General features: G+C 37.7%; 1 protein-coding gene across 4 annotated transcripts; it reads left to right on the top strand.

Moving 5' to 3' along the window:
• Window positions 1-55090: 55090 nt before the first annotated feature.
• STXBP5 (syntaxin binding protein 5) lies at window positions 55091-225172 on the top strand. Of its 4 annotated transcripts, XM_004440948.3 has the most exons (28): window positions 55092-55484; window positions 56750-56847; window positions 85469-85550; window positions 88814-88914; window positions 109034-109168; window positions 110590-110653; window positions 115738-115821; window positions 126085-126208; window positions 139385-139463; window positions 157822-157976; window positions 159188-159260; window positions 162074-162221; window positions 162422-162489; window positions 162762-162802; window positions 163653-163873; window positions 164366-164544; window positions 168349-168474; window positions 170306-170457; window positions 178974-179039; window positions 183931-183990; window positions 184093-184140; window positions 197653-197703; window positions 203117-203356; window positions 206499-206868; window positions 207176-207341; window positions 212704-212815; window positions 221220-221440; window positions 223187-225172. In XM_004440948.3, the coding sequence occupies exons 1-28, from the start codon at window positions 55338-55340 to the stop codon at window positions 223226-223228; spliced, it is 3453 nt and encodes a 1150-aa protein (XP_004441005.1). In that variant the 5' UTR covers window positions 55092-55337; the 3' UTR covers window positions 223229-225172. The 4 variants fall into 4 exon arrangements, with proteins under 4 accessions (XP_087281328.1, XP_004441005.1, XP_087281327.1 ...); XM_087425201.1 differs by lacking the exon at window positions 184093-184140; XM_087425202.1 differs by lacking the exons at window positions 212704-212815; window positions 223187-225172 and having other exon boundaries at window positions 55091-55484; window positions 221220-221432.
• Window positions 225173-243793: the final 18621 nt, after the last annotated feature.

The raw sequence follows: 243793 nt of genomic DNA on the forward strand, positions 1-243793 counted from the left end.
TAGAAACAGGCTGCATAAGAATATGAAACTCACTTGGTACTTAAACTCTCCTCAAGGATGATTGATGATAGAAGAAGAAACTAAGAAGAAACATATTTTTGCGACTGTACTTTTATTTGCTGACGCTACGGAAAACCAAATCTCTACTACACGAAGGATGAGTTCATAATGGAAAAACACCAAAGCATCTAAATTTGACCGTACCCTGTACTAAGACAAAAACAAACTCAGAAAATGCTTTATGGGAAGACAAAGTTGATTTGCTATTTATTGCATTGATAACTTGCATTTTCTTTCATCTATAGTTTTATTTTTAAATTCAATCTTCTCTAACCGAAATCAGGGTTTTTTTAAATCATATTTTTCATATTTGTCCTCACAGCAATCAATGAGGTAGGTGAGATAAATAGAACTATTCTGGGAGACACAGAATTCTAAATTAAATGATAAAGTATGTCTTCAAATGACAGGGACTAAGTGCTCTTTCAGCTGGATCATTCTGTATTTAAAAGGCCACTTTAATTTGATACCTTTTGGGGTACAGACAACAAAGACATTTAGTTAATGATTGTGCATCTTTATAGAAGGCAATTTATAAGTGTGTACTGAGCCAAACCTTTAGTACAAAGTCGTCACAAACCCTAGACTATATTTAGAGGGCTACCATCGTCCTTTAAATTGCCCCAAAAGGAATTAAAATGCTAATGTCCCCTCTAAAAGTTTGATTGTCTCTGAGGGTTGCGGGTAATCCTTAATCTCTCGCTTATCTGACTTCTTATTGCAATTACAGTAATTTCTACACAAAGGAACTTATTGTCTGCTGTTAGTTTTATGAGTTTTAACCTTGTCTTTTCATATAAATAATATGCCGCTGGAGTTCTTAAATTTCTGTAGCATCCTCTACTCTCCTCTTCGCTCTTCTTTTGCGCATGGGCTCCTCCTCTACTTATTCTATTTCACCCCAGCTCTTCACAGGGCAACAAGGGCCTCAGCTCACCCCTCTACGACAGCAAGTCATCCAGTTTTGAAACCACAAAACTTTCCCTAATTAATTGAAAGAAATGTTTCAACTTTACCCTGGTTCTGTCTTGTGTAAATATAATTTTGAAACTTCCTCTTATTTCCCATTTTTAAAAACTCATTGTCCAGTCTTATGTCTGTAGAGGCTTGTCTGTTTTACGGTCTCCACTCCTCATGTTAAAAAGGAAACCATAGACCCAAAATGGCATCACTCTTGCTAAAGCCCGTGACACCAAACCTAGGTTTAATACCTGATCTAATGGCAGTTTCAATCTCTCCCAGAAATGTAATCTTAATTGACTAGTCTGCAATTTTCTGGTCAAGCACCAGTAAAGTAATCTGTCACTGGGCCCTCTCAATCCCCCAGAAGAAGCAGAGTCAATCTACGTGATAAAGACCTCTGCCTCCCTTCCCCCAGAAAGAGATGACTTGGCCTAAAAATAATCCTTTCTTTTCTTTTGCCAATAACTCTCTTGCCCCACCCTTCTTCCTGTAAAAGCCTTCCATTCTGTACAACCCCTCTGAGCGCCCTTCTAGTGGCTAGACGGGACACTGCATGAGTCATAAATTATTTAATAAAGTCAATTCAATTTTCAAATTCACTCACTTGAATTTTGTTTTTTAACACTCGTTATCTAGTCACTGAAATATGGGTTCTATGTCATACAATTCACTCTTCACAGACTTTATCTTACTGGAAATTTCTGTAGCACTTGAAATTGACCACTCTTGCCTTGTAAAACACTCTTTCTTTGGCTTCCTTCATACTGCACCCTCTTAGTTTTTCTTCCGTTTTTCTGGGCCATGCTTCTCAGCCTCCTCCTCAGATCCGTGTCACATTCCTCTTCCTCAAATGCCTGTTTTCCTCACAGATCTCCTAGCGGCTCTCCTTTTTTCACTGTACACACTCTTCATGGGTGATTTGGTCACTGGCATATGCCCTAAGCAGCTTGAAGGAAGTTTAAATGTGCTTAACACTCCCTCAAGGTTGTTTTTCAGAGCTATGCTGGGAAGAGATACCAGCGTCAACCAGCCTGAACCAGATTGAGCCCCACTGCAAGGGCAGTGTTTGCAGAGAAGGGCTGGAGATGACCAAAAGATGTCCTTTGCTTCATCTTAGTCCTAAAATCTCTGCCCTAGGGGAACCTAGGCCTTATAAGCATAACATTCAATGTATGTGAGAGCATGTTTTCAGACAGCACCTGCACAAGCTATTTCCCACCTCTACATGTGATGACAAAACTTCCCTTTTAAATATTCATCCGCCCCCCCGCCACCCCCCGAAATAAAAAGACCTGCTTCCCTTTGTTCAGGGAGCTGTGACTTTGGAAATGATTCCAAATGATCTCCTATTTGCTGCAAATAACTTCTACTTTATGTGACAACTACTTCTGGCGGAGGCTCTGATTTTAACTCACCAGGAAGCAAACCCACTTTGGCTTGGTAACCATTCCCTTGGCTACAATTTCTAGCTCTAAATTTATGGTTCCCAAATAATCTTCAGACAAGAATTTTCTCTAGAGCTTCACATCTCCATATCCAACTGCCCTTCTGAATATCTCCGTTTGTATATCTGACAGGATCCAAAATGTAATCTAAAATTGAACTCAATATTGTTCCCAAAATTTCTGCTTCTCCTCTTGTATTCTACATCCCAGTGACTGCTGCCACATAAGTAGCAGATATAGTTGGATGCCTCCTCAAAATCCATCCTTGCCCTTTTCTCCTGCCTGGTAGAACCCCAGTTGTGCTCAGATTTCTGCCTTGCTCTATGAAACTCCTGAGCTCTAACCCTGGTGTGTCCTGATTGGTTGAAAATACTTTGAATCAATCATGGTAGAATCACTTTCCTTGCCAGTAAGTGGGTTTGCGTGGACATGCGATAAAATTCTGGCCAATGAGACACGAGCTGAAGTCCACCGGGGTGCTTCTGGGAAAGGTCCCCTACTCTTAATAAAAGACACAGAAGGCACTGCCCCCTTTGCTGCCCTTGAATGCTGTTGGCCTTGGATTGACACCTGAAACGGTTGCAGTTGTCTTGTGTTTCCAGCAGGAGCTTGTCTGAGAACAAACACATGATACTGTAGAAGATAGAATCAAAAGAACGGTAGAGAAGCAGAACTAGAGTCCCCTGCTCTTCTCTTGAATGATGGTTCAAATCAGTGGTCCTCAAACTCAGCAGGCATCAGAATCACCTGACAGGCTTCTAAAATACATATTGCTCAACTCTATCTCCAGAGGTTTGGATTGTCAGTTTGTCGTGGGGCCCAAAAATTTACATCTCTAACACATTCCTAGGTGAGGCTTGTCCAAGGAATGCACTTTGAGAACCACTGGTTTAAACCATTGACCCGAGTTTCCTACTACTTGCAGCCAAAAGCATTTTAATGGAGAGATAAAGTTATGCGCCCCATTGTCAAAACCAGAATCTTGTGTCTCATTCTAAACTCTCTCTTCTTTACTCCACACATACAATCCATTGTGAAATCTTATTCATTCTACCTTCCAAATATTTCTCATATTTGTGTGCTTTTTCCATTGTGACTATCACTCCCTAGTTCAAGCCACCATCATCTCTCCCTTGAATTACTGCAGCAATCCAACTGGCCTTCTACTCCCACTCTCTCCCCTCTAGCAGTTCACATTGCCATCAGGAGAAGCTTTCAAAAATGTGAATTTTCTCACTTCTTATTTGCTTAAAACTTCACAGGGGCTCCGCAGGCCTGCTAGGAACAAAATCTGTACCTTGCACAACAGTCCTTGCTCCCACATACTACAGACTCATTCCTTGTCACTCTCCATCTTGCACTTGCCTTCTCCAGCCTTCCAGAATGCCTGTTAGTTCCTTGAGATCACTGTGCTTTTGGCTCCCTCGTACCTTCTCGCATGCTCTTCTGTTCTCTCCCTCCCTAGCTCCTTCTGTTTTGCTTGGATTGCACTTATTTATCTCCAATGAAAGTTTCTGTTGAGCTATTCCTCCCTCAAAGAATTCTTCCTTGATCTCCTGAGTGCGGGTTTGAGACACCTCCTGCAAGCTCTCAGAACACTCTCCTTCCGTACAACAGCACTCCTTTTACTACGTTGTAGTTATTTCTCCTCACCTGTACATTTTGGGAGATCAGAGACCATGTCTACCTCATCTACCTTGTGAATCCCTCACATAATGCTTAGGACCACACTGTCATTATCATCATCATCATCTTCATCATCTCATCCTCCCCCTCCTCATCTAGCACACAGACACTGAGCGAAGCGCCTTACATATTTAATGTTGCAACTACCATACTTTGCCCATGAGAAAAATGAGGTTCAGAAATATCAAGTAATTCACCCAAGGGGTCAACTAATGATGAGAAAGTGGGATTTGAACCCAGGGAGTCTAACTCTAGAGGTCATTGTCCATTCATCCTTCTTCTAAGGATGATAACAATGTAACGGCATCTGAGTTTTCTCTAGAAATACCAACACCTCTCCAAACATTCCCCACCTTCCCTTTCATGAGATTTCACTTCTTATGTTACACACCCCACCTGCATACCTGTGACCACACATTCAATGTAGCCTGTGGGAACAGGTTTAATTGTAGTTTGCCAGAGAAGTGCAAAGCCTGTCGCTGGTCCCATTCCCAGTTCACTCAGGCATCTCTTCACCGTTCTCTGCGGAATGATGTCCAGTGTTCCTTTGCACTACACAGTTAAGAACGGGCACACGTCAGAGAGAGAAGAGCTATCCTTCCTAAGCATTTAAATAGGTATGCCCCAATCCAAATTCAGAAAACACTAAGTTCTAAGAGTAAAAGTAAGTGTAAATATACTCGTTAAGTTTGATAAATTAATAAAGCTAATAGAAAAGCAAACAGAAAAATGATTCTGAAATATAAAAATGAGAATTGCAGCTGTTCATAAACTATAAAGCCGGTCTCCAGATTACTGCTAGCACTTGCACATGCTTCTGCTGCTGCGCTGGTTACCACCCTGTCTGTCTCCTTGACGTAGAACAAGTTCTTCGAAGTCTTGAGCACAAGGACTGTTTTTCATCCCTGGATGCCCAGCATTGAGAAGAGTTCCTAACATAACAGTGGTGCTCAAAAAAAAAAAAAAAACAAAACAAAAAAAGAATGAGAGCAGTTGTACATATCATCCAACAAAGAAAATATTTATTTCCATCAAAGGATTTTTTCCCTCACAGCAAGATAGTTTAAAAAGAAATTTGGTTGAATAATTTTGAAATTGAGCTTTGATCTGTCTGATCAGATGCTATTGGTAGTATTTCAGAACTATAATGGAAAGTTAAGTTGTCCTCTATTCTGTCATGTTTAATTCTTTGAGGCAGAGAGATTGACATAAACTGTCACCCTGCCCCATACTGCATCCAAGTTTCACTTGCTGCCATGCACAGCCCCTCTTACACTGGAGTAGCACTTTCTCATGGCTCAATCAACTTCACTCTGGGGCAGCCTCTTTTCAGCCTCTCAGTTTATAAGCAGGCAGGCATCTTAACACCATTCACTATTTTCTAGTGACAAAAGATCAGAGGGGAGGGGCACTGTAAAGGACAGACCCCAGGGCCTGCCTGCTGTCACTCATTCTCATTCCTTACCCAGGCAGTGTCTGCCCGCATAATCAATGCACAGATGCCTGGCAGCCTGCTGGAGCAATCTATTCTCAACACCAATGAATTTTTTTCTAGTCAGCACTGTGATACTGTAATGAGTAGACTCAGAGCCTCAAAATTGAAGCTTCCTGAGAAAAGAACATCCTAAAGATTGTTTGAACTATATTACTGAAATTCTTTTTAACGCATGGTGACTCAACCCTGTTTGTTCATTGCAAATATAAACAGGGCTGATTTTTAAGGGTGTGCCTGGTTAAACACATTGTATACACCCTCTATATTAACACTAACACCTGGTTAGAAGCTACGGTTTATTTTGTGTCGAGTGTTTAGTTTTCACACAAAATAGAAATTGAGAAAAAGATAGTCAAATAAGGTTGACAGATGTCAGATCACGAATGTCCTTCTATATCCTGTATTTTTGGTATAAATGACATTATTGGGACAACAGGCAAAACTTGAATGGGGTCTGAAGATTAAAGGGCAGTAATGTATCCTTGTTAATGTCCTGACTTTGATGATGGTATTAGGGTCATATTGGGCACCAATCATATGTAAAGAACTGTGAAGTACAGGAAAAAAGTACAAGAATTATCCCAGGTTGCTCAGTGTAACAAAAAGGATATCGAGAGCGTGTAAAAGATGATGAAAAATACAAAGCATAATGCCCTAAGGGCCAAACACCAGGCGAGAATCTATAGTTCTTAATATTTTCTCCACCAATGGCATTGACCTGAACACTCACTCTTGAAGATTTGTGGAGGTTTAGATCCAAGTCACTCTGAGCTGTGTGCAATTTCTTTCCTTCCTCCTCCATTGAATGAACATTGAAAGGGGCAGGAGTAGCATTATTCTAATATTAGTTCTAAAGGTATTCTAATTTAATTTTAAAAGGTAAATGATTCGCCATCTTAGAGACAACATCTCTACTTAATTCATCTCAAAAGCAGTTCATTATATCTCTCGGTATAACTCAAATTAATAAACTTTAAGTAGGGCTAATTTTTAAATGGGGCAAGTACTATCACAACCCCTCCCATGTCCCCCTATAAGAAGTATTTCTCACCCACTCAGTCTCAAAAAGCAACAACCACGAACTTTACCTGGTGCAGCAATTTGGGAATCCTAATGCCTGCCACTGTCTCAGTAGCTCTTTCCATATGTTCCAATAACACTGTGGTAATAGATTCATGGACAGTTCTCAAGTTCAGCATTTATTCTTCCGCAATTACGGAGTATGCTAGATGGTGAGAGGAATATACTTCCTCAAGATGCTTAACGTTTAGTGGAGGGAGATAATAAACATGGGTGAACTCTAAAATGCGTACGTAGAAAACATATGCAAATCCCTTTCCCCTCCCTCCCACTACAAGATTCAGAATTTCCCGTCTCACCTTCTCCCTATACTGGCTTGTAGCAGAATCCCATTCTCCTCCAGCAACCCCACTCCACAAGCATGGGAAATTCCATTTCCCACGTATGGGAAAATCAACTGACCAAGGGTCAGGTAGACGCACTTTGTGGTGATGGCATTCTTCCTTACTTCCCTGAGTCCATTTCCACATACAGAAATCTGGACAAACAAACCTACCACCTAGGTTGGAGACTGGATTAAGTGTGGTCATGCACATGAAAACACCTACACCTGAAGTATTACTCCTGGCTCTCGTCTCTGCTTCTCTCAGGGTAGATAGGTGTAGGTCTGGGAATGCACTGGACAAATGGAAAGAAACTGATGATAACAAGACAGGAAAGAGGAAGGAAAGGTTAAAGACCTCTTCTCTTCCACCACGGCTTTTGGCACTTCTAACCCCAGCTGATCTCTCCTTCTTTCACTCTTGGGGAGCAGAGAAAAGCCTCTCTGTTTCCTAATCTCTGTCTACCCTAGCAGCATTGGAAGTAGAGAGGCATCAGGCTATCTGTTCAGGTCCTTTTCAGTTCCTTGAATGCCAGAGACAGCAGGCTCACTCAAGTTGGGTTGATATTGATCTTCTTCCTGAGGACCTACAGATCTCTGAATTGGCATCTTCTCAGAATCCTTGACATTCCTTACCCCAGCACCCGGCAGTGCTGGACTCCAAGCTGTGGTCCACTGCAAAGGGGAGACTCCTCTGCACTTCCTATCAAGCCATCCAAAGAGCCTGGAGCCCCCTGACACCCAGCCACCTGCTTGCCCCAGCCCCAGCTGCTGCTCTACTCAGGAGAGGTGGATGGGCTGGATTTTGGGACTAGGTAAGAACAAGGTGGTACAACCATACCCCATCTTGTCAAACTCATCTGCAAACTCACAGTAATTCTTAATTCTTGAATCTCCTTGTCCTCTTCTATCCACATTCACCATATGCAAGAGCTACTCCTATGACTTTCCCAAAATTCTGAAGGCCCTGAGCTCTTCTCAGCCTTCTTCTTACATCACAAAAGCTAAATGAACCCTCCTTAGAGAAAGGCGTAAAAGAATAGGAGAGGGAGAGAGAGAGAGATGAAGTCAGGAAAAGGGTGGAAGTTGGGAACACTCATGTGATATCAAATTTTGATTAGTCACAAGTGTAACTCTCCCTCTGCCGTGGGTTCTGCCAGCATCATCCCCAAGATTCCCACATAAGCACGGATCAGTCTCCACTCTGGAGTAACGTCCTGCTCCCAGTGGGCCAACAGCAGGAAACAGTGCATGAATATTCTAGAGTCATTTTCAATGAAACGTGTAGAGAAGGAATTGACCAACGACCTATCTTAGCCTCCCTCAGAAGTTTCTGGATGTCACCTCAGATACTCCTGAGAGAAGCTTTTATACAGTTTTTGAGCCAGAAGATTTCTATAGTCCAGCAGAATCTCTCTTCACCTATTTTTAAACCTTGACTCTGATATTTTGTGCTATTTTAAGGTACCTATAGAATTTGATTTGTTAGGTTGGGAGAGAAAAGTTTATGTATTACTGTGTTTTAGTGGCACATTCTCCAAAGATTACCAACTTTTCCTTTATTTTATTTTGTTCCTCTAGAAGAAATATGTGGAATCAAAACAAAGGACCAGCCTGTATGACACTATTTCAGGAAGCTCAAACTTGGAGCCGAGGTACACGAGCTTCAGTCCTCACTCTATTAATAAACTACTTGCCATGCAAACTTGGGGGAACAATGACCTGTCTCCTTCATGAGGTTGTCGTAAGGAGCATATTAGACGATACATAAAAGTAGGTTGACAAAATATAATATGCAATATAAAAATAAGATGTTATAGTTTAAAAAGTTACTAAAATAAGAAGATAAACACAAAGTCCGTGGAAAAGAACCCATGAAACTACTTTTTGCTTAGAATTATCTCTTTTCTTTTCTTTTTTTTTTTTGTGAGGAAGCTCAGCCCTGAGCTAACATCCATGCTAATCCTCCCCTTTTTGCTGAGGAAGACCGGCTCTGAGCTAGCATCTATTGCCAATCCTCCTCTTTTTTTCCCCCAAAGCCCCAGTAGATAGCTGTATGTCATAGCTGCACATCCTTCTAGTTGCTGTATGTGGGACGCGGCCTCAGCATGGCCGGAGAAGCGGTGCGTTAGTGCACGCCGGGGATCTGAGCCCGGGCCGCCAGTAGTGGAGCAGAGCGCGCGCCCTTAACCGCTAAGCCACGGAGCCGGCCCTATCTCTTTTCTTTAAATACTTTAAAAGACTTTTGGAATGCAGGAGAGTCTTTGAATTTTAAATGCTTTTTTAAAAGTACAAAAGCTTATTCTTCCACCACGTGATATTTGGATTATATCTAGAGGTAAATCTAATCCAGTAGGTCTTAGACCGCATTTTTGATTATTTGGCATAAATGTCCAAACCACAGTTGGAGTTCAAACTATTCTCTGGATAATTTGATCAATGATTTCTGAAAATTGTTGAGAAATAAGGTATGATACAACCAAAAGATCAATTGACAGGCTGGCTAAACAGACTAACATCATCAATGGAGGCAGCCTAGTTAGAGAAGTTGTGCTCAAAGTGAATATGAGGAGGTGGACTCCGTTTATTTTTTTCCGTGCATAGAGATTAGTTCATTCATCCCAGTCTTCCACATCACTGAAGTAACTCACCAGAGAATAAGGTCTTTACCCAGGGATAGAGGACTTTGTCCATGCAGCACACCATAACCCTTTAAGCCTTACAGTTAATGCATTATTTCCTTTAATTTCATACAGTAATCCTTAAATCTATTATCAGGAAATCACCGTATAACATCCTTATCCTACACTGTTATATTTTTATATTCTCAATAATACCTATTATAGCATATTATCACAAATTTAAAAAAGGTTATAAAACTTTTTTTTGTCTAGATGTTGGAGATCAGGTCATTCAAGTAGTATAGAGTGGATGAGTTTTCTAAAAGAAGATTTATTTTCTTTCGTGTGTTCTTTGCAGGCTGGCCAAGAAAATTTATAAATAATCCACCAAGTCACATTACAAATCATTTGATTACTGGTAGCTGGCCTGCAGAGCAAAGAAAATGCAGTTTAAAAAAATCAAATGCTGAGCTGGTAGCACCAAGACACCAGGAAAATAGATATAAACAGGAATCCTCGGATTTTACCACAAAGAGGCTATTTTATTTATTTATCTTATTTATTTCCAGCTTCTAGCACAGTGTCTGATCATAGTAGCCACTCCATAAATACTTGTTTAACATATTTTGGTAAAATTAAAAAAAAATCCAGAGAAAATAGCTAGACCTGAGTGTGGATTGAAGCAAATTTTCTTTTTTGCAATGTTTTTTCTTTTCTTTTCTAGAAGCCAGAACTGGTTTCTGTACAGCTAATTCACACCAGCAATTCCCTTACAGCAAATTTCTAAGGAACTTTAAGTCTCCTTAAAATGTTGCATGGAGAAATTGACTGTTCACAGTAGTTAGAAAGCACTTTGATAAGTCAGACCACAGCATTTTGAAAGGGGTATGAAGTAACCTAAGTCCTGCACAATAGGCTCTTGCCTAGACCATCCTGTACAGAACCACTTCTTACAACATTATTTTCAAGGGTGAACAATCGCCAAGGAAGATCAAACTAAACACACAACCATTTTGCAAAGTGAGTCATTTTTATATTCTGATGGTGTTTATATAATAGACACTTTATAATACTCTCTAACACTTCACCATAAGCCCTGAAAAACGAACCCATAAATATTTCTTTTTCTAAACAAAATGTAAAATTGAGGCTAAGGATCCACACCCATTGTGGGGCTAATTCATCCGACACTGTCAATTCTTTCATTTTCTTCCCAATCTCCCCACAAAGTGTTATAAACCAAGGAGAATTTTCAACCTGAATATCATTACAAATTTCAGGGATGTGGTAGAGACAAATGACAAATCTGAATTAAAGTAAAAATATAGACACAAGGTCTGGAAAGCATTGTTTATCTGTTTTTAATTTGTTTAAGTGGATGAGTTGTATGTTACGAGGCCAGGAAGGAGACACAGTAAGCAAAGTCGTCATGATCCAGTTACAACCACATCCTGGAGAAGTCAGAAGCCTTTGGCCAGACAGGTGTGGACAGGAACCACCCAGAGGAAAGATCTTCCAAGCTTTGAAAATGCTGGTGCGAGAAGAAAAGAGTACAAAGAAACAACTGAGATAGAAAGATCAAAGATGACGGGTCTGAGAGGCAGGAATATGAGGAGGGCATGAAAGAGAATGAGATAGTCCCCCAGCGAGAATATAGGGGAGAAAAACAGAGGAAGATCAAAGACAAATGTGTCCATTCCAAAGAGAAATTCTCGAGACCAAAGACATGGCCAGTAGTGGCCAAAACCCTCCTGGCTTATCTTGGAATTCCTAAGGGCTAACTTTCTCATGACCTTTGACATGAGCCCCTGCGTCTATTCATGCTGTTTATTTCACCCACGTCAACCTAAACCAGAACCCTCAGTATCAAGCATCATCATCAATTTTCATAAAAATAACACTCTCCCTCAACATTTCTGAGCTTAGTAGAAATCTACTGATGATGTTAACCGTCAGGGATGACTGATAGAAGAATGAATGGAGAGCTGGAGATCCACATCACATCACATTCTGCCCTGTTACTGGCTTCCTCCTATGTTCCTATCTTCTCTTTCTTTTCAGGAGCGAAACACAAAGTCCATTCACTTGTCTCACTCAGAGCAATTTATCAATGCTTCTGAAACCTTTGTACCAATGATAATTAAACCTCTGGGTGTTGGAAGAAGGACGGGAAAGTTGTAGATGCCTACTTTCTACCAATAATTGTCAATGCTTCCTTCCATAAAAAGTAGAATGGTATGAATAACACGTTTTCACTTCATTACATATATCAAACAATTCTTAGGGAAATTTTCCAGTCAACAAGATCTTATTTTTAGAGAATATTTATAAATATAAGATGCTTATAGGTGGGACATAAGGCTATATATGTAATATAAATATAATATTTTTATAGATGTCATATATATTTATATTCTTAAAAATGACTTCAGAAAAATATACTAAAATATTCAAGTATCTCTGAATAGTGGGATTGTGGGCGATTATAACTTTCTCGTTTATAGTCTTTCATAAATGTTTTCTTATGAAGTGAAATTATTATTTTTTTAATTTTTTGTTTATTGCAGTAACATTGGTTTATAACATTGTATAAATTTCAGGTGTACATTATTATACTTCTATTTCTGCATAGATTACATCATGTTCACCACCCAAACACTAATTACAATCCATCACCACACACATGTGCCAAATTATCCCTTTTGCCCTCCTCCCTTTCCTCTTTCCCTCTGGTAACCACCAATCCAATCTCTGTCTCTACGTGTTTGTTTGTTGTTGTTATTATCTACTACTTAATGAGTGAGATCATACGGTATTTGACTTTCTCCCTCTGACTTATTTCACTTTGCATAATACCCTAAATGTCCATCCATGTTGTCACGAATGGCTGGATTTCATCGTTTGTTATGGCTGAGTAGTATTCCATTGTGTATATATACCACATCTTCTTTATCCATTCGTCCCTTGATGGGCACTTAGGTTGCTTCCAAGAAATTATTTTTTAAATCAGAAAGGAAAACATAACTCTTATTTTTAAAGACATCTTAGGGTAATACTCAGTAAAATTATTTTTATATTAAAGTGGTATTTGGTTAGTTTGAGTTACAGAAAGTGGGTGAGGACATTGCGAGTCTCCTTGTAAGTGTGAAATACATACTTGATTTGTCCTTGAAACCCAAGCAATTTGATTCTTTGAGACACTGTGAATTTGTTTTCTTCTTAGGGAACTCAATCCTTTTCATAATTTAAGTCACACCCTTACAAAGTTAATACATTAGGTCAAAGGAAAGAGAAAAAGAGAAAGAAATTATAAAAATAATGTCTGAAGTAGAGATACAATATCATCTGTTTTTTAAAGTCTTTCAATAAAAAATTTCATTATAAAGAATTTAACCACGTTACTTAGTTTGGGGCTTGGCTGTGAGCCTCTGAAGTTAGGCACCTGAGGACCATCTTTGTAAAGAGTTGCTTTTTAAATGCATGCTGTATTATGATGGTCTTATATTCATACTTCTTAGTCTCTTTAAATGATTTCACAAGTACTGATGATGCAAAGCATCAACCACAACTTCTCTGCCTATTCTGAAATGGAGATCCAGCATACTCTGCTAAATCCCTTGTTAATATGTAAATGACTGACTGGGTATCTTTAATTTTTTAAATAAACCAAATTTAGGATATAATACTGCCGGTGATTCATTTATTCACATGTTCAACAAATATACACATGTGTTTAGTATATGCCAGGTACTGTGTTAGGCTCTGATAATAATGAGATGAATAAGAAGTCCTTGCCCTTAAGCACTTCATATTCTATGAGAGACACTCAAGACACCGGTAGGAAACCAAAGCTACACATTTGCTTGTTTGCTGGAGCCCTTAATTATGATTAATGCTTACTTTTCACCTCTGAAAAAATATTATTACTGCTTTGAAAGAATTCTTTCTTTCTTTTTCTTTCTTTCTTTCCTTTTTTCTTTGTTTTCCTTTCTTCCTTCCCTCCTTCCTTCCTGCCTTCCTTCCTGCCTTTCTTTCTATAAACTCTACCTCCACTGTGCGTGCGGTATGGTAACCACTAGCCACATGTGGTTATTGAGCACATGAAATGTGGCTAACCCAAATTGAGATGTATGGTAAGTGTAAAATACACATTTCTTTTCAAAGACTTAGTATAAAAAAAAGAATGTAAAATATTTCATTGATAATTTTTTACGTTCATTACATGTTGAAATGACAATATTTTACACATAGTGAGTTGAATAAAATGTTATTAAAATTAATTTCACCTATATTTTGTTACTTACTTTAATGAAACTAGTTAAAAATTTTAAATTATATATGTGGCTTACATTATATTCTAGCACATGTGCATTGCCCTAAATGTACTCAGTTTGTCACTCTGGGGAAAAAAATAGAGAAGCCTACCACTTTTCAAAGTATATTTGTGCAAAACATAATAACATATGCTTTAGTTTTAGTAGTCAGTTATGAGGGTCGGCCCATGTGAACAAGTACACAGAGTTCACCAAAAAAAGAATTGTGTATGAACACTAATAGTTTTTGTGTATATTGTAATGATTATTGCCTCTGTCCTTTCTCTTTGGGGGTAGGATGGAAAGGAAGTTGTTCTTTTCTACCTTGATAACTTGTTTCATGTTATTGAAAACAAGGACTTTATTTATTTATAAAACAAGTTTATATAAGTACTATATAAACAGATCCATTGTTGTAGGATTTAGAATTTACACTTCTTAATAAGATTATTATATATTTCAAGTACAACTTCTACAATCATCTAGACATGTCCTTATACCAGGGCAGAGCCTCTGATTATACCCAATGACCATGAAAACAATAAGAATGAAATAGTACTTCTATTTTCTCCTTAAGAGTTGAGTAAATCAAATTCCTTTCCTATTTGCTGTGATGCGGTTAGTATTTGCAGTTTCTCAGTTAAATGTACGGAGCTCAATGAAATGTCGCTAGAATTTTTTAAAGACTCATAGTACATTTAAAAGACATTTTTAATCATACAATTTTTAGAATAACATCTTTTTATTAAATGTATTCTTTAATTTTTATAGAAGGAACAGTCAAAATTTTAAACTCAAGTTTAGTTTATAAAAACATTTTATAGGACTTATACTGTGTTTTTCTCCATAACACAGCTTATAGTGTCTATTTACAATGTATACCACATTGTAAAACATCTCACATAACTTTTACACTGATCATTTTATAGTGATGTATCTGTAATATATTAAAGGTGCTTCTCCAATAATTTTAAATATAATAAGAAACTTTGAGCAAAACGCTCCTAAGTGTATCTTACTAGAATCCGCTATTTATAAGTCTCACCTAAAATTACTTTGAAATAAACCATAATAGCATGCAAAATAATACATAGCCACACCTCCAATGTATAAAAGTACATTTAAAAGGAAAAATATATGTGTACCTTTTTGTCTGATGGAATCGTTGCCTTTAATATTAGATCTCAATAAATACCAATTGGTCTTTTTTTCTAACACATCCTCTCATCTTTCTCTCTTGAGAAGTCCCCAACTTCTAAAATTCTCGTCTCTGTGATGTGGCCATTGAAAATTTGAATAAAATATTACTTTCATTTGCATCAACACTGAACAGAATAAGGACACTGTATTCATTTTTTTATGCATTCATTCATTGAATAAATTATTACCAAGCACCTACTACGTACCAGACACTCTGATGAGCAAAAAAATTATGATCCTTGTCCTCACAGATCTTAGAAAGGGGAATTAAACATTTCACAATTAATCTCACAAATAAAAACATAGCTACACACTGAAGAGTGCAATGAAAGAGAAGCACGGGTTTTCTGAGAAAACTTAGTGGGTTTCATTTAGGTTAGGGAAGTAAAGAAAGGTCTCTCTGAGGTAGTGACTAGCTTTGGCCTGAAGAAGAGTGGGGTTTAGCAGGTGAAGGGTTGGAGGAGGAGTATTCTAGGCAGAGGAAACAGTTACAGGCAAAGGCCTCCAACACAAAAGAACTCCATGCATCTGAGGTACTGAAAGATAGCTGGGCAGCAGAAGCCTCCCGAGCCAGGGGGCTGATGGGAGATGATGCCAGTAGAAGTGACAGAAGTCAGATGACACTTTGCATTATGGGTCCTTTATTGAGACCATCGGCACAATCTGAATGGGGTCTGAAGAGAGAGAGTAGTAACGTTAATCTCCTGGTTTTGGTGGTTGTATTCTCATTGCGTGGAAGAATGTCATTGTTTGTAGGAAACACGCAGGAAGGTATCCATGGTTGATGAGGCATCATGTGGACAACTTACACTCAAACAGTTCAGGGAAGAGAAAAGTCCTTCATGTGGTACTTGCAACTTTTCAGTAAGCTCGAAAGTGCTTCCAGTAAGGAAGAAAGAAACAAAACTGGATAGTGAAAGTTCCTTTCTCCTAATCCTATACTAGTTTTTCCATTCCATTTTTGTTTTTTGTAAAACAAAAAAATATGTATCAGAATGGAATAATGTTAAAGTATTCAAGGACACATAATCTGTGGGTCAATTTCTCTCTCTTCTTAGATACAGATTCATGGAGTATGTTTCCCATTTGGCCAGAAATGAGATCTTAGGAAGCAGTTGTTTTTAGTGTAGCCTCCTAACTGGCTACAGACACACTGCACTGTGCGGCCAGGTGGTTTGGGCCAGAGAAAGGGAAACACAGGTTCTGCTAGGATGATCTACCTGTATAGCACCTACCTTTGGCCCTTAAAAGTTCAGTCCTGCCCGAGGCTCTAGGACAAGAGAGGCATTATCAGGCCTGCCCTTCATACTTGAGGAATAAATGGAGGCCCCCACACCAAATGCTGGAATATTTTAAAATTATAAATCAAGCTAATAAACTGTTGAAATATATTTTATCCTCCTATCTAGACGATATACCTTAATAGCCATCTAGAATGTGAATTTAAACTTTATAAATAAAAAATTCAGAATTCCAAATTCTTAGAATTCCTCCCCGGAATACGTAGTTCCAGGGAGAGCGACCCACTGCCCCTCTTGTCCCGCATCAGGTTCCTGCCCACAGGTGATACTGTCCCTCACACATCCGTGGACATCTCGGCAAAGAGCGGCTCCCTCCACCATCACCCTCGGGTCTGGGAATAAACTGCAGGCCTTCCTTCAGTATCTCAGTGATTCTCTTGTGCTTTCCACCATGTCATTTGTTCAGTATAACTTTCCAGGGCTTTTGCTAAACAAATACATTCACATCTAATATTTGCTAAACACTGTATGTTTGCTTAACATCTATAGTATTGTTTATACAGGTTTTTATTTCTTTTTCTTTTATATAATATAAATAATAACGTATGTATCTATCTTCAGCTTGTTTTGTTGCTGTAGAGTAAGTCTTGGAGATCTATCCAACTTTATCTATGATTTTGCCTTAAAAAACCATAGATATATATCATAGCCTATGTGAGACTGATACAAACAATGGCCAGACCATATACAAAAATAGAATTCTGACCCACAATCTACAGCAACCAGCTCAGGAAACCAACCCATTAGCTACAGTAGCCAGCCCAGGAAGTCAGCCTGCTGTCTGTAAGTCAGACCACTATCTCTAGCAACTGGCCCAGGAAGGCAAACAGTAATTCCTATAACAATTGGCCCAAAATGGCCAGGACTTGGTTAATAATTGACAGTCTCCCTAACTTCTGTCCTGGCTTCCAACTTTGGACCAACCGGAGAAAGCCGAATATTGTGATTGGTACCCCACAACCAATCACATAGGATGCCCTGCTTCTATTAGCCCATCTACAGCCTTCATCAGGCCATGCCCGAAGCCTTCCATTTTCTTCAGTACAAAGCTCTCCAGCTCCTCTGCAGACGCATGTAATGGTAGCTGTCTCCTTTGCTATAACAAGCGCTGAATAAATAAAATTCGCTTGTTTTCATTTCGTTAGTCTTTGTTTATTTCCACGTGTAGCAAGCAATGATAGTTTTCATGCTTAATATCATTTATTGTAATGGAGCAGTTGGCAAATTTAACTGTACCATATGTTTGGTTAATATCTATTGCTTTATAACTTAGCAAATTAAGTAATAGTTTTAATAACTCAGTAAATAATTTAATAAATAATTTATTATTTTACCATTAAAATTTCCACTGGACTTGTTTCCTTTATAGAACTTGCTGTGGCTCCAGTAAAAAATGGAATTTAGACTGCTTAAGGAAAATATTCACAAGGCTTTATTCATTTCCAGAGTTAGCAGTAAAAGCAAACTTTTCCGAAGTAATTTATGCAGTAAATGATAGCTTCTTTGAATTTTGCACATAACGATGAGTCATCACCAAAGGGTGTTTTATATGGTGAAAAACAATGTTTACTGTAAAGCCTTTTTACATAATTTGCTTAACAAAAGGATGTTAAATTTGAACATATAATAGATTTTATTACTGCAAAAGCATTTAGCAAGTGGAAGTAAAAAGGCAGGATACTTAGAGCTGTGGAATTCTAAATCAGCATAGGTCGAAAAATGACGAGAGTCCCCAGGTATATTCTCAGCCCTTATAGTAAGCTTGTTTATGAGGGCTGTGACATGAAGACATTTTTAAATGCAAGCCATGAATCAGAAGAAGTCATTTTGAAGACAGATAAAGTAACTGGTAGATTCCAATTCCAGTGTTTTCTGTTTTCTGCAGATAGTAGCAAAGCCATTTCCAAATTGTAGCAATCTATCCCTCTCTCCTACATTGAGTACACATCTTCCTCCAGCCTTCCAACTCTCTCTCAAATGAACTTCTTCAACCTCTTCCTTCTCCCATTATGCCAGGAATTCCTCAAAGTGTAGATGTGGGTTATCTACATCAGACAGAATCTGACTGTCACAAATGCAGATTCCTGGGCCCCATCCCAGACCTTGTGAATCAGAATGTGAAGGAGTGGACCCAGAGGAATGTGTATTTTCACAAGCTCTCCAGGCGATTCCTATGCACATCTGAAGTTGAGAATTATTATTTAAAGCAATTATCTACTTCAGAAATCTCATCAAATCTCTTGCATTCACAGATGGTCTAATATGCTAATGACAATATAATTTATATTTTTAACTTTAGCTTCACTTTTGAAAGTCAACTGGTTTCTCTAACTTCTGATAAGAAATATTTATTAGATGACTCACTGTTACTCCACAGCTCAGGAAGAATAAAGCCAAACATGTCATGTTTGCTGCGAAAGAAGCTTTCCCTCTCTCTTCTATTAGTGGCACCATCAATCGCCCAGTTAGCAACTATTTAAAAGTTTTAAAATGTCATTTTTGACCTTTGCCTTTACATTGTAAACCCAATTGGTCACTAATCAATCATGTGGCTTCTTCCTTCATTAAGAGTCTGACTGTAGCCATATCCATCTTTAAGTCAGTAACTATTGCCTGAGCTCCTACCATGTGCAGAAAATAGTGATGTGAAGATCACTCAGACCTGATCTTTGCTTTGAGATGCTTACAGTCTAACAGCATGAGAGTCCAATGAATAAATAATCCTCTGTGCTGAGTGCCGTGGTATAAACATGTCAGAAGTGCTGAGAACACACGGATAATGAGCCAATTAATGATTCCTATGGGGTCTGTGAAAGGCACAGAAAGGAGGCAACACTTAAGCTGGCATTTTCTGAAGGATAAGTAGTTCACCAGCCAGAGAGCGAGGAAAGGACATTCAACAGAGAAAACAGGAACAAGAACACGGGGAGGTAAAAGTGGGTTGGATAGATAGTTGTTTGCCTGGTGTGTGCTGGGGAGTAATTGTGGTGAAGCCAAAAAGTTGGGCTATGCTCAAGTTATAGAATGTCTTATGTGACATGCCAAATGGTTTGGACTTGTTCTATAAGCATTGAGAGTCACCAGAGGGTTCAGTTTTTCTTTTTAATTAAATTATTATATATATATAAAAAAATATATGCACAGGATTTTAAAATTCAAATATTATTACAAGGCTTAAAACAAAATCACTATGTTCTTTATTCCATCTCTCCGAGTCCCCAGGTCCTGTTCCCTTCAGGCATCCACTTTCCATACTTAAAGCTATTACTTTTATTTCAAAATAATAGGGAGCATTGCAGAAATTTCACTGTGAAATCAACAAATATCAGTGTCACTGAGTCTTTTCTTCTAGCTGATCTATTCTGCAAAGAGCAATTCTCTGGCCTCCTGCCCAAGAGCACGTGCCTTGTGGTCAAGCAGATGAAGTGGACCCAGGTTTCACTATTAGTTACACAGACTCTGAATCAATTATACTGTGTTCTGATACTCTACTTTTCCCTGGATAGCGGGCTCTGATGCTTAATATGTCCTGGAGACTTCCTTTGATCTGAAGGTATGTCAATTATTTACTATCAAACAAATCATTACATTAATTTTGGCTTTATACTTTGAAGATCCTGAGTACCTAAATTTTATGTAGCATCTGCACCTGGTTTCTGATAGAAGCTATCAGACGGATGAGGAAACTGAATAGAGCTAAAGAGAGGGTAAAGGTTAGCAAATGCTGTAGTCTTCTAATGCAGAAGTCAGTAATGTACGGTCTCTGGACCAAACCCGGTCTACCACTCATTTTTGTACAGCGCACGAGCTAAGAATGGTTTATATTTTTTAAGTGGTTAAAAAAATCCAAAGATGCATACTATTTCACCTGGCATGAAAATTATATGAAATTCTAATTTTAGTGTCCATACATAAAGCTTTAATGGAATCTTGCCAGGCTCAGTTTTTACATATTGTGAACGGCTGCTTTCGTGCTATAAGTGCGTAATTGAGTAGTTGTGACAGAAACTGCGAGTTACAAAGCCTAAGATATTTACTCTCTGACTCTCTTTACAGAAAAAGTTCACTGACTACAGCAATTAGTTGGAACAATGCAAAGAGCATCAGGTAAGAGGATTAAGTCTGGCCAAGGAATAGTCAGATCCCTAGTAGAGAAATTGGCAGGAAAGAAATTAAAGGTTTTCTGACCCCAGGACTTTCTTCAATCCTTTCTAATAGTCATCATTCTTCTGGTGAATATCAGCCCAGAAAGCATTAAGCCTCAGCAAATTTAAATTGTTAATACTTCTCCATAGAACTTTCCATTTCAGCTTTCTATCTCAGCCTCTCCTGCGTCATTATTGCCTATTCCACTTACCAATATATCTTTAATTCTCTGCATATGTACCTGTACAAGATCTGTTCCTCAAATGAATTGTACGCTGCTGATGGTTTAAAAAAGAGAGAGACCATGCCTTACGCTCTCTTGTATTCTTGTACTTCCAAGACCTAGAATGATATCCTTATCCCAGGGGCTCACAAATATTGAAGATGTTGATAATCTGCTGGGCATATCTGCACTCTTCTTTCTCAGGGAAAAGAAAATAAATCCCCGTGAAAATATATTTCCATGTTCTAAGAACTCCAACAAAATAGACTTTGATGGAGCTGAAACTATTAGGTGGATAGCACAGTCTGGGAGTTTGGAAAGTACCCAATAAGACATGTGTTCTTTGCTTGAACAGTTGACAAAAAGAGAACTTGAGAGCTCTCTTAATTGCCTTCTCTTTGGGGCCCACCCCCCCACACGCACACATACACGGACACGCACATACACCCACCTCTCAGTCATTCCATCCTGATATATTCAGAATCGGAGGAGAAACTTTTTGTATTGAAATATACTTGTCATATAACACTATATTAGTTTCAGGTGTAGAACATAATGATTCAATATTTGTATACATTGCCAAATGATCATCACAATGAGTCTAATTACCATCAGTCACCATATAAAGTTACAAAAATTTTTTTCTCTTGTGAAGAGAGCTTTCAAGATCAACCCTTTAGCAACTTTCATATATGTAATACAATATTATTGACTACAGTCACCCGGCTGTACATTACATCCCCATGACTTATTTATCTTATAACTGGAAGTTTGCACCAGAGGAGAAATTTTTTGACAGTGAAATAAAAGTAGAGAAGAGCTTTCAAATGTGCATGTGCTAAGCCGTACGTCGAAAAGAAAACAAAATCCTAAAGTACTTCTAGACAATGTAGCTTGTATCTCTAAATTTCACCCAGGATTCTGGGGAAAGAGTGAACTGTAGTTTTCATTTAATTCAATAAGACACTCATTTGGCCAGAGTTAACCTTTCCCTCTTGTGTCTTCGTTGTGACTTAGTTGATACAAATTGCTTTCATTAGGGCATTAATGGGCTTCTGGCTGGTAGTGGCAAAAGGAACCTGTTGCAGTAGTTCGGCGTACAAGTGGTCAAGAGGCCGTTAACTGTGGTTTAACACGAGGAAGGAAAGGATGCAGGCTTATAAATAGTTGCTGAAAGGCTCTGTCTGAATGGAAATTCTGAAACCTTAAGAGATCCAAACAGAATCCTAGATTACACACCTTTTTCATTTAAGATGAAAGAATTGGAGATATTCTCAACCCTTACTCACTGACATATTCTATGTTTTGTATGAAGGAAGCCTTGCTGCATTTGACTTTAAAACATTTCTCTAACGTGACTGAGTAAGGGTAAAGTTGGAAGAAAGAGAAAAGAAGTGTGCAACATGCGCTGAAGGATTTGCCAAATGGAACGCAACACAAACCAGTGGCTCTAGAGTGACAGATTTTGAGAAATGATAGGAGGGGAAAAGCAAGCTGGCAATTTTTCACAAAGAATAATAATGAGTACTTTAAAATCTCATATCCCTTCCCCTACAGTGCCAGCCGACTGATGATGCAGAGATGCTAAACAACCACGGAGACAGTTCTCCTAGCTTGGGTCACAAACAACGTAGAAGACATATATATCTAAGATATTTGCTAGTAATTTTGGAACTCAAATGGGAGGAAGTATTTCTTCAGTAATATCAGTAACCCCATTCAAACCACAAAATATAACAATGAGCACATTGAGCATCCATTTCCATGAATATCCCTCATTCCAACCATGTCCCAGGTTGTAAATTACAAGAATGAAGCTGAGAATATGTGGCACGTAGTGGGCAATAGGTAAATACCTTCCAAAAGAACAGGTGAATGAACCAATAACTAACTAACTGGAGGTTTGGGTGGATGGCTGCAAAAATCCTGACAGTGCAGATAAAACAAAGCATAAAGGAGTCTGTATGTATCATGGATAAAGGTAAACATTTTAAAGACACAGTCCAAAGCAGATTTGGTTATAGAATTCTGCATGGGAGAGTTCTTGGTCAACACGTTCCTAATCATGATAAAAATATCAGCAGTACCTTAGAGAAACACATTTGTTCATTTCTTATCCAGCAGACATTACCAAATTAGTGTCTATTCTTGCGGTTACTCTGTTTGATTGATAGATCCTGTTTATTGGAAAATCAATGATTTCATCCTTGGAGAGAGGAGGATTTGCGTTATTGCCATGGAATCTTTCTTCTATTCATTCGGCTAACATTGTGATCTTCTCTGGAATAGTACATGTTGACCATGGCATAAAACTATTTCTTTTTGTCATTTGATAGTGTGAATAGTACCTAGAATTTGGAAAATACGCTATTCTACATGAAAGTTGAGAAACTTGCTTGAGGGCACATAGAAAATTAGGGAAGGGGTGGAATTATGTGTCCCAAGCTTTTCATCTGTCCTTTAGTTTTTTTGCTCAAAATAATACTCTGGGGCTGGCCCAGTGGCATAATGGTTAAGTTTGCTCACTTTGCTTCTGCAGCCCGGGGTTCATGGGTTCAGATCCCGGGCGTGGACCTACATACCACACATCAAGCCATGCTGTGACAGCATCCCACATACAAAATAGAGGAAGCTTGGCACAGATGTTAGCTCAGGGACAATCTTCCTCACCAAAAAGATAAAAAATAAAAAATAATGCTCTGCATTCATCCTTTAATTCCTCATAGACATGCACCAGGAATAAATGTCCCTCTAGCCTAAAAGCCACCTTTCTGAAATTCCCGTCTATAAGCTTCAGTTATTATTTTGTTTCCACTACTCCTTGAAAGCACTGTTTTTGTTTCGAGTGCCACAAAATCAAATGTCTACAGGGGCCAGGCAGGTAAAATACACCAATGAAGTGGACTGAGTGAATGTGACAAACGGTAAGTGACCCACAGCCCCAGTTTCTGGGGGACACAGATGATGAGGATAGTGGGAAATGGAAGATACAAGCCCTATGCAGAGGCTCCAATTTTCTGAGAGAGAGCAGAAATTCAGATTTGTACGTAAGGTTTTTATATTGCATTGTGTTTATTTCGGTAACTAATTAAAATGTAAAACACTGTCCAGGCCAAAACCACAGACCAAAGCAAGCATGTCTGTGGGCTGCATCCAGCCAGAAAGACAGCTCACTTCCTTTTTACACTGCCAGACTGAGCTACTGGGGGTATTTCTCTCTCTGTGTGGACTGGCTTCTAATGTATCAGCAAGCAATCATCTTAAAAGAAGCCCAAGAATGTTTTCAGCAATGCCAACATAGATGGAACTGCACAGCCTCCCAGGACGGCTACTCAACAGGACACTGAATTTGCAGTTGAGACGTAGCATTGTATCCTAGTTAAGGACATAGGCTCTGAAGCCTCATTGCCTGGGTTTGAATTCTGGCTCTTTTGCTTACCAGCTATGTAACCTTGGGTGAGGGATATAATTTCTTGATGGCTCAGTTTCACATCTGTATAATGGAGATAATGACAGTTATCATGACAGTTACATGAATATATATATACACACACACACACACACGCATACATATAGTACTTAAAATCTGTTAGTGCTATGTAATTATTTGCTATTATTATTCACAAATCAGAACATTGGTGAAAAGGAACAAACTTTTACACGTCTATCTCAAATTAGACAGCTACCGACACTATAAGTGGCCTCAAAAAACTCACTTTTTCAGACAGAACTGGTGGGAGAATCAGGCTCCTTGTGGTAAATTCCCACCATTTTTTCCATCACTTCTTGGAAATGTCATAATGGCACATTTCAATGAGAGGAGTATATACAGCAAGTTTTTGAAATACTAAGACTAGCAGTTAATAGTATGTCAAGCTATGTTTTCATTTTTCCCTGTTTTGGAGATCATCCATTTTAAAGTCAGGGACATTCTGTTCCAGAGTTGGAAGGCAGAAAAATCAAAGGACCTTTATTTCCCTCTTTTATGGGTTAGTGAAGCATGAATCTTATTGACAGATGCTTGAGCTAGATATAAGCTGCCATGCCGTTTCACTCAAGTTTATTTCCACACTAAATGATTCTGGAGGTCTTTATTTTCTTGAAAGGTACCCCAAATTTTTTTGAATGTCTAGAAATAAAGAAAACAAAGTCACATGACATCTATTTTACTGAAATAATCCTGTGTTTAGGAATAGTAAATGATGACACAAAATTCATTTTCTGTGGCACAAGCATATTTTCACACCAGTGAAATTCAAAATACACTCTGCCCTTTAAAGATTCCACAAGTTTTTTTCAATTTCTGTATTCCTACAAATAAATAAAATTGTCAGGCCCACGATGCTTCCATTCTACCAAATTCTCCCTTCCCATGGCAGGAGAAGACAATCGTGAACTCTCAAAAATAATGCTGGTTGAATTTACTAAGAATGAGAAGAACATGTACTTCCACTCCGATCTCATTAAGTGCTGCTAGGCAGTGGCCTAATGCTCATAGGAAACCCAACCCAGGAGCCAGGAAAAGCAGAAATGCAGGAGCGCAGATCCACATATGATGGGAAGGCACATTCAAAATAATGGGTCCATATACCAACCTCCATTTAACAATGAAGACCAAACCTCAAAGAGAGAATTAATGTACAAAATGTGCAACTGGGTACAGGGGGGCCAAAGCCAAACTTAATATTGTCAATTGATTAAAATATTTTTTTCTTGTCTGAACTGTATGTTTATGAGCTTCTAGAAGTATATCAAAGTTAGAGATGCATAACTTACAACATTAATACTTTTCCTCCCATAACTATTTCAAAAAGTTCTCAGTTTTTCTCAAATATGATGGGTGGACTACCTACATCAAAATTGCCTGAGGTCTATGAAAACTACAGATTCCCAAACTCGCACCAGACCTACTGGATGGGGAGGGGATTTAGAATTTGTGTACACGTAGTTTTAATACACAACTCAGGGGATTGTGATAAACAATAACCATTGACATCTAGGATCTGTTATGTATGTTAATACAAGTCAAGTTATTGGAATAGGGAAAAACATTCCTATTTAATTTATTCAAAAATTGATATACTTTAAAATCTCAAACTTGCATGGTTAATCTGCTATAAATTGCTTTATAAATTCTGAATGTGCTTTTATATATGTGCACTTAGTGATTTTTCATAGAGTCACTTTCTCATCTGGCTTTGAATCCTGGGGAATGACTCAAAAATAAGCCTTACTCAAAAGATAGTGAAAGCGCTGAACTTATATTAGGTGCAAAAAGTTGTATTTTACTGCGCTTAAACCAGAAGTACAGCTAGTAGGGCTAGGGCATTTCAAACCCAAAGAACGGCATAGCAACTATCATCTGAAGATAAAGTTTTTGTATCAGACCCTTTTTCCTCTTAATTTATTCTTTAATCTAAAAAGAAAAATTGTGATTAAAATTAAACATTAATGTAGGTTAGATTTTAAATTGTATATCAAATTTAGAAACATGACAACTTTTAAAACACATTAAACCAGGAAATGGCATTTCAAATATAGACGATCCACAGATAAACTAGAATTCTAATTTGTTTGGCTCTCTTCCTCATGCTGCAGCCCCTATTTCCCAGCAGCATCCTTCAGTAAGAACCTGGCACTCTGTGCTATGTGGGTAAATTGCAGCTTTTTTTGAGATTCTAAGACAAAAAAAAAATCTGTTTTAATTTAAAGCAATAACGGTTGGTAGATCCCCAAGGATGCGTGCCCAATGTTTCATTACAAAGAAGCTATTTCTCTTTGTTTCCTGAAAACGAATATAATGTTACATCGTTGCTGTGTTATTATTATGGTGCAGTATCTCTGCTTATTACATTTCTAGTATCTATAGTTTATTATTATTATTGCCGCATTAAACAGGAGTTGTTTTCTCACTGATAGCTACTTCTTTTAGTCAACTAGTTGTCCTTCACTCTACTATGCAGGATATTTTACGTCTTGTAGGAAATTATGAACGTACTCAGAATAATAGTCAAAATTAATTTAACAATATTCTAGATAGATGAAGAAAGTTAAAATTATCCTTCTGAACTATGGTTACCAGTCCATTTAAGATAATGAATATCTACAAAGTAGTGTTCATCATATACAAAGTTTTCATTACTTTTTACATACATTTCTAGTACATTGTTATATAAAGCTATATCCACATCTAATATTGTCATACATTATATTCACCATTATACTAGGACGTAGGTTGGGTTTTAATGATAGTTTTCTGCAAATATTTGTGAAAAGACATTAAGTAAACCAGGTAAGCCTGGTTAAATGTTTTCTAAATTTGTACTAGATTGTTTCTACAATGGTTCATCAAAACATTGGTTAAAAATGCTTGTACCTAAAATTTTGGAGGGAAATGAGGGGCAGAGAAATGCCATCTGATTGGCTGACATTTAGCAGGAATTAATGCCCAATAATAATCCACCTCCCAGGAGACAAATGCAAGGAACCAGATGCTTCTGGAGTGTTATAGGAATGTTATAGGAATGTAAAGAGATGACTTGCTGTGAAACTCTACACCTGGGACCACATTTCTACACCTGGTCAGCTTCACACTTCTTATCAGCAGTCTTTGTCTCCTAAGTCCATTACAGGTCAAAGATCAGAGCTAACATTTACTTCTACATTTAACAATCTTTGGGCCCTTATTTGGTGCCAGGAGATGTGCTAAATTCTTTATAATCCCATTACATATATATCTTATATAATTATCCCATTTTACAGTTGAGAAAACTAAGAGCCTGTGCTCTGAATAACTACAGCATATAATTGGAAGCATCTTTCTTTCTTTCTTTTTTGTAAATATTTTGATTTATTATCCTTTTACATTGAGTTGTAATTCTTTTTTCTTTTGCTAACAATATTACGTAGGTGCATATACATAGATATATGTCACCATACCGTAGACAAATAATTTAATATGTCTCTCTTAGGTTCCAAATGTAGATATTTGTATCTTTCTGGGAATGGGAAGCATCCTTTCTTATGTAGACAAAACTAGTGACTGGTAGTGTAATATCTTTGGATTGAGAAATCAACTCCAGTCAATCTTAGTCAACATTCTGCTGCAGAATAGTATGAGGCCTTGTTGTATATACACCCTTAACATTTTCAGAGTGAACATTTGATGATCACAACTCCAAGGTAAGCAGGGAAGAGATTATGATCCTTACTTTAGAGACAAGGTAACTGAAGGGAGGGGAACGCCAGTCGACTGACTTAGCCAAGACTATATAGTCAAACAATGGCAGAGCTTTGTCGAGAAACTTGGCCTTCTGATGACTCGTCAATATTTTTCTAGTAGAATGTCCCTCAAATAACACCTAACTTTCTGGTTATTCAGTTTTTATATCTCTCAACTTTTATGAATTTGTTAATTTTTCCAAAATTAAACAACTCTATATGGAATCCAAAACTGAGCTGAAAGAAAAAAGATATGGAGATACAAAGCAAAGATGTAGTAAGTTCAAAATCACGTCATCAACAATCATAAAAAAATATTTCCTGGAATATTGGGCTTTAGTCCTCAAAAAATTTCTAAGAATGACCCGCAGAAGGCTAATTTTTGAATTTGTGATTTGTCTAATAGCATTTGAAATGCAGAACACCTTTGTAGCTACTTGCTTTTGTTATTCTATGCTGGCCATGAAAAGAATTGATTTGTGTGTGACCACTAGTTTTTGGTCATTGCCATTCTGAACTGAATAACTATAGGAAAATCTTACTCTTGGTCAAAAATGACATCGATTTCAGCTATTTTTAATTTTTCCAGATGAATATTTGTAAAAGTAAGACCAGCATCACAATTCCTATGGAGTTACTTTATTAATTAGTGCCATTTGGGATTTTATTATTTATTATAAATTCATATAGTTAAAAAGCAAGTCAAAGTACAGGGGGCTGGCCCGGTGGCGTAGTGGTTAAGTTCACATGCTCCACTTCGGCGGCCTAGGGTTCACAGGTTCAAATCCCAGGTGCAGACCTACGAACCACTCATCGGGCCGTGCTGTGGGAGGTGTTCCACATAGAAAGTGGAGGAGGATGGGCACGGATGTTAGCTCAGGGCCAATCTTCCTCAGCAAAAAGAGGAAGATTGGCAACAGATGTTAGCTCAGGGCTAATCTTCCTCACACACACACACACAAAAAAAAAACAAGTCAAAGTACTATTGGAACATGGTTCTTTTCTCTGTCATTGACAGAGATTTTCTGTATATTTAATTTACAGAGATTTTTGAATGAATGAATCCAAGCTCAAATTCATGAGACAGCTGCTCTCTTGCTCAGAAGGGTTGAATGGTGTCTGTTCCATTTCTCTCCAATCATTAATTCTATTCTCTCTGAAGACCCACTTTCTCTGCTTATTCATTATCCCTGTTTTTCCATATTCTGTCTGTGGTTTTGTATCTGTAGGCTTTTCTTTCCTTTTTCCTTTCTAAGCCATGGAGTCTGGTCCTAAATTTTCATGGTTTACAAGTCTAGCACCATATTAACCAGTCATAGTTTTGTCTCTTAATTCAAATTTTCAATAGACGTAACAAATTAACTCAGCCCAGTCTTTGAGCATGTTTCAATCAGATATGATAAATGGAGTGAAGACCCACGTAAATAATGCCACTTAAGCCCACCAAGTCAGCAGGGAAAGCACACCAAGAAAGGAGGAAGGCCAGGCAAACGCTCAAAACATGTCTACTGCTAGTAAACCTTTATAGAACGTTATACCAGTTGCCACAATAAAGGAAAACACAGGGTATTATGGACACACATAGAACATGCACTTAAACTAGACCAGAAAGCAGCATGAAAACTTCCTAGAGGAGGTAATATATGAGCTAAGATTTGAAGGATGAATGCATAATAAGAGCTAGGGAAAGACAATGAAGCAGAGTGTTTAAAGCAATGGAATCAACGTGTACCAAGATAGGAGGTATACGAGAGTTTAGCATCTTGAGGGAACTATAGGTATCTCACTGTGAATAAAGCACGGGGTTTGAAGAGTAGAACAACAAGAGATAAATATGGAAAGTTCGGTAGGGACCAGATTACAGAATATTAGCGAAGCTCACTAAGGGATGTGACTTTATCCTAGAGGCAATTATAATCCTTTAAGGAATTTTAAGAAGAATTGTAATATGAAAATGATATAATAGTATTAAAAGTAGCTAACTTTTTTGAGTACAGTTATATTTCAGGAACCATCCTAAATGCTTGGCATGCATGATCTCAACTAATTCTCACAAAAACTCCATAAGGTAGTTTCCCTATTTTTCAGATGAGATCATTGAGCTAGTAAATAATAGAACCAGAGCCAAGAATGAATTGGAGGGGAGCAAGATTAGAAACAGAAAAACCTGTTATTAGGTTCTTGCATTAATCCCTGCCTGAGATGACTTTTTCTAAAGCAGCAGACAGAGGGTGGAGAGAAAGGGCTGGATAGGTGAGCAATAAAAGAGTCAGAACTGAGAAATTGCTGTTCGGATTGGATATGGGCAAAAGGGAAAGGTAATAGTCAATAATATTAACTCCAAATGTTCTGTATTGGCCATCTGGAAAGATAATAACATCGGAAAGGAGAAGTAAAGTCAAAGAGATATATGTTGGATTTGAGGCATCTGTGAGATACAAAAGCAGAAATATCTAGTAGGCAGTTGAATATATGAATAAGGTGCTCAGAAGGAACACAAAAAATGTGATCGTTCAAACCATTAGAAGATGTTTCTCACACACATGAAATTCCAGAACAGTGTTTCAGCTTACTGGCTGGCTCTCTCTCATGCAGTTATTCAGGAACCCAGGTTGATAGTAGCTTTTCCACGTTCAACATGTGGTTTCTCTAGTCTCCCTGCTTGGAGAAAAGAATGGAAGTTTGAGGACAGAGATATCCTCTTAATCAAGTGAGGAGGAAGTTACATATATCACTTCTAATCAGGTTCCCCATGCTAGAACCACCACCTGTCCATACCTGCAGTAATGGGGGTAGGAAATGCAATCCCTAGCGTAGTTGACACAAAACAGCTAAAATTCTATTATGTTGGAAGAAGGAACAGCTACAGCATAGTAGCTGGAGAGGTCAGAGCCATGGATGTGAGTTGGATTTCCTAGGAAAAATGTTTAAAGTGAGAACAAAGGAAGGCCAAGAATGGAACTGGCATATTAAAAGTCCTTATCAAGCAACGTGAGAGCCATCAAGGAGATTTCCTTGTCCTTTTGTAAATCTTGAGTCAACATTTCTTATCTTGCCTCCTCCCCTTTTTTTTTAGTGTTTGGCAAACTGACTCTTCATTGTCTACTTCATAACATAAAAGACTATGGTGAGAAATGATCCCATTTCCAGCTACATTTCTAGGGTTATCACCCCCACCACCAAGAGCATGTCTTGACTTTCTGCTTTCTCTGTGGAAGAGATCCTCCAAAGCACAGAGAAGGCATATTACAAATCCTTTGTATAACAGAATTTGTAGGGACAATTAGTATGTTAGCTAAAGCAGGGTTAAAAGGGGTTGAAGGGAATAAATGATGGTCTAACACTAACAAGATAAAATTTCACAGGAATACATGCAGTATAGTTTCCAAAAATTAAATTCATAAGAAAAGAGGTAGGAGATCTTGCTCAACAACAGTTAATAAGAAAAGACCTCAAGTTTTATCAATATGCAGGAACATTGTGATACAGCTGCTAAAAGAGTAAAGCAAACTCAGCCTTTATTGGTAGGTTTGGCACACACAACAAAAAATGTTGGTACATGAAACATTTTACACAGAACTCTTGGGAGTGACATACTAGTATTTACAATCTCTGGTCACCCTTGAATTCTTCCTCTCCCTTCCCCCCACACCTGGTTAATATCAAGTCCCATCTATTCTACCTTTTAAATATCTTGTGACCCTTGTGGTATTGATTGGAATTGGAGATAATGAGCATGAACTCATTATACTTAAAAACATACATTTATAGAAATATACATTTAAATATATAATTTAATATATGTATTTTATATATGTATACATGTCTATATGTATATATTTAATTTACATAAGCATTGTATACATTGTATATGTATATATATATATTGCATATGTATATATACAAATTACATACTATGTAATACACATAAATACATAGGTAATTTTCCAGAAAGAGCTATAAATACATGTAACTGTGTGTGTGTGTGTGTGTGTGTGTGTGTGTGTGTGTGTACATTTCTTAGGTCTGTCAAATAAATGGGCCTAGAAGTAAAGACATCACGAGAGCCATGAGCACCTCTAACACCCAGATCTTTGTTTCTAAATACCATTTTTCATTAAAAGGAACCAGGATCCTTAGAGAAATGGTCAAGTTCATGGTTGGGATGGGGAAACTATAAAATGAGCCTGGAACTTTTTGTTGTGCTAGAAAGTAAGAAAGTGCTAAAATAGGGACATGTTAAAAAAAAAAAAGACAGAGAGGATCCAGCTTAATGAATGCTAAAAATAGTGGGTAAAAGTTTGATGAGCAAGAAAATATTTACATAGTTTAAGAGTAATCGCCACAAATTCCTTATTAATTATAAGAGAAAAAATAGTAACTTTATAGTACATTAAACTAACAAACACAAATTTATTTGAGCTATCAAAGTTAACATCACTAATAATGAGACAAATTCACATTATGTGCTCCAGATACAATATCCTGAGAGGGTCACAACATTACTTCTATGTTATTACAATCAAAAATACAAAGCCTGAAGCTAATTCTGAGGACACGTCAAAGAAATTCAAACTGAAGGATATTCTGAAAAGTTACTGGCTTTACTCTTCAAAAATGTTAAGATCATGAAAGAAAATCAAAGGCTGAGGAACCGTCCTAGATTAAAGGAAACTAAAGAAACACGACAATTGATACAATATGTGATCCTAGATTGTAAACTGGACAAGAAAAAAAGCTATACAAGATATTATTGGAACAATTTGTGAAATTTGAAAAAGTTATGAATTAGATAACAATATTGCACCAATGTTACATTTCCTGATTTTGATAGAAGTTCTTTGGCTACGTAAGAGCTAGTCCTTAAGAAACACATATTGAAGTATTTGTGCATAAAAAGGAGATAGAGAAAGAGAATAAGTAAATAGGACAAAATGTTAAGAATTGTTGAATCTGGGTAGAGGATGTAATAGAGTGCTTTGCAATATTTTTTTGCAACTTTTATGTAAGGAATTATATCAAAATTAGAAGCTAAAAAGAAAAACTTTTGAATCTCTCTCAAGTAGTTAGCAATAGATCATTTTCTGAATCTGGTAAATACTTCCATTGCAAGAGAATACATCCTTAATCCACTAGTCTGGGAGCTTCCATCTGCTATATACAAAGAAAACAAATGAAGAATTTTATAAAGTCTTTTGTTTAAATTAATCTTGTCATGTTGTTTGATGTAACTTATGTTCTAACCTGTACCCGGGAGATCGTATCATTATCCAGCAATCATCTGGTAGTCAGCTTTCAATACTGGAATTTCATACAGTAAGAAAAGTATAGGGCCGGCCCGTGGCTTAGCGGTTAAGTGCGCGTGCTCCGCGGCTGGCGGCCCGGGTTCGGATTCCGGGCGCGCACCGACGCACCACTTCTCCGGCCATGCTGAGGCGGCGTCCCACATACAGCCACTAGAAGGGTGTGCAGCTATGACATACAACTATCTACTGGGGCTTTGGGGGGAAAAATAAATAAATAAATAAAATTACAAAAAAAAAAGTATAAAACAACATCTAAAAGACTAGGCTTTAGGATACTAAGTGTGATCTCAAATAAGCTAAAAAATATGCCATAGGTGTCACAAAGTCTTGGGCAGTTTCATCCTTCGGAGATATCTGCCATAGCTAACACTGAATGCTAAAAAGAGAATTCTCAGCAGAGTGCTCCAGCTTAGAGTTATAATTCAACTCCACTAGCCGCTAGATGAATTTAAAAGGATACCACTTAAATATTTAGCATATTTATATTCCTAGCAAGAACTCTACAAATAAAATACTATTATTCCATTGTTACAAGTAAAGAAACTAAAGCAGAGAGATGTTGAGTAACTTTCCCAGGGTCCCACAGCCTGTAGGAACTTGAGCTGGGACTCAAACCCTGTAGTATCACCCAAGAGGGTGCCTTTTCTCCTTTCTCCTTTCTACTGCTATGTGAATGACATAAAGACTGCAAATATTCCAAGAGAGACTTTGCTCAGGTACAGTAGGTTGGAGAAATACTACATAGAGTCAATGTGGTCATCATCTCACTCAGGACAGCTCTTCTAAAAATGTACCCTTAAGAAATAATCAACACTGCAAATCAAAATTTACATCCAAAAATGTTATTCATCCTGAAATATATATATATAAAACAACTTTAAATGTGGTTTAAATAAATCGTAGTAGATACAACGGACTATTATAATTTACTTTCAGAGAATTCTAACAATCATAAAAAATTGAATACTATATAATGTTTCATATAAAAAGTTGAATACAAAATTATTTAGACAGTATGATTCAAATATATATACCTATATAATATAGTTACTATATGTGTGCATGTATACAAACATAGAAAAAAGACTAGAAAGAAATAATTCAAGACGCTAACATGTTTGTCACTGAGTTTGCAAGTTACTTAGGTTTACATTTGTATACTTTATCTTTATTTTCAAAATTTTCTACTATTAGTCTCAGTTATTTTTATAATTAAAAAGAGCCAATAAGCAGCATTAAAAATAAGATTCAATGTAGCTCTTGAAAGATAAGAAGGAAAATAATAGACAAGTCAACCTAAGAAAGAAATCTGGGAGACCGGATGTCTCCTTTTGCCTACATTCATGAAATAAGCTAGGAAGTAAAGAGAGAGAGTCCCAACCAGTTGTAGGCTCTGTAAGGAAGAGATGTGGTGGGCCGGCCCCGTGGCTTAGTGGTTCAGTGTACGCGCTCCGCTGCTGGCAGCCCCAGTTCGGATCCCGGGCGCGCACCGACGCACCGCTTCTCCCGCCATGCTGAGGCCGCGTCCCACATACAGCAACTAGAAGGATGAGCAACTATGACATACAACTATCTGCTGGGGCTTTGGGGGAAAAAATAAATAAATAAAATTATAAAAAAAAATAAAAGGAAGAGATGTGGTGAGTCACTGATCCAAAGAGAGTAAATAACATAGAAGAATTGTCCATCTCACAATCACACTCACTCAGGTTTCCAGGGGCACCACTGGTGCTATCTTCTAATAAGGGACAGCAAAAAAAGTCAGCAAAAGTGTAATGTATCCACTGTTTATAAAAACATTCAGGGGAAAAAAATCAAAAGTAATAAATCTTTGAATTCAAAAATCAAAAGGAAATGAAAATAGGACACTGAAACTATTTCATACAATACTATAATGGTGGATACATTTCATTATGCATTTGTCAAAACCCATAGAATGTACAACACCAAGAATGAACCCTTAATGTAAACTAGACTCTGGGGCATAATGATGTGTCAATGTCAGTTCACTGATTTTAGCAAATGTAACGCTCTAACGTTGGTAATGCGGGAAGATGTGCGTGTATAGAGACAAGTGATATATGGGAACTCTCTGTACTTTCCACTCAGTTTTGCTGTAAACCTAAAATTGTTCTAAAAAATAAAGTTTGTATTAAGTAAAAAATAAAATGAAAATGGAATTTTCTTATAAAATCTAAATTCTTTAATCATTCCAACTGCAAGCTATCAAACACTGAAGGAGATTTAATTGGATTAATTTAATTTGGATTGATTTAAACCAATTGGATTTAATTGAATTTAAATTTTAATACTATGTGCCTCTCTATATTTTTTTTTTCTTTTTCTTTTTTTGTGAGGAGGTCCAGCTCTGAGCTAACATCCAATGCCAATCCTCCTCTTTTTTTTGCTGAGGAAGACTGGCCCTGGGCTAACATCCGTGCCCATCTTCCTCTACTTTATATGGGATGCCGCCACAGCATGGCTTGACAAGCAGTGTGTCGGTGCACGCCCGGGACCCGAACTGGCAAAACCTGGGCCGCCGCAGCGGAGCACGCGCACTTAACCGCTTGTGCCACTGGTCCGGCCCCTATGTGCCTCTATATTTTATGCCTGCATATCCTAGGAGGTAGGAGAATTATTTTTTAGGGGAGTGTGTGTGTGTGTGTGTGTGTGCGCATGTGTGTGGATATGTAGATAGATAGAATGATAGATAGATACATAAATAGATGTGTGTAAATATATATACATATATATATATATCTCCAATATGCATTTAGAAAACACCTGGCTAGGTACTGGTACTAGCCACTGAAGATAAAAACAATTAAAGGCAAATTCCTGCTCTTTAGGAGACTGTAGTCTAACAGAGAGGCAGGCATGCACGTAGTCAGAGCCACTCTCCACTGACTTACATGCTGTGTATGTACTGCATTAACGCCAGGGGAGCCACCCACATAGTAGACTAGGAAATGAATGGTATGACATGGAGTTGCTTGGCTGTCCTATAAAAAGGTACAAAACAAAAACAAGGGTGGGCTGGCCAGGCATAAGGGACTCGGCACCCAGTTTGTTTGTGGGAGTGAAGGAGCCTTCATAGATGAGATAACATAGTACTTGAGACCAACAGGATGGAAAGGAGGGCATGTTCCAAGCATGAGCAAAAGCAGGACTGGGGAAGAGAAAATAGTGTTCCATGTTTCTGGAAAGTAAAATGTTAAGGTGCGTAGTGACAAAAGATAAACTGGAGAGGTAGACAGGAACCAGATGGTGAGGATAGAGAGGGTACAATTTTTATCCTGGAGGCAAAGAGCCAAGAGACATGAAGATCTTTGAGTAAGGACATGACATGATTAGATTTTTATTTCAGGAAAATAATCCTAGGGTAGCAAGGAGACGTTCCCTGCTAAAGACAGGAAGCCAATGAACTCAATATTGCAATAATCTAAGTGAAAATAATGAAGGCACAAACTAGGGTGAGTGATGTGATGGGGAGGGGACGAGGAAACAGACCAAGAGCTATTGAGAAGCAGGAATCCTGAGACTCTTGAATGACTACCCAGGCCACCTGGCATGGTCACTGCATGGATAATGGTAGTCTTTTCTGAGAGGGGGAACCTAAGAAAAGGATCATGTTGCAGGGAAGAGATGAGCAGCTTTGTCTTAGGCATGTTGAATTTGAAGTGCCTGCACGGTATCCACGTGGAAATGTTCTGATGAAAACTGGATATTTGGATCATTTCCTTTTCACTGACATAGAGGAGTTGGTGCTTCAGGATCTACAGCTCCCCTATATTTGTTATGTGGACACACATCAGAGGACCATGCAATTTGCAGAGGGAAGTGGGCGTGGCAGCTCAGAGTTGACCTTCACTCAGATAGCAGGGAAAGGCTGATGCTGGCCCTGAACCAAGGTGAGCAGAGTTTCCTCTCTTCTAAGGTATCCTCCCTTCACTGTCAGTCTGCTTTTCTGGAGAATGCTGACAGGATAGAGCATGTGTCTTCTCTCTGATCAGGAGGATGCTTAGCTAGTGTCTTCATACATGCAAAAGACACAAATGAGGCTAAATATGCACACACCCAATTAAGAAAAAACAAATAAACCACTAGCTATCTTGCTATACCAGCATGAAAAAACATTTATTAATAATATAACTGGATGAAGCCCTCTGGTAGGCATTCCATAAAAATCATTAAACTCTATCCATCATCCAAGAGATTTTAGAGAAGTTTACATATCAAAGGGCAAACAGACCTAAACAACCACCCTCAGGGCTAAAGTGATTCAACATGAACAAATATATAAATATCAAGTGCATAGTTTGAGGAATGGTGAGCTCAGAGAGCTGCACATGGAGGCATAATAAAATATAAACAGCCACCTCCCTTTCAAACCATCAAGAAGAGCTTCATTGAGGACACAAGATTTAACCTATGTGTAGAATGATGAGTTTGGATTTCTGGAAATAAGAGAAATTTCCACATAAAAGAAACAGCATGGAATGGTTTGAAGGAAGGAATGGGATAATCACTCAAAAGGAAAACTGTGTCAACTTTCTTGAAAGATAATAGGCTGGATCTTCAAGGTAGACAGTGGGATCATAGTTGAAATTTTCAATGGGAAGCCATTTTGATTACTACTACTAATATAATGTCTGCACTCAATAATAGTAACTGCTGAACCGACTATATGAGTTATGAGTATATTTAAGACCACCCTATATTGAGGCTTATTAGATAGAAGTAAATTTCAAATTACATCACAGTTTTATTATGCATTCTTCTCAGGCCTAACTTGAGTGCTGTTACCTCTATCGTTGTGAGTTTCCAGTTTTCAAGTGTAATCACACTGTGCTTAAATACGCATATTTTAGGAATTAACAATACACTTCTATTTCAGGTGAGAGGAGTAAGCTGCATGAGAAGAACACCTGAACAATAAGGAGATTATTTTCATCCAAATATCCTTAGTAATTAAAAAATAAAACAAGACTGAAAAGAATCCAGAACATTTTCAATAGTACAGTATTTCTGCCAAAAAATGTTGGTACAGTGAGCGTGTTTATAACCACAATCAACCTTCACCACTGGTAACTATAGGGGCAGAACATGTTTTGCAAACCATAGCTTGTAAACAGAAATTTACCAGGCTAGAATCCTTTCATTACTTGTAAAAATTAAGAATAAGGTTTATTTTAAAAGAATACCCAAATAAAGGCAGTGATTTAAATTTTTTAATATACAAGTCAGAAGGACAACATACAATTGAGTACATTTTTAAATCTTCCTCAATCTGACCTGAGAGGGATTCATTTCCCATACTTCCTTGTATGCCAAATAATAATAAAAATAATAGCAATAACAAAACAATTTTTACTGAGCACATACAATGTTGCAAGGCATTGTTCTAAGCATTTTTCATGTACTGAGAATCTAAACCCCATGAATCCTTGTGAGGAGGTACCTCACGTGATGCAATAAGTCAACACTATCTGCAGTTTTAGGCCCCAAAACTTTTCTGGTAAAGATTACTTAATGTGTTTTGAGTATTAACAGGGAACAGGACACAGTGTAAAAAACTCCATTCCTGAATTCACATGCTCAAAAAGAAATTTAAGAGTGTGCTATAGGACAGTCACATTAATTGGACTTTAAAGATTTTTAATGAGGAGAAGAGAATTTGGTGGATGGAGAGTGAGGAATTTGGGGGGCTGTGTTAGATTTGGCCTAAAAGAAGAATTCACAGGGAAAAGGATATTGACAGGAACGCGGAAAATCTCACAGAGGATAGGAACTAATCTGTAAAATAAAGCCGAAACAAAACATGTTCCACATAAACCCGTGTTTTGTCATTTCATAACTCAGGCTAGTCACAAAGGCAGGGTGGTATAGAAGAAAGGATTCTGGACAGATGGTCCGAGGAGCTGGAGTTTCACCTTTGCTCTGCCATTTATTGGCTGTGTAACTTTACAAATCACTCTTCTTTCTTGATCTTTACTTCCTCAATCCTAAAATAGGGGCAATGATATGTAGGTATTGTTGTGAATATTAAATAGATGACATGTTTTTAAAAGTGTAAAATGCTGTACAGATGAAAGGCATTGGCTGCGTTGTTTTCAGATGCAGTCACTGAACATTATTCTTCCTTTTCTGGATCTTTTTTCTTGTTGACATAACAAAGTATCTTGGCCTCAGCTTAGAATTCAGTTATGCTAAGCTTTTGAAATTCTTAAGTAGAAAGGCGGCTAGATGACAGAGAGAGAAAGTGTTTCTGAGCCTGAGGCAGAACTAAATTCCTGAGCCCACATTTCAACAACCCATATACTCAGGTCACCAAGTCCTACGTCAATAGAATTTTCAACCAACCCAGCCCATCACCCATCATGGAATCTACTTTTAGTACATGGCTCCAGGCAAGGGATAAGCCTGACCTTGGAATCAGATGCCACCTAACAACAGATAATGCAAATGACCAGCTTGATAAATGTATACTGTGGTAGGAGATAGTTTACTTTTCTGAACCCGGACATAAATCTTGGAGTTTAGGTTAACTGAAGGTTACTCTATATATCATAGGTCTAATCCTCTTCCTCACCACTATGGCTTGGTGAACTCAGCTGTGATGGTGTCCAGAGGTTTGGTATGGCACAATGTCAAGTAGGGGAAGGGGAAGTGGACCGTCTGTGCCTCTTGGTTATAGAGGTGGTGGCTGGAAAAACATCATATGCTCTGGCCAAGGGAGTGCAAGGCCAGAGCCAGGGGTGCACCACTCAACGTATCCATTGGGGCCAGAAGAAAAGCCTGAGCCAAGGTCCAGAGTAAAATAGGACAGAGGAACTGAGCCAGGGAGGGTGGGATATGATGGCTGGTGGGAAACCAGCCTAAAAGAATTTTGGGTTTGCTGTGCCAGAGTAGATTCATTAAAAGATGATGCAATAAAAGAGGCTATAACTAGAGTGGGTATTATCTACATACAGTTTTTTGGGTTTTTTCCTAACATTTTGAATAAATGTCCCTGTATATAAACATTTCCAGAAATAATTAATTACAGATTATTGATAATGGGGACATCAGCGTTAGGCACCCTCACAGCAACATCACTATGACCACCAGTTATGATGCAGATCCTTCAGATTGTTATGGTCAGTTGAGTTTTCTAGATGTCTGGATTGCCAGCAATCAAGAGTGTATGCAACATTTTCAAAATTACTGATTTAGAAAAGTCATTAATCAGAAAAATAAATAAAAAGTCAGTACCAACAAAGGAAAATCACAAAGGCAGACAAAATTGATATTAGGAGGAATGATATTTATTCCAGTACTTTGGTAGAAAATAAAAACTTTCACAAGTGAATTGAAGTGAAATACAAAGAAAACCTGATAAAAGAGAACTGACCCCTGGAGAACAGTTAATTAAACCTAGGAAGAAAGACAAAGTCAAGGTGAATTGACAGAATATTTGCTATTGATGCTGCTTGTAACTTCGATTCAGAATCTTGAAATTTTCACTGATAAGGGATATTCCTAAATTCTAATAATCTCCACAAGATTATAAACTAATATAAAAAACTGACAAAATGTTTTAAAACCACTTCAAGTGGTAGTTTTTTAAAAATGGAATGGGACACAGAAATTGAAAAGTGGAGAAAAACAAATAATGCTTATTTGTCATAAATTCTGAGATTTATTCTTACCTACCCCTTTTCTAGGTAAAATGAGAGGGGAATAATAAAGACCTAGAGAGGTAGATGGGTTAAATTCTTCAGAGGAACAGAGGTTCAGACTTGTACCATCAATGATGGGGGTGTCTTTAAAGATTTACGTCAGAGGAATGTTATGTTATGTAATGTTATGAAAGTAATGTTATGTTAATCAAAAGGAGAGAGATGTTATGTTGCTGACAGTGGTCGTTGCCCTACGTTGAATCCATGATTTTGGATAATCTGGATGTCAACATTTTTTCCCCCTAAGGGGAGAAAAAAAACAGCGTGACGCTTTTCAAAGAATGGAGGAGAGAACCAAGCTGAATGTGGATAACTAACTCTTAGGATTTTTATGATAATATATATATATATTTTTTGTGTGTGAGGAGGACCAGCCCTGAGCTAACATCCAATGCCAATCCTCCTCTTTTTTGCTGAGAAAGACTGGCCCTCGGCTAACATCCATGCCCACCTTCCTCTACTTTATATGGGATGCCGCCACAGCATGGCTCAACAATCGGTGCGGTGGTGCGTGCCCGGGATCTGAACCATCGAACCCCGGGCTGCCGCAGCGGAGTGTGTGCACCCAACCGCTTGTGTCACCGGGCCAGACCCCTATGATAATATTTTAAAATAAAATTGATGACTTCCTTCATTCTAGAGTTTATATGAAAACTTATGCCCAAATAATAATAATAATAATATTGTACAAGGATGTTGAATATAATGTAATATGGTGGGATAAGAAAACTGAGATATTAGCCATCATAATTTTTCTCTTAATCATTGTCTGTCCCTCCAGCCACCCTCCTGCCTTTAGGCTCAGAGGTGGGTGCCCTGTTTGGCCCATTGGGAGACTGTGAAAACTTTGCTGACAATCAAAGGAGACAACGTCTTAATTTATAAGCTTAAATTTTAAATAGCAAGACTTAAGAGGCAGACAAAAGTGATCAGAAAAAGAAAAAGAATTCTGTCTGCCCTCTCTGTCCTCCCCATTCAGATCTGAGAAGGGAAAGAAAGAAGAAAAAAGTTGAGGAGTTAGGTGGAAATGTGGGGAGCCCTACACCTTGTGCTTCCTTCCTCAGGTGGAGTGGAGAGTTAAGGAAGGGTGCCCCACAAACATATCATCTCTTCAAGTATCCTCTTTCTCCCTTTGCTCCCTTTAAGTCTGATGAGCCACAAGTAGAGACCCTGTAGGTGAGGTCCAGGGAAACTGCAAGCTTCCCAGAAAAGAAAGCACCCAACTCCATTCAGTTGGTGCAGCCAGTAAAGTACAAACATAGCATGACAGTAGGCATGAGAGGGCTGGAGAAAGGCCCTCTGCCCCTGGTTTGGTCTTACAACTGGACAAAGGGATGTCATTGAAGGAGAGGAAGACCTATCCTCTACCCACTCTGGGTCCTTTCTGGCTGGGCTATGAATTAAATTGACATGAGACCGAATAGCAGGAGAAAATCAAACAAAGCTTTATAACCTGTATGCATGGGAGAGACAACGGAAACTGTTTCACTACAAATGGCAGAGATTTTCATCTTAAATAAAGACAAAGGAGGATGTTGGGGGTGGGGGAAGTCAGCTATAGGAGATGACCAGAAAAGCACAGAAAACAAGAGTATGCAGATGTAAGTCCTTGCCTTCCACATTGATAAGTTTCTAGAGATGAGGTCATCCCTCCTTCTTCCTGGTACAGAGAGGGAGATACCTTTACAAATGGAGATTTCCCTTACAAATGTGAATGTTTAGTAAACAGAGCTTTGATAAGAATGGGCTTAGCAAGGACCTTCCCAGTCTACCATACTCAGAGTTATCTATGGTGATGGCCTGTCCTGGGGACAGGCCTTCTATCTTAAATCCTTTTAGTCAGTTAGTGGGGGGGGGGGGGGCGGGGGGGTGTCAAAGTGTCTTTAAGAAAATAATCAAGGTTGGGGCCAGCCTGGTGGCACCGTTGTTAAGTGTGCGTGCTCCACTTGGACGGCTTAGGGTTCACAGGTTTGGATCCTGGGCGCGCCCTGGCACACTGCTTGTCGAGCCATGCTGTGGCGGTGTCCCATATAAAGTAGGGGAAGATGGACATGGATGTTAGCCCAGGGCTAATCTTCCTCAGCAAAAAAGAGGAGGATTGGCATGGATGTTAGCTCAGGGCTGATCTTCCTCCCAAAAAAAAGGAAAAAATAATAATCAAGGTAAAGAGACATATTTTGAGGTGGCCAATTCTGACCACCACATCATATTAGACGGATATGCCATGGGCATTCCCCATTCGAGATCTGTTGAGTCCACGGCTACATCTCAGCAGATTGTCATCTGCAGGGAGCCAAGTTGGTTTCCCAAGACCATCTCTTTGAGCTTCGAAGGACTGAGACTTATTTCCTGTGCTGAAGACCTGGCAAGTAAAACCAAGGCTGAGAAATCAACACTTCTCCCTTTCCCCACCACGGCAGCATTATGAGAGGGGGACAGAAACAAATACCTTGAAAAGACTGAGTTTAAATCCTGAAATGGTTGAAAAATTTCTTAGGTTACCTGATACAAGACTAATTTTCTACATCAAGTTAAAAAAAAAAAAAAAACGGAGGGTGGGCTTAAAGTCAGAATATGATTTTAGTGTTTGAAGATGAAGCAAGTTTCACTTCTTGCACACTGTAAACTTTGTCCCTGCTGCTATAATAATAATGTTTCAAGTAGGCTCTTTTGGGGATCCCTGACCCTCTCCCAAATATGCTCTTGGACAATTATTTGGCTGCCACTAAAGCAGCAATCTTGAGTTGTATGGCAGCCAAGAAAATCTCAGATCCTGTTTGCTAATTGGACATAACAATTCATGCTCAGGGCATGAAGGCAAAATGAGCTTTATTCTGCCAGAACTGTTTTAGCTTCTATTTTTTGGCTAGCCCCTCATTCCAAGTTCTTTGACTCCTAAAGCTACTTTCCTGGTGATTAGCACCCCAATTCTCCACCCAAGTATAAGAAACGCTCATTCTACTCTACCCGGAGAGGCCAAGGCTTTCTGTGGGAGAAGATGAGGGTTTGCAGTTGGATAGAATTTGTGCTTCTCTGAAACCTGATCACTTTAGAATTAATAAGAACAATTATTAGAATTAATTCACAAGGAACTAGAATTCACAAACAAAAGACAATAATATTCTGGCATATGATCTTTCCATTTTAAATATCCTATAAATATAAACCATAGCTTGCAAATCAAATTACTGAGAGAAACAGGTGGATCACTCATATAACTCTAGGTTTAATTAATTAAAATTTAATAATTTTTAATTCTTAAATTATAAAATGGAAGTCCAAACAATGGCCTCTGCCTGATCTCTGCAGTGGATGTTTAGGTCATTAAGGAAAGTCTGGGAAAAGGGGAAATCAATTAGATTGACTCTTCAAGTGATTCCTGAAGATTTCAGGTTTTTTTCCTTTATACACAAAGTTCAAAGCAGAGAAAATGACCATAAAAAGGAAATTACTTTGGTCATTTAGGACTTTGAATAAGTCAAAATTCTTTAATTTGAGGAACACATATTTTGCCTAAAAGAGAATAGAGGGCAACAATTAACAAACAAAACTTACATTTCTGTTACTTTTGATACATTTTTTTATCTTTCGGTTTTTGTCTTTACTATTCAATTTGATCTCCACAGCATTTCTTCTTTTTCTTCCTTTTACAAAGGGACATTCAGAACCCGAGGGGTTAAGTGACATGCTAAAGGGTTGTATTGGCTCATACTGGAATCCAGAGGAACTATTGCCTTCTGACCCAGAGCCCATTGATTCATTCTGTCTCAATCACTATTCTATGCCCCAGGGTTGCAGCTGAGAAGAAAACAAAGTCCCTTACAAAAAAAAAAGTATAGTGTGTCAGTGCTATGGAGAAAAATAAGGCAGAGTAAGAAGACAGGTGTGGATGAGCTGTGCCTGTACGTGTGTGTGTGTGTGTGTGTGTGTGTATTGGGCAGGAGGGGGTAAGACTGCTCCTCTTTTGTGGGAAAAAGTCAAAGCAGGCTGCATTGATAAGGTGACATTTGGGCAGGGATGTGAAAGAGATGTGGGATTGGATCACACAAATATCTAAGGAAAGAGAAGTATTGCCTGTGGGTTGGCCAAATCCGGCCCACTGCCTGTTCTTGTAAATAAAGTTTTGTTGGAACACAGCCATGCTCAGTCCTTAATGTATTTTCTATGGCTGTTTTTGTGCTATGTTGGCAGTGTTGAGTCGATGTGACTGAGGCTGTATGTGGTCCATAGAACTGAAAATATTTACTGCCTGGCCCATTAAAGAAAAAATTGCTGATCCCTGGTTTATGTGGAAAGAATAACAAATGCAAAACCCTGTGCTTGTTGTGTTCAAGGAATAGCAAGAAAGTAAGTGTGGCTATGGTGGAGTGAGAGGAGAGAGTGAGAGGAGATAAGGACAGAGAGCAAGCGCGGGAGATTGGATCCTGCAGGGCCTTTACAGGCCATTGTAAAGAACTTTGACCTTTACTTAGAGCAAGATAAGAAACCACCGGAGGAGGTTAGGTACAGAACAGACATAATCTGACTTACATTTTAAATCCATCACTCTTTTTAGAATAGATGAGAGTGGGTTAGTTTCGTATATACTGCAATAATCCAGATGAAAAATGATTCTGGCTTGGACTAAAGCACGAAGGTGGAAATTGTGAGAATTTGTCAAATTTCGAATGTATTGTAAAGACAGTGCTGATGGGCTTGAAATAGAGATGTGTGTGCATTGTGTGTGCTGGGGCAGAGAGTGGGGTAACGGGTGGTCCAAATTTACTTGTGCGGGCCTGAGCATCTGGGAGGACAGAATCGCCATTAACAGACAAAAGGAAGATTGTGGGAGCTGTAAGGTATAGTTTGTGGTTGGAAGTAAAGAATTTAGTTTGGACATTACATTGTAGATGCCCTTTGGATACCCAAGTGGAGATGTCAAAGAGGCATATGTGAAGCAAATCTGGAGTTCAAGGGAAAGGTTTGAAATAGACATACAAATTTGGGAGCCATCAATGTTTATATAATATTTAAATCACAAGAACAGAATAAAATCACCTAGAGAGTGGCTATAGACATCACAGAGAATGCTTTGAATATTTACCTTTTAATTTCAATACATGTGACAAGTTTTGAGCTAGGAACTTTATACTCTTCATCTCTAATCTTACAACACTCTATTTAGGTAGGTATTTGTACACCTATTTTACACAAAAGGAAATGGAAACTTCATTGTTAAATGACTTGTCTGATGCTACTTATCTAGCGACAGAATCCAGGTATGTCAGCCTCAGTGGTCCGTCTGAGCCTTCTCTGTTCTGCCATGACATAAGAAATAGAAATACAAAAGAGTGGACATCAGCTCTGCATATTTCAATAGTTCCAGAGGCAGTAGAATTACCCAAGTAGGTTGCACATGAACACTAACGTTATCACCATATGGGTACCTCCTCTCTCAGTTTCAACTGCAGTTAGACACTTCTTTAAGGAAACCACTAGACTGGTGAACCATGATAACGCTATCATGAAACTTCTTCCTCAATTTCCTGAATTTAACAAACTCGCTCATCGTGAATAAGCAGAACATTTCTTGTTTAAGAGCAGACGAAGAGGCAGCCACTGCAGAGGAATTTATGCATCTGTGTCATGAGCTGCATTTTAGGCAAATGACAAGTTACTAAGGTTAGATGCTCTTACGGGACACTGGACACAAATCCTTTATGAAATCAGAGGAAACAAACCTCGTGACTGAAAACTGGATATGAATCATTTGAAACAGCACAGAGACAGAGAATATTACTCAGCTATCGATGAGACCCACAATGTCACTAAAATCCTTATCATGTTGCGTTTACCCTCACAAATGTATTAGCCCTAAGTAAAAGTTTTTTAATTGACTGATAATCTCAAACTACTTGGTTTCCACTGGCTTCTTGAAAGTGCAGTCATATCCAACTGCCTAAAAATAACATGGACCAGAGAGAAGCCTGGTAGACTGCTTCTTTTCCTTCCTACAGGCCTGGGCTGAAAGGAATCATCACTTATTTTATTGCCACAAAAATCAAAAGAGGACCATCTATCTGAATATGAGAACCTCCACTCACCCCAATTATGAAGCCATGCCTTGAGGTTACACCCTTCTTATGGTTATGAGGAAACCAAGGAAGGGAAGTTGTATTTGGGGCCTGTTGAACAAGATTAAGTCTTGGTGGAAATATTTGAGTCACGCTGGTCTGGATGAAACCTAGTGGGAGTAGACGGAGGTTTTGGATGAATAATAGGGAATTGAGTGATTCGAGTGTCTTTCCTCCTCCACCCTCCATGTTTCTCAATCCCAGGTGTTGCTTCCATGGAAGCCCATCCTCTGGGACAAGGGACCACGATGATGAGTACATATCCATTGGGAGAGTATTGTTACGGAGAGTTTGAAATGGTATATGGTGATAATCCTCAGGAGAATAAAAAGATGCGTTCAGCATTGGTTCTTGTCATTCCTTTTAGGGATTTTGCTTCCTTATCACTATATGGCCATCTTATGGAGTGCCACAACCAAGTTGTATCATGTTTGTATTCCCCACAATACCCAGCAAAGTACCTGTCACAAAGGTTTGTGGAATGGAATACTAATGATCATCCTGCTGGCAGAAGCACCAGGATTCAGATTCTTGATCCTCTGTTTTGGAAATGGCTCTCGTGCTGCACGCTTCTTCTGTTTCTCCCTTGCTTTATAGACTTTAGTCGTTCTGTGTCCCCAGCATCACGATTATTATCTCTCTGGATGTACTTATGGGCCAGGAACAACCTGGAACTCAATTATGAAAGTGTACATAGTCACATTCCTCGTCCCTCCCTGGTGAAGAATATTCTTTGTTTGTGCTTCTGGGCTATTCACCCCTTTTTTTCTGATTAGCTGAGAATATTAGCGGAGTGTCAAAGAGAAGGAAGTAGATGGTGCTACACGAGGAAGTATACAAAGAAAATGTCTGGGCAGTTTGAGAAAGGGGGATGTGGAGACAGCGGGTGAGCCATCAGCAAAGGCTGGGCTTTCTAAGGAGAGAGGGATGGGAGTACCGGAAAAACTGCCAGGGGTGAGGAAGAGTGGGGTGAGAGGGTTATAAATAGGGCATATAAATAGAGAATTCTGGAGAAGATTTCCTATGCTGTTTCCTATGCTATGTTCCTTCAAGGGTTATCTTAAGAAATCATTCAGAAAAGATTAAAATGGTTCTCCAAGGATTTGGGAGCTGGGAGGGTGTGTGTGTATGGGTGTATGGGTGTGTGTGCGGGTGAGAATAAAACGGCTCAGTTTTAGGTGGGGTATAGTCAATGTCTTTTACACTGATTTTCGTAACCTTTTGGTTTACTAACATGTTATTAGGTTACTTAATAGAGATTTTCCATTAAAAATTGCATGTCCAAAGGAATTAGTTTGTGCCATTAATCATAGAACCAGGAACAGTGCGGCGGCCACCGGAGGTAGAATTGAGACTCTGAGTGTGTGAAAATAGAATAGTAGAGTAATGCAAACAGACCAGATGACCATGAGGCCAGAGGTTACCTGAAAGTTGAAGATGTTTGACCTGGAGGGAAGCAGATTCTACAATTAGAGGTTTGTAGGCACGTTGTTGTTGGACTAAGTGTTAAGTGTTTGCTAAAAACACGGTCAAGGAATCCATTCTGAGTTTAAAGGTAGATACCCGGTCCTCTTTTGAGGAACTCCACCCCTTGTATTGAGACTATGATTACCTGCCTTCTATACAAACCTCCGAGAGAGTCCATTAGCATTGCTTGCATGTTTTCATTGTTGGTAGGATTCTCTTGGCTCTTTTGGTCCCTGGAGAGAGGGTTGCTACCATTCTCCTTATGATAGGGTTTTTGTTTTGATCCTTTTTGATTTCTCAGGTGGTAGCCTTTAGGGTTGACCAGAACGAAAGGAGAGTCGGCATCTAAAAGATCTAAAGCCAGATGACTAAGAGATGTGACCTGGAATGTGTCTAGCCTCCAAGCCTGAGACAGAAGGCTCTGTCGCATCAGTCAGCCCCGATTGACACTATCTCCCTGGGCTGTCAAGCAACTCTCTCTGAGGGGACAGTGTTCAGTTTTCTGTTAGCACAACAGCACTTAGTTATTGACCTGTGTGCTGAGTAGTGTTTAATTAAAAAAAAAAAAAAAGTGTGGCCTGGCAATTCCCTTGGAATCACACTTGGTATGCTTGACCTGCCCCAGGGCAATACTTTTTAGAAGTATTATGATATACACTTTATTCTCTCTTTTTGTCGTGTGTTGTGGGGAGCGGGGTGTTGGGGGGGAGGCTGGGGTGGTCGTCGGGCAGGGGACAGGCGGGGTGGAGCAGAAGGAAGCAGTGAGGGTGGAGGGTGGAACAAAATATTAAATTTAACTGCTTTTCAAAGCTTCTTCAATTCCCACGGTATGTGACTGCGAGTAATTGCGTAAAGTACAATACAGTACAAACTTGGTCTCTAGCTCTTCAGTCATCAAATCAAATCATAAGGAGTTATTTGAAAAGAAAAGTTGAAACTTTGGTAAAAGTTTAGCAAAATTCTCAAAATATTTACAACGCTATTTAAATCCTAAAATAAGACACTGAAATTAAAAATACTGGGAGCATTATTCCTCCCTCAAATATTTTTCTCACTGTAGAAATATTGTTCCCATGGTGGAAATAGTATTTGAAATATATGAGAACTTATTGAAGAACTCCTGATTGCCCAGTTTCTAGGTTTTAAGAATTTGACAATATTTTTCACTCATATTACATTAATGCCTCATATTTTGCATTTAAGTATTCATTTGGTTCCATTAGTTTTGTTTTGCACTTCTGGAATTTTCTCTTCACTTGAACTTACGGACCTTTGTCTAGACATTTTTCTATATTGTTTAATGATACTCTTACAAATAATATTAAATGGTGACAGAAATAATCTATGCAATCAGGAAAGCTCATTAATACCTTTTTTTTTTTTTAATAATTTTATTTATTTATTTATTTATCCCCCAAAGCCCCAGTAGATAGTTGTGTGTCATAGTTGCACATCCTTCTAGTTGCTGTATGTGGGACACGGCCTCAGCATGGCCAGAGAAGCGGTGTGTCGGTGCACGCCCGGGATCCGAACCCGGGCCACCAGCAGCGGAGCGTGCGCACTTAACCACTAAGCCATGGGGCCGGCCCACATTAATACCTTTCTAATCAGTTTTTCTAGAAAGGCCAGAGCTTGACAAAGAAGATCATAACATAGTGGATGCTGCTTGTTCCCAAGCTTATTTACTGAGCTGATGATATTTGTTGAGTCCAGTCAGGTACAAACGGTACCTGGAAATTATCCAGGAGTCATAAATGTGGAAATTAAATTGCAACACCACTCTTCGAAGTGCTCAGGTCAAAAATCGAGGCATCATCCTTGCCTCTTCTCCTTCTGATACCCGCCATACTGTCAGCAAATCCTCTTGGCTCTACCATTAAAATATAATCCAGAATCTGACCCTTGATCACCACAACCACTACTTTTAATCATTCCAGTTTAAGCCACCAACTCCTTGCTGGATAATTGCACTAGCCTCTTAACTGTAGAGAGAATTGTGAGTAAAGGTAAAAATGGCAGTAAAAGACTGCTACCATATCTCTACTTTCCTTTACATTTTGGGGCAGGCTGTGTCTACATTTCTGTCAGAATATTTGATCGCAAGAAACAGAAACCCATTCAAATTTGTTTACACAAAGGAAAAAAGAAAGTGCAGACAGATTTCGCAAGGAATAAGGACTAGGAACTGGAAAGTCAGGAATGGAGAGTCTACTGTCCACATCTCTTGAGTCACTTCTCGGTAGCTTGTGTGTCTGCTCCCTTCTCCGGTGTTCCGCCTAAGTGTGGGAACTCTAAGCTTCAATCCAGAGCTCTCCATGACTTCCTAATTAGCATCTTTATAATTCAATTCCGAATTCCCAGAAGAAGAAAATCTTTTGGCTTGGCTTACTTCTGCTGTCTGCCTTTGATCCAGTCAACGTGGACCAGGACACTTGGTCACCTGACCAAAACACGGTTGCCTAGGCCCAGTAATTCAGCAGGGCCTTGGGGACGCATTCAGAAAAGGGGGCCTGAACTAGGCAAACTAACTAATTAACATCTCTGCTGCAATTTACGAATAATTTAAATTCAATATTCTGTTAAGTGGTGCAGTGAATCAATTATTGACACGCAGGCATCCTTTGGGACTCAGTAAACTGAAATTAAGTCAATATAAACGAATGCTAGCAGGTGGGATAGGTTTGGTCTACCTTCCAGAAAGTTTTTACCACAACATAACTTCTCATTAAAATATTTATTTTCAGTTTCTACTTTATTTCTCTCCATAAAAGGAATGTTTTATTTATTCCTTTATTCTATTTGTTTATTTTATTTATTCCAGCTGCCCCTATGAGACCAATAACAGAGGCTTTGTTAGCCCGGTAGCCTTTAAACAAGATAATGAGGAATGGCATATTCAGGAATGTTATGAATTCTCCGTCTTGGGCATTCCATGATGAATAATTTAATGGGCTGTCTTTGTTTTTGTATGTTGAATCTTTCTTTTTTTTTTTTTGCCTTTTTATTTTCATTGTATTAACTGAGTATTGGTTAGAGCTGTCTTGACTCAGCTAAATGTAATATAGTTGTCTATAATTTGTCAGTGGAATATACTATTACATCATCACCTCCTGGTCCATTCTTCAATAAGCAGGTAAGAAAGATTTCCATTTGGGAGAATGTCGCTTGCCCAAAGGCAAAAAGCTATTGAATTGCTTGGATTCCACACACTAATTCATTCATTAAAACAAAACAAAAACATAAATAAAACTTTGTCGAGAGATTATTATGGGTAAAACTCTCTGCTCTGCGCTTAATTTTAAAATGAATAATATAAATTATTAAATTTCTAAACAGTTTATTCTAAACTTAAAATTTCTAATTAATTTCAATGTAAAATCTTAAAATTTCTAAGAGGGCTGGCCCAGTGGCATAGCAGTTAAGTTCGTTCATTCCACTTCCGTGGCCTGGGGTTCGCCAGTTCGGATCCTGGCCACGCACATAACTCACCGCTCATCAAGCCATTCTGAAGCAGTGTCCCACATAGAAGAGCTACAACTCTACAACTATGATACACAACTATGTACTGGGGCTTTGGGGAGAAAAGAAAAAGAGGAAGATTGGTAACAGATGTTAGCTCAGGGCCAATCTTCCTCAAAAAAAAAAAATCTTAAAATTTCTATCAATTTAAAAAATCAATTGATCTGTTTAAACTGACAAGAAATATTATGAGTTTGAGGACCCATTATTTTATCTTTGCTATCACAAAGGTAGATATTTGGGGTCATTGTTGTTTTTTACCTACAGAATTCTGGATATGTCCTGGCCTCCCTGAGCTTGGAGAGGATGGATTGCAAGTTCACAAGGCTAACCTGCATTAGCAGATATGCTCCAAATTCATCTTAAATTCCACATGGTCTCTATGAACCAAAGTTTTGGTAATGCCAGGATGAGTTCATAATCCGATGACAGGGGTGAGGTACGAAAATCAAAACAAAAATTGTAAAGTCAAAAATGAGTGACTGGCTTAAATTGCTGATCTCTTGAAGTCCTTTTCACTTCAAGGACCCTGACAGTAGAACGGAAAAAATGACATTTTTGAGTATCTACAGAGTGCTAATCAATGTAGTGTGAATTTCACAATTTTTTTTTCAGTTTATCCTCACAAAACCCTAGGAAGAAGGTAGTATCAATTTCATTTTACACATGAGGAATCTGACGGTTAGGAAAAGTAAGGAATTTGCCCAAGGTTGCACATATTACTGAGGCCTGGAATGAAATTCATGTCTTGCAGACAACAGAGCCCAAGATTTTCCCCCTACACCATAAGCCCTCTCAGCAAGAAGTTGTTCTTTCTCCGAAGAGTTTTATAATCCAATGATGAAAAATTACCCAAAGATTTACTTTCAACCTAGATGAAAAGGTAGATCATAAAATTCTATGGGGAAGTGATCTGTTTTGCAATTCCCCCCGTGCAGGCAGTTGTAGTGTTAAAAAGCTCTCCAGGTAATTCTGATTACTTCCCCACCTGCCTTCCAATGCCCTTCTCTGTCCTCTTCACCTGGTCAATTCCTACTCATCTGGACCCAACTATGGTATCACCATTTCCAGGCCTTCTTTGGCCGGTTAAATTACCCTCTACCAGTCCTCCTTGTGCATGATTCCATCAATGAACTCATCACATTGTTTTACAACGACTTCTTTATGTGACGTTTGCCTCCTTTACACTGTGGTGAGCTTGTTAGAGGCAAGAACTGCATTTTTGCATCTTCAATACCCAGCACAATGTCTCACCCTCACTAAAATGTGTTTCACAGAACTAAGTAAACAGAAATTTCAGCGCCCTTCGGAAATAGCTTAAGAAAAATCCCCAAATTTGTTTTATTGTTCGTTGCCCCCAGTGTGTTAACTAAGTCAATAAACATTAAACCACAAAATTTTTATAGGTTCCAAGTCTAAGACACCGCCTCTGGGCGCGGAAGCGCCACGGAAAACTACATTTCCCGAAATCCCTGAGCACCGGTCGTAGTTGATTTGCTGATTGTTCTTGAATGCCTGTCACATCAACCAATACCGGAGGAATCTCCCCGGCAGGGGCAGGAGGCGGCCAATCACAAAGAGGAGGGCGGGCACTTCGGATTTCGGTTCGGGAAAGCCCTTGGTAGCTGCTCTGCGGCTCAGCCGGGACCGTCAGGGTAGGGAAGTGGTTCGCTCGGGATGGGGTCGTCCGTCCCTACCCCCACTCCACAAATCAGAATTCGTCTTTATCCTTCCTTAACGTGTTTCCTAGTTTCCCATCTTCCATCAGGCACCTCTGCTGGCCCCTCTCCCTGTGGAAGCCCCTCTCCGGGAGGGTGGCCGCAGCCCGCATCTCTCTCGACCTTTCCAAACTTGGGCCGGATCTTTGTCCCTAAGCATCCCAGGCAGACGGTGTCGGGGAGGCGGCGGCAAGGCCTGAGCAGAAACCTCCTCCCTCCGTCCCCTCGCCAGGGCGGAGACGGCCCTGGGGACTCCGCGGATGACCAGCCCTGCAGGGCGGACGGGGGTCTGAAGGCGAGCGGCCGCGCGCGCGGGCCGGATCCGGGCTGGCGTGTCGCCGGCCGGGGCGGACACCCGGCCCCGGAGCGGCTCCCGGGGGGCAGCCTCGGCTGTCCCGGCAGCTCCCCGCCCCGCCCGCGCTTTGCCCGTCCCTGGAGGAGCAGCTTCAGGAAAGCACTCAGCCCCCCGGAGGTGCCTGTCCCTTCCTAGTACCGGGAAGCGGGCCACCCTGTTGCCACCGGCACAACCGTGGTCTAGACGCTGTCTTTCCAAACCCAGTACCCCCCGCACCAGGCCCACCAGGAAAGCAACAGGCCCCCCGCTGCAGCCCGCAGGGGGGCGCGCGGAGACCCCGCTGTCCGGACGGCGTGTGCAGCCAGGCTGTCCCGCTGCTTTGGGCCGTCTACACCGCTCCTGTCCCAGCGGCGGGCGCAGCGGCTGCACACCCCGGGCGATCGGGGTGGGACACGGCGCAGCTCCGGGGCTCCCGCAGGGAGGAGCAGCCCCGGCCGCCCTCCGCGCAGGGCGGGCGGGGGCGCGGGGCGCGCGGCGCGCATGCGCAGGCCGGCGGAGGCCCAGCCGGAGCCGCGGCCGCTCGGCGGGCGTTGAGGCCGCGCCGGGGCGCGGGGGCGCGGGAGCGAGGCGGGGGCGCGCGGCCGCCGCGGCGCCTGCGGGCCCTGCCGGGCGGGCGGCGGCGCTGAGCGGCGGGGGCGCGGGCGGGCGCCGGGACCCCGGGGCAGCAGGGGCGCCGGCGCGGGCGGCGGGGCGGGCATGGACGCGGCGGGGGCGAGCCCGCGCGGCGGCGCGGCGCACTGCCCGCCCGCGGCCAGGTGAGGCTGGGCGGAGCGGGCTCGGGCGCCGCCGCCTCTGCCGGGCTCCGGCCGCGGGGCGGGACGGCGGCGGCCGCGGCGGCGCCACAGCAGCCGCGCTGAGCCGCGGCGGCCTCGGAGCCGGAGGGTCCCCGCGCTCTCGTCGTCGTCGTCGCAGGATTTCCTGTCTGGATCGGCTTGTGCTTCTCCCCAGCCGCCTCCCGCCACCCGCGCTCCCGCTCCTCCGCGGGTGACCCCGCGCGCAGTTGTCCCCGGCCCGGGCTCGGTGCCCCCGCCCGGGGACCCGCGGGGGCGCCCCGTCGAGACCATGAGGAAATTCAACATCAGGAAGGTGCTGGACGGCCTGACCGCCGGCTCGTCGTCGGCCGCCCAGCAGCAGCAGCAGCACCCGCCTGGGACCCGGGAGCCCGAGGTCCAGGAGACGCTCCAGTCCGAGCACTTCCAGCTCTGCAAGGTGAGCGGGGCGCGCGCCCCCAAGACCGGGGCCGTTTTGGGGCGCCCCGCGGGCCTCACAGGGGCGTGCGAGGCATAGGGCGCCGCTCAGGAGCGTACCGCGGCTGAGGGGCTCGCCGCTGCTCGAGCACACGTTTGCTCGGCGCGGTATTTTGGAGATTGACATCATCTGCCCCTTTTCGTTGTATGTTTTTTTTTTTCTTTCCTCCCCTTTTCGGATGCAGCCGTCGTTTCAAGGTTGCCTTGAACGCGTGCTACTGACCTTTAATTCCTATTCCTAACAATCTGGTGGCTTTTTGTATTCAAGCGTTTTCATATCATTCCCCCGCTTCGAAGTTTCCCTTGGAAACAGCGTCTGATGGATGTTGTTTATCCGAAAGCCAAACCTGTTCAGCCAGATCTTTGCTCATCGCTTCTACCTGAAAACGGGGTAGGAGGCTTAACATGTGGCATCACAGGGTCCTTTTATCATTATGTTTGGGTAAAAAGTCCGGTGATTTTTACCTGCTGGGGGCACGTCCGTTGCCGTGGCGATCTGTAATTCAGAAAGAATGATGCAGCGAATTAACTCACCGGCTGCTCAACGAGAAATACAAACTTGTCTGCTTATGAAAACCTGCCCTCCTCCTAACTACCGTGCGTTCATATGTCAGAATTTATTAACAGTGTGTACGTACACTTTTTTGTCCTAATGCCCTAAAAATATTAAGGATTTAATAGCAAAGTACAAACATACATGTTGTCCCTATTTTCATGCTGTTACAGTTGCAAAACGTTGGGATAGATGTTTGATGATTGCTTTACTGAATCCTTGACTAAAGTCATTATATGACAGCTTTTCCTTCGAAGGACTTGAATTCAGCGTCCAAATGAAGTAACGAAGTTGTCACACTTGAAATAAAGCATGAATGGCATTTTTAAATGAATTTGCAGAATTTTTGACCATTGCAAACTTGAGTAATTTGGTGTCAGACATGATAGTATAGAATATTAGGAAGAAATTTTCTTTTATATAGTACCAGCATTACAGAAGAGCAGAAATGAAAGTGTAACACTGGGATCGATTTTTGTTGTTTCGGGTTCTATGTGAATAAGTTTTATTTGTTAATGTAGATTTCATAGTTTTTTTTTTTTAAAGCAGTAAGTGTGTGTATATGTGTTTTGCATCAGTTATAATTGTTTCTAGATTCTAATGCCTCTACTGACTTCTGTTTTTAATTTTCACTTGCTCCCTCGGTTGCTGTGATGTCACTTACTCATCCCTAGACTGTTCGCCATGGATTTCCCTATCAGCCGTCAGCTCTGGCCTTTGATCCTGTGCAGAAGATCCTGGCAGTGGGCACTCAGACTGGTGCATTAAGGCTGTATCCTTTCGTTTCGTTTCCTTTTTTTTAACTTCTGCTGTATTCTCCCCAGTTCTTATGTTGCTGATGAGTTGCTTTTCCTGTTTAATTCCAAAGAAATGGTATGATTGGGTATATATTATGTGAAATCATGTGGTGTTGGCTTTTCCCTTTTATTATTATACATATAATCAGGTTATATGTCACTATGTTGTTTCTCAGCTCTGTTTATAGTAGCTAAACATGTATCCACATAGAGTTCTAAAGTTTTGCAAGAATAGCTACTGTCTTTGCAAGGAGCTAGAAGTTTCTAAGGGGAAATATATCTGCTTATACTAGTGGTCTATTGGATAGAGTATGTTAAGGATGAGGGTTAAAGACAATAGCACAGGGCATGTATTAATTGCTTTTTAAAAATATTGTGCGTGGTAGATGTTGAATTTATGACCTATTTATTATTCTAATGAATTGAGGTTGAATTTGAATTTGGTTGTTTCTGACTTGTCTCTAGAAAAATCATTAGGACACAAATGTTGCAAATTAATTTTATATAAATAGTTATGAAGGGTTGCTGTTTCTAGAAGTTTTAGAGCATTATCTTAGTATAATGCAAATGGATAAGTGTAGTTACTCTTGATGTTTTCCCTTTTGTAGTCTATGTTTGTTATGTATGTATGTAACAGTAAAAACTGTTAGGTTTCCGGTTTTCTGTTAGGTTACCGGTATTCTGAAGTATTGGTATAGAATTATTTTTCCTGATTGTGCATGAACTATAGTAGTTTGTCATAGCGTTTTTTCCAAATACCTACTCATTCTTCAAGATCATTTTTTTGGTCTGAACAATGGAGAGTACTTCTCACTTCCTTTTTAAAACTATTTAACTTGAAATAAAATTGTGTTTGCTTTTACCATGACATTTAAGCATACTTAACCTAAATGCCCTTATTTTTAAACTTAAACATAAGATTTTTAAAAGAGAATGCTTTGTTTATCTCTCTGTAGGATATCTGCTTCCTACATGTTACTGAAGTAATGTATTGGTAGTAAATAGGAAAAAAAAATCATTAGATGATCTCAGGAGACATTACTATTGTCAAAAAAACAAAACAAAACAAAACAGAGGAGGGGGCAGCTTTAGCCCTAGCATTTTAGATTTATGTGGTTCCTGAGAAGAGGGAGGGAACCTGCATTTGAGTTAATGTGCCTTGCCTTGTTCTTATAATCTTTCAAAATCTTCATTTCAAAGAAGTACTGTAATGCTAGCAGGATATGCTTCAAATTTCATTTGTGACAAGTGTACTACCTTCAGAATGCTTATACAAGTTTTCAGATGGGCCATTGAACTGTTACTAAGTGAAGTCTATGATTCATAGTCAATACCAGTACTGTACTCAGACCTATTAAAATGGCAAAATCGACCAGGCTAGATCTGAATCTGTGAATTTCTAAGACGGTATGTCTACATGGCTCTTGCCCAAATATCTAGATAGTTGAGACTAGAATATTTTTGGCTTCAGTTGTTTAGATACTTTTATTCCTGTATCCAGTGATCACTACCTTCTAGTTTAGGGTTCCTATTTTAATCTTGTGATGATGGGAATAAAGTTAATTTTGTCAGTGTGGGTACTAAGTGTGCAGCAAACGCTGTGTAGTGACAAGAGTAGTGCATTGTTGGATCTAGATGGACTATTTGGAACTAAAAGCAGATTTTTTTTTTTGTTCCCAGGAAAAATATTATCACTGGACCAAAAGAAAAAAAATAAAAAGTTGAATTAAATCAGTTATTTTTAGATTATTTTGCTCTTCTTTTAAATGGGTTCAATTTTTACCATTTTCCCAGCGTAGTCTCAATTTTCTTATGGTACATAACTTTTTTTTTTGTCTTTTAACAGCCAATCTGCTCCTTTTATGATTTAATGTAAGTGAGTACCACCAGCTAGGCTGATTTTGTAAAACCCAATATTTTCCTTAGACAAGACTTTTACCCCTAATGTATTTGAATAATTAGCAAGTTGACACAGAGAAAGGAGTTAAAATGTTAGACCTAATGCTAATTGCCAAATAAAAGCTAGTTCCGGGTGTTCAAAAATCATCACTTGTATATGATTTTTGCTTATACATATTTTTTTTACAGTTAAATACTATATGAATGAAAGTGAACCTGTAATTATGGTTTATAATTATAGTCTAAATTGTTTTTTAGAACCTCTCTTACTGTATTTAGAAGTCAGGAAGACTGTTTACCACATGTATTTCTACTTTCCCTTTTTATAAGATTTATGTGAACATTCCAGAGTGCTAAATTGGTTTGCCTACCAGTAATGCCACCTCGTCATTCCTTCTGTTGGGTTTAAGTGGCAGATAAGCTTATAAGCTTTATTTATTACGGCTTTGATTTATAGAAAATGACTAAGACCTTTTTATTTTTATCTAATTTCCACATATGTGATTTAAGATATATGTTAGTTTCTCTGTTCTTTGTTATTTTGAAAGCTAGACAGCTAAAATTTATAGTTTCTAATTTCATAGCTCTGTATGGGTTTAACATCCAGACTTATTACAAGTCTGTTCTTTTGTTCTTGCTCTTTTATGTTTTTTGCTATTGCAATTGGTTTCTTCTTTTTTTTTTTGTTTTTGTGAGGAAGATCAGCCCTGAGCTAACATCTGCCAGTCCTCCTCTTTTTGCTGAGGAAGACTGGCCCTGAGCTAACATCTGTGCCCATCTTCCTCTACTTTATATGGGACGCCACCACAGCATGGCTTGACAAGCAGTGCGTTGGTGCGTGCCCGGGCCGGCGAACCCTGGGCCACCGCAGCGGAGCACGCGCACTTAACCGTGTGCGCCCCCGGGCTGGCCCCTGCAATTGGTTTCTCTTACCGCTTCTTTAAAATTTTCTTCTCATGTTAGACTCTTGTAGCCTGTAATACATTTGTCCTAAAAGGTATCTTTAGAGCAGCGATATAGTTCTAGATAAAATCTTTTCTTTCATTTAACTGTGGAACAGAAAGTAGGAGGTGTTTTCAGTAGGATTGGGCTGTTAGAATTTGAAATGCATGTCTGATTTGACCAATAGAATGTCTTCCTAAATGTTGGAGGACTGTACTAAGTTTATCTACTTTGAGGTTAAAAAAAACAAACAAACAACTAGATGAGAAAGTTACAGCTGATATCTAATGTTGTAGACAAGAATTAGTGAAAATCTGAATCCTTAAAGACATCTAACCAATAATGAGGCAAGATAAATTTAATGTATTTGCTGCACTAATGTATAGCAAATGGCTGATGATATCATTATAAATGTGCTTTATGTTCAACCTTCTTGGCTTCTGGGGAGAATATGAGGTTGGAATGTACTCACTGAGCGGAAGCAGGAGAGCATAATTTTATATAGCAAGTCATGCAGCAGTGATGTGATTTAATTATCTTAATTCTCCACTTTTTGCCACGTAGAAGTAGGTAGAGTTTGATTCTTAGGAGAAATCTAGGGATCAGAACTATTGGGATCAAATAGTCTAATTATCTATTCCCATATGAATACGTAAAAGGGGAAATAAAAGGTTCTACCTGAAGAATCAAGGCATTTCTAGTAATGCTGGTTTCGTCCTCATTAAGGATCCTGGTTTACTAGTATAATTTCAGATTGTTCTCTACTCTGTTGCACCCATGGGCTACCCAGATCTTATTTTTAGGGTATTTTTGTTTAAACACAGCAAGGTCATTTTATGTATGAATATTTCAAGGACTAAGGAGAAAACTGGAATTTCAAATTTGCTGGTCTTTTGTAAAAACATATGAGTTTTTACTCATTGATTGTCTTCTTGACTTGTGGAAAATACAGTATAATAGACCGTTTCTGCTTTGGTAAGGCACAGACTGTCTTTTAAATTGCAGTGTAATGTTGCTGAACGCGGGCTTACAGAACAATTTTTGTACCTTGGAGTTCGTTTAGCAAGCACTTACTAAATGTTAACATTACATTATACATTGTGGCCTGGCTTCGGGGTTTTATCTTGCCATTAAAGAATTGTGTATCCTTGAATTAGTTTTTTTCTTACTTTTAAAATGATGGTGCTGTGTTAGATAATTTCTTCAAGAAACAATTCTATGATTCCAGGTAGCTGTGTATTGTTCTAGGTGAGTATTCGAAAGAAATGAAAGTGCGATTCTTAACCCTCAAAAAGTTTCCGTCCAGACTGCAGGACTAGAACTAGATAAACATAATTGAAATCAGATAATTATTTAGGGGTCAGTTGACATGACACAAAGTCAGATTACACGTAAATTCATTGCCTTGGATGACATTTCTACACATGAGTAGATAAGGATTCAGAATGGCAGGGATTCAAATTATCCTAGGCAGACAGTATGGGTAAAAGTAGAGAAAAGAGAATTATCATGGTGGTTTAGTGGAATTCTAAAGCGACTGGTTGAAATAGTGATCCTAGTTGAGTTGAGGGGGGTAATAAAGAGCCAGTTGGTGGAGAACTTGGAATGTTAACTTGAGTTGTCTGGGGTGTGATTCAGTGAGGAATCCTCGTAGTTATATAAGGAGATGCTGACAGGAAAACAGTGTGATTTTTAGGGTGATTAATGGGACAGTGGTGTCGTAGATGAAAAAAATAGACCAAGTGAAACTTCACAAGTAACCATTAGTCCATATAGGTAGTAAAGTGGATCTAAAACATGGGTAGTAGCATGGGAACTGGAGAAGGACTTGATGCCTCCTTGGTAAAATCCTAGCGAGAGTAACTAAAGATGATAGTAAAGTTTTGCAAATATCGGGCTGAGGCGATTACAAGACGGCAATAGAAAACCTGGTAAAGAGGGTGGCAGACTAATGTCGAGTTTGGAATTATGTCCCCCGTTACTTTTGTCCTCTTGCCGTTTTGAGAAGGTAGCCTCGACTTGTTATTTTAGCGTTAGAAAGTTGATAGGCTTTTGTATTTGATTTCCTTTTGGGTTTGTCTTTGGTGATTTCCTGGATTTTGTTGTTGAATTGAACTAGTTTATAAAGTCACTGTGAGCTGTCTGGCTTTGTCACTTTGTCCCGGGTCAGAGTCTCCATAGTGGCAGCATTTTGGGCTGGATGATTCGGTGGATTTGTCCAGCACATTGCAGGCTGTTTAGTATCCCTGGCTCCCACCTACCAAATGCCAGGGTTGCTTCTGCTGTCAGTGTGCCACCCAGAGTCCCCCACATACTTCCAGTAGCTCCTGGTTGAAACCATTACGCTTGACCCAAGTTCTTCACCAGTTAAATAGGAATAATAACCCTACCTAGCTCACAAAGTTAGCATCAAGATTACATGCAATAATGTGTATGTGTAGCTTGTAAGACCATGCAGGGACTGTTTTGGTGAATATGCAATATATGATATTATTATTAATATGAGAGTTTATTTGTGGTTTTAATTTTCAGGTCCTGCACTCATTTATTTCAGCAGTTACTCACACAGAGGCAACTAGGTGCCAGGCGCTGTCGAAAGGCCTTAATTTCACTTTTCTTTGTGGCTAATGCAGTCTTGGAAGAAAAGTTCTTGTAAAGCCCTATTTTTCTTTCCAAGTGTCTCTTTAAAATGGTTGTGTTCTTCTCAACCACAAGTTTGCAAAATTGCTGTTTAGATGTAATAATATATGTGTAAGTTTGTTACACATAGTAGGTGATAAATGATTGCTTAATGACTTTGTGCTTGTAAGATAGCATTAGAACGTTTGACTTGCTGCTCATTAGTTTTATTTTCCAAAACAGGGAAAACAGATTTGGAAATAAGATTTTTGTGCAAAGTAGTTAAAAGTGAAACAATTAATTTAGCTAGAGTTTAGCCAGATTTTTATCTACTCTTCTCCCCTGCCGTCCTTTTTGTTCGTAGAAGAATTCTAGTCATTTGGAATTCTGGCTGTAGAGGAGAAACAAGGACTTTGAAATACTTTGACTTCTCAACTCTTAGCTCTTCCTCAAAGAGGACTTTGTATAAAAGGAAGACTGAGTACTGTGTTAGCTATAGGTTGTGATCCTCAGCATGGAGTACTGCAGTAAGAAGAATAGGCACATTTGCTTTAGAAACAGCCAGAAACCGTGTCTGCCCGGAAGCAGTTATTTTGCAATGAATTTCTTGCGGAGGAAAACAAGGTGTAATAGAATCTGAATGGAATTGAAAAGGGCTACTATGTTCATTATTGGGGCATCAATTCTGTGCGTGGAAAGCCTCTCTGCTTTAAGTAAGATGGGTTTTTATTTCTGTTTGGTGTTCTCTTTGTCTTCCATTTGTTTTCTAGCATAATTTGCTTTTAAACTTATAACTTGACTTTGCCATCCTGAAGGAAAAAAGTCAAGGAATTTTGGAAGAATTACCTTATCCTCAGGAGATTTGTCTTCTAGTCTTCAGACCAATTTTGGATAAGCTAACTAAAATCTCTGGGCTTCAGTTTCTTTTCCTGTAAAATGAGGAAACTAGGACGCGTGATTTCCAAGAGTCCTTCCAGCTCCAGGATTGTAGGATTTCTTTTTCCGTGGAGGGTTTGGGAACGCTCTGGACCGTCTCTGTCTATAGAGTGGTCTTCTGATTGGTTGTTCTGACTACCTGTTACAGAGGATGAAGTATTAGATTCCATCCCATTGTGGGCCCTTTACTGTGTATCTGTTGTCTGCATTCATAATCCAAGTCAGTGGATGTGCAGGTGTAAACCTTTGTTTACAAAAGGGAGCAAGAAAAAGCATATGAAAAACACATACTTTTTTCATTGTTGAAACAGCAGCTCGCGTTGAATACTAAGATGATGGGTTGTTGCATTTTCTTTGTATAACAGATAAGTCTTGTTATGACATAGGAAACTTGGGTCATTTTTAAACACTATTGACAAAGTTTACTTTCTTTTCTTGGATATTAATGGTCTGGATGTAAAATTGAAATGAAATTACTTAAAAATAATACTGAGTTCCTAATCACATGATTTTATTAATTTTTGTGTAAGAGGTTTAGTATAGAGACTATCTTCCTTGAGTTGCCGGTATGTAATTTGACTGTAGATTTGGTAATTGTGTGGTAACTTGGAACAGTAATAACTGTCAATGTACGTGTAAATAATTGGATTATAGAGGTGAATGTCACTACATAAAAGATGGGGTTTGGTTGTATTTGGCTTTAACTTCATGCATTGGAAGAACTGCAAAATTCTGCAAATTTTGATAAAAAATAACTCATTTTCGTTTGTGGAAGAAAACAACCTGAAAAATAATGTATTTAAAAAAAAACAGCCTCATAAAGCTCATATAAGCAAATTCAGGTACGTAGTTACTTTCTTTCGAGTCAGATTGCATGCCCCTTCTTGGAAAGAATGGAGGTGGTACTTTAATTGAAAACTGAAATTATATCTGCTTTTTGAAAAATTGTTATAGTTGCTCACTGTTTGCATCACTTTCCAGTAGCAGTAAACATAGATATAATTTTATTCAGTAAAGAAGGCTAATTTCTGCTTGATTCCCTCTCTCCAACTGGTGTTAGTCCTTTTGGAAGTTGTTATATAAGACAAAAAAAATGTAATGATGACACGCTGAGCATATTTCTGTTGGTTCTGTGATTTGAAAATGAGCATTAATCTAGAATAACTTAGATTCCTTTAAAATGGGGAACAATGTAAAGGTTTTTAAGTTAAAAATAACTGATATTTTTGGTTTTATAATAATCATTTGAAAATTAAGGTTTGCTTAACACGTGATGTTATTTGCAAAATAGATAGTCACATATTTGTTTCATTCACATGAAAAGAAAGGTTTTGTTTTTTAAATTAGAAATGTTTTTCTGGTGGTTTTTGGTCGTGTTTTCCTTTTAGTAAGCGCTGTCTAGAGCTTCTGGAGCTCCTCCTGGGGAGGTTGTCTGTTGAAGAGTGATGACTCCTACCCTTTCTTGAAAGTATATAATCCTTTCTTGTAATAGCGGTACCCCTGCTTTTTCACAGCGGTCCTCTGCCAAAGGGGCCCATAAATCTAGTGGGTTCAACTATTGCAGTACTTTCTGCTAAATTGCTTTCCTTTTGTGCATTTTGTCCTTTTTGTCTTTTGAAAAGGAGAAAAATGGTCGAGACAGATTTTACCGTCCGTTCCATCTTCGTACTATATTTTTCATAACGTGTTGTATTTTTCTTTTAAAATTCACTTTGCAGTACTTGAGAAAAGAACTTAGCCGTTAAACCTCTGAGACTGGATGCTGGGAGAAAAGATTGTTTTTACTTGACGTGTGAGAATGTACGTTCCTTCTTGTTTCTTTAACCCGGACCTCTATTATTTATGACTCTATTTCATCGTAGACGGAGCAAGTGGTTCATTTAAAAGTATATTTCTATATCAAAAGCCATTCTAGAGAATTGCCTGTGGTAATACATATAATTCATTTTGACCCCTCTGGAGATAATCCTAACTCCAAAACAGTAAATAATGAGTGGATATTTTTTCAACCACTCTAATTTGTCTATAAATAATAAAAAAATTCTTATTCAAAATAATGGTGGCAGAGGTAACTAGAGGCCTATTTCCACCCAGTTAATACTACAATTACATCTTAGTCTAGATGCTGCCGTTACTTTTTGTTTTGGTGTTTGGTTCATGCGCTTGAAAAGAAAGCAGGTGACTGACATGATTTTTCCAGTACCATTGGACATTTATTGTAAACTCTTACAATTGTGTTGAGTTAAGGAAGTTTTAAATGTTGACTCTATGCATCTTTCACAGTTAATTTTAGCATTTTGTTAAAATTGACTGCAGAAATAGTGCACGTTATAGTTTTGCTTAAATAGCAGACTGTTAGAATTGTGTCAGCAGTAAAAATTATGTCCACCCTTATAATCATGAGGATGTGGCTTGATTTATTTCTTAATATATTAATCTTTAATAGACTTTATGTTTTAGAACAGTTTTAGGTTCACGGCAGAATTTGAGCAGAAGGTAGAGATTTCCCGTATACCCCTGTCCCCACTCAGCGTAGCCTTTCCCATTATCAACATCCCTGCCAAGGTGGATAATTTGTTACAATGGGTGAACCTATGTTGACCCTCATAATCATCCAAAGTCCATCGTTTACAATAGGGTTCATTCACTCCTGGTGTTGTGCATACCATGGTTTTGGACCAGTGTATAATGACATGTACCCACCATTGTAGTATTATCATACAGAATAGTTTGACTGCCCTAAAATTCCTCTGTGCTCCACCTGTTCAGCCCTCCCTCTCCCGTAACTCCTGATCTTTTTATTGTCTCCATAATTTTGCCTTTTCCAGAATGTCATATAGTTGGAATCATACAGTATGTAGCCTTTTCAGATTGGCTTCTTCCACTGAGTAATATGAGTTTAAGTTTCCTCTGTGTCTTTTCATGGCTTGATAGCTCATTTCTTTTTAGTGCTGAATAGAATTCCATTGTCTGGGTGTCCCACAGTTTATTTATCCATTCACCTACTGCAGGAGATCTTGGTTGCTTCCAAGTTTTGGCAGTTATGAAAAAAGCAGCTGTAAACATCCATGTGCAGGTTTTTGTGTGCACATAAGTTTTCAGCTGCTTTGAGTAAATACCAAGGAGTGTGATTATGAGATCATGTGGTAAGAATGTGTTTCATTTTGTGAGAAACTGCCAAAGTGTCTTTCAAAGTGGCTGTACCATTTTGCATTCCCATCAGCCATGAGCAAGAGTTCCTGTTGCTCCACATCATCGTTGGCATTTGGTGTTGTCAGTTCTGGATTTTGGCCATTCTGATAGGTTTGTAGCAGTATCTCCTTCTTGTTTTAATTTGCATTTCTCTGATGACACATGATGTGGAGCATCTTTTCATATGCTTATTTGCCATCTGTATATCTTTTGGTGAGGTGTCTGTTAAGGTCTTTGGGCCATTTTTTAATTGGATTGTTCATTTTCTTAATGTTGAGTGTTAAGGGTTCTTTGTATATTTTGGATAATAGTCCTTTATCAGATGTATCTTTTGCAAATATTTTCTCCAAGTCTGTGGCTTATTTCCTCAATCTCTTGACATTGTGTTTTGCATAGCAGAAGTTTTTTTTTTTTTTTTCTTTTTTGTGAGGAACATCATCAGCCCTGAGCTAACATCCCTGCTAATCCTCCTCTTTTTGCTGAGGAAGACCGGCTCTGAGCTGACATCTATGGCCAATCCTCCTCCTTTTTTTTTTCCCCCCAAAGCCCCAGTAGATAGTTGTATGTCATAGTTGCACATCCTTCTAGTTGCTGTATGTGGGACGTGGCCTCAGCATGGCCGGAGAAGCTGTGCGTCGGTGCGCGCCCGGGATCCGAACTCGGGCCGCCAGCAGCGGAGCGTGCGCGCGTAACTGCTAAGCCTCGGGGCCGGCCCGCAGAGCAGAAGTTTTTAATTTTAATGAAGTCTAGCCTATCAGTTATTTCTTTCATGGATGATGCCTTTGTTGTTGTATCTGAAAAGTCATCACCATACACAAGGTCATCTCAGTCCCTGATCCATTTGGAATTAATTGTTGTGAAAGGTGCAAGGTCTGTGTCTAGATTCGTTTTTGGTGGTAAGGTGTTGGGGTAGGGGAAGCATTCTGTAGTCCTATGATTAGGTCTTATAGTCTTTTCCTGAGCCCATGCTTCTGGACTTGTGAACTTCACAAGTGCTTCTCAGTCCCTCCTTCCCCAGCGGAGTTAGGTTGGCTGGAGTTGGGTATTTCCCCTCCCCCAGGACAGTTAGGCTCTGATAAACCCCTAGGAGTTTAGGCTATGTTTAGTTTCTCCTGGGGGCAGACTTTGTTAAGAACGGAATGCCCTGGTGTGTTTAAATATGGTTACTTTCCCCCTCCCCCTGTTGGAAGCAGAAAGGGACTTTTCTCAGATATTCACTGAGAACCTGGTGCAGCTCATGGTAAAACATACTAAAGTGTGGGGACCCCCCCATGACCGGGTCCCCTGGAGTTTCTGCCTCTCAGACTTGTCTACTTAAAGCCTCTAGCAATTCATCAATTACAGTGTAGGGTTTTCCTACGCGGGCACTGATTCCTGCAGCAGTATGTGTCTACTGGTTGGTTTGTTTTGGTAAGTTGTATTCTCCTGTCTTTCTCTACAATTTTGTGGGCAGCGATTTGCTCTGTGACCTCACTTGTCTTATGGATCCAAGAAGAGTTGTTGATTTGTTGTTTTTTCAGCTTTTTGTTGTTGGGATGGAATGGTGACTTCCAAATTTCTTATGTGCTAGACCAGAAACCGGAAGTCTATATTCATTTTTTTTTTTTTTTTTTTTTTTGTGAGGAGATCAGCCCTGTGCTAACATCCGCCAATCCTCCTCTTTTTTTTGCCGAGGAAGACGGCCCTGGGCTAACATCCGTGCCCATCCTCCTCCACTTTATATGGGACGCCGCCACAGCATGGCCTGCCAAAGCAGTGCGTCGGTGCGCGCCTGGGATCCGAACCAGCGAACCCCGGGCCACCGCAGCGGAGCGCGCGCACCCAACCGCTTGCGCCACCGGGCCGGCCCCTGTATTCATTTTTATAGGTGAAAAAATATATGATCTTCAAAAAGAGGTTTTAAAATTGATGTTTGTCGAGTTGGTGAAACTATAGAATAGGGGTACTCTACTATAAAAGTGTGAATAATTGTTATTTGACAAAGGCTTTGTGTTGCAAATACATTCAAAGGTCATAAAATACAAAATGAAATGTTTTTTACTGTATTAAACTTTGGTAAAGACTTATTAAGGTTTTGTTTTGCGCATATTCCTATCAAGTTGATTAGAAGCTAGTTCAGATAGAAGCAGCAAATTATTAGAAGTTTGGAAAATAAGACCTCTGATTAGATATTAAGGGGATTCATGATTCTGTTTGAGGAAAGGAAGTTTGAGAAATGATTTAATGAATCATTACTATATATATAAATCAATTTTATGGAAGATAATGCTTAATTATACTTACACCCACAAGGTTTTCCAGTTTTTCTTAATCATGGCTACACGTTAGAATAATTTGTAGAGCTGAAAAAAAAAACAGAACATACAAACAATGCCCGAACATAGGCTTGGATTTCTTCTCTAGATATTCTGATTCAGTGAGTCTGGCATGGGGCCTGACATCTGTAATATTTTAATCTTAAATCTCCATGGATTGCTTATAATGAAAGCCAGAGTTGAGAAATACTGGTTAAATGTTCCACAGGCAGGGTAGCAGTATTCTTAGGCAGATGGCAGATAAGAACCATGTTCAAGGCAGCGTATGTAGAGAGAATGTCATTTTAAAACAATCCTAACATCTTGAGATGTGTGGTATAACCACGAGCAAATAAGCTGACACTCTGCTCTACCATTGCCTTTGGAGACAGGGCTGTGAAACTGTGATGTAGGAAATATATGAAGATGGAGAGGAGTTGGAGTTCCAGGTTTGGGTCAGGGTGTTTCCCCTTCCTATCAGTGTATCAGTAGACATGAGAACCAGCAGTGAAAACAGACCGTGTAGTCTAATTATGGGGTTGAAAAGTCTAGTCTTAAACTTGCAGGTCATCCTCTCGCTGATCAGGTTGAAGGAGGCAGGTAAGCACTTCACAGATGACAAAACTGCGGCACACGTAGGTTGTCTTAGTTATCACAGGTCTGTGTTTTTTCTGTTTCTGTTTTTTTCCTTGCAATCTGCTACTTTAGAAATTTTATTTTTTTTTAGCAGGTTGTATTATCTTGAATAGGACAAATGTGTGATGTACTGCCCCTCTAATTTGTTGACTCTTATTTATTCCTCATAACAGTATGGAATAACAAAGAAAGAAATGAAGGCTAAGTGATTTGCTATTTGTGTTCACACAAAGTAAGTGGTAGAGCTGGTCTGATGCTAAAACTCATCCTCTTTTCATTTTAAGAATGCTTTCATCAATATTCTTTGACCACATTATGGTGGGATTAGATTTTAACTTTGTTATTGAAAAATAATCACATTACGGTTAAATCTCTTCAAACTTAACCATTAAAAATAAAAATCATCCATTGACCTTTTATTCACAGTAGTAAGCCAATTCAGAGTGGCACCACCTTGAAGGCTTACTAGAATACTTAAAGAGGTGTGAATTACCTTGCTTGTCGAAGGTGTAAGAATGTACTAAAAGAAATGGTAACAGAAGTTAGTGGAAATCTTCAGGGTTTCTGATGGATTAAAATTATGCTCTTGAGTTTACTTTTTTTTACTGTGGCAGGAAGGAACACTTTACCCTTACAAGTCTTTCTTGGTTTGTTAGCAGAATATCTGCTCCAAGAAAGTTACTTTCACAGAATATGATATAATTAAATGTATAATACTGTAGGATAATTTATTAGTCACTTATGAGTTCATGAAAAATATGGTTATCCATATTCTCATTTTTAAACTTTGCAGGATATATAAATGTATTTTTAGAAACTGTGCAGGATATCAAAGTTCTCCAGTTGCTTTCCATTTTACATGTACTCCAATCTTACATTCCTAGGTTGGAAAATTGAATATGTCACTTCTGTAGAGGTTGGAATAATGCCTGTACTTTCTGTGCCTTTTTCCTCATTGACAGGAATTGATGAACAGATTCTCTGAGAAGATATATAAGCTTTTAAAAATCTTAATAATTTACTAAGTATATACCAGTATCGATATTATCACATTCTTCATAAAAGTAGAGGTTGTCAAAATATGTGTATAATACACAGTGGTAGTGACAGGAGTGAAGACTTGTCTAGGAGCTGTTCTTTCAGAACTTATCTCTGGCTGAGATCCTATGGCCTGCTTCCTTTACTATTTTTTTATTCTACTTTGCTGACTGTACAGTAGAAATCCCAGAAGGAAGCATAAGCATTAAGAGGAACTATTGCTGTGATTGTGATACAAACCTCACAGATGATTGGAAGGTAAAATGAATAGGCTGGATGTGAGGATTCATGGAATATTAACAGCTATAATGGACCCTAGAAACAATCTAGTCCAATCCCCTGATAGAGGCAGAACTAGAACATCTTTCTACTATGCTATACTTTTTGTTGGCTTTCTGAAAAGTGAGCTAATGTTCCCTAAGGAGATATGGCTGGACATAAACATGTTTCTTAGATTTTAAAAAAGCTCGTTCATTCATTCATGAATATTTATCAAGTGTTTGGCCTGCTTGTGCCAAACACTCTTCCAGACTCTGGGAGTGAAGAGAGAAGATTGCCACGTTCCTGTTACCTAAGACTCTTAAAAGTCTAGGTAGCCTATATGGAGCACTTTCAAAAATAATCTTACAATTCAGTCACAGAAGATCTCTGTTTAAGGAAACAAGGAAATATCTGCAGAACCAAATATGACTGTATAATAAGCAAGGAGGAAAACAAAAGAATAGCATGGACATCTAATAATGTAAGACGGACAGACTGAAACCCAAATGAACTGACGATGGTAAAAATAATTAGGAAGCGTTTTTCTTTTCAAGCTAAATTCTCACCTTCAAAATGAACGGTATTTGGAGGTATCTGCATTTAACTGCTATATTGCTTTTATATTTCTATTACTAGACTATAAGACTTTTGAGGGCTGGCCCCGTGGCTTAGCGGTTAAGTGCACGCACTCCGCTGCTGGCGGCCTGGGTTCGGATCCCGGGCGGGCACCGACGCACTGCTTCTCTGGCCATGCTGAGGCCGCGTCCCACATACAGCAACTAGAAGGATGTGCAGCTGTGACATACAACTATCTGCTGGGGCTTTGGGGGGAAAAAATAAATAAAATTATAAAATTATAAAAAAAAAAAATAAGACTTTTGAGAATAGGGACTATGATTTATATCTTCAGTGCCTGTTAAAGTTCTCAGTGAAGAAAGATTAAGTGAATGGGTTAAGCAAACATGGTTAACGAATATCATTCTGTTGCTTTCCATCTTTACCTTTTAGCAGCTACAAGATGGAAAAAACATGGAGACAAAATAGGATCTTTAGTACAAGAAGCTCTGCTTGGTTTCCCCCTTAATTTGTCCATTATTATTGCCATGCAAATCCGTAAAATAATGAATGAAAGAAGGTAAAGTTGGAATGACTGTGGTTATGGAGAAGGGAGAGGGATTAGGCAAGAGGTTTATTGTTCCAGGGTATGAGGTAGCATGAAAACAAGGTTCTCCTGTGGTGTGGATCTAAAGGGGCTCTTGATTCACTTTTTCTAGTGCTAATGGTATCAGAGGGGGTTGTGATGAAAAGTAACAACATGTGCCCTGCTGCGCCCAGGCCTCCTCCCTCCCCGCCCCGGTTCCCCAGAAGAACTGTTTCTACTCATGTTGCTGACAGTATAAGTAAAATGCTTGGCCACTGTTTCTCAATTCATCAACTTTAGAAATTATCTGTCGATTTCCTTCCTTGAAAAATGAGTATTTGATTCTTATCTCCCCCCCCCAATATAGTCACCTCACTATTCTTGCTGTCTCTCTTGGTTGCCTTTGTAACTTTCAATAACTATATTACAGTTAATTCTTTATTTCTTGCTCCATCAACTATACATAGTAGCTCTTGGCTCCCTACTTGGTAAAGTGAAAATCTTAACCTATCACTCTTTCCGTATTTATTTCCTTTTTCTTCCTTCTTTCCTGTCCCAGTAGCTGTCATGTATATTAATATAAACTTTTTGTTTGGTTCTAAAAGTTGAAAATGTAGTATGACTCATTTTTCCTGTTAGGACGATTTTTTATTCTATAGCCAAGTAGGATCGTATGAGCGTATGAGTACGTTTTCTTGCCTGTACAGCTGTCTTCCTTGCTCCCCCCCCCCCCCGCACTGGCTGCTTTCATCCACTGCTTCGATTCCTCGGGCTTCTCAAGGGTGGAGTCCTCTTGTTCTCATACGTCTGTCATTCCTCAGTCCCCCAGTGTTCCCCTCCAATCTGGACCTGTGCTCTTCATGTCCACTGCATGGCTGTCTTCCTGGACTTGTCCGACATCTTTTTCTGGATTGAACTTATTGTTTCCTGGATCCCATGTCCTTGCTTTTTGTTTTTTTATTTTTTGGTTCTTCAGTTGATTGGAGCACAGTCTTAGAAAGCACAGGCTTTCTAAGACAGTGATTAAGATGTCTGAGGCCTTGCCTATCTAAAAGTCTTTCTTTTCTTATTAAACTTTTTCAGTGGTTTGATTGAATGTAGAATACTAAATGGAAAACTGCTTTCCTCTTGAGGGTGTTGCTCCACGGTCTTCTAGCAACTGGTGTTATTTGAGAGCAGTTTGTCAGATTTGTCTGTTTGGTCGTCATTCCTTTGCAGATGACCTCTTCGGTGTTTGTTTTTTTTCCTGGTAGTCTGTGTTGTTGTTAGTGCTGTTGAGTGGATTCCGACTCCTAGCGCCCTGTGGACAGCAGGGCGGAACCCTGCCCGGTCTTTCTGCACCATCCTCTCCCCTTCTGGTGCTCTATCAGACGATGCTTCGCTGCTATTCATAGGGTTTTCATGGCCAATTTTTTCCGGAAGTGGGTGGCCAGGTCCTTCTTCCTCATCTGTCTTAGGCTCCCCTGAAACCTGTCCACCTTGGGTGACCCTGCTGGTATTTGAAATCCTGGTGGCAGAGTTTTCTGCATCAAAGCAACATGCAGCCGCCACAATATGACAGCCAACAGCCGGGTGGTGTGGGTTCCTGACCGGGAAACGAACACTGGGAATCCAGGCCGCGACGGTGAGAATGCTGAATCTTAACTGCTACACCACCAGGTCTGGCTTGGTAGACTAGGGTCTTCTAAAAAGTGTTCATTCTGTAAGATTTGAGAGTGGTATATTCAGGTGTGGGTCTTATTTCACTTATCACCCTGGGTACTTCCATCTGAAGACCCATGTTCTTTAGAAGCTAAGGAAAACGTATTTTCTTCTGTTACTTCTTAGATAACTTTTTTTTTCTCTTGTTAAATGTTGCATCTTCTAAAACAATCCTTTATATTGCATATTTTTTTCCCTTATATTTTTTCAAGGCCTTTGTCTTTTCACTGTACTTTTTTAATAGGTTCTTGGGACAGAGTGAAGCAAACACATTTGTTCAGCTTACTATTGTTAGCACACAGAGGGCACAGTCTGCTCGCCGTGAGACAAAAGCCAGTAGTCAAAAGACAAGATAGTGGCACAGAAAAGGCATTTTATTACAGCTTGCTAGCCAGAGGGAAGATGGCTGACTCATGTCCAAAAGAACCATCTTAAGGGGGCACAAAGTCTTACAGCAGTTATATAGGACGGTGGGTTATAGGGGAGTGGGTTAGGAATGCGGGCCTTCTGGTGTTACAGACTGGGAGTGCCACACCAGATCTTTCAGTTGTCATTGATGATGGCTATCAGCATAGATTCTCTGTTCAGGGGTCATCACATTCCTAAGAAACTCAAAAGAACAAAGTCATCATCTTATCGCAGCTGGGAGGTACGTGCACAAGCAGGGATTGTAAAATCTACAGAGAAGTTAGATCTCCTGGAGGGTGCAGATCCAGCTGGGTTGGTTAGTCAGAGGTCATTCAGAGTTACAGTAGGGTTTCTTTTCTACAATATGGCTTCCCTATGTCAACCTTGTCTTGAGCTGGTATCACTATCTTGAACCAAAGCCTCTTTTCCCTACTTTTTATTTTTTTGAGAAATCTCCATACTGGTTTTCCATAGTGGCTGTACCAGTTTGCGTTTCCACCAGCAGTGCATGCGAGTTCCCTTTTCTCCGCATCCTCTCCAATATTTGTTATTTCTTGTCTTGCTAATTATAGCCATTCTGATGGGTGTAAGGTGATATGTCATTGTAGTTTTGATTTGCATTTCCCTAGTAATTAGTGATGTTGAACATCTTTTCATGTGCCTGTTGGCCATCTGTATATCTTCTTTGGCAAAATGTCTGTTCGTATCCTCTGCCCATTTTTATTTTTTTTTCTGCTTGAGGAATATTGTTGCTGAGCTAACATCTGTGCCAGTCTTCCTTTATTTTGTATATGGGACGCCACCACAGCATGGCTTGATGAGCGGTGTGTAGGTCCACACCCAGGATCCGAACTGTGAACCCTGGGCCACTGAAGTGGAGCACGAGAACTTAATCACTGGGCCAGCCCCCCTACTTTTTAATTATTATAATTTAAAATTGGAATTTCCTGAATAATTTCCATCAGTCTATTTTAGGAATTAATGTATATTTTCAACTGTTAGATGAAATATAAATGATCATAATTTATAAAGAGTAAGATGTGTTTTGAGAGGATTTTTATTTATATGTATTTCCAAAATCGTACTATTTCATTGTATGATCAAAGTTCTTGTTTAAGAGAACACTGCATTTTCTTTGTAGTTTCTCACCTGGTAAATACTTTCTGTGTTGAAATCTTGAATGAAATAAAAGTTTTAAAAAATGGAGTGCAAGACAGAGGGAAATAAGAAGCTTAATTGCAAAAACGCTAAACTATAGTCTTATTTTTTCTTCTTACTATACTGCATTTTATTTAAGTTGCTAAATAGTTAAATTCATTCATTGCTTATGAAAGATATTTTAAAATCCCAGATAAAAGGGATTTTTAAATTATATTTAGGAATATAATATGTTTTAACTTGTTTCATTGATAATTGCAATCATTTTTTGCCTTAAATTCATATTCTTTTATTTTTGCCTGTTTATGTGTGTTATTTATCATTCATACAAGTTGATTCCTTCTTTTTAAATAACAGCTTTATTGAGATTTTTTTTTTTTAAAGATTTTATTTATTTATTTTTTTCCCCCCAAAGCCCCAGTAGATAGTTGTATGTCATAGCTGCACATCCTTCTAGTTGCTGTATGTGGGACGCAGCCTCAGCATGGCCAGAGAAGCAGTACCTCGGTGCGCGCCCGGGATCCGAACCCGGGCCGCCAGCAGCGGAGTGCACGCACTTAACCGCTAAGCCACGGGGCTGGCCCGAAATATTTTTACATACCATAAAATTCACCCTTTTTTTTTTTTTTTTAAAGATTTTATTTATTTATTTTTCCCCCCAAAGCCCCAGTAGATAGTTGTGTGTCATAGCTGCACATCCTTCTAGTTGCTGTATGTGGGACGCGGCCTCAGCATGGCCGGAGAAGCAGCGCGTCGGTGCGCGCCCGGGATCCGAACCCGGGTCGCCAGCAGTGGAGCGCGCTCACTTAACCACCAAGCCACGGGGCCGGCCCTAAAATTCACCCTTTTAAAGTGTAGTGTTCAGTGCTTTTCATTATATTCAGAGGTGTGCAATCATTAACACTTTTTAATTTCAGAACATTTTCATTACTCCAGGAAGAAACTCTGTACCCATTAGCAGTCACTCCCCTTTACCCTCTACACCCAGTGCTTCACAGCCACTTATCTACTCTCTATTTCTATGGATTTGTCTATTCTGGGCATTTCATATCAATAGAATCATATAATATGTACTCTTATGACAGCATAATGTTGTCAGGATTCATCCATATTATAGTGTATATTAGTAGTGGATTTCTTTTTATAGTAGAATATTTCATTGTATAAATATACTACATCTTATTCAGTCATCAGTTGATGGACATCTGGATTTTTCTTTTTCTTGGCTATTGTGAATTATGCTACTGTGAACTTTTGTGTAGTTTTGTGAATATGTATGTTTTCATTTCTCTTGTTTATATTCCTAGGAGTGGAATTGCTGATCATATAGTACCTCTGTGTTTAACGTAGAGGAATTGCCATTCTATTTTCCAAAGTGGCTGCACCATTTTACTGTCCTACCAAGAGTAAGTGAGGGTTCTAATTTCTTCACATCCTCACCAACTCTTGTTATTGTCTGTCTTTTTTATTATAGCTGTACCAGAGGATGTGAAGTGGTATTTCACTGTGGTTTTGATTTGCATTTCCCTGATGACTAATGATGTGGAGCATCTTCTCATGTATTTTTTGGCTATTTGCATGTCTTTTTTTTTTGAGAAATGTCTATTCATATCCTTTCCCCATTTTTAAATTGGATTATCTTTTTGTTCTTCAGTTGTAAAAGCCGTTTATATATTCTGGATATTAAATCCTTATGAGAGGTATGATTCACAAATATTTTCTCCCATTCTGTGGATTGTCTTTTCACTTTCTTGATGGTGTCCTTTGAAGTACAAATTTTTTTAATTTTCATGAAATCCAGTTTATTTTTTTCTTTTGTGGTTTATGCTTTTGGTGTTATATCTAAGAAACCATGGCCTTATCTGAGGTCACAAAGATTGACTATGTTTATGTTTTCTTCTAAGAGTTTTGTAGTTTTAGCTCTTACATTTAAGTCTCTATTCCATTTTGAGTTAATATTTGTATATACAAATGAGATAGGGGTCCAAATTCATTCTTTTCCACGTGAATATCCAGTTGTCTCAGCACCATTTGTTGAAAAGGGGGGAGGGAGGAGGGCGAAAGGGATAATTCAGCGCAAGTGTGTGGTGATGGGTTGTAATTAGTGTTTGGGTGGTGAACATGGTAATCTATGCAGAAATAGAAGTATAATGATGTACACTTGAAATTTATACAATGTTATAAACCAATGTTATTGCAATAAACAAAAAATTAAATTAAAAAAAATAAAATAAAATAACAAAAAAAAAAGAAAGAAAAGGCTAGTGTTTCTCCATTGAATTGTCTTGACATCCTTGTCAAGGTCAATTGATCATAAATGTTTATTTCTGGACTCTCTGTTCATTCCGTTTATCTATATATCTAGCCTTATGCTAATACCACACTATCTGGATTGCTGTAACATTGTAGTAAGTTTGGAAATTGGGGAATAGTGAGTCCTCCAACTTTGGTCGTCTTTGTCAAGATTATTTCGGCTTTTCTGGGTCCCTTGCGTTTCCATGTGAATTTTAGGATCAGCTTGTCAGTTTCTGCAGACAGGTGGGATTCTGATAGAGATTGCATTAATTTTGTAGATCGGTTAGGTGAATATTGCCATCTTCACAGTATTGGGTCTTCTGTTTCCTGAATGTGGGATGTCTTTCCATTTACTTAAATCTTGTTTCAACAATGTTTTATAGTTTTCAGTGTACAAGTCTCGCATTTCTTTGGATAAATTTATTCCTAAGTGTATTGTTCTTTGCAGTGTTATTGTAAGAGGAATAGTTTTCTTAATGTCACTTTTCAGATTGTTTATTGCCAGCGTATAGAAAAACAGTTGAGGGGCCAGCCCTGTGGCATAGCAGTTAAGTGTGCGCTCCGCTTTGCCGGCCCGGGGTTCGCAGGTTCGGATCCTGGGCGCAGACCGACGCACCGCTTGTCAAGCCATGCTGTGGCAACGTCCAATATAAAGTGGAGGCAGACCGGCACGGATGTTAGCCCAGGGCCAATCTTCTTTGGCAAAATGAGGAGGACTGGCATCGGATGTTAGCTCAGGGCTGATCTTCCTCCCCAACAAAAAAAGAAGTACAGTTGATTTTCATATACTGATCTTGTGTTGTGCAACCTTGCTGAACTCATTTATTCGTTCTAATACTTTCTTAGCGGATTCCTTAGAATTTTCCAGATACAAGGTCATATCGTCTATGAATAGATGTAGTTTTACTTCTTCCTTTCCACTCTGGACGCTTTGTATTTCTTTTCCTTGCCAGTTTTCCCTGGCTAGAACATCCTGTGTAATGTTGGCTAGAAATGGTGAGAGTGGACATCCTGTCTTTTTCCTGAGCTTAGCAGGAAAACCTTCAGTCTTTCAGCATTAAGTGTGATGTTAGTTGTGGGTTTTTCATAGATGCCCTTTGGCAGGTTGAGGAAGTACCCTTCTCCTTGAGTGTTTTATCATGAAAAGGTGTTGGATTTTGTCAAACGCCTTTTCCGCATCCGTTGAGATGATCACGTAGTTGTTTGTTCTTTATTCTACTAATATTGTGTTTGATTCTGTGAGTTTTTTGAAGATAGGGTTGTTTCTTCATTTTAATATCTCATTTAACTTTGCTAAGAACTGTTCCTCTCGCATAGCTGTAGTCTCTAAAATGTTTGTTGGCTGATCATTTTACACATGAAGATATTTGTAAAGAGGCTGTCTCAGAATTTCAGCTAGAATTAGAATACAGAACTCCAGCTTTTTGCTCTTTCTCCTGGACCATAGTGCTTCATTATTATAATTAATAGGCATTTATTACCATGAGCTAACAAGAAAAATGAGTCTAGAAAAAAATTTTTTGATTGACATGTCATTTATGCTTAGTTGGTTTTATGGAGTTTACTTGCTACTGAAAGTTACATTTAATCTAGTTTTATAATTTTAGACCAATCTGACTTTATTACATAGATGCAAAATATGGATTATGTTTCATCTATGTTCATTCTCTAGTTTTAAAATGACTTAAAATAAGTCAGGAAGTGACATTTACATGTGAAAATTTGATCTGTTTTGTACAGTAAGTCTTGGTGATTTATACACACACACACACACACACACACACACACACACACCACCCCCCCCCACCCCCCCCCAGGGGAGGAAGACTGTTCTCTACCCACTCTGGGTCCTTTCTGGCTGGGCTACAAATTAAATTGACATAAGACAGAATAACAGGAGAAAATCAAACAAAGCTTTATAACATGTATACATGGGAGAGACCCAGGAAAGACTGGGTAACTTGACAAAATGGTTCTCATCTTAAATACTATCTTCAGCTAAAGACAAAGGAGGATGTTGGGGGTGGGGGGAGTCAGTTATGGGAGATTACAAGAAAAGCACAGTAAACAAGAGTAATATAATTATGCAGATTTAAGGCCTTGCCTTCTGCACTGATGAGGGTTTGTAGAGGTGAGGTCATCCCCTCTTCTTCCCAGTACAGAGAGGGAGATATCTTTACAAATGGAGACTTCCCTTACAAATGTAAATGTTTCTTACCAAGGGTAACTTCTACTTTTACTTGGTTTTCAGAGCTTTGATAAGAATGGGCTTAGTAAGGACCCTCCCAGTCTGTCGATACCCAGAGTTATCTATGGTGGTGGCCTGTCCTGGGGATGGGCATTTCTATCATAAATTCTTTTAGGCAGTTAGTTGGGGGGGAGGGGAAGGGCAAAGTTTCTTTCAGAGAAAATAATCAAGGTAAAGAGACATATTTTGAGGTGGCCAATTCTGATCCCCCACATATATTTATATATATACATATATAAATATATAAAATATATATATACGTGTGTGTGTATATATAAATGTTAGACTGTGTGTGTGTGTGTGTGTGTGTGTGTGTATGTATGTATGTATGTATGTATGTAAGTTAGACCAGGTTCAAACCCCAGCTTCCTTACTAACTAGCTGTATGTTCTTGGGCAAGTTATTTAACCTTGTTGTACCTGAGTTGCCTCTTTTGTAAAAACTCTTATGAGGTAATACAATACGTAGTGCTTGACACGTATTAAGTGTTCAGTAAATCTTAATTGCTGTGATAGTGATGATGTACTTAAAGGCCTCCTAATTCCTCCTTTCTTCCTCTCTTCCCAACCAAAAACAAAAAAAAGAAAATCATTTAGGCAGTTGAATGAATATTTGTTTTGGATTTGGTGGTACAGTATTGTAAAATAAAAGGTTTTACTGGCTCTGGTCTTTGTTTCTGTTCATGTGTCCCGTGTACCTCTTCCTGGTTACTCTTCATTAATTCCTAATTTCATTATGTTATTTTATTCCTTAAATATTTCTTTTTCCCCTGTTGCTTACTTAGAGGATCATGTTGAAAGTCAAAGACCTGCTTTCGGAGTCTTTGCTCGCAACCTGCCTTGCTTCTGCAGCTCCTCTTCAGGAGCTGTGATGTCGCTTGTGTGGACAAAAACCACGAGTCTAGCTGGGCAGGAAGTATCTGGTGTCTGTCATGGGTCAGATAAATTAATTGGTTTACTCCAGAGACAAAGATGACTAGTAGGATTAGGTAGATAGCATAGCTCTTGATAGGCAAGCAGTAGAAAAATTAAGACTAAAGGTATCTAAGGTAGCAAGATTGCACCATTTTTAAAAGAATACATTGCAGTTCAGAATTAGAAGATTAGATATATTGACACGAAGAAATATTCAGCGTAGCCTTCCAGTTTGGCTTTTGCCTTATAATTGATTCATGCATATATAAAAGAGCAGACAGAATGATAAATGAATATGTCTCCATTTAACAAATATCTTTGCAGAGTTCTTTCATAAGTAAGTTTTTTTCTTTTGGATTTTCTTCATTTTAGTTTCAGACGCTTTGTTTCCTCATTTAATTGTGAACATAGCCACAATAAGTGGGAATAATTTACCAAGCAGATCTTTGTTAGAGTGTTTAATTCTTTTCTGAGTAAACTGTTGACTCTCAGTAATGACAATTTTAGGATGAACCATATATGCAAGAAGCAATACTCACCACAGGTATGAAGGATATGAATATTTGTATCTATGATGTGCTGCTTCATGATCTAATATATTCAGAGTTGATATTTTACTACATTATAGCATTATGTTCACAGTGAGGTAACTTTAGTTCTTGTTAAAGTAAGTAAGACAGTCTGTTAAATAACGATAACGGCCACCATTTGGTGAGTGCACTCTGGATCATTTTAATTGTCACCACAGTTCTGTAAGCTAAACTGGAGAGGCATCTGCATTTTGTGGAGGTGAAAGTTTAGAGGTGTAGTAATTCTCCTCAGGTCACAGCAAGTAATGGCAGAGGTGGCGTATGAACTGACTTGAAAGTAGAGGTCTTGGGCCGGCCCCGTGGCTTAGCGGTTAAGTCCGCGCGCTCCACTACTGGCAGCCGGGGTTCGGATCCCGGGCGTGCACTGACGCCCCGCTTGTCCGGCCATGCTGAGGCCACGTCCCACATACAGCAACTAGAAGGATGTGCAGCTATGACACACAACTATCTACTACTGGGGCTTTGGGGGAAAAGAAAAGGAGGAGGATTGGCAATAGATGTTACCTCAGGGCCAGTCTTCCTCAGCAAAAAGGGGAGGATTGGCATGGATGTTAGCTCAGGGTTGACCTTCCTCGCACACACACACAAAAAAGGAAAGTAGAGGTCTTAATTCTCATTGTGTCTCAGAAGTTCCTGTGGCACCTAAATAACAGCAGAAACAACCAAAACAGATACCTACCTAGGCTTCTTCTCAGGCAACCAAGGTTTAGTTAATCTGCAGTAGAGCTTGGATTCTGACACGCTGCTAGCATTGAGAACTACATGCTTTGAAATTTGTGTTCTTTGCACACTACTATCTCTTGATTATTTGTAAGCAATATCTGTTCTTTAAAATTTAATTTTAAACTCTGTTATTATGAAGTAGTGATTTATTATGAATTTTTTCTCCAATCCATAGGGCTTTTTTAGTGTTAGGGCCCTTCAGGGCTGGCTGGAGCTACATAGGACCACCTTACCCGAAGGAAAAGGGAAAGAAATCAGTAGTAACTTTGAGAAAAAATCACTTCTCTGAGCCTCCGAATTATCATCTGTAAAATATGGATAATGACTACCTTTCAGAGTTACTGTGAGGATTAGGTACAATTGTGTATTTAAGACACAGTGCCTGGGCCGGCCCTGTGGCTTGGTGGTTAAGTGCGCGCGCTGCAATGCTGGTGGCCCGGGTTCGGATCCCGGGTGCGCATCGAGGCACCACTTCTCCGTCCATCCTGAGGCCGAGTCCCACGTACAGCAACTAGAAGGATGTGCAGCTATGACATACAACTATCTACTGGGGCTTTGGGGGGAAAAAATTAAATAAATAAAATATTAAAAAAAAAAAAAAAGACACAGTGCCTGTAACTTAGTAGATAGTGATTCTTATGATCATTTAAGAAAATATATTTACCATTTTAGCTAGAAAAAGTGACTATATTTATATCAATGTCATAAAAAGTACAGTTTTGTCTCGAATATAGTGCCATACATCGAGTAAGAATAAAACCTTTCTTTTCTTTTTTATAATTTTATTTATTTTTTTTCCCCCAAAGCCCCAGTAGATAGTTGTATGTCGTAGTTGCATATCCATTCTAGTTGCTGTACGTGGGACGCGGCCTCAGCATGGCCAGAGAAGCGGTGCGTCGGTGCGCGCCCGGGATCCGAACCCGGGACGCCAGCAGCGGAGCGCGAGCACTTAACCGCTAAGCCACGGGGCCGGCCCTGAATAAAACCTTTCTTGACCTCCATGTAACTGACTTTCTGGATTTATGGATAGTTTTCGTTCTCCATGAATAAAATGTTGATTGATGCCCACAGCATACTGAAGTTTCAAGACCAGTAGGTTATTTCCCAGGAGGCCCAAATTAGTAGAGAGAGCTGTTGGCTTATTATTTACTAACCAAAAATCAGTTTTGTGTATTCCCAAATCTGTTTATGCTTGTTATATTTGATATTATAATCAGGTACCTCATTTTAATAGTATATAAACTGATGAAGTATGAATGCAAATACAGAGGTTTTTTTTTTTTGTGAGATCAGCCCTGTGCTAACATCTGCCAATCCTCCTGTTTTTGCGAGGAAGACTGGCCCTGGGCTAACATCCGTGCGCATCTTCCTCCACTTTATATGGGACACCACCCCAGCGTGCCCTGACAAGCGGTGCGTCGGTGCGCGCCTGGGATCCAAACCCGGGCCGCCGGTAGCGGAGCGCGCGCACTTAACCGCTATATGATGGGCGGCTCCAGAGGCTTTTTTTTTATATGTAAAAATCTGAGATGAGTACTTTGGAGAGACTTCATGAAGGTCAGTCACTTAAAATTTCCTGTCTGGTGCTGTGTGGATAAGATAACAGTAGACGATTGGAAAAAGAACACTCTGTGTGAATGCTGTACTTGATCGCATTGGCGGTATCTTTAAAGTTCCATTTAAAAAATTAAACTGGAAATCTTATACCTGGGTAGTTATGGTTATGTTTTATTCAAGAAAAACGGCTGTGAACTATAATTAATAGATCCATACTTAAAATGTCTTTGGCTAATATCAAGAAAATAGCAAAATTATGTATGTTTGTGATAAAATAATATGTAAGGTAAGTAATATTTTTATGATTCTTGACAATATCTTTTATTTTTTTGTTAACTTAGTTATCAATTCTGTTCTGGTAAGATAAGAGAAGTTTTACTCCATTCATGTAAAATGGGAATTACAGGATATGCTAATTGGTGCCAGCAAGAATAATTTAACTAGAAAGATTAGAATTAGACTCCTTTTACTAGATAAAAGCGCAAAGTCTATGCTGTCATCTGACAAAAGAAATGGGTGAACAGAAATGTAGATGTTTCTTTGGCCTGAAAGGGTGTGATTTGGCTCTACTGAGTGCCAATCCTAGCAATTTGAAATCTAGCTTCCTGTGGTTGCCTTTGGGTAATTGATGTAGTAAAAATACGACTACTGCTGCTGCTAATAATAGTAATAATAATAATGATAATAAATTGCAGGTGTTTAAAAAGTAGAGTACTATGGGTGAAGCGTGCTCAATTAGTCTATTAATTTATAAAATAATAGAAGAGTTAATTGCTAGTAATAAAATGAAAAAAATCCATTGGAAATAAATATCACCTAGAAAGATTTCTAGAAATCAAAAGGAAAAAATTCATAGAAAATAGGAATTTAACCTCTGGTGCAATTATTTTTAATTAAGAAGAACCCTAGGGCAGGTATTAATAGAGTGTAGAAGTAGTTCTACATCTGAATGTGGGTTTGTGTAAAGAGGGCTATAATTTTATTAAATCCCGTTACATTTTATTTCTAGATTTAGCTTTTTCTTCTCTATTAATATTTATTAACTAGTGAAAAGTGGATTAGTACAGCATCATGTTAAAATGGCTAAGTTCTGTGTTCAAATTTGTGAAGGTAAAAAGCATATAATAGCACACAGTACTGTGTTTGTGTTGTTTCGTTCTTTACTTGGCCTACTTTATAATTGAGTATAGATTCTGGAGCCAGAATCCTTGTTCGAATTCTGTCTCTGCTCCTTTCTAGTTATGTGACTAGGGACGGGTTACTTAATTTCTCTGTGCTTCAGTTCCCTGATCTGTTCATATGGGGGGAATAATATATTCTTCATGGGTTATGAGGATTAAATGAGTTAATATGTATAACATGTTTAACATAATGCCTAACACATAGGAAATGCTGTGTGTTTGCTGTTATTATTATATTCGAATTCATAGAAATTTGCATATTCATCAGTATTCAAGTTTATTGTAAAAGATGGATACGTTCACTGGTGATGTAACATTGTGCCACACTTAGAAACGTAGTTATGTGTTTCTTCATTACGTTTTTAGCCTACACTATTTACAGATGACGCTACAGGAATGAAAAATGCCAGTAAAAAGGTTGTTGTTTCTAAAAGCAGTATTCCAAAATGACATTTGTCTGCTTTTCAGATTGGTTTGCTGACTTGGGCAAAATAAGATGCTGTACGGATCAACTGTCTTTCCTCCTCTTTTTAGTTTAAGTGAGAGAAAAATGAGTGGGCCCGAGTAATGTATATTAACTATATATTACCTTGGTTTTGAATATTGCTATTTTTAATACTTTTTTTTTTTTTAGAAGGAACAATTGTCTTATTTCTTTCAGACCTCTAATCTCTGAGATTTCAGATTATCAGCGGAAACTAGCTGATTAGATTGGTGTGTAATACACCTAGCCCTGAATCTCAACGTCAGTAAATAGCCTGTATTGAATGTCAGGTCGTCAGCATATTTGTCTATTAAATAACTTATCAATTTCTATGAAAAGCTTACACATACCATAAACTCCTTAATGGACTTGCTGACAGCTTCGGTCGTCCGGGAGTAGAGTGTTACTGCCAGCATGAGAGTGGGGCTGCAGTCATCCAGCTTGAGTTCCTGATTAATGAGGTTAGTGAATCGCTTCAGTCTCTCCTACTTACGTGTGGAATAGGCCCACATCTTGTCTTTCAGATTTCTTGCATGCATTCGTATTTAAATATTTGAACAAAAACGAATCTCACATCAAAGATAATAATAATTCACTTTAGGGCATCATCATGGACAGTTACATAAATAACATATGATGTTTCTCAAAACAGTGTTACAAATGGGATGGTATGAGGTAAATCTTTTTGGTACAAGGTGCTGCATTTACATTTGTTTCAGGGATGTTGAAAGTTAAGTAACGTATAAAAAGCTACATTAAAAATTTTTTTAAAGATTGAGCTTATTATAATAACAAAATATACTTCTCTAATGAGCTGTTTTGAAATACAACCAGAAAACTAAAATCCATTGGAAGGCGGTTAGTGTTCAGAGTTCTTGTGTCCCTTATTGGTTGAAGTAATTGATGATACCTTCCTTTTTGATAAAGTATGGAAGGAGCTGGGGAAAACAACATTTTATTAGCAGAGGAAACAATGTGTTCACAGGTTTAAAAAAAAGTAGGAGCTCTGAGAATAGATGTTTACTGCAAGTGGTGACAGCGGGAAAAGCTGGTCACAGAAGGGAGAAAGAAACTCCTCCAGAAAAGGCTCTGCTGCTATACTTAGATGTAGGGGAGTTTGTGGACATTCTTTTTGCCCCTAAGTCCTTGGGATTCATGGAATAAATTCTTAAATGTATATGAGAGAAAAAATACTTGATACCTCTGGCTTTTGATAAAAGCTTTGTTCATATCAGAGGGTTTAAGAGAGGCATCATGGGTGTAAAGGGTTAACGATGATAATATAAAAAATTCAGTAAAACTGTGATCCAAATAATATGTAATGGTGTAGGTTTTTCAGGATCAGAGAAAGTGTTTTTTTAAAAAAATTTCTGTGTAGGGCCGGCCCCGTGGCTTAGCAGTTAAGTGTGCGCGCTCTGCCGCTGGCCGCCCGGGTTCGGATCCCGGGCGCGCACCGACGCACCGCTTATCCGGCCATGCTGAGGCCACGTCCCACATACAGCAACTAGAAGGATGTGCAGCTGTGACATACAACTATCTAATGGGGCTTTGGGGGGGAAAAATAAATAAAATTATAAAAAATTTCTGTGTAGAACTGTGTATTTTGTGTAGAACTGTGTATTAAGCATTGTAAAGTGTTAAAATACACACAAAAAATGACAATATAGAAAGTTGTTGAACCCACGTGCGAGGACTCAGATTCTTTTTCCTGTTTTTAAAAATTTTTTATTATGAAATAGACTCACAGTAGGTTTAAAAATAGTTAGGTCCTGTGTACCCTTCCCCCAGTAGCAACATTTTGTATAACAATAATACAATGTCAAACCCGGAGAATGACATCAGTATAGTATTGTATACTATTTTAACTAGGCTGCAGATGTTATTTAGATTATCCAGTTTCTACATGCACTCATTTTGTGTGTGTGTGTGTGTGTGTATGTAGTATTCTGCCATTTTATCACATCTATAGATTCGTGTAATGACCACTACGAACGATACAGATCAGTTCCATCACCTAAAGAAATTCCTTCGGGCTCCCCCTTTATAATTACAGCCCCTCCTGCTCTCTGTCCCTAATCCCTGGCAGCCACTAACCTACTCTCCGTCTCTATACTTGTGCTAAAGATTATTTTTTCAAAGTGGTACATGAGCCGATGTAAATGACATATTGCAAATTGATTACCGATACACCTAAATTTTAAAAATCTTAAGTAATTTATGCTGCTGTTATTCATATTACAGGATTTTTTTTCCTCTTCAATAGGAGTCTTCCATGGAGTTCTTTGATATGACTATTTTGTTTTACATGCTTAAACGTGACATTTTAAGTCCTTTAAAGTGGTGTTGCTGTTTTAAAAAAGTGCTTAGCAGAATATGAATATTGAAGTGGGGATGGCTACAGAGATCTGACAATTGGGGGTAGCTATTTGCTTTCACTTTGGGGAAACCTCACGTAGGTAAAGAAGCCAGCATCGGAGGAGGTCAGCTGTTATTGCCGTTTTGGCTCTACGTCTGCTCTTCTTGAGATTTTAAGACAGGGCAAACATGTTGAGAAAGAAGATGGCCTGGTCTGAAACCACGATGGAAATAAGAATGAAGAGTACACATCTTTGATGCTCTGAATCCTTTGAGTTTCTCTGCTTTAAAGTGAGACAGATAAGAGGCAAATTTTAGTGAAAGAGAGAGTGTGTGGACTTTATGTAGGAGTTACGCAGTGGAGAAACAGAATTTTGAAGGTGGAAAGGACTTCGAGAGAACATTTAATGTGAATTTTGTCTTCAGTGCTGTTTGAATTCTGGGATAAATGAGAAACTCTTATTTTAAAAGAAGGAGATTTTAAGATTTCTCATAGTAACCTCAAGGATTGGAATTGCAAATCTGTTTTGAAATTAACATAAATTCTTCATGTTGCATCCTTTGTCTTATTCTCTCAGTGTAGATGAAGGATATCTCACTCCTTTGAGGAAGAACATTCATATATCTTAATAAATCAGCCTTAGTCTAGAGATTCTTAATCCGGTCATACATCAGAATCGCCTCTGGATATTTAAAAAAATACACCTACATGAGTCCTTGCTCTGAAGATTCTGATTTTTTTGGGGTGAGACCAAGTCCCCTGGGTGATTCTCACACACTGCCAGACATTTTCATCTCCATACTTGGTGGTATTTAATAGTATCAGAGGTTTTAACTTTCTAGATTAGTCGTATCTTTCAACCCTTTGGACATTGAAGTTACGGAGTGCTGAATGCTATCTTTATTTTGCATGTCATTCTAGTAGTAGAATTAGGATGTGGGCATAATACATTCATAAGGATTTGTCTTAAGCCAAATAAAATGGAAAGGTTTCTTAGTATCATATTTTGCTCTTTCAGTCAAGGAAGTATGTACAGTACTGACCAAGCAACTTACAGTCTCACCTCTAATTTTATATAACTAGTTATCAGCTGTAATATCCAACTAGATCTTAATATATTTGTAGTTTATTAGTTATTAAATTAGACTTTAAATTATTGAAGAAGTTAAAACATTTTTTACACATACATATACAAATAATACACTCTCTTACATCTGTTTAGACTTTGGGTGAGGCAAATGTTTCTCAAAACTAAATTTATTGGCAGAAAGTTCTGAAATTTGGGAAGGACAGTTTTTGGAGCTGTTTAGTAGCTTTAATGTTTATAAAATGTATTCTGTATAAAGTATATTACACTTTATTTTTAAGGGAGCTCTTGTGAGTGCCTTGGCTGACGACACCTTACATTTATGGAATTTACGTCAAAAGAGACCTGCCATATTACATTCACTTAAATTTTGCAGAGAAAGGTAAGAATTCTCAGTTATCCTATCTACAGGATATTTGCTATTCTATTTTGAAACATTTTCTTTGAATTGTGTTCTTTGATTTTATTTTTTGTGATAGACTTTATGCGTAGTCTAAAAAATAATTCAACACTTCAAAGGTTATGCAGAAAAAGCAAGTTTCCTTCGTTTCCAGACCCATTTTCCTCTACAGAGGCAACTACATAAATTTCTTCTGTGTCCTTCTGGAAATAATTGCAGTCTGTGTATATAAGCAAAAATCTCTATATAGCTCCTTTTTTTCGCATAAAAGGGAAGGCATTACGTATTGTTACTGTACTCGTGTTCACTTAACCGTGTATCTGATAAATTGTTTCATATTGGCACATTTAAATCTTCCTTAGTCATTTTCATAACTGCATGATACTCCATTGCATGGAAGTTCCATAATTTATTCAGTTAGTCTTCAGCAATGCACATTTATATCATTTTCAGTCTGCTCCTCATTTTGCTCTGTTGTGATATTATGTTACACATATGTCTTTGCCCACTTATACATGTTTATCTGTAAATTAACTTTGTGCAAGTGGAACAGCTTGGTCACAGAAATCTGTTCTATGACTTGTGAATTTTGTGCTTTGATTGGAGAGACCGTTTTTGACCCCAGTCTTATTTAATGTTCTCCCATTTTTTTATAGTACTCTCCAAGTTGCATTTTTTTTATGCTTAATCTTTGATTCATATGGAACTTGTTTTGGCATGAAATATGAGTAAGGAGTATAGTCCCTTCTCCCCCCCATTGCTTGTGAGACATATTTTGTATTTGTATATGTAAATATATATGTATATGTGTGTGTGTGTGTATATACATTATATATATGTGTATATGTGTCGAGGTTAAGGAATCTGGGTCTAGATAGCATCTAAATGCAGTGGAGCTAGTGTCTACAGGACATGGGAAGGCGGGCAGCAGACTGCCTCATCCATGTCCAAGGATCAGGCTGTGTTCCTGCTTTGGTAAGTGTCAGTCTGTTCAGGTGATATACACAGGTCGGTCTGTGTGTGAGTCTGGGCTTCTGCCCACAGTGGCCCTCCAAGTATGCAAGCTAGAGAGGCTGCTGGGAATATAGCTGTTCAGACTTATCCAGCCAACACTAGGGCATGTCTGCGTTGTATGGGGGACAGAGACCAGAGCTGGCAGGGGGTCAGGAACAAAGTTTGCTCCTGGGCTACATCTTGTCTGGGAAAATAAACCCTCTAAGTGGCTTTAGTTGAATCACGGTTCTACTTCTAAGAGAGGGGCAGAGGTGAAGGAGGAGTTAATGGAAGGAAGAAGGGGTGAGATAGGGGAAGAAGAGCAAGCAACAAGTCGAGGTTCAGTTCTTTTGTACGTGCTGGGAATGGGGCCAGCCCCTCAACTTGCTGGGCAGAGTTCCTCAGTCTGGTTGGCAGTGGCATCTCAGCGGGAGCCTACATCAGCCTCATTGCCATAGAGCAGCTGGAGGTAGCGATGGGCACCTTCGTACCAGTACACATCCTCTTGGTGTCAGTCTCACACCACCTGCTGGAACTGTAAGTGTAGGTCTAGCTGAGTAGTTGTGAACCTGGAGCGAGTTTATCCCCTATAAGGCATCTGACAATGTCTGGAGACATTTTTTGTTCTCATACTTGGGGGAGGAGGGTGAGCAGTGCTCCCAGCATCTAGTGGGTAAAGGCCAGGGATGCTGCCCAGTGTGTTACAAGGCACAAGATGGTCCCCTGTAACGAAAAATTATCTGGTCCAGAATATCAGTAGTGTCAAAGTTAAGAAACCCTGGACCGTAGCACATCTAAATGATTTTATTTGGTCAGTGTAGTGCTGTAAGTTCTCTTAAACCACCGCCCCCTGCAGGGGTTCTGCCAGGGTGTAGGGTTCCAGCAGAAGGTGCCTCTAGACCTTGTTTGCCACTGGCTGTTCATGTTCCTCACTGGGACGAGGAATGTGGCAGTATGTGGTCCAAGTTCACACACAGACACTGCAGGTTATCACGGTAAATCTTCGTGGAGAAAGGATCAAACCTCAGAGAATCCCGGAGTCAGGGGTTGATGATAATCAGGTTTGGAGTAAGTCTCGTCTATAGTACTTCTAATGATAGTCTCCAAGAAATTCTGGTAAAGGTGGATGCGGAACAGTAAGCTAGTCTAGAAGGTGCCTGTAGGCACATATCTTGACAAACAGAAGGTGCCTTTGTTTGTGTGAAGTACAAGTCAAGTAGCCCTTCTTGGTGGATGCAGTCTTGCAGAGTCCACCCCTCCCCTCTTTGGTTGGGTGCTGTTATGCAGAGCACAACCTGCACGATTGTACGCAGTGGTCCTACAAGTTACAAGTGAAGTGAACTGATGGAGTTCCTAGTTTTGAGTTCTGTCCTATCCCCGTTTATTCTATAGAAAATAGCAGAATGCTTGTTATGTGCCAGCTTAATGCTGGCCGCTGAGCATGCGTTTGTAAACAAGACCCAGCTGACCGGCAGAAGGTCCCTGGGCCCGTTCCCAGTTCAGCTTCCCTGGGGCCTTCCTTAGGCAACAGTGAAAAAGGAGCTGTAGCCTGAGGCCTGGTCCTTGAGTATCTCCTGTGGGTGAGGTCCTCTCGGATGGCTACAAACCTGGATGGCCGCTGTCGGACTTAAATGCCAAGGAATAGGCCTGGTGCCTCGTGGATGAACTTTGTTACATTCTCTCCAGACTAAAGGTCAGATTTCCTCAAATGGCAGGAAGGAGGGAGGTGGCATGTGGGAGGAGCCTAGTTTTCCTGAGCGCCTGGCTACAGGCTTGGGGGGGGAATGGAGTGGAGGCTGTCCCCCAGCTCTGGGGACAAGGTGCCAAGGCTTGTTCTGCCTCTCAGCCTGAGCTGTCGTTCAGGACTTTCAATATGCCCTGTAGTCTATAGCCTGATGGAAGTCTTCTGTTGGAGCAGCCCCCCAGGTAGGGGAAGGGGCAGAATCCTATCATTCCCTGCCTGTTCACCCATCTCCCTCATTTGTAGGAATCCATCCGTTTCTTTATACAACCGCTCTACATTCAGTGTTTGTGTCACTGTCAGTCAGGATAGTCTGAGTTACACTGTGGTAACAAACACTCTCAGAATCTTAATGACTTAGTACAGCAACAGTTCATTTTGCTAACACTGTATGTCCTTTGTGGGTTTGCTGGAGCCGTTCCTTTTCATTATCATCTGTATTCCAGAATCCTGGCTGAGGAGCAGCCAGTCTGTACAGTATGGCCAGGCTCTGCAGGAGAGGGAGAAAGAGAATGGGTGGAGCACGGAGTGGCTCTTAAAGCTTCTGCCTGGAAGTGAGCCATCTCTCTTCCACGCTCATTTCATGGGCCAGAGCAAGTCACAAGGCCATGCCTAATTTCAACCATGTCAGCAGGAGAAGGGAAGGCTGGAGTGTCTGTGAATACTTGTAATCCTACCTCTGCTGCTTGCTCCTTGTTTTTATTGTCGACACTGAAGTACAAGCAGCAGTAGCCTGGTTAGTGTCCCCTCATTCCTCAGTGGATTTGGACTAACTTAATAGTTCAATTACTCTGTTTCATTTTTATGCTGTGTGCATCTGTATTTCTGAAACCAGGAAAGGTAGGAAAAATATAAAAATTTTATAAAGGGCTGTTTCATTACATTCTGAACAATTGTTAAACAATTTCAACTTGTTTTATTGCCTTATTTTCATAAGTGGTTAAATTTTCTTATTTTGGTAGAAATTAATATAAATATAGTAGAAATTATATGTAGTGATTTAAATTGTATTTTTTCATAATGTGGTTTTTTTTTAGCTTTCATTTTTTTTAAATTGTGCTGAAGTACACATAACATATAATTTACTGTCTTAACCATTTTTAAGTGTGAAGTTCCTAGTGTTAAGTACTTTCACATTGTGTGCAACCACATAATGTAGATATTTTGATATGATTTCACTTTTATGGTGTTTACCATAAAATACCATTTAGGTATTTTGCCTCAATTACCTCTTTAAAGGTCTTGTCTCCAAATACAGTTACATTCTGAGGTATTGGGGTTAGGACTTCAACATCTGAATTTGGGAGGGGGACACAGTTCAGTCCCCAACAGGGAAGGAGGTTAAAACCAACCAGGATACAATACAAGACAGAAATTTAAAAAAAAATCACCAAACAGAAGAAAAAGTACACTTACTTTGAAAGTTGAAGAAACAAGGTTTTAAATATCTTCCTTGAATAGCATGTAGCTTATTGTGCCAGTTGCCAGGTTCATTGCCAGGTTAGCGATTCATCTGGTATACAGTTTGTACCCTAGAAACAGACTTGCCAGTGATAGTAGCTACAGCATCTAAATCCCCTGCTCCCTGAGGGGGTTGGTAGTCACAGTATGTCATAGTGGAGAACTCAGAGCTGTGGCCTTTCCTGCCCCATCCCATGTTATGGATTGCATTGTGTCCCCCAAGATATGTTGAAGATATGTTGAAGTCCTCACCCCCAGTACCTGTGAAGATAACCCTATTTGGAAATAAGATCTTTGCAGATATAATCAAGTTAATATGAGGTTAAGGTGGGCCTTAATCTAACATGACTGGAGTCCTTATAAGAGGAGAAGAGGCACAGACACCCAGGGAGAACGCTGTGAGATGACGGAGGTAGAGACTGGAGTGATGCGTCTACAAGCCAGGGATAGCTGGCAATACCAGAAGTCAGGAGAGAGGCATAGAGGACATTTTCCCCTGGAGCCTTCAGAGAGAGCAAGGCCCTGCTGACACCTTGATTTCTGATGGCTAGCCTCTAGAATGGTGAGAGAATAGATTTCTTTTGTTTTAAGCCATCTAGTTTGTGGTAATTTGTTATGGCAGCCCTGGAAAACTAATGTATACCCCTCTCTTCCTCTTGTTTGATATTGGTGAACCTCGGTATTATGCGCTGTTGGGTTGATACGTGTAAGGGAGGGGTTTTTTGTCTGTAGAAACTGAGAATTTGACAAGTCAAAATTCAGATAAGGGGGTTGCCTTATCAGAGTATGTCCCATTTAGCTTCTACTTTATTTTTTCCTTTAAAGGAAGTTTATTTGGAAGGCAATCATGGTTTTATAAGCAGCTAAGCAGCTACAATTATCTGCTAGTCTTTTTCCATCACCTCGAGTTAGTGTGACCAGTTATTCTCTACCATGTTAAATTTTTGCATAATAGTTTTTACATAACAATATATGAAGCATTTCAGACTGAAGACTGAATTATATGTGTGGGTTTTTCCTATTTTGGACCTATTATTGTCTAATAATTATATCTCTTAATTGTATAACTGTATGTTTATAAAACACTTTCACATAAATATTATTTATTCTCAAGAGTCAAGAAAAACTTCCCTAAGTGAAATTTCAGAGAATAGAATTTTTCCCCATAAATACGTTAGACACCTGAATAGCTGAGTCTTTATGTTGAAATTAATATATTTCTTTTTAAAATATATTTTTCCTTTATTCTAACACCCTGATTTACAGTTTAACACTGACTTAAAGCTCTTTCATTGGATGATAGATACATCTATTATGTTGGAAGGATAAAATAAGCATTCTAAACTAATGGTTAGAAAAATACAATATTATATGGAATACACTAATAAACAAAATTTTAACTTAATGATTATCGATGGAGCATCACTGTCCAAAGTCCTCTTAAGAAAAAACCTGTTTGACAAATGAAGTAATCCACTCAGATACCAACACAGCAGTGGGAGAGTTGGTGCCTATGGGGTACTTTAGGAACTGACTCTGCCCTAGCATCAGATTTTCTTAGTAGCATAAATTAATGTAGAAACAAAATCTAAATTATCCAATTATACTCTTATTATAATATTACCTAAATATTGTGCCTTGCATATTTATGAGGCTTATAACTTGCTCAGTATGCGCATGAATAGGGCATAGACATGAAAGAGTATTTGGCTAGATACCAACCCTCAAAATATCTATACAGGTCTTCCAAAGATTTTGAATTAATTCACTGCACATATTTAACAAGAAAAACGTTAATCATAATATTGGAACAAATTAGAAACCTAGAGTTACAGTTTTTGTGGTAATTGCATCATATCGACAAAATATTTTTCTTTGAAAGCGGCTTAATGAAAAGTGTGCAAACATTAGACATTTGGTAGGATGAAATTCAGGACTAGAACACAGGAATGAAATGTTAGGAAGGCAGACAGGGATCTGCTGCTCTGGACTAATTCTAATCTGTAAAGAGAATCGCGTGGTGATATGGATATGAGGAATCACCTTGGGAATTCTAAGTCTAGAGACCCACTCGGTAGGACAAAATTTTAAAAGAAAAAAGAAAAAAAGTTCTCAGTGTTCAGAGGAAAGAGAGTTGTAATTTGATGACCTTGTCTGTAAAAGGAAAAATGATCAGGAAGTGTTAGATAAAATTATCCATAATAACTGAGAAACTCTGACAAGGAAATTGGGAGAGACATTCAAAGAGACTGGTCTAGTTGCACAAGGGCTTTACAGTGTACTCAGGTGTAAAAAGATTATATGGAAGGAGGGGATCCATAATCAAAGGTAAATATAAGAGTAATTTACCTCTACTAATGAGCACGACAAGCTAAGGCTTGTGAAGAATAATAAAGACAAAATAATGAGTGAATGAAAACATCTTATTTTTTATGTTTAGGGAAGGAAAGCTAGGGGTTATTGATAGAGTTAGGACATACATAATTCCTCTAACTGTGCTAATGCAAAACTGGCTCAGACAAATTATGTCTTAGACTGCTGAAATGACTGAGTCCTGTACCATTATTGGCTGGCTTAGGAGGAATATAGAGGGGGAGTCGTGCTTCAGATTTGAAAATGAAAAAATACATTTTAGAAGGTAAATTAAGTTCAGTTCACCAAACATTGGGTGCCTTCTGTGTGCCTGGGATTATGCTAGGTATTGCGATAACAAAGAAGAGTAAAATGTGTGAATAGCTTACATTAAAGCAATGACTCAGACATATATTAACCATAATACAATATGGATGAATGCCATTTTAAAAGTTAGGTTAAAAACACATGATAGAATAATTAATCCAGTCTTTTTCAACATTTTTTTTTAATACTGACTGCTTTTAAAAGAAGACAGTCAGTCATCAAGAAAATGCAAACTAAAACCACAACCAGGGGCCAGCCCGGTGGCGTAGCGTTTGTGTGTGTGCTCTGCTGCGGCGACCCGGAGTTCAGATCCGGAGTGTGCACCGATGCACCGCTAGTCAAGCCATGCTGTGGTGGCGTCCCATATAGAGCGGGGGAAGATGGGCACAGATGTTAGCCCAGGGCCGGTCTTCCTCACACAAAAAAATAAATACATAAAAAATAAAACCACAGCCAGATAGCACTACACATTCATCAGAAAGGCTAAAATGTTGGCCCAGATGTGACATGGTTGGAACTTCTTATAACCTACTGATGGGAGTTTTAAGTGTTACAGTTACTTTGGAAAATTTTTTGGCGGTATTCACATACTCTATGACCCACACTTCCACTCCTAAACATATACTTGTGGTAGGCAGAATTCTAAGGTGGGTTCCATGATTTCTGCTCCCTCGTATACACACACCCTCTCCTTCTTTTTTTTTTTTTTTGTGAGGAAGATTGGCCCTGAGCTAACATCTGCCAGTCCTCCTCTTTTTGCTGAGGAAGACTGGCCCTGGGCTAACATCCGTGCCCATCTTCCTCCACTTTATGTGGGGCGCCGCCACAGCATGGCTTGACAAGCGGTGCGTCGGTGCACGCCCAGGATCCGAAGCGGCAAACCCCGGGCCGCAGCAGCAGAGTGCGCGCACTTAACTGCTTGCGCCACCGGGCCAGCCCCCACCTTCTCCTTCTTATTCCAACAAACACTAATTTAGATGAAGGCATTTTGTAGATGTAATTGAGGTCCCACTTAGTTGACCTTAAGATAGGGAGGTTATCCTCAGGAAGCCTGACTTAATCAAGTGAGCCTTTCAAAGGAACTGGACTCTTCTTGGCAAAGGGTTCAGAGCATGAGAGAGAGTCAGTCCTACAACCTCAAGAAGCTGAATTCAGCTAGCAGCCTGAATGCCCTTGAGAGCTCATTCTTTTCCGGAGCCTCCAGAAGAGGACACAGGAACACAGCCTGGCTGATACCTGGAATTCAGCCTTGTGAGGTCTTGAGTAGAGAACCCAGTCATGCAGTGCCCGCACTTCTGACCTACAGAAACTGTGAGAGAATAAATGGGTATTGTCTTAAGCCATTACTTTTGTGTCAATTTGTTACACAGCAATAAAAATCTAATGCAGAGTTTGGTACCTAGAAGTGGCATGCTGCTGTAACAAATACCTAAAAATGTGGAAATTGCTTTGAAACTGGGCAGTAGGTAGAGGTTGTGTTGCTGAGCAATGGGCTCATTCTCCTTGCTGCAGGACTTAGCCAAAAAACCAGGAGGCAAGTCAGTGAAATAGAAAGGGTTGATTCGTTTTTGCCAGCAAAGACAGAAGATAACGGACTAGTGTCCTTAAAAGCCCATCTTACAGACCAAAGACTATGGGCCAGTTACGTAGGGGCTGGTCTCTGCTTGGGGCAGACATCAGTCTTTGTTCCTGATGATCTTTTACTGGATATGTATAAGAGACCAGAGCAACTCCCTATACCTTGAATTAGTTTAAAGATAATAAGAACGAAATCTTTAATATGTATAGTAAAGATTACTGGTTACATGAGTGGCACAAGCAGTTGTAATAATTTTGAGGAGCATGATAGAAGAGCCTAAGTTGCTTTGAACAGGCTGTTTGTAGGACTCTGAACTTGGAGACTGCCGCCAGTGAGAGCTCAGAAGGGAGAGGGGACTGTGTTTTTGGAAACTAGAGGATGCAGTTCCTTGTTAAATTGTGGGCAGAAAGCTTAGCAGAAGTGTCTCCTGCACAATGTGTAAGTGATTAACTTGTATATTTAGCTGAGGAGATTTCCAAGGAAAGGGTTGAAGGTGAGACCTGACTTTCTGGATGCTTTCTAGTAAGATGTAAGAGGAGAGAAATAAACTGTGGGAAGAGTTATTAAAGGAACCAGGACTTGATGATTTGGGAAAATTCTCACCCTGATCCAGCTGGCAAAAGAGAGATTGCTTCTGAAGGTGTGGCATAGAGGAAAACATGAGGGTGCAGCTGTACAACTTTTTACTAAAACTCGAAAGACCAAAAGTTCAGAGTATTCAGTCACACAAGGGCTCTTTTGAGAGATTGAGGATGTGCCCCACAGATCTTCTCAACCAAACCAGAAAGTGTCTAGGAAGTTTAAGAGTATCACCCTCCAGCCCTTCAGCAGGAGCCAAGATAGAGACAGGATTATCCCCAAAAGATTTATGGGTGTGACTTTTGTCTAATGGAGTAAAGCCCAGTGAAATTTATTTAAGACCCACAAGTTTCTTAAGAAAATTGTATAGCGGAAACATTGCCAGTTTGGACTGAAAGAGAGAGAACATGAAACGAAAGGAGGCCGTACCAGAAGTAGGGTGATGAAAGTACTCAGCTGCGAACAGACGCTAGCTTTCATGAAAAAGGAAAGAGGACGAAGAGGGCAGAGCTGAGAGCCACAGTCCTTCCAGGGCCTAGAAACCTAATTAAGAAAAACCCAGCATTTGCCCAACTTGATTTCAAAACCGTTATGGACCAATGACTCCTTTTTACCATCCACTTTTCCCTGCTTTGAATAGGAATTTCTATGAATGTTATCCTATGCCTGTCCCATCATTGAACACTGGGAGTGTTGGGGGGAGATCATTTGTCTCTTTAGTTTCATAGGTCCACAGATGGAGTAGAATTTTGCCCAAGAGCTGTACTTAATCATTATACTCAGAACCCTCATCTGCAACGAATTTAGATGAGATTTGGGATTTTTGAGCTGATGCGAATTTGGACTTAAATTGATGTTGTAATTGGTTGAGACTTTGGGGGATGTTGGGATGAGTGAATATATTTTGCATTTAGGAGCGACGTGAATCTTTGGAGGCTAAAGCGCTGACAATCAGAGGCAGAATTCTAAGATGGTCCCCAAGATTTCCATCCTATGGTATACACCACACACCTTCTCCTGATTGTTCAATCCTGATTAAGGTGCTGCTGTGAAGGCATTTTGCAGATATAATTGAGATCGCAAATCAGTTGACCTTCATATAGGGAGTTTGATTGGTTTTAGGCTTGTATTACCTGACTTAAAATGGCAGCAAGTGAGTGGAATTACCCTGGTTGGTTTGGCTCATGTCTAGAACTCGATTTTGTCCCAGTGTATCACAAAGTATGTGGGTAAGTTGAGGAAGATATGGGCACTCTAATGAACATCTGAATAATGTTAAGAAGAACTGGACTGAGGAATGGATGGTAGGTAGATAAACAACCAATGTCTGCTATACTTTTCACTGTCTTCAAAATGAGGTTGAAACTCTTAAATATAGAGCATTCCCTAAAAGGTCTTGCAAGATCTGTGACTCTGCTTCTTATCACCGTAATTTCATTTCACTATACTTCTCCCTCTCTTTATGCATTATAATCCAGCCACCCTGACTTTTCAGTTTTTTAATGCACTATCTTCTCTCCTGCCTATTTGTATGTGCTAATCTCCCTGCTCAGAACACACTTAGGATTCTCTTTCATGGCTAACTCCTGTTCGCCTTTAAAGTCTCATCATTTCTTTCGCAGGTTTTTCTGTAAATTCCCAAGTCTAGGTTTTGTGCCTGTTTTGTGTTATCCCACGGTATGATGCTCTTTCCCTAAAATGGCACATGCCATGCGCACTGTTCTTGCCCTGGCTACTTGTCTTCTCGATTAAAGCGTGAACCGCATACATTTTCTTTATCATTTTATTCCCAGCAGCAGTCTTAACTCTGACATCTAGTAAAGGCTCAAGAAAAATGTTTGTCGGCTTTTTGTTACCTCATTGCCTTTGCAGAAACAGGGGAATCTCTCTTCTGTAGACAGCACAGCCCTCCACAGACTGTGCTTGTTACCTGGGAGACAGGTTCTAAGACAGAGAGTCTCAAACGATAAAACTAGAGAGTATTTGCTCTAGGCTAATTCTGTATATAATCTTTATTCCTCCCACTAATAGATCCAAAACGAGCTCCGTTGTTTGATTGTCCTTGGAGTGCTGTGTTTGGTTCCTGGCCCGTAGCAAAGCTTTTAAAGTTTTTCTTTTTTTGTAAAAAGAGTGAGATGGGAGAATAAAGAGCTTTGGGCAGTGGATTTCGTTTTACTAAACCAGCATGCCTGGGAGGTACAGCCAACTTCCATCTCTAAGTATTTGGCAGTGATTTTCAGGATGAAGATGGTTTTATTTGTCCTTTTCCTGCCTTACTGTATTAGCAAGAATTCCCAGAACAGTGCTTAATGATATTGTTGATAACAAGTATCTTTTTTGTAGTAATAATATTGCATCTAGGGTTTTACTGTTAAGCAGAATGTAGGATGTTGGCTTAAGATAGAATTTTTTTCCCCTAAAAGTTGGTTGTCAGTTATGGGAGTTAAGTTTTAATTGCATGCCTTTTTAACATCATTTTAAGATTATCATGTGATGTTTCACCTCCCTTTTTTCTATTGATTTAATGTGTGACATTGATTTCCTAATACTAAGCATTCTTGTATGCCTCTGAATTTTTGAATATAGTAGACAATTTTTTATTATACTGTTAAATATAATTGTTAATATATTCTTGAGGATTTTTACTTCTGTTCATAAATGAGATTGGAATATAATTTTTTCTCTGTTATTGTCAACTTTGGTATCAGGGTGTACTTCCTTCATATAATGAATTGAGTAAGCTTTCTGCATATACATAGATATTTATATATCTATATATCTCTATACATATCTATATATCTATATACATATCTATATATCTGTATACATATCTATATATATACATACACGTAGAGAGAGAGAGAGGGAAACTTCTTTAACAATTAAAAAAAGACAAACTGTAGACTGGGACGTATTTAGAGTACACCTATTCATATAATAAAGGACAATCTAATATAAAAATGGAAAAAAAGTATAGTTAACGGTTGCTGATGAGTACAGGTTACTTTTGTTTATCGTAGCATTTATTATATAAAAACACTCTGGCATCTTCATTCTTCACAATCATTAAGATCACATAAGATCATTAAAAACAGAACTTCAAGAAATCCCGCATGTGATAGGGAGCAGTTTTTTCAGATGTTATTATTCATTCTTTCTGTAGTTGATATACTATTTGCCTGTTTGATATTCATTGTTTTACCTATATTCAGTTGATACTCAGTTTTTTTGATAGACATTATGATGTTATATTAAGGTCTCATTTCACAAGAAAGGTTAATAACATGATTTATTTGGACGTATTTCTAAAAGTTCTTACATGTTTTATAAAAGTTGAGATGTAATCAGTAGAGAATATAGTAAATCAGTAAAAATCTAAAATGATCTTCAAAGATCTCTGAAGCCTATTTGTCACAACATTTGTTACATGGTACTGCTGGGTTGTAGATATGATGAAGATTTTCCAAAGTACCTGTGACAGTTTATCAGAAAAGAGATAGGGAACTACAAATAGGAAGGAAATCCTTTGAACAGCTTTATACATTACTTTCAGCTGATTCTGCTGTCATTTTTAGTACATTTCCATGTTCATTAATACAAACTTAAATTTTCATCTAAAACAGGATAATATAAGGTACAATTAATTTAACAAAAGTATCAGAATAATAGGCTTTTTAAAAATTTTCTTATGTATTAATTCATTTGATAAACACCGATTGAGATTCTGGTCCGTGCAAATACTGTGATAAATTCCGAAGAGACATGGAAGTTATAATATTCTAAGGGACATGATATGGCAAATTACAGTGCAATGGAAAACATGATGTAATATGAATGTAGTGAAATTTTCCTATGAAATTTTAAAGATTAGCCAGTAAAAGGATATATCATCATGTTTTGGGAATTTTAGGTAAAGTGTTATAAAACAGCCCATAGAACAGATGGATTAGTAGGAATTTCCTACATTGACAAAGGGCAGAGGGACTTTCTGTTATCTGCAGACACAAAGTCATGAAGCAATCTCACTTGTGTATCTGTATCTAGTTGGGCATCGCCAGGTGTGTAGTCCAGAGAGGATAATTTTGGAAAGGTGGAAAAGGTCTACTTCATGAAAGGCCTTTTATGCAATTATAAGAAAGTTATATTCTCAACCTTTTCCCAACTTTAAATCATGAAATAAATAACATTGTCTGAACAAGATACATGATAAGTGGGTATTTTTTGGTCCCTATAGACTATCATGTAGTAGATAAGTTGCAGATGAGGTGCACATGTTTGCTGTATTAGTCAGGGTTCAGTGCAGGAACAGAAACTACTGTGGGTATTGTAGGCATAAAGGGATCTAATTCAGGGATGTGGCTGTTTACAGAATGTCTGGAAGGGGGCTACAACTGTTGAGTTTTGGAACTTACTGTCACTGCCATACAACTGCCTCTCACCCTGGGAATCTCGAGTAGATTTTGGAATGCTGTGGCGGGTTCCCACTGCTGCCATGAGTGCCTCTTACCACTCAGGTCTCCGTCAACGTGCTTGTCAGCAGAGACAGCAACGGAAAGATGGTCTCTGCCCTCCTCCTGCCTTCAAATCTCAAGCATATTCAATTAGTGGAAACTTAATCTCATCTAGAACTCTAACCGTAGGAGAGTCTGTGAAATGTAAGTCTGAGCTTTCTGGCATCTGCAGTACAGGAAAGCTGCAGAAGGATGTGGAAGAGGAGGCTTTGACCAAATCCAGCACGCTTTGTATCTCTACCCCCTTTTCCTAATATGTGTACCACCAAGTGTCACTAGATATTGCTTACAAAGCATTATGGTAGAAGATAAGCTGTTAGTCTTTCAAGTGAGATAATAGTGTGATCTCTTTTGGCTTTGGAAAGATAACTCTTGGGGCAGCTTGGAATTGTCATATCAGTCAGTGATGATGATTTAAATTAGGCCGAGGCCATGAGGATGGAGAGGGAGTAAGTCAGGAATATCTGATTGTTGTGTTAATTAACATAGTAAGTCCTCACATTTTTTATAGTCCATTTAGCAAATATTTATTGAGTACTTATTAGGTGCAAGATAGTGTGATATTTGCTGAGAATATAAAAGTGATGACTATTTCCTGTCCTGTTGTTCTGATTTAATGGTGATGTAGTCACATAGATGAGCTTGTTGGTTCATATTTCTTTCTGTGGATTAAATTGTAAAATTGTAATCATCTGTGTATTATGATTATATCATTGTTTATGGGTGGTTAACTCCAACATTACTTAGGAGGCTGTATGTGTTCTTTTGTTAAAGAAAACTGGTAATAGTAAAATCTTCCAAATTTGGTGCTTGTTGACTACATAATATTTGACAGACTGCTGCTAAGGTGAAATAGTGAATAGAGTGGATCTGTCACTCCCTAACATTTAATATGTTACACTTGTTTTTTTTAAGTTACTTAAGCAAATACAGAAATTATCATGTACCCAGTAACACTTTGGGTAGGGTGAGTATCTCTATGTTTAAGTCCAGTATAGGGATTCAGAATGCAACTCTCTTTAGCGACACACTGAGGGAAGTCAGTTTCATTATCTGTATTTCTAATACATTTGTTTCAGTCAGACTCTCTTGTTTTTTTTTTAGTTCAACTTATCCAGGCTCAATTTAATATCCCATTCTTATAATATATAACTTTATTAGTGTTTACTAAGTTTTAATGTTTTTAATGTGTCTCAACTGTATGTATTATTATAAATTATTATTTTTGGTGTAACTTTATGCTTTAATAATACAGCAGCACATAAAAAACTTAAATTAACTTGGTTTCCTGGTATCAGTAAAAACTGAAGTCACTGTCATTTATTATGATCTATATCACCTTAAAATAAATTTAATCTTCGTAATAAAGTGTATGAAAAACAGTAGTCATGAATTTGATTTTAATCCAAGTAGCGTTTTAGCTTTTCATGATACATGCATTGCTTGTGTTCCTAAAAAGTTTTCCTGGGGTCTTTTTAACTTAATTCTAGAAGTATAAGAATTTGTTTTCATAGTTTTTCTTCATTTCCAACTGAAAAGATTTTAGTTGAGTGGATTATATTATGTAAAAGATCAATTATCTATTGCTGCATCTGAAAACATCCCAAAACTTAAGAGGCTAACATACAAACCGTTTTGTTTGCTCACAGTTCTGTGAGTCAGCACCTTGGGCTGGGCTCAGCAGGAGTGGTCTTCCCCTGTAGTCCCTTAGGCAAGCTCTCTCACCAGGCTGCTTAATGGAGTTGGATGATCTCGCTTTCCTTACTCGTGTGTCTGGTGGTTGGGGCTGGCTATGGGCTGGGCCAGTGTCTCCAACAGTTTAGTCTGGGCTTGATCACATGGCACCTGGGTTCCAAAAGTGTAAGAAAGAGGGCAAGCCCCAATGTGCAGATGCTTTTCAACGCTGCTTATGGCGATGCAAGTCACATGATCAATCCTAGAGTCCATGTAGGGGGAGACGATACATGGGGGAGGATACAGAGAGGGAGATTAATCTGTTGGGGGCCATTACTATCATAATTTTGCCATGTGATATTTAGTTCATTGTTGAAACTTTCTATTTATTTTCAGTATTTTTTGCATCTGTTCATCTGAACCCTTTAAGTTTGAAATCTGTTTACCCCAAGGTTGTTCAGTGCCATTTGTTCCATGGTTACTTTTATTGAAAAATAGATTTCTATCGTGGATCACTTTCTTAGAGTCGTTAAATAACAACAGATCTCTCTTCTTCTCTCTCTACATGTATATGCCCACATATATACATAAAAACACATACATAATAAATATATATAGTTTTAAGTGCTCCAATATACATGACTCCTTTTAAGTAATCAATATAATTTTTTCATCAATTTAATTATTACATAAAATCTTGCATATTCTTTATTTTATTCTTTAAACTTTCAACAAAGAAGGCTAAGATTCTTATTTAGTAAACAAGGAAATAAGATCATGTTTATCTGACAGATTGAAAGAACACTATTGAATATAGTGACTCAAGTCCAGTTTGTCTTGACCACCAGTTTTACATTTTGGTAGCGGACTGGTTAAATTGCCCACAACCTAGAATCTTGGCAGTTCTTGGTAGGGCGTGTTGATTGAGTTGCTTTTATAGTAGTGTGTTTTGGGGAACCACGTTTTCTTTTTTTTTTTTTTTTTTTTTTTTTTAAAGATTTTATTTATTTTATTTTTCCCCCCAAAGCCCCAGTGGATAGTTGCATGTCGTAGCTGCACATCCCTCTAGTTGCTGTATGTGGGACTCGGCCTCAGGATGAACGGAGAAGTGGTGTCTCGATGCGCACCCGGGATCCGAACCCGGGCCACCAGCATCGCAGCGCGCGCACTTAACCACCAAGCCACAGGGCCGGCCCCAAGGGAACCACGTTTTCTTGTTGGCTTTTCCCTAAATCCCTGGCATGGCATTGTTTTATTTGGTTGCAACATGGGATTTTAGTTTTCTCACTATTCCTTTTCCTTTTCCCACATATTCAGAGCCATTAAAATTTGCTAGTTAAAAAGTTCTCAAGTTAATTGTGATAAAAACCATTTGACTTTCCCCCTTCTCGATTGACTTAAATAATGAGAGTAGTTATGGAACAGAGTAATTTTTAAATTTAATGATGTGTTGTACAAATACAGTGCTATGACTTGTACTTTTTAAAAAAGTGTACAAGACTCATTCTAGGGACCATATTAAAGTCATGGTGCCAGATAATTAAGTGAACATTTTAAGTTCCTTCTAAAAATGTTTAATATTAAATAGTTTTCACTTCTGAAAAACATAAAGATGCTTAAAATTTCCCATTACCGTACGTTGGTTTTATAGTTGAGAAAATAAATCTTATGGTGGTAGCTAATATTGAAAAAGTGAGTCTAGGAAAAGTTCTAGATTTTTTTTCTCAACAGTGAATTTATTCTTCATTTCTTAAAATTATTTGAGGAATAACTACAGTATGCTGTTGCTGTTCTGGAAACAGAAAATATTGTATAATATATCCAAAATCTCTGCCCTTAAGGAGTTAAGTTTAAATTTTGTAAGTGTATTTAAATGATTTTGTTGGTATTAAAATCAAAGATGGGTCATGGAGTTGTATTAAGCACGTCAGCTGCTACTTCTGTAGAGTGAAAAATAGTGGAGAATTGCAAAATAGCGGAACAGACCAGGAAGCTGGACGTTTCTGATTTTTTTTTTTTTTTTTGGTCAACCTGTCATTATTTTGGCTTATTTATTTTGAAATTAATTTTGAATTTTCAAAAGGTTTAGCTATGTTTGTGTTTTAGTTTAAGGCACGTGTCAGATGAAATAGCTGTTTTTATGATGTTTATGGCGTTGTTCGCTCTTTATCTGGCACGCTATCGCTGCGTGTCTTTACTTCGTGTCGTTAAAATTTGTCTGTAACTTCTAACTGGCAGAATATCACCTAATGTTAAAAATAATGAGCTATCCTTGATGGAACAATTACTGTGTCAGTCTCCATCTTAAGCATCCACCGTGCCTTGTCTTCTTTGATCCTCAGGTGATCGCTGGGAGGTCGATGGGCTTTATTGCTTAGAAACTGAGGCTCTGAGACACTGGATGGTTGAACTAAGGTCACTTGCTAGTGAGTGACAGAGCTGGCAATTAAATCCAGGCAGTCTAACTCCAGGGCTAGTGCCTGTGTATTAATCAGACACAATCTGTCTCCTTAATTCCTGATCTGCAAATCTCTGAAAACAAAGAGTTTTAAAACAGCTTTATTTAGGTATAATTGGCATACAGGAAGCTGCACATATTTAAAGTGTACAATCTAAGTTTTGACACATATATGCACCCAGGAAACTGTCATCACAATCGAGATAACAAATCTACCCATCACCCCAAAAATGTTTCCTTGTGGTGATCCCTCCCCTCTTCTGTTACTAGCCGCCACCCCCACAATCTTCAGGCAGCCGTTGCTCTGCTTTCTGTTACAACAGACTGGTCTGCATTTTCTATTGCCTATAAATTATATATAACTGGAATCATACAATGTGTCTTTTTTTGGTCTGGCTTCTTTCGCTCATCATAAAGATTTTGAGATTCATCAATGTTGTTGCATGTTTCAATAGTTTATTCCTTTTTACTACTGAATAGTATTGTGTTATAATGTCTGTCCGTTTACCAGTTGAGGGACGTTTGGATTGTTTCCAGTTTTAGGCTGTTACCAAAGCTGATGTGAACATTTGTGTACAAGTCTTATATAGACATATGCTTTCCTTTCTCTTGGGTAAATACCTGGGAATAGAATGAGTCAATCATATGGTGGGTGTATGTTTAACTTTTTAAGAAACTGCTAGTGACTGCAGTGAATAATACTGTGTTATATATTTGAAAGTTGCTAAGAGAGTAGACCTTAAAAATTCTCATCACAAGAAAAAAAAATTTGTAACTATGCACGTGGTGATGGATATTAACTAGAATTATTGTGGTGATCATTTCACAATGTATACGTATGTCGAATCATTATGTTATACACCTGAAACTAATATAGTGTTATATGACAATTATATCTCAGTTAAAAAAACTGCCAAAAATTATGCCTCAAAAAATATTCAGTGTGTACTAGATACTACCCCCATGTTAGGTATACAAAATATGCGTAACATATCTTTCTAAAATCTGGAAAATTCTGAATTCTGAAGCCTGTGCGGCCCTAAAGTTTTTAGAAAGGTGCTGTGGACTTACTGCCTTGTGAAGTAATAAGGTACTATGAAATGTGTTTTTGACATTTCTGTCATCATTTAGACCTTTCTGTCCTTTGTTAAATTTACATAAATCCTTTAAAAAGTCATGTTATATAAAACACTCAACAAAAAATACAGATGATGAACCCTAAATAATTGTCTAAATGAACGTTACCTCTAGGAAATAGAGTAATGTTTCCTATTACTCTAGGAATGAGTAATGAGTACTCACTGAGTGAGTACTTAGTGAGTAATGAGTGAAAGAAAGAATAAGAATGAGTTATTCTTCTTGCATGTACATTATTTGATAAGTATTTTCATCTTGAAAAATTCTCTGTAATGAAATTGTGTTAGTGGGATTAGCAGATGTTCTGTATGCTATGTCCTGCCTAATGCCTAGTGTCAGTATAGACAGTCTAGAAGTGATTATTGTCATTGTGTATTATTCAAAGTGCTATTCCACTGAAAATTTAAGTAGTATATTTTGAGAGACACAATAGGTAATCTGAAAAAAAGAGCATTTTATGGTTGCTTAGCACACTACTTTTTTTTTTTTTTTACTAAAAATAAGAGCTATGAAAAGATTGATAGTTTCCATTGTTTACCTTGAAATCAAATGAGCTGATACAGAAAATGTTTGAAATTGTTGAAATGATAATAAAGTTTAATACTTACATGTAAATTATTATAATTTGTTAATAAAGGCCTCTCATATCATCAGGACATAGAAGGAGATAGTTCAAGTGTGTTTCAGTAACATTGTGTAAGCCTCAGTATATGGAGGATCTCGGCCCTACAAGGTAGTGAGGAGGGTGGACCGTAACTGTCTTACAAGGCAAGCCTGATAGAGATACAAAAGTATTGGAATGTCAGTTTGAATGAAGGTGATATTTGAACTGAATCTTGAATAAAAAAAATATGAGCAGGAGGAGCATTTTGCCTGGAAGGAATAGTAAGCCTAGGTACCAAGACGGATTAGTGTGTGTAATAACTCCTGAGAAATACAGTAGTACCTAGGGCTGATGTGTGGGTATTTGACTCATAGTTTGTTGCTTAAAGGTTAAATTTGTGATATCCCAAAGTAACACAATTAGTGGGTGACATAGCCAGATTTGAAACCCATGCTAACTTCAAAACTCATCTTCTTTCTATCAAGCCATGCTGTCTGTTTACTGTAAGGCCTTGTGTTTGACATATAAGTTGAATTGGCATAATTAAATATTACCCACAATGAGTAGATAAAGCTGATGGTTGTATATCATTCTAAATTATATATATATAGTGGTTCACCCTCTAAAACAGTTAATTTACCAGACATTTTGCTGATTTCCTTTTTGGATGTATTTTCTCTTGCAGGGTTACATTTTGCCATCTGCCTTTCCAGAGTAAGTGGCTCTATGTGGGCACTGAGCGAGGTAATATACATATCGTCAATGTGGAGTCCTTCACACTCTCAGGCTACGTCATTATGTGGAATAAAGCCATCGAACTGTGAGTTTGAGCAAATAGTCCGTATCTGAAAGTATCAGGACCGTATATGATAACATCATTATATAATAGCTAATCAGTAAATCCATATGGAATTAAATGTCAGATATTATTGATATTAAATATAGACTTATTACCCTTTTGTAAGTATTTTCCTATTTGCAGTTTGTAAAAGTTTAATGAAACTATTATTATTAGGTCAAAAACACTCCAGTTTTTTCTGTTCTTTTATCTTCTAATTATTTTTCTTTCAAATACTGGTCCCGTCCCACTAAATTGATTTCATGACCCACTAGCAGTTTGCCACCAATGTTTGGAAAACCTTGATCTAAACCTCTACTTGATATGTTTTAATAATCAACAAATATAATGTAAGTGTTTGCAATGTAACGTTGCAGAATTAGACAGTTTTTCTTAATTTTTCTTAATTTTGATATAATTTGATTGTTTTTATTTAACAACAACAACTTAGGGCCCTGGGTTGAGCTCTAGGGCCCTAAGGATCTTTAGAGCTAACTTTTCACTCTGTCTTAGAGTCTTATCTTTGTATCTTATTTCTCTCTTGAAATTTTTTCTTTTATTATGTAGACATAAAAATCAAAATTTAAGGATACTGGCAAGATACACTTTCAGTGTTTTTGTCTTTGTTTTAACAGATAGTTCTGTATTGTTGCATTCCACAGAATTTGACATAAGGATGAATTTGTGGCATCTCTCTTAAGTAATGTGTTGGTGCACCTGTAATATTGCATTTGAGTCTCATTTTCCTTCCTGTGGCAGGGATGTTATTATCACATCTCAGTCCCTTGGTACAGGTGTGGGTTTTCGTGGTCTGTTCTTTGAGTTGATCACAACATCTAGTGCATAGGCCTGATGCAGGTGTCTGTGGTTTCTCATGAAGTGGATTCATCTCTCAACCCTTGGACTTTATGAATAGGGAGATGCCTATTGCTACTGCATAGGGATCAGTTCAGCTACATTCTTACCTGTATTTTCTTTTTCTCTGAGCAGGTATAGGTGGGATTACTTTTGTTGATTTTTTTTTAAAACATAATAGAATTTTTTCTTATTTTGGTGTGAACTGTGGAACTGGATGAGAGGCCCGTGTTGGAGGCTAGACTTGATTAAAATACGATAGTGATATTTTAGATGCTTATTTAAAGATACTAACTCTGAGAAGTCTACCAAGAGAATAGATTTTCTGTGCTAAAATAGTAAATTGGAGATTCTTTCCTATACAGAAAGTGTACTTAATTGTAAATTTTGTTGACTTTTCCTTTATACATCTGTTATTGATCTCTTATTGAAATGTTTTCATCCTTTATAAATATATTTTTATTTTCCATTTATTATTATTGTTGTAATGAATGCATAGTTTATTGAATTTTGAATTGAGAAAAAAAAATCTTTTTTTTCTTTTTTAGCTCATCTAAATCTCACCCAGGACCTGTCGTCCATATAAGTGATAATCCAATGGATGAAGGAAAGGTAGAATTTTTTCCAAAAAGTTTATTTATTACTTAAACACTTGAATTGATATTTTTTTAAAAATATGCAAACTATTCCAGAACCACACTTACCTTGCAGAGTTGAGATTGCTAACAAAGGTTGTGTATCATAGACACTTAATGGCTTAATTATACATCATGTAGAACAAATGAAAGAATTAAAATGGTTTACAATTTTAAAGAACAAAAAAACCCTAAAACAGTTAAAATTTAATAAGTACAATTAAAGGTTATTAATTTATTTTTGCCTTATTTACAGTATTTCCCCTGAGTTTCTGATAATCCTGTCAAAAACTGTTTTCTTTTGGTTTTGAATTCTTTTTAATACTTTAATTATACAATTTTTGTAGCGCTTACCACATAATGCCTTATGTTAGAGTTGTCTCTGTATCTCGTCTCCCCTAAATTTTTCTTCATAAATAGGTCAGATTAATAATGTAGAGATTTTTAAAATATTCCTTAATTTTTTAATACTCTGAAATCAGTTTCATACAGTCACTATCTAGCTATTGTTAATTTAAGTTCATTAATACATTTAAAAATGATAAAATTCCCTTTTCCATGAATCTCTATTTCCTCATTCAAACCAATCTTTTGGGTAGTTTTATTTAATGCTATTTTTCTGCTTATATAATTTTATGATATTAGTCTACATAAACACCAGGAAGTTTATCATTGTCAGAAGGCAGTGAAATGGAACGTCTGGATTTTGTGAAGATGTCTACCCTGGTTTTTCCTTTCCTCAGTGGGAGTGGTCAAGCCTGTGTGCTGGGTAACACCGTTCTCTTGTTTGCCATGGGGAAAACAAAAGGATAGCTGTCCTGTGTGGGGTTAGCTGATAATCATACAACTGTATGTTTCGAGAGAAACTTTACAGGAAGCAAGTTACAGTAACTTGTATCTCTGCTTTATTTTGTTTGGTACATGATACGTGTTCTGTGAGTGGGAGGCATGGTGGGAGAATTGAAAACTTCCCTTCCTTCTGCCTTGAATCGGTCGCTAAGCATTTCAGTCCTTCCTTTTGCAATGCCTGTTTTTATTCAGTCTTGTTATGACCTCTGCAGTTCAAGGCATTCTAACTCATTCTTGAATCATTTCCAGATCAGTCTTCCTGGAGTGCCATTTCAATCTTACACTCTCCTGTTCAAAAGCTTTCAGTGGTTCTGCAATCTCTAACAAATAAAATAAAGTTTCCTTACAACATAGCCCTAGGTTTCATTATCTTTCTGAACGTCTTTACCCGAACCCTGTGCTGAAGCAGATAGCTATTGTGTCCCAAACGTGAGCTGCTCTTTGCTGCCTCCATGCCTGTTCACGTCAGTCCCTCTGCTTGGAATTCTTTCCCACTAGTCTCTGTCTGCTGAATTCCTACCCACATTTTGAGGCTCAGATAAAATACGTATCTTCATAGTATCTTTCATGGTAATCCTCACAGAAGATGCTTTCTCTCACTTCCAAATTCATTGGCATCTAGTTGTACAAGTTTTACAGTACTTACCACCTGTTGCCTTGTGTTAGAAATTTATGCAGGTTCATATTTCCCCCAACACCCAACATACAATAGAAATAGTAACTCTTCAGTATATACTTAATATAGGGAATAAATAAATTATATATAACTGTTTATGTCATCCTCATTTTTATTTTTTATTTTTCTTATTTTTATTTTTTTGGTGAGGAAGATTGACCCTGAGCTAACATCTGTTGCCCAGTCTCCCTCTTTTTGCATGAGGAAGATTGTCGCTGAGCTAACATTTGTGCCAGTCTTCCTCTATTATGTATGTGGGATGCTGCCACAACGTGGCTTCATGAACAGTGTGTAGGTCCACGCCCAGGATCCAAACCTGCAAACCCCAGGCCCCTGAAGCAGAGGGCACGAACTTAACGACTACACCACCGGGCTGGCCCCCGATCCTCATTGTTTGAAATCTGACATTGTATTATTCTCCTTAGTTCCCGGAGTTAATGTCATTCAAACATTTTTGAAACATGAGGGTGCTAGGATAGATTATATTGTCTAGCCTTTGATTTCTAATAGAAAAATCCACTTGAACTACATCAGTGACTCTTTCCTATTTCCAAAGATCTCTGTAACGTTGTGTCACTAAAGGAAGATAGAAGGTGGTAGGGCACGTTCCTCCACAGCGAAGCTTACGGTGGATGCTACCACCTCAAGCAAAGGTCTTGGCTAAGGAAGGTTAGGCATTAGTGTAAAATTACTTACGGTGGTAACAATAATAACTACCACTTACTGGATTCGACTTTGTGTCAGGCACTGTGCTTTCCACTCTATATACACTATTTTATTTGATCCTCCCAACAAATTTTAAGTTGGATTTCTTCCCTATTTACGGGTGATGAGGCAGAGACTTGCTGTGATTATGTGTTCCAGAGGTGCAAAGCTAGATGTTGGTGGATCTGGGATTTTAAATACTGGTTTCTCTGATTTTAACCCCAGCGTACTTTTCCATTATGCTGCATTTCCTCTGGAAGATATAGATGGGTTATTGATGTTGTAGAGAACTATATTCATATTCAATGTACCCACTAATGCTTTTATGAGAGAAAAATTAAAAGGAAACAAGTCAGCAGTACATAAATTAACTCCATAAGTTATAAGAGATTCTAGTAGGAATAAACATTGAAAGAATTTTCCAAGTTTAAGTACCATATCTTTAAGTTAGCTCTTCTATTTTTTAATATTTAGGAGATTATAGGAACTAGAGTCTAACCTGTTGGGCCAGATTTCTAACAGTCTTAGGATGTTACAGCTGATAAGAGGGGTAAAACTTGAACCTTCTTACGTTACTAAGGTCTGGATGGGAAAAATTATTCCCTTCAAGTTACATGACTACTAAGTGGCAGATCTGAGACCAGAGCTTAAGTTACCTATGTTCCAAGCAATCCAGTGCTGTTTACACAGTACATCATTTCTTAAATTTTATCCTTTTCCATCTCTTTCCTTATTCCTGAAGTTCCTCTCTTACTTCCCCATCAGAAAATGCCATGTCACATGTTCAAGGTATTGAGAACGACTAGGAAAGGTAAAGAAAACAAATACCAGTTTTCCCCAGAAGGAGTGTGTATCTGATTGCCCAGGAAAGAAGAGTTTGTGTTAGGAAAGTTGAACTATGCTCTCTACCAAGGTGGGAAAACCTATTTTGTTAGCTTCAGTGACTGGCCCCTCTAAATGCCCCTGTAGTCTGAAATCCACTAAATTCTTTTTCATTAAAATTACCGAGTCTGCCCCAAAATTTGTTCATATCCTCAGATTACATGAGCAGTTATTGACTAACTAATAATCATTTGTGGATTCATTAAACAAATACTTGTTGAGTGTCTACTGGGTATTAGGCATTATATTAGATATTAGAGACATATACATGAAAATGCATGTACTAGCATAGGAGAAGGAGCATCTTTGTCTGTCTAGAGGAATTGGGTGGGCTTGCCCAAGGAAGCAACACTAAATTGAGACTTAACAATGAATAGAAGATTGCTCAGTGAATAATATAATAAGGGGGAGGAGGTTTTAAGCAGAGGGGATACTGAGATTTGGAAAATGCTGGGGCAGGGGATGGTGGGCAGCAGAGGTTGGATAGGCAGTGGACAGTTTGTGAAGCGAGAACGTGCATTCCATTCTGCATCTCATTCATTCACAAAAAAATGTATCAAGTACCTACAACGTATCAGGCCCTGTATCTTATGTTAGAGGTACAGTGGTGAACAAGATGGCACCAGTCCTTGCCTAAATTGAACGGTGTTATAGTCTGCAAGAGAATTCAGGTAAGGAAAAGGCCATTATTATATTGTGTAGTGACCCTTCAGATTAGAAGAAGCTACCGGTGCTGTTGCAGCACATAGGAAGGGCATTGACTTAAGTTTGGTAGGTCCAGGAAGGCTTCCCGGAGGAAGTGATGGCTAAAACGACATCTGAAGGATTAGTAAATAGGATTAGTCAGGCAAAGAGGATGACATTCGAATGGAGTGGCTCAGGTAGGAAGAGACGGCATGTGCAAAGGCTGAAAGGCAAGAGAGAGCATGAACTGAAAGATATGCGTAGTGTATCGGGTAGGAGGGATGTGGTGAAGGATGAAGCTGGAGAGGTAAGCAGAGGTCAGACCATGACGAATCTTCTAGGTCGTATTCCTCAGTTTGGACTTTATCCTGAAGATAATAGTAAGGCATCAAAAAGTTTTCTGTAAAAGCATGCATTACATGATCAGGTTTGCATTTTAGCAGTTACTCTAGCTACGCTATGGAATGGGTTAAAACAGGAACAAGACTGGATGGAATCAGGGAGGCCAGGAGACCAGAAAAGAGATCTTTGTGTCTTGAACCAGGAGAGAAGCGCTGGAGGTGGAGGAGGGTAAATGAGAGCCGCGTTAGCCTGTGAGCTTAAACTTGCCTGATAATTCCCCCTAACGGGGGAGAGACCAGAGTTAAGGACGACCCCCGGTTTTTGCCTGAGCGCCTTCATGAGTGTTGAGGTGAGGAATGCTGAGGGGGACGCTGCAGCAGGGAATACCAGAGAAGGAGGGTAGGGAGGAAAGTAATGAGTTCACTTTGGACACATCTCCTCTGGGGTTTTTGTGGAGGAGATGTGACCACTGGAATTAGGAGTCTGACTCCCACGAGAGGGATCTAGGCTCGATATAATTTGGAACTAATCGATATATAGATGAGTAAATGAGATTGCCTGATAATGTGTTGAATTAGGAAAGTTTGTAAACTCTAAAGCACATACAAATGTTAATTTTTATTAGTAATTTATTATATCAATTAGTGAAAATGTACACTCAGCACTTCAAAATGGTACTGTTTTCTTTTTCAGTAATCAGTTGTATGATATACATTGAGTCCCCGATCGTCAAAGGCGTATAAATACGCAATGCAGTGTTCTCATGTGTCATCCATGTGGTTAGTAATTAGCAATGCAGATGTTTAGTTATAATTTTATACTCGAAGCATGTGAATGATAATAGTTATCTTTATTGTCAGCAAATGCTTGTTTCATATAATTAATATCATTCCTAGGTAACGTGGCGTTTTCTTTTATTACAGCTGTTGATTGGCTTTGAATCTGGAACAGTAGTGCTGTGGGACCTCAAGTCAAAGAAAGCCGACTACAGATACACGTACGATGAGGTAATAACGTTATTTTTGCTAATCAAAAGCTCTCGTCATTTCTCCGGTTCAGAGCAGCTCCTCCAAGAACTTAATTGGTGATTTTAGTTTAGGCAACCTTTGTAATGGCAATAACGCAAAATTTTTAAATACATGTATAATAGATAATCACATAGCTCAAAAGATAGAAAAATCTTCTTCCGCCCCTGTCACTTGGCCGTCCAGCTCCCTTACCCCAGGTACCAGTGTGAACCAGTTCCTCCTGTGTTCTTCCAGAGGCATTCTGTGCATTTACAAGCAAATTCATAAATGTATTCTATTTTTTAATTTGTACAAATGATGATATACTGTAAACGTTTATAGTTTCCTTGCTTTAAGATGCAAATAAAGATTGATTGTGATTGGTTTTGATAAGTCTTTTAAGTCTCTTTTATTTTTATATTTTTATAATTTTATTTATTTATTTATTTTCCCCCCAAAGCCCCAGTAGACAGTTGTATGTCATAACTGCACATGCTTCTAGTTGCTGTATGTGGGACATGGCCTCAGCATGGCTGGAGAAGCGGTGCGTCGGTGCGCGCCCGGGATCCGAACCCGTGCCGCCAGCAGCAGAGCGCGTGCACTTAACCGCTAAGCCACAGGGCCGGCCCTTAAGTCTCTTTTAAACTGTAGGCCTCTCTTCTTATTCTTTGCTGCCCTTCTTTACCTCAGTCCTTCTTTTTTGCCATTTGTTTATTGAAGATAGTCTCCCAAAGACTGGCTTTTTCTGGCTGTATCCCCCTTGTATTTAGCATCTCTTTTTACCCTCATATTTCCTATAGATTGGATAGTTTAGTGAGGCTTGATCCAATTCAGGTTCATTTTTCGTTTTCAGCGAGACTACCTCATAGATGATGGTGGTGTTCTTGTATTAGCTGGAATGTCAATGTCTGTTTTGATGTTAGCAGCCAGTGATGTTCAAGGCCTGGGTCCTTTAGTGCATAGCAGTTGCAAAATGGGGATGTTCTAATTCCATGATACTTTCTCTATTAGCCAGGACACTTGAGTAAAGAGAAACTTCCTCTCATCTATTATTTGGTTATACAGTAGTGCAGTTCATTTAGAAAAGGCAGGATAAATGCTTGGTTCTTTCCTTTTATTCAATATTTACTCTAAAGGGGTTGTTCTCTAGTAATCTCAACGGTGATCAGTTTGTTCTTGTTTTTAGTTTCTCTATGTACTGAAAGATGTAAACTGTTTTGGTGTGCTTCAGTACATTGAAGTTCCATCCTTACTGATTTTCACGTTGTCCTCTCTATGGTCGATGAGCCTCCTCTGGTTGGTTGCTGAGTCCTTGGTGGTGGTAGTCTTGGGTAGCTTCCTTGCTATCTGTTATAACAAAGTATAACTGTTAATCTTGTATATTTCTGTCCCAAACTTAGAATAAGATCTTTTTCATAAAACTGTGGCTTCATTGAGTGTGAAATACTACTAAACTATAATATGGGTATTAGGAGTGTTCATGATTTCCAGTTCAGTGAACTGAGCTAGGAGAAGTGTAAGTGGTTTTGCTTGTTTTTAAGATAAAATATATCATGTCTTCCTGTTGATGTTTTCAGTTACTCAGACAGCAGACTACATTGAATAGCTATAGCAATACTTGGAATACTTTGTAAATGTCTGCATGTTATCTTTGTAAGCGTGACTCAAAGGGGATTTCCTTTGTTTTCATGGCTGCCTACTTTTTATTTTAAAAGCTTTTTAGTTAGTAAGCATTGTGTGGCTCACTAATCAAGATCCTGAAATTATAAAAAAAAAGAATATTTTTAATATTTTAAATAAAATATAAAAATCTGTCATTTCTCTGGAAGTTTTGGCCTCTAGATCTACTTTGTATATTAAAATGAAAGCAGATTAAAAAAATTCACTTTTGGGCTGGCCCCCCTGCCTGCTGGTTAAGTTTGGCGTGCTCCGCTTCAGCAGCTGGGGTTAGATCCTGGGCATGGACCTACACTACTCATCAGTGGGCATGCTGTAGCGGTGACCCACATACAACATAGAGGAAGATTGGCACAGATGTTAGCTCAGGGCCAATCTTACTCAGCAAAAAAATAAATAAAATTGACTTTTTTTCTTTGCTTTCTATAAATTTAAATAGTGATACTGATTTTAGCTGTTATGGAGTCACAGGGACTGCATTTACTCTCTCTCCTTAAACAAATACATGGAAAAAACACATGAAACAACGGTTTTAAGAAATTAGACAATGGGTAGTGAGGAACCAGAGATTCCTTAGAGAGGGGACACAAACAAGGTGAGCCCTTCAATTGCCTTAGCTTGCTGCCTGCAGAGGTTTTCCAGGTCTTAGTACATGAAGGGGGAACCTAATTGGAAGCCCAACAGTCTCCCTGAGTTGAGGAGACAAAGTTGGGAAATTGTGGAAGCCAGGATATCTGTAGCTTATAAGGTAAGGTACCAGAGAGTGGAGAACTGCCTAGAAAGAGAGTTGTAAAAGTCTGCAGGGAGCCCCCTGCCTTGGGTCTTCAGTTGAATACTGATTAGTGCATGGGTGTGAGGCTTGGGAAAGACCCACTGGAAAGGAGTAGGTAGAGCAATTCTCATAGCACACACAGCGCAGAGAATAGTTCACATTTCCAACAGAGAAGAGAAACCCTGTAATGCACAGGGCATCAGGAAGAGTACTCAGAAAGGTATTGCCTCAGTATTGGGGCCAAACGGGCCCTACTCTAAAGACTGGACTAGCTAACCTAACAAAGCTTAAAACAAGCCTTGGAAAGTCCAGACTGTTTTCAAATAATATAATTACATCCCAGGAAAAAGGCTCAGAAATCTTTAAAAGAATATAATAATAGGGTCGGCCCTGTGGCTTGGTGGTTAAGTGCGCGCACTGCGATGCTGGTGGCCCGGGTTCGGATCCCGGGTGCGCATCGAGGCACCACTTCTCCGTTCATCCTGAGGCCGAGTCCCACATACAGCAACTAGAAGGATGTGCAGCTACGACACACAACTATCCACTGGGGCTTTGGGGGGGAAAATAAAATAAATAAAATCTTAAAAAAAAAAAAAAAAAAAAAAAAAAACTTTAGAGTTTAAAAAAAAAAAAAAAAAAAAAAAAAAAGAATATAATAATAACCCACCATAAATTTCACAATGACTAGCATCCAAATAAAAATTTATGAGGCATGCAAAGAAGCCAGAAAATATGATGCAAAATAAGGAGGAAATGCAGTCAGTAGAAAAAGACTCAGAACTGACACAGATGATAGAATTAGTAGACAAGGATATTAAAACAAATATTGTTAAATAGACTCCATGTGCTCTAGAAGATAAATGAAAGCATGAGCATGTTGAGGAAAAGGCATGGAAGACTTAAAAAAAAAAACAAGCAGAATTTCTAGAGATGAAAAATGTCTGAGGTGAAAAATATTCTAGGTGGGTTTACCAGAAGATCGGATATTGCAGAAGAAAAGATTAGTGAACTTGAAGACATGGCAGTAGAACTACTCAATATGAAAGCCAGGGGCAAACAATGAGCAGAACACCAGTGAACCGTGGTACAACTTCAAGCTGACTAATGTACAGTAAAATGTCACCTAACATGCTGAGAAAGCATCGTTAGATGATTTCATCATTGTGCCGACATCACAGAGTGCACTTACACAAACCTAGATGGTACAGCCTACTACACACCTAGGCTCTATGGTACTAATCTTATGGGGCCACTGCCGTATATGTAGTCCGTTGTTGACCAAAACATCATCATGCAACACATGACTGTATGTGTAATAAGAGTCTCAGGAGGGGGAGCGTAGACAGCAAATGTATTTGAAGAAATAATGACCCAAAGTTTTCCACATTAAATGAAAATTATAACCCTATAAACTGTAGGATATCTAAGGTATATAGATATTCTAGAAGTTCGATGAACTCAAAGCAGAAGAAACATAAAAGTACACAAAAGCACGTCATATTTCAATTGCTTAAAACCAGAACTAGTGATAGAGAAAATTTTTTTTTTTTGAGGAAGATTGGCCCTGAGCTATCATCTGTTGCCAATCTTCTTTTGTTTTTCGTTTTCATCCCCAAAGTCCCAATACGTAGTTGTATATCCTAGTTGTAGTTCCTTCTAGTTTGTCTGTGTGGGATGCCGCCTCAGCATGGCTTGATGAGCAGTGAACAGGTCTGCGCCCAGGATCTGAACTGGCGAACCCCAGGCCGTCAAAGCGGAATGCGTGAACTCAATCGCTATGCCACCGGGCCACCAGGCCGGCCGCCTGAGAAAATCTGAAAAGCAACCACTTTAAATACAGAGGAGCAAGAATAAAAATGACAGCAAATGGTTTCCTTAGAAACGATGCAAGCCAGAACACAATAGAACAACACCTTTACAGTACTGAAAGAAAAAACTGGCAACTTAGAATTTTATATCCAGCAAAAATATCTTTTTAAAAACAAAGACTAAACAAACACTTTACACACATAAAAAACTCAAAGACTTTGTTACCTGCAGACCATCACTACAAGACATGTTAAAAGAAGTCCTTCATACAGAAGGCAAATGAGAGGAGATGGAGATTTGAAGGACACCAGAAATGGTAGATATGTAGGTAAATATAAAAGTCTTTCTATTTTTTAATTCTCTTTAAGAGATATTAAATGTAAATAGTTTAAATGCCCCCACTTAAAAGGCAGAGATTGTTAACTTTGATTAAAAAGCAAGATCCAACTATATGCTGTTTATAAGAAACCCACTTTAAATATAAAGACACAGACGTCTTAGGAAAGAAAACAGGTGGAAAAAGTCATGTTAGCGTTAATTAAAAGACAGCTGAAATGCCTTTATTCATATCAGCAAAGTAGATATCAAAGCATTCCACTCAACAAGAGAATACACGTTCTTTTTAAGTACACATGGAACCTTCACCAAGACAGACCATGTTTTGTGCCATAAAGTCAACCTCAATAAATTCTAAAAAATTGAAATCATAAAAATATGTTTATTATAATAGAATTAAGTTAGAAATCAATAATAAAAGATGAAAAATCTACAAATATTTGAAAGTGAAACAACATACTTTTAAATGACCCATGGATCAAAGAAGAAATACAAGGGAATTGAGAAAGTATTTTGAACTGATAAAAATATAAAAAATGAAATATTGAAGTCTGTGAAATGCTGCTAAAGCATTCACTATCACTATAGCATTAAATGGTTATATTAGAAAACAAGAAAAGTCACAAATCAGTGGCTTCAGCTTCCGCCACAAGAAAGGACAGCAAATTAAATCTGGAGTAAGCGAAAGAATTGAAATTATAAAGAGCAGAAATCAATGAAATAGATAACAGGAAACCAATAGAAAAAATTGATAAAATTAAAAGCTTCATTTTGCGAAGATCAATACAATTAATAAACACATAGCCAGAGTGATGAGATAAAATAGAAAAGACATAAATTACCCTGCCAGGCATGAGAAAGAGGGTGTCACTTTCTACAGAAATACAAGGAAACTGATAAGGAAATAGATATAGTTTAATGCCAATAAATTCAACAACTTAGATGAAATGGACAAATTCCTTGAAAGACACCAAATTCCTTGAAAGTACTAAAGCTCACTCTGGAAGAAATAGTTAACCTGAGTAGCTCTATATTTATTAAAGAAATTGAATTTTTAATGAAATGTTTCCCACAGGGAAAATTCCAGGCTCAGAGGGCTTATCGGTGAATTTTACCACATAATACTCACTGTACCCAAACTCTTTCCAAAAAACAAGAGGAGGGCACACTTCCCAACTCATCCTATGAGGCCAGCAGTATCTTCATACCAAAACCAGAGAAAGAAATTATAAGAAAACTTCAGACTAATGAACAGAGAAGCAACAGAGATACAAAGTCATGACACTTATTCTTTCTAAATATTAATATACATAATGACTAAATCTTATGTTTAAATAATAGTGCTGTAGATGTAAGATTTAACTTCTGAATTGACTTGTCCTAAAGTAAACCAAATGAAAATTTCTATTTCCATGAGTTCATGCTGTTTTATCAGGTTCTTTGTTCATGTAAAAATGTTTTATATTTAATTCTTAATGCAGGTTTTCTACCAAGTGTACAATTTTAGACAGTCAAGAAATTATTATAGGTATAATTCTCACTAGTGAAGGTTAAAAATTTAAGGCCTCGACAAAATACTACCCCTATCTTCCCCCCACCCCAGTATTTACGTTCTATTCAGTGGTATGTTAGTCCACTCAGTTTCATTATACTAGCACAGGTGTATTTTATGGCATTTTGATATCAATTCAGAACATTTCTAGTATAAGAAAAGTGCTACTTGGCACAACTTTCATTGTTCATTTGGTCTCTTGTGGTGGTTTGGATGGGTGAGTAATGGGAACAGAAATTCATCTTTGCCCTTAAGCTTTTGTTGCTTTGTAACCATAGTTAGTACTTCTCTAGTTGACAAATTCTTTTCTCACCTGGTTATGTCTAAATAGATTTTGTGTGTCCTTGGGTAGTATTCCTAATTTTCTACGGATTATTTTCTGCATATGATATTTCAGTCTATGTAAAATTATATTTCTGCAATGGACATTCTGTTCTTTTTAGGCTATAACCAGTATTAAAATATCACTATTCTTTTTATAGTAACCAAAGTGTTGGCAGAAATGAAATATAGCATAATTGATGTTATAAGACAATTATTTAGTACTTATGAACCTCTTTATTTTAATAGCTGTTCTTTGTCATATCTTGAGAGTCATTTATGAGTGACTTTTGCATTTTGGTTTCATGTTTTTTCCTAGTAGACTGAGAAGCAGCTGATAGAAATATAGGTAATTAAGTGCAAAGAAATAATAGTTTGTGCATTGCTGGCTCTGAGTACATTTGTATCTCAAGACTGTCAGAAGTATTTTTTAAAAGAATGTTGAAATAAGATGTTTGTAACTTACAGCATTGAAATCAAAACCTTTAAAGAAATTATTTTTCTCACTACAGATATTAATTGAAGTATTTATTCCTTTAAGTTCCCTTTATTTGGTGTTTAGATGGGTGTTTTTAAGACAGCTTATTTTCTGCGTATTTATCACATACACACTCCAAAGATAAAATAATACTTAAAAGAATGAATAATTTGGTCATGTTTTAAAAATATCTAAGAAAATTCCACTTGGGTTTTACTGTTAATGGAAATGACAGTGTTTTCAATTTTTGCCTATTAAAATCTTTAACTGGAGAGAGAAGCTATAAGTCATTTAATGTCCAATATGTAATAATTTTATCAACTATCTTACAAAATGTATTATTCACTAATTATCTTGTTCAATTACACAGTATCACTGTTGTCTCCCTCCTATAGTAGGGATAATATTGAAATGTTCACAAGTTAAAATACTAGGGCCAAAGCTGTGCAATTTAGTGTATTATTTATATGTACAAGAAATAACTCATTCAGTGCTATAAGCATTCACTTTGTTATTCGATTATGTGAGAATAATAAAACTAGAGTATTTTCAGTATTTACTTTGCACATGTTTGCAAACATTATAATTTAAAATCAGTTTATATTATAAAATTAATTTTTTTCTTTATCATTTTGTTGACATTTTTCTAAGAGTTTTAGCGACAGTATATAATTATACTGGGAATCAATGTTGCTTTTGAATATAAGTCTTATTTTTTAGGAGAAAATCTACTTTTAGTGTAAGTCTGCTAAAAACGTTAGTCAGTATGTGTATAATAGAAGAGCAGCTGGGCTAAGGTTTATACGCAACATTTACTAAGTGATTCTAATGATACTGATTTGTTTGCAAAATCAGTAGGTAGGGAGTTTATTCAATTTTCCCACTATTTTGAGTCAGTGAGTGGAAAATTTGGTAGGTAAATAGCCTGTTCTCTTTCCAGAAAATTATTCTTCAAGATGCCCTCTTATTTGATAAGAAAGCACAAAGCATCGTATGTACTACTTTTGCCAAAGCCTAATAATTAGATATTACTCTTTTTTAAAAAATGTATTCAAGTAGATGGTATTTTTGCTTTTTTAAAAATTTTATCAAAGATGAAAATACTACTGTCAGACTCTAGCCTTATGAGCTTTATAATAGTTATGATTTCTTGTCAGACAACTGCATCTTTAAAAAGAACTTTTAGAATTGTGTATCCTGCTGCTTTGTGGCTGATGCCAAAGTGGTATCATCTCCCTTCCTTCTCTCTCCACATTTTTTCTCTGCTGTGAATTCGTCTTGTTCCTCCACAACTTTTGTATATTTCTCGTTTATTATGTTCTTCTGTTCTCCATTCATTCTGCCTTTGATCTCTCTTCCTGTCTATTTCTCTTATTCATCTGTATCTATAGTTTTCCATTTTTAAAAAATCAAGTAACCTAATAAGAATCTCCTGGAAATTTTGTATCTTGGAAAAATAAACAAGTCAACTTACACACAAAACTCCTCAACCCCAGTTTATGCTTCCTCCTTGATATCTCATATCTTCTCCCATAAAGTGTTTGGGTGTGCTCCTAACCCACCTTCTGAGTCTAAGCATTGACAGATTGGGTTAGTGAGATTTGCTGTTCCCACTTTGTTTACATAAATTTCTAGTTCATATATGTAGTAATGGTATTAGAGACTATTAGAAAAAAAATGAGCTCTCGTATCAAGTTGGATTTGTATTTAGAAAATAGCAGAATAGAAACAATTGTGCATGTTGATTGCAGTGTAAAAGTTTGTATTTGGTTATTTCTTTTGTGGAGTTTTCCTTTTATTTATCTTGCTCTGTTATTCAGAATAATAATGAACCACTCGTCCCTATAATTAATTAGTATTTATTTTTAGAAGGCTTAATTTAATATTATCTTAAAAATAATGTTAAACTTTTAAACAAAGATGTATATGTTTTTCTTTAGCAAAGTAGAAATATTAGTTCTCTATTTATATATAATATATATTTATGTATATGGTATACATTTATATATATGAGATAAGATTAGAATGTTTTTATTTATAGGTTCCAGACAACACTATAGATTTTTCTTATATTTCCTTTATCTCTTAAAAATATATTTAAATAGCTTTGTTTATAGCTTCTTAGCACTACTCATATTTTTCAAAAATAATTTCCTCTGTTAAGGCTACTAAAGGATTGCTTATTTAAGATTGAGTTTGTAGAATGTCATATGTGTATTTTGGAATAAGTTTATTACTGTTTTAAGATTTTATTTAGAATTTTGTTACAGATACTTTGAACCTAAAACGTTGTGTTAAGTATTGGCATTGAGAAATAGAGCTGATTGTCTTTATCCATTGTGATTTAAATTTTAAAATATGATCCATAATATTGAATTGTTTTATTTAACTTAAACTTATAAGCATATGAGGAACCCAAATAAATGGCCATTGAACGAGATGATAGTAAATGTTGACTTTGTCCATAAGTGGAACTCCTAAGTTTCAGTTGCCTGGTTCTTGTGCTGCACTCTGTGGTTCCAGCATTCCAGTGGGGCAGCTTGTAAAGGCAGTTGACCATTAGGAACTAGAAGCGTATCAACTTGAGTTGAAAATAAGTAATTTAAAGAGGACCTAGGAGAGTGATTTTCTAAAAAAAATTTTTACAGACAAAAAAATATTAGAACAAAAAATTGAAGGGAAACATACTTTGGTCATATAAAAATATTTTCAGATAGTTTTTGAGTGGCTCAGAGGTATAAAATAAATTTCTAGTCGAAAGAGTACCTTCAGATTTTAAAAACCACCTGAATAATTACTGTGAGAAATGGATAACGTCTTGAAGCTCAGTCTGAGATATTTTTAATTGATCTTAATTCTTAATTTAATTGATCTTAAATCTACATTTTTACCTTAGAATTCTATTTAATTTTTAAAATGTGTTCTAATCTGTCAATGAAAATTTTTTTTTTTGATGGGATACTGGTTGTAAATACTTAGTAATTTATATTTAGGAATGGTTTATTGTAAGAAACTATAAGAATACATTTTGTTTTCCTGAACTTGTCAATAATACACATATCACTATTGTATCGTCCTTATGCTGGCTTAAGGAGTAAATAAAGTGAAAAGAATTAAAATAGTGTCAATACCAAATTAAATCTCATTTGTATTGCAAGAGGGCTAAATTATGGGAATGTAAAGTTAACGTATTGACTTCAGCTTGGGAAATATGAAAAAGTTTAAAATGAAAATTAATTACAATACCAATTATGAATAGCTTGGTGTTTAAATAGAGTTTTGTTTTTAAAAATGGAATTCTTCACCTGTCTTCTATAGGCTATCCACTCTGTTGCTTGGCACCATGAAGGAAAACAATTTATTTGCAGTCATTCAGACGGTACATTGACTATATGGAACGTGAGGTCTCCTGCTAAGCCTGTACAGACAATCACTCCACATGGTAAGAATGTATCCCTTTTAAATACAATCTAAATTGTGATGGACAGTAAACTGTTATGAGTTTGCATTTGGATTTGTTTGCTTGTTTTTGAGGATAAGGATGAGTTTTCTTTCATTTTGAAGGAATTAAAAATATTTACACATATAGAAATAATATGTAACAACCAGTTAATAAAATCTCAAATTAACTCAAATTATGTTTGGGGTTGAAATTGCAAATTTGAATTTTGAGAAAATGAATGTTATGTTATCTTCTGAATATCGTTTCTCCAGTGGTTGAAAAAGTAAATAATTTTGTGAGTGATATAGGACTGACTTTAAGCTTTTGTCATCTTAAAGTTATCAATTGCAAGTTGCTAATGTATATATGACAGTGTACTGAAACACTCAGAACTCTATAGAAAGTAATTTTATGCCTTAAAATATTGTGTTGAGGCTCCCCGAGATCACCCCTAGTTTGATGATTCACTAGGAAAACTCACAGGACTCAGCAAAAGGATGCAAAGCAAAATCAGCAAAGGGGAAAGGCACATGGGGTGGGTCTGGAGGAAGCCAGGCGCAAGCTGCCGAGAGTCCGCTCCCAGTGGAGTCTCCCAGTACGTGCTTAATTCCTCCAGCAATAGTTATTACCACCTGTGTGACATGTGTCTACCAGGGACGCGCACCTGAGCCCAGGGGCCCAGAGTTTTTATTGCGGGCAGTCTGTAGGCTCTCTCTGCCTTAGCATGTACCAAAATTTCAGGCACCCAGAAGGAAAGCAGGGATTCGTCACAAACCGTATTGTTTGTACAAACAGCTTAGGCACAGTGTGCCAATCAGTCTGGGAATGGGGAAGCCGTCTCGAAAGCCAAGTTACCAGATGCCAACCAAGAGCTAACCTTGCAGGCCGACCTTTCTAGGGAGAGCAGTCTCACGTCTGCTATGTTAACTCTCTTCTGCACAAGTGGTATTTACAAAACCTACAAAGAAGGTTTTATTAGGATGTTTATGAACAGATTATAAAGGACTTCTTTGAGTTTTGGATGAAGCCTAGGAATTCACGTTTTTTTAATTAATCTGCATTCTCCAGCTCTACCCTAAGAGATTGTTAACCAGCAAATTTAGGGAAATTAACGGAACTGTTCTTTAAATTGGTAGTTTATTAAAGAGTATCCTTATAGCTATTGTGCATATTTCATTGTTTGCTTTAAAATATGAATGCCCACTTTTTAAGAAAAAGTCAGTACATTCTAAATTATTGCAGTGTAGAAATTAAAGAAACAGTAAAGTTAAAAACTACTTTGTGGCAGTATGGGTTTTTAGACTTGTTGGTTTTCTGGTAAAAATAACAATTCTTGAAGCAGCATGTTGTGGTATACTTCACCATTGGTTTGTTGTAGCAATCATTTTCTGGAAAAGCACTTATTTTAAATCTGCTACAGGTCTATTTATGCGTGCATCCAGAGGATAGCCTTTATGATAGTAGGTTCCAGTTTTTCTTAATGTATTTTCATTTGTTCTTCTCTTAGTGCCTAGATCCCTAATCTTGGTGGTACTCCTGAGAATTTTCATAAATTTTAGCATCCCCCCACCCCACTGGAACTTAGGAATCCAGAAAACTAAAAAAGTAGATGATGAAAAACCTTTCATTTCAAATCCAGAAGAAAATGAAACTAGTATTGAAGATAGTAGAAATATGTTAATTTTGGTTTTGCAGTTTTAAGTTTACCTAAATTATCTGTTTTTGTAAAAATAGTACAGAGTTTTTTTTCTTTTGAACCATTTGAGAGAAAGTTGTTGGCATACTGTCCAGTTACCCCAAAAGATTCCAGCATCTATGTCTTATTAATAAGGGCATTCTGCTCTGTCACCAAGTTTTGCCTTTTATCGCAAGGGTCTCTATGTAGATGAGATTCAATTGTCATGTTTCTTCAGTCTCTTCCAAACTGGAATAGTTCTTGAGCCTTTTCTTTACTTTCATAACTGACAAATTTTGAAGATTATAGGTCAGTTATTTTATAGAATGTGCCTCAATTTGAATTTGTCTGATTTTTTTTTATGATTAGATTCAGGTTGCACACTTTCAGCAGGAATATCCCCAAAGAATTGATGTGTTCTCTCTGCATCCTCTCAGGTGGAGCCTGTGTTTGACTTGTCCTCTATTGATGATGTCTCAGACCTTCATCCCTTGATTAAGCTTCTCTCTGCTAGATCTGTTATAATGTTATTCTTTTTCCCTTTGAAATTAATAAGTATTTTTGATTTGTATTTGTAATCAACAAGTATTTTAATCCGAAGGAAGTACTTTGAGCCTCTGTAAAGAAACTGTTCCCTATCAGACTTTTACCCTCTGGTTTTAGCATCTGTTGATGTTTCTTGGCTGGATTAATTATTACTGTGGTGGTTGCAAATGGTTATTTCCTATTTAATCTTGTTCCTTTTTTATACTAAAATTAACCTAGGTCCTTGAGAGCAGACTTTTAGAAGTGGCATAAATAAATTTCTACAGAGTTTTTAGTACCTTAGCAAAAGAGTGTTACTTTCTAAAATTATTTTTAAACAACACAAAGAATACGTGATTTAATATGTTTTTTTCAAAATTAGAATCTAAGCAAAATGTAAATAAAGTAAATTTTTTCTGTGGCAGATGTTGAAAAGTAGGATGGCATTTGTTGCACAGTAGAGCAGTCTGAAAATGTAGATGATCAGAAGTACTCATTACTTATAAAATATGAATTATTTTCAACAGTGGTAATGTTTACTGCTTTCTGTTAGTGGGGTAGTAATCTACCAAAGTTAAGTTTATGTTGATAACTGAGTTCAGTGGCAAACTAAATTCATTTTTATGCATTAAAGTACAAAAAAGTGTTTTTCATACCATGACAAGTTATCATATATTCCATATATACCATCTTTATGGTATATAATTTTCAGTATACTAAATGTCTGCTTTGACGGATTGAAATTGAGGGTTTTCTTCTCATCACTTTCTTCTGTTACGATCTCTTGCTCTTACTTGCTAGCAGTTATGGCAAATTACTTGAAATGTACTAGACTTTTAAAATTTTGTCCGATTTGAGTTTTTTCATATTTAAACCCATCTAATGGTTGTTTAAGTATCTTTTTCTTCAATAACGTTTATAACCATTACCTCAATAGCCAGGAACTGATTGTACTTTAAGACTTCTACCAGCACTTTATTTTGATGTTTTCTGTCGAGAATAGCTTAAGATGTCCTTTAAAAATCTGTTCAGAAGACATAATAGTCCATCAGCCTAATGTGAGGTTTTGAAGCCAGACTTGTAGTCAAGTCCTGGTTCCATAGTTTGTGGCTCTGTGACGTTGGAGAAGTCAGTTAACATTTCTGAGCCTCAGCATTCTCATCTGTAAATAGAGATAAAAATTAAATTTGGTCTTCTCACATGGTTATTGTGGAGATTATTTTTATTTATTCACTCAACAAATATTGAGTCTACCTTGTGATAGGCACTGTTCTGTGGCCTGGATCAAATAAGCAAAGTGGAACTGGAAATTGTGATGTGCTGTGCCTGTGTGCTCACAGGAAATATAAATCTGGGCGTGTTGTTTACTTGGTAGAATAGGACCAGAGGATGTTTAGATTAGAATAGTGTTCCCCAAAATCTATTTCACAGTACTGGCTTTTCTTAATAAGTTATTTGGTGAAAAAGTATGTTATGTTGGAAGTTTTGGAAATGCTGACTTAAAGTTGAACATTTTCTTCACTGCAGGACTTCTTAACCTTTACTGTATACTATGAATCTCTAAGAGGGAGGATATATAATATACGTGCATATGTATTTATTATTTATATTGGTTTATACATTCATTTATTTTATGTGGCTTTTCCCAAACTCATTTGACTTTAGTATCTTTTATTCATAGAACATCTTGTGGTTCCCTAGTGTTCCATGAAATACAGTCTGAGAAGTGATGGCCTAGTGCTTGCACTATAACTGAATTATAAGACGGTTCTCCAGATTTGTTAGCTATGTTCAGTTTACCCTCGGACGACCTCTTTCCTTGCTCAAGTTGTTTGATAGTGGACTCGTATTCTGAGGGGCCTAGTAGTTATCTAGATAGTGAGGATAAAATGGCCAGCAAAGGAGAATAATTTGAATTTATTTAAGATAATTTTCTGATGTAATACTGGATAATTTTACTACACATATCAAGATGGCTGATAATTATATTTTTTCAGAAATTCTTCATTTGTCTGTCTGAAATTACTCAACAGGTGATTTTTGGCTAACACAAGCAAAAAGTGATAGCTCCCTTTAATCTAGTTTTTATGAATTTCCCTGGCAATCAGATAACCTGGAATGTAAATACTAGTGAAATACCTTGTGCAGATAGTTATTATTCTCTGGGGCTTAGTTTCACCATATGTAAAACGGCAGTATTGAACAAGGTGATTTTTAAGGTGTGAAGTTTTGTGAATTTGTGGAAGTTAAGCAGGATTTGTTCCATCTGTCGACTGCAAAGTCATTTCATCTTGGTGGGCTGTACCTTCTGTGTTTCTGTGTGGTGAACCTAGGAAGTGAGCTGCCTCTCTCTCGGTCTGTTTCTCTCCTATGGCAGATGGGCTTTCATTGTTTAGGAGGGAAGAACTTGGATAGTCCTGGCATGGATCACGTACTTACCCTGAAGCAGTCACCATGGTTAAGTGATTTGCTGGTCCAGGACCCCACGGCATCTCCCCTGTAACGCTGCGTGTCTGTATGCACGTGTGTGTGTGTGTGTGTGTGATGTGTCGCAGAGTGAGATTTTCTGTGATTGTCATCTTCACCAGAATCAGATTATTCTCAAAGGAAATGGAGATGATAGACAGTCAGAATCAACAGGTGTTCATGATAGGAAATGACATTTTAAAATTTAGTTTCTGTAGCTTATTCATCAGTACAATCAGTCCACTTATCAAGGAATAAACCAAGATTGGGGAACTTTTATTCTATTAAGGGTCGCTGAAGGAAAAATAAAATCAAAGTTCACATAAGTAAAAGTCAACTTAATATAATATATTAAGGATGTGACATACAAAAAATTTTATGAATCTACTTTTAAGATTCAGCTGAAGCATAAAACATTCAATACGTAATAAAACCATACTGCAGTTCTTTATATCGTTCATTACAGAGTTTTCCCCAGTTTATGTATTTGAGAGGACTTACCAGACTCCACAGAGCATACTCAGATAAGGCTTGTATTTAAAGGCAAAGGATATCGTGCAGCGGGAGACAGAGAGTGCAGGTCAGTATTCTGAGCGACATCCATGTGCAGGCTCCCATAGGCAATCAATGTGTGCACAGGGATTGCGCACGTTACCCTGAGTCTCCAACTCCAGCCACCAAGATTTGGCTTCTGAGGAACTCAGAGAAACTCAGGGAGGCCCTTTACATGACCAGGCCAGTCTTTTTTTTTTTTTTTTTTAATTTTTTGTTTATTGCAGTAACATTGGTTTATAACATTGTAAAAATTTCAGGTGTACATCATTGTACTTCTATTTCTGCATAGATTACATCATGTTCACCACCAAAATACTAATTACAACCCATCACCACACACATGTACCCAATTATCCCTTTCACCCTCCTCCCTCCCCCCTTCCCCTCTGGTAACCACCAATCCAATCTCTGTCCCTATGTGTTTGTTTATTGTTGTTATTATCTACTACTTAATGAAGGAAATCATACGGTATTTGACCTTCTCCCTCTGACTTATTTCACTTTGCATCATGCCCTCAATGTCCATCCATGTTGTCACAAATGGCTGGATTTCATCGTTTCTTATGGCTGAGTAGTATTCCATGGTATATATATACCACAGCTTTTTATCCATTCGTCCCTTGATGGGCACTTAGGTTGCTTCCAAGTCTTGGCTATCGTGAATAAGGCTGCAATGAACACAGGGGTGCATGTACCTTTGCAAATTGGTGTTTTCAAGTTCTTTGGATAAATACCCAACAGTGGAATAGCTGGATCATATGGTAGTTCTATCGTTGATTTTTTGAGGAATCTCCATACTGTTTTCCATAGTGGCTGCACCAGTTTGCACTCCCACCAGCAGTGTATGAGAGTTCCCTTCTCTCCACAACCTCTCCAACACATGTTGTTTCCTGTGTTGTTAATTATAGCCATTCTGACGGGCGTGAGGTGATATCTCATTGTAGTTTTGATTTGCATTTCCCTGATAGTTAGTGATTTTGAACATCTTTTCATGTGTCTGTTGGCCATCTGTATATCTTCTTTGGAGAAATGTCTGTTCAGGTCTTTTGCCCATTTTTTAATTGGGTTGTTAGTTTTTTTGTTGTTGAGATGCATGAGTTCTTTATATATTTTGGAGATTAAGCTCTTATCAGATGTATGGTTTGCAAATATCTTCTCCCAATTGTTAGGTTGTCTTTTCGTTTTGTTGATAGTTTCCTTTGCTGTGCAGAAGCTTTTTAGTTTGATGTAGTCCCATTTGTTTATTTTTTCTATTGTTTCTCTTGCCCGGTCAGATGAGGTGTTTGAAAAGATGTTGCTAAGACTGATGTCGAAGAGCGTACTGCCTATGTTTTCTTCTAGAAGTTTCACAGTTTCAGGTCTTACATTCAAGTCTTTAATCCATTTGGAGTTAATTTTTGTGTATGGTGTAAGGTAAGGGTCTACTTTCATTTTTTTGCATATGGCTATCCAGTTTTCCCAACACCATTTGTTGAAGAGACTTTCTTTTCCCCATTGTATGTTCTTGGCTCCTTTGTCAAAGATTAGCTGTCCATAGATGTGTGGGTTTATTTCTGGGCTTTCGATTCTATTCCATTGATCTGTGTGTCTGTTTTTGTGCCAGTACCATGCTGTTTTGGTTACTATAGCTTTGTAGTATATTTTGAAATCAGGGAGTGTGATACCTCCAGCTTTGTTCTTTTTTCTCAGGATTCCTTTAGCTATTCGGGGTCTTTTGTTGTTCCATATAAATTTTAGGATTCTTTGTTCTATTTCTGTGAAAAATGTTGTTGGAACTTTGATAGGGATTGCATTGAATCTATAGATGGCTTTAGGAAGTATGGACATCTTAACTATGTTAATTCTTCCAATCCAAGAGCACGGAATATCTTTCCATTTCTTTGTGTCTTCTTCAATTTCTTTCAGAAATGTTTTATAGTTTTCCGTGTACAGATCTTTCACCTCTTTGGTTAAGACCAGGCCAGTCTTGACAAACCACTTAGGCCAGTTGCAAGCCATCAGTGAAACTGCTACGCTGGGGGTCCCTAGCAGAGTTTTGGACCTTGAACAAGCACATCATAAACCCCACTGCCCTTGGCCAGGAGTCAAAAGCAAGATACCCAGCTGTCTCCCGTCCCGCTGTGAATCAGCTGTCTCCGCACTCGTTAAGGAAAGAACCCTCGTCCCATTTCAGACTAGTGTTATTAACAGTGTGGTTCTCCAGTTTGAATCACTTTAATTCCTAGAACATCACTATTCCATAGAAATATAATATGAGCTGCATGTGTAATTTTAAATTTGCTAGTAACCTTACTAATAACAGTAAAAAAAAAATGGGTAAAATTAATTTTAATAATGTTATTTAACCCAAAATATGCAAAATATCACCATGTAATCAACATACAAAGTTGAGATATTTCACATTCTTTCTTTGTACCCTTTGAACTCTAGTGTGTATTTTATATTACAACACATCTTAATTTGGACTAGCCCTATTTCAAGTGCTCAGTGGCCACGTGTGAGTGATAGCTGCCATACTGGATAGCCAGCTCTAGACTGAGAACATAACTGCTGTGTGACAACTGTATCAGTTAGAAAATACGTTCTCCATTCTAAATGGCAAAATTAAAAACTTGGGCAGCACTTGTTTTTGTCAACGATCCGGACTCATTTTTTAATGCATCTTCATTCATTCATTCAGCAGACATTTACCTGGCACCTCCTATGCACCAGAGATGAAATACTGGAAACATGTTGCCCTTGGAGAACTCATAGTCCAGTCAATGACAATGATGTATAAACTGATAACTAAAATATATATAATGAGTGCTGAGAAAGGCATGTGTAGTATGATGGGGAAACAGAAGTAGTGAGTATGTTTTTGGATGAAAGGTGTAGGAAGATTTCACAAATTCAGGTTATGTGAGCTTGGTCCTGATGAGTGGGACGTTATGAGGCGGAAAAGAGCAGAGCAAGGTTATTTTAGTCGGAAGGTACGAAGACATAACCAAAAGCAGGGTATTCTTGGAAAACTGCTAATAGTTCAGTATGACCAGAGTTTAAAATTCCTTTGAGCAAGTAGCAAGAAAGGAAGACAGAACCACATATGGAGGCAAGAATATGTATACAACGTAGTATGCTAAAGAGTTTGGTCTTTGTGGTAGAGACCTAGTAAATGATTTTACAATGAGAAACGTAAAATTTATATTTTGGAAATACTACTTGGATGGTAGTGCATCAGCTGAGCTGGGGGCAGAAGAGGGAGGCCAATTAGGAAGCTATTGTAAGCAACAAATAATGAAGACTTCAACTGTGACAGCAAATGGGAAGAAATGGACATACAGAAATAAAATTCTGGAATTAGATTCAACAGGGCTTCGATCAATTCATCGTAACTGGGTGTTGATGGGAATGGGAAGCAGAGCATAGTAAGAGACAAGAAATCAGATGTGACGTGGAGTTTTATATATTTATTAAGTCAAGTTTTGTAATTAACCAGATCTTTTCAATGATTGAACAAGGCATTTCACAGGTGGTTGAAAAAACTAGCACAGATTTTTGCTACTCGGGTGGCACTGCAAGTAAGGAGTAAAACGACCTCTAGTGGTGAAATCAGTGATCCTCTGAACATCCTTTAACTTACATGTGCTTTATAGAATCTTAGTGCCTTGTAACTTGATTTAACTTAGAAAATGGTTTGTCCAGGATTACAGATGAATAAATTAATCTTTCTGGAACATAAGCAATAATTGGTGACATAATTTTAAAAACCTGAGTTGAAAAAAAAGATCAGAGGATGCAGATCAAAAGGACTCACTAATTTCGAAGCAAGATTAATGAAGAAAGATCACTATAAAAACTGCAACATTGGTCACTTACAGAGATAATGAAACTACTTACTCTGTTAGCATCCTTGCAGGGGGCAGGAAAAAAGTTTACTAATAAAGAAATAAAAATCAGACTGGCTTTAAACTTTATTATAAGTTTAAGTGTTAAACACAGTAGAGCAATATCAAGACTATTGAGCAAGACAAAAGAGTTTTGTACCTAGCCAGATTTTATGCAAGATACAGAAGCTCAGACTTGCAGAGGTTCAGTCAATACATCACCCAGTGCTCTTAAAAATTGTTCCAGCCACTGAAAGATTGGTGGTGAATATTGAAATAAGTCAAATCAAGATACATCTGAATAATTGTTTTACTTCATAAAACAAAATGCATACAACAAAATAATTTTTGAAATAAATGTAAAATTTGCATCTGTCATCCCAAATTATATATGTCTGACGCTCTCATGAGAGCCTTGGGTGGTGGAAGGATAAAGGCCTGATGTTGGCCTTCTTCAGAGGCCGTATTTAAATTCCTTACTGAAAGGCCATATTTCTCTGAACAGATTGAAATAGAGGTTGAAATTCTTACTTTGTTCCTTGTGCAGCACGAGGGACTACTTTTCAGATTTGAGCCTCTTTTTTTCCATACCTTTCTTTTTCCCTCAATTTCCTCTCCCATCTCAACAAACCAGTCTTCTCGCCCAAGTCCTTTCCAGTCTCTTGGCCTGGTGTTCTGCTTCGCTCTATCATTCGTCACTTCTTGGTAAATTGGGATCCCAGAGGTTCAGGATTCCACTGCACCGTCACGTCCGTATAAAGAGAGGAGGAGACGATCTCCTAGGGTCTTAAGGCAGGATTAGATGCTCCAGTACCAGTTGGCAGGTGTATATTTATAAAAATTTAATATAATAAAGGTGACATTTCATTATCAGTGGGAGAAGTTAGGATGGTTCATAAGTAGCGCTGGCAGGGGCATCCTTATATCACAGCTTGTCACGTTGTACACTTGAAATCTGTGCACTTATTGCCTGCCAGTCACAGCTCAGTGGAACTGTAAAAATAGCGCTGAAATTGTCAGTGGAAAAATACCTTCCCTATACCAAAATATACTTCAGAAAATAAATAATTAAATGTAATAAATGACACTATTAAAGCAATTCTAAGAAATTGCAAAAAAAAATTTTTTTTAAATGATTTTGCGGTGGGGAAGAACTTCTAGGCATGAAACCAAAAAGGGGAATCACAAAACAGGCTGATGGGTTTTTTTCATACACATACACACACATGCGTGTATCATTACACATAAATAGGATCATATCCCGTACTGGTCCGTTCTCCCTTGACCCTCCCCTGCCTCAGCAGCCCAGTCCCCTTTCCTGCCCCACTAGGTAAGCTATGTCAAAAATCTTACAGATGTTCTTCCAAAATATGTATATTTCTAAAACCATATATTTTAACACACGCATATATAAACATATGAGATTTTTTTTGTCATTGTTTTACATAAAATAGAATTCTATTAGTCTTTTTTTTGCATCTTTTCTTAAAATCCACCGTGCTTTAGGAAAATCTCTCTGTGTCATCTGGCATAGCTCTAATCCCTTCATTTTAATGGTTAGGTAATAGCAAATTGTTTCACAGTTTTTCACAATTTATTCAGCCATTTCAAGTTAATGGACTTCACTTTCTTTTCAATTCTTGATCACTACAAATTATGCTGCCATTACCATCCTGTACATATTCGATAGGAGTTGGTCCTTTTGTCTCTGTGGAATAAATGCTCAGGAGTGGAATTGCTACTCCTCAAAGAGTTTTAGGTATTTCTGTTTGCAGGCAGTGTTCTCAAACTGCTTTCCAAAAAGACCATATCCTTCACGTTTCTACCAGCCACGTATGAGTACCTCTTTTCCAACGTTCCTGCCAGCAGCAGGTATTATGGGTCGTTTTACTTTCTGTCATTTTAGTGTTTTTTTTTTTTTTTTTTACTGCCTGTTTGCTCACCGTCTCACAGTTGGCCAGAGATGAGTGGCCGGGCCTTCTCCTTTACCCGCCGGTCCTTCCTGGGCGTATACACAGTGTGTGCAGCCTTCTAGGTCCCAAGGAGTGTGTCTGGTTCTTCAGGACCTCGTCCTAATTTCTGCCCAGGCTCTCACTTGCCTCAGCTGAAACCACAGCCTTAGGCCGCTACGGTAGTGCCAGCAGATTGCTGTTGTGTTTAAGATGCCCTGGAGATAGGGCCTTTGGTCTCCCTGAGCTACGTCTGTGTCAGATGAAACCGTCACAATGCCCTGGGAATAGTTTCCAGGGAGCTGCGAGTTGGGACAAAAAATTATTGTGCTCTAGGGAAGCTGGTTCTAACGGAATTGCAAAGAAACTTCAGTCCTCTCTGTTGGGTGCGAGTATTGGCTGGGGAGTGAGGGGGATGGGAAGAGCCCTCCATCAAAGCATCCTCGTCCCCCCATCTTACAAGGTTTGTTGTTTCTGTTGGGTAGACTCTGTTGCACTCGTTTTGTGGCTTCAGTCGATTTCCAGAGTTCTGAAGTGAGTAACTTGCGTTGTTTTGCTAGTATTTCAGTATTTGTAGGAGAGCGAGTTCATGGAGGTCCTCACTCATTCTGGAAGTCAGCTTCCTTCCCTAGTTTCCTAGCTATTCATCGGCGTTGAGTCCACCATGTGAACTTTAGGGTCCTTTTGTCTAAATCCAAGAAAAGCTGTTGGAATTCTAATAACAGTAAATTTGATAATTGATCTTGGAAGGATTGACATTTTAGATTTTAAGTTTTCTTAACTGGAAACATGATTAAGACTGATAGACTTGATTATTTAAATGTATGCTTCTGAGCAGTTTTTAAAAATTTCTAAGAATTCAATCACAGATGGTGCTACTGAAAATATTTGCAACATATGATGGACAGAATGTTAATGACCTTTGAATATTGGCTCTATTTTTAAATATAAAGAAGATAACATATAAGCATGGGTAAAAGACATAAACTATTTTTAAAAGAAATAGGGTTGACCAGAAAGCCTAAGAGTATTTCCAGTTAGGGATTAAAACAATACCAGTTAAAATGAGATACCCTTTCCACTTAGCAAATCAGAAAAAAAAATAACATAGCACTGTTCAGGAAGAATGTAGCAGAATACTCTCTTATGCTTTTGATGGAAGTATAAATTGGTACACCCTTTCTGAAATACAGTTCTATCCAGATAGCCCTTTTCTAGGAATTAGTCCTAAAGAAAAATCATTAATTTATTCACTCGTTAAATAGTTCTTGAATGCCCACTAGATCATCACCAGAAAACACATACACACTTAAAAACTTGGCTATCGTGGAATTTACTTGCTTGTTGGTGACGCAAACAACACACAAAATAAAATACGGAGTATATTACAGTGAGTTAGGTACTATGCGGGGGAAAAGGCTGGGAAAGAGGATGAGAGGTGTTGGGGCAGGAGGGTGTGTTTGGGATCTCCAAGAATAATATAATGTTGAGAATGATTAATATCTAAGAAATGGGAATACATGTTTTATTTTCTTTATATTTTTCTGAGTTGTTTCTACATTGAACATGTAGAAATAGCAGAAATCAACAAACATTTTTTAAAAATAATCAAAATTCTTCAACAGTATGAGTTTCTGACACATTTTATAGGTTGGTTTATTTCAGCAATCTTTTGGACATTACAGTGGATGGATTTTTACTTTAGGAGAATAAATATAAATGAGTTTATTAGCATATGTTTGATTTTACAGCCTGTCACACTTGGGTATAAATATGATTTAGATTTATTTTTCTTAAATAGAGCTATTTTAAAACTTGAATTCATTTAGCAAATTGAAATTTTCTTTTGCTTACCTGCAATAAAGAACATTGAGAAAACTATCAACTTCTTACTAGCATATTATTGAATAAATGTTGTTACTAAATTATTCGTTTTATTTGCTTTTCAGCATGAAACTTCAAACAATAAGTTTACTTGATTATTTTAAATCTTATTTTGTATTAAGTACTTCTTTCAAAATCACTTTAAAATGTTTCATGGTGGATTTCATTATATTTCGCTTTCATTTTATAAACTATCAATATAAGAATTTAGATTAACTTAGAATTTTAGAATTTAATGCAGGAAAATATATTTTAGGAAAACAGTTAAAGGATGGGAAGAAGCCAGAGCCATGCAAACCTATCCTCAAGGTGGAATTCAAAACGACTAGATCTGGGTAAGATTTTACTTCATTGCCAATATTCATTGTATGATAATTACTCAAATAGCACTGAAGCCTATTTCATCATTGCTTTCAAATCCCAGTTTAGAATGGTGTAGCCCAGTCTTAAATTTAAGGCTTTCTTTATTTAACAAAATCACTAAAATTGGAAAATTTGGGATATAATATTTCTTTGTGTTCTCTCTGTCTTTAGTAGTTTTACAGTATATCTTGGAAAGTTTGAATTATTTCTGTTGTCAAACTTCATACATTCTGTTAGATTAGTCTTCAGTAACAGTAGTGTTGATTCACTAGTGAAAATTGTGGAATAAGCAATGAAAAAAAGATTTAAAATTTAGCCTATTATACTATGTATGTTAATTATGAAAGTTATATATATTCTTCAAAAATTAAATGTCATAAGAATATTCGGCGGTTACAAAAATAAACATAGTTTAATATTAAAGGAAGTTTGTCAGTTGTATTTGAAGACATTGATTGCCACAATATGAATTAGGTATGAGTCATATGGTTTTTACAGTTTATGTATCTTACATATATTTTTGTATGTACCAAATGTTATGTTTAAAAATATAGTAAAGGAAAAACTTTTTAAATGTTTCTTTGAAAATTCCACATCTCTTTAACCTCTAAAGGAGCCCTTTAATTTATTTTCTAGTTCCTGAGGGAAAGTGTGTGGTTTTATTTACTATAGCTCCGTAAGAGAGTGAATTTATGTAGTACGTAGAGTGCAGTGGTCCTCAAATTGTGGTCCCTAGCCTGCAGCATTAGCTGAGAACTTGTTAGAAATGCAAATTCTCCAACTCTACCCCAGACATGCTGAATCAGAAACTCTCTCTGTGGGTGGAGCCCAGCAATCTGTGTTTTGACTAGACCTGCAGGAAATTCTGAGGCACACTAAAGTTTAGAACCACTGGTATATTTCTTTGTATACCAGTTTATAACCACTGGTTATTATAACTGGCCTACTTCCCTTTTTAACCTATTCTTCTACCAGTCTAATTCAACTCAGCCCTATTCTCATTTGAGAAATGACAGTAGGCTGAAGAATGGTAAGATTGCTGTTATTTTTCCTTGATCCTCTTTAGCCTTCCTCTGGGATCCAGAAGATATGCTGTGTTCATCCAGTAGGTTGAATGAACTCCAAGAGGAATAGCGTCTGTTTAACTGACTGTGGCATCCCTCACTGGGTGACCTTTGGCACAGAGTTACTGGACTTCTTTGTTCAGTTTCCTCATTTATGACCTAGATGTGACAGTAGGTCAAAAGGTGGCTGTGATGAATTAAGTGAGAGAGTCGTGTATTCAAAACATTTCACAACAGTGCCTGGTACATCATAAACTTGCTATTAATGGTTGCCCTTATTTTTATTAGGAAAGCTCCAATTGATTTTTATTGGCCATATTTGTCCTATGGCAAAGGAGTGTAAATAAGAAAAGCATTGTAGTCACAAAAAGGGCAGGGAACCAGAAAACACCCTGTGTTTATAAAACAACTTCAAATGAATTGTTAAACGTTTAAATTATCAGTGCTAATTGTCTTCTGAATTCTGTATTCATTTTAACAAATCTTGATTGGCCACAAAGGTAAAAACTCCAGGGAAGATTTTTTTTCTCTCTGTGCTTTACCTGTTGCCATTTTTCACTCCTGTAAAATGGTAATATTTATGAGTTCTCGGTTTCTTCAATATGGCAGCAATACTTCTCCTTTCATAGGATCAGAAATGAAAAACAAAACAAAACAAAACAATGCTGGCTCTTGTGTGTGTATTTGTAGGTGCTATGAAATAGATCAGTAGGATCACCCTACTGTAACAGTCTTCTCCAGCTTTCCAATTTCTTTTTTCACCTCGGGTAGGACATATGGGATTTAAATGGGTTCTTCTTTTTTCTCGCTCCCTGGCCTCTTTCCTTGAGACAGCTCCCCAGAAGTCCAGTGGGTAGCCGACGCTGAGAACCACTGCACCACCCTCCCGCCTAGAGCAGAACCACCCTTCGTTATGTAAGCCGGGCAGTGCTCCCCTTTCCCTGTCTTAGCAGTGTCCTGGGCAGGTGTCAGCAGGGGGTGTTCTATCAGTTCCTGTTGGCAAATAACCCAATTTTATTAGAAGAGCCATCCTTCCTTCCTCAGGATCTTCTACATTTTCTTCTCTTTCCCTAGAAATCCCTCTAGGCAGGAGGATTCCCTCCCACCCTTTATAGTCCAGCATACATGTCATTACTTTAAGGATGTCTTGGCCATGTTCACTAGATTGGGTTCTCAAGTAGTATGCTCTCAAAGCATGCTGTGTTTTTCCTTTCTAGAACTTATACTTGTCATTAATAATGCAATTATTTGTTTAGTGCATGCCTCCCCCATTAAATATTCTAGCTCAATGAAAGCATGGGACATACCTGTCTCACTTCTAATTGTCCTAGCATAGTGCTACTGAATGTAAGGAAGAAGATAGGCTGGTGTATGGGAGAGCATAGCATGAGGAATTAGCTGTTATATGTTAATGATAAATGCATAATTTAACTCTAAGCCCAAGGTAAACTCTGACAAAAAATGGAATCAAGATGTTGTATAACTTTTATTTTCTAATAAAATAAAGCATATATTGCACCAGGAGAGACCAGATTTTCCCTTACATAGGGAACAGTGACAGTATAATTAATATATTATACTGCACTTTTATTAAAGATATGGAACTATTCTTTATATGGCTTGTTCTTAATAAGTCAGAAGTTAAATGTTAGGTCAATTCTGTTGAAATTGTTTCCCTGAAAAACTGACGTGACCCAGGTGTGAAGCGAATGGTGCTTGAGCAGGGTGAGTGTGAACTCTGGCGCCAAGCCACCTGGGTCTGCATCCCACCTCAGCTGATCGCTTGTTGTGCGATCTTGGGCAAATCAACTAAGATTTCTGTGCTTATTTCTTCACCTGTGAGATGGGGATAATAATAGTATCTACCTCATAGAGTTGTTATAAAGATTGAACACATATATATAAAGTACTTGGAAAATGCTCTTCAAACCAGTTGTCCCACAACAGCATTTGATAACCTCTGACAAACATCTAACATGCAGTTATTCTGATTTTGCTGTCGCAAAGCAGATGTGCAAGTGGCAAGGTGGACCAGATTTTATAGTAACTAAAGAACCTAATGTTCTTCCCTAGATTGAGAATCATTTTATTCTGAGAAAGAAACACTATGATTTAGTGCAGTGATTTTTTTTTTAGATAGCAGATAATGGTGATCTATTAGTAGGTTGTGAAAATAATTTTGTTGGTTGTGACCATCAGTTTTTAACTTATAGACTAGAATAGGAATTAGAGTACAGTGCACATTTTAAAGATAAGCAGTGGTTCACAAAACTTGTTTAGTTGTATGTATTTACCTATCTGTATCCTGTATCAGGAAGTAAGATGCACTTTTTACTGTGAGTCGTGATCATAATATTTGAAGGCTCTTGATTTAGCGGAAATAACTGAGGCTTTGGATTGTCACACTTAGGTGCAAATCCTGGCTCTGCCGCTGACTAGCTGTATTGTCTTCGCCAAATTGCTTAACCTCAGTCCTTAGCTCAGTAAAATGGGGACAGTAATTTCCACTTCATAAAATTGTTATGAAGACCTGAAAAAAATAATGTCATGTGTTTGGCATGGTAGCTGGTAGCTGTTTGATGAATTCTAGTTCCTTTTCTCTTCTACTTCTACACTTTTCATTTCATGAGTAGACTGCATAAGAAATTGTAGGCAGGGCTAAATTTTCCATAAGATGCAACTCTGGGTGGGTTCACGTTTTCAAACATGTACTCATTTGAGCTCCTTAGAGTATTGTACTACGGAGCATTAGAAGTTAGTTTCTCTTGAGAAATGGACCACCATTCAAAGAGTCACTGGTTTTGGGGGAAGCATCTCTGTTAGGGAACTAAAAGTGAATATTATCAGAGTTAAATAGGACAGTTTAGTCTCATTTGGAGAATCACGTCTGAAAGGTTAATTTACTCCCATCACACATGCAGTGGCCAACCTTTTGTGTATAGAGCCAGAGAATAAATATTTTAGGCTTTTCAAGCCGTATAGTCAGATCTCTGCTGCAACTATTCAACTCTGCCATTGTAGCCCCAGAGCAGCCAGAGACAACTCATAAATGGAGGAATGTAGCTATGTTCCAATAAAACTTTATTTATGGACACTGAAATTTGAATTTCATATAATTTTCATGTGTCATGAAATATTCTTTTTTGTATTTTTTTTCAACTATTTAAAAAGGTAAAAAGCATTCTTGGTTTGCAGGCCATACAAGAATAGGCAGCCGGCCGTAGTTTGCTGCCCCTGTATGCACACACATCCATGCACGTGATGTATTAAGTTCATCTTTAAGGAAGAGTTTTTGGGCCTTTGTGCTTGTTATCACCCCTGCCCCATGTGCCAGAATTTGCTTTCAAGTGGTTTAGTGGGCAAAATGATTTCTTTAATTTTATATGTGGACTAAAAGCTGTAGGTGGTTTACTTATATAAGAATATGAAAAAACACAGACTGCAGTAAAAACTCAGGGTACATTTGTGATATTCTGGTTCTGAAAATATCTAAAAATCTATTTCAATAACACTCACAAACTTGCTGCCATGGAGTTTCCCCCACTGCTACCAGGGCCGAGTTTCCACTGAGAGGATCTGAACTCTCTGAAGCCGCCAAAAAAACTCCCTTGTGCCCAAAGGTCGTTGTTTCCTCAGAATACAGGCTCACTTTCATGTGGTGTTTTTCCTTCTTGACTGTCGATTGTTTTTAAATAACTATATCTGTTAATGCTTATGCTGTGATACTGTGTGCCAGATACTAAGTGCTTTACACGTATTAATTTGTTTAATCTTAGCAACAACCTTATGAGGCAGATATTATCTTTGTCTTACAGATGAGGAAACCTAAGCAGATAGGTTGAGTAACTTGCCCAAAGTCACAAAGCTCATCCGTGGAAGAGCCCACATTTAATTCTTTACTCTTAACCACACTATATTTCCTTTTTAATGAAACCTACTCTGTGTTCGCATTAACCACCAATCCCCAAGATCAGACTCCTACCTGCAGATCTTCCAGCAGCAATTGCTCTGCTAAATTACCTGCTAAAACTGCAGATGAAGAAACTCATCTTCAGTTCATTCACAGATAAGTTGACTATTGACAAAATGATGTTTTGGAATTTTAGGTTTGGTAATAGTCTTTACATCCATGAGTATGTTTTGTCATGCATGGAGCCTCTCCTTTTCTCAATTCTTGTGCCACCAATGCAGTCGAGTCAGCAGATGTTACATATTCATTCTCCTTCATCTCCATTCTTGCTAAGCCACAGCCACAAGAAGAGAAACTCGTTTGGATAGCATGCCCACTTTTACAAACTAAAGTAGTTCCCTTTTGTATTGTCTCAGCAATTCTCATATCCTCACTTGAGACAAAAATAGCATCTTTTATCTTGAACTCAAGGCTGTTACTTAGATAGCTTGGCTTCCAATCACCAAGAAGAAAGAAATTAGTAAATAAAGTGAACATCTGTTATTTGCTTACTATGTGCTAGGTATTATACTTGCAATTTGAATGCATTATCTTTCATCATTCTCATAACAGCACTATGAACTGGGTACTTTTATCATCTCCACTTAGGAATATAGGTATTGAGTGAAGAGAACTTAACTTGCTCCACAAATTAACAGAACTGGAATTGGAGCCCAGCTTGACTCCAGAGCTGGAACTCTTACTCAGTGCACTAAACATTCCCGCAGGTAGCGTGGGTTAGGATAGAATTGTCCTAATGATTTGCACGTCAGTCAGTTTGCCAAGAACTGGATTCTCTTAAATTTGCTTGTTTGTCGGATCATCTTCTTAAATGTAACATTAAATCATACAAGAAATCACACGAATGGGAACTGAGGGGAGATCTGTCTGTGCCTTTAATAGTCTGGATAACTTAATGCAAGCAACCCTAGCTTCTCAGAGGAATAGAGAGCTTCATAGATCACTTCCAGGCTACAAATTTAATTCTAATTTGATGAGGTCCAGGTTTAGATTTTACAGTATCGCTTTGTGGTCATGGCACCAGGCCTTACACTGTTTAGGAAAAATCCACAAGCAGATTTATATTTAACTGCCCCTAATGGGAGAAGACCTCTTTGAGTCCACGGACTCTTAAAATTTCAAATGCCTCATCAGATAGCCTTCCCTGTTTTCATGTTACTATTACCATGTTGGTCAGAAAGTTTCAATCTTAAATTGGCTAATTCTTATTTTATTACTATCTTCAGAGACATTCTTATGACCGCTCCTGATTTATCTGTATTATCTTCGTTCTGTCAAAGCTAGAACGTGTTCTCCCAGTCTTATTCTCCAAACCTCAGACCTAACTAGAATGTTACCATCCATTTTCTTGATTTTAAGATAACATTTAACTTGCAATGCCTTAACACTATTATGGTATAATCCCACATAGCTAGAAAACTAAGACTACTAGGTTGATAGCTCTGTCTTTGGACATTAGAATACCTCATTTAGTAGTATATATTCAAGATTGGGTTTTGTCCGTGGCTTCTATCAATTTAGAGATCAATTCAGATCTCTCTATTTTTAAGTTTTTCCCTATATTAATTTTTTCTTTTTTTGTGAGGAGATCAGCCCTGTGCTAACATCCGCCAATCCTCCTCTTTTTTTGCTGAGGAAGATGGCCCTGGGCTAACATCTGTGCCCATCTTCCTCCACTTTATATGGGACGCCACCACAGCATGGCTTGCCAAGCAGTGCGTCGGTGCGTGCCCGGGATCCGAACCAGCGAACCCCGGGCTGCCGCAGCGGAGCGCGCGCACTTAACCGCTTGCGCCACCAGGCCGGCCCCTCCCTGTATTAATTTTTAACTTATTACTGCTAAATTAAAACTGATATCACATATTTGATTGTCTATTGATATACAAATCTGTTTTTATATCATTGTCAAGTTTTGCTTGTTAACTTTGTGTGAAAGTAAACATGTATCGAGTCCCTGAAGTACAGTTAACGAGGGGCAGTTGCTAAAATGGAGGTGATGTTGCTTGAGTATAAGAAAAAGGAGCACAGGGGCTGGCCCCGTGGATTAGCGGTTAAGTGCGTGCGCTCCACTACTGGCAGCCCGGGTTCGGATCCCGGGCGCGCACCGACGCACAGCTTCTCCAGCCATGCTGAGGCCGCGTCCCACAAACAGCAACTAGAAGGATGTGCAACTATGACATACAACCATCTACTGGGGCTTTGGGGAGAAAAAGGGAAGAAAAGGAGGAGGATTGGCAATAGATGTTAGCTCGGGGCCGGTCTTCCTCAGCAAAAAGAGGAGGATTGGCATGGATGTTAGCTCAGGACTGATCTTCCTCACAAAAAAAAAAAAAAGAAAAGGAGCACATACAGAGTGGTTCCCTGACGGCTCAGGACCCTTCAGAGCCAAGGCTCCTGGTGCTGGTATTTTATCTTAAAAGACACCAAAATAAAGATGTAGGAAGGAAGACTAGTAGATTCTGAACAGGAAAAGAAGTAGGAAACCCAAGATATCGTGTCCTTGAAGTATTTGTAGGAGAGAGTGAGTAAGACTTGTTGGCTGCAATAGAAAGATTGATAAGCATGATAACAGAAAAAGATTAGGAGATATATATCATAGGAAGGATTAATTTGTGAGAGTACTGTATTAGCATCCTTTCAAACATGAGCCAGGATGTAAAGGCATTAAAAGAAAGAAAAAGAAATGGGTGGATTCACCATAGAAAATACCGGGTTAGAAGGTGTAGTCAGTGAATTCAGCAGTGGATGTAAGTAGCAATTATGTGTCATCAGGAAGAGAAAGACACTGATTTTTGTTTTCGCTTTAAATTAGAGAAGACCTCCATGTGACTAATGGCAGACAAGAAAGAGCTATTGGAATAGGAGACACTGCAAATGAAAAGGGAGTAATTTTGGAAGCAAGTTGTAGAATGAATTTCTCACGATGAATCCCAAGTACAGATACAGGAGAGAACTTTCTGTCTTAAATACTAACAGCCTTGTCATATGATTCTATGATGCAGATACATTCTTCTAGAAAAATTTTTTTGCCACAGAACCAAAAGTCTTAGGGTTAAGATAGGTTTTGGGTCCTGAAATGGAACGTTGAAGTGGGTGAAGTAGGTGACAAGAATAAGAAGTCTAGTAGACGGGAGTGTGCGGGCTAAAGGATGGAGTGGAGCGGGGGCAATTAGCTGATGGAGAATGAGACTTCTCGGCCCCTGCTGCAGTGACCAACATGCATTAAGCACCTTCGTAAATGCTTGTTGAATGGATGAATCACAAGAATATTCTGACTTAATTTGTGTAATTATTCTTGAGTGGCCTAGAAAGCAGAAAATTTTTCAGCGTAAGCTACGTTTTAGCAGTACTTGAATACAAAGTGTAAGTGACAGCTATGGAAATGACATTAAAAATTGGCAAACTATTTTCATAGGAAAAACGCACTTTAAAAAAAAGTGTATAATTAGTCACAATTGTTTTATTAATTTCATCTTTAACCACTGTTATGGACTTATTCTCTGAAGTGTTTTTGGAGGTATATGGGTTTTTTTTAATTATAACATTAAATAAAATCCTCACAAAAGAAGCATATTACCTGTAATTCCACCATTCTAAAACAATTTTTTTTATTTGTTCATTTTTCTCTAAGTCTCTTTTCAGATACATATCCATTTTCACTTAATTATATCCTTAGAGCATGTCTAGTTTGGTATTTTTTTCCAACTTAACATGTCTAAAGTATTACTAGTTTTTATCTTTTTTTTTTTTTTTTAAATTAACCAGAGCACAGAGGAGTGAGTTAACACCAAGACTGGTGTTTATTCTTTTTTTTTTAATTTTTATTTATTTTTTCCCCCAAAGCCCCAGTAGATAGTTGTACGTCATAGCTGCACATCCTTCTAGTTGCTGTATGTTAGACTGGTGTTTATTCTAAGAAGCTTCTCTCTTCCTGGGAATCATCTGTTTATTTTTTTATTATTATTATTTTTTTCAGGGGAAGATTCACCCTAAGCTAACATCTGTTGCCAGTCTTCCTCCTGTTTTCTTCCCTCTCCCCCCTCAAAGCCCCAGTACATAGTTGCGTATAGTTGTAAGTTCATCTGGTCCTTGTATGTGAGCTGCCGCTACAGCATGGCCACTGAACGACGAGCAGTGTGCTTCTGGGAACTGAACCCAGGCCACCGAAGCAGAGCTTGCCAAACGAACTTCAACGGGTAGGCCATCAGGGCTGGCTCAGTTTTTTTTTTTTTTTGCTGAGGAATATTCACCCTGAGGTAACATCTGTTGCCAGTCTTCCTCTTCTTTTGCTCAAGGAAGATTAGCTCTGAGCTAACATCTGCACCAGTCTTCCTCTGCTTTATATGTGGGACACTGCCACAGCATGGCTAGTGAGTGGAGTAGGTCCACGCCCAGGATCTAGACCTGCGGACCCAGGCCACCGAAGCAGAGTGTGCAGAACTTCAACCCCTCAGCCACGGGGCCCAGCCCTCGATTTTTTTTTTTTTTTTTTTAATAATTAGTTTTAAAAGCTGTGTCGTTTACTCAGACATTCCTCTTTTAACATTTTGCATTTTTGGTATTATAGATACTCAGATGTTTCGTATTTTAAATAAAAATATAGTAGTGAACATACTCTCTTTTTTGCTATTATAGATAATTCAACAGAAGATCTTTACTGTTATACTGTTTCTTTACAGTAAATTTCCAGTGTTCAAATTGTGAAGATAAGTGATTTTTATGAATCTTGACAAATTGCCACGTTGCTTTTTGAAAGTATCTGTGTATGCTTTAAAGAACTGAGTATAAAATATAACAGTTTCGTCAGTCTCGTCAGTGTGAGATGACTTTTATTTTATTAATTCGCTGCCTTAAACGTCAGCATTTATGCTTTAGAATTATCTGAAATGCTGTAACCACAATGTTAACTCCTAAATGACTGCTGTTCCTGGAAGGGTGACCTGCTGTGATAACGGGGAGTTGAAGTTAAGTTTGTTTGTATCTGCATGCAAAGCAGCATTGATTCATTGAAACTTTCTAGTTTAACTTTTTGCGATCATTTGTCTAGCTGAGCTTTTTCTTTTTTCTTTTCTTTTTTTTTTTTTTGGTGAGGAAGATCAGCCCTGAGCTAACATTCATGCCAATCCTCCTCTTTTTGCTGAGGAAGACTGGCCCTGGGCTAACACCCGTGCCCATCTTCCTCTACTTTATATGGGACACCGCCACAGCATGGCCTGACAAGCGGTGCGTCGGTGCGCGCCTGGGATCTGAACCCGGGCCGCCAACAGCGGAGCGCGTGCACTTAACCGCTATGCCACAGAGCCGGCCCCCAGCTAAGCTTTTATGTTTTGGCAAGGGACCAGAAATTACTCATATGCTTGTCTGTGCCCCTGTATCTAGAAACTCTCAGATGAATTTAACAAAATTAGTTTGTTAGTGGTTGATATTCATTTGGTAACAATTATTCCATTTCTGAAATCCTAACGTAGAATTTTTTTTTTTGAGATTTTACTCAGTATTTTATTTATTTATTTTTATTTTTTATTTTTTATTTTTTAAAATTTTTTGTTTATTGCAGTAACATTGGTTTATAACATTGTAAAAATTTCAGGTGTACATCATTATACTTCTATTTCTGCATAGATTACATCATGTTCACCACCAAAATACTAATGACAACCCATCACCACACAGATGTACCGAATTATCCCTTTCACCCTCCTCCCTCCCGCCTTCCTCTCTGGTAACCACCAATCCAATCTCTGTCCCTATGTGTTTGTTTATTGTTGTTATTATCTAACGTAGAATTTTAAAGTCTTGTAGTTTTTGAATATGTATTATTTATAAAAAGACACAGTTTCATTTCAAACCTAATTGTTTTTGAAATTGTTCCTTATTTGTTAAGGCTACTCAGATATCCCCTTTTTATACTGCCTCTAGTTTATTCATCCTACTTCCTCCCACTGAAGTTCACTCTGAGCTTTCCTAGCATTTTTCATTTACAGCATGCCTTCTTCATCAGCTAAGTTGGTTCTCTGGTGCATCCTTAAAGCTCAATGGATTGCTCACGCTAGTCTAAGGGTAGATTTCCCATCATTATTCATCCTAATCTTCGTTTTGTCCCATCCCTAAAATGCTTTCACTTATGATCTGTCTGTTGACTGACTATCTTATCTTAGTGATGGCTCACTGGTTGTTCTAGTACTTTTACTTGGCTGCTTTTAATATATATTGATATCAGCTTGTATGATTTAGATTATGTTTATCTAGAGGACAGGGATTAAATCCATGTAGGATGTTGTCTGCAGTAAATGATTTTGAAAACTATGCAGTGTTCTTTCGGAGATGAGCGTTGACTGTGAACCTGATATACATTCCTTTTAATCACAAATTAATTCCACATGGCAAAGACTACATTGAAGAGTTTAGATTTCTTTTTGAAAAAATGCCTAGTTGTTACATAGTTAAATTCTGTTATTTGTACTGATACTGGAAAGAACCTAAAGTAATGAACTACCATGAATTGCTTTTGTGTTCTTATAAATCTCATGCACCCTAACCAGCCTGCATATGAAAACTATAATACATTGAAATCCCAAAGCATAATTTTTGTAGAATTTGTATGGTTAGGATAGGTCTACCAGATTCTGTATCTATCTCATTGCCTTATCACATTGATGCTTAATGTTTGTTTCGCTTTCTAGTTTTAACTTCAGCACTGCAATTGGCGCTCTGTCCTGCACAGCACAGGTGGTGGAGAAAAGTCGTGTTGCCGTAGATATGGCAACTTCATCATAGTAGCTGTTGTTAATGAAACAGGGTCTGGAGGTGGCTATGCCAGTTCTAGAGGGTCCTCTTAAAATTGGCAAAGGTAAAGATCTGAACTGGAAAGACACCGGAATATCATCTCATCATTACTAGTAAAAGAATAGTCACTTTCTGAGAATGCACTTTGTGCTGGGCACTGTGATAAGCAACTTATATATTATGTCACTTAATCTTGACAATAACTCTATGAGGTGGATATTACGGATAACTGAGGCTCAGATCATTAAAATTAAAGTAAGCTGTTCAATCCTCATAGATACAAAGGACTAGAGCTAGGATTTGAACACAGACGTCTGCTTCCAGAGCCTGGGCTGTGACCCCTTGTGCATTTTTGATTCCGCATACTCACTTCATTATCATGAGGATTTATTCTAATGCTACCCTGTTATTTCCCTGTTCACTCAAAAAGCACCCTGATGAAAGCTTGTCCTAACTAAGCTGTAGTTCTCTTTTTATCAGAGTTGTCATTGGGATCGGCCTCTCTACCCAGACATGCCATAAAGCGTTCTGTGGCTCCTGATTGAACCCCACACAGTGTGAGGAGGTGGGGGCCTTGCAGAGAGAGCCTCAGTGACACCTCACATTGCCCCCTGATGATGACAGGGTGAGTCAAGTAGCATCATTAGAAGGCTCAACTTCTGTGTCCAGACTAGTGCCACTCAAAGTGTGATGCATAAGTGCCTCCAGTCTGCTGACTGGTCTGAGACAAAATAAGTATAAAAAGTACAAAAATCAAGAGTAAGAGTATAGAAACTTGAATATCCTTTGGCATTGCCACATCTCCATACACCTACGTCTTACAAAAGCATAGATTTTCAATGAATTGAAAATTTTTAAAAATAGTTCTTGACCACAGATAGTTCGAGAAGCATTGTTCAAGACTGTATGCATATGATTAGAAGAGTAGTTTTAATTCATCTCCCGATATTTTCAATTTTATTTTATTTTTTGCTTCCTGGCCCTTAAACGTTCAGATTTTTGAAACCCTTGTTTTTGATTATTCCATTTTGATTTGATAGCTTAAAAAACTTATTAGAGGAAATTCATTATTACTTTTTGTTTTTTGTTTTTTTGTGAGGAAGATCAGCCCTGAGCTAATCCTCCTCTCTTTGCTGAGGAAGACTGGCTCTGAGCTAACATCTATTGCCAATCCTCCTCCTTTTTTTCCCCAAAGCCCCAGTAGATAGTTGTATGTCATAGCTGCACATCCTTCTAGTTGCTGTATGTGGGATGCGGCCTCAGCATGGCTGGAGAAGCGGTGCGTCGATGCGCGCCCGGGACCTGAGCCCAGGCCGCCAGTAGCGGAGCGCAGCGCGCGCACTTAACCGCTAAGCCACGGGGCCAGCCTGTCATTATTACTTTTTGAAGTGTGCTTCACAGTTTGTTTTCTACTCTAACCATGTATGCAGATGAACCTGTTATAATAATTGACATATAATCAGCCAAATCTAAACTTTTATCTTTTATGTGAAAAATAGACAATTTGACACCAAATATGAGATCATAGTTGCATAGATTTCCATTAGACTATTCCATTAGGTAATCATAATTTACATTTGAAATTTGAACTAAGAATGTTAGAAATTTGATATAGGGTCTCCTAGAAATCAGTCATTTTTAATTCATTCACTAAGTATGTATGTCTTTAGACCTTGTGCTGAGCACTGGGATTAGAGTGGTAAAGATAAGGTATTTGTTACCAGGTAGCTTTCAAGAGCTAAGGTACAGTTCTCCTCACCAAATACATTGGTGTTCCCTCTGAAATAGAGTGGCATATCTCTATTTGAAAAAAGTTGGAGAATTTGAAAAGATTAGTTATATAAATCAATGGCATATGAGATTGACTATTTAGAGCTTAAATTCCAATTTTAAAAATGTATAGATGTAGTGAATAACATAAGTGGGAGTCTGTGCAGAAAGAGCATCAGAATAGCACAACAGTTAAATTTCAGACGCCTTTAGACAGTTCTTCCCAATCTGGCCGTGTGCTGGAGCCGCCTGAGATGCTGGCCCTCCTACAGCATTTCTGCTTCAGGAAGTCTGGCACCAGTGACCAGCCGAGCAGTAGGTTTAGTGGTATTGAAAATGGGTATTTGACACACTTTTTGGGATACTTAGCTACAACCTGGTAGTGCAGAGGTAAAATATACATTCTGGGTCCTGAAGGAGCTCATGATGCAAAGGAAGAGGAGATAAACAGTGACAATTCAGCGTGGTAAATGCTGAAAAAGAGGTATGTGGAGAGAACTTAGGAACCCATGAAGGGCACCCAACTCAGTCAGGGTGGATGAGTCAGGAAAGGTTTTTCTGAGGAGATAATGATTGGACTGAGTTTTAAAGGAGGAATAGGAATTAGCCAAACAACAACGAGGGGAAGTGTATCTCAGGCGGTGAACAACTTGTACAAATGCTCTTGTAATAACGTAAGCTGCAGGTTATCGGGGCCAGTACTAAAGTAACAGTGGGGATGAAACGGAGGAGACAGGTTCTTGAGATCCTAGTAGAGTCAACAGGATGTGTTTACAGGATTTAGGGTCATGTCATCTGTTACCGTGTACTGCCTCACTCTCTCTGTTGCAGCCATCCCGGCCTTTCAGTTCCTGAGATACGCCAAGCTTGTTCCTGACTTGGGGTCTTTGCAACGGTTATTCTGCCGAGAATGTACATCCTTCTCCCCCAACCCCGAGGTCTTTGAGTGGCTGGCTCCTCTTCATTCTGGTCTCAGCTCATCTGTCTTTGCTTCAGGGGCCTGTCCTGAGCCTCTGTCTTACAGTAACCCCTCCAGCCCCTCGCTCACAGCCAGCCCATCACTCTACCTTGTGTTATTTTCTTCATAACACATCACAGTGTGTTTGTTGTCTGTCTAGACCAGATGTGAGAGCACTGTCTTATTCTCAGGAATACAGGTGCTGAAAAACTATTTGAGTGAATGAATGGGTAGTATTATGGAGCGGAGTTGTGCAAATTCATTATGCAAATGGCTCTTGGGGTAGAAGTGCCTCGTTTAAGTAAAGAATGCCTCATATGGAAACACAACTTCAGCCAAACCTATTGTCAAGGCCACCCTGGGGAGGTTAATCAGAAGAAGGAAGCATATAGACTTCCCTGAAGTGTCTAGCTTCTCAAAAATTCCAACCAAAATTATAAAATCTCCAAATCAACACCTTCCTGATTTGGATGTCTTCAAAAAATGCGGGTCTTGGGTAACACCCAACATCGTTAAAAGGAATTCTACATAAAGTAATGGAATAAAAATTATACTACTTACAGACATTATTATAACATCAAAAAGGCTAATCTTTTATTTAAAAAAAGAAGATTCTCCACTTACATAATTCACATATTACCTAGAAATAATGTAGATCCCGAGAACTTTTAATATAATTCCAAACGTCAACAAAAACTTTGAATTTTTATAATTTTGTAATTTTCAGACTATTCTTGAAATATTAACGTCTAGTGTTAAAATATTTAACGTTACCATTGTTTTTACGACTAATTCTTTCTTGTAAAATATTCATTTCATTGATATTTACCCTTCAAGGTTTGGAACATTATAATGAAAAAAATATAACTTAGTGAGGTGTTCGTAGGTTAGGTGATTCCTGCCTGGCAAACTTAGATGATGTTTTTAAAAGCAGTACATAAAATAAGAAAAAGAAAAAAAATATATATATGCATTTGTTGCTGCATTTGGGAAACTTTTATTATGAAAAAGAATGTTACCGTGGTATCCTTTTCAAACTATTTCTTATCCATATATTTTCATCTATGTTATTTTCATTGTGTATTTTTTCACAAGTTTAGAAAAGAAGTACAGGCAGCTTACAAGGCCACTGAACAAATACTTAGTTGAGGATAAACCTGCCTAATTGCCAAGGTGTTATAATACCGTGCTAACAGTTTAACTATCTAATAAACTGGTCGCCTACCTGGTATCTCTATGGAAATTTTATTCTGTAATGTAACTCAGCATCTCTCTGTTCATGGTTCTTACATTAATAATACTTTTTTTTTTTTAAGTTGGCTATATGTAAAAACATACTCATCAGACCATTCTTGAAATATTACATATAAAATGCCTGGCTGGGGCCTCCTGCTCTGTAAAAGTTTAAGTTGTTGGACTCTTCACCCTTTTTCCTAGTATTTTATATTTAGCTGTATATACTGTCTTTCAAAGTACAGAAGAAAGGAGATATATGCCATTTATTCATTATATGTGATAAAAAGTGGAAGAATTAAATATACTTTCCTGACCACAGTCACAATAATCACAGTATGCTAAGAGATTGAAACAATGAATATATGGGTGTAGTTCTATTCATGACAAAATTTTAAGCTCTGGTTACTGTCACTTAGCTGGAAAAATAAGATTACCCAAATCAGTTTAGTGGTGAAAAATCTAAGTGATAGTAAGCTTTTAGACATTAACCATTGTCTTAATGGTTAATGTAACATACATTTCTTTTCTTTCATTTACCCTTGAGACACTGTTTTGGATACAGCAGTGAACGAAATGGATAAAACCACTTGCCCTTCGGGGCTGGCCCTGTGACATAGCGGTTAAGTGCACGCGCTCCGCTGGTGGCAGGCCTGGGTTCAGATCCCGGGCGTGCACTGATGCACCGCTTGTCAGGCCATGCTGTGGAGGCGTCCCACATGAAGTAGAGGAAGATGGGTACACATGTTAGCCCAGGGCCAGTCTTCCTCAGCAAAAAAGAGGAGGATTGGCATGGATGTTAGCTCAGGGCTGATCTTCCTCACAAAAACAACAACAACAAAAGAAACCACTTGCCCTTGTAAAACTTACACTTTCATGAGAAAAACAATAAGCAAAATAAATAAATTAGTTTTAGTGATAAATGCTATGAAAAAAATAAAGAAGGAAAACAGGGCTACATGAGGGTACAGTTTTAAATAAGAAAATACTACACACACAAACACACCTATCTACACATATGTTCTTTTATATATTTTAAATAGGTAAATGTTTAAGTATTAAAAAACAATTGAGTTATTAGACCTAATATTTATATTTACTTATAAATTACAGACCTGTAACACTACTACTCTAAGTAAATTTTAGTGGGGTTTATTTATTCTTGTTTTAGGTTAAAAAAATATGATTTAGAAGTTGCAGTGTTTCTTTCCACATATCACAAGAAGAGAAACTTTTGCAATTGATAAAAATGATGATTTGATGATAATCACAGTAATAATAGGTAAATCTTACTAAGGTTGTACTGTGTGCCAGGCATTGACGCCAGTCTTTGAGTATATTAATTAATTCAATAATTGTCTGAGGGTAGATACGTATTACTCTGCTCCATTTTATAGATGCAGAAGGTAAGCACAGAGAGGTTAAGCACCTTGTCCAAGATCACACAGAAAGTAAAGCCAAAGCTGAGATTTAAATGCAGGCAGTTTAGCTCCAGAACTAGCACTTTTAACCATGACATATTATTAGATACTGCTCCTACTAGCTGTAAAGAGGAGGGAGATAGATATACTGACCTTAGAGTAGGCATTAAGAAACTGCCTAAAAAATCACTAATGAAGAGATTTAAGAAAGTCACATACAGAACATTTTAAACCATCTGTATAACGTAACAGAAACAACTTCCTCACCAACAAATGGGAAGATACATGTCGCAGATGAAGAGCCAATCTCCTTAGAATGCAAAGAACTCTTACAAACCAATTAGAAAAAGATTACTAAACCAATGAAAATATGGACAAAAAACACGAGTAGGCAAATCAAAGATGAAGAAATGCACTCACACCAAAACATATGAAAAGATACTTCGTTTTTTTGGTGTTTGCGTAGATGTCCAGTTTTATAAAGTGGGTCTGGATAAATCATTAAAATTAATATTGACTAATAGGGAGACAGAGTTGGAGGGCTCATTAGAAGTGGTAAGCTGGCATGGGAGCTGTGAGCACACCAACCAAGGTTCCAGGAGAGAGTTAAGCCCTTCAGAAAATGATTTGAGTGACTGTTTTCTCAGTTTTCTCAAGGGTAATTTGTAGCTGGTACATTCTTGATGCGTCAGTGAGAAGTTAATTCATTACATGCAGTGGATGCCTTCGGGCATTCACGTTCTCTCTCGGAACTTCTGTTGAGAAGGCCTGGTTATTAGGATTGGAAATAAAGGCAGTTCATTGAAGAGACTTCGCAGCAGAAACCCAGAGAGAACTTTTTTTGACAATGGTTTAAAGAGGATAAAGGAAAAATATTTAGGGAGCAAGGGGAGGTATGAGAGTCAAATGTGGTCAATGTTCATTCTTACCGTAGGTTAATCTTCAGGAATTCACCTGGGTCTTACCTAATGCAATTAAAAACTCACATGCAAGTATTGTATTAAATGATGCATAAAAATGTTAGAATTTAAGATTTTATTTCACTAAATAAAAAATTGATGATACAGCGAAAAAATAATTCGTCTCCACTCTGCTATTTATAATCCTAACCATGTATTTTATTTCCAGGGAGCCTTTTATTATTTTATCAGGAGGTTTGTCATATGATACTGTAGGAAGAAGACCTTGCTTAACAGTCATGCATGGGAAAAGTACTGCCGTGTTAGAAATGGACTATTCCATTGTTGATTTTTTGACCCTGTGTGAAACACCATACCCAAATGGTAAGCTTTGTGTCTTTACAACTCATTCTCTATAGGTATCTGTTATTCAGAACAAAGACCTATATATGTTATCTAGGTAGTTTCCTTATCCTATTGCACTAATTTTTCTAGAGGAGAGAGGTTTCATAACTTTGCAAATTTTATTTCAGCAGTTAATTTTGTTTAATAAGCTTTATCTGTTTAGTATTACATATTAGTCGTAAGTGCCTTTGAAGGATAAACAAAACTATCCACATTAAGATACGTTTTAAAATTCTAAAAAATACTAGTTTAGTAGTCGAGGTTCTCCAGAGAAACAGAACCAATAGAGAGAGAGAGAATTTATTTTAAGAAATTGGTTCACGCAATTGTGGAGGCTGGTGTAGGAGAAAGACCATTCCCCTGCCCACTGTAGGTCCTTCTGACTGGCCTAAGAATTAAATTGACATGAGACAGAATAACAGGAGAATATCAAACAAAGCTTTATAACATGTATACATGGGAGAAACCCAGGAAAACTGAGCAACTCGCCAGAATGGCTGAGGTCGCCACCTTAAATACCATTTTTAGCTAAAGACAAAGGAGGGTGTTGGGGGTAGTGGTTTGGGACTTCAGGGGGGAGGAAGGCAATTTACATGGAGATGGAAATGGAAATGAGTCAACTATAGACAATGTGATCTGAGAGACACATTTTACATTACATTACAGTTATTCCGTGGTATTAGCTCCTTCCTGGAACAGGCCCTTCTATTTTAAATTCTTTTAGGCAGTTGGCAGAGAGGTCAAAGTCTCTTTCAGAGTCCTTTGTTCTTAAAAATAATCAAGCCAAAGAGACACACATTGGGGTGGCCAGTTCTGATCCCCCACACTGATAAGTCTGGAATTTACAGAGCAGGCCGGCAGGCTGAGCATTCAGGAGAGTTGATGTTGCAGTCGTGAGTTGGAATTCTGAAGGCTGGACACTCAGGCAGATTTCTATGTTGCCGTCTTGAGGCAGAATTGCTTCTTTTTCGGAAAACCTCAGTCTTTGCTCTTCAGGCCTTCAGCTGATTGGTTGAGGCCCGCCACATTATCTAGAATAATCTTCTCAGAGTCTGCTGATTTAAATGTTAATCACGTCTAAAAAATAGCTTCACAGCAACATCTAGACCCAACATGAAATGCTCATTATCTAATTTTCTGTCCTCTTGCCTATATAAAACTATTGTTCATGCATTATTTTCCTATTTCAGATTTTCAGGAACCATATGCTGTGGTTGTTCTTCTAGAAAAGGATTTAGTACTTATAGACCTTGCACAAAATGGGTAAGAAATAAAATTTGGTGAGCGATTATTTTAGTATGTGGTGAAAAGATTCTTTTTATCATAGGATTGGCTGTTTCATTTCTTTGAAAAACTACATTTATATCCATAACCTTGACCTCTTCTTAGAGCTCCAAATGCACAATTCTAATTACCTGCCAAATTTCTCTATTATGTTGATCATATAGAATTTCCATTTTTTAAGTCAAAATTTGTTGACTTTTCTGAAATTTTGTACGATTCAACCTAATATTTGGATACCTTAGGACACACAAAATCAGCATGTCCAGAATTGATCCCATCACAGTTGATCTCCAGATAAGCTGCTGTGGTCTCTCCACCCACATTCACTCTCTGTTGAGTGTGGCAGGAATACCATTGTTGGATTAATTTTACATGCTGCACCAATCTTGTTACTCTCCTCTTTAAACCACTGTGGTTCTCTATTGTTTTTTGATTTAAAAACAGCTTCTCAGCCTGCTGTTCTACACAGTAGGAATTCAGGGTACCTTTCCAACCCGAATTCTTAGTGTCTTCCTACAGGAGCCTTATTCCCTAGAAAAACTGAACTATGTGTTAAACAAACGTCAAACTTCCATGTCTTTTCTTACATATGTAGTTCCCAACAGTTGAAACACTCCACTTGCTTCACCGCCATCAAAAATCCACAGAAGGGGGCCGGCCCGGTGACGTAGGGGTTAAGTTCTCGTGCTCTGTTTCGGTGGCTCGGGGTTCATGGGTTCAGATCCCAGGCGTGGAGCTATATACCACTCATTAAGCCATGCTATGGTGGCATCTCATATACAAAAAATAGAGGAAGATTGGCACATATATTAGCTCAGGGACAATCTTCCTCAATCGGAAAAAAAAAAAAAAAGATCCACATTAAAAAAAAGTCACCTGCCTTTTCCTCTTTAAGCTTTTCCCATTCTCTCGACCCGATATATGATATCTGATCTGTAAATCCCCCACCACAACTCCTTTGCGACTTTTTGTGGTATTTGCCGTATTCTGTGTTTTCTAACAAAGATGATAGTATGTTTACTTATAAATTCTTTGAATGGAAGAACCTTGTGTTTATTTGTATCCCCAAGAGAGAATCATTAAATATGGTTTTAACTGAGTTTACCCAATGAGTATTGCAGTGTTTCTCAAGCCCGGGGCAATTTTGCCCTCCATGAGATATTTGGTCTGTGTAGGCAACTTTTATTGAGGGGAAGGGTGCTACTGGCATCTAGTGGTGGAGGATAGGGATGCTGCTAAATGTCCACAATGCCCAGGACAGTCCCCATGAGAAAGAGTTATATGATCCAAAATGTGAATAGTACTGAGATTGGGAAATCGTGAAGTAAAAGTGAACAGTATCGTTTACCTTAGTTGAAGGCATTCCTAAATTCGTATCAACTTAGTACGTGCTACCTGTACTAATCCAGTGTTTATTTTCTTTTTGAGAATAGCAAGACTATTGTGGAGCTAAGGAATTTAAAAACATTATTGCTAAATGACAGTCCTAGAATAACTTAGTATGATTTTTTTTTCCCTTACGTAAGTTTTCAAATAGCAAGACTTCACACGTGGTCTGAACTGAGATATATTTAAGTTAAAGAAAATCCTGTGCAAGTAATCTGTGACTAGGCATTTTATTTAGCAAATATATCCGCTAAATGTATAGTAATAGTAGAATCACTGAACTAAGGATTGTAAAGTGTGTTTATAAAGAGAAAAAAGTCACCTGCTGTTTTTTAAATGCACGTTTTTGTTTGAGTTTTGACTTCTGTTTTTTTATGTGTGGTTGAGGAAGGAGTGATGACATTGGGTTCATTTTGAAGTCTAGAAAGGGCTTTCCCAAAATTTTTCTCCTCTTATTTTTTAATTATTGTCGGCAGTAGACTGATCAGTACATCCAGTTTTTGCAGGTTAGCCACTCTGGACTTGTTTTAGCCAATTTCTGGTTTTCCATATATTTTTAAGTAACCATTTTCAATTCTGAGGACTTTCCAACCAGAAAAGAAGTATCATTGTGTATTTAGTTATGATTTTACATTAATTTTATGACTTTTGATTTTTTTTTGCTTTATTTAATAAAATAATTTCGTATCGAGAAAACGTTTAAGGTAGAATTTTATTTAGATTATCACCAAAACAAGAGAGCATTTCTAGATTAAATACTGCACTAGGCATTACACTGATGGAGGAAAAAAGGAGAATTGAAAATTTGTATTAGATCTACTGATATAAGGGTGAGGTATCTGTTAATTGAGAACCATATAGCTCAATGGTTAAGAGCACAGTTTAAATTCTGCTTCTTGCTAGCTGCCATCTGTTTGGCACTTTGCTCTCCCTAAGCCTTTGTTCTTCAGTAAAATGCCTACATCGTAAGTTTGGTGCAAGAAGTAAATAAGAAAAATATATATATATATATGTATATATATATAAAGCCAGTCCAGTGTGTGGCACATGGTATGTAGTTTTCCTGTTTTGCAGCTTCTCTGTTTACTGTTCTAACTGAGCAAATTTCATTATAAAAGACGTCATTTTTTTTTTATGTATTTGCATAAGTTAAATCTATTAAATCTCTGTGTGAGAATGTCTGTAATCTCTAAAACTATAGAAAAGAATATACTATCTGAAAAGTTAAAACATACATTCAGATAATATATTATATGGACCTTCAAAGGATGTTAATTTTAAATTAATCAAACTTAAAAAAATGTTTCCATTCCAAAGCTGTATTTTTTTGAAGTTTTCATTGTTGTATTAATCATAGGTAAGAATTCATTAAATTAATAAATACTTTTCTTTTCCTGTTGTTAAAGATATCCTATATTTGAAAATCCCTACCCTTTGAGTATACACGAATCCCCTGTGACGTGTTGCGAATATTTCGCCGATTGTCCCGTGGACCTCATTCCTGCACTTTATTCTGTTGGAGCTAGACAGAAACGCCAAGGTTACAGCAAAAAGGTATTGAACATGAGTTCCAGTATTTAATGTTACGTATTTGTCACCTTGAAGTGTTTGATAACATCAAAACCATTTTCTACAGAAAATATATGGGAAATCCTTTTTGGAAGCAAATATATTGTTTACTGTTGTCATAAATATACATATGAAGATGTATTGTGTGCTTGGAAGTTGTTTTATACAGTAATCTTTTCTTACAGGAGTGGCCCATCAATGGAGGTAATTGGGGCTTGGGTGCTCAAAGTTACCCAGAAATAATTATTACAGGGTGAGTAAAAGTCTGTTTTTACCAAAGAAATCAATAGTAGCTAAATATAATTAAGAATACACGAGCATTAATTAATTGGGCAGGTAGTGCTTTCCTTTATGCTGTAACATAATAAGAAATAAGTTATTGTCTAGAATCTGCCAATTTACCCTAAATTTTACCTTTTTCCTCATTTTGGTGACTCTTATTTATATACTTAACTTCAAAGAAAGAAAAAATGTAATTTTTTTTTTTTTTCTTCATCACCTTCTTCACTCATTTGCTTTTCGTAGGCATGCTGATGGGTCAGTTAAGTTCTGGGATGCTTCTGCAAGTAAGTATTTTGAATATTATTTGTTATATGTCACACACTCATAGCTTTTATACAACCTGTTTTGTAATAATTGTATAACCAACATTTAATTTGAAATTTGGAAGCTATAAATTTACTACCTTATTTATCAATTATGTGAGTTCAGAATTTTTAATAAAGATATTCTTAAGGATATTAATTAGTCAATCAAGAATAATTCTCAACAGCAGTACTCAAATTCTCCAAAATTTCTTCAGACCTTCTCTTCTTAACTCAGAAGTGGAAATATGTTTTAAATCAACAGAAATTTGTAGAATAAATTTAATGCCTGATTCTAAACTTATGTCACAAAAGTTTGTATCATCTTTGTAAAATGTATATGGTGGTTACATAACAACAAAAACAGAATGAATGCGTTGAAGGGCTAATGTTTGCAAAACATACGTAGCAAGAGAATCTAGTTAACTCAGGATGTATTATGTTTCATCATGTAGAAGTGTTAGATAATATTGGTACCTTTTGTAGAGAAAATATATAGAAAATCATTTTAGAAAGCAAAATATATTCTTTATTATTTTCATTATATTGATACTTTTTTTTTTACAAAATCTTTCGTTACTCATTTTTTTCAGGTTATCTAAGTTCATCATGATGGAATTTTTTTTAAACAAATACATGAGTACCTTTTTTTGGTCAATGAGTACAGTGAATGCATTATCTAAAAGTATAATAGAGAAATGTGGACCTAGGAATAAAAATATGGTTCAAATAAATATAGGCTGTTTTCCTTACATAATATGACTGATTAAATATTACCTTATATTTGTTCTTTTTGTATTTGGATATCTAACATGTATTATCTTCTTTCTAGTAACTCTACAAGTATTATATAAATTAAAGACATCTAAAGTATTTGAAAAGTCAAGAAATAAAGATGACAGGCCAAACACAGACATTGTAGATGAGGATCCGTATGCCATTCAGATCATCTCCTGGTGTCCAGAAAGTCGAATGCTGTGCATAGCTGGAGTTTCGGCTCATGTCATTATCTATAGATTCAGCAAACAGGAAGTGATTACAGAAGTCATTCCGGTAATAGGCTCTTAATTATTTTCAATGTCAGATGTCTGGCATTTTAAAATTTTTGAATTATTTAGGGGACTATTTGCAGTCGGCTTTGTCTAGGATTTTTTAAGACACTTAAGTATTTACATTGCCATCTATCTTTTGTGAAAAATGCCTATTTTTACGCATATCTTCTTACTGAATATTTAAATCCTTAAATACATTGTATGTCTCATTTGGGGAAAGTTAATATGAGTATGAGCATACTGTAATTTGGGATTCACAGGGGTGTCATAAATTCTAAAATCATAATGCTTGTGTGTGTACTCACACGCAATCATTTTTAAAAAGCTGAGTCAGAAACAACATTTTTTCTTTGCTAAATCCTTTAGAAATCTTGCTAAATTTTTACCTTTAAAAATGTTCTCTCCACTGAAGTGTACCTGTCTGTGTATATAAACTGTAATAAAATGAACAGTAATTATTAGGAGTAGGTAAACTGTCTCACTTTCATGACAGATGCTTGAAGTTCGACTGTTATATGAGATAAACGATGTGGAATCCCCAGAGGGAGACCAGGCGCCCCCTTTGCCAACACCAGTGGGAGGTGCCAATCCCCAGCCCATTCCTCCTCAGTCTCATCCTTCCACGAGTAGCAGTTCATCTGATGGGCTTCGTGATAATGTCCCTTGTTTAAAGTAAGTTATAAAAAATACAGATGTTTTGAAAATAACCTTTTAATTTAGATGAATTGTAAGCATTAGTAAAGCCACAGTAACGTTTTCCTGCGATAGAGTGAAATGGCATGAGACCGTCTCGCTTGGTTTCACTGTTGTTAACCCGACTCATTTTTCTGTGGCATCAAGGGGAATATGATTGCGTTCTATGATTTTCTCTGTAAAGTACTAAGATTTGATCTCTAAACATACTGGTAGGGATCTTTCCTCTCTATATACCTCAGTCATCTAAACCCATCGATGTTTTTCAGTCTGGATTTATATGTGGATCAAATGTATGTTTACACTATTTTCTACTACTCTCAAAATTCTGTTTTTTCAGTCTTTAAAGATTCAGTCGTTTTGTAATCACTTTCTTACCTTTTTCTGAATCTTCTCTAGCACCGCAGTATCGTTATTTAAATGCCTTTATTGTAGCATTCCAGATTTGAATAAATTTTGCTTTTATATGGTAATAAATTTAATCAAGTTTTCTTTTCCTTTTTCCTGTCCAATTTATATTACTGAGTGGTTAAATTTTTTAAAAGATCTGAGCCTTAAATATGGCAGAGAAATAAAACAACGAGGAAAGAGTTAAAATCATTGCAGAATTTCATGAAGACTGTGATTAAAAGTGTATTACATTTACAGAGAAGCCAGTTAGGATGATGACTGCAAAGTGATTGTGGAAGATGGCAAAGAGTTGCGGGGCAAAAAGCCAGACCGTAGTATATTCAAGGGAGGGAGGGTGGTAAGAGAGACAATTGGCATTTGTTAAAAGAACCAGGCTTTGTAGTGTTTTGCTTTTATTGGTGAATAGTTCCACAATTGCTCTGAAGAATGTGTAATCAAAAATGCATTCACCCCAAACATAAGGCAGATTCTTTATATTACAGTCATTTAAAAAGTATAGTTTTTTTTAAATATTCTTTATATAATGTTTACATAAATTTGAGATTGTGTGTTCTGTGCCATTGGTTCTCAAAAGGGGATGATTCTGCTTCTTAGGATGCATTTGGCAGTGGCTGGAGACATTATGAGTTGTCACAACAGGGAGAATGAGAACAGATAATCGTTTTGACACTGCAAAGCCTCCAAACATTATTTTGACATTTAAAATACATTTGTACAGTTTATGGAGTTTTTTGTAAAGATTCAACCCCTTAACTTTAAAAAGTAAACAAATTAATTTACGTATATTAAAAACGTTAAAATGATAACCATTGTAGGCACAAAACATAACATCCACCACCCCCATTTTTTATTTTTAGAATCTGACATATTCTGTCATTTCTTGATCTGGTTTCTAACTTTTTACTAATTGGGGATTTGCAGCAGACTTGGCTGGCTTATTTTTGCTTAAGAACTTTCTAAGCGAAATAAGAATTCCGTGAGTTCTGTGTGTCTTCATCACTTAAGTCTTCAATGTGTCCATATATGCACTTCTAAAATTATCCCTGAATGCCTGTTCTTGGTCTTGAGAATCTAATCTGATGTGCACATGAACCATGCCAGAGGAAGGTGGACACTAGCTTGAACCTCACCTAATTCATACAGCGAGAAGATAGCACACTCAGACCTTCGGCCCATGCTTATGTCAACAGAGGCTGTCTCTGGTGGAGGTGAAATGCTACTCAGTCTCTATTTCTATCTCTTGAGATGGACAGCTGCAGCTGACTAGGGGATATTTCCCTGAGAAAAATCAGAACTTCTGCCTCAACCAGTGTGCGGTTCTGAGTATATTGCCGTGCAGACTCTGTGCAGGCAGAAGTGACTATAACTCAGTTTGTATTAGGGGTACCCTCATAGAGTCACGTTTACCCTGAAATTTGGGCGACATACTGACCCTTTTCTTGCTTAGAGTGAGTCTAGCAAATATGGCAGCAGAAGGTCAGGTGTCATGGTCTTATTCACTGGGAGTACCAACTAAATGATTCAAAAGGGTTCTTACCTCTGAGTTTGGTGTCAGGAGACTCAACATTGAGTAGTCTTCCTCATGTCCTTCCATCCCCTGTCACGCCAAGGCAGGAGTCTCAAGAATTCTTGAAGTAACTAGGCTTTTCATATATTTTACAAGAGCAGTAATTGGAGAAAGAGTCTGTGAAATCAAAAATGTTCTCATGTTAAAGTCAAAGCAGATTTTTTTTATAGTAAAAGTAGTCACACTCAAAAGTAAATTGCTCACATTTTAAAAAAAATTTTATCTTCCAAATCCATTTGAAGTTTACTGATACAAGTATTACAAGTGTTGTATCTAAGTAGCTTTACTCCTTAGAAAGTCTTACACTCTTCTAAACCCCTCCCACACTCCTCCTAACATGCTTATCACAAGTTTAACCAATGTAAGTTTTGTATGAACTTACTCAGTGTAAGTGAGGTTTGGGAACACATTTGACTATTTGCCAAGTAGTTCAGTTGAAGATCCCACCATCACCTCAGACTTAGCACATATTCCTTTAAAACTAGCTCTTCATCCTGACAGCTTTTTTGGGGGGGGGGGGGCGGATGGGGAAAAAAGAATCCCTCTGTCTTCTTTTTCTCCCCTCCTCTACCTCTAATCCGCCTCCAGCTCGTTCATTCAGTCAGTAGATTCTGAGTACCTCTTCTGTGCTCAAGTGTTAAAAGTAACTGCAGGGTTCTGCCTTCGTGAAGGTTACGAGCCTCTTTGGTTCTTACTTCACAATGTGTTTGAGATCTACCTTGTTCTTATTGTGTCACATCAGGAGAATCATAGGAGCTTCCTAACTGGTCTCCCTATTCCACTTCATCTTGCAAACCTCCACCCAATTAATCTTCCCAAAATATTTCTTATGAACCTTCATTGGCTTTTACTTCTTTAATAATGAAATATATTCCTTTTGTGTCATTTGGCCATTGACAGAGCTCTTTCATAGGCTCTGACAATGTCCTCATAGTATGATTAGGAAGTAATATTCCCACTTTTTAGACAAGAAGACAGCTGGTAAGTGGGAGAGCCAGGATTCACACTCCAGCTTTTCGAAAGCCCAGAGTTCTTTCTACCAACATCAGGTCTTTGCAGCCCAGCCTTAAAGGCCCTCCAGAGTCTGGCCCTCGCCCTGTCTTGCTATACTGATTACTACACACGCCTCCACTGTGACCAGACTTACACACTTATTAATCTTTGACTGTGAGTTTCCTTCTTTACCTTGTTTGCATATGTTTTGTAAAAGCAGTACTTTTTTGAGCACTATTCAGCAGTTATTGGGGAAAGAGTCTGTGCGTTCACAAATACTACCAACTCAAAGTCAAAGTAGATTTTTTTTTATAGTAAAAGTGGTCACACACATGAAAATGAATTGCTCACATTTTTTTTACGTGTTCTTTAACTCGTTATGTTTTTAGCCAGTTTTCATTTAGTTAAACCATATTTTTAAGTTCTAAGTCTACTTTTCTAACTTGCATTTTGCCTGTGACTTTTTTTTTCTCCTCTGAATTCCCGGGCCCCTGCCTCTCCTCATTCTTCTCCCCACCCATCCCTCCGTCCCCTCCTACCCACTTCTCCCTCTCTCCTTGCTATCCCCCACTTAATGTGTGGAACTTACATATGATTTCTTATGTTTGTTGTTTATGTACATGTTTCGTCTCCGACTAGGTTAAATGCTTCTAGAGGACAGGATTCCAATTTTTACATTTCTTTTTATGTCTAGTATAATTTTCTATATAAAGTTATTTTTGTGTAGTGATTTATGCATGACTTTCTAATTACATGGGCTAATAAGATAATTGAAGATGGATTAAAAGATAATATGTTTTCCTCTATTACAGAGTTAAAAGTTCACCACTGAAACAATCTCCAGGCTATCAGACAGAACTGGTTATTCAGTTGGTCTGGGTGGGTGGAGAACCACCGCAACAAATAACCAGCCTGGCGATCAATTCTTCCTACGGACTGTAAGTGTAATTTATGCGTTCCTCAGACTCTTCATAGTATTCTTTTATTTTTAAAAATAGAAAGGATGATCTTTACTATAGCATCACTTAAAAAAAAGTTGTATAACTTTAATTTTAGACCAAATTCATGGTTTATTTGGAACATAATTCTGTTCTGAATAATTTACTCTCGGTGTGCTTATACCGCTTCCTAACATAAGGTTAAATATCTCATGGACCAATTAATTGTTTGAGATAAAGATTTAAAGTCAATATATCCTCTCCTGGGTATACTTTCAGAAATAATTCTCATATTAATACTGAGTATAATGGAGCTCTAACAAAGTTAATTTGAATAAATTGTAAAGACGTAGTAGTAATAGTTTAGTAAAGTATTCATCTGTACGATAAGTACATTTATTTATCAATTCATGCCTTCAAGCATGTAGTGTTAATTGTACCTACTTTTTATTATATGACAGACGTACAAAGTATTTATTTTCGTTTTAAAAATCAACATTGTGGTATAAGAGAAACCACATGCGAGCTGTTCAGTCCCAGCTCTCCTTATCCTGTGTGGGTCGCTGTCTCCTTCCTGATGCCAGCCCGAGGGACTCGCTCATCTGTCTTCTTCCTCCCTGTAGCCACTACCACCAGCTCTGTCTCTTGCAGTTGTGCGCCCAGCCAAGACTGGCTGTGGTCTGAGATAGTCTTCTCTCGTGTCTTTTATTTGCTGCCCCAAGGTGTAAGGACACAAACTTTCTTTTTAATATTTTACTGCCCACAACCATAAAGGAAACAAACAGGGAATAAGAAAAAGAACCAATAGGAAGTTTCAAGGGAAGTTGCAAATCAGTTGATCACAGGCCTTGTTGGGGTCACAGTTGTATTCCATTTCGCCCTTTTTGTGTATTTTTAAGATTTGAACTAGTTGCCAAGATTATTTAATGTGAAATCCACATTTAGAGCTTCAACTGAGAAGGTGATCTGAACTGTGTCTCCATTCCTCCTGGCAGTAGTCAGTGGGAACTGAGCTAAGCTTCTCCTCTTTCGATGGTTCGTACCCTCCCCAGCTCACCACAGTCCTTATCTGGCCTGTTTTCCTTACTTACCTAGCCCCTCTGTACGTTTCAGTTTTCAACTCCTGGCTTAAGAGATCTAAAAAGAATAAAATTCCTTTATTCATAGTTGCTTGGTTTGTAGTTCCTGATTCCTAATTGAGAAGGTATTTGGAATACTACAAAGGGAGGCCTCCAAGATTTAGGCCTTCTACTGTTTATTCTTTTTTTTTTCAGGTTTACATAGGAATTTAGTTAATGTCTTTGTCCAAATAAGGTCGTAGGCTTTAGAACTTCATTTTGTAGAGAGAAGTGCTATTTATTCCATCTAAGAGAGTTCGTCCCTGTGTGTTCAGCCTCGGTGAGGGTGTCACATTCTCCTTGTTATTCTTGACTGTAGGGATTACCCAAACTTTCCCAAAGATAGAATACTCTGTTTCCCTGGTGGAAGGGAATGACTTGCCCTGAGGAGCTCAAAATGCCCCTAAGTCAGAAAAATAGTTGTCACGTTGCCTAGCATGGGGATTTATGTCTCTGATCGTTTCAACTCATGTGCCAAATATTTTATGATGATATTGATTTGTAATCTTTAATATCTGCACAAGATCTACAGAGTTCCATGAGAAGGCGTGTGTAACCTGTATTTCCATGTCTGTGAACGTCTGTGATCATCTTTTGTTTCAGAGGAATTTTCTGAAAGACCATCCTGCTTCTTTTTCAGTCTTAGAGAGTACAATACATTTTCTTGTAGTTCTTTATTTGTGATAAAATGTTTGCTGTTTTCCTATTTCTAGGGTAGTTTTTGGCAATTGTAACGGCATTGCGATGGTTGACTACCTCCAGAAAGCAGTCCTCCTCAACCTGGGCACTATTGAATTATATGGCTCCAGTGATCCCTATCGGAGGGAACCTCGGTCTCCTCGTAAATCTCGGCAACCTTCAGGAGGTAAAAAGGAAAAAATCCCGAGTTTTAGGATTTTTGTAAATGCTGAGGTTACTTCTGTGAATGTAAGTACTTCAGTTAGGTAAATAGCTTGTCTGTATAAACTGTCAAAAACTAGTAAAAGGTTTGAGGCTTCTTTTTTGTCTTGTATTGTGATTAGATTTTTGCTTTTGTTTTTAACTTGTTAGGATTATTTAACATTGGGAAAGAACTGTAGTGTCAGACTTCTTGAGCTAAATTATAATGGCAGGAAAATTCCTTCTCATTATTACAGAACAAAAGTTAGTTTCAAAGTTTTGCCCTTTTTAGTGTTTGGTATTGTGAGACCAACAATTCAGTGTTTCAACTATTTAATTCAAAGGAATCATTTCCCATGTGAAAAAAAAAGTAGATTCAAAAGAGAATTTGAATTCTGTGAAAATATAGTGTTCTCAGCTAGCCTTGATTCAGTGCAAACCCGGATCCATTAAGAATTCTCTCTCTAGCATTCTTTTGTGTTGGCTAGGTAATTAGTCTTAATTTTAAATGTTTTAATACTGATGCCTCGTGGAACCCATGTATAGTTAGCCGCCTATGCCAGTACTCCTCACCTTTTTTTGTTAACCTGATGGCATTGGGTCTCTGGCACACAGGGGTGTGTTAATGCAGCAGTAGCTGGCCTCCAGGCTCCAGTGTCCCCAAGCCCTGCCCAGCTAGACCAAGGGTTGAGGGGAACCCTGTGGGCAGACTCAGTCCGTTTGCAGAACGTCAGTGTGCAGTGGGACACTGGGGCGCTCCAGTCTGTAGCTGCTAACTCAGTCCCCTTGAATTAAAATTCTCTGAGATTCATTTCTCCATTGCTCTCAGGACAGTACCTGCTCATGCAACCTGTATCACAATTCAGGGGAGAAGGAAAAAGAGGGGGCGGGAGGTGGCCCTTACCGTCACTTTGGCTAGAGAGTTGAATTTTTTATTTTCCATTTTTGTTTGTGTGTGTGACCATTGTGTCCTCTGCTATCTTCAGCAGAAATTCTTGTCCCAACCATACCATTCTAGTATCTTTGTCTCCTTTTCTCCTGCCCCTTTTCGTTGCTGCGCTGAGGCACGCTGATAGTAACTTCTTGCATGTGTGGCCTCTGTAGCTTGTATTCTGAATCTGGGAAGCATCTCCGTTCTTCTTTTCTAAGTAAGTTCCATGTCAGTAAAGTCACGCCATGTTTGTTTTTTGTCTGTGAAATCATTGTTTTTTTTCCTCCTTTATTTTTAAAAGAGCTTATTAAAACATTCTATATCTAAAATAATGTACTCATTACTTAAATTCATTTCATAGTATATGAAAACAGCTGTTGAAATATTTGTAGTCCAATCCAATTTCTTTATAAAGCAGAGAAACTAAATATTGACTGTAAGAAAGTTAGAGCCTTGTCATGATAGAGAAGAAGTTTTTGGGGGGAAAGAAATACTTTTAACAATTTTACAACTAACCTGTGGTAAATTTTATTACTCCTAAAATTAACTTCTTTTCTCCTTGATATCTCATCATAGTTTACATAAAATTGCTAGAAATTAAATAGCTAAATTTATCCAGGGATAGAGACCAATTTTACCATATGATTTTAAAAACATCTTTTTCTTAAATTTCACTGCTTCTTACTTTATTCTAGTAGTAAACCCATAATATTATTCATATTATTATTTGCTTCATTTGTGTTGAGTTAGATGTTTAGGCACAGGGGGACTATTTGAGTTTTTCTTTGTCAATTTAAGGTATTTACTTATGGATGTTATGCTCACTTTAACAATATTTAGAATCATGTTTTAAATAAAAATTAAAAGAAAATTATTTTAAAATATGCTTTAACATCTTAAGAATATTTATGCCTTAATTATAAAATATAATTGTTTATATTTCAAATGAAATTAAATATGGGATAATTGGTACTAAAATTCTTTAACTGCATTGAGATAAAAAATTATATTCTTGGGGCTGGCCCCGTGGTGTAGTGGTTGAGTTCAACACGTTCCACTTTGGCAGCCCAGGTTTGCGAGTTTGGATCCTGGACACAGACCTACACCACTTGTCAGCCACACTGCGGCGGTAACCCACATATAAAGTAGAGGAAGATTGGCACAGATGGCACAGGGCTAATCTTCCTCAGCAAAAAAAATAATAATAATTGTATTCTTGGCAAAGTGTATATTTTATAATATGTTCTTGAAGTGTAGACAAAATGCCATCAAATTGTTCTTCTATCTTTTTTAATAGATCAGTTTTAATGGAGAAATTTTTTTTGCTACAAATAGATACTAATATATTTTCATAAAGAATAAGATGTCACTCATGAAATTATTTTATAAGGTAAAACATTACTTTTTAAGTTTAAAAGTTTTATAGCTGTGGGGCCGGCCCGGTAGTTAAGCGGTTAAGTGCGCGCGCTCCACTGTGGCGGCCCCGGGGTTCACTGGTTCGGATCCCGGGCGCGCACCGACGCACTGCTTTGGCAAGCCATGCTGTGGCGGCGTCCCATATAAAGTGGAGGAAGATGGGCACAGATGTTAGCCCAGGGCCAGTCTTCCTCAGCAAAAAAAGAGGAGGATTGGCAGATGTTAGCACAGGGCTGATCTCCTCACAAAAAAAAAAAAAAGTTTTATAGCTGTATACAGTTGAACTATTGAGACTATGTACAGTGTTGTTGTAATAAAAATTAGGAAACTGTCAGGGAAATAAGTAGTGATGAAGTATTTCAACTACCTAGGTATTTGCTAAAAGTCTTAATTCTACTAAAAGTGAAACGTGTTAATATGTCTTGTTTTGCTGGCCACTTTTTCACTCAGTGAAGGACACAAAAGGGAAATTTCTATGCTGAGTATAATTCTAAACCCCAAATAAGATCTAATGAGTGATGTGAAAGTGGTGGATACGTGAGGAAAAGTGCTTGCTTAGTCTTGGAAGTTGATAATTTTGAGAAGGACATTAGAGGTGTAAAGTTGTACCTAGACTTTAAGAAACACATTTTCAAAAGTTAAGGAGAGAAGGCTCTAAAAATGAAGTTTTTGATTATATAGTTGCAATTACTTTCAAGTCTTCAATATGTTCAATAAGATACAAAAGAGAAATAGCTATGGAGCCCAGGAGTACTAGTTGAAATGTCTGTGTGTGTGTGTGTGTGTGTGAGAGAGAGAAAGATTATTATAAGAAACAAAAGATACTATATAAGAAATAAGGGATACAATCAAGGATGGATAAAAATGTTGCATAGATCAGTAAGTACTATGTTGAATTAAGGCTGATTTCTAAAAAATGAGAAATACGGCAAAATGTTGGGTTACAATGAAAATATAGTTAAGGAGGGATTAGCACCCACTTGAGGGATGATTTGAAATGATAGTTGAAACACAGAATGTCGAACTAAATAGCTTTGTTTCTCAGCTCTCCATTAAGAAGAATGATTTTTCTCTCTGGAAAGTATGAAAAGTAATAAAGAGAAATTAAAGTCTAAGCTATGTTACGTAAATAAGGCAGACCACGCAATGGTAAAAAGATTTCAAGAGAATTTCTAAATGGTACCCCCAGTTGATGAAGGTCAAATATTTTACAAATCAGTAAATTTGATGTAAAATCAGTCCAAATTCTAGGATGATTTGCTAAGTAGCTGATGCCTTGTGTGCGTATTGAAAATAGAGATATCAGTAGAAGTCAGCAGGAGTTCACTAAAAGTAAGTCGTGCCAAAGTCAATGTTACCTTTTAACCTGGTAACTACATTGATGGCTCATGGCAGCCTGTTGACATAATGTTTCCTGAAGTTAATCAGGTATTTGGTAAAGAATGCTTTGATACTTTTGTAAACCAGACAGGAGGAAGTGACTTAAATACCTAGTTCAGTTGAACGATTGCAAGGTTGATTAAACCAGCAGTCAGCATACCCCGTCTGCGGGGCCACATCCGGCCCACTGCCTGTTTTTGCAAATAGGGATTTATGAGAACAGCGCCACGCTTACTTGCTTACCTGTTATCTATGGCTGCTTTTGTGCTGCAACATTAGAGCTGAGTGGTTGTGACATTGGCTCCGAAAACCAGTCTGGACCTTCACAGAGAACGTTGGCCAACTCCTGGATTAAACCGTGGTACCTGGTGGGGCAGTTTGTGGCCTGATAGTAACTGTGATGTAGTGTACGTTACTGGATGTATTGTGTGGAATAACATGATTATGTTTTGTTCAACATTTTAAGTAGCAAATTAAGCTTCCTGTGTAAACATTTGAAAGAGAAGGTGTGCTTCCTGTCTTTATTTAAAGGGTAACTACTAGGTTTCATGGCAAAGACCCATAAGGATAGTTGTAGGTAGAAATCATCAACTTAAACCTGGGAAATGAAGTTTATCAGCGGTAAATGTTAAGTCCTGTGTTTAGGTTATAAAGATTGATTATATACACACAGAACAGAAAACTGGCTCAAGACTAGTTCACGTGAACATACTTGGGGGTTTTCTTGTTAGTTTAGGCTGATCTGAATTAAATCTGAGCCTTCCTTTTATGTGTGTGATATTAAAGAAGATACTCCTGAGGCTCAGAGTCCTCATCTCTAAAGTGGGGGTGAGTATCCCTCATAAAGTTAGTGTGATCATTAAGTGAGATGGCAGCAGATGTCATGCACCTCATCTTGTGGGTGGAATGTCCTTGGCACTCAGCGGTTCTTCTGTTACTAGAGACCACACTTAATGTGTGCCAGTAATGTGACATACCTGCTGAAGATACTGATGTGAGAAGTATAGAAGACTTTAAATTGCCCATTTATGTTGTATTTCCTCCTCATTTTGAAAGCAGCTCATAGAGAAAACAAATTTTGACCCAAATGTGCACAACAGCTTTCTACCAGTAAAATCTCTCTGACGATGACAATAAGTTGACTGTCTCTAGAAGTAATGAGGTATTTGTCACTGAATAAGATACCTAAAACACTCAGTGCCTCAGTTTCTTCTTCCATAAAATGAGGATAACACTGTCTACCTCCCTGGCTGCAGTGAGGGTTAAATGAGTCAATAACTTAGAACAGATCTGGCACATAATGAGCACTTCATAAATGTTGGGTTTTACCAGCCAGCTAATTGGATGGGCAAGCCTAGATAACTGTATTGCTGGGATGTTTGTTGAAGGGAATCGGGCAGTAACAGAGAAGATAGACTACATGCCATGAAATTCTTTCATGTGTATCCATTCAGTTATTCCACACAGACTGAGCACCCGCCTTGTGCTGTGCACTGTTATGGGTAATAAAACAGGCAAAAATCTCTGTCCTCGTGGAGCTCACATTCTACTGGAAAAGACAGCTACTTAAAAAGATAAGTAATACATAGTGAGTTGCATAATAGTGCTAAAGGGAAAAATAATTAAACAAGGGGAAATTTGAAATATCAGTGACAGGGTGTTGAATTTTAAAAAGAGTATCCAGGTGGCTTTTGAGTAAAGATTTAAGGGAAGCGAGAGAGGTGTTATCCACGAGGATGCCTGTGAAGAGAACATTTCAGACAGAGGGGAGCAAGCAGAGTGGCTCTGAAGCAGTGTGCTTGGTGAGTCCAAGATACGGTGAGGAGCACGTGTGGCTGGATAGACAGAGGGAGGGAGGTGGGGAAGTAAGAGAGGTGCAAGAGAGGAAATAAAGTTGGAGAGGTAAGGGGATGTACCACAGTCCTCTGGTCTACACCACAGTCACCTGGTCTACACCACAGTCACCTGGTCTACACCACAGTCATCTGGTCTACACCACAGTCACCTGGTCTACACCACAGTCTGTACTGGAGGATCATGTCCATCAGCCAGTCATGGAGGGTCGGACTTGGGCTTTCACCCAGAGTCAGATGGAAGGCCGTGAAGCGGTTTATACCTCATTCAGTAATTTAATATCTAAATTAAACCATCTCTATCACATTTTTCGATTTAGCTTCCTAAATGTTTCCTCCTAGACTATTTTAAGAATGGAAATTATATCACATAGTACGTTCTTATAGTGTTTAGTAGCAGTTCACAAAATACCAAAGGCTTAAAATTTCAAAGTCGGTTATTTTTATTCAGTACTAGGCTCCTTGTAATACTGAAATATATTATCACTACTATTTAGTTTTTATTGAGGTGTAATTGATTTTTAACATTATATTAGTTTCAGTGTGCAGTATTATGATTCGATATTTGTATACATTGCAAAACGATCACCACAGTAAGTCTAGTTAACATCCATCTCACCTAGATACAAGAAATTTTCTTTTCTTGTGATGAGAACTTTTAAGATCCACTCTCGGGCTGGCCCTGCAGCTTAGTGGTTAAGTGTGCGCACTCCGCTACTGGCGGCCGGGGTTTGGATCCCAGGTGCACACCGACGCACCGCTTGTCCGGCCATGCTGAGGCCGCGTCCCACATACAGCAACTAGAAGGATGTGCAACTATGACATAGAACTATCTACTGAGGCTTTGGGGGGGAAAAAAAGGAGGAAGATTGGCAATAGATGTTAGCTCAGGGCCGGTCTTCCCCAGCAAAGAGGAGGATTAGCATGGATGTTAGCTCAGGGCTGATCTTCCTCACAAATAAATAAATAAATAAATAAATAAATAAATAAAACTGTTAAAAAAAAAAAGATCCACTCTCTTAGCAACTTTCGAATATGCAATACAGTATTAACTATAGTCAGCATGCTGTATATTACATCCCCAGGACTTATTTATTTTATAACTGGAAGTTTATACCTTTTAACCGCCTTCACCCATTTCTCTCACCTCTGGCAACCACCATCTGTTCTCTGTATCTATGAGCTTGAGTTTTGTGGGGTTTTTCTTTTTTTTTGCTTTTTGGTTTTAGAGTTCACAAAAGTGAGATCATATAGTATTTGTCTTTCTCTGACTTATTTCATTTAGCATAATGCCATTGAGGTCCATCCATGTTGTTGCAAATAGCAAAATTTCATTCTTTTTTTTTTTTTTTTTTTTTTAAGATTTTATTTATTTATTTTTCCCCCAAAGCCCCAGTACATAGTTGTCTGTCATAGCTGCACATCCTTCTAGTTGCTGTATGTGGGACGCGGCCTCAGCATGGCTGGAGGAGTGGTGCCTCGGTGCGCACCCGGGATCCGAACCCGGGCCGCCGGCAGCGAAGCGCACGCACTTAACCGCTAAGCCACGGGGCCGGCCCGAATTTCATTCTTTTTAATGGTTGAATAATCTTCCATTTTATGTATATACTGCATTTTCTTTGTCTATGCATCCATCGATGGACACTTAGATTGTTTTCATATATCACTACTATTTAAGAACCTGCTGTCTTAGTGTCCTATCAAGAAAAAGTTCATTTATATAAATAAATAAATTTTGTCGAAGATCAAATGCATACCTATAATTACATCTATCATCTTAGAACTATAAAAACTAGTTTTTTTTTTCCTAGAACCGTTAGTTTGATGCAAGTTAAAAAGAAAAAAAAAAACTACTTATTCAAAAACTTCCTACCCAATGAAGACAAATAATTTATAGTTCAAAATAGAAAACACTTCTTATAAACCAATTCAGTACTCAGTGTTCTCTGAAAATGTTACTGTGAAAGCTTTCTTAGTGACTGTAGAGATTGTGACATCATGTCTTTGAGCAAAAATGTGGAAAAGCAGATACTGGTCTTATGTGCACATATATTGATATGGTACTTAACTTCTTCTGAAGCCTAGACACACAGCCCCTGTCTGTTGCCCAGCTATCCCAAACTCTTGATGTGTGTTTATTTGTAATTTTTAAAGAATTTGCAGGGATTCTTTTCATTTCAATCAAGCAAATTAATATCCATCTTAGTTGTTTACTTTGCATTTTGCCATGTCTTTTAGTTCTTGTCTAGAGCATAAGACCTTGCTATGGTTTCTCCTGAGAATTTAGACCATCTTTTAAGATAGATTAGTTTTATATATTTCATATGTATCTGTGAAAAGAAAGTATTTCTTTAGAGCTCTTTAAAAGATGTAAAGGTAATAGTTTTTAAGAGGTATAGCCCTACAAGGTAAGTAATGTACAATATTTAAAATATTCCAAACTTGGAGGTATAAAATATTTACTTAATTATTATTCAAGAATATTTAAGAAAGGTGTTTGCGACATACTTAGGGGAAACCACTTTGAGGTTTGACTTGAGGGTCCCTATGATGTAAAAATCACCAAATTTATTACCAGGTATTTATTCTCCCTCAAGAAAAATCCAATAAGAAGTATGTCTTAAGCCTTCAAATTACTGATTTTAGACAAAGTCCTGCATTATGTTTAATGTCCTTGAAGAATAGCAAAGTATCTCTTTTGGAAATTCTGTTTCTTATTTAACTGATGACTGCTGGATTGTTGGAGGTATTTTACTATTGCAGTGCTCCCATGTTCCTGTCTCAGAACTGAGGAGCACAGTACCGCTGCCAGCACAGCCTGTCCATCTGCTCGGTCTGTTTCAATGGACAGGCGTAGGTAGGAGGTAAAACTGCACATAAATAAACTCTTGACCTGACTTGGTTTTTGGTTTTGTTTTTCAGCGGGACTGTGCGATATTAGTGAAGGGACTGTCGTCCCAGAGGATCGCTGCAAATCGCCGACTTCTGGTAATGTGTGTTTTTATTTCATTAATAATTATAGTGCTACAAAAACCAATATAGCATATCAATATTCCTTTTTATAGCTGAACATTTAAAATACACCTACAAGGCACTTTTGTGTCACATATTTAGTCTTAAAATCACGACTATATTCTTTGCATTCTCATTTTAAATGAAAAGAAATCCACGGCTGTTACCTGTGGAGTCATATAACTGTTTACCTGCCTTTCTAAAGTTGACACGTTTTTGGGGAAAATATATTTCACTCCTTACCATTGGATCAAATGGTTTACTTATCTGCCGTAGGCGTGCCTGGCATCATCTGGTGGAACAGTGCTCTCATCCTTGTGTACTGTCCGTGTAAATGTTATGAACGATTTTTAACACAGCCTAATAGTGACTGTAGACAATTAGCATAATTGTAGACTAGTTACATGTGTTTTTGAGCAAAGTAATATCTGTTGTCATTTTATAGCTATATTAAAGCAGTTGCCTTTTTGGTCCATGTATAAGTCCTTATGTGACCTGTGTATATACATTAATATTTCAGAGGAATATTACTTTTATATCTTTTGAGCCCTGTTAAAATTAAGAGGATCCTGAGTTTATCATATTTTTTTTTTTTTGGTGGATTGAAATTTTGCTCATCTTTTAATAAAATGTTGACTTTATAATTTTAAATGCCATATTTATTAAATCATTCTTGCTGGGAATTTTCATCAGCTTTCTACTGGAAAGACTGATCTGAGCATAAAGGAACACTATTGTTAGACAGACTTTGATCCTTCCGTAGCTGGATCTACTACATCAGAAATAATTTTAAGAATGGGAAATATTGAGAAGCGCATTTTACTTTACTCCCTCATATTTCAGTTTAGCATTTTGTTAGATCTAGGACTGTAAAGGCTTTTGTGATTTTTTTTTTTTTAATTGCATTTTCCTGATATTGCGCAAGGTAATCATTTCTTTCTTAAAATATATCCACCTTCTGCTTTTTTTAATCTTTAAATTTCATATTTAAATTCATTCATTAAACTAATAAAACATGGAGCCATAGGAATCACTCACATGATCAACACCTAATATTAAGTCTGAACATTGGTAGAATAAAGTTTGAATAATAATATGGAGCAAGTAATTGTATTTCCCATCTCACAGGACTAGAGTTATTTCTGAATTTAGAATTATAATATCTTTTAATTATTGCTGTTCTTCCTCCAACTGCATACAATACTGTTCTCATCTTCTCACTTCCCTAAAGGCCCTGTGAAGGCAGTTGTCAGTATGTTAAGGCTATAAGCCAAATTGGATAATTTGGACGTGTAATATATTATCTTTTAATGTATTAAATGACCATCAAAAGTGTTTTAACAAGATTCAGCCCCCAAAAATTAACACTCCTTTTTATCCTAAGCCAAACTTTCAACAGGTGTATACATCTAGCAATTTTGGAATAACCTAACAAGAGGTAATTGTAGATAAGGATATAAGTCTATATAAATCTAAGTATATAAATACAAAAAGTACATAAAGGTAAAAACCCTCCAAATTCTCTCTTTTTCAGTCCAGAGAAACTCCAACATTGTTCAGCATTTTCGAGTATATTGCGCTCTTTGGTCCATGTGAAAAGATAATATAGTTTTAATATGCAGAAATTTATATGACACTAGGTATTTTATTGTGTCTTTCTCAGTGAGTTTGAAATGCAGAGTAAAAATTGTGACCTCAAAAATCACTGATAAGTCACAAAGTCTTATCTTGAGATATAAAACTCTTAGTTTTAGTTTAGTCTTTGATTGTGCTCTGAAGGCTGTAAGAATTCTCTGAAGAATTATATCCATTCTGCGTGATAAGACAAAGACTGCTTTTACAAAAAGCAAATCAAACTTTAGTAGATAGTAGTTGTGCCTGAAACATGTTTCACATGGCGGGAGATAGCTGTCCGTCATGCATAAGAACTAAGAAGTGCGATAGAAACCAGAATAAAATTCTAGAAAGCTAACTGCTTTGTGACGCTATATTCTCATGGCTTGTGCTTTTCGCTGCTTGTCCGTTTTTAAGTAGTTAATAGTAATTTTTGCTACCCATCGTGGGCCAGTTGTCTTACTCTTTGCACACTTGTAACTTCTTTGCCTTCATTCTTGTTAGCATTCTAATAAGCAAATAAAGGAATAATTTATTATTATTCCTCTCACCAACACATGCAAATTCTAATTTAGGATGGTCAAAAAAGAAAAACGAATGGGGTGAGTTTGAGGTGAATCAGAAGAACCACAGGGGGATCATGTTATTAAAATCATAGAAAGTAGTAGTTAAATTACTCGAATACTTTCTGCAGTGTGGTGGGGAGTAAATAAATAGGTAAATGATACAATATAGATTATTAAAACCTACATAGTTAATAGAAAACAATGTTTGTGTTTATAAGAGAAGAAGAAGTGTCTAAAAGTGGTTGGAAGTTCCACTGAGTTCCTCATATATACTAAGAGGAGGACCACTATTTCAGAAATGAAAAGTAGCCACATGCCCTTTATCAAAACTAATGTATTTACTCAAAATAATACATATAGATGAAGAGAAACTTTTTTGAAAAGCTTTTAAATCCCATAATCAAGAAACACTTTAGCTAATCAGTATCAAAGCTCTATTCAAAAATTGTCCTGAGAAAATCCAGGTAATGGATGTCATCTGCCGTTTCCATTTACTTTTAAATAAACCAGCAGTCTGTCTGAAATAGAAAATTACTTCTCCCATCCTGAATTAACGGAAAATTACTTCTGCCATCTCCATTTGATCTTTATTTCAAAGAACTCCGATTGCTTCACTGAACACTTTAGTAATGTTGGAATTTTCTTTTCATACTGCATCCAAAAAAATATTTGTGTATATGTGTATATATACGTTAAAATGATAAAAACATTTGTTAGTTTATTTCAAATTGAAGAAAACCCAGGGCGACACAGACCTTTTTATGAATGATGCCTTTCAGGAGTTGCCGTATACCCTAGAAAAAACAAAACGCTGTAGATATTTTCTCTGTTTATTTAGTCAAGTAATTTGGTAAATATATTCAAGTAGGATATGGTGAAAACATTTTTGGAACTTTTTCATGAACCCTCGCAGAAGTTACAACAATCGGTGGTAGGCATTTTCAGTTAGGGGAAAAATGTCTGCTTGTTTTATTTACTTTTACAGCTTATGTTGCCTATTTTTATGTTGGAAATACTAAACAGTTTTTATAATTTTATGTTCATGTTTAGATATCTCATCTTGCTATTCCTTTAATATGAAATTTATCAAATAAAACATTAATAAATTTTTGTACATTCATGTGGCTATTTAGTATCAGAGATGACAGTGATATTTTGAAATATATATAACATCTTATAACCATTATCTCCTTTAAATATGAGTTATATTTATATGAAAAATAAGTATACTTATTTTTATTTCTGGAAATGTTACTGATCTCAGTGTTACTTATGTGATATTTTTTGATATAGGATTTATGAGGATCTATAAATGCTATTTAGCAAAAATAACATGGTTTTTTAAAGAGTGATCTTTTCAGACTGTTATAGAGGTGATTGGATCCTGCCAATGTTGGCAGGTTTTACTTGGTCTGATAAAGACTACAAGGATATTTTCCACCTGGCCAAAGATAAAAAGTACGATTTTGTAAGGGAAGGGGAGGTCACATTTTGACCTTATTTATTAAGGTTTACACTTTCACTGGGATAAAAAAGAAAAAAGCACAGAAAAACCTTTTCATTTACTTCCAGTTGTGTTCTAGGTCTTTGCTTCTAGCAGAAAAGCTTTGTTCATTCAGCACGTGTTTACTTAGAGATTTCTGCAGGCAGAGCACTCCACTGAGTGCAGACAGATGCAAAGATGGATCATTTGGGGCCAGCTTTTCAGAAGTTCAGTCCAGTGGGAAAGGCCAGATATGTGTAAACTAAAATATAAGGAATTGAGTGAATAACATCATAAGAGAAGTGATGGATGAAGTGTTCTGGGAATTCAAAGGAGGGGAATTGATTTATAGCTGGGGAGATTGTGAAAAATTTAACTGATGAGATATCATTTGCAATGTACTGTAAAGAATAGTTTGATTCTAATATAAGTTGTCAACTAGAATACTACTTAGGATTGCATTTATAGTACAAGTTTTATGTCAGGAATTAAAAGACATACTGTGAAAAATTGGAAACACCGTTTTTAAGGAAAAAGGACAAATAAAATCTTAATTATAAAAATATTAAACTTATTGGAAGTCACAGCCAAACTAAAATTAAATATTTCTTACCTTATTAAATTTGAGTAAATATGTATTTGAACCTATCTAAAATTGTGTAAGTCTTATCTCAGTGTTTTAAAGATATCTATGGTAATAGTAGAATTTATATATGATTTTAGAAGTTTGTATCTAGAAAGCTAACTCTAAGATGAATTTTGCAAGCATAGTACTTGTACAGGATTCTTAGTTCTACTAGATAAACTTATTCAGTTAACTAATATCAGGAATTTTCACCTTTCCTTTCGGAAACAGTTAATTAACTGCTACTTATGTTTTTCTTTTATCTGTTTTCTAACGTATAACATACACCAAGATTTTGCCAAATGGTTGTAACTTATGGAAAAATTATTACCAAGTAGAGTTGATATTTATATATACTAGGGATTGGTTTACCACGAAAGATAATGCACTACTGATTGCTATTCTTACTGTCATATTATAAGAATTGTTATTAACTATATCCATGACGTTTCCTTGTGGCCAGTAATGTGGGAACTTGTTGTAGAGGTTACCAGATTATTTTGTTTGCACTTTTCCCTGTGACCACTCCGTGTTTGTGACTGACTGTGCCTGTTCCTTCCGTTGTCTTTATTTGTGTAGGTTCTTCATCACCACACAATTCAGATGATGAACAAAAAATGAATAATTTTATAGAAAAGGGTATAGTATCTTTATTTTAAAGTATTTTCTTTTAATTATGTTTAATTAATTTAGTTTACTTTGAATAGATTTTGACATTTTATATCAAAATATTATTTTCAGTGAAGACCAAAAGCAGAAAGTTTTCCAAGATGGTAGCCAGTGATATAGGTAGGAAATAGAAATTTCTATTTTGTTTCTAATCCTTGCTATATGCAATGCTAACGCAACACCAGAAAATTATCTAATGCATTGCATTTTGTATATATTAATTTGTTATTCCTATGCTAAGCAATAATCTCTTGGGCTGTGTTTCTTCTAAACTCATTGGGGCAATAATTGTTAAAAATCAGTTAAATTGGGGTTGCAGTTCTTCCTCTGACTTACAGTGTGAATTGTTCTATTAATTTTTATTTTTGCTTTATTTTAAAATAAAGCAGGGTTCAATTTATGCTGTGAATAGTACAGTTTTATACTCCTAAGATTTGAAATATTTCTTTTCCTTTATAGTTTTATTTGTATTTTTTTCTACCCTTATTCCATTTTCTTCACATTTTCAAGACCCCAAATTTCAAGGTAATGGTTATCTAAAAGAATGACTCTTTTAGTCTGTAATCTGCATTACCCCGGGTTAAATGAGAATTTTCTATGACCTCCCTCTACCTTAGTAAAAATGAGTGGTGAAGAGTATTTTATGTTAATCCTTTTGATTGTTTTTATAAATATACTTTGAAATGAATTACTCAGTGCAAGGTTTTCAAAGTTTAAAATTGGGGAACAAAATACATAATAAAACTTTGGGAACATAATCAAACGAGGGTTTTTTGGTCATAAAAATCTGAATATTCTCTAAAGGCTTGAGAAACACTGTTTTGCAAAAAGAGAATAAATTTAATCTTTGATTTTAATCCAAAATTTTTATTATACAGTCACAATATTACTTATTCACCCCAAAACTCCCACCACGTTTTCCTTGAATTGTATTAAATTAGGTTAATTTCTAAGCAGCTGGAATAGATTTACTTTTTTCTCAACTGATGAAGCTTAATATATAGTAAAATTAAATTTCAAAAACTTTTAGAAGTAGCATCCATATTGTCTGTATATTGTAAATTGAACCCTGTTTAGTCATTTTAACGCTGGCTGACTGTTGGCACCTCTGGTCATTTTTTAAATAAGGTGGTTTGTTCTTGGGCAAAGGGCTCTTCATTTGTAGAAAATCGATTATTTACCTCTTTATATTTGTGGTTTTTTAGTGACTCAGTTGGTAATAATTAAATCATTTTAATTATGTAATGGCACTATAGCATAATATTTTTTCAACTAATTTCCTTTGTAGTATATTCTATCTTAATAGTACTTTAGAAGTTCTTTTACCATCATATAATGTAAAAAGTCAGAAGGGACTTTCCTATGTACAGTTTACCAAAGAACTTCTGAAATTTAATTACCTGGGAATTTTACCTTGCATGAAAGAGACTTTGTACATAATTAAATTTTTTTGAATAATTTCTCTGTTTGATTTTTGATCCTGAGATTATGTTTGCTTTTTTAAATGTATTGACTAGCTTTCTTTTTTTGTTTTCTGTGTTTTTAATAGAATATGTAATATGGAATGTCTGACCTTGAATATTTGAAAGACTTCAATTAATAAATTTCTTAGGACTGAGAACATTATTGGAAGGATAGTTCTTTGATAATGTTCTTGCATTCTTTTTATGTTATTGTCAAGTTTTTCTTCTGTCATGCCAGTTTCTGTAGTTATGTTTTTGGGAAACATGTTAACTTGATTCAACTATTCAAACTTACGTTAGTTACACAGTTATGTATAATTATTTTTTGTCTTCAGAAACCACTATTATATCCCTTTTATGTAATTTTGTTTGTTTTTGGTTGGAATTTTTCAGTGTGTTTTTTAATCCCAAGATGTATCCCAAAGTATATAGAAGGAAAGCTTACTTCTCGATTTTTTCTTCATTCGAGTGGAGACTGCCCCATTTTAGACTGTCAAGGTTTTTGCAGTTTAAAAAAATGACAGTTTATCTCCCTGCATTAGTGTCTAGTTGTGTAATAAGACTGAGCATAAAATATGTTATTGAAAAACACACAAAATGTCAATGGAACATCGGAAAAAAATTTATCGCATCTCCTGAAGACCTCTCTGTCAAGATGTGTTTTCCGTTTGAAGCTCGTGGTGTCAGACGTGCTAGGGCTCCTTGACCATTCTGACCTGTGTTCCCTGTCATCCAGTCCCGTACTTACTCTGACGTACCTGGAACCTTAGAAGATTGTCACCTCCCTCCTCCTCAATCTACAAACGTTTATAGCTTCATCTTTAGGCAGTTGTGCTGTGACCTAATACGGGAAGGCATAAGAATGAAGCCCGGAACCTCCAAGGTTTGCACGGGAAGAACTGCCTTGTGTGGAGGGCTGGCTGGATGTCTTGGCTCTGAAACTTTGTCTCTTAAGTTTCGTCTGTTCTTTAAAAGTAACTCCTGCTGGTGTCATATTGGAGAGGTGGGTTGGGGGTGCTGCAGGATGCCGTTTTCACTTTAACAATCTAACCCAAGTGGAAAATGAACCCCCCTACCTTTTTCTTTACTGCCCAACAGGATGGCTGAGATGATAACAATCATTTTTTTTAAATAGTATGCTTAACAGGGGCCGGCCCAGTGACATAGTGGTTAAGTTTGCACGCTCAGCTTTGTGGTCCCAGGGTTCGCAGGTTCGGATCCCGGGCATGGATGGACCTACGCACCACTAATCAAGCCACGCTGTGGCGGCGTCCCACACACAAAATAGAGGAAGATGAACATGGACGTTAGCTCAGGGCCCATCTTCCTCATCAAAAAAAAATAAAAATCAAAAAGTATACTTAACAGTTACAGTTTTCTTGGCACTGTGCCAGCCCTTTATAGATAATTTTTCTTATATAATCCACTCAGTAATGCCAAAGAGCTACTGACTTTTATTTCCCTGTTTTACAAATGAGGAAACAGAGAGAGAGAGTGTAAGTAATGTATCTGTTGGTGACACAGCCAGCGAATGACAGCGCCAGGATTTGCACCCAGGGAGTGAGACCCCACTGTTTGTCCTCTTCGACCCTGTGCTATATTACCTCTGAAGACAATTTACTGCCGGCTGTAAGGATGCAGAAACAAATCCATTGTGTGATCTGTAACTAGGTAATCTGATTATGGCCCTGTTCTATCTACATGGTAACCTGACAAAGGAGATGGCTTATATGAAGTTCTGTCCTAGCACCAGATTGTGGATGTTATCTTGGTACCCATCACCCAAGCATAGTGCCCCAAGTCCACCTTCCTCAGAGACCAGACTCAAGGGAAAGTAACCAGAGCAAACAGACAAGTCCTCTGCCCATCTACCAGAGCCTCGCTGTTTGCTGGCTGACGGCCAGTGCAGGTGGATGATACTGACAGTGACTTCCTTGCTCCTGCATAAGAACAGCAGCCTAAAAAGATATAACTTCAGTCTCATGAGTCTAGCAGCAAAAATACAGAATAATATAATGCACTTGCAACATCCGTAAAGGATACGTGCATGTGATACACAGAAAGTGATTTGCTTTACCTGTTCATGATTAATTTTTATGAGTAAAATCTTAGTGACTAGCATTTCCCAAATCAGTAACTTTCCTGTAGTATTAGCAATTTCCATAAATCATGTAGAAAATAAGATTGGTTATCAATTTTTTATTTGCTCATTATTTATATTTTGTAAAACTCTGGAAGTGTAAAATTCTGTAAAGCTTTTTGTTATTTTAAGTTTGTATAAAAATAGTCCTAAAATATATATTTTTGTTAAGGATATCATGAAAAATTTGATTAATACCTCATTAGTAGAATAGAGTCCAGATGCTAACGTTGTTAGGTAGATTTTGAAACCACAGATTAACCTTTTCTAAAGATCATTAATTCTATTTCATTATGATGCTCTTTCATTCGGAAAGTAGATTTCTAGCTAGATCCTGTAGTCTACAGCCTTGCCCATGTCCCATTTTATTACTAATTTTCATATAGAAGGAATGATCATCAAATTGATTACGTGGGGCTGTGAGGGGGAAATAATACTAGAGACTAAAGAAGAAAGATTCAGAAGTGTGGTGACTTCACTGAGTGCTGTGTCAAAACAGATAGCACAAACAGCTCCGTGAAATGCATACCTCCTAAGTTCTAGGCTCTGTACTAGTGAGCTTCCATATGGTATTTGTTAATACAGAGAGGATTATACCTCCAAGGCCCTTTCTGTCTCTCAGTTTCTGAGTTAGCAGTTACTTGGGTAATGATTAATTTTCTTTCTCACCAAAACTGAAGTAATTTTTGAAGTCAATTTGAATGAAGATAATGTTCATTAGTCCAAGTGCTGTTTTCCTGAGTTCTCTTGTACCTGAATGTGATTCCTTTTTTAAATTTGAGTGTTCTAACACAACTTAAATCTCTTCTTAGTCATTATATTCTAAGTCACTAACTTATTAAATTCTACAATTTTAAAGTAACTCAGACCACTTTATTTTTCAAGGAAAGAAATTGAGTCTCAAAGAAGTTAAGTGGCATATCCAAAGTAATGTTCTGTGGTAATGATCCAGTCAGGACCAGAATGCAGGTCTCTTGACTCTTGTTTTGCTATAGCACGTCCCTGCTCTCGTGTTATGTGGTCTCCTTTTCTTATGCTGTCTTCCCCATTCTTTTATAATTACAAATTGAAAGATAAATTCTCAGAGGTCCCCTTAGAGTTTGCCATATAAATGAAAAGGTATGTATCAAATTAATTAAGTAGTATGTTTTTATGTATATATATATAAATTATCTATACTATATAAAATTATTCTAATTATTATAAAACTCAAATTAGTAGTGATATTTCTACTTTATATTCCCCAATATTCAATCCAAAATGTGTCTGTTACATCTATAAAAGTTCATCTTAATCCACAACATGGCTGTTGGAAAAATAGAAGCTCGTCTTGAAAGAGAAGATGAGTCAAGTGTGCAGTAATACCCCCTTTTTTTTGTGAGGAAGATCAGCCCTGAGCTAACATCTATGCCAATCCTCCTCTTTTTGCTGAGGAAGACTGGCCCTGGGCTAACATCTGTGCCCATCTTCCTCCACCTTGTATGGGACGCTGCCACAACATAGCCTGACAAGTGGTGCGTTGGTGCGCGCCCAGGATCCGAACCTGGGCCGCCAGCAGCAGAGCGTGCGCACTTAACTGCTATGCCACAGGGCCGGCCCCCAGTAGTACCATTTTTGCAGGTAACTTTAATATTTTCTACTTTGAAGGAAGGTTGTTAGTTACCCTTAATTGGTGAAGAACTAAAGTTCATAGGCAGGTACTTTAAAACCATTATACAAATCTGAGTTTCTCAAGTGAATTCTTTTCTTTTTCAGGATGACTAAAATTTGAAGAGTATGGCATATTATGTATTCAAATTTTAATTCTATTTCCAAATGTGTTTTCTGTCAAATTTCGTAATAAAATCTGCTTAGCAAAGTCTATTTATGTTTTATATCCCAGTACTTACTATGTATGTGTTTATCGCTTTATAGCATCGTCTTTTTTGTGATCTTTCTAGAAATAACTTGCTGTTTGCTTCCTAACATAAAGAAAATTAGTCCAAATTAAAGTTATGTTGCTGAAATAATTTTTGTCATCTCTTGTTTGAGCAGAACTGTTAATGTGGCAATTTTCGTTCTGCCGTTACTGTTTGTATTAATCTGCTAGGGCCGCCATAACAAAATGCCACAGACTGGGTGGCTTACACAACAGAAATTTATTTCCTCTAGAATAGTTCTGGAGACTGGAAGTCCGAGATCAAGGTGTCAGCAGGTTTCGTTTCTTCTGAGGCCTCTCTCCTTGGCTTGTGGGTGGCCACCTTCTCGCCGTGTCCTCACATGGTCTTTCTTCTGTGCATATGCACCCATGGTGTTTCTGTGTGTCTAGATTTCCTCCTCTATTTATAAGGACTAGTCTGATTGGATTAGGGCCCACTCTTAATAGCCTCATTTCGGCTTAATCACCTCTTTAAAGACCTTACCTCCAAATGAGGTCACATTCTGAGGTACTAGGGGCTGGAGGCTTCAACATATGAATTTTGGGGGAACAATTCAGGCTGTAACACTTATTATGTTAAGTTTATTTATTACATTTTATTCTGTAGAAAATGCTCTTTGAGATGTTGCAGAGTTTAATTACGGTGATATCCTAGATATTAAATTTTATGAATTTATGGAAAATATTGAAGACAAAAGCTCGAGGAGTTCAACAATTAAAAGAACTTGTTATAGCCAGATCTTTACGAGACAGGTATTAGTATCTCTTTAAAAGTTCCCCTCCATTTCAGTTAATGGATATGTGCTCCATATTTCCAAAAGTCATCTTTTTGATTAATAGGCCTCTATTTAATTTGCCCCATTTTTAACTTTATTTCATTTCGTATGTGAAGAAAGTCAGCTTCTTTTTATAGAAGTAAAATTCCAGGGATGGTTTTTGTTTATTCATTTACGTATTTGTTCACCGCCATGTTTATTGAACAAGCATTAAGTGCTAGACACAAACATAGGTGCAGTATTTTGCAAGATAAATTCTGGCCGTAAACTCATGGAGTTTATAGTCTATTGTGGGAGATAGACGCTGATTTCATTAGTTCTAATGGCTTTTGAAATAATGTGTGACAAGTGATGAGAACTTGGTTCTTCGCTTCTTAGTTTCACTTTCCCGCCTGGATTCCTTACCGTATCCTACTAAGCTAATTTTTAGTCTCATTTACTATTTCAGTTGTTTTGTTTAACATGCATACATTTCAACATTATCCTTGAAGAGAGTGGCGCTGAATCTCTGCAGGTGTTGAGAAAAGTGATACTGTCACTTTATTCTAATTATTGAATGTTGGTATAAACAAAGATCAGTTTGCTTTCTTGGCCTCTTTTTCATACTGTCATAATAATAAGTTGTTTCCCCTTTTGTTGTTGGTATGCTTTTTACGATAAAAGTCAAATTCTAAAAAGCAGGAGTAATGGTTCTGTTTTTCTTTCTTTTAAGTAACTTTCCTTAGAAAAATAAGATGTGGAACACAGGGGGTAGAAAAACTAAAGGAAAATTATAAAACATCTGTTTAATTTCAAAGAAGCAATAAGAATCTCTGTAATTGAGAAAGTTTTGGGATTTCTACAGTTGCAAAGAACTGAAAAGCATCAACCATGACGACATTGTTGTCTGTGGTATCATGGTCCAGGCGGTCCTCTTTCCTTGTGATTTGCTTCTCTTGAGCATCATGCGTCTTTCCTTGGTATTGAAACTACCATTGCAGACTTGGTTGTGATCAGGTGTAACTTCACGATTCCTGCCAAGCAAATGCAGCTCTTCACTGCTTACTCAGCCAGCCAGCTTGATATTCTCATTCAGGCTTCCAAAAAGAGAGAGCAAAGACTCAGGTTAACAACCTGCTGAGAACATATCTCTGATGCCAGTTTTCCTCAGATTGAAGAAAGTTCTAGACTGTCATTCTCATTGTTTTTGCTGTGGACACACGCATGGAAAAAGAGAACTGTTTATGCTGTCTAGTGACAAAGGATTTCAAAGCAAGGAAGGTACGAAGTGCAAGGGGCAAGAGTTGAAGAATACACAGTTGAAGAAGAGAAAGACAGACAGTTTGTCTTCCAAGAACTCATTCAAATCGTATGTCTTCAGTTTGAAAGTCTCAGGAAAGTTGAGTAACTTCAAAGCATGAGCAGAAGTTTCTTTGTAAGTGCAATGAAATCAGCTGGCATGGTTACTGGATTGGCAAGTGCTTCTGAGACTCTCGAGAAGTAAAAAAATGGGCATCAGAAAATTGCTGGATAAAGGCTGCTTCATCACAAAACCATAGCAGAGTCTGGAGTATAAGCCCGGGGGACTGAAGAGAGGTTCTCAGAGGTGGGTCTGCCTGTTGTGGACCTGCCCCCAAGGAGGTTGACTAAACAGACCTGAAAACAAGTATATTCTCCTGAAGTAGTCACAAAAATTGAAAGATACAAACATTTAGCCTAAATTTCGACTTTAGACCTTAGGTTTGAGACTTAGCCTCCCACAGAAAACAGTTGTAAAACTAGTCAAACTATATGAGGCTCTTCTTTCCAGGCATCGAGCAACAGGCGGTCTAGGACTGTCATCCTCGAGAGAAAGGAAAAACATGAGGCGAGCCCCACGATCTCCCCAGCCTTCTGCCACAGAACACTCTCCTGTTGCAGTGCAGGGCGGGCGGGGCCCAAGGGGAGTTGCAGTCTCAGTCCTGGGCTGCTGAAGTGCCTGGCATTGGTGAAGCAGGAACTCCTCGGAAGGGAATTCCTGAAGTCTGCGCAGGGGTTCAACACTGGTCCTTGCCTCGGGGCTGGGCTGCACGTCAGCTGGGCTAGACTCCTCAAGGCCTAGTAGCAGCCACCTGCTGGGGGGCTGAAAGCTGACTGGTGGTATCAGTGGTCCTGCGGTGTTAGGGGTTGTTGCGGTTAGACCTTGCTGAGCACCTTGGTCATTCTGTTGATACCCCATAAAGGCCACCCCTTAAGAGTAAGGTTCACTTCTTAGCATGAAAGCCATACCCTAGAACTAAGTTCGAACTGAAATAAAACCAAGCCTGATAAAACGGAAATGATCCACCAGTAATTTAACTGCATGGCGGAACAAAACTCAAGGTTGACAATATAGTCCAGACTCCCTTCAACAGACGTTCCAACTATGCCCAGCATTCAGTCAAAAGTTCCTAAGTATGTGAAATAGAGATTCAAAATCAAAAGTAGGAGAAATGAGACCCATAATCAAGAACAAAAAAATCAGTCAGTAGAAACAGACCTCAAGATGACCTATGTTGAAATTAGCAGTCAAGGATTCTAAAGCAGCTGCCACTAATATGTTCCAGTACTGAAAGGGAAAAATGGTCATAATGAGTGAACGGATGGAGAATATCAGCAGAGAAAATAGAAACTTTATAACGAATAAAATGAATTCTAGTTCCGAAAAGTTCAGTATCTGACATGATAAATTTACTTGATGGGTTTAGTATCCCTGGATGGAGAGACTAGAGAAGGAAAGGCTGTGGAACCTGAAGACAGATAAATACAAACTATGCAGTGTGAAGCACCAAGGATTTAAATTTTTCCCCCCCTTTCTCTCTCCCTCCCCATAAGCATCCATGAGAAATAGACAAGATACATTCAAAGGTAGGCAGGGATCAATCTAGCTGCAGATTTCTCAGCTGCACTCAATACAATAAAAAAAATGGGACAACTTGAGTTGTGAGGAGTCATGAGCCAGAACTTTTACATATTGCCAAATTTTCTCTGATGTATGTTGTTCTTTGTTTTCATCCAACCAGAAGTTTGTAAAATATCATGCTTATGTGCCTTTCATTTCAACTTTAAAAAAAAATACTCTTAAAGACATACTTTAGAAGACCTTGAGGGTTGAGGGAGTTGTACAGGCAATGATTGTCCCCTATGGGACTTTCTCCTAAGGAAATAACCCAAAATATATGCAAATATTTATGTACATGTTTTATTGCCATATATATATTGGAAAACACCTTACTGGTCAATAAGTGTTCATATAGATAAGTATGCATCCATTAAAATATACTAACAGTTGATATAAGAATATGCTTGTTTTAATAGTGGAAAAGAGCAGGGTATGGATTTGTATATTATAGTTGATGAACTATAATATACAACTGTATAAATTGATTTTAAAAAGTGACTGGCAGGAAATATGTAAAAATGTTGCCTCTTGATTATAAGCATTTATGATGAGCTTATTTTCTCTATATTTTCCAAGTTTTCTGTAAAGAACACACAATTCAAAAATGCTTAAAGATAAAATGCATGTGTGTAGCGGAACAGTAAGAGAATGTTAATCTGATATTGCCTATGAATCTATGAATTGAGACTATGTATTTTTTCATCTAAAAATTCTCATTTTGTGCATTGAAAAAAGAATGTAAGCTTTAAAATATTTTGGGAAGAAGATAAAAAACATTATCCTGACTGAAAGATGCCTTACACAAGAGTTTATATCATGATTTTATGTATTTGAAGTTCTAGAATGGGCAAAATTGACTGATGGTGGGAAAAACGTCAGAGCAGTGGTCATTTCTGGGGATGAGGGCAGGAATTGATTGGAAAGGAGCATGCGTGACTTTTTTGGAGTGATGATCAAGTTCTATATCTTGCTAAGGGTTTGAGTTACACAGGTGTATTTGTGGTCAAAACTCAGTGAGTATGCATTTAAGGTTTGTGCATTTGTATGCAAATTTTACATCAAAAGAAATATATTGTCAACAAAATAATGTTGGGGGAACATGTTGTTTTGTGAAAATCTACAAAGTCTAAACTGTTCCTTGCTGGCGTTGTCTTCATATCCCAGATTCTTAGATAAGTATTCCAGACTGAGATGGGTATCAAGGCAGTGTACTCTAATTAGTACCTTTTGCTTGCCTCTGTTACGACTAGTTGCTACATTGCATTGGAGTTATTTGTTTCCTCCGAGGGGCTGTGAGCTCCTGGAGGGCAGGAAATCCCTGCCTTCTGGCACATTGCTGGCATGTGTCCAGTAAATATTTAATAGATGAATAAGTAAGTATCCCTCTGCCCTGATCCCACCTCTACATGCAACAAAAATGTTTCTCTACTCATCAAAACTCTTGGTTCTGTATCTTTTTTTATAATATTAATTGATAACTAGAATTAACACAAAATAACGAAGTTAATCTTTTAACATTTTGTCATTTCAAGATCTATATTTAAGAAGATTGCTTAAAATTATATCCAAATGTAACAGCAGTGAGGCTTAAATATCTTTTGATTGAACACTATGATTGGGTGGTCGGGTTTTGGGTCTTCAATTGCAAAGCATTTCAGGAGGAAATAATAGACTCGGTAATTAAATCATGTGACGTTTATAGTACAGTGGCTATATTCAGAAAATCTACCTACTCATTTTTGTATGTGGTTTTAACCTCTTAATAAAATGTCAGAATTAAACCAACTGAAGAATTATTTGAAAGCTGGTTAGTTATATTCAGTTTTTTTTACATGATAAATTAAGTAGTGCTAGACAAAAAATTTTATCTCATGGAAAGGACTAACATAAACTTTTAAAATATGTGAGAAGTTATGTAAGAGAATTTCTAGTAGAAATCTTGAGAGAGATTAAAAGCATACACTTAGGAAATTCAGAAGGAAATTTTATGCTAGTGAAATTTTTTTCGCAAAAAAATATGGTTATTAATGAAAGCTTCGACAGATACATTTCTAATTGATAGAGTATTTACTTCATATATTTTAATTTAATCATTTAATGAGGGGTAAACTCATTTGTAAGCTATATCACAGCTTAGCTGTGATATAGCTTACAAATTACTCAGGTTATTTCTCTTCTTTGTTATGTTTAGCTATAGATTGAATTTAGTTTTTGAAATGAACTTAAAAGAGGTTGAACCTCTAGAGGTGCATGCCATTCTATACTTATGTCCTGAAGTTTTTTTCAATTTTCTTGTCTTAGTTACTTGGAATACCACCGTAGAATTAGAATAAAGGAACACTGGGTTGTTTACAAGTATATTAGTAGCTCATCTGTATAGCATTTTCTAGTTTATGAAAAAAATCATACTATTTTTTTATTATTAATAAATAATATTTATCAAATCCGTACTCTGTGTCAGGTATTATGCTCAGTGCTTTGCTTACATCATCTTATATAAGACGACTTTGAAATTGGCATTATTATCCCTCCTCATTTTACAGATGAGGAAATTTGAGATTTAGAGAGAGGCATAGTAGTTGGCACAAGGTCACACACCTAGTAGTTGGGTGAAGTGGATTTGAACTGATTCCAAATCCAGCCGTAGCCATTCTACTTTACATTTTCACATTTTACAAACTAGCTATTGAAGCTAGTATGTATAGTATCCAATACGTCTACAACGTTTGTTGTAGACGTATTGGATACTATACATACTGGGTTTGATGCATTAGTCCTGATTCCTATCCTGAAGTTGCTTTTAGTCTAGGGCGCCTGCTGCTCAAAGTGTGGTCCACACACAGCAGCGTCCGTTATCTCCTGGGAGCTTGTCAGAATGCCCTGGTCCGGGAGTACAGAGTCAGAATCTGGGTCAGCTAGACCCCAGGGGGTTGGTGTGCACATTCCAGCTTGGTAAGCACTGGTCTCGAAGGCTTAGAAGAGCTGGATCAAAGCAGGGTAGTGGGGTCCAGAGAGGCATCCACGTCATTTGATTCTAAGAGTTTCTTTAGGTGTACCAGACTGATTTTCCTACCACAGATAGATGTACATTGTATAGATATTATTTATCAGTCTATGTACATTGTGTCTATAATCCTTGGTGAAAACCTGTGAATTCTTTTAAAAGTGTTTAATATTGCATTCTATAAGATGGTTTTGGGGGCATAATGTCTTCTGCTTTTAAGGGAATTGAATGTTAAATACAATAGCAACCATTTATGTGAAATCATTTGGCTATTTTAGTTTTGTATTTTATCTTTTAACTGAGATTGATGAAGTCTGGGTGAAATGGGATAAGACTGATTCATATATTTGATCCATTGTTTTTTAAAGATGCTAATTAGATTAATGAAGCTTAGAAGTGGAAACTTGATTTTCCCCCTTCCCTTCTCAGTTTGCCTAATGCTGCTTTCCTAACGCTGAATTTGTCATTTTTTTAGATGTGGAAGTTATGTACTATGACTGGATTTCTCTTTGTTTACATGGCGCCCTTATGGACTAGCAGGGTCTGTGCTTTAAATATCTCCTAACAGTCCAAAATTTAACCCAAAATACGCATTCACGTATTAACAAACAAATGCTTTTTCAGAGTTTCACATAGGAAGCACTATTCTGTTACGCATGCGTTGCCACTAACAAAATAGATATAGTTCAACAACTCCTAACTTTCAGTCACTTCCTAGATTAAGGCAATAACTGATTTTGAGGATGGAAAGTGAATTCCAGTAAGTTTATACATAGGCTTTATTATTATTCTAATGCTAAATAGAAATATCGGTAGTTTACATTTTTGTAAATACTGTAATTTTAGATTGAGCATGACGTTGTTTTTTTGTTTTTCTCTGAAATGTAAATAGAGGTGTTAACTTTTATCAAGAAACGATTGAGCCAGATATTTTTATGATATAATCAAATCCTTTAATTTCATTGTAGATATAGATTTGTCCTATATTCTAGAGATTAACTTAAAAATAATGAGCCCAATAGCTATGAAGATGAAGAGCTGGAAAGATTTTATTATATCATCTACCCAAACTCAGTCTTATGCCTCTATTGTTGTTATCTGCTACACCTTCCCTCTGAGAAATGACTTTACTTCTCTTAGAAAAGCCTAACCCTTTGCTGTGAGCCTAAGAAATAATTAACAGAATTTAAAAGGCTTCCTTGAAGTAAGAGCTTCAAGTGCACAAAGATATATTATATCAAGTAAGTACACACTTTTGAAAAAGTTGAAAATAAGATTTACTTTCCACCCATAATATTATTAATCATATTTTAATTACCTTAGCATCTAGATTTAGTAATAAAAAATTCACTTCTATCTTGAAGAGTACTTCATATTAATAAATACGAATCAAATATTTTTCAGAACTTTAAAAATTTGTTTTATTTTTCAGCAAAGATGTCAAGGAAGTTAAGCTTGCCTACTGACCTAAAGCCTGACTTAGGTAAGTAAAATAAATAAATAAAAATCTATAGTAGTTAAACTGCCTTTAATGGGAAGACAAGAAAATCAGAAGATTTAAAATTACCATAGACTAGATTTTCATCAGAAATCAAGTTTAAAATGACTAAGATGTTTAAGGATTAATAGCCTTTGGAATGCCATCTGTGAATTATAATAGATAATTATAATATAAATTCAAGCAAACCAAAATAGTATATCTCCTCAGCTCTCTCATACTTTATATCTAAACAAAATTTTGTATAAGATTAAAATGTGTGTGATTTCAGATTAATTTCTTTTAAAGGTTGTTATATCTCATTTAACCATCTGAAAACTTATTTTGAACTCTACAATTTATAAACTTACAAGAATTTAATATTTTCAAAATAAATTACTTGTTTTCTGTATTACAGTGAACCTCAAGAATCATTATTACTTTTTGGTGATAAGTTGAGAAATATTTCTTTTTGTATAGCACTTTCTATGCAACTAATCCATTAGGAAAGCAGAATGAATATATTCACAAATTTCCTTTTGCTTTATGTCCAGCTCAAAAACAGCACTGATATTCCAGGCTAAGGACCAATAACAATTCAATAAAGATAAAAATAAGATTTCATGTAATAAATCTAAAACAGGGTTTCTTTTTAAAATCAATTTTTTTTAAACTTCAAAAATTTCTATTGCCTTTAATTGAATAAGAAGTATGACTGCCTAAGGATGATTTTACCCATCTTTCTCTTAGAAAGAACTACATTTTCTCCCTTGCTTTGCTCACCCACCTCATCTTCTCACTATTCTCTAGGTTCCTTGATTATCTTTTTGTGAATAGTACAAACATAGGTATTGGTCCATTTTACCATACTAATTGTAGCATTTCCAAATCATAGTCTTATCTCAGTTGTACTGATAGAAAGCATATGATTATCAATGAGTAGGCATAGTATCTTTCACCGTCGTTAGTGAAAGGTTCCATTCCTGAACACAGGAAGAACAATTTAGTAGAACTCTGTAGTATCACTGCTGTTAAGGGAACAAGAATCTATCCTAGAATGTAGGATAACATACACTTTGAGAAGGGCACTGTTTCCTTCACTATAAAAATGAAGGATGTAATTTGAATACAAGTACAACTGAGACTTACATTATTCATTTTTTCCCAACAAGAGGATCCAGAGTTTTCTTCAGACTCTCAAAGAGGCCCATGATTTCAATAACATTAAATACTACTAGTTAAAATTGTTTTGTGTCTTTTAGTATCTTAAAAATCTGAGAAAACACATGTAGAAGTACTTTTAGTAAAAACATCATAATTATTTTTTTGAAGAATATTCACACTTAAAAACTATACAAGTAATTTAATCAAAGTATATACTGCATGCTTTTATAGGTCATCTTTATTCAGTTTATGTTCTAGCTTGCATGCCCATATAGTTCAGTGCCCTAAGCCAATTATAACTTTGGTTGATATATACCTTGAAACAGTCTCCATGTTGCCAAAGTAATTTCCCTTCAAGTCATTGTGCTGCAGGACTATTTGTTGATAGAGCTTCTTAGCTGGTAATTGTTTTACCTTGGCCGAGAAGTCTGGTAATTGTTTTACCTTGGCCGAGGAGTCTGGTAATTGTTTTACCTTGGCCGAGGAGTCTGGTAGTTGTTTTACCTTGGCCGAGGAGTCAGTGGGGAAAAACAATTGTGTTGATAGATAGGCTGGAACTGCCAGGTGTTGTGAAGCAGCAGAGGCTGTGGGACTGGCCTGCAGCTCTGGAAGCGTCTGTGAATAGAATTCACTGTTGTTTATGGGGAAATTGTGCAGCACTGCATTTTCAGTATAGCTTCGCCATCCCAGATAACACGGCCCACAGCTCAGGGACCGTGGTGATCGTGTGAGACTTCTGATGTCCCTTTCAAGTGTCAGCCACAGGAGGCAAAACATCAAACGGTTATATACCTTGATGTGGATTAGTGTTTTGTCCTAATTTTTGCCCTGACCAAACTCACCTCTTGGCATTATGTTTTGATTAGAGAATGTAGCATTTTGTTGCATAAGGCTCTGTGCAGGGAAGAGAGGGTAGTATACACAAGTAGAATGTTCTAGGCATCCAGAGAGTATCATGAAAGCAATGATTTTATGACATGCTTGTATCAGATAGAGCTGGATGGAGGCATTAATGACAAATTTTATCTGCGTTTAGATCTGCCAGAAAAACCACATGTTCAAGTATTTTTTGTGTATATCTAAAGACTGAACTTTAATACTCGATATTAACCAAAACCCTCCACTCATATAATATCAGTGATGTGACTAACCCCATGTCTATCTGGAGTTGCCTAACGGAAAGATTTAGACTGGGACATGGGCACAAATCCTGACTCTTCGTTGACTAGCTTTGTCATCCCGGACGAGTCATTTAACCTGTCCAAGCCTCTGTTATTTGTTATATTGTGATGATAATACTTTTCAGGGTTGTTATGTGGGTTCAATAAAATGATCACTGTAAAGCGTTATGAGAGTGTGTAGCACACAGTAGTCCTTGCTTAGTGGTAGCTGTTTTCATTTCTGCTATTACTAGAATTAAAATTAAAATTTCTGTTCCATTTGTTTAGCGTGCCCAATTTCTCAAATTCGAACCACAAAGACCCACAGCATCTAACTTAGCAGTCAGTGAAGTTGTAATTCATGAACTGCTGAACATTGTCACTTGTTTTCGGACGGTTCTAGGCAGATAGAATAAGCAGCCTAACTCTGTACGTTCAACGGTGCTTCTCATTCAGCTCCCTTTCCCTTATGGACCTCGCCTTAGGACTTTCTTTAGTAATCTAATTTTTGTAGAGAAGTCATATAATAAAAATGTAATTGTAGTTTATAAATATTATATAGTTAAATTAGTCCGTTAAATTAAAGCACTATTTGTTTGGCCTATGAATTAACCTTTGAAGTCTAGATTGTTGTGAATCACCTTTTGTAATTTTAAGAGATATCAGTAAGAGTTTTTACACAGGTTAATTTACTTTGAAATTTATTTTATCAAATTTTCTTGTATCATTGATTTCCATTTTTATCACTGATCACAACTGAAAATATATCTTTGTTCACCTTGTATGTGTATGTTTTATTAAAGTAACAAATATTTTTATCATTGGAAGATTTAAAATTTCTGTTATTTTACTAAAATAATTTTGGAAACTATAAAGAGTTAACATTTGGAATCAGCATCGTATTATAGACTCATCCAGTAATGAGCTACTGCTTATAGAAAGTTGTTTCATTTGCAGTAAGTAGTTCTTTTCTACCGTGTCGTAATCTGTAATAGGAAGGACAATCTCGGGGGAAAGAAAGACATTTTTAGAAACTGTAGTTAGAAATGACCCACGCTGTTGTCATACCTAGTAGCTTTATTGTTTTCAGAGGCTAGCTATAATCAAAATTATGGTGTATATAATTATTATTTGGGAGAATATTTTTCAATCTGTGAATCTAAATTTGATTACAGAAAGCTTTGGGGAAGTATACATAGGATTTAGTTATACCTTTTTTGATAAAATACCACTTAGAAGACTTTAACGTGTTTTTTATATTTCATAACATTATAAAGTCATTTCTTTCACGATAGCGATGAAAGCATGTGATTTGAGGAAGGATTTGCTAGATGTGACGGTAGAAGCTACTGGAAATTTTAATATAGCCCAATCGTACAGCAGAAACATTGGTTTAGATACTTTCAACTACAGTTCTGTCTTCAGCAAGTATTTATTGAATACTTTCATATGCAAGGCACCATGATAAATTCTGCAGGGCATCAAAACAACACAGCCCTTCTACTCAAGAAACTTAACAATCACTTCAGAGCAAGGCCTCAGACAAGTCAGAAATAACTACAGAACAAATGTATTATCAGTGCCATAGGAGAGAGAAAAAAAGCTATCGAGATTAAAAAAAGAGAAAAACTATATATGGTTATGAATTAGGATGAACTTCATGAACATGACAGTACCTGGGATGAAGAGTAAGCATGACCTTGATAGGTAGAGAAAGGTCAAATCAGAAAGAAAATCACAAGCAAAGGTCTAAAAGTAGGTAAGTGTGGTGTGTGTGTGGAGAGCACTGAATGGCTCGGTGTGTTTCCCGCAGTGAACTGAGCAGGGCAGCACTGGAAGACAGGGCCAGGAGGGGTGGTGGGAGATAATTTGTGGAAAGTCTTAAACACCTGAGTGAGATTATCAGCATGATCAAATACAGAGGAACCACTGAGGATTTTTAAACAGAGGTGATAGAATCCTATCTGTACCTTATAAAACCTGAGCTGTGTTAGAACAGCGACGGAGCAAAGGCAGGGAGATGACTTGGGAATCGTGCAGTCGTCTAGATGGATGTGCTGAAGGCCTGAACGCAGGGCGATGGAAGTTGATTGGTGATGGGAAGAAGGAAACAGAACATGGGAAAAAAATAACATAGAGCTTGGCATCCCCTTAAGGTATAGGTAAAGTGAAAGGAAAGAACCAAAACTGCAGCTCATTTTAAGTGTTGTTCCCAGGAGGGTCATTAATATAAACAGTACCATCAGAAGAATTGAGAGCTTTGGGGAAATGATGTGTTTGATTTTGCGTAGTGAGACATGACAGAACAAGCATTTTCCGTAAACATTTGGCAATGCAGTTCCAAGAGAAAAAGAGGCCAGAGCTTGAGACAGACTTGAGATTGGCCATAGGGAAGGAGGCAGCTGAAGACAAGAGAGGCTTTATTAGTGTGATTTATTAGTATCCCTGTCACTACAGACAGAGCCAGGTAAGGGGGATATACCTGTCTCCAGGTAAGTATGAGCCAGATACCAGTTATGCATTTTGATGAAAAATGCAGTAGAAGAATGTTGATTACAGTTAACATGGCATTCAAGAAAAATGAAAGCTAAATTTTTGTGGATTAGAGGTTTTCATATGGACAGATTTGGAGAAAAAGTCCATCATACAATACATTTGAAGGTAGAATTAGAGTACGTCTAAATGCATTTTTAAAATGTAGAAAATTGAAAAGACCCACACTTCTCGAGTTCTACCTAGTTGTGAAATTGTGTTACCAAAGGAAGAAACAGCACCATGAGAAAAGGCTGAGGTTAGAGAAGCAGCCAAGAGAGCAAGAGAGCTGCACCAAAAACCATAAAGACCACACAGCCGGAAATGCACTGAAATACACCCAGCTTAGATCTGAGAAGTGTGGGTTTATGTGTTTAGATTTTATATTCAAGCAAAGGAAAAAATTATTGACTTAAAAGTAAATTGTTTTTCTTTTCAATTAAAATTAAATATGCTATAGATTTTGTCTTTTTGCAGATTCATTATTGACCAAATTTATACTAAACAAAAAGACGTGGTATTTTATAAGTTGAACAGTCTCACAACATTTTAAACCCTTTCAGATATAAAAGATAATTCCTTCAGCCGATCGCGGAGTTCGAGCGTGACCAGCATTGATAAAGAATCCCGAGAAGCAATCTCTGCTCTTCATTTCTGTGAGACTTTTACTCGAAAGGCGGATTCCTCTCCTTCCCCGTGTTTGTGGGTTGGTACCACGTTGGGAACAGTGCTTGTCATTGCACTGAACCTTCCCCCAGGAGGAGAGCAAAGGCTTCTGCAGCCCGTCATCGTGTCTCCCAGCGGTATGTACACTCTGAGGCTGTACTTAGATTGAAGGTTCGATTTACTTTAATTTAGTAGAAGCCTTTGCTTTTCATTTTTAATCGATCTAAGAATTCTAAAATGTAAACTAAATGGGGATAGTTACAGTCTTATGTTTTTAATGAAGGAATGCATAGAATAACATTCCAGAATATTCTTTATTTATAAAGCCATTCGGGTTTTGCAATTTTTTTAACTCTAGGATTATGGCTAAAATGATTACTACATAAGACAATGAAGAAAAAAAAACTGTTGTTCTAATGCATTCCAGGATGCCTCAAAATATTATGTTCCATAAATGAAAGGATGGTACGTGCTTAGAAGAAAATCAGAAAAGTATATTTTTAAACATTATACACTTGGCAATTTTTAATCTCTAAGTGTGAAGTCTTAAAATTGATTATTTTTCTTCTTGCAAGTATTAGGAAAAGATGACAATAGCAAATTTTAGGAAGAAAAAATTTACAGTCTCCATATATTGAAAATGAGATTGAATGTTATCAAATGTATGTGGAATCTGATAGTCTGATTCTGGAAATAACTGAGAATTCTGGTTTATATTACTAATTTATGCTAATCTACATAGAAAAAAACCACAATTTTGCTCATTAGTGTATCTCTTGTTTATATAGTTGACTTTAACAATACTTGGAATTTAGAATTAAAATGTAATTATGATATTAATGTTCATTTCTGAACTATCTTTATGTTAAAGTTTGATTTATTCATTCAGTTCACTAAATATTTGAGTAGCTACTGCATGCCTAGTTGTTAGAAAAGGTTACACAATGATGATATTCTCATTCACTTTGTCTCTTATTAGTAAGCAACACATATGCACGTAGGGAAAAAAACCAGAAAGATGAAAATCAAAATGTTAGTAGTAATTATCACTGAAGAGTGGGATTGTGGGTAATTTTTATTTTCTTCTTTTTACTGATGTGTAGTTTCTAAATTTTGTACAACAAACATGTTATCAGTTTGTAATAAAACAAATGTTTCCAATAAATAAAAATGAGAGAGGGGGATTAAATATAGATAATTTACTATTAACTACATAAAAAAATGTTTAAGATATTTTCCAACCTGCGGTAAAGTCAAATTAGTTGTAAAGTTACTTTGATATAAAAATAATTTTCATATGTAAGAAGGAACGTTTGGTTTCGTTCTCGGTGGTGTAATCTTTGAGCTTTATTTTGTTAACAAGAGGCCTGTTTTAAAATATAACAGTGACGTTCATGTCATGTGATCTGTATTGGAACTGTGAGGAGAAGAGGGGTGTTTTTCACGCAGATGGGTTTCTGTGCTTAAGAACCTGAAGTGGTCTACTTTGTCCCCAATTGTATTCTTTATTTTCCCTTCAAGAGGAGCACCCAACAGTTACCACTACTCTGCTGGAAAACATACTGAAATCCTGCCAACTATAGGACAAGCATATATTTAAATATATTTAAATATTATCTTGGTCGTTTTTAGAAAATCCACATTCTGGAATTACCGTATCTCATAGATGTTCATATGTACTATGAACAGTTCCCAAATTAGCAAACCATTTAAAATAGTTCAATGATCTGCTTGCCAAACCTGCACTATAGACTAAGGTTACCAGGTTTAGCAAATAAAATGCAAGATGCCCAGTTAAATTTGAATTTCAGATAACAAATACATTTTAATATAAATATGTCCCCAATAGTATTTGGAAAGATAATGCAGTATTTGGGACCTACTTATACTAAAATAGTATTCATTATGTATCTGAAATTCAGATTTAACTGGGCATCCTTTCTTTATCTGGCAACCCTGCAACAGATAAAATATATAAATGCAAAGATGAAAGGAAACAATATTTTGGCTTCTAAGAAAAATTTTGAGAAAACATTGGGAACTCTTCCTCTTAGAAATAAAAGAAAATAATATATGGAAAATTTTTGCAAACTATAAACTATCATATAAGTATAAAGTAATAAGATATGAAAAATCTTTGAAAATAAGAATTGAACTTGAATTATACCATCCCTTCCATTGGTTTCCAAATCCTTAATGTTAATGTTATCATTTAGCTTCCTTAGAAATGAGCATAAAGTATACTTACATTTTCAAGGGTGTAGGGAAAAGTGAGTCCCATTAATTAAAGCAAGTCAAAGGCTGGCCCCGTGGCTTAGCGGTTAAGTGCACGCGCTCTGCTGCTGGCGGCCCGGGTTCGGATCCCAGGTGCGCACCGATGCGCCGCTTCTCCGGCCATGCTGAGGCCGCGTCCCACATACAGCAACTAGAAGGCTGTGCAACTATGACATACAACTATCTACTGGGGCTTTGGGGGAAAAAAAAAATTAAAAAAAAAAAAAAAAAAGGAAGTCAAGAAATATAACCCCTAAATTAAGACTCTAGGTTGACCAAAATAATGCCTTGAATGTATTTGACATTTATCGGTAAATAGTTTAAAAGGAAATTGTGATTTTTTGAGCTAATGTTTAGAATTATGTGGACTTCTTTTTTTCTCATTGGCTGTGTAGATCAGTACTGTTAAAAAAATGCAATGTGAGCCACGTATAGAATTTTAAATTTTCTAGTAGCCATATTCAAAAAGTAAAAAAACAGGTGAAATTAATAACGTTTTATTTAGCCCAATGTGTCCAAAATACTGTCATTTCAGCATGTAATCAGTATTTTTAAAATATTGTGATATTTTAATTTTTTGTGTGCCAAGTCTTCAAACCCGGCATGTACTTTGCTCTCTCAGCATGCCGCCATTTGGACAAACCACATTTCAAGTGCTCTCCGGCCACACGTGGCTGTTGCTGCCACATTGGACGGTGCAGCTCTAAATGCTGTAATTGTGCTCATATTTGGTAGTACATTTACCAGGAACAAGAAGACAGTTCCAGACGCCCCAGCGTTTATCTGCTTGGTGGCACTTATCTATTTGGGGCATGTCGTATTACATCTTTTTCTGGATTCAAATATCATGCGTGAAGTTTGAATCCTGTCCGTAAGCTAGTGTGCCATTTCTGTTCAATACACATTCTGCATATTTTTGAGTGTCTACTGTGTGTCACAGTTGGAATAACCATATTGACTGTGTGGATTAAAACATCTGTTATCTACGAAACTTACGTATTTTAGGTACTATATTGAGGTTAAAAGGGGCGATCCTGAGAATGGCGTTCCTGGATACCACAGGCTGCTTAGTGCCACCCGCATACGAATCCTGGAGAGAGCCCAACGTCCCTGAAGAAAAAGACGAGAAGGAGAAACTGAAAAAACGGCGGCCTGTCTCCGTCTCCCCCTCCTCTTCTCAGGAAATGAGTGAAAACCAGTATGCAGTGATATGTTCAGAGAAACAGGCGAAGGTCATCTCGCTGCCGACTCAGAACTGTGCGTATAAGCAGAACGTCACGGAGACCTCGTTCGTGCTCCGAGGGGATATCGTAGCGCTGAGTAACAGCATCTGCCTCGCCTGTTTCTGTGCCAACGGCCATATCATGACCTTCAGGTAAGAGTCAGATGTGTTTTTAAGACACAACTACAACATTTCATCCCTCAGAACATAATATTACAGAATTATATTCAGTTTGAAAGAAATGCTCTTATTTGTTTACGGTCTTAGACACGAGAATTTATTTTCATTCAGTTGATAGTGAACACATATTTGAGGAATGCAGTTCAGTTTTGTCTCCTTTTCAAGTCCACAAAATCATAAGGTTCATAAGGTCCCTGCCATTTTGACCTCCCATAATACTTTGTTCAGGGCTAAAACCTACCTTGTTTCTTATTAACAAGTTTTTAATTTTTTTCTCAAGTTTGCCAAGTTTAAGGCCTCTGTTGGACGTGTATTACTTGCCCCTCACCAACATGCGGATAGCCAGAACGTTCTGCTTCACCAACAATGGACAAGCGTTGTATCTTGTCTCACCCACAGAAATCCAGAGACTCACTTACAGTCAAGAGACCTGTGAAAACCTTCAGGTAAATAACAAAAATGTTACTATAATTTCTCCAGAGGTGACATATTCTCTAATATCCTGTGTATGGTCCATGCCTTTCACTCACAGGAGTGTACAGGTGACCTACTTGGAAAATCCAGAGCCTTGTTGGGACTTTCAGAGCACGTGCTCTGACTGTGATAAGGTGTCTTCATCTGACTCTTGTTATGAGTTGTCTCATTGATCCATATTTTTTTCTCTCCAGCGATGGCAAAGAAATATGAAACGTTACATTTTATGCCCACTTCCCACGTAAAATAAATATCTATTATACACATGCACCAAAAGAATCCTTTTTAGAGAAGTATGTTAATGTGAAAATAGTTGTGTCTATTTTAGGGCAAATTGTGTCATCCATTCTCATATACTCTCTATTCACAAGGATATAAACACATATAAAAAAATAAGGTTTGATGGTTTTCCTCTGAATATTTTTGTTGATCTATTTGTGAGAGACTACAGAGTCTTTAAATACAAAACTGTCTTTTTAAAATATCTGAGTGCCTTATGTGCTTGCATATATATATATATATATATATATATATATATATATATATATATAAATAAAAGAAATGATCAGTTTAGCTTCATCTTTTAAATAAAAGTACTCTTGAAATATTGAAGTAAAATATTAATTGATATTTGCTATTTGGAGGAAACCATTATCTAAGGGAACTTTATAGCGAACGTTTTTGCAATCAGCTGTATTTTACTTGTTTATAAATTTGAATTTGTGGCTTAGTTTTAGAACACGAGCTTTAGAGTCAAGAAGACTAAATTTAAGTCCCAGCTTTGCTAATTACACAATTATACGACTTTAGACAAGTTACTTATTGTCTCTGAGCTTCATCATCTTTAAAATCAGGATAAAAATAATATCTGTGTCATAGAGTCTGGTGTGGATTAGCGGAGACGATACACATAAAGTGCTCAGCATAGTGCAGAGTTTGCGCTCAGTGTCAGGAGTTGGTAGTATTATCAGTGAGCTACGCCATATGGGAAGGAAGCGTACTCCTAATGATGCTGTTATAAACCTTGAGCGTGAAACAATTACACATCTGATATTTTAGATTTAAATTTCTATTTACATTTGGGTGGAAGTGTTTTTTCAAAGATTCCTAACTTTCTGAATTAAAATTTTGCTTTTTATAGAAAAGATAAAATTTTCCTTTAGTGTTTCCTTTCCCTAGTAAAGTGTTACTTTATTAGGAAATCATTTGGACAATTGAATATATTCTTAATACATTTCAATCTGAAATGTGGTCTTAATTTAACTATTCAAAATTCTAAACTTCATTCATCACTTTTTATGGGATCAATTTATTCTATCCTTTGGTCAGTGTTTCCTCTTATTATTTTAGTAAAAATGAATGGCAGCTGCAGTAAACTTTACCTATTTATGTTTACATGAAATGGTCATTTAGTAATACACTCGATTTATTTTACCAACTGTCTGCTATGTGCCTCCATGATGTGAAGATAAGTGAAGAATGGACTCTGTTCAAGGAGCTGGGATACGATGTTTTCTTTGGGCAATAGTGACCTTTTTATTTACCTCTATATTTTCAGTGCCTAAAAATAATGCCTTCGTAACAATCTGTTGAATAAAGAATACATGACTTTATAAACACTGCTCCTTGGTTTCCAGATTGCCCTGTTACATTGTGCATTCATTTAACTTTAATCAAAAAGATGAAGATGCCTAGAAACACAACGGAGTTTCCAGTCAAGATGGAATTATAGGGACCAGATTATCGCTCCTGCCTAAAACAGCCCAAACAAAGCAGACAAAAACATGAAACAACAGTTTTCAAGATCCGGGACATCAGGCAATGAAGGAAAGTAATGCCTGAGGGGCAGGAAACAAAGGAGGTGCCCCAGCTTTGATGCCTTGATAGAGTTCCAGAACATGGCACAGAGAGAAGGGACTGAGGCAGAGTCTGACCGGGTTCCCAAGTTGAGCAGACAGAACCAAGAGTCCGGGGAGACCAAGCAAGTTAGAGTTTTTAGGACAGAGTCCCAGAGAGGAGAGAGCTGGACAGACAGAGAACCCTGGGGATCTGCAGAGGGTCCCCCAAGAGTGTTCAGGGAGGGCAGTTCAGCACACTCGTGTGGATGAACTCTCTGAGCAGGGAAAGAACTATCTGAAAGGAATAGAAGATTAGAGGGAACTGTGCCTGGGCCAGGAACAGTGCCTGTTCACAACAGCCAGACTGAGAAAACCTGTAATTCACGGGGGTATTAGTTTCCTAAGGCTGCTGGAACAAATCACCACACGCTCGGTGGCCAAAAACAACATACGTTGATTCTCTCACACTTCTGGAAGCCAGAAGTCTGAAATCAGTTTCACCGAGCCAAATCAAGGCGTTGGCAGGGTCCCGCTCCCTGCAGAGGCTCTAGAGGAGAATCCATTCCTGCCTTTCCCACCTTCTTGTAGGTGCCGGCGTTCCTTGACTTGCGGCTGCGTTACTCTCGTCTCTGCCTCGTGGTGACACTGCCTCCTCCTCTCTGCATGTGTCACATCTCCCTCTGCCTCTCTGTTTTAAAAGGACACTTGTAATTGGATTTAGGATTCACCCAGATAATCCAGCATCATCTCTCCATGGCAAAATACTTAAATTAATCACAAGGGCACAGACCCGTTTTTCCTTACGAGGTAACATTTATAGGTTCCAGGGTTTAGGACCTGATATCTTTAGATGGCCACTGTTCAGCCCACTTCAGTGGGGAATTGGGTAAAGTACTCAGGAATGTCTTGGCTCATTAGTGAGGAATAATTAGCCTTAAGCTGAGCTCTACTCTAGACCTGCCTAACCAATCATGAACGCAAGACCCAAAAGGATCAAAATGTTTCCTACTATCCCAGACTGAAGCTCAAGATGACTTAGAGGAAATAAAAAATATCCAGTACCCAGCAAGGTAAAGATCAAAGTGTCTGGTGTTCAGTCAGATGACCAGGCCTGCAAAGAGATGGGAAAACATAACTCATAGAGAAAAGAAGAAGAAGAAATCACTAGAAACCAAACCAGAACTGACAGAGATGTTAGGATTAACACAGAAGGAGATCAAAACAATTATTATAACTGTATTCCATAGTTCAAAAGGTTAACTGGAGACATGGAAGATATAAAAGACCAAAAGCAAACTTCTAGAGATGTAAAACTGCAGCGTTTGAGATGAAAAATACACTGGACAGGAGCATCAAGAGATGAGACACTGTAGAAGAAAAGTTTAGGGAACTTCAAAGCTTAGCAATAGAGGGCCGGCCCCGTGGTTTAGCGGTTAAGTGCATGTGCTCCGCTGCTGGTGGCCCGGGTTCGGATCCTGGGCGCGCACCAACGCACCACTTCTCCGGCCATGCTGAGGCTGCGTCCCACATACAGCAACTAGAAGGATGTGCAGCTATGACATACAACTATCTACCGGGGCTTTGGGGGAAAAAAATAAATAAAATTATAAAAAAAAAAAAAAAGCATAGCAATAGAAAAAACAACTGAGTGTTTAAACTCGGCAAATTTATAGCAGTAAAATGCTTATATTAGAAAAGAAGTTCTCATCAAATCCGTGATCTCAGCTCCCACCTTAGGAAACTGAAAAAGAAGAGCAAGTTAAACCCAAAGTAAGCACAAGAAAGGAAATAGTAAATATCCATGTGGAAATCAGTGAGATTGAAAGCAGGGCAACAATGGGAAACCATCAGTGAAACCAAAAGTTTGATCTCCAGAATCAATAAAATTGATGTCAAGCCAGACTGATTATGAAGAGAGAATATCAATATCAAGAATGAGAGAAGTGGCATTATTATAGATTCTACAAATATTAAAATGGGTAATAAGGAAATATTATGAACAACTTTATGCCAATAAATTCAAAAACTTAGATGAAACGGACAAATTCCTTGAGAGGCACAAATTACCAAAGCTCACTCAAGCATAAATAGATAACCTGAAGAGTGCTATCGCTAGCAGAGAAATTGAAATTGAGGTGAGAAACCGTGGACAAAGAAAATTCCAGGCCCGGATGGCTTCGCTGGTGACTTCTATCAGCATTTCAGTAAGAAATAATACCAATTCTGCACAAAACTCTTCCAGAAATTGAAGCAGGGAAATGCTTGCCAGCTTACGCTGTGAAGCTCCCATTAACGTGCTACCAAGACCAGACAAAGACATTACAAGATAAGAACATTACATAGAGACCATTATGCTTCACAAATACAGACGTAAAAATCCTAAACAACATTTTAGCAAATTGAATCCACAGTATACCAGGAGGATAATTCAGGTCATGATAATTTGTCATGACCGAGTGGGATTCATCCTAGGAATGCAGGGTTGATTTAACATTTGTCAATCAATCACTGTAATTCACCATATTAATAAACTAAAAAAATAGAAGGCAGTTGACAAAATGCAACATCTATTCCTGATTTAAAAAAAAAATCAGCAAACAAAGAATAAAAGAGAACTTAAAGGACAGGTAAGATGAATACACTCTGTCCTTTGTATCACAGCTACTTCTCTGTCATGGGCAGAAATGCAATCCCAAAGCCTCACTGTACTTTTATTTTGCTTCTAAAGCTTCCTAAAGCTGCCTTATAAATAATGTGGCTGCCATTCTTCTCTTACAGAAGCCTCTTCCCCCTTTATGTGTTATCTACAAAGTCAATTAACATGTTAGCAACTGTTTTTGTCTCCCGACTTTCACCATTTCTGTGCTCTGAAGAGTATTGACAGTAATTTCGGGAAAATCTGACAATATAGAGAGAAGCTTTGCCATCTCCCTGCCAGATTTCTGAAATTCCAGGTGTATGTGGGCATAACTCTCTTCCTGGCATATGTTTATGACAAAAGAAGTCAGTGTGTCTTTCTAAATTACTAATTTTCTGACTCGGCTGAAGGTGATCATTCCAAAACTGTGTATCGTTATTATTACACTAAACTTTTCAACTTGCTAGTAGCTTTTCTTCTTTCTGATGTAGGAAGACCTAATTATTAACCCAGTTACCAGTTCTTGAAAATAAGAGTTATGTGAAAATTTTGTCATAAAGATTGGATTCTCCTTACGGTGTAAGCAGGAATATCATCTTTGCTTGAAATGTAAGGAAAATAACCTAACCAGAGTAGCAAGCAGCAAGTTAGTCTTCATCAATTTAGCCTTAATAACCCACTGTTTGACTAAGTCAGTATGTTACTGGATCTGATCATTTGAAGTGTGCTCATTAATTGTTTGTGAATCCCAACAGGTAATGTCATAAGCTTAAGTTAAAGAGTTTACAGTGATGGTTTTGTGAAGATAGTTTAGTTTCCCTGAAACTTTAACAATGACAATTTGTTTTGATTTTGAAGGAGATGTTGGGTGAACTCTTCACTCCTGTGGAAACACCCGAAGCACCAAACAGGGGATTCTTTAAAGGCTTGTTTGGAGGTGGTGCACAGTCTCTGGATAGAGAGGAACTATGTAAGTCGATTGATTTAACTTGAATAATATATCTATAAAATTCTATCTATATCTAGAAACATTCAAGCCATATAAATTTTTCTTACATGTATGAAACTTACATGTACGTTCACCTTTTTTCTCTTTTGTCACAACAATTAATATATCCATGTTTTAGCAAAATACGTAAAATCGTTTTGTGTCACTCTAACCCAAATCAGGGGAATATTTTACTCAGGGAACCAAAATCACAATAGCTTCAGGTGGCCAAAAGGGAGTATTCAAAACTTTAAATGAGTAATTTAGAAAGTATTTTTTTTTTCATTTTCAATTAAATGTGATCTTAATTATTTATTTTAATTCTATAATTGACTTGAACTAGTGACCTTAACTTTGAAAAAGTTTTTACTTAAACATTTGTTTTATCTTAGAAAACCTCCAGAACTGTTATTGGTGCACTAGAAGATTATTTAAATAGCAAAATCTGATTCATTTACTACCATCCACGTAATTGGCACAAATTAGAAATTGGTCCTTGAATGAACTAATGAATCCATGAATGTTGGACCTTTCTTTCAAATAGGAGCTATTATCTATCCTTGAATTTTTTTCTTTTATTGTTAAATTATTTTAGAATTTTCTTTTTGTTTTTGTTTGACTAATTAGAAAAACTAGAAGATTAAATATCAGTAAGTAGCAGTGAGGTGCAGTTTCATTGTAAAAACTTACCCACATGATGGGTCAATCATTGGTCAATCATCTGGTTAATGAGGATAGGTCAGTTTTAATTCATTTTAAAAAATGAAAACCTTTCTTCAAGTCCTGGGGGACTGATAATTTGGAATAACATTCTCACCAAGAATAATTGATAAAGTTATACAAAATTCAAAAAATATATATTTTTTTAATTCTTAAAAGCATTGAAGAGCCAACAATATAGGAAGGACGATATCCGTGGGGAGGGGTGGGAACGCGGAGCAATGACCCTGCAGCCTGAGGCCACCTCTGCCCTGGAGGACGTTGCTGATCTGAGCAGGAGGCTGAGATACTCAGCTGTGTGAGGATGAGCAAGGTGGGCTCCCAGGACTGGCAAGGGTGGGGCCTGATGAACAGCAACTCCTCTTTGCAAGGAACCCGAAGGGCCACAGCTGAAGAGTACAGGTGAACTGGGGGTAAATCAGCCCTCGCACACACACAGACTTTCAGCTCAACTGCACCTCTTCTGAGTGGCCCAGACAACTTTCAACCGTAATTAAGATTTTTGCAGACTGCTCAGATCCCCAGCACCTCGCAGAAGCAAATGAAAATGACATATTCCAAGTTCTCAAATTATTTCTAGATATAATTTTTCAAATATATAGTCGTAGATAACCAGGGGCACTAGGAATCAACACTTTGATCAATAAAACAGAAAAAGCAGAAGCAGAATCACAGATGCTTCAGATATTGGAATTATCAGACGCTGACTATAAAATAATTATGCATATTTCATTCAAGAAGATAAGTGCCACACCTGAACATTTTATCAGGTAACTGAAAACTCTAAAAATCAATACAGCAAATGAGTAAAAAACAAAAATGAAATTCTAGAACTGAAAGATTCAAAAACCAAAATTAAAAACTCAGTATATGACTTTAGCCACAAATTAGACACAACTGAAGAGGGAATTAACATGACTTAAAGATAGGTCAAAATACACCATCCAGGATGTAGCACAAAGAAAGAAAAGGACGTAAAATACAGAGGAGAAGATAAAAGAAATAGCAGTTGCAATGAGAAGATCTGACATATGTTTAGATCTTCTCAAGAAGGAAATGGGAAAGAATGTGAAGAAGAACCAATCTATAGAGATAGGGCTGGAAATTTTTTGGAATTGTTAGAAGATACCAATTCACACATTCAAGAAGCCTAATGAATTCCAAGAAGGCTATTTTTTAAAAATTCACGGATAGATATATCATGTGAAAATATAGCATATCAAAGACAAAGAGAAAATCTTTAAGGTGGCTAGAGAAAAGCGACAGATACCTTTTAACAAACTATAGACTGACTTCTCAAGAGCCAAAGATAGTAAGGTGATCTTCTATTGAAAGAATATAATACTTAACGTAGAATTCTGTACTCAAAGAAAATATCCTTCAAAAATGAGACTTTTTTAGACAAATGAACAAATAAATAAAACAAGCCGTACCACCACACTAAAGAGAACTCTAAAGGATATACTTCAGATAGAGGGAAAATAATCCTCAATGGAACATCAGAGATTTAGGAAACAATGCTTTAGAAAGGAAACAATAAATACATGCATAAATATAGTTAATATAATCTTTATAAACCATAAAGCAAAATCCTGTGGTATGTGTATACACATATACACACATAAATAAACAATATGACCCAAAAAACTCACAGTAAAATCAAGGGAGTTAGAAAGGCTGAATAGATTTAAGGTGATCTAAGATCCCTGTGTTTTTTGAGCGACTTCTAAAGAAAAGTATCCATTCACATTAATAAGTTAAAGATACATGTTATAATTTCTAGGATGATCTCTGTAACCTGGAAAAGTAGTACATAACTTTCAGATGAATCACAGGAAAATCACAATCCTTCCAAAACAAGGGGAGAAAGAACACAAAACAGGTGGGGTAAGTAGAAAGCACATAAAGGATGGTATATTTAACTTAAGTATAAATAACCATGGTAAATATACATAGAATAAATGTTCTGGTTAAAAGACAAAGATTGTCACACTGAATTTTAAAAGAAAGAAATGTACATTGTTTACAGAAGACATTTAAAACAGAAAGGCACAGAAAGATCAAAATTTTAGAAGAAAAGCATGAACACAAATGAAGAATCAGCTGATATCGCTATATTAATATCAGGAAGAGTAAACATTATGGCATTACTGAATGCACCTGATATTCTGACTTCAAGATATGTAAAAAAACAACTATTGACATAACTACCAGAAGAGACAGTTTCCCGATCATAATGGGAACTTCTGATATACCTATTGATGGAGCTATAAAAGCAGACAAAAAATAAGTTAGTAAGGATATAGAAGACATGAACAACACAATTAATGAACTTAAACGTAATGAACAGGTGTAGAACATTGTAGAATATACATTCTTTTCAGACATATAATGTTCATAAAATGTATTCTATCTATAAGGAAAATTATAGATGCATACTGAGTTATTTTGGAGTAACATCATAATGTCTATAATGAATTTTAAATACTCCATTCAAAAATCATGCACATAGGGGCCGGCCCGGTGGCGCAAGCGGTTAAGTGCGCGTGCTCCGCTGCGGCGCCCCGGGGTTCGCTGGTTCAGATGCCGGACGCGCACCGACGCACTGCTTTGGCAAGCCATGCTGTGGCAGCGTCCCATATAAAGTGGAGGAAGATGGGCACAGATGTTAGCCCAGGGCCGTCTTCCTCAGCAAAAAAAGAGGAGGATTGGCGGATGCTAGCACAGGGCTGATCTCCTCACAAAAAAAAAAAAAAAAATTATGCACATACACTCATGGCAAAAAATATTATTATCAAAATTAGATAATGGGTATGTGGATGTTTATTATACAGTTCTTTTTCCTTTCCTATATGTTTGAAACTTACATTATAAAAAGGTGGAGTTATTTTTTTTAAGTTGACCATATATTCTATACAGTTTAAAAAATCAACAAATTTAAAGGGATTAAATTCAATTAAGAGATTGTGATCTAATCACAAGTCAGTTATGCTTGTAATCAATAACAAAGCTAATTTTAAATGCTCATGTTTTAAAATTGAGAAGTATACTATTGAATAATCCATGTGTCAGATTTCATAATCATTGGTATGCATCTAAAGTAATACTTAGAGTGATATTTAGAGCCTTAAATATATATTCAGTATTAGAAAAAGAAAACATGAAAATAAATGAATGAGTATCCATCTCAAAAAGATAAACAGCAAAATAAACCAAAGAAAGTAGAAAGAAGATAAGATAGGAATGAAATAGTAAATGAATACACAGTAGAAAAAATCAACAAAGCCAAAAATTGATCCTTTAAAAGTCTAATAAAATTGATAAATCTCTGGTGAAATGGAACAAGAAAAAGGAAGGCACAAGTAAACACTCTTAGGAATGAAAAAAGGAGATATCACAAAAGATACTGCTGCCATTTAAAAAAACAATCAGAATGTAATTTATAACTGTGGTAAAATTTTTGAAAATTTGGATGAAATAAATTCTAGAAAATTATAACATCAAAATGGACAAATGGAGAAATAAAAGTCTGAATAGTGTAACTATTAGATATTGAAGCCATCATTTCAAGCTTTTCCACAAATAAATTCCTGGCTCCAATTGGGCTTCTAGTAAGTTCTACCAAATTTCTAGGAGAAAAAATAATTTCACTCTTACACAGAATCTTTAAGAAAATGCAAAACGAAGGACACTCATCAACTCATTTTGTGAGGTTAACCCAACCTTGATGCCAAGAACGAACATAGTATGAGAAATGAAAAATAAAGGCAAATATCTCTCATGAATATAGATAGAAAATCTGAGATGAAATATTACTTTAGAAAATCCAACAGTATGTTATAAAGATGATATGCCAAGACCAAGTTTGGGTTGTTCCAGGAATTCAAAGCTGGTGTATCATTTAAAAAAAAAAAATTGATTGTTCACCACATTAACAGATTAAGGAGAAAAATCCTACGACTACCCCCAACAAATGCAAAAAAGCGTGTTAAAATTCAGTATCTGTTCATGATAAAGATTCCTAGAAGGTGAGTTGATAAATTATAGCTACAAAATATTATATAATGTTTCACTACCAAAACACTATGGCAAATCTGACACTTAATGCAGGAACATTAAAAGATATTAAAAACTTTCCTTTGCAATAAAGAATGATACATAATGCCTACTGTTAACATATACATTCAATATTGTTTTAAAGTCCCTAGAGAGTATGGAAAGGGAAGAAAAAATAAATAAAGGGTACAATAATAGGGAAGGGAGAACAAAATAATCATTTGTGAATGATTGATATAATGACATATTTAGAAAACCTAAAAGAGACTCTATAGCTAAATTGTTAGAAATAACAGAGTTTAGCAAACTTACTGGGTATCATCAGCATGCAAAATAAAATTCGGTTTATTCATATAACAACAATAGAAAATGAAATTTTTAAAATTACTATTTGTGTTAGTTTTCTATTGCTGCTAGAACAAATTACCACAAACTGACTTGAAACAACACAAATCTGTTATTGTACCGTTCTGTAGATTAGACATCGACACCGATCTCACTGTATTCCTTGCTGGAGGCTTTAGGGGAGAATCGTTTTCTTGCCTTTTTCAACTTCTGGAGGCCATCCACATTCTTTGGCTGGTGGTCCCTTCCTCAGTCTTCCAAGCCAGCAACTCGTTTGCATCTCTCTATTTCTCTGAAGCCACATCTCTCTCTGCCCACAGCCGGGAAAAGCTCTTTGCTTTTAAGGACACATGTGATTACATTGGGTTTACCTGGATAATCCTTTCTATCTCTAAGTCCTCAACTTAATCACACCTGCAAAGTCCCTTTTGCTGTGTAAGGTAACATATTCACGGGTTCCAGGAATTAGAGTGTGGTCATCTTTGTGTGGGGGGGGTGGTCATTATTCTACCTACCACAGTAGTATCCAAAAAAAAATCAAATATCTAGAAATAAATCTTAACAGAAGATGTTTAGGACTTCCTGTGGAACACAGAAAATTATAAAATTTTTTTGAGAGAAGTTAAAGACCCAAATAAATGGAAAGATATACCATGTTTGTGTAGTAGAAGATTCAATAAAAGGCATCAGTTCTCCCAAAACTGACGTATGCATATACACACACATATGTACACTTAAGTCCTTATCACAATCCCCCCCAATATTTTGTAACTAATTCTAAATTTCATATGGAAATTCAAAAGATCTCACCACTTTTATTTAACATTGTACTAGAGGCTTTAACCAGGGCAGTTAGGCAAGAAAATGAAATAAAAGGTATGAAGATTGGAATGGACGACATAAAACTATGTCTATGTACAGATGACATAATCTTGTATAGAAAAAATCTTAAGGAATCCACACAAAGAAAACCCATTATAGCTAATAAGTTCAGCAAGATTGCAAGATACAAGATCAATATAAATAAACAGTTGCCTTTGTATATGCTAGCAATGAACAAACTGAATATTAAGAAAATTCCATTTGTAATAACATCAAAAAGATAAAATGCTTAGGAATAATTTAACAAGAGAAGTGTAAAACATACATGAAAATCTTCAAAACATCATTTAAAGAAATTAAGAGATAAATAAATGGATTGACATCTTATGTTCATGGATTGGAAGATTTAATATTGCTAAGATGACAGTACTCCCCAAGTTTGTCTATATATTCAACACCATCCCTGTCAACATCCCAGCTAGTTTTTTTGAAGAAAGGAACAAGCCGTTCCTAAGATTCATATGGACATGAAAAGGATCTACAATAGCCACACACACACACATAAAATCTTGAAAAAGAAGAAAAAAGATGGAAGACTCACACATTTCAATTTCCAAAGTTACCACAAAGCTGTAATCATCAAGATAGTTTGGTACTGATATAAGGATAGATGCATAGACCAATGGAGTAGCCTTGAGAGTCCAGAAATAAGCCCATACATGAATGCTCAATTGATTTTTTACAAGGATGCCAAGAAAATTCAGTAGTGAAAGAATGTTCTTTTCAACAGATGGTGTTGGGACACCTGGATATCCACATGCAAAAGAATGAAGTTGGACCCTAGCCTCACACCATACACAAAAATTAATTCAAAATGAGTCAAAGACCTCAATGTAAGAGCTAAAACTTAGGAGAAAACATAAGTATAAATCTTTGTGACCTTAGATTAAGTGATAGTTCCTCAGATATGACACCGAATTCACAAGCAGCCAAAGAAAAAAATAGATAAATTGGATTTCATCTAAATTAAAAATCAAAGAACACTATCAAGAAAGTGAAAAGACAACCCACAGAATGCAATAAAATATTTGTAAATTGCGTATCTGCTAAGTCTAGTATCCTGAATATGTGAAGAACTCTTACAACTAAACAATAAAAAAAATAGTCCAATTTTTAAATGGATAAAGGGATTGAATAGACATTTCTCCAGAGAAAATATACAAATATCCAATAAACACATGAAAAGTTGTTCAACATCATTTGTCATTAGGGAAATGCAAATCAAAACCACAATGAAGTACCACTTCACACTTAGTAGGACGGCTGTAATCAAAAAGACGTACAGTAACAAACATGCCCAAGAATGTGGAGAAATTGAAACCCTCGTACATTGCTGGTGGAAATTCAAAATGGTGTAACTTCTTTAGAAAACCCTGGCAGTTCCTCAAAAAGTTAAACTTAAACTTACGTGACCTGACAATTCTACTCCTAGGTATATGCCTAAGAGAACTAAAAACATGTTCACACAAAAACTTGTACAAATGTTCATAGCAGCATTATTCATAATAACCAAAAAGTGGAAACAACTCCAATGTCCGTCAGCCAATGAGTGGATAAAGAAAATGGCATGTATCCGTACAATGGGATGGTATCCAGCCATTATAAAGAATGAAGTACTGATACGTGCGACAACATGGTTAATCTTGACATTATTTTCAGTGAAAGAAGCCAGATAGAAAAGGACACATTATTGTATGAATCCATTTATATGAAATGTTCAGAATAGGAAGATTTAGACAGAGAGTGGATTATTGATTGCCAAGGGCTGAGAAGAGTGGTGAGTGGACGGTGACTGCTGATCAGCATGGGGGTTTTTCTGGAGTGGTGAAGATGCCCAGGAATTAGATAGTGATGATGGTTGCACAGCCTTCTGAATAAACTAAAAATTACTGTAATGACTTCACTTCTAAGCCTAAGCATGGTATTTGAAGCAAGAGAAAGCATGGAGGAAGAACCAGATCTGAATATTTCAATTTAAATCTATGTGTTTGAATTTAAATATCTTTAAGTCAACTTATCTCTAATTTTTTTGCACACTGAAGAGCAGTTTTTACTGTTATATGAATTGGTATCAGTATACCCATTATTCAACAAATAATTACCCGTGCTTTTTTGCACAAGCCCTGTTATATGAACTAGTATAGAGTAGAATATTTATTAATGTACATTGTGTTCTTGCATGTTTGAAAAAGTATCTAAAAATCATTAAAACCGTCATAATAAAAGAAAAACATGTATTAATTATAAAGTGAAATATATAAATATTTAAATTATATTGTCACTCAATCTAAACATTGTGTTTTAATGCCATCCTCTAGTAGGATTTCACATTAATAAAGTTCTCATTTTCTGAGTTCCTCTTTCGTTTCTCAAACGCGTCCAGTTGGAGAAGCATCCTCGGGGAAGGCGTCGAGGAGTCTCGCCCAGCATCTCCCTGGCCCTGGGGGCATTGAAGGCGTGAAGGGAGCGGCATCTGGAGTCGTGGGTGAATTAGCACGGGCCAGGTTGGCCCTCGACGAGAGGGGCCAGAAACTGGGCGACCTGGAAGAGAGAACTGCAGCAATGCTGTCCAGTGCCGACTCACTTTCCAAACATGCTCATGAGGTGTGTCTCCCAAACAAATATGCAAACAAAAAGACCTTGGTAAAGCGAGCGTGAAAATGGTTGTATTTTTATAGCTATTGCATTTCTACACATGAATTTTCATGTGTCCTCTCCACAGCTGCAAATTCCCGATTTTTGCCACCAGAGGGAACCATTACAAGACTATGTCTCCCTAGCCTTTGGTCTCTTACTGAGGTTTATAGATTTTGAAGGAACCTGCTCACCTTCGGGCTTTTTGTAAACAAAACCTGTTTCTTAGGGAATGCCATAAAAAAGCTAATTTTCCTAAATGCCTCAGATTCTTCTTCCAACTTCTCCTAGGGAAGGAAATAGTTTGCCTCTCTTGATTCTTTACGTAGAGCTAAATAGCTAAAATTGGCAAACATTTTTATGCAAATAAACGATACTAAATCTGTCTGTAGACCAGTTCCTGCAGAGGAGTGGCGAGATGCATATTTGCCGTGAATTCTTCTTGATGAACTGGGAAGTCATGGAGGAGCTTAGAAACAGATGCTATAAATAGGGATCCCTAAGTGGCCCTCGTACAAATATACACTCAAAAACTGAATTTAAAGGCCTTTACGTGGAATACAGCTTCTTCATTTTGACACACACACAGGTCTGCGACTCCTTGATGCTTCACACTGGGCTTCTTCCCACCTTCAGTTCCCAGCCTACTCCTTGAGGACATTTGAAGTTATCTGTAGAAACCATATGAAGGTTATTTTTATATTAAAGTACCCAATCTATCAGTAATAGCACTTCTTTAAATTTTTTGACCAAAAGTCATCTCTTCCTTGCTCAAGAAAGCTGCCACCAAGAGTGCATGAAAGAGCTAACTTGACCTGGGAGAGATTTGTCCCAAGCTTCAGAGAGATTCAGAGAGCCTTTGTGACCCTTGTACTAGCCCCACACACGCCTCAGATACAGGCTAGTGGCCCTCAGTCCAGGTCAGGAATTTTGTGGGCATAACACACACCTGCCTGGGATCCCTAAGGCATGTAACACTTCAGTCAATTTCAGAAGATATCCACACTCAATATCTAGCAAAGAGCTCAGTCTCGGACTGAAAGCTTTTCCCTTCTACCAGACGTTGTTCTCGAGCCATATTTGAGGGTCTGAGGAAGACAGTACATTGAGGTGGTTAAGATCTAGGTTCTTGAATCAGGCTACGTGAGCTCACATCCTAGCTTCACCGTTGTGTTCCCTTGGGTAACCCCTATAAGCCTCAGTTTCTTAATAAAATGGGGAGAATAGTAATGCCTCACCCATGGCTGTGAGGCCGAAGTGAAATCATGTAGGGAAGGCATGTCAGACAGAGCCTGGCTCGGAGTAAGTGCCCGGAAAATTTCAGTCGGCAGTAATAGTAGTATTTTCAACCTTTCATTCCCTAAGTTCTTTAAACATTATTTTTAGTTCAAATTAGAGAACTGGAAATTACCTTATTTGTAAGTTATTAGCTCAGGTCACCAAAGAATGCACTGAGCCAAAATTTAATTATGTCATGTCTCTGCAAAATGTGAGGGCCTTCTAGGCTAGTTCTTAATAGTTATGGTCTTTTTTCTAAATGAATTAGTTCTTACTTATTGCTTTCAATATAAATTGATTTGAAGTAAGCAGTATAGTTATACTATAGAATGTTCCAGAATGATATAATGTTTTGGAAAAACGTAGAAGACAGTTATAACTTTTAATATTGTTGTTCTGGCCTTTTTAAAACATGTTATTGTGTTTTCTCCCCTTTAGATGATGTTGAAATACAAAGATAAGAAGTGGTACCAGTTCTGACACCAGGAATTCAAATAAGTCCAACTTCAGCCAGAAGGAAAAGAATTTTCCTTTTTGATGTTACTGATTTCGCTTTGGGAGAGTTAACGGTAAAGGGATGCTCCTCACTGGATGCTGCTCCTTCCTGGCACGATCACACACTGTTTCCCCTCGGTCACGCGGCTGTCACTGAGATGTGTCCATGCACACGCAGGGTGGAGGACACGGCCTGTGCTGCTCTGGGCTGACGGTGTGGGGACCAAGCAGGTCACACGTCGCAGATGAGGAAACAGAGGGGGATGCTGCGGAGACATGGCAGGGACTCTTCCTGGATCACTCCTGCATTAAACTCTCATGCACCACAAGATTCTGTGCTGTCGTATCCGCTGTGGGTGTGGGACCTCTTTTCGGGAGAGGTGACAAGTCAGAAGTCCTGAAGCTGAAATAGTTATGTTTGTGTCATTGACTGAGTCATCAACAGCTGTCTTGGACTTTCCCTCCCTTAAACTGACTGGTCATCAGTATCATTAGTGAAAAAGAAACAAACTGTTTGTTACCATATCTTTAGACAGATAAGCTGAATGGTGGGCTTTAAATCATAAAAACATACACATCGTTGACTTGTGTATGGGCTACTCTCGGATTCTTGTTATCGTATACTTGTGTTTAGTCCATATTTTGTCAAAAGCAAAACAAGGCGATACATCACTTTTCATTGAAAAGAAAAGTGTAGAGCATGACTGAACTGCTCATCATTCTGGAAGTTTCCATGTAGTGGCTCTGCAGTGCGGGAAGTGAGAAAAACCTCCATTGTGGTGAGGAGAATGCTTCGATGTCCCTTGTCCTTGTTCTCATTAATTCAGCTAAAGGTGGATTTGACCAAAACAGTTACTGGTTAAATTTGTAGAAATGTTGAAATGGGCTAAGTTTTTAATTTTGCTTGAATTTTTATAAAATGTTTAACCAAATGTACCTTTGCATTATTTAATTAAAATTGCTAAAAAAACTGTTTCATTATTTCGGTAAAATGCTCCGCTCCCTTTTTAAAATGCCCTTTCTTTGCTGACAGTCCCAGTACACTCAGGTGATGAGTCAGTTCCATCTTAGAGCACAGGCTGCCACGTGGAAACCACGAGCATCTGTTGTCAGTAGTTGTCTATATACGAGTCTAGTCTGATGACCTACAAAATATCTTCTGTAGAAATACACTATAAATCTGTACACGGCCTTTCAAGGTTTTACAAAGCCAAAAGGAAAGGAAAATATGAGCGTTTTGGTGACTAATTATTTCTTTATTGGAGTATAATGCAAAGGAGACCATCAGTGGCCAGGACATGACTGGCTCTGGAACAGCCTTGCAGACAGGAAAGAGACGGCTTTGTAGACCTGGAAGTAAGTTCACAACGCAGGCTCATCTGAGATGATTATTGATCATTCTTAAAGCAACGAAGAAAGAGCAAAATAGAAGCATTATGCTCAATGAAATTTAAATATTTTCTTCTATAAAAAATTGCTTAAAACAGTTTATTTTCATTAAGAGATAATCAGAGCACAAATTGAAAGCAAACACGATGGTCGTTCTTCTATTCCATATGATCATTCAAGGTACACGTGGAACACCTTAATTTCACAGTCTGTCGTGTGTCTTTTCCTCTTGCCTCTTCTCATTAATACAGCTTTTCTGTTTACATTTTATAACGTGCACTACAGGATACAAGTTTACATTAAAATTTACTTTGAATATCCTTAGGAAGGGACTAAATATATATGGTGGAGATAATTGATCCAGGCAAAAGAAATATTTTAAAAATGCAATCATTTTCAAAAGTTCTTGAATTTGTAGAACATACCTATGAATAATCTATTTTTGTTTAGTTAATGTCAGCTATCTGATGAACTTTCAGTCATTTACAAATTGCCTGATTTGTATCATATATTGTCTAATAAACCCATTGTTCCATGATATATCACAGGAAGTATTAAGCCTTTTATTAAAGGTATAGTTTTGTGAATGTCATCCATAAACCAGCAGTTACGGATTTGAGGCTGAGAAGCACTAAGTACAGGAATACACTGGCTGACCCCCCGTTCGTGTGGAAGGGCGTTTGCGCTCCAATTATGTGATGTGCTGTGTTATTTTGCGTTAATTGTATGTCAGCTTCATGTTTACTGTCATTTTACCTGTTGTATATAAAATGAACCAATCTTGTAATTATTTTCAAATAGAGAAGTCGATACATTTACCTGAGGTGGATTTTATAAGAAAATCTTAATATTTTGAGTTATTTCATTTCATTTTACAAATTCTGCACAGCAAACTAGAAACTCACTTAGGATTAGAAAGCGTGAAGTATTTTTGAGAATAGGAAATACGCTTCTCAGAGTTATACTTGATTCAGTCTGTGGATGAGAGACAGTCTGCAGTAATAACTAACCCAGGGAATTTATTGTAATTTGAGAGAGAACATTTTTGTCTTTTTAAGTGCAAAAAGTAATAGTCACCAGCAAGTCAAGATTTCAGGAAAACAAACCAAAAAAAAGTCAAAACAGAAAATATTAGAAAAATGAAAGATTTTCATGGGCTTCCTCCATATCCTCAAACATTCTTCTTTGTTGTGTTTGTGCTTGGCTCTAAAATCATTGAAGTATTCATTGATTAGCAGTTTGTCGATAGGAAGTGGTTTCCCTATATGTACCATACATCCAGTTCATTTCACTATTCAAACTAACATCCATATGTATTTGCTTAGACAGTTATTTGAATTCTTAAGAGTCTGACAAATTCTGTATATTACATCCATGTGAAATTTTGCATCATCTTAATTCCCTTGGTTTGCATTTCAGTTGTATAGAGTGTTCCCCAAAATGGTTATAGAGATAACTGAGCTATTACTAACTTCTTAATTTGATTTTTTATGGATGTGAAAAACTGCTGCTACTTGTCTGTGTTATTATGTGATATATTACAATTTAGTTAAGTACAGTACTTTAAAGAAAGAAGCCTTTCTTTTGCTTAGACATTTTTAATGGTAGGTTCCTCTGAAGTTATTTCATGTCGATGCGTGAGTGTTTTACACAAGTCTGAAAGTGTTACTTGCTTTTTGGTTACAGGGGTGGGGGGGACAGCTGAGGAGAGGAGACGTGTGGAAGACCCCACGGGGCTCTAGTTTCACCCTGAGTTCTCTGCTCCGTGTATGTTCTGCCTGAGGCGTTTTCTCGTGTGACGTTAGAAAAGCTATATCCAAAGGTAAATTTTTTGTGGCAAAGATTTATTTTACATTTCAACTTTTGGGGTTTTGTTTATTTGTTTTTGCAAAATAAAGAGCACTGAACTTTAAACTTGAATTTTTTCTGCACTTTTTTAGGTAAGGAAAACTTTTTATTATCATTTAATCCACAGTTCTCAGTTCAAATCAAGTGACACATATGTATAAAACATACCAAAATCGTGACTATGCTGCTAGCTGCGCCTAAACAATTAAATTGATCATAGTTTCAAAACCTATTTTTTAAAAAAATAGGGTTTTATATAGTTTTCAAGGATAAAAAATAGTAAAATCATTTGCTGTGTGTTTCAGTGTTCTAGGTCTTAAATTATTGCAAGAACACTTTCAGATTTGTTTTAAGAGCATACCGTGACATGTTATATTTATACATACTGCTAGAGAATATACTTTTAGTTTTAAAATGGAATTTTTATAAATGTCCTCTTTAATTTTAAAAATGGTGAACTTGTTAAGTTTAAGTCAAAAGTACTTAAAAAGTATGTATATTATCCATACAAAAAGTTATGTTTTACGCTTATACTAAGAAATATTGGTATCTCATATGGAGATACAGTTAATTTTAAAGAATCATACATCATTCAAAAGTCTTCACACATGACAGGAAAGATAGCATTACTATGGTTTAAAGAAGCTCTCCGTTGAGCATTTTCAAGTATTAATTTCATCTAGAGAAAATGCCCACAACAACAATTGCCAGACCTTACTCAGCCACTGCAGCTTGCTGTGGGATGCCGACCTTAACTCTTGTTTTAAAATATATATATATTTAAAATAGTTTTCCAGGTATTTTCTTCTACCTTTTTTAAAAATAAATTTCCAAAAATAAGAACAGTTTATGTATTTTTGTCAATGAAGGTTTTCATTTTGTGGTTTATAGAATTTGTTCCTTCTCAGTTTGATACTTGATCAATATTCCTAGACTTTTTAATCTGTATTTTCTTTGAAAAAGAGCCCTCCTCTCTCTTAAGTGCGTCCTCCTTTTTTTCTTTTCCCTTTTAGGGTGTTTGTTGTGTTGGATTGAAATTTATGCCCATAAATTATTTTTTTCTCATTTGAAAAAGAATGTGAAGATACTGTTTACAGCTTTTGTTAATTACGCTTTTCATCTCTCTGATCAATTTCTTGTAAAGTGCTATGGGGATTCTTTTTCCTGTGAATACTAATGATCTTACTGCTGCCACAGAAGTTTTAAAGGTTCTGTGGACAGAAAATAGTTGTAACAACAACAGAAATTAAAGAGAAAACTTTAGCTTACCTTTCTCAGCTGAACTATGGTTTTAATAACTTCCCGATTATCAGGGTTATAACATTGCTTTCTTCAGTTACTAACAGTCTTAAATTATCGGGCACAATTCATTTACAAATTGAGTATAGTAGTCCGGGGCTGCTTGTCATTGCTCTTTTTATCACAGTCTTTACATCGGAAAAATCGTGAATGTCAGTTTTGCCAGTATTTCGCAATGAGGCTTACAGTTTAAATTAAAATTTTATCGTGTATGAGATGTAAATAAATCAGTATTAATTTATGCTAGGTTGTTTGGCTCAGGCATTTAAAATGGATATAGGCTAATGACAATGGAAGTCTACCTATTTGGGAATTTCATTTTTTTTTTGTACTTTTGCTATGTGTTCTGTGTTGTTTAAACTTTGCTTCAACTGAAGACAGTGTCAGAAGTTGAAAACAGATCCAACATATCAATAGAAAGCAATGCAAAGAGGGTAAATCATGTTTTAAATTTTTTTAATTATTTCGTTTTGTAAATAAATGGTACCATGATACTTTAGGTGTGACCTCTGCTTAACATGGTTGTTAGAACCAGAAAAACATTTTGCTTTCTAGTTACACTGTTGGTTCATTGTAAATGCATCACCAAAAACAATACTCAAAAGAGCAAGGTGAGGTTTTTCTAACATCGTCCTCTGCGGGGCTGGCGTGCGTGGTCTGGAGCGCTGGCTTGCGTCTACCTGAAACCGTACGTGCTGGTAGTTTTTAGTTGCTGCACTTTCTTTCTTTTTTTTAATCTTGTTCAGTCCAGTAACTATCTCAAAGGTAATTGCTGGAATATGCATTTTAAATACAGTAAAGAACCCATCTCTGTGTACTGTTTCATTGAAAAGAAAAACAACAAAACACTATTGCAAACACTAAAAATGTGTTACCTTTGTAGTTATTTTGCATTCCTGTACTTTACAAATTGTCATCACAGCAAAAGGTTTAAAATTAGGTAATGAAATATTTTTGTAAATAAATACCGTTAAGCTGGTATTTTAAAAAAATGTATTATAAATTAATGTTTCTGGAAAATGTTCATATATATATGTATATGAATGTCTCTTTATGCTGAAGGGCTCTGATTGGGCAAAATAAAATACTCTAATCTCTCCTGAAACTAAACAAGCCCTTTTTTCTGGAAAATTTGTTTTAATTTTTTCTCTGAACTGTGGAATTAACCCATTAGTTTACCCTAAGCAAATAATAAATAAAATGATTTCTGCATTTGCAAAGGGAAAGTCAAGCAAAACAGGTAATTTAAGAAAGACTATTTATTTCTTAACTATCTGGACTTTTGGGTAAAGTCATGTGTCCCTGTGTTGGATGGGGAGTCCAGTAGGGGATGAGGGTCGAGGAGGTGGGCGCTAACTGCAGGTGAACGCTTCTCGGCCTGTCTGTGTACGGAAATTTCCTGGGTGTCTTGTTAAAATGCAGGTTGGGATTCAGGGCATCTGAGGTGGGGTCTGACTGCATCTCTAACAAGCTCCCAGGTCAGACAGATGCTGCTGGTCTGAGGACCACACCTTGAGTAGCAACACTGTGTGAATAATTTCCATAGTGGGCATTTTGCTAGTTAATACTGTCAGTATCAGTATCCAACTACTTGTACCAAAAACGAACATCACATTAACAGATCCAGAATAATGTAACTCAAAGACGACCAAACGGTACTTATTGATCCTTGTTTCCATTGTGTTTCAGAATAAAGAATATGGCAATTCTGTTATTAAATTGCAGGTTTATTTGATTTTGAAATCTACATAATCTTACTGCCCACGTGGTGGCAGTCATTCACCTTACTGTCTGAGCCTTTAAGAAGCATGGATTACAGGACCGTCTAACAAGGGAAACTGCGGGCTTTGCGAAGGTTAATTTTCATGACAGGTACTTTTTACCTAGAAAATTATTAAAGTCTTAGATATGGAACAGAAAATATCTTCCTAAGTTATTTGTTGTAAGGTGATGTTGATCATTTGGTAGAGTGATCTGGTTTATTATCACAAGAAATTTTAATATTTTTCCAGAAAATATAGGCATAAAGTGATAAATTTTAAAAGCTAAAGAAAGACTGTCTTCATGTCTTTGTTCATGGCTTTTTAAAGATCCTTAATTAGGATTCCTGTGTCAATGGCACAGTGCCATCCACGTTTTAGATAGAAATAGACTTGTCGTAACTATTCGTAGGAGTTTATAAGAGGATTCTGATTTTCTTCCATTACTTTAAGGGTAATAGGATTGCTATGTCATTATAGTTTTTTCAGTTTTTGTGCAAAGGTGATCTTTTAAAGAAGAAAAGTCTTCTCTAAGTCATTTTATTTTTTCAAATTTTATTCATCTGTTGAACATCAATACTCTAGTATATTCTATTCACGCACAACTTATGGAAACATTCTAACCTTTAGTTCTGGGTCACGTTATCTAATTTTATACTATTTTTAAAAACAAAACTCCATAACTTTTCATAACTGCTTTTTAAAACAACATTAAGATACGCAATTAATAAAAACAAAATTTCAGAGAATACAGAATATGTTGTTACTAGCAAAGGAAAGTGAAGAACTCTGAGGGCTTCATGCAAATATCAAACTCAAGTTCTCAATTTCCTTGTCTGTTGCACATTTCCATCATCCATGGACCTAAAGTCCTGGGCTCAGCAGATCCTCCAGGGACAGTCAGCAACAGCCTTACTGTTTCCAAATGAGTGTGTGTGTGTGTGTTTGTCTCCTCCCAAACGGAAGAGTCCTTTGTGCATCTCTCCCTGATGGAGTTTGTCTCTGTGTCTTTCTCCTCACTTTTCTCTCTCTCTCTCCGCCCTCCATTTCATTTCTGTGCCTATCCCCCACGCCTCTCGCCCCAAATCTCTTTACTCTTTAGTAATGTTTATTTTAACCAAGCACATTTCCTTGCTGACTCAGGGGGAGAATAGTATAATTCTTTATGTTTCTCAGGGTCCCCCCATAAACATTGGGTGGGCTTGTAAATAATTTTTATAAACAATAATACCACCCCCACTCCTTGTTGTAACCTCCAGACTGAAAATCTCAGCAGATAAAGCAGAATGTAGCACACACAAGACGGGTGCTGAGGCAGAGATGCTTGAAGGATAAGCACTGGGGGATGTGACGTGGAGAAAGCACTGTGCTGGCCGCCCCCAGGTCATCCTAGCCGCTTCACTAGGGTGTCTAACCGGAAGATGATTTCACTTTCAAGGTCCAAGATTCCATGAACTTATTAGCGGCGCACGGTTGTAACAGTTAGAAGACCGCATTTCAGAAAATGTAACCCTCCGTGTTCCTTTAACAGTAGTGTGACCACAGACACCGTTAGTCTAAACAGTGGTTCTCAAACTTGAGCATCAGAAGCTCCTGGAAACCTTGTTAAAACACAGATTGCTCGGCCACACCCCCAGAGCTTCTTACTCAGTGAGTCTGGAGTGGGGCCCAAGAATTTGTAGTTTTAACAAGTTCCCAGGGGATGCTGATACTGCTGGTCCACAGACCACATGTTGAGAACCCTGATCTAGAGCAATGACCTAGAACCACTGTCCCCTTCGTATCACAGATATTTTGGGTGTTTCCTTTACTATCCTCTAATGAAATTCATAGATAATATATTTGCCTATACATGTAATTATTTTTAAAAATCGATATAATGTCCTAATACACCAGAGATATGAAATGAACATCATTTATTATTAAAAAGATGGATTTCAATGTGTAAATCCTAAGGTTACACACTCAAAGAATAACAGCAACAGAAAAAGCCCACAAATTTCCAAAACACACCCATCAGAGTGATCCTTCCTCTGAGCTTCTGCCCCTTTGAGCACTCACCCCACTCTCTACATGTGAGCCACTGGCCCAGAGAAGACCAGTCGTACGACACATCCTTTTTTGTATCTGTTCACATACAGGGGGGCTGTCAAAAACACATTCCTGAATGCTACGCCATGATGTGTATAAGAACATGTAGAAAGAAGTCTAGACACGCTAGTTTGGAGTTTCAGTGTATTTGCATTAATTCCTCTTGCAAGTTCATTTTCTCTTCTTCACTTAATTCGTGCTTTTGGACTAGTCAGAGTGGATGAGAGCCAGGCCTTATCTTTGTAAATTCGTGCCTGAAGCTCACGAATCTTAACACCTGGTGTGGTTCTCTCAACACAAACTCCTCTTGAGAAGATAGAGCAGTGTGTCCATTTATAAGATTCTATTACATAACCTTACTAATGGTTAGTCTATTGGAAATTTGATTTACTCCTTCCGATAACCAAAACTCAGTGAGCGATTATTGGTTAACTGTTGGGGAGGTGGATTTGCCTTGTATTTCATTCCCAGTTCATTAGAGGCGGGTATTAAAATCCAGCTCCCTTCAAATGCCAAGCACATTGGCCTGAGAATGAAGGCCAGGATTATCGTTCAGTCTAATGCCAGCTATGCCAGTGACCTTTTCCAAGTCACTCACCTGCTATTTGCCTGTTTCCTTATGTGTAAAACTAGGATCTAAATATTAAATATTATAAATATATAAATATTGTATCTAAATATTAGGATCTAAATATTGCCTACCTCAATAGGGTACTTGTAGAGATTTAATAAAATAACCTCTGAAAATCATTAGAAAACAAAATTAGGACGCAAACACAAGGCTTTATGATGTTAAAAATATTACTCCCTTCGAAGCTCTGTGAATCAGAAATATATTTGAATAGGAAAGAACAAGTAGCAAATCTTGCATCAGAATCAGCAAATCAGGTAGTATTAAAAGTGCTTTCATCAGGATAAAAACCATTGATACATTGTCTTTCATAAGGTAATTAATAGAGATCCGTGAATTCAAACATGTTTGGATTTAATAAGCACCTTTAGTTTCAACTGAATTTCATCTCTGTGTGCGTTACTCCAGGGAGCCAGTTCAGGATGCGTTTATTACCAACTATCATAGAGATATAGGATCTTATTTAAATTAATATGAGTTGCCTTTCAAAACAGAACCACCAGAATCCCAGTGCCTGGCAATTTTTTTAATAAATACATTCAAATTTATAGATGTTCATTTTTTCTCTCTGGTATAGAGCGTAAATACTTTGGTGTTTAGTCAAAGCATAGTTAACATATATTTTTCGCAGATCACTTATGAAATATCTCTATAAATATAGAAGTTGTCTAAAGTTAGGATGTTGCTTTCCTGTTCTTGCACAGAGCAGACTATCTTTCAGAGACGTTTGTGTTTCAGCCTGTAAAAGAGATACTGGATGAGGCCAGGGTCCAAGTCCCTTTCTGCTGTTTACCGACACTGTGACCTTAAGTTACTTAACCTTTTAAACACTTACTTCCCTCAAATATTAAATAGGAATAAAGCAGGACTAATTTATGGTGTTGTTTTAAGGACTCCGTGTAACAATGTGAGGATCCTAACTCAGCAGAGGGCCCTCGCTCTTAGGGCGCCCTCTGCTCGCCACCCTGAGAGACAGCGCAGTGTCCACACTTGAGCATGGGCCCTGAGGAGAGAGACTAAATCTCTGCTGCATGATATGCATGGGCTCAGCAGGTTATTCAACTTACCCATGCCTCAGTTACCCTGTCAGTAAAATGGTAGTGACTGTTAAGCTAATACGTGTAAAATGCTCGGGATAGTATCTGATGCACGTAGCACTTCTTTAAACTAAGATGCCACTGATAGTAAGATGCACCATTATTGGTACCCGAACAAGAAGGCTGATAATTATATTTTTAAGACATATCATGATTTTTAAGATGTAAACTACGTGAAAGTGTGTCAAAGAATGGATGAAATATGCTAGTAAGGACTCAAATGTTCACCGTTATTAGGAGAAGGAGGAAATGAGACTCCCTCTGTTCATACGCACTTGCTTCCCAGATTCACCACCGTGGGGTGCAGGAAAGAACTTCAAAACGTTCCTCTCTCACTGTTTTCCTAGGCTCGGGTCTTGTTAATGTGACGCCACTGAAACCAGGACCCACCCGGATCCCTCTTAGGTCGGGTGGTGCTTCAGGAAGCACAAGATAAGACAATTAACTTTAGAAGAATCCCATTCCTTATTCGACTCTCTCAGAAGATGCTAAAAGGAATCCAACTTATAACCCCCAAAACATTTCTCACAGCCCTTTTCCTTTTGAATTTTTTTTTTTTTAAAGATTTTATTTATTTATTTTTTCCCCCAAAGCCCCAGTAGATAGTTGTATGTCATAGCTGCACATCCTTCTAGTTGCTGTATGTGGGACGCGGTCTCAGCATGGCCGGAGAAGCAGCACGTCGGTGCGAGCCCGGGATCCGAACCCGGGTCGCCAGCACTGGAGCGCGCTCACTTAACCACCAAGCCACGGGGCCGGCCCTCCTTTTGAATTTTTAATTGCCATACACTCTCTGAAGACTTTCAGATGCCAGATCCTTCCACATGCTTTCTCCCTCTCTTCCCTAGACTCTGACTCCCAGATGTGCGTTTAGAAGAAGATCTAAGCTCTCTCTTCCCTCCTGAGTCTCAGGGAATGCTGTCCTGTGTCACTCTGGGTCATGGGACACTGGGGAGCTCTCTCAGGCCCTCTGCCGAGCCACCCCTCCGGGCATCTCTGCTGTCTGCCATCTTGGTGTGGGGACTCCTCTGAATTCCAAAGGGAAGGAGAGCCTCCGTCCTCCCCGCTCTGAGACCCTTAGATTTCTCAGCGAGCTCCACCATTCCTCTGTTCTCCTTGGAACCAACCCCTGAGGGTGTCAAGCTCAGAGTCCTGTCGTCTTTCTCCACCCCGCCTGTAAGAGGATCATCTGGATGGACAGACAGGAGAACATCATTCTGGATGCTTCCTGTTTAGGCCAGAACCCCAGCCCTTGATGTTTAAACCTAAGCTGCTGTTTACGCAAAAACCCTTTTTTGCCTCACAGCTACTGTCTATACCATGAGCTCCAAAATTCTGTCTTGAAATTCAAATACCGGCTTTAAAAAAATCCAACAGATATTTATTGGATGCCAGGGTGTGTCCGATTCTGTTCTAAATGCTGGAAATAGGGAAGGGAACAAAACCAAGACCCCGGCCTGGAATTGACATCCGGGGACAGCGACGCTTTTCCTTCTGTCTGTTTCTTCGGTGACAACACCAACTTGAGGACAGGGAGGCTGAGGGGCCTGTGCTGCCTGACGAGGGAACACAAGGACTTTTGTCTGTAGGGCGAGGAACTGCATCACGGAAGACATCACAACATTGTCCCACCGTAAACGTTCATGAGCACCTACCCTCTCCCTTCCTCAACACCCACATCTGATCTGTCACCAGCGTGGCGTTTCTACCACTCAGATGATCCTCAGATTGACCGTCTGTCCTTCCTGCCCAGTGACTGCTCTGCTTCAGGGCCTTATTAATTGTATCCCAGCCAGTGTCCCTTTTCCAGTCTCCTCCCCCTCCAGTGTATTCTCTCCCAGCTCCAATGAAGCTGTTCTCCTTCTAATCTTTTCAAAGGCTCCTCTGATGACCTACAGTGAATTTCAATGCTTTAATTTGGCAACACGGCTCCTTAACAGTCTACCTGCTCCGTCCCATTATTCTGGTTCCACACACCATTCCAGACTCGTTTCCTGCAATTACCTCCCGCCCTAACAACACGTGCTGTCAATTCTCCGAGCTCCTGTTCATGCTTGGAAGACCCTGCATTTCTTTCTCAGCCTGGAAAACTGCCACTGATCCTTTATGGCCAAGCTGCAATGTCGTTTTCTCCTGGAAGCTTCCCATGCCCCCAGGAATGATTAATGGCTCTCTCCTCTCTGATACAATAACCACGCCCTCACACCACTAGTGGATCCTTATCACAATGTGGTCCAGCTAATTGTTCACGCATGCATCTCCCCTCTAGATCATGAGCTCCTTGAGAAAAGAGACTGTCTCATCCTTTTTTGTAACTCCAGTATCTGACAGAATACCTGTCAAGTAGGAGGTGTTAATTAATATTTGTCACTAAATTGACAAAACTCAAGAGTATGCACATATATATGTATAATTTACACATATGCATAAGCTTTCATATATACCCTCATGTAATATATTTTTACATATTTCATATTTTGTATATATTTAATATCTCTATATTTCTGCCACAAATGTTCAGTAGCTGCTGACATTTCTTTTGAAATTTCCCCATAAGTATAAAATTGTCCTTTATTTTAAATGGATTACTATTCCATTTGAAGGCTTTCATGGTTCTGACAGTTCTGAAAACCTGACTGGTTTCCAAAAGCTTATTATTAATTCTACAACACTTTACATTCTGTACTGTGTATCTATATTTAACATTCTGTTTAATTTAAATAAATTCGCCTACACGGTTAATAAGACTACAAGTCAAATGTCTGAGTCAGAGGCAGGAATCTCAGCAATGCCAAGTCAAGTGACATGGTTTGAAGTGAGGAATCAGATTCTCATGCTGTTTCACAAGCTAATTTCTCAGAGAAGAACATTTAAATTCAGCTTTTTGGATGAGAAAATAGAATAGTACAATTCACAGGACAATTACTTTAGTTTTATTTCTTTTATTGTCTTTTTTTTTCTCATTAGTCTGTGAAATAATTCCCCATGGAAAGACTTGAGATCCTCATTTGAAAGTATAGCCTGTAGTAAGGTAGAACGCAATGGAATAAACTAATAAGAAATAGGTCCCATGTGCTGGGTTGAAGATCTAAATAACTCTGTCTTGTCTTTAACAAACCATAACTTCCCAAGTGACTAAACTCAGCTGTGTTCGTTGGGTTGGGGTGAGGGTGGGGGTCATAATACAAGGTAACTTTGGTTGACTAGAAGAATTTCCCATAATCCTAGGAGATGAAAAATCTAGGCAGTAACGCAGTTCCCTAGGGAAGTCCTGCTTTGTCTCCATATGTAAGGTTGACTTGTTATTTATGATTATAATTGATACTTAACTAAATTTTTTGAACCATGGTTTAGACGTCATTATGATTGATGCAAGGGGAACAGAAATCACTCTCCAGCCATGTAAACATAGGATTCTAAGCCTCAAACTTGAAAAATCTGATGTCAAAAGAATTCAGAGCAATATGCCCAGAGTCACAGGGCTAGCTAGCAGCAAAGCTAAGATCAGAATTTCTTAGAGCAAAATCCAAAATCCCCATGGCCTTCAAGGCTCTACACAGCCCCCCCTTCTTGTCCCTATCCCCCCTTGCTCTTCAACCACGCTAAACTTGTCTCCACTTCAACTCTTTTGCCCTTGCTGTTCCTTCTGCCAACAACACTCCTTTCCTGTCTTTCACACGGCTGGCTCGTTCTCGTCTCTCCAGTCTCAGTTTAAATGTCACCCCCTCAAAAAGGCCTTTTCTGACTTCTGTGTCTGAACTTGAAGATTCTAAAAGAACCTCCCCCTGCGCCACTCCCACCCCCCATATCACCCTCTATTAGGGAACCCTGTTCAATTTCTTCAAACACTTATCACAATCAAAACTATCTTGTTTATTCATTTCTTCATTTATCTGTCCCTTCTCATAGAATGTAAGTCCCATGACAGCAGGGGTTTTGGCTGTGTCGGTCCCTGGTGTTTTTCTAAGCCCAGAATGGGGTCAGGCCCATAGGCCGTCTTACTTATTGCATGAAGTCAGATCTCCTGAGACCTGGTCCCCTGGTCCAGTCTAACTGGGATAGGGAAGGAGAGTCAGAAGACTTAGAGTTAGAAGAAGGAGCTTTGAGTTTTGGGCCAATCACAAATGGTATGATCCTCAGTATCCTCATTTTTGGAACAGGGACGACAATGCCTCTTAATAGGGCTATTGAGAGAAAGAAGCAAATAATATCTGTAAAAGTTCTTTATTAACAGAAGCATATCCCTATACAAGTAAGTGACCCAGAGCAAACTGGTCTCTGTGTCTCAATTTCCTTCTCTACGAAAGTAAAAAGTGGAATTAATATACAGTTCTAATTGATCTTCTAGTTATAAAATTTTTAATTCTCTCATTTGACGGAAAGCACTGAAAAACTCTCCCCTTAGTTTATGTGTCACTTAAATAGAACCAGAACTTTGATTGCATGTGAACAAGTGCTATTTGCCTTTCTTATTTTATCAGCTAATTGGCACTTCTGGTTAACTCCTGCACTGAATTGGCAATTATGCAGACATAAACGAGGGGAGAACGCATTCAATATACAGGAAGGAGACTGGAGTGTATCTTCAGCCATATTCAGAGTATTTACAACTGGTCGGGTGGGGTCATCATCCCATCAGGACAGCCACCAGCACAGTCAGGTCAGAGGCCAGTCATCAACATCACGACCAGCCGCGCCAGTGTGCACGGAGGAAGCAGCATCCCCTACTTCGTCCATATAGGGTGCAAATACAGTCCCATTTTCTTCAGTGTTCCAACGACAGCAACCCTAAGTTGTCCATTTGCTCCAATTAGAAGGAATCCAGTCTTTTCTAGAGCTTATCTTGCCGAACATACCCGAGGGTCTCCTGAAGTTGCTTTTTCGTCCGAGGACCAGCCCATCCTCGCCTCCTGCTAGCAGGCCCCCGGGTCCCGGAGCCCGGGGGTCAGGGGCGCCCCTAGCGGCAGAGCCTGTGAAGCGCAGCTCCAGCCCCGCTCCCCGCCCTCCTGGCCTCTGGAGCCGGGCGCTTTGCAGCCAGCTCACCAGAGGAGGAGCAGAGGTGTGCTACTGCTGCCCCCAGCCCCTGGGCAGGTCCCTGCGCACTGGCCCAGGCCCCGGTGGCTCTCCCAGGAATGACAGGGTCACTTCCACGCCAGACTTACTCACCCTTCTTTAAACCTCCTGGGCGCCGAGCGCCCCTGTCCTCAGTGACTCTTTCAGATGATGCACACTCGCCATCCTCCCTGAGGCCGATCTGAGCACGCAGGTGGATGGTCCAGGGAGAGTCCAGCATCAGACTCTCACTGGCCTGGAACCCACCGTCCTCTTCAGTTGCAGAGAGTCAGTGCTTTCTTTGTGTCTAAAGATGGTTATTACCTGACCTCTCTTGTGGCTGCTCCAGGAAGCTTAGTGATCCCATTTCCTTCTGAACTGTTTCCATCTGGTCAGGGAAGCTCATCCCACAGCGGGGAAGTGCTCCTTCTCAGAGCTGAGGGACAGAGATGCGGTCTCTCTCTCTCTCTCCGTCTCTGTCTCTGTCTCTCTCTGTCTCTCTCTCTATCTCTCTCCCCCTCTGCCCCTTCACTCCCCGAGCCCCTCATTTTCTGGCCTTTAGATAATTAATTCCCAGAATAATTGAAATGGGAACATCTTTTCCTTCAGAGAAAACTTCACTCCTGTTGTCAGGGGGTACTCTTGCCCCCAGGGTTTCAACAGTCCCCAAGTGTCCCCTCTTGTTAAAAATGTCTTGAGCTCTGCACTATGAGCTCTCATTCCAGTGACACAATCACATAAGCAAGAGTAAATTACTATAGAACTTAGTACACATAGATCTGAGAAAACAAAAGAGAATAAATGAAGAGACGTTAATTAGGAATGACCATGAAAAATGTGGATATAGTTGTTTATTCTTTACAATGTGCTAAATGGATTTAAAATGCCTTTGCAAAATACATCCACGATAACAACCATCTTTTTAAAGTGTAGACATTTGAACAAGGGTCGCCTTTGAATATCGTTTGGAAGGATGATAAGGACTTGTGAACCTGAGAACCTGAGAAGAAGAGAATCATGGTGAACGAGATGAAGTTGTAGAAACACTAACAGAAACGGGCAAAAGAGGCTGGGAGTAGACTCGTGTGGTTCAAATAAAAGGTCTGTTTAGCGGGGTGGGGAAATTGGACTGTGAGATGCAACCATGAGCTGGAGATATTGCTCTCGTGAAGAGTTCAGGGCGTTTACACACAGTAACGTCCTGGACACCCTCCTCCCCTGTGTCTGTCCTGCTTCTGTGTTTTCAGTTTTCAGTTTCACTATTGCATTGAATCCCTTTTCTCTTACCATTTAAAGTACTCTGGGTTGGGTTTGGATTTTATTCCATTTTTAGCTATTTTTTCTTGTTTAAAGATTCATATGTTTTCAGGCCAGAATCTGAAGGTGTCTGAAGGAAAGATGCTACATAAATCTGAAAATAGAGTATAGAAAATGTCTACATGGTTATAAACACATGGTATAGCAGAGCTCAGTGTGTTCCCAAAAGAGCTGAGTTTAAATGAAGTCCTCACTGCGGATATTTTGTACATATTGTGCAGCTTACATTCATGCAATTATGTGTTCATTCACTTATTCATTCAACAAATGCCTGAGCATATAATAAATGCAAAGCAACACATTCAACCATAAACATATGAAGATGGTTAATCAGACAGAGCTCCTGGTCTCACGGAGGTCACAGTCCATTGCAGAGATATAGAGGTGGACACGATACAGTCAGTGTGACCAGCGCATCGATAAGGGCAAGACCAAGCACTGAGCAGAGGTACCGACTTGGCCTTGGGAAGTGAGGTTCTGCTTCCCCAAAGGGAGACGATGAGGAGAATCCAGAGGACGAATACAACTGAGCAAAGCGAAAACTGGAGTGTCATCATGTCATTCCAAACACTGAGGATCAGTTTGGGAAATGCAAGTAGTTCAGAGACTGGAATGCGCGGAAGGAGGGAAACGCCAAAAGCTGAGCCACAGAAGACGGATCACGAATGTGGATTTAGCCTGAGAAGAACGGGAAGGCACTGAACAGTTTTAAGCTGGAAAGTGGAGATTAGACAGGTGGGTTAGAAAGATTGCCCTGGCACCTGATGGATTCACTACAGGAGGAAATGAAATCCACTCTGGCTTCGGTATGAAAGTCCAGCCTATTTTGTACAAAACGTGCTTTGTGGCTTTTGCTTAGGACGAGGAAAACTAGAAAGAGTGTGTCTCCCACTCTAACAATGAGGAAAGGCCAGATAATCTACAAAATCATAATTTTTCTTAAACTCATCGGAGAGCTAAGATCCAAGGCAACCCACTAGTCTGAAATCTGAGTAAAGACAGGTGTCTCCAGGGACAGACAGGAGGCGTACTTTCCTGGGCAGAGTGTAGAAGAAAGACAGGCTGGCATACATGTAGGCAGGAAGATTTTAGCTAAAACGTTGAAGGAGTTGCTAGAGGCCAAGAGTGGCCCCATGAGAGCAGAGAAGCCCTGGAGCCACGGGGACACAGGGAGTCCACACCACCCACAGCCTGCTCTCCACAGACCCTGTCTTCTGCTCACAGGATGGTTCAGGGTGGAGGAGGAGAGACAGGGAGAAGGTCCCTCCTGGGGCGGGTCTGGGGAAGAAGAGAAGTCACCACTGTGAGAAGGACACAGTCTCACCTGGCTCCTTATTCTCTGTGGTGCAAAAGCCTAAGCAAGTGTGGAAAGATCCTCAACTCCTGACCAGGGAGTAGAGGAAGACCCACTGCAGCTGGGAGAAGGGAACAGAAATACTGTCTCTGGGAGGGGGACAAGAAACCATACTGGGCCCAGGCTATTGGATGTTCCCTGCAGCTGGGGGAGGAGCTGGATCAGCGGGAAACTCTACCCCGGAGACCTAGGGACACAGAGCCTGCCAAATACCGAGGTTGAACCAGCACAACAGAGAACACAAACCACTCCCATAACACCAGGCCAGCAACCATCAGGTAAAGAATAACAACAGTCTACTACTGAGAGAGAAGCAAGAACATGGAAAGGAGCTCTTATTTGATGAAGACTTGAAAGAAGCTGTTGTGCAAATGCTCCAACAAACAATCATGAGCGCTCTTAAAATTAAGAGAAAGTTAAAAAAAATCAACAAAAAATGTAAGATATAAAGAACAAAAGCTGACAAAGAGCTAAAAAATACGATAGCAGAAAACTCATTGAGAAATGAAATGAATAGGAGAATGACGAGGAAAAGAATGAGTGAAATTGAATGTAGATCAAAAGAAATAATCTAATCTGAACAATAGAGAGGAAAAAGGTTGAAAAAAATGATCAGAGCCTTGGTGACCTGAAGGATAATAGCAGGTTTTATATTTGAATCATCAGTCTTAGGAGAGGAGAAAATATGTGGTGTGACAAAACATTTGAAGACATAGCAGCTAGAAACTTTGCAAGTTTCGCAAAAGACATAAACCTACATATTCAAGAAGCACAGTGAACCCCAAACAGAATAGACCCAAAGAAATCCGTGCCCAGACACATCAAAATCAAATTGATGAAAACTAAACATACAGGAAATACCTGAAAATCAGCCAGAGAAAACTATGCATCACTCACAGGGACATAGTAATTTGAATGACTGCAGATTTCTCATCAGAAACCATGGAGACCAGATGACAATGGCACATTTTTAAAATATTGAAGGAAAAGAACTATCAGCCTAGAATTCAATATCCAACAAAAATACCCTGCAGGACTCAAAGTGAAATAAAAAACATTTTCAAATGAAGGAACTCTAATAGCATTTGTCACCAGAAGGCCTCCTCTCAAAGAATTTCTAAAGATAGAAGGGAAATGATACCAGAAGAAAATCTGGAACAACAGGAATGAAGGAAAAGCAACAGAATTGTAAATATTTGGGTAAATATAATAGACTATTCTTCTCCTATTATGTTCTTTAAAATATGTTTGATGATTGAAAAACAGAAATTATAACTTTTTCTAAGGGTTGTGTGACTGTATATAGATATAATATATGACAACTATAACATAAACAGAGAATAAAAGATGTATATGGTAAGATTTCTACATTACACTTGACATAGTAAAATATTAAATCTAGTATATTGAGAAAAGTAAAGTATGTACATTGTAATCCCTAAAGCTATGACTGAAAGAATGATACAAAGAAATATAGTCAAGGGCCGGCCCCGTGGCTTAGCGGTTAAGTGGGTGTGCTCCACTACTGGCGGCCCGGGTTCGGATCCCGGGCACGCACCGATGCACCGCTTGTCCGGCCATGCTGAGGCCGCATCCCACATACAGCAACTAGAAGGATGTGCAACTATGACATACAACTATCTACTGGGGCTTTGGGGAAAAAAAAGGAGGAGGATTGGCAATAGATGTTAGCTCAGAGCCAGTCTTTCTCAGCAAAAAGAGGAGGATTAGCATGGATGTTAGCTCAGGGCTGATCTTCCTCACACACACAAAAAATAATAATAAAAATAATAAGAAATATAGTCAAAATCACAATAGATAAATCAAAATGAATACTAAAGTTTGTTCAAATCACCCAAAAAAAAGGTAGAAAAGACAAACAAGGATGGAAAAAGTTGGAGAACAAATGAAAATAAATAGTAAAACAGTAGTCTTAAATCCAAGCATATCAATAATTACATTAAATGTAAATGGTTGAATCACCATTTAGAGAGAGTATGTCAGAATGTATTAAAAAAAACATGACCCAACTATGTGCTGTTCACAAGGCACTCACTTCAAGTTAGTTATATAGACAGGTTTAAAAGTAAAACATAAGTCAAAAAGAAAACTGGAGTGGCATATTAATATCAGGCAAAATAGACTTGAGAGCAAAGAAAATCACCAAGGATCAAGAGGAACATTCCATAATCATAAAAGGGTCAGCTCTTCAAGAAGACATAATCCCCAATGGACATGCACCAAACAACAGAGCTTCAAAATACATAAAGAAAACTGACAAAACTGAAAGAAGAAATAGATAAATTTGCAATTATCATTGGGCATTTCAACACTCCTGTCTCAGTAATAGAACTAATAGAAAATCAGCAACAATTTAGAAGAACTAAACAATGTTATCAATGACCTAGATTTAACTGACATTTACAGAACACTCTACCCAGTAATGCAAAATATGTATTGTTCTCAAGAGTACATGGAACATTCACCAAGATAGACCATATCCTTGATTTTAAAAAAAAGTCTTAATAAATTTAAAAGAACTGAACTTGTTCAAAGTGTGTCCTCTGACACTAATATAATTAAAGAAGCAGAAAAAAACAACAGCAAGATAACAGAAAAATATCTCTCACGATAATAGACACAAAAGTTAGGAGGGTACGAAGAACAATCAGGTCAGCATTCCCAATGTTCCCTGGAGAACCGGAAGCTCTT

Source organism: Ceratotherium simum, chromosome 38 (genome assembly GCF_057802395.1).
Source record: "Ceratotherium simum simum isolate JZ-2026a chromosome 38, ASM5780239v1, whole genome shotgun sequence".
NCBI lineage: Eukaryota > Metazoa > Chordata > Mammalia > Perissodactyla > Rhinocerotidae > Ceratotherium > Ceratotherium simum.

Excerpts from the sequence above, each read along its gene's own strand:
- STXBP5 (XM_004440948.3), top strand. The coding sequence starts at position 55,338 with ATGAGGAAATTCAACATCAGGAAGGTGCTGGACGGCCTGACCGCCGGC. Across the intron at positions 162,490-162,761 it reads CCAGAAATAATTATTACAGG|GCATGCTGATGGGTCAGTTA; the intron begins GTGAGTAAAAGT and ends TGCTTTTCGTAG. Across the intron at positions 168,475-170,305 it reads ATCAATTCTTCCTACGGACT|GGTAGTTTTTGGCAATTGTA; the intron begins GTAAGTGTAATT and ends TCCTATTTCTAG.